Source organism: Mustelus asterias, chromosome 2, assembly GCF_964213995.1.
Source record: "Mustelus asterias chromosome 2, sMusAst1.hap1.1, whole genome shotgun sequence".
In the NCBI taxonomy this organism is placed as follows: Eukaryota; Metazoa; Chordata; class Chondrichthyes; order Carcharhiniformes; family Triakidae; genus Mustelus; species Mustelus asterias.
This window is the reverse complement of record NC_135802.1, coordinates 74,806,783-75,095,140: the sequence shown is the minus strand read 5'-3', so window position 1 is coordinate 75,095,140 and position 288,358 is coordinate 74,806,783. Positions and strand designations below refer to the sequence as shown.

General features: G+C 43.8%; 1 protein-coding gene and 2 non-coding genes across 4 annotated transcripts; 2 read left to right on the top strand and 1 right to left on the bottom strand.

Moving 5' to 3' along the window:
- Positions 1-66,285: 66,285 nt before the first annotated feature.
- On the bottom strand, positions 66,286-257,701 carry sema5a (sema domain, seven thrombospondin repeats (type 1 and type 1-like), transmembrane domain (TM) and short cytoplasmic domain, (semaphorin) 5A). 2 transcript variants are annotated; one of them, XM_078237393.1, is made up of 22 exons: positions 257,522-257,701; positions 190,667-190,882; positions 183,457-183,556; positions 180,055-180,100; positions 153,809-153,871; positions 152,597-152,695; positions 150,278-150,491; positions 141,227-141,512; positions 137,147-137,282; positions 136,755-136,959; positions 128,385-128,592; positions 123,110-123,227; positions 108,246-108,427; positions 107,894-108,037; positions 100,916-101,063; positions 83,101-83,326; positions 78,339-78,557; positions 75,401-75,571; positions 74,770-74,925; positions 69,197-69,241; positions 68,894-69,105; positions 66,286-67,136 (listed from the first exon to the last, which is right to left on the bottom strand). In XM_078237393.1, exons 2-22 carry the CDS (start codon positions 190,818-190,820, stop codon positions 67,017-67,019), a joined length of 3,252 nt encoding a protein of 1,083 aa, XP_078093519.1. In that variant the 5' UTR covers positions 190,821-190,882; positions 257,522-257,701; the 3' UTR covers positions 66,286-67,016. The 2 variants fall into 2 exon arrangements, with proteins under 2 accessions (XP_078093519.1, XP_078093530.1); XM_078237404.1 differs by having other exon boundaries at positions 66,287-67,136; positions 69,197-69,238; positions 257,522-257,680.
- Positions 257,702-268,086: 10,385 nt separating this feature from the next.
- On the top strand, positions 268,087-268,155 carry LOC144482013 (small nucleolar RNA SNORD123). The gene has a single exon (XR_013495839.1). It is a non-coding gene; the product is annotated as a small nucleolar RNA SNORD123 (small nucleolar RNA).
- Positions 268,156-268,782: 627 nt separating this feature from the next.
- Positions 268,783-268,848, top strand: LOC144482019 (small nucleolar RNA SNORD123). Its single transcript, XR_013495841.1, has one exon. It is a non-coding gene; the product is annotated as a small nucleolar RNA SNORD123 (small nucleolar RNA).
- The last annotated feature ends 19,510 nt before the right edge of the window (positions 268,849-288,358 follow it).

Here is a 288,358-nt window from a genome sequence, read left to right as displayed (position 1 = left end):
TGCCTGTTTTACGGCGGGAAAATTGGGCATGATGCAACTAGGAGAATGGCACCTGTTTTCACGCCTATTCCCGTTTTAACCAAGAAAAAGAAATCAGCGCGATCGGGACCCCGCCCAAAATGGGTGAAATGTCAATTTGCATTTTTTTGCATTCATCACAATGTAATTAGTGAACTACACTCCCAATCGTCCCAGCTCACCTGCCTTAACCACCTTGTTCAACGCAGCTGGATCGGTCAGGAAAACACCTCAAGTATAAAAGTTGGTTTCAGGCGCTTGATCAGTGAGGGTGAGCGAGGAGGCAGGTCTCCACATTCAAACTGCTCTGTGCTGCTCAGAGGGGGTTGTTTCTTGGTGGCCGTGTTGCATTTTGGGTCAGGTCAGGTCGGGGGGCGGGGTGGGGGGGGGGTAGCGGAGGTGCTGCTGTTGTTCATGGGGTCGAATCTCAGACTCTCAGCACGGACCCTGCTCAGAGCGCTGACCTCAGGTCTTAGCGCTGATCTAGGCAGCAGCAAGCACTGTTGCAAGTGACAGCATGGACACTGCTTCCCTGGACACAAGGTGGATGTGAGCTGCCTTCCTGAACCGCTGCAGCCCCTGGGGCGTAGGTACATCCACAGTGCTGGTAGGGAGGGAGATCCAGGATTTTGACCCAGCAGCAGTGAAGGAGTAGTGATATATTTCAAGTTTGCATGTTCTCCCCGTGTCTGCATGGGTTTCCACCGGGTGCTCCGGTTTCCTCCCACAGTCCAAAATGTGCAGGTTAGATGGATTGGCCATGATAAATTGCCCCTTAGTGTCTCAAGATGTGTACGTTAGGTGGATTAGCCGTGGTAAGTGTACGGGGTTGTGGGGTTAGGGCGGGGAGTGGGCCTAGGTAAAAATGCTCAATGCCTCCTTCTGCACTGTAGGGATTCAATGTTTCTATAATAATAATGAAACTTAGCTATGATTTGGAATTGTCAACTCTTTTCTCTTGACTCGTAGGTATGGACTGACAATTATCTTGCACTCGAGTGTTGTGTGTGTCATCTCCATTAATTCCACTCTCAAAAATTGAATGTGTATTTGTTCTTGAGGCTACGAGAGTGTTAGGTATGATGCTGTGGGGTTACTCTTTCAACTGATATCTAACCCTCCTGAACGTCACTCCATTCATGCTTTGACCATAGCTCCTTACAGAATTTTGACACTGCCGCATGTCCTCTCTTGTGAGTAAATCATTCTGACCTTCTGCCCAACATGAAGAGGAAGCAACTCCACACGTGCATGTTTGTCATGTGACCTGTGAAAAGGATAATGATAGACTTCAAGAGGACAGGATCAATCTGGTGAAATGGGCAGACACCTGGTGGATGCAATTTAGTGCAGAGAATTGTGAAGTGATGCATTTTGGTAAGAAGAATGAAGAGAAACAGTATATTATAAAATAAAGGATATAATTCTGAAGGGGGTGATAGAACAAGGAGACCTTAGGGGCTACATGCACAAATCAGCAACCCACCTATGGGAGCTAGTGGCCCAGAGGGCAATGTTTGCTGGCAGTGGCCAATTCTGAGGCTGCATGACAAGGGTGAGAGATCCTCCGTTCTGAGGAACCCTGGTAGGCGAGGAAAGGTTTGTTGAGTGAGCCGGGGTCAGGCAGGCAACCACCAATACAATTATCTTCTAGGTCAGAGTCTAGCCCCATTTCAACCAAACTCTCCCTTATAAACAAAGGAACCAGTATAAATTGGGGAGTGGGGGGCATATTTCAGCCACTGTGCTTTGGTCACAGGGGCAGCCATTGCCACTGAGGGACTGACTCCCTCTATGGGTAATTAAAGATGGCTCGCCCAGAAACCCACCGAGAGGCCGCCAGGCTTTACCTGGCTGTCTCTCCAAGCAATGGCAGCCCCTACCATGCCAGTAAAATACTGGCGGAAGGTGGCTGTTAATTGGACAATTAATTGCCTCACTTGGCCACCCATGGGCAGCTGTGCCACTGAGATTGCTGCCACTGGTAACATGCCACAGGCTCGCCTTTCTCTGCCATACCCGCAGCCCTTCTACCCACCAGCCTGTCTCTAAAAGGGGCTGGTAAAATCCAGCTCAATCTGTGGAAAATATTTCAATATTTACAGCAGAAATCACTCAAAAAGCTTTGCAAATTCTTCAAAAGTGACAATTTCCGCAGTTTGGTTTTTATCTGGTGACACAGACACTTAACTGCACCTCTTACATTTCAACCTAGCCTACTCAAAGGGGTAAACTCAGAAAATTCTTGTCCTCAGAATCCTACTGTGGGGACGGTGTGAAGGGTCACAAAGCAAAGAAACTTGGGAGAATCATTTCAAAGGTGCACAGTTGTTGCAAATCACTTCCATCCAATTTTCCATGCAAAATTCAAATCATCCAGCGTTCTAGCAGGTTAATGGATTTCTACATCAGGGTGGCACAGTGGTTAGCACTGATACCTCACAGTGCCAGGGACCTGGGTTTGATTCCCGGCTTGGGTCACCGTCTGTGCGGAGCCTGCATGTTCTCCCCATGTCTGCGTGGGTTTCCTCTGGGTGCTCCGGTTTCCTCCCACAGTCCAAAGATGTGCAGGTTAGGTGGATTGGCCATGCTAAATTGCCTCTTCATGCCAGAGGACTAGCTAGGTAAATGCATGGGGTTATGGGGATGGGGCCTGGGTGGGATTGTGGTTGGTGCAGATTCGATGGGCTGATTCACCTCCTTCTGCACTGTAGGGTTCTATGATTCTGGACTATCTGAGCTGATATATATGTGTGCTGTCCATGTACATGTAGGAGTTTTGGGATGAGTCCGAATTCTCATATTTTTAACCCATTATATAAAGGTAGTTTTTCTGATGCTGTCATAGCATAGTGGTATTGTTGATGGGCTAGTAATCCCAAGCAATAGGGTAATTCTCTAACCAAAAGAGAAAATGCTGGAAAATCTCAACAGGTCTGGCAGCATCTGTAAGGAGAGAAAAGAGCTGACGTTTCAAGTCCAGATGACCCTTGGTCAGTTTGACTTTTGGTTTCAGATTCCAGCATCTGCAGTAATTTGCTTTTATATAGGGTAATTCTCTAGGTTTAAATCCCACCAGGGCATTTGAATTCAATACAAATCTGCAATTTAAAGGGCCTAATGATGACCATGAAACAACTATCATAAAAACCCATCTGGTTCACTCATCATCTTCAGGGATGGAAATCTGCCAACTTTACCTGGTCTGGCTCTGGACCCACAGCAACGTGATTGATCCTTATCTTCCTTGAAAATAGCCTAGTAAGCCACTCTGTTTGAGTGAATGAATAAAATAAAGATTGATATTTTTCTATCTGTAACACAAAGTATATTGTTCTGAACTGGATTTCTATAATCTGTCAGTTGTTAAATGGAAGTATTATTGCAGTGATTTATTTTATGGCTGTTCTGCTGCTAAATCAAAATGAATGTCTAGCGATTACCTCTGCCTTTCATTTCAAATTGAATATTGTGCTGAAATTAATAAATAGATCATTGGACAAGGATTAATGCATGATCATCCCATGGTGAATTTGAACAATGGCATGCACTGGGGTTTAAGGAGACGGTAGACACAGTTCCAGCAGCACTCTCTCACCCGCCCCCAGTCTATAGTCAGGATCTCAAATATTATTAGATATGTCTTTCCGCCTGCTATTGACTTAGTTAAAATGAAACCCTTTCACTGCACAAACTGTACACAGACTTCAATGGACTTCATTAGCCCACAGATCTATTTGCATTGTTGTCTTGGCTTTTTCCATAAGTGATCATTGTTGAGATCTGTGTGGTATTTTGTGGGCAAATTGGATGAAATCCATTAAGAATTTCAGCAATATGAACATAGCAATTATTACATATGAAGAGACAGAAAAGTCATTTGCAGAGATTTTCTACATTGTAAATCCAAGCACTGGAGCAGAAACTAAGGTATTTTTAGTTACTACAGGAAAATTTGCCAAAGCGTTTTGTAATTTGTGCCCCTCACCGCTTGAGGAGGAGGAGAAAGTGGATTTAAAAGAAGGATACAGAAAGGATACCAGAGGCAGGCTGCTCACACGCTTCATTACCTCCTAGACATGCTTACCCAGGCACACGTACCTGGGAATGTCTGGAAAGAACTATCTTTGCAGGCTGAGATTTATCAGGGGGACAATGTCAGAGCCTTACCATCTCCTGCATCCGGCCTCTCAGACAGTTAGGGCCCAATTTTTATCATCAAGTTGCACCCGTTTTCAGGCGCGAGAACTTGATAAAGTCAGGTGTGGGGCAAGTAGCGAGATCCACGCCCGCCTCCACACCCGTTCCCCTTTTACCCAGGTCCAAAAATGGCTGCCGTCGGGACCACGCCCAAAATGGGCGCAATGGGCTGCATGCCCAAACTTACCGGCACGTCCCCCTTTACCACTGCATTCGCCTGTCCAGATTCGGCACAAAACAGACATGGTCTACAAAGGTCCGATTCGGACACTCCAGCTTCTGAGGAGGTAAGTTCCGAGCTTCTGGCGGTTCTCTGACTCAGATTGGTGGTGTGGGGGTGGGGGGAGGGGGGGAGGGTGGCGGGTCAGATGGTTCTCTGGTTGGGTGGGGAGGAGGTTGGTGTGTCAGATGCCTCTCTGGTGGAGGGTGGGAGGGAGGTGGGTCAGATGACTCTCCGGTGGGAGGGGAGGCAGTTCAGATGGCTCCCTGGTCGGGGGGAGGAAGGAGGTGGATCAGATGCCTCTCTGTTGCGGGTTGGGAGGGAGGCAGGTCAGATGACTCTCTGGTGGTGGGGGGAGAAGGGAGGTGGGTCAGAAGCCTCTCTGCCTCAGATTGAGGAGGCAGGGGTGTCTGCTGCCACTCTGCGTCTGATCGGTGGGAGGAAGGGAGAGGGGCATGATCAGTCTGGGTGGCAGGAGAGTGGGAGGATAAGGGGTCAGTTTTGTTGTGGGGGTGGGACAATGTCTGTGGGGACCAGGGGGGAGGCATTATCCGCTCTGGGAGCAATGTAGCAGGGGAGCATTTCTCCATCTGTTTTTTCTGCGCATGTGCAGTTGGAGGTGCCAATCGGAGCTGCAGTGTTTTGGGTGCGATAAGCCACAACCACAAGCTTCTGCAACACGATTCAGAATCACTGCTATCTTTTCAGGCAGAGTGCGTATTGGGGCGCCTGAGAACGGGTCTAAAAGTCGGATCTGAAACACTCCCAGTTTCAGGTCCGCCAGCACTTAGAATTAAAATGGTAAAATAGGGCCCCTTCTGTCAAAGGGGCAGCAACACCCACAGCAACAAGATCATCACTGCCTTAGATGTTCATGACTCTGGGTCCTTCCAATCTATAACAGGGGTATCTACAACATCTTACAGAGAGTGGTGGAAAGCTGGATTACAGCTGCCTTGTTCACCACAAAAAGCATTTTCACCACCTTCCTGAGGGGTAGAAAACAACAGAATTGGAGGAAATGACAGGATTCCTAACGGCACCTCCCTGTGCTTATGCTGAGATGCTCCATCTTTCCACATATCTTCTCAGCAACAGACAAGCCCCGCCTCAACCAGACTTTCATTTATAAAAAGGAATCAAGATAAATGAATGATTTTTGAGGTCAGATCATAATTATTGATACCTTAAGAACATGCCCAGCTGGTGTACAGGCCCTTAGAACCTAAGGTACCTTTCCAATAGCATCTAGCACTATGCAACAAAGGCACACAGCAAACCTCGGTGATAATAGGGTCTGCCTGCCTCTGATCCCATTACTGGTGATTATATGCGAAGAACTTTGAGAGGAATGATGAGATACTGCATAAACACACGTTTTCTTTCCTGGGAGACCAAGATTAGTGATCCCAGCTTCACATCAACCAGAAATTTGATCACAGGAACTCAAGATTGAGGTACCACAGCATTGAAAAAACTGAAGGGCACAAGGAATCAGAATCATTGTAGATTATCTTGACAAAAATAACTCAGTAACTCATTAAGGGCGGCACAGTGGCAAAGTGGTTATCACTGCTGCCTCATAGCACCAGGGGCCTGGGTTTGATTTCTGGCTTGGGTCACTGTCTGTATGAAGGTTGCACATTCTCCCCATGTCTGCGTGGTTTCCTCCAGGTGCTCCGGTTTCCTCCCACAGTCCAAGGATGTGTGGGGTTAGGTGGATTGGCCATGCTAAATTGCCCCTTAGTGTCAGGGAGACTTGCTAGGGTAAATGCATGGGGTTATGGGGATAGGGTCTGGTTGGGATTGTGGTTGGCGCAGACTTGATGGGCTGAATGACCTCCATCTGCACTGTAAGATTCTATGATTCTATGTATGGCACAAACTTCCATATAAACTGCATCAAGTGCTGCTTTATGTTTAAATACCTAGAGTACTGTGTCTCTATGCATTCAGAGGCACTGGAGAGGATGCAAAAAAATTCACAAGGATGATACCAGAACTGAGAGGTTATAACTACCAGGAAGTCTGACCAAACTGGGGCTCTTTTCTTGAGAAAAGTGAGGGCTGAAATGTGACCAAATGCAGGTCTTTAAAATTATAAAGGGGATCAATAGAGTAGGAGGGAGAGAAGATGCTTTCACTTAGGAGGGCATCCAAAACTAAGAATTACAAATATAAAATAGTCACCCATAAATCCAACAAAGGAATTAGGAGAAACTTCTTTACCAAGAGAGTGATTAGAATGTGGAACTCACTCCAACAAGTCACTACCTGCAGGGCTACACATCAGTGGAAGTGGGATTAAGTTACAAAGCTCTTTTGGAACAGCACAGGCATGATGGGCCGAATAGTCTCCTTCTGTGCTGTAGAATTTTCTATGTTTCATCGGGAGTCGTTAAAATGCAGTTGAGGAGAATCTAAATAAGCTCATGAAGGAGAAAGGAGTAGGGTATGTTGATAGAGTGAGAGAAAGCAAGATGGAAGGAAGCTTGTGTGGGGAGTGAACAATGGCTAGATCTGTTGGGCCAAATGGCCTGTTTCTGTGCCGCAAATGCTAAGCAATAGCAGGAGATGCAATACGAACAGCAGATAAAGCAGACAGTATCAGTCTCGCCTCATCACAGAAGAAACATATGTTGCTTTTCACGCTGCACTCCAGTGCATCAATAAAATTCAGCTTGCTGAGACAGGCAGATTCGAGATCCTGCCAGATCCTTTAAAATATAAATATACCAGGTGGCAGTGCACAATCAAGGTGACCCAAGAGAGGTTTCATTATCAATCACTTCTGACAATATTCTTGAAGTCCTATCCTATTTCTTTCTCTCACATATGTTTTTGGTAGCATTTAAAGTGCTCATAAAATTATTCCTATCAATTTTTCACATTTGGCATCTGTGACATTCTTGCAGCTCTGATACTAAAACTGCAACAGAACAAATCCTCTCTGCTAATCCATCATGGTTACTTATTCATCCAGTAAATGGGTTTGCTGTGACAAAATTGCATTAAAATGCATGATAAAGGCCTACAATTGCAAATTAATACAGAATTAATATCTGATTATTCTTCCACATCAAAAAATGGGATAGGAGAATGATCTGGAATATGAATGAAGGAGATGTACAATGCTAGCTGCTATTGAATAATGTGGTTCTCAAGTGGAAATCCTATTATTTATTCATCATTCTTTCGTGACTACAGAAACCTCTGTGTTGCTGCTTGACACCGACTAGAAGCTATGAGCTTCCAAGCACTATAGTTCAGTATAATAACGCAAATATTAATGCAATGGATTTCATCCGAGCAACGTCGAACCTGTTGGAAGTTTAAAAGCTTTCCTAGTATGTAACGCTAGGAAAGTGGATGATCCACATCAATGCCAACAGCAGAATCATTCATTTCTGAACTTTGAGATCACTACCTCATAAAGAGGTGTTGTAGTGGATGGATTGGGCTCCTCTTCAAACATTTTTAACTTTAAATCTGTGAGACCTAATTCGCCCACGATTCTTATATTGCCTGTATAGATCAACCGTACAAATGAAAGTAATGCTGTCTGAGTCCCATATCACTCTCATTTTATTCTTGATCTACCCAATCCAGAAAGTTTCATAAGATTAACAAAGTTATAGGGCAAACTTCAGATTAGGAGCTAAAATCTGGACATACTCTCTTTCACCACTTTCTTCCATTGGGGAAAAGATACAAAAGTCTGTGGTTGCAAACCAACTGACTCAAGAACAGATTCTTCCCTGCTGCCATCAGACTTTTCATAGAATCCTACAGTGCAGAAGGAGGCCTTTTGGCCCATCAAGTCTGCACCGACCACAATCCCACCCAGGCCCTATCCCCATAATCCCATGCATTTACCCTAGCTAGTCCCCCTGACGCTAAGGGGCAATTTAGCATGGCCAATCCACCTAACCTACACATCTTTGGACCTTTTGAATGGACCTACTTTATATTACGTTAATCTTCCTCTACCGCCTAGCTATGACTGTAACACTGCATTCTGCACCCTCTCCTTTCCTTCTCTATGAACGGTATGCTTTGTCTGTCTGGCATGCAAGAAATAATACTTTTTACTGCATACCAATACATGTGACAATAATAAATCAAATCAAATCAAAATTGTAAATCTGCTAAGACATTAGTGTTTTATGAGACTCAAAAGCTACAAAGAAATGTTGACTAACCCAAAGGGTAAACCTATGGATTTACTCCCAAATACTGTCCAAATCATAAGTATGAAAGTCTCTTCTTCTGATTCAAGTAACCTGACTTTCAGGTTCTGAATGAGCAAAGGTATGTTGAAAGTTGGAGTACTCACATGGGTGTGCAAATCATCAACATGAGGACTTGTGACTCAGTAGGTTAGTGCCCTGCCTCTGAGCCAGGAAGTCTGAGGTCAATTCCAAAGTAAGAAGTTTAACAACACCAGGTTAAAGTCCAACAGGTTTATTTGGTAGCAAAAGCCACACAAGCTTTCGGAGCTTTAAGCCCCTTCTTCAGGTGAGTGGGAATTCTGTTCACAAACAGAGCTTATAAAGACACAAACTCAATTTACATGATTTACAACACAGGTTGCATTATCACATGTGTGAACAAACAAATGGGAAACAAGTTCTCCCCTGTTGTGCCCTTTAAATGTCCTCTGCTGCAATGTTTGTCATTACTTTAGTAAGAAGTCTCACAACACCAGGTTAAAGTCCAACAGGTTTATTTGGTAACAAATACCATAAGCTTTCGGAGCACTGCTCCTTCGTCAGATGGAGTGGATATCTGTTCTCAAACAGTGCACAGACACAGAAATTTGATTTTCGGGGTCTGTGCCCTGTTTGAGAACAGATATCCACTCCATCTGACGAAGGAGCAGTGCTCCGAAAGCTTATGGTATTTGCTACCAAATAAACCTGTTGGACTTTAACCTGGTGTTGTGAGACTTCTTACTGTGCCTACCCCAGTCCAACGCCGGCATCTCCACATCATGTCATTACTTTAATCAGAGTACAAAGGCTGATTGCAGATTAAACAGATGAGCTGATTTTATGATCCCAACATTTGGGTCAGCATGGTGGCACTGCTGCTTCACAGCGCCAGGGATCCGGGTTCGATTCCCAGTTTGGGTCACTGTCTATGTGGAGTTTGCATGTTCTCCCCATGTCTGTGTGGGTTTCCTCCGGGTGCTCCAGTTTCCTCCCACAGCCCAAAGATGTGCGGGTTAGGTAGATTGGCCTTAGTGTCAGGGGGACAAGCTAGGGTAAGTGCATGGGGTTATGGGGATAGGGCCTGGGTGGGATTGTGGTCGGTGCGGACTCGATGGCACTACAGTGCCTCCTTCTGCACTGTAGTGATTCTATTCTATTCTAACATTTTGGTGGCAGGAATACTGCTTATTTGATGTATTGTGCTCACATGTTCAGGGCCCGACCTAGCTTAAGGTTTCTGCGCTCAAGATTGTTTACATAATTGGAATCGATTCCCTATACATATTGAGCCAGATTCACCGACGTGCACAGTGGAATTCACCACTTGGATGTAAAATTGGTATCGATGATTGAACACCCATTTTAGGAATCGCTCAATTTACCTTTCCATTGATTTCAAGTTGAAAATCACCCCTGCGATATCTATCTAATACTTAACGAGTTGCAAAGGAAATTTAACGCTATGCGGCTTCATAAATGTGACTGCACATGAGGCCAAAATATCCCAGCCTTTAAACTAACTGAGGACTGTATACCCTCAGTGGTATACTGCTGTGTTGATTTGCAAAGAAAGGGATGAGAAAAAATTATCTGCAGCAGTACAAGATTAATATTTGGCTTAATTCTTGCACGAGGGACTGCCAGAAGTGCTATTGTAGTTCCCGAGACAATGGTTGGATTGCTGAAGGGCTAATTTGGAGAAAGTGTGAAAACAGTGCTAAATGGGTGCTATGGTAATAGGCTACACCTATCTAAAAGTCTGGAGCTATTTACTGATAATCGTGATTTAAATGTGCCTAGAAATGCTAAACTAGATGCCTGCATATTTAGTACTCCATTCTGATTAAGAGCAATTGTTTGGGAACAGTGCATTTAGCATCCACACACACAATCAGACAATGGGGATGAGAAAGAGGACTCTGGTTCTCAGCATTAACGTTGGCGATCCTGACAGAGGGGGTTACAACAGAGAAAGCATGTCCCATATCCACAGTGGGTGTGGGAGGAGATCAGTGAGGAGTTCACAGCCAGGAGCCTTTCTCATAAAACATAGCTTCAGAACTGCCAATGATTCAATGGTATGACATGAATATGCAAGGTAAGATCCCACAAACACATTTCTCAGTAACTGCACCACCACAAGCATTACAACCTCAAGCTATTGCATCCGCCATCTAAACGCACACTGCCATTCAAACACCTCACACAATTGCATGCTTCACAGTCACTACTCATACTTCAGGTACAACTCGCAGCTCTTCAACCATGTGAGGAATCAGACATGCCTAAGCACACTTAGTAATTCACTCATTTACAATTACCATTCTTTCTCTGCCAGGACAAGGCAGCACATAATGGACACCAGCAGTACCTGACCAAGGGAGAGGAAACATGGTTTCATGCGGCACTGCTGCCCATAGCACCAGGGACCCGAGTTTGATTCCACCGTGTGGAGTTTTCACGTTCTCCCTGCATCTGCGTGGGTTTCCTCCCAGTGCTCTGGTTTCCTCCTACAGTAAGAAGTTTAACAACACCAGGTTAAAGTCCAACAGGTTTATTTGGTAGCAAAAGCCACACAAGCTTTCGAGGCTCTGAGCCCCTTCTTCAGGTGAGTGGGAATTCTGTTCACAAACAGAACTTATAAGACACAGACTCAATTTACATGAATAATGGTTGGAATGCGAATACTTACAACTAATCCAGTCTTTAAGAAACAAAACAATGGGAGTGGAGAGAGCATCAAGACAGGCTAAAAAGATGTGTATTGTCTCCAGACAAGACAGCCAGTGAAACTCTGCAGGTCCACGCAACTGTGGGAGTTACAAATAGTGTGACATAAATTCTGATTCTAGGATCGCATGATAAAGACTCAGGAGGAAAAAAGCAGAAATATTTATGTGAAATAGTGTGACATAAACCCAATATCCCGGTTGAGGCCGTCCTTGTGTGTGCGGAACCTGGCTATCAGTTTCTGCTCCGCGACTCTGCGCTGTCGTGTGTCGCGAAGGCCGCCTTGGAGAACGCTTACCCGAATATCAGAGGCCGAATGCCCGTGACCGCTGAAGTGCTCCCCAACAGGAAGAGAACAGTCTTGCCTGGTGATTGTCGAGCGGTGTTCATTCATCCGTTGTCGCAGCGTCTGCATAGTTTCCCCAATGTACCATGCCTCGGGACATCCTTTCTTGCCCAAAGATGTCCAGGTTAGATGGATTGGCCATGCCAAATTGTCCCTTAGTGTCTTTCTGTCGAAGAGTTAGTGCAGACTTGATGGGCCAAATGGCCTCCTTCTGCACTGTGGAGATTCTATGATCCTATATGATCTCACTATCCTGAGGAGGTAGAGCTGGTAGTAATCAGGAGGGGTGTAGGAGATGCCCTGAACATAGGCAAAACAGGAGGCATATCACCTGAAGGTATGTGGGTAATTCAGCTTCCTTACAAATTCACAAATATTCCTGATCTTAATTCTCAATCCTCACTCCCAAATTAAGCCCTTGCAATTTCCTCCCTCACCTCATCTCCCACAGCCTGGGATGCAATTCATGTGGACCTGGAGATTGGCCATTTTTAAGACCATCAAAGCCTCCAACACCTCTTCACTTCCTGTGTCAAATTGTTCAAGGTCTGCACTGCCCCTTTTTCCTGAATTCTGTACCTACGTTCTCCTTTTCCTGAGTGAAGACCGATAAGAGATTCATTTAACACCCTTCCAATGTCCTGTGTCTTCACTCAGGATTCTCCCCTTGGTCCTAATGGGCCCTACTCTTTCCCTGGTTAACCTCTTTCTCTTAATGTATTTATAGAATATATTAGGATTCTGCCTAATCTTGTTGGCAAGCCTTTTTTCACACCCCTTTTTGCTCTTCCAATTGCTTTCTTAAGTTCCCTCTTGCACTCCCTATATTCCTTTGGACTTGCTTAAAGCCTTTCTCTTCTTCCTTATCCAGTCCTGAATTATCCTAGACATCCAAGATTCCCTGAACTTATTGCTCCTACATTTACATGTTGGACCTGTGCTCTTCCTATTTCCTTTTTGAATGCTCCCCACTGCTCCACTGTAGATTTTCCCACAAGGAGCTGTTCCCAGTCAACTTTGACCAGATACTGCCTTATTTTATTACAATCTTTTTCCTTGTCCATAACAAACCTGGAATGTACCGGGTTGTGGTCGCTATCACTAAAATGCTTCCCCGCTGCCACATTGAATACTTGTCCGGCTTCGTTCCCCAGAACCAGCTCTGCTCCATCCCTTGTTGGACCTTTTACATATCGATACAAAAACTCCCCTGAATATATTTCAAGCAATCCACACACCCCTCCCCCCACCCAAGCCCTTTACTCTATGACTATCCCAATTTATGTTGGGAAAGTTGAAATCCCCTAATATAATTACCTGATTATTATTCTTACACACTTCATCTGCTCCTCTATTTCCCGTTGACTCTTTGCGTGCCTATAATACACTCCCAGTAATATGGCTGCCCCCTTTTATTCCTAAGTTCTACCCACAAAGTCTCGTTTGAAGACCTTCCCAAGATATCATCTCTCTTTATTGCAGTAATTGACTCCTTAATAAATAATGTTACACCACCTCCCTTTTCATACCCTCCTCTGACTCGCCTAAAGAGTCTATACCCTGAAATGGTGAGTTGCCAGTCCTGCCCTTCCCTCAAACATGTTTCTGTGATGGAAATGTCACTCTTCCATGTGTCAATCCATGCCCTTAACTCATCAGTCTTACCTATTATGCTCATAGCATTAAAAACCATCCTTACAACTCTTGACACTCAACATAGCTGAACTCACTCTGACTTGCTTCCTATACCACAGCATGATGTGTCTCTATTTTACTAATGTTCTGGGTCCCCTCCCCCGTCAAACAAGTTTAAACTCTTCCTAATAGCACTAGCAAGCCTACCCACAAGGGATGTTGGCCACAATATGGTTCAGGGGCAGTTTGTATATAGAGTCATAGAGGTTTACAACATGGAAACAGGCCCTTCGGCCCAACTTATCCATGCCGCCCTTTTTTTTAAAACCCCTAAGCTAGTCCCAATTGCCCGGATTTGGCCCATATCCCTCTGTACCCATCTTACCCATGTAACTGTCTAAATGCTTTTTAAAAGACAAAATTGTACCTGCCTCTACTACTATCTCTGGCAGCTTGTTCCAGACACTCAGCACCCTCTGTGTGAAAAAATTGCCCCTCTGGACACTTTTGTGTCTCTCCCCTCTCACCTTAAACCTATGCCCTCTAGTTTTAGACTCCCTCACTTTTGGGAAAAGATATTGACTATCTAGCTGATCTATGCCCCTCATTATTTTATAGACTTCTATAAGATCACCCCTCAGCCTTCTAAGCTCCAGAGAAAAAAGTCCCAGTCTATCCAGCTCTCCTTATAACTCAATCCATCAAGTCCCGGTAGCATCCTAGTAAATCTTTTCTGCACTCTTTCTAGTTTAATAATATCCTTTTTTATAATAGGCTGACCAGAACTGTACACAGTAATCCAAGTGTGGCCTTACCAATATCTTGTACAACTTCAACAAGACGTGCCAATTCCTGTATTCAGTGTTCCAACCAATGAAACCAAGCATGCTGAATGCCTTCTTCACCACTCTGTCCACTTGTGACTCCACTTTCAAGGAGCTATGAACTTGTACCCCTAGATCTCTTTGTTCTGTAACTCTCCCCAATGCCCTATCATTAACTGAGTAAGTCCTGCCCTGGTTCAATCTACCAAAATGCATCACCTTGCATTTATTTAAATTAAACTCCATCTGCCATTCGTCAGCCCACTGGCCAATTGATCAAGATCCCGTTGCAATCCGAGATAACTTTCTTCACTGTCTACTATGCCACCAATCTTGGTGTCATCTGCAAACATACTAACCATGCCTCCTATATTCTCATCCAAATTATTAATATAAATGACAAATAACAGTGAACCCAGCACTGATCCCTGAGGCATACCGCTGGTCACAGGTCTCCAGTTTGAAAAACAACCCTCTACAACCACCCTCTGGCTTCTATCATCAAGTCAATTTTGTATCCATTTAGCTACCTCACCCTGGATCCCGTGATATTTAACCTTATGCAACAACACTTTGGTACCTTGTCAAAGTCCTTGCTAAAGTCCATGTAGACAACATCAACTGCATTGCCCTCATCTACCTTCTTGGTTACCCCTTCAAAAAACTCAATCAAATTTGTGAGACATGATTTTCCACTCACAAAGCCATGCTGACTGTCGCTAATCAGTTTTTGCGTCTCTAAATGCCTGTAGATCCTGTCTCTCAAAATACCTTCCAACAACTTACCCACCACAGATGTGAGGCTCACTGGTCTGTAGTTCCCAGGCTTTTCCCTGCAGCCCTTTTTAAACAAAGGCACAACATTTACCACCCTCCAATCTTCAGGCACCTCACCTGTGGCTGTCCATGATTCAAATATCTTGGCAAGGGGACCCGCAATTTCCTCCCGAGCTCCCACAATGTCCTGGGATACACTTCATCAGGTCCCGGGGATTTTTCTATCTTGATGCGCTTTAAGACTTCCAGCACCTCCTTCTCTGTAATATGTACACTCCTCAAGACATACGTCCCAGGAGTCTCCCTCCTGCACCAACTCTTGGGCCACACATTCATCTGCCCTAATTTTCTGTTTCTGTACTCGCTAGCATTTGGCACCGGGAGTAATCCAGAGATTATAACCTTGGATGTCCTGCTTTTCAATCTGCTGCCTAGCTCCCTGAACTTTTGATGCAAGACCTCATTCTTCAGTTTACCTATATCAATAATACCAACATGTGCCACCACCTCTAACTCATCACCCTCCCCTTTCAAGATGCCCTGCAACCTTTCAGTGACATCCATGACCCTCACATCAGGGAGGCAATACACCATACTGGACTCACTTCTGCAGCCGCAGAAACATTGGTCTGCTCCCCTGACAAATGAATCCCCTATCACTATTTCTCTTCCTTTCTTCTTCCTCCCTTGTACAGTCAAGCCACTTGTGGTGCCAAAATCTTGGCTCTGACTGCACTCCTCTGAGGTATAAGCACCTTTATCAGCTTCCAAAATGGATTACTGATTTGTGAATGGGACCCCAGGGCACTACATGTCTGTTCTTCCTAGACTGCCTGGTAGTCATCCATGCCCTTCTTTCCTCTAGCCCCCTGAGTTGTGGTGTGACCACCTCTCTAAACATGCTATCCAGTTAACTCTTAGCCTCCCAGATACGCCTCAGTGTCTCCAGCACTGCTCAAGCTTCAAAACCCGGAGCTCCAGTTTCTGCAGTTGGGCGCACTTCCTGCATATGTGGTCACTTAAGTCAACGGGAGCGCCCACAACTCCCCAGATGTGACAAACCACATATTCCACTCAGCTATCCTCACCTGACATGTCTTAAATGTAAAATTTATTCCTTAGACTAGGACAAATCTGGATACAGATAATAAATGATAATTTTCCCAATAATACGTTTCTTTTAGCTTCAGCTATTTAAACACAGCGCCCAATGTGAGTTTCTCACCAAACAGTGGCATCACTGTTGGATTATTTTCAAACTCAGTGCATTGTCTGAAAGTGGTTGTCCCGGTAAAGTGTGTCCCTCACAGGCCCAGTGCTCTCCACTGCCTGAGGGCGAGTGAAGGCCTCGACCCCGCACTCTCTTATATTACTATCCCAGTAAAGTGTGTCCCTCACAGGCCCAGTGCTCTCCCCTGCCTGAGGGTGAGTGAAGGCCTCGACCCCACACTCTCTTATATTACTGTCCCAGTAAAGTGTGTCCCTCACAGTCCCAGTGCTCTCCACTGCCTGAGGGTGAATGAAGGCCTCAATCCCACATTCTCTTATATTACTGTCCCAGTATATTATGTCTCTCACAGGCCCAGTGCTCTCCCCTGCCTGAGGATGAATGAAGGCCTCAACCCCGCACTCCCTTATATTACTGTCCCAGTATATTGTGTCTCTCACAGGCCCAGTGCTCTCCCCTGCCTGAGGATGAATGAAGGCCTCGATCCCGCACTCTCTTAAATTACTGCCCCGGGAAAGTGTGTCCCTCACAGGCCCAGTGCTCTCCACTGCCTGAGGGTGAGTGAAGGCCTCGAACCTCATGCTCCCTTATAGCGTTGTCCTGGTGAAGTGTGTTCCTCACAGGTCTGGTGCTCACCGCTGCCCTGAGGTGCACTGAATCTTCAATGATGTTCCACCTAAACACGAACATTCCATATCATAGCGTGCAATATAAAATGAGCAGTTTTTTTCATTTTTTGAGATGTTGAAGTGGTTATTTTAAGAAGTGACAATGATGCTTGTGGTTTCCAGGATGTGTTTGGTGGATTTTAATTATTCAGAACCAAAGTGATGAATCAGCATCAGGATCACAAGGTCATGAAGGTGGGGAGGGCGATGATACGATTGCAGCAACAGGGCAGCCTCTATCCAGCGGAAAGCACCCATCCTGTCAGAAGAGTGCTCATTACGTGTGACTGAATCTCCTCTGCTCTGGAGTGGCAGGCTTGGAGTCTGGGAGCCAGGAAGATCACACAAATCTGCAGCGGGAACATTCCCGCCACCAGGGAAGTTTCCCAGTGGCGGGCTGGAATATGGATTGGCTGTTCTCTTAACAGAAACAGTAAGAAGTCTCACAACACCAGGTTAAGTTCAACAGGTTTATTTGGTAGCACGAGCTTTCGGAGCACCGCTCCTTCATCAGGTGAGTGATGTCTGTGTCGATGTGCGCGAACTTCTTGGAGATCCTCTCCACTTTGAGCCGGCAGTTTGCAGTGTTATTGGTAGCCATGATGTGGAGATACTGGTGTTGGACTGGGGTGGGCACAATAAGAAGTCTCACAACACCAGGTTAAAGTCCAACAGGTTTATTTGGTAGCATGAGCTTTCAGAGCGTTGCTCCTTCATCAGATGAGTTAACAAAAACAGGCCACCAATTGAAATAATGAAAGCCCCAATTAGGGGCAATTGTTTGGGCTCATTGGCATTTCGCCCACCACTGAGCATTCCTTCAAGATATGTAGAGGTCATTGACCTAATGTGTGCTCTCTAGCAGTCCAGAAAGTCATCAGGCATGGAGGCTCTGTCCCCAAAGGAGGAGTGGTCAGCATGAAAGGCAGCTTTGGCGGACCCGTCGATGTCTATGGAGAGATTTCCCCTCCTGTCCGAGTGGCCCGTCTGCTTGGTTCCTGAGATTTATTAACTTAATTTTACACCTACAAATACGCATCCATTTTGAGGAGCCCTCCCAATTGCTGACCTGCCTCAGCAACACCTACCTCTCCCGGTGGGGTGCCAAGGCCCAGAGCTGCCAGCCCTCTGATTAGACCAGCAGCATCAGCAGTCTGCCTGCCAACTTTATTCGGACAGTGAGAGGAGGCGGCCAATTTGGTCTGAGATTTGGGGTCCCAAAGCAACAGTAAAACTCTGTCCTATATGCCTGTTTTCCACATTGTCAGCATCAAACTCACAGCTTATCTCACTTCCCCACACCTCCACCCCTGCACTTCCTAAGAAGGGTAAATTAGGATAGGGGAAAATAATGGAGGTAAGATAATTAGCAGACCATCTGTTTATAAGACTGGTGTATGTACATTTGTGTATGTGTACATATACATCATCAATATGTACTATTGTTTATGTTTTAAGACATGTAGACTTCTATATGGCTGTTATATAAAAATGTCTTAACCCCTCTCATAACTGCATGTGATCAAAATGTTTAAAAATCATTCAAAGCCTCACGCATTCCAATACCATGGATAACACATAAGACTTTAAGGTTAAACATTTGTTTGAAGAGTGATATTATATGTAGTTATGAGTATGAATTCATTGGCTGCAATGACATTCAAGTACTCTGCAATCTCTCTACCCTACCAGAGAGTTTCACGAATGTGCAGCCTTGCGCTAGTTAATAGCCATTCACTACTAATGTCAGGATTAAATTTCCTCCAATTGCTTGTCTTTAATTTTCTTGATTTTGTTTCGGGTAATATGCACATTATAAGTGAATAAGTATTTGCAATGTTTGCAGTGAATGAATGCTCATCAGTCCGTGTGTTATGAAGTTAATAAATGAATCATTCTCTTATTCTGCAGACAGAGGTTGAGGCAGCATTATGTGAAGGACAGATCAGAGAACCTCAGCAACTGAGTGAAGGTTACAGAGAAACATCCCAAGGAGGCCTTTGTGAAAATTTCTAGGGAAAAGTGTGTTCTTTGTTTCTGAATTTTATGCAGACTTTATCTTTTCCCGTACCTTTGAAAAGTTAAGCTAACAATCTTGATAAGATTAATTAATGAATTTTTCATGGAAACTGTATTTAAAGGATTCATTCATCCAGAGAAAGTCTCAAGTGAAAAATACACGATTATAGGATTCACAGATTAAAGAAGCTAAAAGTGATATAAACTGATTCACATCCATAAAGTGACTTTTTTATGGGAATACCAATCTGTTAATGAATCATTTTCCACAGAATGCACAATGTCACAGTTAATTATATTTGCCAACATTCTCTGCAATGCTTCGCCTCGTTATTAATGTGTCTCCCAGTACCCTACTGATAGAGCAAATGTAGGGAATTTAGCTTTTATTGTTTCAACTGCAAAGCTTAATGAAGTCGACCAAGAGCACCTCAGGACAGAAATAAATTAAAATGCCTGATGTGTGTCCATTAATTCCAACTCGAAGATTTGATTTTCTTTGAGTCCAGGCCTGCAATTAAATATCAATAATCGAGCACAAGGTTTAGTGCAGTAACCTTTCATCTCTCAATTGAATGCAGCCCAGCCTCATCAAGAGGAGGTTTTCTCTTTCTGAGCTGTAAGGGTTGTAAATGAAATAAGTGTTGGCAATCTCAACTTCCCAGTGGGTGTGAGTCGACAGTTTAAAATGGCCCAGAATTCAAAATCAATTAGTAGTCCTCCTTCAAAGGCTATGAGGGTGGTTGGCAGTAACAATGATGTCGAGTGGGATTCTCCCAAATACAATTCTAAGTGCCAAATTCGTGTAAAAACTGGAATAAATCCTTCTGCTTTTTTCAGTGGGATTTTTAAAATGAATCTCCCACACTCTGTGCACCACAGAGAGCCCGAGCATGAATCACGCAGAAAACTGCACAGAGCCTATTCCCAATGGAGAGGCCAATAACATAGCACTGAGTGGGGCACTGCGCATGTGCCGATCTGTCAGCGCCGAGATTAGTGCATACACAGTAGCCCCGCACTGCCAGCATCCCGATCATCGGCCAGCCCTGCGATCCTGCAACGCTGGCTGTGTGACCCCCACATGCCCCAATCACTGGCCTCCAAGACGTGTCCAGGCCACCCCAACCACCCCACCACCCTGGCCTGCCTCAATTTCCTCCACCCACCCCGGCAGTCTCAATCTCCCGATTCCACTCCCCCACCCCCGCCACACCGGCAGCCCCAACCCCCTGCCCCCCTGCAGTCCTGAACCTACCCTCCAACCTGATGGCCAGGCCCAATTGCTGGCCTCCCTCCCTGTGTCTATGATCCCAAATGCAGAGTGGCAGCAGGGAACCATACCCCCACCAATCACCCCCCCCGAGGCCCTGCCCACTCTGGGCCCACCCCCTGGGCACTGCCCAGTGCCAGTAGACAGTGCCAAGGTGCCCCTGGGCCCTGCCACTTTGCCCCTTTGGCAGTGCCAGGGGGTCAGGCTGGCACTGCCAAGTTGGCAATGCCTGGACATGGAGGCCCTCCTTACCCCCGACCTTCTGGGGGGGCCTCCATGGTGGGGGGAGACGCCAGTAGGCCTGGAGACTTCAGTCCTGGGCCTGCTAACAATATTAAAATGCTCATTGTAATATTTAAATCAGCTCCGCGCCGATTTCTGGCACAGAGCTGATGACGCCAGAAATCCAACGTGCGATGTCCGTGGCGTCCAACAGGAAGCCCACTAAACAGCTCCGCTTTAGTCTCCATAGAGAAGCACCTCCGTATCGGAGGTTGATGCTAACGCACATCAGGATAAGAATTCCTTTGATTGGTAAGTGTTGGAACTTTGTAAATATGTATCTTTATTATTCTTTCACTAGGTGTCCCTGGCCAGGCCAGCATTTGTTGCCCATCTCTACTTGCCCCTGAACTGAATGGCTTGCTCGGCCATTTCAGAGAGCAATTAATTGTCAACCACATTGTTGTGGGTCTGGAGTCACATGTAGACCAGACTAGGTAAGGATGGTAGGTTTCCTTCCCTAAAGGACATTAGTGAACCCAGATGGGATTTTATGACAATCGATGATCGTTTCATGGTCACAATTACTGAGACTAGCTTTTAAAAAATTGAATTTAAACTCCACAGGCTGTCTTGTTGGGTTTTGAACCCATATCTTCAAAGCACGGGCCTGGGCTTTCTGGTGACATTACCATTGCACAACCATCTCTCCCTCTTTGAATACAGCATTCTAGCTTTGTTTTAAAAAAAATAAGACTACTATGCCCTATTCCTAATCCATCATATACATCCACCCATCCACCTTTGATTATACACTCTTGACGCCTGTTCTACTGGCACTGGGGTTGGGGGTGGGGGTGGGGAGGGGGGGGAGGGGGGGGGGGTAATGAGGGCAGAAGCCGGGGCTGGGGCGGGGGAGCGGGTGGATGTTGATAAGATATTGAGTAACCATGCCAGGCTAGCTCGCGGAGGAAGTTTCTCAGTGCCAAGTGTTTTGTGTTGTCATTGTGTTTTGGTGAGGTTTTACTATGTCCATGCTTCATTGCCATACTGTAACTTGATGAAAGTTTGCTTATACTACAGGAGACTTGAGATAGTCGGCAGATAGTTTTTCTTAAAACGATTTATTGAGAATTATTTACAATGATCTCAGGATAAGCAGGTGCTTTCCATGACTATTCTGCGCCCTGTTCTCTTGGTCAGCTGACTCCTGATGTCACACTTGTATCAATGACATCATCATGGTCTCATTAACATCACGATTAACCCATTACTCTACATTTCCCTCCAAATATCATCTCAAACTGTTACATTCTTTTGTTAACCTTACATTCCAATGGCTGCAAACCTCCTGTACTGTTTGCAGTCTCTATACAACTCTTACACTTCGCACCCCCACCCCCCTCACCCCACCCCCCTGCCCCCCCACCCCGTCACTCCCCCCAAGTCACTGTCACCCAAATCTTCAATACCTGGGCTGTGACCTTTACGACGACCTGACAGTAAAGGATGTGAAACCCATTCAATGAAAAGCTGATTCAAGATAGAAATCATCTGGACATGAAGAGAACAAATTGTTATTCTCTCTGTAATCTTCTGCTTCTGCTTTGCACACTGGGAAAGGACTGAGAAGATGAAGTATTTGCAACTTCAATGAAGAACTCCACATCTGTACCATTCGCTGCTGCAGTGACAATCAAAGAAGAGATTTGAATAAATTGTGCAATGAGAAACAGAATGAAGCACATCGTTGTGACATAAGGTCTTCATGGACAAAGTGGCAAATGTGAGATACCACACCCCTAGACAAGCCAAGACAACTGTGGCACTGTCTTTTGCTCATTTCCATGTGTGAGCTGCATCTTTCTTAAATCCTTGGTTGAGCCAGATGTCTTTGTGAACTTTCCCCCGCCTCAGGAACATCTCGGACTTCCCTGGGACCCCTGTACTTCTTGCTCTGGGCAATGTTCCTCCCGGTCCTGTGCCAATCGGTGACGGGACCCTCTCCTCCTCATTCAAATCACAACCACCAAGAAGGCAGCATTGTCTGCAGCCCACATTCTCCACTCCTTCCAGTATCTGTGAATATATAGAATTGAGATATCATTGCAAATTCCTCTTGAATGCTTTCCCTCCATCTTCAAGCAGGAATCCAATATCAAGACCTTGGCCTGCTTTCAGTCTAGTCATAGCATCCCCAGTCCAGCCCTTGCAGGTAAATAACATCCTGGAGGTCCACCGGTGGCTGGGTAGCCCCTCAGTCATGAGTGGCCATTCACAACAAGGGTCTGGATTAGGGTGATATAATCCTCAGTCACATTATTGTCAGTTCACCTCCTGTAGCCTAGACACTATTGATTACCATGTACTTATGTCATGCTTGTAAGCATGGTGCCTTGTTAGCCAAGGCCATTACAATGGGAATATTGCATTTTGTAATGTGTGTATAGCTTCTATGGCCCTTGATTATTTGATCTTCCTTCCCTTTTAGCATGCTTCTATCAGGAATAGAGTATATACAGACTAACTGTGTTGCGGTGCCTAAACATGATGGATTCTTGTCAGAATATGCACTATTAGTAAAGGAGCTAAGATTATTCATTGGCTATTGACCCTGGAAACCAGTACTCAGCTGAGCCTCATGCATTGAGCAGGCCCCATCAGGCAAGCCAAAATAGTAGCGCTGAATTCCTCCCTTGAGACCCCACCCATGTCATTTTCTTCAAACAACTTCTTCCAACTGTGTCATTGATCACTGAAGGTGAACATGGTGCTCCTTACCTACATGAGTGTGACCACTTTCCAATTTCCCCCATCACCCACCAGGTTCCTCCCATCCTCCTCCAAGTCGCCGCCTCCTAATTCTCATCCCCCCCTGTAAATATCCAGCCTGCCCCATTACCATTGACCCCATCATTGCCCATGTTGATATTCCTGTTCTCCCCCCACCACAATCCCTTCAATACTATTGTCCCCATCCCCTTTGGTGATTCTCACCCCTCTCCTTCTCGAGGCCACATGCACCATTACTTCCTGAGACCCCACCACGAGACCATCCAATGAGCCCCATGACTTTTCAATTGCCAACCTACAGAATCCAGATGCACCCCTGAATGTTACTGAGTAACTATGCCCTCTGCTTCCAATCCCCAGGACTAAATGCCTTAGTCCACAGTCTTTTAAACTTTAGCCCTGGATAGACTATCACTCTTCCCCTGTGACCCTTGCACCTTCTTCCCCCACCCCAACCCCAACCCCATGCTCCCCAACTGGTCCTGCCTCCTTCTCACCTTCACTCTCTCCCCCCCCCCCCCCCCCGGCAACCCTGGTCATGCCTCCCATGTCCAGCCTTGGCGTAGCTTGTGCTACAGACACCTGATCTATCTCAGTGACAGAGCGAAAGGAAAGCAGAGCAATGTCTACTGATCTCCAAGTCAAGGGGCAGCACGGTGACACAGTGGTTAGCACTGTTGCCTCACAGCGCCAAGGACCCGCTTTGATTCCCAGCTTGGGTCACTGTCTGTGCAGAGTCTGTACGTTCTCCCCGTGCCTGCATGGGTCTCCTCCGGGTGCTCCAGTTCCCTCCCACGGTCGGAAAGACGTGCTGATTGGGTGCATTGGCCATGCTAAATTTTCCCTCTGTGTACCCAAACAGGTGCCTGAGTGTAGAGACTAGGGGATTTTCACAGTAACTTCATTGCAGTGTTAATATTTAAAATTAATAAACTGAATAAAATGAAGCCCATTAGGTGCATACCACTTATATACACAGTCATAAAACAGATTGTTCTAATTATCCAGGCATTTAATTTGGAGGGGGAATGTGATTCTAATGAGTTGACCTTTTAATGAGAATTCATGAGATGCTAATGAATGCAAATGGGGTGCCTGCCATTGTTCAGCATAAATTTGACCCACCTTTAACCTGCCTTCAAAATCGGGAGAACAAAGTGCTATTTCTCTGCCAGCGGGAAACAGATTTTTTCATTCATGCCAAATCAAGCCCAGCATGACTCCCACCTGCTGGAGGGAGCGGAAGATTCTGCCCATCATATTTATACTTGGCAATCTGTGCCTATAACCCACCAATCTCATTTCGTACACTCTGTACATCCATATTCTTTTTTTTGTTGAAATGCAACGTTGCTGTGGCTGTTGCTGTGGTTCCAGGTCTGCTCCTGTCTCCACAGATGTCTAGGCAACTAAAGGCACAGCCACCAATGGTGGAGCAATTATAATTGGTAAACCACAAGTGGCAGAATTAGAGGACACAGCTATCTCAGAATGTTGTGGGGCTTGGAGAGATTACTGAGATAGGGAGGGGCAAGGCCATGGAGGGATTTTAAAACATAGATGGAGAATTTTAAAATTGAGGCACTGCTTGCCAGGGATCCAACGTAGGTCACTGAGCAAAAGGGCTGAAGGGAAAAAATTTAATGTTTATTACTGTCACAAGTAGGCTTACATTAATGCTGCAATGAAGTTACTGTGAGAATCCCCTAGTCGCCACACTCCAGCGCCTGTTCAGGTACACTGAGGGAGAATTTAGCATGACCAATGCACCTAATCAGCACATCTTTCGGACTGTATGAGGAAACCAGAAGACCTGGAGGAAACCCATGGGGAGAACATGCAGACTCCGCACAGACAGTAACCTAAGCCGGGAATCGAAACCGGGTCCCTGATGCTGTGAGGCAGCAGTGCTAACCACTGTGCCACCATGCTGTCCTTGGGAAGGCACCGAGGCACAAAAATGGGACTTGCTTTGAGTTAAGACAGAGAGTGAAGGAATTTGTGGTTTCAAAGCTTGTATTAGTTGTATCTGCCATTTAATGTGTAATTTATAATTTATAATCAGCTTCAATTTGCCTGTTAATTCATATTTAACTTTTGCTGATTCTAGGCGTTAGAGTTAAAATCTTGGTGGTTACTCAAGATAGTATTTAATGTCTGTTCTGTTTGACTCTTGTATAATAAAATTATTTTGTTTTAAACCATGGAATTTTTAGCTCCATTCTTTCAGTAAATAACTGGGATTAAATTTTAAAATGCTCCTGGACTCAATCAAGATCATTACTAGACAGTAGAGTTTTGGATGGCTTTAAGTTTACAGAAGTTACAATGGGCAGCATTGCAACAGTTAAGTCCAGATGTAACAAAAGCATGTATGATGACTTCGGCATCAGATGAGCTTAGGCAGGGATTAAGTCAGGCAACGTTACAGAGGTGCAAACAGTTAATCTTAACTATGGTACAGATATGAGATAGAATTGGTAGCTTGGGAATGAATACAACCAATATACCAAAATAATTTAGGAAAAGAACCAAGTCTTTTGTGTCTACTGATCCTTGGTATTCAACATTGCTACATGTTGCAGACAGGGTTATATAAATTACTACGGGGGATACTATGCATGAAGTCTATAACAGAAAAATCAGCTGCCATTTAAAAACACAATAACCCCTGATTTTGCAGCGGTAGCAATGGTAACACTGTTTGTGTTCACCATCATTACTCCACTAAAACTGATGACAAGTTCAGGGGTCTTCATATATAATAATAATCCAGAAATTGCGGCCAGAGATTCAACATTTCTTCAAAGGGTGCACTGTTCAGGTCTTCTCAGAGTGCAGTCCCTAAGCAACCAGCAAATGTCAAAAACTTCCCTACTTACACTATTAGATGCTCCGTAAAAGCTCTCAGATTATTAAGTCATGTTGAATGAGTGATTCATGCCATTTGAATGTATTCTGTCACACAACTGGACACCACATTATGCTCATCACAGTAACACATATAGCAACAATATCATCACATTATTCCTCACTGTAGTTTTTCTTTCCATCATAATTTCTAAGGCTAACAGAGTACCTGAAGAGGAAACTACAAACGCACAAGTCTTAATTACAATGGCCTCAACTCCAGTAGCAAAACCAAGCTGTGGTCCTTCTGGGATTAAGTTTCTCGTCTTTTTGAAACCAAAAATGTTTAAAAATATAGACAACAAACAAAGCAAAAGGCAGGATAAGAATTTGGTTGAATTAGACAAATAAGAACAATTAGATCAATTAATTAGATGTGTTTAGCACATTTTACTCAATTAAAATTCCATTATAATCTATTCTAAATAGGAGTAGCATTGAGCCATTTGTTGCTAATTCATTTCTCTAGTTCAACACCAGCTTCTTTATGAACAACCCTCCACTGTTTAAGAGCTAAATAATATTATCACGGCCTGAATCGTCCGTTCATGGTCAGAACATCTATTTCCAACTCTAATCAGATAATTAAATACACGTTTACCTTCCTTCTATTTTTCTGGCAATCTTCTGATGGAGGATCCTGCAGCTCTCACTCAGTATGGCAAACCTCAGAGGGTGCAGCAGATAGAATCCGCACATTCCTTTATTACAGTTCCATCTGCCATGTTCCGGGAAGTAAGGTTCAACCATCCCAAAGTTTATTTGAAAAGCTACAGAGAGAAGGTAAATGCATAAGTGCGTAAGGTAGATGAAGGGGTAGGATGGGTAAGGGGTTAGGGTGGGTAGGGCAAGTAGACAATGGGGTAGGGTGGCGAGTTGGGTAAGTTGGTGAGGTTGGGTCTGAAGGGAGTCGGGTGGTCAGGTCAGATGTGGGGGAAGAGTTGGGAGGGTGATGCGCGACAATCAAGCACGTGGAACAAGGCTTCAGTATCGAAGGCTTTTATTGTCTAACAATGAAACTACTAACACGAATACACCAGTTCAGACTGAAGGGGTCCTGCCGGAGCAGAGGGTCTTATACCTCTCCTCCGGAGGCGGGGCCCCACTGGGATGTGCCATAATAACATTAACAACAGGTAAACACCCTAACCCAACAACATTGTACAACCCCCACAGTGACAACGCCCTAACCCAACAGTAACCTAAGAACAACCCCCAGTGGTAACCAACGATGGTTCACCACAGAGGGTCAAAGGGAAGTCAGAAGGTGGAGGGGCCAAGGGCAGTAGTAGGAGGGTCAGGGGGACTTGAGGGGTCAGAGCGGTAGTTAGTGGGGTCAAGAGGGTAGTTGCGAGGCGGAAAGTGAGAGTGATTAGGGGTCAGTTGTATAGCTACCCAGGAATAATTTTGATGTTGCACACAGTGTAAAATGAGAAATAGTGAATGGAATCAATGGAAATAAAAATTGGGGGAAATGTAAATAGGCTACCAATTATCATTATCTCTCATTTCACTTCATCACACTGAGTCAAAATCACTGCCCAACAGTTTGACAGCACATTGCACTTTCTGTGGTATTTTCGTTAGCACCTGAGTTCCTTGGAGAACAGGCTGTGCATTATGTTGTGGCTAAGAAACCCACACAGCTGAGGCAAGTGCTTTGCTGAATTGTCAGCATTATGGACGTATAGCAGTTTCTCCACATCACAAGTCAAGTCTCCAATTCATGTTTCTGTCTTCTGCTGTCGCCTGTTCTCTAACAATCATTGTGTGGAATTTTCCGGTCAGGAATCTAAGTGCGGTGCTGGGTGAGGTAAGCGGTGCGTTGCCTGTAATGTGGCAGGGCGGTTTCTCGCGCCTGATTGTACATTTGGATTAATTTTGCATCAGCAAGCTCCTCACTGAATTCCATGGCAGGGTGGGCACTGATTCATCTGCCCTGCCATCACTTTATGGGGTCAAAGGTCCTGGTACCATATTTAAATGCCTGGGAGAGCAGCTTTGGCAGTGGTGATGAGTGGGAGCAGAGCTGTTTGCAGGTTGGCTTTCAGTGTTGCATGCATCTCAAAGTCGCAAGTGAAATGAAGGTGGGCAGCTGTTGTGAATCAGACTGGTCAGATTTCCTGCTGGTGTGGCATGTAAATAGGAGGGAAAGAGTGATTCTGGCAAGTCGAGCTTTAAGTGATCATTCAGACATGCTAATGTATGCAAATAGGGTTCCGGACATTGGTCAGTGGGACAGTCAACCCGTCATTAGGCTTCCATGAAAGATCTCAGGGGAGAATTTCTACTTGTATTCCTGTCGGCAAAAATCCAACTCAAATTATCCACCATTGCCTGCCCTGACTCCCACCAGGTAGCGGGAAAATTGCACACTCTGTTCCCACGAATTCCTGGTAAAATATTTCAGGTCCCAAAGGGTTAAAAATTAAAGTAAATAAAATTCACAGCTAAGGATTGGAAACAGCGTTTGTACTGAACCAGCGCTAACTCACTGCACACTGCAGAGATGCCTGACCTCCCACTACCACTTGACTAATCTTATCTGTACATTGCTGCAAAAATTATAATTTGAAATATACAATGCCTCTGCCCTCGAGCAATGCTGTCATGGCAAGGGCAACTTCAGATTTTTAAGTAGAATATATAATGTGAACTGCACAATTTTATTAATGGCACATGAATATGAAAAAAAATTTAGCCTTTGAAAAAATAATCATTTTCATTAAACATTTATTTTCTTCATAGTTAGTCACCTCTGAGTTCAATGGTCTGCAGATGGAACATCAGGACATAGTACATTTCTAAGCCCAGGAATGGGAGGAACCCTCTTTTCTCCTGTGCTGAGAGAGAACCGTTTGTGTGCAACATACATCTACTCTTGATGCCCTGGGCATGCATCACTGTCTTAACTGCACATGCAGCAAAGCATTCATTTGTGATATTCATCTGAATGTATGTGGAGGAAAGGTGTTATAAGACCAGATGGATTCAATGGTAGTGACTGCAGACAACACCTTTTCTACATCCCAAACATTTTCTCATTCATTGACCACTGTTTGAGCCTGCCTTGTTCCTTCTGTTTTAGTTTCTGTGGTTGTATACGATGGGATTTGGGATTTCCACCTTTGACACCCCCAACAGAATTCTTATGCTTGCAAATTGAATAAAAACACCAAAATGGCATCTGGAAAGAAGAGGTGAGTGTTCATTCACCACACAGCCATGTCGAAGACTTTTCACTTTGAAGTTTGCAGCTTTCCTTATGATGTGACTGGCAGGTAATCATTCCTCACATGCAAAGCACAGCACCAACTACCAGCGCAAGTTGGTATTAATGTGCCAACTTCATGAATGTGTACCACCAGAAATTGGAACAGATATTGGAAAATGGCAGGCATGCTTTCTGCAATATTCCATCCATTAAAATGAACATTAAAGTTAATGAGTGGAAAGTCATGGGAGCTGTTGCCACAATGTCTCGATATAAACTGGTGACTGCTGAAGCTCCCCACCAGGTATGTAATTCTATTAATTCAACTCTAAAACCTGCAATACAAACAGGTTTGCATATGCATACTGACAACAAATAGTATTTGCTGGAAACTAATTCTACTTTAAAATACTTTCAAGAAAATCCTTTTCCTCAGTATTTACTTTCGAATGTGTTAACAATTCTGTTAGAATTCTAGAACAGAGTCATATTTCATCAAGTTGGTCACAAAACTACTACACATAATGGATGGAGGAATGTCCCGTGGTGTAAAAGCATCCCACCACATCACCCACCTCTGCACTTAATTACTATTTGGCACAAAGTTCACAAGCACTTCAAGACCACAGCTTTCCATTATATTTACACTGTATATGCTTCAAATCAGGCACAGATTCATTTTATAGCTGTTGTTTATTGAAGGCAGATTCAATCTCTTGGACTGCGATTATTACATATATTTTATAACTGTGAATCTGTTATAAAATGCTGAAATATTTTTTTACACCAAATAAATGGAGGTGATGGTACAAGCCCAACCAGCTGAATGTTATAGGGTGCTAAGAAAATGTTTGAGTTCTCATCCATTCCCCAAAATCCTTTTCAATTCTTTCGAAAGTATAAGAATAATAATCCAAGAGACAATCTGATCTTAATTTTAAAAAATCTGTGTCTGATTTAAAATTGCATGAAATGGAAAGTCCTTTGATCAGCAGGCCATCTGTGTGGTCTTAACTCTTAATTTGGTCAGAATTCTGATCCTTCCATGAGGAAGATAGTTAAAGGATGAAGTGAACCATTCTGAATGAACATCACTGCAGATATTGAGCCAAGCAGTTCAGAAACAACAGTTGAACATTGACCTGGATTGATTCTTCAGATTACTCTTGTTACCTCATTTCTTTATAAATGATAATACATTAGAACCATTGAATCCCTACAGTGCAGAAAGAGGCCATTTGGTCCATCGAGTCTGCACTGGCCTTATGGAGGTCTATAAAATAATGAGGGGCATAGACAAGGTAGGTAGTCAATATCTTTTCCCAAAGGTAGGGGAGTCTAAAACTAGAGGGCATAGGTTTAAGGTGAGAGGAGAGAGATACAAAAGTGTCCAGAGGGGCAATTTTTTCACAGAGGGTGGTGAGTGTCTGGAACAAGCTGCCAGAGGTAGTAGTAGAGGCGGGTACAATTTTATCTTTTAAAAAGCATTTAAATAGTTACATGGGTACGATGGGTATAGAGGGATATGGGCCAAATGTGGGCAATTGGGATTAGCTTAGGGGTTTTAAAAAAAAATAAGGGCGGCATGGACAAGTTGGGCCAAAGGGCCTGTTTCCATGCTGTAAACCTCTATGACTCCATGGCTCTCTGAAAGAGCATCCCACCCAGGCCCTCCCTTCCGCCTTATCCCCGTAACAGCACACATTTCCCATGGTTAATCCACCTAACCTGCACATCTTTGGACTGTGGGAGAAAACATGAGCACCCGGAGGAAACCCACAGAGACACAGGGAGAACATGCAAACTCCACACAGACTGTGACCCGAAGATAGAATCGAATCCGGGTCCCTGGCCCTGTGCGGCAGCAGTGCTAATCGCTGTGCCACAGTGCTGCCCATAATACATTCCTAATACATTGTTCAAGAGGGTGGACAACCTCATCAAATTGATCCTCTTTTATGAACAGCCAAGTTGAGAGGGAAAAGGGCAATCGATTGCATGTATAAATCCACCAAGGCACCCAAGGGACAGCTAGGGGAGTTTGTCAAACTCAAGGAATTTGATCTCTGAATGTGCAGACTGTATACGACCACTGTGGATGGCTGCTGCAGCTGCGTGCATGGTGTCCCAGGAGTGGCCATTGTGTTTATACCTCACACACTCCCACAGGGCTTGTGCCACCTGTGCAACTGGATGGTTGCCTACTTGGAGATAAGGGCTATCCGTTAAAGGAGCATTTCATAAGGCTGGTCGGACATTTGTGCTCTGATGCAGAGGAACTGTACAACACAAGTCCCGCTTCCACCAGTGCAATGTCTGACAAGACCCTTGGTTTTCTAAAGAGGAGATTCCACTGCCTGAATGGATCTGCTGGCTCCCTACAGTTTGTCCTGACTCAGTCAGGTCTTTGGCATTTGCTGCACATTACACAATTTGACATTGCAGATGGAGGGGGTTGAACTGGCAAATGAGGATCTTTCATTGTCAGGCTTCCTCAGATGAGGAATCAAATGATGACTCAGATGAGGAAGATCAGGGTGCAGACCAGCATTCTCCACCGCATGGTCTTGCTGTCCTTATCACTATCAAATAAGTGTGAAACCCCCTGACAAAGATAACACAATCATAACAGCACACAACCATTCCATAAAGTGGATTAAAACAGGAGACCACCCAGTCTAACACATCAACCAAGCAGTTGTGATGATCCATGTGTGTTTGCCGTGATTTCTTCATTTGTTTCTGGGTGTTTCTCCATGGTGCTCCCCAATCGCTGGCTCCTGACCTGGAAGTTCCATTAGCCTGGATTACGTTGATGGTCATCCTCTGATCACCTGAGGGCATGAGGACTCCAGCATTGTGAGAGACTCCTTCCTACCTGACGGCAGATGCTTCCTCTGTTGAGGCAACACCTAGAGATACTGCTATCACTGACAGAGGGGCAGAGGAGACACGGCCACCAGCAGGAGCACCCTGAAAGGAACCCCCAAATGCAGACAACTTCCGCTTATCTACTATCGTGAGGTCCAACTGGCCCTCCCTGATTACCTGAGGGAAACAAGGACTTTGGCGGAGAGTCTAGGTACCTCATCCCTTTTTGCATTGGCACTTCCTGATTGAGCTCAGAGGCTTGTAGGTCTGTATCTAACCCCAATATCCCCTGCCTGGTCTCCATGGAAATCATTAACCCCAGCAGAGGAAGAGACATGTCCTGCAAGAGGCTAATTGCACCATTCATAGCCTGGATGGACTATTCTACTGTCCTTGCCAGGATGTGCATACCTTCTAAAAATGTTGCCAGATCTTTCTCCCATTGAACATCTAATATCTACCACTCATGGGCCATTCCAGAGGCTCGCTCTCTGCCTGCAGCTCAGCATAGTCCTGGTTTCCCACAGTCCTCTGAGTGTCAAAGGCCTGGACTGTCACAGCTTTCAACAGCTGGTCCGGCGCTTGTGTGATGTTCGAACCAGTTGGTACTACTGTACTCGCCATCGCATGCCTACCCACCAAGGTGCAAGTATGGAGCTGGGCTGGAACAGTACACCCTCTGAGATCCATTCTTCCTCAGAGCTCAATGCCACTCCCTTGAGGATAGCAGCTGTTGGGCCAATGATCAGTCTGTTGAAGAGAGAATAAGGATGAGTACCACTCACTGAATCTCAGACAGAGAAGTTCCACCATTGACGCTTGTAACAGAAGTGCTCATCTCCAGCCATTGCCATACACACATCCTTCCGTTTCCCCATCCCAAACACACTCCTTCACCTCAGATTTCCTTGTCTTCCCATCACCCCCGAACTCTATGCTCTTCTCGTCCAACTGATCTGCCACCCTGTTCACTGGTCTGATCCAGAATGTCCTCCTCCATCTTTGTCCGCATTGTGAGGTTTGGTCCTCATCTTCCCACACATATTCTTTTCTGCAAAAGCAATGGAGCAATCATTAGTTCCATTTCTTAAGCTCAGGTGTTTTCCCCTCCCATATGGGGTTGTTTTTCCCTTGCTCCATGTAAACTTTCCTAATCCCATGTTGCAGTCCCTGAACACCTGGCAGGGTGCCAATGCTCCTTTTTTAAAAAAAGTTTATTTATTAGTCACAAGTAAGGCTTACATTAACACCGCAATGAAGTTACTGTGAAATTCCCCTCGTCGCCACACTCCGGCGCCTGTTCGGGTCAATGCACCTAACCAGTACGTCTTTCAGACTGTGGGAGGAAACTGGAGCACCCGGAGGAAACCCATGCAGACACGGAGAGAATGTGCAAACTCCACACAGACAGTGACCCAAGCCGGGAATTGAACTCGGGTCCCTGGCGCTGTGAGGCAGCAGTGCTAACCACCGTGCCAGCATGCTGCCCTTGAGTAGTCATTGCAGATGCACAGTGATCGCTCATTCACTCTTTTGGCTAACAACTCCAAGCACTATGGATGTATGCCCTTCCATTGGTATGCACCCACTTCGAGTTTTGGATGCCCACTTATGCTCGAAGCATAGGGAAGGTCCTTCAACCTTTCATGACACTACAGCCAGGTCCTACTGACAATCCCACATCCATGGCTATGCTCGTTGGTTATTGGCCATTCCACTAAGGAGAAATGTTTCTGCCTAGCCACCCTATGTCCCTCATAATTTTCCTTTCAGCCTTCTTTGCTCTAAAGAAAACAACCCCAGCCTAACCAGCCTCACTTCATAGTTGAAATGCTCCAGCCCAGGCAACATCCTCTGTACCCTCTCTACTGCAATCATAACCCTCCCATAGTGTGGTGACCAAAACTGAATACAGTACTAGCTGTGGCCTAACAAGTATTTTATACTGCTGCAGCATGACATCCCTGCTCTTATATTCTAAGTAAGAAGTTTAACAACACCAGGTTAAAGTCCAACAGTTTATTTGGCAGCAAAAGCCACACAAGCTTTCGGACTTATATCCTAAGCCTTGGCTAATAAATGCCTTCTTAAATAGTTTATCTACCTGTCCTGCTGCCGTCAGGGATCTTTGGACATACATTCCAAGGTCCCTCTGGCCCTCTGTACTTCCTAGTGTCCTACCATTCATTGTGTATTCCTGATGCAGTCCCACCATTGGTCTGCTGCAGACTTCCCTGTAACCTGCAGGGCAGCAGCTGCACCCTGGTTACCCACCACCTGCACCTTCACCATCTGCACCCCATCTTGAGCCTCTAATTTGCCAGTGGTCCAAAGGTTCAGCTGTTAGTTGACTGCCCAGCGCACAATCACAGGGGGACCACAGATTGGGCAGGAGGGAGTGCACTGCCCCCTTCCATTTCCATTACTGTCAATGTCACCAATCCATCCAGCATAAAAATTCCTCCCTATATATTAACTTCAATTAATACCAAATTCTAGATTATTAATGGGGGAAAATTCAAATTGAACACATCTTACATTTCTAGCATTCAAATAATTGATGTGGAGGTGTTAGATAACAAAATATTAATAGAATTACAAAGATATAGGTTTAAGCTGCTAAAGGTCGAGATAATGTTTGTGGTGTAGAATTAATCAGCACACAAGATAAAGTATAAACCAATTCAGTATGAAATTGTAAAAAGTCACTCCTTGATGTCAATAAGGTTTACAGTAACAAACTACACAGACTCCAACCAGTGATGACCAGGAGGTAGATACTCAATAAGTGCAGCTTGCTCAAATGTTACAGACTGATCCTTTGCTTGAAATGGGTACCTCTAGGCCATATTAGGTAATCAAGTAGTTGAAAACTCTGTTTTAATTAAAGTGAAAGATTTATTTCCAGTGATAGATCAGCTGGCAGTCAGGGTTACGGGGGTGGTGGGGAATAGCTAACCTAATATTGGAAAATCATTTCCTTTTTGTCATTGGAGACATGATGAATCACCAAGCATTTTTCTGCTTGAATTGACAATAAAATCATGGATCATCCAACAACCGAAAGGGCAGGAAGATGTCGACTCGGGATGAAATAGTGGATGGTGTTTATATACCGATGGAAGCTAACAAATGGGCAAATTTATGAGACATTTAATACACGAAATTATTTGAAAACTTTGTGAAAAATTATGGCCCATTACATTATCCCTGCAGCTCAGTGCTTGAGATAGAGTCATAGAGGTTTACAGCATGGAAACAGGCCCTTCGGCCCAGCTTGTCCATGCTGCCCTTTTTTAAAAACCCCTAAACTAATCCCAATTGCCCGCATTTGGCCCATATCCCGCTATACCCATCGTACCCATGTAACTATCTAAATGCTTTTTAAAAGATAAAATTGTACCCACTTCTACTACTACCTCTGGCAGCTTGTTCCAGACACTCACCACCCTCTGTGTGAAAAAATTGCCCCTTTGGATACTTTTGTATCTCTCCCCTCTCACCTTAAACCTTAAAGATGAAAAGACAATGGGGTAAATGTTGATTTTGGGGGCTCACAGTGCTGGTTGGTTGTCCATTCCAGTGGCACATAAACTCCAAAGTGCCACTTGGGGGTGACTTTGAGCCCGTACTCTCCATCTGTGGGAATGGCGGTACCTTCTCAAAGTTCAGAGAACGCAATTTGAGCCGGCGAGTTTCCAAGTCCCGATCCTATCGGCTCCTTGCCAGTGGAGTGGTAAGAAACATGCCACAGAACGCTCATTTTAATACATTAGCAGGTGATTAGCTCTCATTGGGACTTCCCCCTTACCGGATATTCAGAGCACCGGCATGATTTACAACAGGTTCACCTAGACATGAACCAGTTGTGGACGTCTCCCGGGGTTGTAAAGGTAAGTATAGCCCCTGGGAGAGAGGGATATGGCCAGGCAGTGGCAATGGCCATTAGGGGAGTTGGGCAGAGGTGGGTGCCAGCTCAGACTGTTGGGAGAGGCAAGGAGGTTGAAGTGCTAATGATGGGAGGAGGGATTAGAGAAGTGCCAACTCTGATCGGGATGGGACGGGATCTCCTGAGACCTCCGTGGTGGGCTAGGGGGGAGGTTGACACAGTTCTGATCAAGGCGTCCTTTAAAGATGGCACCCCGGTCTCTAAGCAGCCGGGTTTTGCTGGCATATTGAGGCCCCGTCCCCTGTATGACAACATGAAACATGCCCCCTTGATTTTCATACGCAGAGTGCTGTAAGATCTGGAGAGAAAACCAACTAGTTTTTCTGGAGTGAAAAACACCGCTTTTCTCACTGGAAACAACACTCGGCCATTTTTTGGGAAGATTGGATCGGAACTTCAAGATGGAACAGTCACCACCAAAGTCCATTGCTGGGTTCAGAGGGGGTATTTAAAATCCCAGAGAATGTGGATGAGAGGGCAGCAGTGATCCAGATGTGGGCTGTGGAGATATGCCAGCAAAAATACCCCAACACCTACCTTGACAAGTCTCTTTGGTGTCATTTATCTGGGGAAGCTGTCAATGTATACACAGCCAAAGCTAACATACCAATCAATGGCCTATATCTGTCATAGAAGACTGTTTTAATGAGAAAGATTGACTGGATTTATATGGCATCTTTCATGATCTCAGAATGTCCAAAAGCAATTGACAGTTTAATGAAGTACTTTCAACGTGAAGCCACTCTTATAGTATAGGAATTGCAGCAACCAATTTGCGCACAGCAACTTGAGAGGAGGCGATGGCCTAGTAGTATTATCACTAGACTATTAATCCAGAAACTCAGCTAATGTTCTGGGGACCCAGTCACGGCAGATGGTGGAATTCGAATTCAATAAAAAATATCTGGAATTAAGAATCTAATGATGACCATGAAACCAATGTCAATTGTTGGAAAAACCCATCTGGTTCACTAATGTCCTTTAGGGAAGGAAATCTGCCGTCCTTTCCTGGTCTGGCCTACATGTGACTCCAGAGCCACAGCAATGTGGTTGACTCTCAACTGCCCTCCAAGGCCAACTAGGGATGGGCAATAAAAGCTGGCCAGCCAGCGATGCCCATATCCCACGAATGAATAAAAGAAAAATCCCACAAACAGTAATTTGACACTGAACAAATAATCTGTTGTTTTAGTGATGTTGGCTAAGGGATAAATATTGACCAGGACATTACAGAAAAATGCATGTTTTTCCCCAAGATAGCCATAGGATCCCCCACTTCCGCTTGAGAGGACAGATATTGAAAGCAGACGTGTGGCAAATTCTTTTCAAATTGAAGTCAGCGTTAGCAGGCAGTAAAGTTGCCAACCCCATTTTGAAACCATTACTGTCCTATTAACACCAGGCTGCAGCAGTGAATATTGATCCCTTTATTTCTCCAGTCTCTCAGGAATAGAGAGAAATGACTGCCAATGTTTTATCCATATAGGGCAATGCTTGCTGTAATCCCAGATCTAGCTGCACTGTTATTAAGGAGCAAATAATATATATAGGATTTGCTTGGTTGTTTAGATACTAATTTATCCTTCTAAATCACCCTGACATCAAATGTGAAATGTTATCTGTAGCAATAAAGTAAGACAATCAGGAGAGTAGGACTAGCTAAGATGCTTTTGCAGAAAGCCGGCACAAGCAAGGCTGGCCAAATGGTCTCCTCCTGTGCTGTAACCGTTCTATGATTCTATAATTCTGAGTCAGATACATTCACTCTGGAAAGGTAAACATTATTAAATGGAGCAAAAGTGTGACGTCACATAGATCGGTAAAATCAGACAGCACAGAAGGAGGCCATTTAGCCCATTGTACGTGTACTGGCTGCTTGATAGAGGTATCCAAGTTGGTCCCATTCCTTCATTCCCTTCGTCTATTTATCCAATTCCATTTGAAAGTTTTAATGATTCTGCTTTCACCGCTCTTTCAGGCATTCCTAATCATAACTATATGGATTGCAGGACATGTAATGCTTATGTTTTAATCCCTATTCACTCAATGGATGCAGCTGCTCGGAGTTACTTGTGACTAAAAGAAGAGTTTTCGGTGGCAATCACAGGGTGATTTGATCAAACAAGGAGAGTTCAGGATATGGTAAAGTTATGGGTATGGAGCCTCATCACCCAAGATAATCATGAACAATTCTTACCACCTTTGAAAATATGCATATTATTTTAGAGATTCATTGTAATTCATGTAACGTCAACATGCTATCATGTGGAATCCATGGATCTGTGTCTAGTATGAATGGCTTTGGGTTTCTTGGGGAGCAAGAACGTCTATCATTTCCATTCTCTTGGCAAGGCCTCACTCTTCGCTTTTGATAGACCTTAAATGTGGATTGCTGAACTGACTAGCTGGATTGGTATCCTGAAAGACAACTTTGGTTGACATGTTCAATACTTTGATATTTTGCAGACTGGAAGGAAACATTTGGGTTTTCGATCATCTTGTTGAAAACATTAATTTTCAGGTTCTCAATGAACTAACAGGCATGGGGACATTAAATGTACGTTACAATCAATAGACTTCACCAAATCCTGGAAGTTCATCCATGCTGATGACATGCTGCCCTCACCATTAGATAAGAAAGTAGGGCCCTCACAAGTGATTACTGGACTTACTTCTGGAGCCTCCATCCAAATCCAGAGAAGACAGCTGTTTCGATGTTCCATCTGAAACCATGTGGCCAGGAAAGAATCCAACCTTTCCTTCTGTGAAAGAGAGAGAGAGAATGAGACAGGGAGAGAGAGAGAGAATGAGACAGGGAGAGAGAAAGAGAGAATGAGACAGGGAGACATAGAGAGCGAATGAGACAGGGAGAGAAAGAGAGAATGAGACAGGGCGAGAGAGATAGAATGAGACAGGGAGAGAGAGAGAGCGAATGAGAGAGGGAGAGAGAGAGATTTATCCATGATCCCTCCAATACCCAACCTCCGGCATCGAAAATACCTGAGCATCACTGTGAACAGGGCTTTCACCTCTCAGCCTCACATCATCAACACTGGCCAAAAACGAAAAAGAAAACAGGGTGAATCTGGCCTGGAAACCAACTGGAACCTCATGCGAGAGTGTAGCTTGAACGCTTTGCATCACAACAGTGACCCTAGGCCACTCTGCCGCTGAACTCTGCCTCAACGTTCTACATCCCCCATGGACATACAGCTATACACCGCCATGAGGACAGTGTCAGTATGTTTAAGACCATTCCAGCTGAGTGGCTCCTGGTGCTGTCCCACAATTCCCTGCCTCCCATTCACCATGGTGCCAATGTGCTGCAGGAGATTGTAAAAACCATGAACAGTTAATCTCCTCAGTCACAGAACTTGAAAACCCCACCACAAAAGTGCTTAAAATCAGGCCTCTGCGAAACAGCAGGTAATATTCAGACAGCTGGAATCAACCCACTGTCCACATGGTCAAAGTCATGGAATTCTTGCAGCACAAAGAAGCAACACCACATCAGTGACCCAGCATGTTCCTGCTTTCAACCTGCCTCGATGACACTTGACAGCCTTTAACCCAATCCACACAGGACACAGACACCTGCTCCACAAGTAGAAGATGTGCAATTGTTGACCATGGAACGCATCATCATCATGCCACTAAGATCTATTGTGGAAGGCACTTCACTGCATCATTTGGCATCTCAGGAAGACATTGAAGGAATAACCAAAATAGACATCCCATTCTAACCTATCATAGAAAATGATAAGATTCTAACAGGACTAAACAGGGTAGATGCAGAAAGGATGTTCCCGGTGGCCATGGAGCCCAGAACCAGGGGTCATAGGCTAAGGATGCGGGGTAAACATTATAGGACTGAAATGAGGAGAAATGTCTTCACCCAGAGAGTGGTGAGCCTGTGGAATTCTCTACCAAGCACAGTCCTTCTTCCACATTCATCAGGCCAGATAAACGCCTTATAATTATTAATTTATGGGATCCGTATGTCGCTGGCTGGGCCAGTATTTATTGCCCATCTCTAGCTGGTCTCTATTTCAGAGCTCATGATGGTCTATGGGTGCAGCAGCACAGTGCTGTCTATGAAGGTTAGCTCAGCATGGAGATGGAGGCTGGGAGTGGTCTGCCCCAGCAGAGTGGTGAACAGAGTTTCAAGAACAGCGCAGCATCATGGCAGTGTACTAATTGGCCAGCACGATGGGTAATGAGGGAGGGTGGGGGAGGGACACTAGCAGGAGAGAATGCAGCTCACAATCCTGCCGGCAAGTCATTTTATTTAATCAGCCATGGCCTGGGCTTTGTGCGGAGCCCACTTGTTGACTGGAAAATTCCAGTTGCCGAGGGAGAGAATCGACCCTTTAATTCCCTTAGTTGTCTCCCTGTTTCCTGCAAGGGGGTAACTGTTCTACCACTGACATCTCAAAAATTGGGAGCAGGGTGGTGCTGGCAAAATGGCACGCCAGCAGGTGGTGCAAAATTACAAACCAATTAGTTTCCAAAATCCAAAAGCAAATTACAAGCAACTGTGCCATGTCTCAATACATTGGCTTGGACATAGTGTTGAATTTAAGAACCATTATTCAACATTCCACTTTGCAGTCAGGCATCTGAAGTTGACAGAGGCACAGGTAGGTACAGTGTTTTACCCTTGGTGTGGCAAACTTGCATCTATCAGTGGCTAAGCATAATAATGCAAAGCACAAGCAATCTTTAAATTGGTAGACTTGCAAACTTTAAGAGATTCTATTTTGGATCACTGCACTGCAATGTGCTTGCTATTATTAAGTGCGTCTGTATTAATCATTGCCGGGATAGCTTATACTGACAGCAAAGAAAAACTAAATGCTGTCTGATTGTTAGCAGCCACTGACCCATGTGGACCTTGTTATACAGCAGTACAGTGCGATTTCAACAGTTCATGGAATGAAAAGCTAGACATGCAAATGTAGCCCATTGTTGCTTGGAATTTGAATGTTCACCGAAGAAACAGCACATAACATGCAGATACATGCAGAAAGAAAACACTTCCCTCCCATCTACATTTCTTCACAAAATATGTGTCAACATGGCTGGGCTAAACCATCTCCAAAATACGGCCACTTCTGTGGTTTGACTGGTAAACGTTAGAAACAGAAAATAGGAGCAGTAGTAGATTCAAGGTTGTTATGGAAGAGAAAAAGGATGGGGCAGAAATCAAGGCCGCGATTCTCCCAAAAGTGCTGAATTGGCAGGAAAACTGTTCTAGATCCCAATTGTTAGTTCAGCTTCTCACCTGAATCTCCGCACTCTGTGCACTGCAGAGGTCCCATATTTAATGAATATCACTAAAAACCCAGGGGGGCGGGGCCTATTCACACCGGAGTCTGACAGTTCTGGAACTCTGCGCATGCGCAGTGATCCTGATCTGTCAGTCTCCCCGTTTGCTGGCCAGCTCGATCACTGGCCAGCCCAGGACCCCTGCAGTGCTGCCCCTCCAACCCCTCCTCCCCCCAACGTGGGGAGTTAGTCTAAACCCCGCCGGAATGAAGTACTCCTGGCGGGGTGGGAGATTCAATCGGGACCCAAAAGTTCCCGATAATCTCATTTAAAACATATTTAAAATACATTTCAAAAAGATTCAAATTACTTACCTGCCTTCTCGTCGGTTTCCAGTGCGGTCTGACCGGCGACTGCTCGCTGGCTCTGGGAGATGCGCATGTGTTCCCGGCGTATGCACAAATCCCGGGACAAGGCCGGCAACGTGCATCTCCCACCGCGACCCACCAGAAAGGTTGCGGGTCGCGATGGGAGAATCGCGGTCCAAAGTTCTAAACTGGCACAAGACAGATTTTAATAAGGTTAGATATGATTTGGCCAGAGTAGAAGGGAGCAGACACTTTTAGGTAAATCTGTGACAAAACAGTGAGATATATTCATGAAGGAAATAGGAAGAGGACAGGACCAGCATGTTCCAATAAAGAAAGAGGTGGCACCAACAAATCCGCTGAACTCTGAATATCAAGGAATACACAGCATCGGATAAAGATAAGAAGGGAGGCTTATGGCAGACATCGAAGGCTCAAAGCAGCAGAATCCCCAGAGGAGTATAGAATGTGCAAGAGGGAAACTTAGAAAGGAAATTAGGAAAGCAAAAAGGAGACATGAAAATTACTGACCGGTAGAGGAAAGTAAATACTAAGTTGCTTTATAAGTACATTAAGGGCAAAAGGCTAACCAAGAAAAGAGTAGGGCCCATTAAGGGCCACACTGTAATTTATGTGTGGAGCTGGAGGGCATAGGTAGGGCTCCAAATGAATACTTTGTGTCAGTGTTCACTAAGGACAATGTGGGTATAGAAATCAGGGAGAAGTATTGTGATACTATTAAAGAAATTAACATAGACAGAGGGGAAGTTCTGAGTGGTCTGACAGTCTTAAAAGTAGATAAACCTCCAGAGCCAGATGAAATGTATCCCAGGCTATTGAGTGAGGCAATGGAGGAAAAAGCAGGGTCACTGGCAATAATTTTCAGCTCCCCTCTGGCCAAAGGAGAGGTGCTGGAGGACTGCCAGTGAGGTACCATTATATTCAAGAAGATAGGAAGGGATAAACCAGAGATGTACAGGCCAATCAGTCTAACCTCAGTAGTGGGGAAACTATTGGAAGCAATTCTGAGAACAGAATGAATCTGCATTTGGAGAGGCAGACACTAATCAAGAACAGCATGATTTTGTTAAGGGAATGTCATGTCTGACCAATTTGATTAAAGTTTTCAAAAAGATGACCAGGTGTGTGGATGAGGGCATTGCATTTGACATTGTCTTCTTGGACTTCAGCAAGGCTTTTGACAAGGCCCCACATGGGAGACTGACAGCAAAGATAAGAGCCCACGGGATCCAAGGAAATTTGCCAAATTAGATCCAGAATTGGCTGAGTGGCAGGAAGCAGAGGGTAATGGTTGAAGGATGTTTTTCAGATTAGAAGACTGTATCCAGTGGGGTCCTGCAGGCATCAGTGCAAGGGTTGGATAGAGAGAAATTTGTTGAGTGTATTCAGGAGGAATTTCTCATTCAGTATGTGGATGGCCCGACTAGAGAGGGGGCAAAACTTGACCTCCTCTTGGGAAATAAGGGAGGGCAGGTGACAGAAGTGTTAGTGAGGGATCTCTTTGGGACCAGTGGCCATAATTCTATTAGTTTTAAGATAGCTATGGAGAATGATAGGTCTGTCCCAAAAGTTAATATTCTAAATTGGGGCAAGGCCAATTTTGATGGTATCAGGCAGGAACTTTCAAAAGTTAATTGGGGGAGTCTGTGGGAAGGCAAAGGGACATCTGGTAAGTGGCATGCTTTCAAAAGTGTGTTAACCAGGGTTCAGGGTAAGCACATTCCTCTTAGAGTGAAGGGCAAGGCTGGCAGAAGTAGGGAACCCTGGATGACTCAGGATATTGAGGCCCTGGTCAAGAAGAAGAAAGGGGCACATGACGTGCATAGGCAGCTGGGATCAAGTTAATCCCTTGAAGAGTATAGGGGGTGGAGGAGTAGAGTTAAGAGAGAAATCAGGAGGGCAAAAAGGGGACACGAAATTGTTTTGGCAGATAAGGCAAAGGAGAATCCAAAGAGCTTCTACAAATACATAAAGGGCAAAAGAATAACAAGGGAGAGAGTAGGGCCTCTTAAGGATCAACGAGGTAATCTATGTGCGGATCCACAAGAGATGGGTGAGATCCTAAATGAATATTTCTCATCAGTATTTACTGTTGAGAAAAGCATGGATGTTAGGGAACTTGGGGAAATAAATATTGATGTCTTGAGGAGTGTACATATTACAGAGAAAGAGGTGCTGGAAGTCTTAAAGCGCATCAAGGTAGATAAATCTGCAGGACCTGATGAGGTGTATCCGAGGAGGTTGTGGGAGGCTAGGGAGGAAATTGCGGGTTCCCTCGCCAAGATATTTGAATCAACGATAGTCACGGGTGAGATGCCTGAAGATTGGAGAGTGGCAAATGTTGTGCCTTTGCTTAAAACGGCTGCAGGGAAAAGCCTGGGAACTACAGGCCAGTGAGCCTCACATCTGTGGTGGGTAAATTGTTGGAAGGTATTTTGAGAGACAGGATCTACAGGCATTTAGAGATGCAAGGACTGATTAGGGACAGTCAGCATGGCTTTGTGAGTGGAAAATCATGTCTCACAAATTTAATTGAGTTTTTTGAAGGGGTAACCAAGAAGGTAGATGAGGACAGTGCAGTTGATGTTGTCTACATGGACTTTAGCAAGGCCTTTGACAAGGTACCGCATGGTAGGTTGTTGCATAAAGTTAAATCTCACGGGATCCAGGGTGAGGTATCTAAATGGAATCAAAATTGGCTTCTTAACAGAAGCCAGAGCGTGGTTGTAGAGGGTTGTTTTTCAAACTGGAGGCCTGTGACCAGCGGTGTGCCTCAGGGATCAGTGCTGGGCCCACTGTTATTTGACATTTATATTAATGATTTGGATGAGAATATAGGGGGCATGGTTAGTAAGTTTGCAGATGACACCAAGATTGGTGGCATGGTGGACAGTGAGGAAGGTTATCTCCAATTGCAATGGGATCTTGACCAATTGGGCCAGTGGGCTGACGAATGGCAGATGGAGTTTGATTTAGACAAATGCGAGGTGATGCATTTTGGTAGATTGAACCAGGGCAGGACTTACTCAGTTAATGCTAGGGCGTTAGGGAGAGTTACAGAACAAAGAGATCTCGGGGTACATGTTCATCGCTCCTTGAAAGTGGAGTCACAGGTGGACAGAGTGGTGAGGAAGGCATTTGGCATGCTTGGTTTCATCGGTCAGAACATTGAATACAGGAGTTGGGACGTCTTGTTAAAGTTGTACAAGACATTGGTAAGGCCACACTTGGAATACTGTGTGCAATTCTGGTCACCCTATTATAGAAAGGATATTATTAAACTATAAAGAGTGCAGAAAAGATTTACTAGGATGCTACCGGGACTTGATGGATTGAGTTATAAGGAGAGGCTGAATAGACTGGGACTTTTTTCTCTGGAGCGTAGGAGGCTGAGGGGTGACCTTATAGAGGTCTATAAAATAATGAGGGGCATAGACAAGGTAGATAGTCAATATATTTTCCCAAAGGTAGGGGAGTCTAAAACTAGAGGGCATAGGTTCAAGGTGAGAGGGGGGAGATACAAAAGTGTCCATAGGGGCAATTCTTTCACACAGAGGGTGGTGAGTGTCTGGAACAAGCTGCCAGAGGCAGTAGTAGAGGCGGGTACAATTTTATCTTTTAAAAAGCATTTAGATAGCTATATGGGTACGATGGGTATAAAGGGATATGGACCAAATGCGGGCAATTGGGATTAGCTTAGGGGTTTTTTAAAAAAAAGGGCGCATGGACAAGTTGGGCCGAAGGGCTTGTTTCCATGCTGTAAACCTCTATGACCCTATGACCCTTGCTGTTTGTGGTTTATATAAATGATTTACCTGAATGTACGACGGTTGATCAGTAAGTTTGCGGATGATACAAAAATTGATCGGGTGGTAAATAATGAGATGGATAGCTTTGGATTACAGGAGGATTACAGACAGGTAGGTCAGAGGGGCTGATCAGTGGCAAATGGAGTTCAGTCCGGATAAGTGTGAGTTCATGCACCTGGCCAGGACAAACAAGACAAGGGAATTCATGATGATCAGCAGGACTCTGGGAAGAAACAAGGATCAGGAGGACTTTGTAGTGCATGTACACCGGTCTCTTCAGATATCAGGACTGGTGGATAAATTGGTTATGAAGGCATATGAAATACTTGCCTTTATTAGCTGAGGCATAAAGTTTGAGAACAGGGAAGTCTTGCTGCAACTGTACAGAATGTTAGGCAACAGCTAGAGTATTGTGTGCAGTTCTAGAATCCACATTATGGGAGGGGTGTGATAGCACTGGAAAGGATGCAGAGGAGATTTACCAGGATGTTGCCTGGGCTGGAGAGTTTTAGTTATGGAAAGAGATTGGATAGACTGGGGTTGTTTTCCTTGGCGCAGAGGACTCTGAGTGGGACATGATTGAGATGCATAAAATTATGAGGGGCATAAATAAGAGTGAACAAAAAGAAACATTTCCCCCTGGTGGAGATATCAATGACCGGGGGCAGAAATTTAAGGTGAGGATCAGGAGATTTAGAAGAGATGTGAGGTAAATCTTTTTCACCCAAAGGGTGGTGGGAATCTGGAATTCACTGTCTGAAAGAGTGGTGGAGGCAGAGACCCTCATAGCATTTCAGAAGCATTTAGATATGCACTTGCGATGCCAAAACATGCAAAGTATACAAACACACACAGAGAGACACATAGACACAGACACCCACATAGACATACAACACACACTCGCATACACAAACGCACGCGCACACTGACAAACACATACACAGACACATGCATACACAGACACAAACACAGACATGCGCAGAGACACAACCACACAGATACACATGCAGATATGTTCTTCATGTCACAGATGCACCTTTGTCCTCAACCTTTACTTGTTTGGATGCCAGTTTCTTCTTTCTGAGTTTGGCTCATTCCACCAAACACAGAATGTTTGTTGATACACTGATTATTTTCATCAAACCAATCCTGATGTTTCCTGACGGAAAATCCAAGAGTCTCTCTGCTGCCATTGATGTTTTTGACTTAAGGACATCCTGAGCACTGTGGACATTTCTTCTGTTCTTAATTCAAGTTTGAAAGGTTTCCAAAGGCATTGTTGGAATCGGTCTTTTCTGATTGGATCCTTCAGTGTTTTGATGCTGACCTCTCTCCAGTTTGATGGACATAATTGGACAACATTGGGCCAGCAGTCATTTGCCCCTGTCATTAGTTAGTTAATTAAGAAAACTTCCTGTCGTGACTCTACTTTCAGGGAAATAAATGTAAGCCTCCGAGTGCGACTTTGAACAAGAGTGCCGGGGGTTAAACAAGTGAGGGAGTTGGAGTTGGGTGAGTGAGGGAGTTGGAGTTGGGCGAGTGAGGGAGTTGGGCGAGTGATGGAGTTGGAGTTGGGCGAGTGAGGGAGTTGGAGTTGGGCGAGTGAGGGAGTTGGAGTTGGGCGAGTGAGGGAGTTGGAGTTGGGCGAGTGAGGGAGTTGGAGTTGGGCGAGTGAGGGAGTTGGAGTTGGGCGAGTGAGGGAGTTGGAGTTGGGCGAGTGAGGGAGTTGGAGTTGGGCGAGTGAGGGAGTTCATAGAAATCATAGAAACCCTACAGTGCAGAAGGAGGCCATTCGGCCCATCGAGTCTACACCGACCACAATCCCACCCAGGCCCTACCCCCACATATTTTACCTGCTAATCCCGCTAACCTACGCATCTCAGGACTCTAAGGGGCAATTTTTAACCTGGCCAATCAACCTAACCCGCACATCTTTGGAGTTGGGCGAGTGAGGGCGTTGGAGTTGGCAAGTGAGGGAGTTGGAGTGGGTGATTGAGGGAGTTGGAGTTGGGCGAGTGAGGGAGTTGGAGTTGGGCGAGTGAGGGAGTTGGGCAAGTGAGGGAGTTAGGTGAGTGAGGGAGTTGGGTGAGTGAGGGAGTTGGGCGAGTGAGGGAGTTGGAGTTGGGCGAGTGAGGGAGTTGGAGTTGGGCGAGTGAGGGAGTTGGAGTTGGGCGAGTGAGGGAGTTGGAGTTGGGCGAGTAAGGGAGTTGGGCGAGTGAGGGAGTTGGGCGAGTGAGGGAGTTGGGCGCGTGAGGGAGTTGGGCGCGTGAGGGAGTTGAGCGAGTGAGGGAGTTGGGCGAGTGAGGGAGTTGGGCGAGTGAGGGAGTTGAGCGAGTGAGGGAGTGAGGGAGTTGAGCGAGGGAGTTGAGCGAGTGAGGGAGTTGGGCGAGTGAGGGAGTTGAGCGAGTGAGGGAGTTGGGCGAGTGAGGGAGTTGAGCGAGTGAGGGAGTTGGGCGAGTGACGGAGTTGGGCAAGTGAGGGAGTTGAGCGAGTGAGGGAGTTGGAGTTGGGCGAGTGAAGGAGTTGGAGTTGGAGTTGGGCGAGTGAGGGAGTTGGAGTTGGGCGAATGAGGGAGTTAGAGTTGGGCGAGTGAGGGCGTTGGGCGAGTGAGGGAGTTGAGCGAGTGAGGGAGTTGGAGTTGGGCAAGTGAGCGAGTTGGAGTTGGGCGAGGGAGTTGGAGTTGGGCGAGTGAGGGAGTTGGAGTTGGGCGAGTGAGGGAGTTGAGCGAGTGAGGGAGTTAGGAGAAGAGGGGAAGGAGGTGCTCCTTTGCTTTTTCTAATTTTTTCATCTTGTGGGATTTGATTCTTGCTCTATTACAGGGGAAGAAGTTGGAGTTGGGCGAGTGAGGGAGTTGGGCGAGTGAGGGAGTTGGAGTTGGGCGAGTGAGAGAGTTGGAGTTGGGCGAGTGAGGGAGTTGGGCGAGTGAGGGAGTTGGGCGAGTGAGAGAGTTGGAGTTGGGCGAGTGAGGGAGTTGGATTTGGGCGAGTGAGAGAGTTGGAGTTGGGCGAGTGAGGGAGTTGGCTGCTTCATGAGTTGCTGGTGGTAAGTGGTTAAGTTCTATTGTATTCCCTAGGTTTAAAATAGTATAAGATCTGGTAAATAATTTACATCAAAAAGAAAAATAATTAATTGAATAACATAATTAAAATGCACTAAGGGTGGCAGGACAGGTGATGTGTCAAGGCTGCAGCATATGGGAGCTCCTGGATAGCATTGTGATCCAGGGTAAACATGTGGTTTGAGGAGGTCGGACTCAAAGTTACTGTGCCGAAGGCTGATCTGCAGACACTGATACATCATCGAGGGGGGAAAGCTCCCTGGACGCTTTGTACCTGGAGGCAGTCACACCCCTTGGAATAGAGCTTTCTGATTTGGTCAGTGGTCAGGGACAGGAGAGTGTGACTACAAGTCAGGCAGGTAAGAGGATCCAGGGGGCGGGGGGGGGGGGGGGGGGGGGGGGCGCGGGGTGGGTGGGGGGGGGGTGGTGGACCTGGGTGTGATGCTCTTTCAGCAAGTAAATTGAATGAGCTCCTTCTGCACTGTAAAGATTCTATAGTTTTATGATTCTATGGTTGTTCAGTTACAGTTATAGCTTCTGAGACAACCATCTTGTAACTGCCAGGTCCATGCCAGATCATGACCAAAAGCTTCCAGAAGACAAAATCCTATTCCCGTCACCATTTTCTAATCGCTGAGGACTTGGCAGATGTGTTTGTAAAGAAAGATGCAGCCATTGCAGTATTCCAGAGGACTCTGAAGACATGTTTCCCAGAACCCCAGCTGCTGAGTATTTCTCAGGTTGCTAACAGATCTTCCCAACAACCAAAGCAGCTCAGGACAAAAGGAATTACATCAGAATTCACCCTGTTTTGATCAACCCTTTCTTACTCATTGCCCAGGTGCTGTGGCAAAGACAAGGGGGTGGACTTCAAAACACACACAGGTACATATATATGCATACACACATACATATACATACACACACACACACACACACACATGTATGCACACAGATAGACATAGACACATACACAAATATACACCCAGGCATAGAGACACACACACACACCCATGAATTGAATAGGCTGAACACTGAACGAGGAAAGGAATTGAAAGGGAAGCGGTGGGCTTGGGTATTTTGAAATGATGGGAAAGGGAGCAGTTAAGTGAAAAGGGCTGAATAAAAATCAAAACACAACTGGATTGTTAATTTTAAAATTTAAACTCTTCAAGGTTTTTAAAAAACGCTCAACCAAAAGGCATGCTGTGTCTGGAGCAAGAGGCTGCAACTTACCAGGTTAAATGCGGCTATAGCCAGGAGTGGGAGTGGGAATTTGGCAATTTTTAATGACCAGGGTGGCAGGCTCATCTGAAAACACCCTCACATTATCCACAGAGGTAGTATTTAGCGCTCTCAATCCTGTCATTATATCCTACAGACATTTCTGCTGCACTTGAAATGATTTTTTGTAGATTTATTCAATTAAAGTGGCACTTGCAATGAAAGGTTATTTCCTAATTCAGATCCTGCATCACCTGTGGTTCCTGTTAGCCAACATGAAGCAGTCCACACTCTTACATACAGGAACCAGCGGGGACTGTGCCAAAGCATTGGAGGCCACAAGGGGGCTGGAACAGCTGAAACCCAGGGGTGACTGGGTGGAAGAGGCTTATGGAGGCAAAATCTTAAAATAAGCGCATTTAAGTAGTGTTGGCACTTACCTAACAAACCATATACACGTGGAACTTTTAAGGTTGAACAGGTGAGAGATTCTGTGCAGCACCACAAGTGGTAGCAGGCCTAACAACGTCAGTTCAATACAATTTCAATGACTTTTTTTATCATTCTTTCATGGGATGTAAGCGTCGCTGGCTATAGGACAGCAATTGTTACTCATCTGTAATTGTTTTGAGAAGGTGTTGCAGTGAGCCACCTTCTTGAACCGCTGCAGTCCACCTGGTGTTGTCAGGAGTGTTACAGGTCAGTTCTGAGATTAACACCTCAAATCGGACTAGAATGCCACATACTGGCATCACAAAGAATTGTTAGATAAGTGTGGGCATTTTAACATTAAAATGTCCACAGGAATGCTCACATACAAGTTTTCTACAGAGCATGGAATACAAATGATTATGGTGCTGGTGGAAATTTACCAGCACTATGTACAGGAAATGTTGTGGTTTCAATGTGATAACCCAATCAAAGGAAATCTCCTGAAGTTTGGTTTGTCTTTAAATTTGGTTAGCTTTATTCTGACTTGTAACCTGTCAGCTGGCAGAGCGAAGGTTCAAAAGTATGTTTAAATCTTTCAATGCTTAAAAATGCAATGCTTTAAACAGAAGGGTTTTCCTTCTCTGATATCGCCAAACCCGTCATTTCAATTTATTTTGGCAACCCCGCCTTTTCACTTAAAGAAACAATGGTTAGAAGAATTGTTCTGGTTGCCATCGGGACTGTGTTCATGAGCAGTCCCTCTCTTCAGCAGTATTTTGGAATGTGTTTACAATTTATTAGTAATACCTGAGGGAATCTTAACGAACACACTTACAATCTCGCCACAACGCCAGTGACCAGAGGAATTCTTATCTCATGTTTTTAAAATTAAAAGAACAAACCATTTTCTTTCCCACTCCCAGTGAAAAGATTTGAAGGAAAGTTAATACAGATGAACTTGGAGCAGTGTCAATATGAGGCAGCAGCAGCTTGCGTGTCCCAAGGCTGAGCTATTTTGGAACTCTGTTGTTGAATAATGGCAATTAAAAGCCACTGAGAACGTCTTTGCACAAATGTAATAGGAGCTTTGATGAAAGAAATGTGTCAACATCGGCAGCTTTAAAAAATAAACAGAGTATCGAAACCCTTTCTTTTTCTCCAGTCTCTGTTTGATAATTGTTTAAAATATTTGTCTTTAAAACAGCAAGCCCATGCAGCGTATGTGTGGAAACGGACTGTGAAAGAGTGGTTGAGTGTTCAGGCGGCACCGACCCAGCAAGTGTCAGCTTCATTCATGTGCATCTATTTTTGCACAAGCCTGTGTAAAAATAACACATCTAGGAATGTGCTAGGACTATATTCAGCCAGCGTGCAACTCTCAAATCAGAACTTCTGGGATAAAGTTTGAAATCAGCCAGTAAGTGGGCACAGGAATTGTGATGAATGCTGCCTGCCCATCAATATGATTGTGATGTGCACCCCGGGGTCGAATGCCCTATTGACCAGCTGTGTGCCTGGCAAGGGACCTGGAACATGTATGACTAACACGCTGTGCAGCTGGCCTGCACTTCTTAAAGACAGCTATTTATGGAAGACTTCGTGGTAAGGAGATGACCACCAGTTGAACTAGAGGTCAGAGAGAGAGAGAGGGTTCCCAGGTTCTCTGATGTGCTGCCGGTGGCCTTGGTACAGGAGATCAAAGGAAGGGAGCCATCAAGTTTCCACGGGGTCCGGGAGGCCCTCAAGGCACAAGCTGGGAAGGGAATGGGAGGGAGGGGGAGGGGGCCGTGCAGAGAGCTGAATTCCAGGTATCTGGTGCAAGGATCTGGCCACAGTGCCGCAAAAGAGTTCAATGACCTCGCAGAAGTGAAGTCAGTGAACGTGTCTCCCAGTAACATCACCTAACCCACCAGCAACCTCTCATGCTGCTCAATGCACCACACCCATTGCACTCAGCAACCAGCATTTTCAGCACTATTCAGATGCTCACCTCACCTTCACACACATTTCTATCAGCCTTGCATCCACATTTCTCGGCTTCTACATACTTCTGGCTATTCAACTACGGCAGGCAAATCGCCCAACCACAATGCAACACAGTTAATGTCATTCTTCCCTCTGGCAGGACAAAGATGCCCAGAACCATAGAGAGCTGTAGAGAATTGGTCATGGACAGCACACCTGCACACCCTGAGCCTCTTGGAAGAGACAGTACCTTGAATGATCGGGCCAGCAGTGACTGGGGACATTGCATCTGTGTCACTGACAACATCCAGCATGACAGTGTGGTCCTGCCTGATGCCCCATCTGAAATCTCACTTCACATTCGCCCTGCTACCTGTTGTGGTATAATGTATGCATTTTGAGTGGGTATCTTAAACTGCGATTAATCATTACTCTCTCGACAGGATATGATGTATTAATCCTGTGATTTGTAGTCAGTCAGCAAGCAACAGGGATCTGCTAGTGAACCTTATCTGTCTGGTTTTATTCCCAAATGAAGAGCACATTATTATTTCACCAATCTTTGTGTTTGATTGGTATGTTTACTTTGAAGAAGAACACAATATTTGATTTTGATTTGATTTATTATTGTCACATGGATTAGCATACAGTGAAAAGTATTGTTTCTTGTGCACTATACAGACAAAGCATATCATTCATAGAGAAGGAAAGGAGAGAGTGCAGAATGTAGTGTTACAGTCATAGCTAGGGTGTAGAGAAAGATCAACTTAATGCGAGGTAGGTCCATTCAAAAGTCTGATGGCAGCAGGGAAGAAGCTGTTCTTGAGTCGGTTGGGACGTGACTATCTAGAATGATTGGTAAGCTGCAAATGGTGTAAACATGGGCCTCTAGCTTTTCACCTCACTCCCTTCTCACCTCAAACCTCCCATTCTGAATATCCACTGTCAGATGCTCAAGACCTGCCACCTGTGCAGCTAACGCAGTCTCACCATAAAAGATGCAAACAGGGACGTACGTCTGATGAAAAGCTCCATCACCTGAGGTGACTCTCAGTTACCGATTCAGATATTGATAGAAATGGTAGTATAGAGATGAGAATCTCTCATCCTGTCCTGATGATGCGATGAGTTACCAGGCACAAGTGGGCTGCAACCAGGCCAAAGAGAAAGGATGATGCATCAAAACATCGGGGACTAAGGACGTTGGTGGCTTATAGAAGATATAGTGATGGATATAGACAAACAAATGCTTGGTGCATTGGAAGGCTTGCCAGAGATTCTGCTCTCACTGTTTAGACCATAGAGGCGTCCAGTTCCAATTCAGTACAGGCCTTCACACAGAACCTGGAGTCCAACCTTTCCAGTGTTGAAGTGAAAGCCAACTCTACGACAGCACTTGTGGACCCAGCAATGCTGCAGCATCTGATGGCCAATGCCTCAGCTTCCTCTACAGCACAAGTTAAAATCTCAATGCTGTGGTCGAAACTCAGGCTGAAGTCATGAGATCAAAGCTAATTGGCATGAAGGCTCAGACTGCTGCCATTGGGGTTCCAGATTCCAGCACTTGGCAGGGCATGTGTGTTCTCATGTCAGTTAAGCAATCTGTGCTCTAGCAGATTACTGGGATCACTGAGGCACCTCCCCCTGTCTGTGTGACTCCTTTTGCATGAACCTGCTGTCCTCTCTCAGGATGACAAATTCATGCCCACACCACTGCCACTCCTTCGGTCCCATTGCTGTTGTCCACCAGCCAGCCAAACCAAATTGCTGCCGCCCATGCCAAGCTGGGGCAGCCTGAATGTGGCCCTCAAGGCCCAGAGCTGCTTGAGGGCAAGTAAGGCAATCTGTCATCTCCTCCACTGAGAGTCCATCGCTTTTCATTAACCATGCTGCAGCCACTTGGGTAGCACTGCATAAGGTCACTGGGACAAATAGACAAAGGCACCTATATGACAGGCAGTATGGGAATGCACACATTCATTTTGGACATAAAGCTCTTAAGGATATCTCAGTGGCCAGGAGGACTGTAGTAGAAGGATGGAAAGATGGGGATTTGTGGAGCAGTGGTGACATGTGGATAAGAATTCAAAGTCTAGTCAGCTGCTCACACATAGCCCATCCGAAGCAAAAGGGTTTCAGAGGCCTCCTCCTCATCATCATCATGCCAATGTCCTCACCAAAGACCAGGTGGCTATGACTGTGCCGTCATGCTTTTGGAGAAAACTGCAGAGCACCATGGATTTGCAGACACTCTGCTGTATCCGGAGGACTCCTCTCCGAGTCATCCATCAGTGAAACTCCGATGGTCAACTTCAGGATGTTCCTGGTTGCAGACCCATCATGGTGGCTCAAATATTGCAAGAATGGTTGACTGGGAAAGGACGAAAGCACTGTGGCTCTGCCAGGATAACAGACATTCACTGATGTGATGGCCATACACAAACTGCACGTTAAGTAAATGAGAGCTCTTGCAGTTGTAACATTGCTTCATTAAAGTGTTGATCCCGCAGCGATGTGTGTATGAAATTGATGGTTCCCTGCACCTTTGCAAATCCCAGTACCCTAGAAATAGATCCCCCTTCTCCTGCTTAGTCAGAAGATTATGAAATCCCCTTTGCTGGAATATAAAGCCCATTTCTTCCCTAATTCAGGAATGCCCAGCAAGCTATGACATGTCAGCAATGTTGCTGGTTCCCACTTAGAAGAAATTGAGAGCCATATTGATCTTCACGAAAACTGGCAGTTGTGTTCTTGCCTTGCTGTGTATGTGTGGTAGAATTCAATGACCACACATACTGTGGTGAACTGTAACCAACACAAACTCTGCTCCTAACTGAGGCAGAGTCAGGGGAAATGATTCCTGATCATTGTTATATTATTTTAATAAGATTTAGGAACTACATGTTCATTGTTTATATCTGTAAAGATCTAGAGTGCCACATGGCTCTCTACTCCACTACAGTCAGGGCACCAAGCAACAACATATCAGTCCACAGCACATGGTGTGGTCTAAGATTTAAGTGTGATCCAATGAAATACCAACATCGGAATCCAAAAGTCAGATTGTTTCAAACTGTTGGAAACACAAAACATACCATGGTGGCAGCAAATGTCCAAAGCCCAGAACTTCTTAAATGAATTTAATGCTGTATTAGATTGAGGAAAAAACAACCATAAGCACTGGTGGGAGAGGAAAAACAGAGTAAATTTCACAAAAATGAAATGGCTGCTGCTGCAATGTAGGCGCAGCCCCAGCACAAGATAAATTAGGAAGCCAATGGCATGATAGAGGAATATGAGAAGTTAAAACAAAAATACAAATCATCATTTAATAGCTTTCTAAAAGGGAAGATGAAAGAGTCAGCTACATCCTTTTGCAGGCAGGGGAGTAAGGTTTAAACGTTTTTAATAGCTGGGAAACGAACAGGATGATAATAAAAACAGACAAATATTTTGTGAAATTCAACATATATCTCCAGCCAAAATCAAGCCACTTGATCCACCGATATGAACTTCAAAGTCCAAGGCAGGAATTAGGTGAGCCTGGTGACAATTTCTTAATGAGGTTGAGAAATGAAGCCAAGGAGTGTAAATTCAAAGAAACAGATGGAAGGCTGGTAGATCAGCTCATTTGAGTCTGTGCACACTGTAAAGTATACACAGTATCGCAGGTTGGTGACACTGCCAGAGCACATGAAGCAACAAGTATTCTGCAGTGTTAATGTGAGCCTTACTTGTTACTAATAAATAAAGTAGACAGATGAAGATGCTCACTACCCAGATTATTGGTCTTCAGTTAAGTCAAGGGAAAGGCATCAGGTTGGTGCAATGAGACAGTAACAAAAGAATGTCCACCACACAGAGAAAGATGTGCAAGAACTGTGGACAACCACCTGAGTTCACAGACAGAAAGAAATGTCCCACAAATAGAGCAAACTGCAGAGATCGTGGGGAGCCAGTCACTGGGAAAGACGAGCAGAACAAAGAAAGAAAATGATGAAGGAATTATCAGAGACAGAGCAACAGGGTAAATGAGGAGAAAAAAGAAAGCTAAACATCCATAGCCTGGAAGATAAGAATGAGCTTGGCAATAGACAGAGGAACCATACAACTGCATGAAATGTTTGGATACGACAATTCCCAGAGAAAAAGAAATCCACACAGCCTCTCAGATCAGGAAGAAAGTGAGAAATTAGTTCACTCTGTAAATCTGAAGCTGAAGCTTGATACCGGAGCACAGAGTAACATCATCCCACTCAGACCATACTAGATCCTCCCTGAAAACCTGAAAGGAAATGGTTACCCAAGGAAAGATGCTCTGAAATCGAGCGAACTCAGGCTAATGGCACAGGGTTGAATTGAGATTCTACAGCCAGGAATAACCAAAATCAGAGGGACACACAAAGAAATAGACACTCACTGCATGTTCTATGACACGGAAACACTTGGTTCTGCTATCCTGGGGTTGAGCAGTTGCAAAGGGCTGCAGCTGATCTCAATAAACCATGAGAAGATGCCACTGAAGGTCAATGGTGGTGCATCCATTGAAAAGCACCCTCCAATCAGAAGCATGAAATGATTGCCCGAGTCACAGAGCCAACAAATTGAGCAAATTCCATCATTATATGAATAGATTGCAGTCAGTTATTGCAATTCTCAATGCTAATATCAAAAGACGGGCGGCACGGTAGCACAGTGGTTAGCACTGCTGCATCACAGCTCCAGGGACCTGGGTTTGATTCCCAGCTTGGGTCACTGTCTGTGTGGAGTTTGCACATTCTCCTCGTGTCTGCATGTGTTTCCTCCGGGTGCTCCGGTTTCCTCTCTCAGTCCAAAGATGTGTGGGTTAGGTCGATTGGCCATGCTAAAATTGCCACTTAGTGTCCTGAGATGCGTAACTTAGAGGGATTAGCGGGTAAATGTGTAGGGATATGGGGGTAGGGCCTGGGTGGGATTGTGGTCGGTGCAGACTCGATGGGCCAGATGGCCTCTTTCTGCACTGTAGGGTTTCTATGATTCTATGATATGAAACGCTCTTGACAGAAAAGGAAAGAGGGCTAATTTGGAATGTTCAGGCCGATTTCCTGAAGCTTACAGCACTCTGAGGTGAAAAGTTAAAACTAGAGAATAAAGTTGTTGACCTGGAAAGACTGAAGGCTGAGCAGAATATAATGTGGTATATTGGGAAAGAGGACATGGAAGACAAACTACCAGCTGTACAGTTAGCTGAGGAGACATCCACAAGGGAAATCCTGAAACTCGGGTCAAAACTTCAATAGCATGTGTGTTTTAAATCAAAGAAGTTGAAAAAGAAAAGAATGACAGTGCAGAGTTCAGACATTAGTGAACTGTAGATGCAGCTTAATGCAATATCGCACTCAGAGAGTGATTTACTGGAGACCAATAACAAACTGTTAGAAATGATGGAGTGTTTAAAAGAGGAAATCCAAAATGCAAGGAGCCAAGCTGAGCGGACACAGCAGGAAGCTGGAAATCTGGTGGAAGACAGGTGCATCAGTGGTTGGAAGAGAAACATAAGCTGCAGAATCAGAATGCGGAGCTTGAGGAGAAGTATTGCCAGGACAAAGACAAACAGCAACGTCTGCTGTAGCTCAAAAGCAGCCGGAATATTTTACCACCCACGGCGATACTATGAATAATGATGTTTTTGAGAAAACAAAGTTAAAGCATCAATTTCATTATAAAAATCGATTGTTAATTTTTAATTTGGGTATAATATATATAAAAAGTTAATAATTGGTACAGTTATGTTGATATATGGAGACATTTTTTCTTTGGCATTTTGTTATACGATTTGGAAACTATGGGCTGCATTTTTATCCTTGTGACGGGGAGCAGGAGTTGGAAAGCTTCCTGGCTTGGCACGCCCACCTAGAAAGACATTAGCGAACTAAGTGAGTTTTTGCAAAAACCTAGGGCAGAATTTCCCCCCAAAATTCTGGTGAAAACAGGTGCTTTCCACACTGGTCTTTTGGGCAAGTTTGGCACAGCAATCCTCCGGCACTCTGTCAGTTTTTCTGACAGCTGGGAGCTTTGCATTGGCAGGGTGGAGGGGAAGGGGGGCTGGGATGTAGCCCACATACACCCGGCTTCAGAGTGCTTGAGTGCCATTGCGCAGGGCATCCTGATTTCTAACTGAAATGAGAGATTTCCTCCCCTCCGCCCACATGGGCATTGGACACCAGTCATTGGCAGCGTTGTCACCCTCTCCCACACCAACATGGGTCACCAGCATTGGGGCGTCAGGACCCTCCTGTTGACTCCTTTGGCAGGCTCCTGACATCCTCCGTCACCACCCCTCCGTGGCCTACCCCTGCAGACCCTCCCTTCCCACACAACCATCCCTCTTGCCAAGCTCCCCCCACCAACCATTCCCCTTGCAGAGCTCCCCCTTGTAGCGCTACCCCTGCCGACCACCCCCCTTGTAGAGCTCCCCCTGCATTATCCCTCTGTCATTGTGCATGCCCCCATCATAGCCTCACCCCCACTCAGGGCCCACTCCTTTGGCACTGTTCCTGGCACATTATGGTGGCCAACTGGGCATTGCCAGGGTGCCAGGTGGGCAGTGTCAGGCTGGCACTGCCTGATGGATACTGCCCATCCATTCCTCCTTACCACCTGGATGTTTCAATGGTCTCCAATCCCCCCAACATGGCCATGGCATCTGGTCTCCGCTACTGCAGAGCAGTAGTGATTCTCGCTGGCTTGGCGTCTCACCAGCGAGGGGGGAAGCATCCAGGAGTGTGAAAGCAGCCGTGCCGAACCCGGTAAGTATTTTTAAAATTTTGTCATTTTTAAGTTAATTGCCAGTAAAAAGGGGCCAGGCACAAATTGGATTTCTGGCCTCTCATGCTATCTTCCCGGCTTGTCATGCTGTTCAACTGGTGAGTCGAGCTGATAAGATTACAACCCTAGTCGTTGTCCCAGATATTTGAGCATAGAAGAGTGAGGATTAAAGAAGTAAGGAAGGTTGAGAGACAGGGAGTTGGGAAAGTTATCTAGATATTGTTAAAACAAGATCAAGCGTTGCATAAAATTTATGTTGTGGGAATTATAAGGGTTATTTGAAGCCTTCTGCTGAAAGGAGAGAAGAGGCTCCGAGATGGTCAGAATATTTAACAATAATCACAGAGGACAATTAGAGAGGAGCTATTAAATTTATATTTAATTTTGCAGATTGGCAGCTTTCTGTGGTGAACAGGTTGCCAATCCTGCTGCATGGTCCTGGAATCTCCAAGAACTATAGATCAATCTCGAGGACAATTGCTGCAAGTAACCGAGGAGAAATAATATTGAGGAAGTAGTGGGTGTTTTTCATTTTCTTTGAATGTTTATTAGTTCTAAAATATTGGACATTGGGGATTAATTTGGTTTAACAGGATGAGGTGGTTAAAAGGTAGAAGATTGTGTATTGTGACCTCCAATGATACACCCAACTAGAATTAGCAATCTGGCACAAATGGTTGTTTTTGTCTTGTATCATTCCCTGTCTCTCAACCTATCCTGTAATGTTTTATGATTTTAGTGTCTGTAAAGCTCCAATTTTTAAATAGAAGCTTGGTTGTCCAGATCTGCAAAAACAGCAGTAAATGCCTGTCCTCTATTTTTCTGCTCTCCATTCTGAAGTTTGATGGATGCACAACAGAAAAATAGATCTGCAGCAACCCCTGTTCAGTCACAGCCCTTTGGAGCCTTGGAATGAATAAATTTAAAATCCCAATTAGAAATCCCATTTTTCAAATCTCTGGATTCAGGATTCCTTCACTTTCTTTTTGAAGTGTTGCAAAAATATCGGAGCTGTCTCAACTGACTGCAATCCTGACAGAACCCAAAAATTGAGGGGAAATGTCCATTCCAAAATTGATCCGACTCAAATTGATTCAAATCTGGAAAGCCCATTAGAACATCCTCTAGGAGCACAGGCATAGAAGTAGACATTTCACCCCTGTGCGCTTGCCATTCAGTCAAATAATGCTGATCTATACATTAAAACCATTGAGTTACCTTTGTTTCCTATCTGTTTCTACCCTGCGGAGGACAGAATTCCAGATTTTAACCATCCCTTGTAAGACAAAATGCTTCCTGGTTTCATCCCTTGAACAGACTAGATCAAAACTTAAGATTGATCTCCATTGTTCTGGTTTCCTGAACCAAAGAAATTGTTTCTCTGCACTGACCATACTGAATTTTCACAGTACCTTCATTGCAGTGTTAATGTAAGCCTACTTGAGACATGAATAAATAAACTTTAAACTTTCTTTATCTTTTAAACCCTACAATTTTGATCATCCCTCAACCTACTAAACTCAAGCCAAAGTCAATGTTTAAAACTGAATGCCAGGCTCCAAATGAGACCTGGGATTTACATAACTGAAACATAATTTTTGTATTCCAATTCCCTTGTGTTTTGGTTTACTTTTGTCCCTGTACACTGGCTTTTAGCAATTTATGGACATGGACATCTACATTGCTTTGCTCTTCCAAAGTGATTCTCTTCTCATGATTCAAAACAAAAGTCTGATTTTTCATTCTCAAATCCAAACTAGATAACTGCAAACCTCCCCATATTGATCTCCATCTGCCGATGTTCCTTGTACCATCAGCTGCTATTCACACAACTTTGCGTCATTTGAAAACTTTGCTATATAACAACGTATTCTTTCATCCAAGTCCTATATATATGATAAAAAGCTGAAGCCCAGAACGGGTCCTTGGAGAACATCACATGCAAATTTTTCATGAGCCTGTGGAAGTGGATTTGGAAGTGATGGAGCCAGGAAAGCATTGGAAAATTATTTTTCTTCCTTGATGTAACCAGACTGCTAGGCAAGTTTCCGAAGGGTGGGCTTCCACTGGAGTCAGCAACCTGGCTGACACAGAGACAAGCAGGCAAGGGCAATTTTCAGACATTTATTGAATATATCAGTCATTGCATTAAATTTCACCTCCCCTCGTCACCAGCGTCAAGAGCCTGGTCACACTTTGGAAGGAGCCTATTGGTGAGAGATCGGAAGGCCATCAAAGGCTTCCCTCCACTCCAAGGCCTCTCATTGTTCTTGGCCTTGATGAACAACTCCATTTTGAGGCACCTCCTAAGTCTTCCCATTTTTCAACAGAGCTCACCTCTCCCAGCGGAGAAACCAAATAGGCTCTGCCACATCCTGATTCTGCCCACCATCTTTAATTGGCTCAGAAGTTCTTCTGTGCTTGTGCACCACTGACCCAAGCAAGGTTGCGACCCAGAAATGAATCCAAACACTCAAAATATTTTATCAGTGCAGATGGTTCCGGCCCATGTGTCACATACCACCAACCAGAACAAACTCTTTAATTCCCCTTCTTCCCTCCTACATCCTAAAGAAATTACTGATTCATGTCACAAGGTTGCCCCAACCCCCTTGTGTTCCCATTTTTGCCCTCTGTCAGCATTTTGTTATTGCAAATACCTTAATTTGAATAAGTAGAGAACATTAATCAAAATGCAGAATATTCTTAGGCAGTGAAATGTAAAAAAACTGTGATGTTTTGCAGTGTTGCCCTTTGCTATTGACATAGTTCTCTCCCACATCAATCCCTCTGCTTCTTGTTCATGAGACACAGATATATATTTACAAACACTTTTATTTCTGATGATCACATATGGTTTTTGTTGAAGAAACAGATTATTTACACTAAGCTAAAATACAAAAATATAATACAATTATTTTACATTGAGGTTGTGCTGAAGTACACATACATATTACATCGTACACAACAATTCACACTTGATGGACAAAGCATTTTCCAGCAAACTGCCCCAAGTCAGCCAAAGGAGCACAGTTCTTCACATATTCCAGCGGGTGTTGTTTAGGAAAAATGGAAAGCAATTTCCTTATCCAATCTCTTTCCTGCCCCTTAGGTCCTCACTACTTTAGCCACCTAGAAGGTTCCCTCACTCAGCTGGGAGGATGGGGCTGTTTGTGCTACTTTATGTCGAACAACTGGAGGAGCACATCTGCATTGCAGGAGTGTGTTCAAAATCATCATCCAAGCCCTGGACCTGACCACTGCAAACTGCATAACCCAGCAGCGGCTCTCAGAATTAGTAAATGTCACTCGGACAGGAGGAATCAAGTTAAAAACACAGTGTATGTGATTCAAAGGTGACTCCCCCATGAATACTGTCACCTGATGCTCTACTGCCTCAATTGACAGGCTGCCTACAGAAAACAATCTACAGGACCTTTCCAAGGGAGCTTTTATATTGGAATATTACATCTGAAAAACAGCACAGTGCCCTTTTGTGTGAACTTTTCATTGTTTCTCCTCAAATCATTTTTCCTTGAAGGGCCATTCTAATTTCACTGCAGTGTCTGTTCACTGATGGCTCAGCCTCTGTACTGTCTGGGAAAATGACAGCTCATTCGGCATTTGAGAAACAGACCAACCTGAAATTGAAAAACCCAATATATGGAATAGGGAGATAACTGCTTTTGATTCTGGTAGTTTTTCTTTTGAAAATGTGGTTTCAACACAACATTAGCATTCTTATGATGGTTTAGAAACTATTTATAACTCTGTAGTGGGATTACTAGTGGTTGCTAGTGATTTCATGTAGGCCATTCTGAACAAAGCTATCACCAAAGTGTGATCTTTTGGTATGCCCTTCATGTCCATGTGCAAACTATACTCCAGTGAATGTTAAAATCAATTCTATTAAAATATGGAAATATTGAGATGTTAACTTTCACTGGCAATGAACTGGCACTGGCAGATTGGCTGCTCAATATGTAACCTCACCTGATTTCCCTTCCCACTGATGTCAATGTAGGATGTGTATGAGGTGGCAATCTGCTTCTGCCAATTAACTACCCAGTGCTGAGAACTAAATTTTATCTCGCTCAGTAATGTGCCGCTTTCCATTAAAATGTAACCCGAGCACAGAACTGCAGGATATTAGTAGATAACTAATTATCCATAGCAAAAAGTACTCCAACTATGAAAGAAATTCTACATTAGAAAACAATTGTACATCTGTTGTTCAGTGGGAACATGAAAAAAGTCAAAACTACTTCCCAACATATTTAAACAATGGAGTTATAAACTTTGATAGAATAGCGCCATTGTTTAATTTAATCCAAGTGTAACTTGATTAATGTAAAGCCAAACAGACTAAAGAATTGCTCGAAAATTAGTCAGTACATACAGCCACCTGTAATAACAGGCATTACCTTGTGATTTGATAGGACATCATTCAATATACAAAGGTTTAAATCACTGCAGACACACACGTATGCATGCTGCATACACAGGTGCATTCTTGCAAGTAGAAGTGGCCTCTGTCTGACCCCTGCCATTGGCTTCCAGAAGCTTCAGCTGTTTGGATGGCTGCTTGCATCTACTAGGTTTCTCCATAAACACCAACAAAAAACACAATTATCTGTAGGGTTTATCTCCATATGCATACAGAATATAAGCACATCTGGAACTCCAGCATTTACTTAATGAGAAATGTTATCAGTCTTTAAAGATGAAAAAAATCCAAATTGACTGAAGGGAGGAAACCACCCGATTTCAAACTATTAAATTGACATTTAAAATTACAATTAAAAATTGATTTAAAAATAACACTTGGTCAGTCAATTAATTGTGTTCTCCTGATTTCCATCCAAAATAATGTTACCTTTTTATTGCATTATTCTTTACAGACAAGTATCAGCCTTTTCTACAGCTCGTCAAGTGAAATCATCCTGAAGCAATTTGATACATGCAAAAATAGTGAAGAAATTAGCATCTAAAGTTCCTTAGTGAGATATGTTAATGGGGATGAAATTCCTGTTCATTTTAAGATACCCAAAAAAAGAAAGAATCTCCATTTTCACTCCTTAACTAACAACACTGATGAAGGAATACATGGCTCCGAAACATGTCATTTCTGGGAATGTGATACCATTATTTAAATAAGATTGAAGCAGACTTTGTTTCATCTTCCATTAAAAGAAGAATTTTACTCCCACTGTTACAAATATTCCCCAATAGTGTTCTGAAATTCTTGATATTTCACTAAACCATTAAAGGTAGGAAGTTTCCTTTTGCATCAAAACGTAGCACAGTGAAATAACTCTACTTTATCTTGTTCCATCTTTTTTACATTTATAAAGAGCTGAACTTCCTCTCTTCACTTATAAAAGGTACTTGCAAATGCTGATTTCTCTTTGCAATGAATGATATTCCAATGAAAGCAAGAATGTAGATCTTTGGAGCATGCAAATATCACAGATTGGTTCAGATGAGGAAGGCCTTTCAGCCTTTCACCTTACTGGCCTCAATCACCATTCCTAAAACCATATTCAACCAGGGATATTTTTTGGCATCTGTCCTGTCCTGTACAAAGCACTCCCCCCTCCCCAAATTTTGGCCAGCCCATGCCAAGCTGCCTTCTTATTTCTGAAAGTAATTGTGTTCCTCTGCACTGCCTGCAGAGGCTGAATGGCCCATTTATCTTCTTTCAGCTCATAGGGATAGCTTTTACTAATGGATGCTAATGACACAGTTTCATGAAAAAGGAGGTGTATACTGGGAAGTAAAGCATGGAGGTTATCACGCCCCTGCACAGTTTTGTGTCCTTGGATAGAAATTTGTGCAGGTCACACTAATCTCGATGTCCACTTCTAACATGCCTCCCATTGCACAACATCTGCTGGGAGTGCTACTTAGTAAAATTTACTCCAATGTTAAAAGTAATTTAAAGCTTTACACTACGCTGTTTAATGACACTGCAGGAACCACACCAACATAAGAGGTAAAAATAAATAATTGAAGCTGCATTCAATGCAGCATAAAGCTACTGCTGATACAGAACACTTTCTTTCAAATACACTTCTATCAGCTACACCTTCAAGTGCAGATAAAAAGAAAAACTATAAACGCTGGAAAGCACATGCTGCTCAATCAGCATATGGAAGAGAAAGATAGGTTAATATTCCATGATATGACTTTTTAAAATCTTAGAATGGGATTATATTTGTGGAGGAGGGGAAAAGGCATGGTTTGGACTTAAATTAAAATAATTAATTTTATCCCCTTTTCCATTTGTATTTTCCTTCCTGCAAATGTTATATTTCTTTATGTTACAGTGAGAAAATTAAATACCATACTGTTCCAATGCTGATCTGATCTGTATAATACTAAGCTGACATTTGCCCGTTCAAATTTGTACAAATATCTTGCAGTTTGATATCTGGTAGCATGCTGCCTAATGCTTTCATATAAAATTCCAGTATGAAATATTTAAAAACACTTATTAGCCCAGTTAAAACAAACAGATTACATACTGCACTAAAATAGTGCACAGAGGATCTGATGTGAATGCTTTAAGCAGTGTGTTAATAGAAGAAATTAAACTTCCTGTTTTGCTGTGATGACATTCACAAATGGTCAAGTATCTGATGTAATGAGCACTGATATTTTGATATCTTACTAGGTTTTCAAAAACAAACATTTCATTTGTTAAGTGAACTGAATCAAATGTTTGCTGATGTTAGTAATTTGGCATAATACTGAATATGATCGAACAGCATAAAACCCACAACGCTGACAGAAACCTTATAAAACTCAACAATCAAGCAGAAAATGACGTTGCAGCTTCAGTGTTGTAATATATCACATGCTGAAGACACTGGCTTTGAGAAACCATTTGAAATTACAATTAATAAAAGGAACTCTGCATACAAAGCAAGAATAGGATAAATTATTATAGCCTAAATAGAGCAGAAGCTGCAAGTATTCACAGCAAAAGCTGCAAGTATTCACAGCAGATGGGCTCTGTACAAAATGCTGTTGTTGACAGGGGTGGGATAGATGTGTGTGTATATGTGTGTGTGTGTGTGTGTGGGGGGGGGGGGGGGGGGGGGGGGGGCAGAGAGTGGGTGGGTGGGGGGGGAGGGGGCATGACTTCCCGACTGAGCTAAATATACCTAGTTAACCATCTGCATTGTACATATGTTCAGTCAGTTATTTACAGTCTTGTAAGTTCCGACCGAAAATATTTAATGATTGTCTGTGTTCTCAAACACGGAACTTGAACTGGCCAATAATAACACAAACAGACAACAGAGATTATGTAAAATTAAACAGCATCACAGGTCCACTTTATAACTAGCTTGAAAAAATGTAAAACAGATACGCTGATCTACAAGTTACAGCTGGCAGTGTCTTTGGAATGAAATGAAGTGGGCAACAGTCAATACAGCTGAACATTCCTGACTTCACACAAACAGAAGGTGCAACAATCTTGTGGGGGCACCACAGAAACACGCTCAGCTACTTGTTCCATTCATTACGGCTTGCTTCCCAATCCTGCACCAATTACTTCTGAGCTTGGAGTTTCACTTTGCAGATGTTCAATCACATCACTGAATAGGACTGGCGAAAACACAAACACACAACATTCATTAAATGACGATCTCCTGTCCACAGGCACTGTTTCGTGTTTCTTTACTCGCTGTGAAATACACTTCTTTAATAGAAGGTAAATAGTCCTCAGTTCTACCACAGCAGAACAGAACAACTGAATTCCAACTTTGCTGGAATTCCATTTCTGTGTTTAATCGTTTCATGTGTAGTCGTCAATGTTTACATTTCAGATGGGTAAAAGACAGAAACGGAAGTTGGTAGAAATTAGTGCAGGCCTCATTTCCAATCCAGACTCAAGAGGGACGCTTAGCCAGTAGACCAGCCTGTGTTTAGCAATTGGCCACTCTAATAGTCATCATACATATTTAGGTCTGTGAAATAGGTGTTGGAAAACGACTTTGCTTGAAGATGCGGATTGAAGTATTTATTTCGTTCCTCAAGGATCAAATTGTTTTTGTTGAAGGCCTGGAAAATAAAGACATTATTTATTAATACTCCTAGAAATATTATCATTTTTAGTCTATTAGCCCTGCAACGTTTGGTGGGTTCAGCTTTAACTCATGAATTATTGCAGTGTTTACGACCAGAAATTCATTTTCAGTCTTGGTGTTGAAGTAGATCTGGAAGGCAGCACCTTCTGCTCTCACTGTAAACACATGAGATATTCTGTGGCCAACCCTGTGCAGAAAAAATTCAGTAAGAAGTCTCACAACACCAGGTTAAAGTCCAACACGTTTATTTGGTAGCAAAAGCCACTAGCTTTCGGGGTGCTCGCTGCTCCTTCGTCAGGTAAGTGGGATTTCAGTTCACAAACAGGGCATATAAAGACACAAACTCAATTTACAAAATAATGGTTGGAATGCGAGTCTTATCAAGTCTTAAAGGTACAGACAATGTGAGTGGAGAGAGGGTTAAGCATAGGTTAAAGAGATGTGTATTGTCTCCAGCCGGGACAGTTAGTGAGGTTTTGCAAGGCCAGGCAAGTCGTGGGGGTTACAGATAGTGTGACATGAACCCAAGATCCCGGTTGAGGCTGTCCTCATGTGTGGGGAACTTGGCTATCAGTCTCTGCTCAGCGACTGCGCTGTCGTGACACGAACCCGTGACACGCCTCACGCCTCACAGTGCCAGGGACCCGAATGCAGACACAACAGGCTGAATGGTCTTTTTCTGTGTGCTTTAACAACTCTGCGATTCTATGACCCCCTAATTATCTGTTCATGGCTACGGTGATGTGGCAAAATATTTGCTAAAAGCAGAGCTGATCCAACATATATCAGGCTGTAGTGTCCTTCAAAATTCCAGCATTTATGATCAACCTTGACTTCCGCACAACGCCTGCCCCACATCATCACCACCAACTGATTTTATACACGCCCCTAATCAAAATCTTGAACAGTTATCTAGTAAGAAAGATCAAGATCTCTTTCAGGGCTTGCATAAATAATTCTGCAAATACCTCGAAAGGTACCTGTACAAGCTTAGCTACTCACTTCATTTTTCCTCATATTCACAGGAGGGAGGATTTATATTTCACCATTTGAGAGATAATATGGGGGAGTATGTGGATCGCCTGCCAATATAGAACTCATCTGGTTTTCATCAAATTCATTTCAACGGGATGTAAACTGGATGAGTTCTATAACACGTAGGCAATTGGTTCCACTACATTACCATTCAGGCGGTGAAGTTAAAAGTTACCAGCATGGGATTATAAAGAACCAATTTAGACATAAGCTGAAACAAGCTTCTTGAAGGGAAAATTATGTAAGCTTTTGGTGCAGACGTCAGGTTTTGTAAAATGGTTAGGCCAATTCCCAATCAAACAATTTTCATAATCAGGATGAAATTCATATTTTATGGACAATTTCCTCTTCTGCTTCATAATGACTTATCCACTAACAAAGTTAAAAGAACATAGCTCCATTCAGGCAATTTCTCAGGTTACAATTAGTTTGTACCTTAATTATTATGGAGAAAAACAAGGATTTTCCCATTTTTGTTCACAATGGTTTTCATTCAGAATTTTCTGACAAATTTATGTATTCCAGCTGTTCTATTATCTTTAATTATTATTCCCAGGTCTTAACAGAAAAATATTGGTGAGTTGGTAACTTGTGAATTGTACCATTCGTTGCTTGGCTGTGTGTCTGGTGACTGAATGTTAAACATTAGAGGACAGTAATAAATGAAAGTTATGATTTCAAGTTGGAACATCTCACCTTAATGGCTTCCACCGAATCATATTTATCGAGTTTATTGACATGGTTTGTGATGCTAGTATTGAGGGGAACTGCAGAAATTGGATGGATGACAGTGGCATCATGGGACTGCCGTTGGTATCGCTGGCAGTAGGTATACACAAGCAATGTTAAAAGACAGCCCAAGATGGAGCAGCTCAATCCCACTGCAATCATGTGGAACATGTTGAATTCTGCAAAACATTTTGGAAACAGTGAGATAAACACTCATTAATTAAGTTTGAACTTGTTTAAGTTTCTTGAAATGCATAAATCAGCACCTACCACCACATCTTCTCTCTCCTGAGCTGGACTTGGCAATCTGCACTTCTAAGGGAAGAAATTAAAATTCAATTGCTTAGATTATCTAAAATGCTCATTTGAAAATTCAAATAAAGAGAATACTTCAAAGCTTTGTCAAGAAGCTCCCTTGATATGTTTATCAATTTGAGCCACTGTTACCAAGATTCGATCCCCAACCTGTGTTCAGCCTTCTGATTCCAATTGGGCAGTTGTGGGGTGGAAAACTAACCTCAATATGTTCAATTATGGAGTGGATTATTTCATAGAATTCTTACAGTGCAGAAGGAGTCCATTTGGCCCATTGAGCCTGCACCGACAACAATTCCACCTAGGCCCCAACCCCGTAACCCCAAGTATTTACCTTGCCAATTCCCCTGACACGAAGGGGCAATTTAGCATGGCCAATCAACCTAACCTGCACATCTTTGGACTGAGAGAGGAAACGGGAGCACCCATAGGAAACCCACGCAGATATAAGGAAAATGTGCAAACTCCACCCAAGTCACCCAAGGCCGGAATCAAATCCGGGTCTCTAGCGCTGAGGTAGCAGGGCGAACCACTGTGCCCCCCATTTGTCAGGATCCCCACTCATACTTGCTATCCAATAACATCTCTTAGAAATAAAGAACTTGATTTATATAGCATCTTTCACAACTTGACGATGTAACAAAATACTTTACAGCCTGTGAGGTACTTTTGAAGTATAGTCATGTTGCAAAATAGGGAACCATGACAGCCAATTTGCACACAGCAAAATATCTCAACCATTATTCTTTCTGGTTGTATCACAGCTTGGTATGGCTCCTGCTCAGCCCAAGACCGCAAGGAACTACAAAAGGTCGTGAATGTAGCCCAATCCATCATGCAAACAAGCCTCCCATCCATTGACTCTGTCTACACTTCCCGCTGCCTCGGCAAAGCAGCTAGCATAATTAAGGACCCCATGCACCCCAGACATTCTCTCTTCCACCTTCTTCCTTCAGGAAAGACATACAAAAGTCTGAGGTCACGTACCAATCGACTCAAGAACAGCTTCTTCCCTGCTACTGTCAGACTTTTGAATGGACTTACCTTGCATTAAGTTGGTCTTTCTCTACACCCTAGCTATGACTGTAACACTACATTCTGCACTCTCTCGTTTCCTTCTCTATGAATGGTATGTTTGGTCGGTATAGCACGCAAGAAACAATACTTTTCATTGTATGTTAATACATGTGACAAAATAATAAATCAAATCAAAATCAACAGGATTATAACAACATTAATTATTTTTTAGTGATGTTGGTTAAGGGATAATTATTGGCCAACTAGAAAAGCTCCCCTGCTCATCTTCGAATAATATACTGGGACCTATTACATCAAGAAATGTGTACATGTAGAGATTGGGAGATGACAAGTTTGAGCTTGGTCATGGTAGGCTGCTCAACTGTACAGTTTGTCAGCACTAGCCAAGAAGATGTGCACACATTGAAAGTAGCCATTTGGACTAGGTTTGTGGGTGCAACATCATATCCAAATAAAAAATGAACATACATGAGTGTTAACTAGATGAATACCCATTTACTGAATTAGGCAGTAGAAGACATCCTGATGATTCACATTATTGTGATGCTATGGTTCAGTACAAACACTAGTTACCACTCTACCTTTCTGGACCCTCTCCCTGTCCAGAAGCAACTCCTCACTGGGGTAAAACCCAGTTCTTAAATACAGGTTTCAGTGAGCATCACCTGCTCTCAACACATGCTGAAGCTAGTCCTGGGCGGCATGGTGGCACAGTGGTTAGCACTGCTGCCTCACAGTGCCAAGGACTTGGGTTTGATTCTGACCCTGGGTGACTGAGTGGAGTTTGCACGTTCTCCCCGTATCTGCATGGGTTTCCTCCGAGTGCTCCAGTTTCCTCGCACAATCCAAAGATTTATTTGATTTATTTATTAGTGTCACAAGTAGTTTTACATTAGCACTGCAATGAAGGTACTGTGAAAATCCCCTAGGATGTGCAGATTAGGCCGTGCCAAATTTCCCCTTAGCGTCCCAAGTTGTGTAGGTTAAGGGGATTGGCCATGGTAGATGTGCAGAGTTGCAGGGGGTGGGCCTGGATGAGATGCTCTTTCGGAGAGTCGGTGAAGACTAAATGGGCCGAATGGCCTTCTTCTGCATTGTTGGGATTCTATGGTTTACTCTAGAAGGAACCTGCATTTTTAACATTGACAATGGGAGAAGGGAGAAAATCAATGGGTAATGCTGCTAGGAAAACAAAACTTGCCAAGGAAACCAAAATTAAGTTAACTTTAAATTTAATCTCCTTTGGTTTTCATTTTTTTAATGCTCATTTACTGATAATTTGTCATCTTGGATCAAAAAGACTAGCATAACTAATAACATATATGAGTTTTATGTGATTACATGAGATGGGATTTATTTTGTCATTGCCCATTGATTTGTTGATGTGGTTAAATTACTTTTAATATTACATAAAGATAGTCACCTACAGTGGAAATATAAATTGATATACAACAAATGAAGTAGAAAATTATTGCTCATAAACAGGCTGGTTGAATTGGCATTTGTCAAACTACGTTCAATCCGAGCCAAGAAAAGGCATGCTTCCACAAGGAATGTGCTTGTATTAGCTTTGAACAGATGTGAGTTTCACTGCAGTCACGTGAGAGTTTTGATTTTCATGATCAGCAGCACTTCATGCAGTTAATTCCAGCGATTACAGAGATATCCCTGCTCTGTTAGTGGTCTTGTTTGAAACAAAGGATAGCTTGCCAGATTTAACTGGCGATGATGTTATCATACGTAGGCAATGGAGAATAACCGATTTACTGCTAGCTTCTACTTTCTAACAATCTTTGTGCGTAATTGCTTTTGTTTATTGTTTTTCCTCCCTCATTCTTCCGGCATTTTTCTCCTCGGAATTTCAAACTAAATGTCATCCACTAGCTTTCATGAAAAACAAACAGATTATCTATTCCCAGGTTTCTGCCTCTGCTTTTTCTGAGAGTATAAAACCCTAATGTTTCCCCTTTTCAATCACTGTCAGTCATACATTTGTTGTGAGCATGAATGTTGGTGGGCTACTTTGTATTTGTGGAATATTTCAGCCGAGGATATTGCATGCGTATTGCTTACAAAATGGTCAGTGAAGCACGACGCTCTTCTTCATATCTGCACAAACTGATATTTATACACAGAGGTTTCGCATGTCTGCAGTAAAATTATCCACACAACACAATGTGTATTCATGTATACTGCATAATAGTTCTGCTTGTAGTACACAACACAGGCAAGCCTTTCCTAATTCTGCTCTTAAATCAACTTCAATCGCCTCAGAATGGCTCCAAATTTCTTCTCCATTCCCATGTGGCCATTTTCCAATTTCTCTCCATAGTAGCCTGGCTATAATTGGGAACTCAGCAGCATGGTGGGAGTCATTCTTTACCCAGATTTAGTTAAATGCCAAATTTAAAGAAAAAACTTCAATTTTTAAAAAAAAACATGTTTTCAGTTTGTAGAAAATGCTGTCAAGTGTGCATTAATTGTCAAACCTAGTTGATTGAATTTAGAAAGAAAATAACTCTCAGGACATGAGTGCCACTGGCAAGGCTGGCATTTAAGGCACATCCTTTGTTACCTTAAGATGATGATAGTGGAGTCTTTCGTTGAACACCTTATCGTGCCTCTATGAAATATTCAGGCATGGACCGACAAGAAATTTAAAAATAAATGTTGGATCTACTCAACAGGTCAGGCAGTGTCAGTGGAGAGAAATAGAGTTTAAGTTTTAGGTCGATGATGACCTGAGCAGATTACTTCTTGATCTTTTGCATACCTAACCTAAACTTCATGAAACTATAATCACTGTTCCCTGAATGTTCCTGACAGAAGATTGATCGACTTGACCCACCTTAGGGAGACAAAAAAAGGTAACTATAGACCAATTAGCTTAACTTCTGTCATTGGAAAAATGTTAGAGTCCATTATAGAGGATGTAATAACAGAGCATTTAGAAATACATAATATAATCAAGAAGAGTCTGCATGGCTTCATAAAGGGAAAATCATGCCTGACAAATTTCTTAAAATTGTTTGAGGTGGTAACCAGCAGGATAGTTAAAGGGGAACCAGTAGACCTATTATACTTGGATTTCCAAAAAGCATTCAATAAGGTACCGCACAAAAAGCTACTTAATATGTAAGAGCCCATGGTGCTAGGGGTAGTATATTAGCATGTATAGAGGATTACAGATAGAAGACAGAAATTTGGGATAAGAGGGGCATTTTCAGGATGGCAACCTGTAACTAGTGGAGTGCCACAGGGATCAGTGATGGGGTCACACTTACTTACAATATAAATTAATGACTTGGATAAGGCAAGTGAATGTACTATTGCCAAGTTTTCAGTTGACATAAAATTAGGCGGGAAGGCAAGTGGTGAAGATGACACAAAGGGCGGAATTTTACCGACACGTCCACCCGAGGTTCATACGATCCCGCCCAAGGCCAACGGAGAATGCCATTCTCCAAGCCTCGTCTGCTCCCAGAATCGGGATGGGTGTGCCGGTAAAATTCCGGCCAAAGTCTACAGAGGAATGTAGACAGGTTAGGTGAGTGGACAAAAGCTTGGCAGATAGAATATAATGCAAGAAAATGTGAAGTTATGCACTTTGATAGGAAGAATATAGGAACTGAATATTATTTAAATAAAGAAAAAGTGCAGAAATCTGCAGCACAGAGGGACTTCGGGGTTCTCATGCATAAATCACAACAAGCTAATATGCAAGTTCAGCAGGTCATCGGGAAGGCAAGTTGAATGTTGGCCTTTATTTCAAAGGGAATGTAGTATAAAAATAGTCTTGCTCAAACTATACAAGGCACCAGTTTGACCACACCCAGAATACTGTGAACAGTTTTGTATCCTTATCTAAGGAAAGATATACTGGCATTGGAGACAGTCCGGAGAAGGATCACTAGGTTGATCCCGAATATAAAGGGATTTTCTTATGAAGAAATGTTAAATAGGTTGGGCCTGTACTTGTTGGAGTTTAGAAGAATGAGAGGTGACCTTAAAATTACATCTGTGTTTCCAGAGTATTACTCGTCACTTTCATTTTGTTGCTTCTTTCAATATTTAGGTAATGCTACAGATTATTAATGTAACCTGGGCTGGAATTCCCAAAGTTCTCACTGTATCCCCTTTCAAATAAATATAATATGTTGATTTTCCAGTTCTTTATTGTAGATGATTTGTCTGGTCAGTATTGAAGATTCTAAATGTTGCCATTTGTGTCAATGTAATTACATTGTGAAAATTAAACAGTCTTTATTTGTTAGTTGTACATCCTGAAGTTGTACATTGAAAATTGGAGGTATAATGAGGGGAGGAGTTTAGTGTACATTCTTGCGGAAGTTGAATTTCACCCTTCAAGTTTTAAGCAGTTCAGATAGATACCATTATTCAACGTTCACAGTGAAGGCACGCCCATAATTATTTATAAGCTGCCTTTGCAGCAATACTTTCATCAATCCCATTGATGCCAGAACACTTACCAGGAATGAAATTGGAGTCATAGATACAAGCTCGGCTCTCACTACTGTTCTCAGAGCACTGATAACCAACAGGGAATAAGATTTTACAGTGACGAATACGATGCTGTAAACCTGAGACTTCACATTCTGACCACCCAGACCATTCGGACCAACTATCTGTAGCAGAGGAAGAAAGTGGTAAGCATTCTGTCAGGACAACCATAATGTCTTCAAATATTCAATAGTTAATCATCATTTAATCATTGGAATTGTGAAAAATATGCCTTCAAGCATTTGCTGGCTTCTCACCTTTTTAATACTGAAAAAAATCATTAGGTTTTCAAAAATATCAGAAAATTACTTAACAGCAGATTGAAACTAAACAAGTATATAATTTAGCATTCTCCCATGCAGGAAAGACATACAAATATGCAAGCCGTGTGCAAAACACAAACTGAAATTTTGCACATTTTTCTAAATCTGTCTTATGACAGCCATCGTCATAACTTTGCAAGAAACTATTTTTTTTGCAAATGAGTTATGACCAAATGAATAATGTTTATACCATTACAAAGGACTTTCAGTGCCAAATTGAGCAGTTAAATGTTTGGCATTTATTTCTACTGAAGTCTACATTCTGTCTCCTCCATACCTGGACAAGGTTGTGTGTTGCACAATGCTTCTTCAGTGTGGAGACCCAGACAGATATCGCCACCATATGCAGGTGAAGGATTATTGCAGGAACGTGTCCTCATGTAATGTCCACCTCCACAGGTGACGGAGCACTTTGACCAGGATGCCCAACAAGACCAACCACCATCGACTGAAGAGGAAAGCAGGTAACAAATTACTAGACACTTTAAGATGGTTCTCGCGCACTTATTTTACATCTCTAACTGTGCTAGCGCTTTTTCTTATCTTTAATTCTCAAACAAAATATACAAAAGTTAAAAATAAGGCTATCTAGATAGTGCAATTAATATTTTTAAATGAGCTCAACAGCACTTGTTATTCAATTCTTATTGCCCTTGAGAAGATGATAGTGAGTCACCTTCTTGAATACAGCTGCATAGCTTGCTAGGTTGTATCAGAGGGCAGTTAAAAGCCAACTATTGTGCTGTGGATCTGGAGTCACAAAGAAAGAACAGATAAAAATGACAGATTTAATTCCCTCTTGGACATTAGTGAACCAAATTGGTTTTGACAGACTTTATTTAATTAATTGAATTTAAATGCTCAGCTGCACTATCTATCTAGGGGATTTGAACTTTGTCTCTACATTTCCCCTGCACCCTATCTTACTAATTCAGTGACATTACGACCATATTGCCGTGCCCACACTTACATATTTGAACTAACTTAAATTACTTTTCCATTTAAAGAAGTGTAACCATTAGCCAGAGATGCGCCCCCAAAATGACAATTGTTATGTTATACAATATTCCTGCTCCCAGCAACAAGCTGACTCTGGTTGTAATATAAATGTGGTAGCACTAGTACCTTCCACGCATGGTAACTCAGGTAAGGGGTGTGGTGTAACCACATGCAACAGAGGTAGAAAAAATGATGGCAGCAAACCACCACAGATGATATCAATGGAAATGGATTGGGTAGCCTACATTGTGCAGTGCCACCTTTACATGCAAGCACTGCAATTCTGCTTTGCAGGCTTGGAAGATCTTTCTCCAACACCAAGGAAATTTAGTTCCCAAAAAACTAAAATCACACCTGCACATGCACTAGTCTAAGTTACTTCAAATTCGCAATCACAACATCCAAAATACCGCAAGTCAGTGTTCTGAAATCCATTCCATAATGTAAATAGTGCAAAGCACAAAATGCCAGCAGCCTTAACACAGTGCAGAAACAACCCCTTAATCTAAACAAAGCATAATGTGTTCCTTTAATACAAGGAGACATTCAGTGGGATGGACAAAGATTGCAATAGAGCAACAAAAATTTCCAAGCAGCAAAAATGCTCCAGAAAGAAGCAACAAAGGAATCTTTTCGAGAATAGGGGGAAGATGTCTTGTTTTTATCTTAGCAAATTTGGAAAAATGACTAATTCTTGTTAGCTGGCCGATAGAACTTTTCCAGATATAAATTATAATTGTTCCATTCAGAACACTAAATTTGGCATTAAACACAGTAGTGTAAATTAGATTAACTACATAAAGTCCTTTCTCTACCAGTGCTTTGCTGCAAGTTAGGCTACAGACTAAAGAAACTCATTCTGAAAAGTTTGCATTTATTCAAACACAAACCAATTTTGCCAACATCGAAGCTTCAGTGCAGCACAATTTGGGGGCTGCAAAATTAATTATCTTGTTTTTTTCCCTCTTAAGTTACTGATAAATTTTCAAATATTCCTGTGGAGCTGATTTCTAAGTGTACTTTCGTCACAGATTGCCGAGCAGATGCAGAATACAGTCTGAATCAACAGAATAAATAGAGCAGTAATGTAAACAAAAACTGAGGATTAAGTGACATCTGGGATGCAGTTTACTCAAATCTTAATATAGCTTGTGCTGATGAAATAGATCATGCTAACTATGTACAATTCCCAAGTTCTCTGACTGCCTTAGATAAAATTCAGCAATACAGATCCTGGATTCAAGTTTGACCCCCAGATTAAAATAAATTGTATATTCCATTCTAATACAGTGTTTTACAAAAAAATGCTTGGAGATTGCTTTTATCTTTCAACAGAGCACAAAGCACCCTTTAAGTTTCACCCTGTTACCCTTTGTTTTTGATGCCAATTCAACAAGTCTTTGAAAACTGTGAGAAAGTACTGTAATGATAAGTTACACTTACAAAATGGCTTTATTGGTTCGGAACACATTTCTTGGATTATAGACAAGACTTATGGTAGTTAAGATAAGAGAAAAGTAACATGTATCTCAATCGTCAATCCACTATTAATCAATAAATTATTTTCCTTCTCACACAATGCATCTTTGCTTAATAAAATGTAGATATGGAGGGGGTTTTTTTTAAAACGTGTTTTTATAAGGAGAGTGGGCCACCAAAGTACAGCCTTTGCAACATATAGAATTTAAATAATGGCATAATTTAAATAATGGCATCCAGTATATTTTATTCACTCAAGCATTAAGACAAGCTTTAAAAACTTCTCCATCTTCCATAAAGGGAACCTCAACGGCCCCACAACCATATGCCATTTTGATTTATTAATCATTTGAATAATCTGCAATATAGTGTTCCATGTGATAATAAATCTATTCTGTGTAACATGAACATGAGTTTTCCAGTTGACTGTGTGTTGGATTTGGGCCAAAGAACTAATCTAGCCCCTCATCCTTCTAAGGTGGATAGAGGAGGCTATATAGGAGACATGCACTGTGCTTGTCACACTGTCTCAAGTACTGCCTTAGGGTGGAAATAGAATGAAAGATCAACAATAATTCATATTAACATCTGGTGGTGCTAAGATAAGAATGCTCCTTTCCTCACCCTCCATTTATAATGGACAAGTAAGAAGGGTGTTGAAATGTTCAGTTTATTTATAAACAGCAATTTTACTTTGTCTGTTTGCTATGCAGTTCAAAAAATCCTGTTTTCTATACCTGGACAGGGCATGATATTGCACTCCTGATATTCCAGCGAGTGCCCTAGACAGGGCAAGCCTCCATTCCTTGGCTCAGGATTATTGCACATCCGTCTACGACTTCGGATTCCCCGACTGCAGTCTCGGCTACACTGTGTCCATGGTAGCCAGGCAGACCATGCACCGTTGACTGTGTAGGCAGAAAATCGCCCATAACGCAAGATACTTCCAGAAAACCCTGTGGGGAAACAAAACGGTAATGTTAAGGAACTGAAGCCCTAAATCCAGAAAAAAAAAAGGAAAAACCGCTTACCAACGTGGGAAAGAAATATGATGGTGGAACTAATATTTTGTTAAGCCAGTGGTACAAAAACCTTTTTCTATTCATCAGGTATAATGTCCCAAAATAATAAGTTTCCAATTACAGGCTGGTATATATTTCCCAATATGTGGAATGTTTTGACCACAGGTCAAATTGGACTGCATACTGTTTAAGGAAAATCATTTCTCATTTAAGATGGATTGGTAACTAAAATGGGTTCAAGGAAATCAACGTTTTTCTGGATACCTTCCTTCAGCCAAAATAAAGTATCAAACATTGGTACCAGGTTAATATTATTACAAGTGTTCAGTGGGGCTGCAGTTTGCAGTTTAAAAGAGTCACTATGCATCGTTGCTTTAAAGAAGCTTCGAATTTCCACCCTTAAAGATACAAATGGTTTCTTAACACTTTATCACTAGTACAGGCTAGATTCTGCTATTAACAAAGAAGAAAGTATCTTTTTACTACATGTATATTCAATAATTTCTTCTAAACTTTAACCAATTTTAACATGAGTGAATCAACAATGGAAGTTAAGCCAAAGGAAGACATCACCAGTTGAGTTTTATATAAGTTTTATATAACATCACCGCCTGGGATTTACATGCAGTGTTTGGGTAGGAATCTCTTAAAGGAAATTCTATTTTAATTGGAACTTTCAGACAACTTTTAAAATGAAGGGAATAGGTGCAATCTTTAGTACAAGCGTAACCCATTTCTAAATGTTTGAGTGCTGGTACAAACTTCACTGAGAATCAGTAGTATATAACTCTGCGAAGATAGACCATCATGTAATTGCTCACATTGCCAGGTACACAATTTGACCGCTGCACATAGCATGTTAGGAGTGAAGGAGCGAGCAAAATTTTGATTCATAAGGACTGTGAAATATATCACAATAAAGATGACAAAAGTTTTCTGAAATCATTAATAAATCTCCAAAAGGGATCTATACTGATTGTCAGTCTATGTATAGACGGATGTTAGTGAAGGTTAATAAGTGGCAGGCAAAAATTCAGCAATATCTCATATTATTGTCTAGGGTGGTAGGGATGCGATGCCTGTTGCAATGCTGCCACCACTAATAAAACACCAGCAGCAGGTAATTTGCCACATGGGATGACCACCACCCACTTTTTGAAGAGGTGAGGGGGTGGGGGGGAGAGGGGGCTCTTGATCAGGCATCCTGTGGCCCATGGAGGATGTCCCAGGTGGCAAAGGCATTCCCTCAAAAAGAACTCTCCCAACCCTCCACGACCAACCCTTTGCCGCCTTGCCAGGGTCGGCTCATCTAAACTCTAAGGCCTCCTCCATTGATGCTGTGACTATACGGTTGCAGTCCCAGCTGTTGGCACTGTTGGGATTGAAGAGCCACTGGTTATTGGATTGACAAGCAGCTCATAGAGGTGGGACCCTGTCCCTTAAAGGGAAGGGAGCCCCAACTATAGGCTGGTAACACCGAATGCACATAGAAAATGCAGTTGATGCGTCTACCCCTTTTGCGGAACAACATGCTACCCCAAGAATTGCAGGGCAATCAGCAACACTTCAGTTCCAATAGCACCACCAGAACCTGTGCAATTGTTTCTAGAACCTATTCTAGTTTTTTATTCTACCATCCATGCTGATAATCATTTCCATATAGCTACCATCCTCTAAATAAAATAGTTCCTCCTGGCAGCAGTCATATTTAGCATTTATTTTGGTAGAACAATGATTTTTGTTAACTCACACATACAATGTCAATCAGTGAGATACAGGTTTGTGTAACTCATGTTGTGGAGATGCCGACGTTGGACTGGGGTAAGCACAGTAAGAAGTCTCACAACGCCAGGTTAAAGTCCAACAGGTTTATTTGGTAGCAAATACCATAAGCTTTCGGAGCAATGCTCCTTCGTCAGATGGAGTGGTCTCTGTTCTCAAACAGGGCACAGACACAGAAATCAAATTACAGAATACTGATTAGAATGCAAATCTCTACAGCCAGCCAGGTCTTAAATGTACAGACAATGTGGGTGGAGGGAGCATTCAACACAGGTTAAAGAGATGTGTATTGTCTCCAGACAGTACAGCTTGTGAAATTGTGCAAGTCCAGGAGGCAAGCTGTGGGGGTTACTGATAATGTGACATAAATCCAACATCCCGGTTTAGGCCGTCCTCATGTTTGCGGAACTTGGCTATCAGTTTCTGCTCAGCGACTCTGCGCTGTCGTGTGTCGTGAAGGCCGCCTTGGAGAACGCTTACCTGAAGATCCAAGGCTGAATGCCCGTGACTGCTGAAGTGCTCCCCCACAGGAAGAGAACAGTCTTGCCTGGTGATTGTCGAGCGGTGTTCATTCATCCGTTGTCGTAGCGTCTGCATGGTTTCCCCAATGTACCATGCCTCGGGACATCCTTTCTTGCAGCGTATCAGGTAGACAACGTTGGCCGAGTTGCAAGAGTAGGTACCGTGTACCTGGTAGATGGTGTTCTCACGTGAGATGATGGCATCCGTGTTGATGATCCGGCACGTCTTGCAGAGGTTGCTGTGGCAGGGTTGTGTGGTGTCGTGGTCACTGTTCTCCTGAAGGGTGGGTAGTTTGCTGCGGACAATGGTCTGTTTGAGGTTGCGTGGTTGTTTGAAGGCAAGAAGTGGGGGTGTGGGGATGGCCTTGGCGAGATGTCGCCAAGGCCATCCCCACACCCCCACTTCTTGCCTTCAAACAACCACGCAACCTCGAACAGACCATTGTCCGCAGCAAACTACCCACCCTTCAGGAGAACAGTGACCACGACACCACACAACCCTGCCACAGCAACCTCTGCAAGACGTGCCGGATCATCAACACGGATGCCATCATCTCACGTGAGAACACCATCTACCAGGTACACGGTACCTACTCTTGCAACTCGGCCAACGTTGTCTACCTGATATGCTGCAAGAAAGGATGTCCCGAGGCATGGTACATTGGGGAAACCATGCAGACGCTACGACAACGGATGAATGAACACCGCTCGACAATCACCAGGCAAGACTGTTCTCTTCCTGTGGGGGAGCACTTCAGCAGTCACGGGCATTCAGCCTTGGATCTTCAGGTAAGCGTTCTCCAAGGCGGCCTTCACGACACACGACAGCGCAGAGTCGCTGAGCAGAAACTGATAGCCAAGTTCCGCAAACATGAGGACGGCCTAAACCGGGATGTTGGATTTATGTCACATTATCAGTAACCCCCACAGCTTGCCTCCTGGACTTGCACAATTTCACAAGCTGTACTGTCTGGAGACAATACACATCTCTTTAACCTGTGTTGAATGCTCCCTCCACCCACATTGTCTGTACATTTAAGACCTGGCTGGCTGTAGAGATTTGCATTCTAATCAGTATTCTGTAATTTGATTTCTGTGTCTGTGCCCTGTTTGAGAACAGAGACCACTCCATCTGACGAAGGAGCATTGCTCCGAAAGCTTATGGTATTTGCTACCAAATAAACCTGTTGGACTTTAACCTGGTGTTGTGAGACTTCTTACTGTGCTAACTCATGTTGCACAGAGCCTACTTACTTTCCTGCATCATGAGAGATATCTAACACATTGCAGATGCCACTAGTCTACCTGCTTCCAGGTTCAGACACTAGTCTGTGCCAAGATGATGGTGGGACCTTATATTTGTTGTCAGTGCCTCTGTATAGTCTGGCTTACAGAGACAAAAAAGCAGAAAGGGCTTTTGCTTTTATTTGTTATCATAGAATAGAATCCCTACAGAGCAGAAGGAGGCCATTTGGCCCATCAAGTCTGCAATAATCCCACACAGGCCCTATCCCCATAACCATACTTATTTATCCTGCCAACCCCCCTGACACTAAGGGGCAATTTACTATGGCCTAACCAGCACATCTTTGGTGTGTGGGAGGATGCCGGAGCATTCGGTGGAAACCCATGCAGACATGCGGAGAACATGCAAACTCCAAACAGACAGTGAGCCAAGGCTGGAATTGAACCCGGGTCCCTGGCACCGTGAGGCTGCAGTGCTAACCACTCTGTCACCCTGTGCCCTATCCAGTTGTTCCAGCTGGAAAGCATATATATTGGCATTAGTCAAATGAAAGCAAGATTGAGGATAACTAAGATGCTCCCTGTGCTAGAGCAGTTTGATGTCTGCATTGAGATATAAAGAACAGCCAATTAGGTGAAGCATAAAGAAATGATAAATTCCAAAATCATTCATTTACAATTTCTCGATACATCAAATGAGCTGCATCGGTTCTCGTGTCTCTCGTGCATGGGAAACCCAATGTCTGCCTGCTCCAAGCATTTACTTCGGTTAGTTAGAGTCATGGGGAAAAGAGCACAAATATTTAGGAGATAATTTTGAATGATAGCAGATATGCTTGCCTGTGTAATGTTCCTAGTAGTTCCAGTTATTTTATCATTTGGAGAAATGAAATAATTCCAAAGTCCAGGATTTTTATGTGTCCACTCACCACCTGCAGAACAGCCAGTTGATCCATCACTAGAACAGTAACGCATCTCTATCCTTTGGCGACCGACATCCAGGAAGTTTGGGTCAGGCAGGCGTGCCTTACATGTGTACCTAAATCTCTGCTCATAGTGACCTCCATTATCTGAGATATTAACAGGCGTCCAAGGTGTCCAAGGAGTGGTCTTCTTTAGTTCAGGGCACAGGTTAGTATTACAAGTTTGGTATTCCTGTAAGTTCATTAAAAAAAAACTAAATGAGAAAAATTAGAACATTATCACAATAAAAACAATAAGTCTTGTTTCTACCACCAACAGTGGTTAAGCCATCAACATTCCTTTTACTTTGGTTTTGTGTTTGTATGTGCTGCCAATCATGCTTTGAAAGTTTTTTAGGTTTTCAGATATGCTACAAGTATATATTCATCTTAGAAAGGGAGAAGAAAACATGAACACTGCAAAAGTTCCCTAATTTTAGTAATTAAAAAATGACAGGCAAATCATTGGCTACCTTTGGTTGAGTCTCCAAGGAGCAATACAAGAAGGTGGACTTTGTTGCAATTGTAACAAGGAAAGCATGCATGTTATGCTGGCTACTCCTACAACAGCAACTTAAAGCAAATGAGATATGCTAGAAAAAAACAGAGCATCCTAATCATATTACACAGTAGTACAGCTCCTGTATGCATCCCTGTCAGCATGCCCCAACAACTGTTCCCGAGGCTGATTTTACCCATCTCAAAACAATTACAAATTAGAATCTAAAATCAACAATTATTGAAGAACAAGTCATAATTGTTAGCCTCGAGAAAATTACAATTATTATATATGACACAGTACATTCCTGTCTTCCTACATATCTGAAAATTTAACACACGACAATGAACACTCTCCTATGTGTCTAAGTGATGCGAGTAAATCAGAAATTCTAACTGCAAAGACTTGGAAGATAAATTTTCATTCAATTAAATATTGTTCAAATATAAAGAAAAAGCATTAAAAGTGTAGAGATTGTTAATCTTTCCAGAACATAACTAACAATCCAAAGCTCTCTGCTTGAAACATTTTGAGCATTCCTATCCTGGGATTCTCCCAAAACAATTCTAAGTGTCGAATTCGCGTAAAAACTGGAGGATATTCCGTTGGTTTTTCAGCAGGATTTTCAAAATGAATTTCCCACACTCTGAACACGAGCGTGAATCCCGTGAAAAATCTGTGGGTGGGGCCTATTCCCGCTGGAGAGGCCGGCAGCATAGAGATCGGCGCATGCACAGTAGCCTCGCACTGCCGGCCTCCCAATCGCTGGCCAGCACAGCAAACCCCCATCGCTGACCTTGCCAACCCCCCACCTCCCGATCGCTGGCCTTCCAGACGCATACGGGCCAGCCTCGACCCCCTGCGCCCCCACCCTCAGCCCACCTCGATCCTCCCCCGGCAGTCCCCCGATCCCCCACCCCCCCAACTCCTCCAGCAGCCCGGAACCCCCGCACCATCCTGATGGCCAGCCATGACTGCTGCCCTCCTTCCCTCCGTCACCGCCAAATGCAGAGTGGCAGCAGGACCTCTCACCCCCATTGATCTTCCCCCCTGAGGCCCCGCCCCATTAGGCCTTGATCCCCTCTGGGATGTTGGGGGTCGGCAATGCCAGCGATGGGGGGTTTGCTGTACTGCGGTGCTGACAGTGCCGGATTTAGACTCGCAGACGCTGTGGCACCCAATGGGGAGCCCACTAAATGGCCTCAGCTCGAGTCTCCCAGCCCACTGTGCTGCCGTCACCCCATCATGTGGCCCTCCCTGTTCTCTGCCCAATATTATATCCCTGTGCTTCAAAATTAACTCAAGATCCTGTTAAATGAGATTTCACTTTGGCAACAGAGGGTTCTTTTACCCCGTAAAAAGATTTGTTTCACTAAGTTTTGTAACTCTTTGTATTGATACAGTTTTTGTTCTTATAGGCCACGAGTAGTGATTATATTTCCTAAATATCTTAGTTCGGCAGGAAAGAGACTCTGAACATCCACACAATGGGATCTCTGTTCCAATGAAGAAATGACATTCCCTTGAGCAAAAATAAACCAAGAGACAGATAGGAATTCAATAATAGAGTTCTTGACATCATGGGGAATATTTTCTGATGCACTGTAAATAACATTGGCTCTAAACTGGGAACCTGACCATCGCCTTCCAATATCCAACACACTCCCCTCACGTGATGTTCTGCCTCAGGAGTATTAAATTGGAATATCTACTCCAGTAAATGTAAGGCTTGGTGAGCAAATAATGTCACTCACTGGGCTCTGCCATTGAAAGCAGCCCACCAATCATTTCCTTTCAGCAGAAGAACCTAATGGGACAAAATTCCATACCTCGCATGAATTTGCCCAGGAATAAGCTTAACTCTGAGGCAGAATGTCCCGTTTCCTTCTGAGTGGAAGCTAACCCGAACCTAAGTCACACCATACAAGTAAAAAGAAAACAAAGCAAATGTTGAGAAGTGTTCTTCGTGTTCACGAGCTCACGGCTCGGGATGTGCGAACTTCATTCCAGAAGCACAAAATGGAAAATTTCCCCTAAAATGTATTTACTGACAGTAGATTATTCACTATTCACAAAGAGAATGTGGATTAATGTTTTGAGTAAAGAATTACAGGGTAACAGTGACCTTTTTTTCTACTTTTACAGATCCTGACTAATCAGTCGTCTATTTCCAGCACCAGCTGTTGTTTGAAGCATCCCTGGGTCTGGAGTTACATGGACTAGTCAGTTCACAGAGTCGCCAGAACCCGGCGCTTCCCGAGCTTAACCTTTAAAAATGGCTGCCCACACTTCTGATTTTTGGTTTTGGGCAGGGGGTTGGGCTAGATTAGAAGTCAGGGTAGATCACTCCACAAGTATGCGGGGGATACGGAGGTGGGCTGGACAGAAGGCCAGCTTTGCAGCTCTGGCACTGCATCCCCCCCAAAAACATTTTAAAAACAAAACATAAAACATCCCTCCAGCCCTCACACTGCCCATGCACAATTCATGTCAACCTCTCCCACTTGATGCTGTGTCAACCCCCATAACTCCTCAAATCCACCATGCCGATCTATGCCCCTGTATCCACACCCCATGGTCCTTTAACTTCATGCCAACTCATACCAATGCATGCCCCTCCACATACCCTTTGCCCTTTCATCTACTATGCCAACTCGTCTGGGATCCACGATGAGTAGACCTCAGGGCCCTTGCAGATATTAGATAAAATAAAGTTCCATACAATAAAGTTTTAAGCGTCTATTGCAAAAAAAATCATTCATATAAATCCATTTAATACATTTCCATTCCTTCAACTGCATAAAGTCTTATAACAACAAACATTTCATTCAAGTGCACAATCCCTTATTAACAATAAGCACTGGAATTCAGAGTCCAGTCTTGAAGAGTCTAAATACACTTGCAACCGTCAATCAAACTGTGAAATGGCAGGCACCCTACTGTGATAATGACTGGTTATGAAATCAGCGATGAAACACTAATTCAGTAATAGAAGCCCTCAGGTATTTGCCAACAGAGTGAAATAGAAGACAATCCTTTATCTTAACAATCTGGTCATTTCTTTTCAAAGATTCAAGGGCAAGAACTTTTAAATGCCTCAACTTTGATAGGTATTTTGACAGTTCCTCTTGACACTTTAAACAGGTCCTCCTGAAACTTTTGACAAATCTGTTGACAGCTCCAATGAGCTTGATAGAAAATGAGTTAATGCAGTTTGTATGCAAATTTATTCCCACCTATAACACTTGCAAAGGGCACCTGACCCTCCCCCAAGGGGCACTTGACCTCACCTAAAGATGTCCCGGGAGCAGATTCAAAAGGCTACCTTCCCTCTCCAAAGGGGTATCCTGGCTATCCAAATTAATCCACAAAGTTCAGATCCATCCTGCAAACTCTCAGCTTCACAGTCCTGAATGACCAAAATCTGATGCCAGTGGAGCCATCTGATGATTTAAATGGCCAGCTACCTCCGTGAAACATGTCTATGTGAAATGCAAACTGCCCCCATAAAAATGGGACGTGCTTTGGGGCTCTCCATCATGGGTGAAAATCTGGGCCCTGTAGATCCACATTTTCTCTTCCTAATGATGCTTGCCTTGGTTGCAGAGAACAAACCTCTTGTATTTGTTTATAGGTATAATGAAGCTTGCATGTTCCCTAGATGTTGTGATATTCAGTATCTATCTTGCTGTACGCCTGCAGCCGCTCTTGCTCAACAAGAAAGCTGTCAGTTGTAAGCTGATAACGGTTAGGGTTCCAGGTTCAGTTCACAGGGATACTACAGCTTTACTACATCAACCTCCAATAGCAAGTGCAATGGTGGACAGGGAAGAAAAATCTATACCCTCCCTTCAACCTAGTTCTTCCTTGTCAATCTGCGGGGTATAGCAGCAGTAACTGATGGCAAATAGAGTGACAAGGTGTCCCATTGAGAGGCTGCTATAAAAATAGTTCATCAAAATTGTCCTTCGATGTATCTGACAGTAAAATGACTTTGTGATGATCTGGTTAAAGTTTTTAGGACAGTGAAGGGATTGGAATTCATCCAAGGCTTTTGAGTTGCATGGATTGGAAAACATAGAACTAGGTTAGATGTTAAAAAAATTCTGACATTATGTTGAAGACTGATCCAATGCATCACTAACTCTTTTACATAGGAGTCTTCATTGCCTACATGTGACATTAATGTTCCCTCTCAATTATCTGATGAAAACCAGGCCCATGAGATGTTTGTCTTTGGGTACCTCAACTGAGAGCAATAGTTTCTTACAAGAGAGACAGATTTGGGTCATACACATACCCTCACCCATCCCACCACCTGCTCACTAGTGCCTGATATATCAACCTGTGATACACCCTGTCTCTCACACTGTTTGCATTCTCCTTCTTAAGTTCAGCTGACGCTTGAATTAGCAAAACACTTTTCCTTTTTAATCCGATATCTGGAGCCATTTCAGGGTGAGAATGGTTTTTGGGTGCAGGCTATGCAGCAATTTCATTTATTTTCAGACTGACACTAACACCATTGGTTTCAGCTACCTGGATAAGGTGCAGCAGAACTGTGGGAGAGGAGCATTGTTGTGGTGAGTGCGAGATGCCTTGACAATAATCATCCGTTTATTGATTAACACTGTAAGGGCAAATATGTATGGAGGTAAATAATGGTTCCAGAATTTTTTTTAGGATGATCATTGACACATGGGACTTCATTAATCACGATAAACTCACAAGATTACCAAAATAGTTCTGGAGCTTTGTTGCCATAGGTTGGATCACCGACAACCATTGTTGCCACTATTTATGCCAGCCTTTTCTGAGGCCCCCTATGTAGGATGGCCTCATCTCTCCCAGAAGTATATCTACCAAAGTGTCCAAACGTATGGGAACTCTTGTCACAGCAGAAACCCTTATTGTTATTCCTCTCTCTGCCATTTACATGCTCTCTCCATCTCTCTTCCTCCGAGTGAGGAGATAATTGAAGCAGAATTGGCCTTTTAAACACTGCAACTAAATGTTATTTTTTTCCCTCAGCCTGCACATGAAATATGGCTTGCCACAGACAAATACTGAGGTTGCCAATGGTAATGGCATGGTAGCACAGTGGTTAGCACTGCTGCTTCACAGCTCCAGGGACCTGGGTTCGATTCCCAGCTTGGGTCACTGTCTGTGTGGAGTTTGCACATTCTCCTCGTGTCTGCGAGGGTTTCCTCCGGGTGCTCCGGTTTCCTCCCACAGTCCAAAGATGTGCGGGTTAGGTTGATTGACCATGCTAAAAAAAAATTGCCCTTAGTGTCCTGAGATGTGTAGGTTAGAGGGATTAGTGGGTAAATATGTAGGGATATGGGGGTAGGGCCTGGGTGGGTTTGTGGTCGGTGCAGACTCGATGGGCCGAATGGCCTCTTTCTGTACTGTAGGGATTCTATTCTATGAACCTGCCCTGTCCCACCCAGTTTCTGGCGAATGGGAGAAAATCCAGCTCCATCAGTCTTGGAAGTGAATGATGATAAATTAACTGTTTTGTCAACGTCCTAGGCAGTCCCAATTGTGGGGGGAGGGGTAGTCGAATGTGTGTCCAGGAGTGGAGGAGTTATTGGTCAGAGTCTTGAGAGTGTTCGGGGGAGCAACTGGTGTTCTGGGGCAGGTGGTCCAATGATGAGTGGGGTGAGGAGCAGCCAGATTGCCGGGTGGGAAGAAGGATGCTGGATAGCTTGTAGGGCTGAAGGAAACATCCCTGCTCCTCCTGGCCCACAAGCAGTTCTGTAAAGGCACTTCGCTCATGGATTCAGCCTCTCTCGCCTCCTTGAAGCTGCTGAATTTCACGAGAAACCTGGCTGCTTGGTGCTAAAAATAGAATGACTGTTAAAATGAAGGCTGAGTTTGGTAATGCTGTAACTATAGAGGGCGAACTTCCTACACATCTTTTGCAATGCCTGTGCCATCTGATTATTAAGATACAACAAATCTGTGGACAAGCTGAAGAAGATTAACAGCATTCTCTCTGGTTAGTTAGAGTGTTATGTTAGTCCCAGTAGGGACAACTCAAATGGCAGTCAGCAAATTCTGTTTACCAGCTTGCACTTTACTCTAAAATTATTTCCCAGACTGTAAATGTGTTCACATTTGCTTCCACTATATAATTTCCTGCATTAGAATTTTGCAAGAGCTGATTTTGATGTGAAAAATAGCAGGTTACCAGGTATGTAATGAGATTGCTATGAATGTTGAACCTTGCAGGACAATTATGTACCTTTAACTCAAAATAAAATAGAATCCCAGAAAGTAGTGTGAAATTATCATTCCTGATAACTGCCTCAGTTCAGAGAAATGCCTATGTGATCATGTTGATATGAGGAGAGAAACTCAAATAGAAACCCACTGAGGTGGAGTGGCCGTTTTAACACCTTTCACATTATCTGACAAAGGAGGACGGCTGAGGCTGAGACACGGGACCAAATAAGCTACTATCGTGGTAACATGTTTTGTGTCACGATCAAGCAGGATGCTTTTCAGAATTTGATTTCTGTTCAAGGGAAAAGAATGGAATAGATAGGGCTCTGAATATTTAATGGACAGGGTGGTGCCAAGGTGGGCTTGCTGGTGATAATAATACCCGGTGAAACTCAGGAGGATGGAACAATTGTCGAAGGATACTGAAAGTTTTGACCTGGCACGGTGTGACTTTTGGACTGTTCTTTTAATACCACAAATCTGCCAAAATTGTGGCACACAATAAGGGGTTTTATAAGACATATTTTGGTTGTTTTAGATAGTGAATTCAAAAGTACTTTTTCTTTGGTTTGATTTATTAGTTGACTGTTAATTAATATTTAATCTTGATTGATGTTGCTTTTTTTCTACAGTAAAAGTCTGAAAAAGTGAAATTTTGTCTTTTGGTTCTTTTCATCAATCATTTTTGAATTCATTTTTTAAAAACAATTATGGTCTCTATGGGGATCATAGCAAGCTACAGTGTTATTTGTGCACCTTGAAATAACTGATTATCACCACTGCTAGACAGACTGTGCCTTGTAATGGCTAGGGACAGGAGGACTGTGTGACGAGGACTCAGCAGGAAACAAATGAAGGCTTGGCAGAGTACGTAGGACAGGGCAGACAAGAGCACGGGGCAAAACTGGCAGGGATCGAGGGCAGGGCTGGTGAGGGCTTAGGACAAAGCCAGCGAGGGCACGACCTGGCAGAAAAGACATGCCATACAGAGAAGCTGAGTGATTACAAACAAGTACTGTCACCGACTGATGGACACACGCCAATGAATCAGTTGTGCAAATAGCTCTGTATATGCCAGAGAATGCACTGTGAGCCAAGTGCACATGCACGACTGCCCCTAGCTGATTGGTGTCTGGAGTTACGGTGTGAAATGAAGACATGAAGCCTCATTTTAATATTGAAATATCCAACTCACTTCCTGTAACTGGTCACTCCTCTCTCACTCAGCCTCCATGAGTGAGTGGATTTAAGGAGCATTGGGTTCGTGCTTCAGATTGAACCTGACATGACCCCCAAACCACTGGTTTTGTGGAGTTAAAATTCAGCCCCTAACCTCACCCATAAGTAACACAATTTAGCTGCTGCCTATGAAGCCCTCGCATAAGTCAATTCCCTTGAAAAGGGGGAAAACGCAACTGCAGGGGAGAAAAATAAAACTGTAAAATTTGTTTGGATTGAAGTGTGAATGGAGAACATTTATAAAGTACAGTATATCTCAAAAAAAATTGATAACAGAAAATATTTGAATAGCTTTGTTCAAACTGATGATAGAGGTACACTTTGACTATCAGGAATGTAACAATTAATATATATCTTCCTGTACATTAAATCTCATCCCACATCCTGCAAACACTTCACTTATCAATCATTCTCCATACATTCCGCATGACTCTAGTGCAATTACCATGAATAGGTGATTGTTTAAAGCAGAGCTGATTGGTACATCAATCATAGACATTGCTACAAGCGCAAAAATCTCCACCTGCAACACTTTGACAGATTTATCAAATCAAGATTTTAACAGTACTATTTGGAATTGTATTGAAAATTGAAAAATGGATAGTGTGCATTCAGCTTGAAAAAGGAGTTTTTTTTCCCTCCCCTTGCAGCTAGTTGTATTTGACAAGCTTACCCTTTAAAACATATGAATTGACTGATTGATAAGAATTTCATGGGCAGAATTTTACATTCACATGCTGGTGGGTTTGTAGGTGGGGAGATGTGTGTAAAATTCCACTGATGGGCTCCTCACTGGATTCCCACCTACCCTGACCTCTCCCCAATTTTACAGGTGGCCGGCCACCCAGCCCGTGCCCCAACTGTGGCCCTTAAGTGGCCATTTATCCCACCCAGACTCAGTTTTCATGGCAGAGTTTCGGGGTCTGGGGGGAGCCCGAATATTAATCGGGTTCAGGCTTCAGATGGGAAGTTGGTGGGTGGATGGGGGTACCTCCATTAGCAGCCCCCAATTAACAACACCCCCAACCCCCCACCAAGACCAGTGAGCTTTGCACATGAACTGTGGGAGAGAATACTCCTTCAGAGTGAAACACAGCCAGAGTGAGTATGGGTATCAGGAATTTGGAGCTGAGTGGGAAATGAATTAAATTGGTAGTCTTTCTCTTTCTTTTTTTGCAAGATCTGGTAACCACAAGATCTCCCTCCTTTCCAGTGACCCCTCTATCCTCTCCAGTGAGCCCCGAGGCCTCCTCTAACCTCCCTGCCCCAAGATTGCCAAAGCTTATCTGTTCCTAGAATCCTGGGACGTAGGCTCTGGGGACTGTTTGCAGTCCCATACTTCTGGCCCTGCATGGATTAGAGAGCTGCCAGCCATTCAGATTGACTGGCAGCTCTTTAAGGTGGAATCTCCCCTCGAATGAGGGGCAGAAGTCAGGTTGGTGTTATATAGAACTGCGGTGAGACCACAGCTAAGAGTAGTGTGTGCAGTTCTGGTCGCCACATTATAGGAAGGATGTGATTGCATTGGAGGGGGTGCAGAGGAGATTAACCAGAATGCTGCCTGGGATAGAACATTTAAGTTATGAAGAGAGGTTGGATAGGTTTGGGTTATTTTCATTGGAGCAGAAAAGACTGAGCAGCAACCTGATCGAGGTGAACAGGATTATGAGAGACATGGACAGAGTGGCTAAGGAGCAGCTGTTCCCCTCAGTTGAAGGATTAGTCCTGAGGGAACAAAATTTCAAGGTGAGGGGCGGAGGTTTGGGGGGGATGGGAGGAAAAACCCTTTTTACCCAGAGGGTGGTGACAGTCTGGAACACGCTGCCTGGGAGGGTGGTAGAGGCGAGTTGCCTCATGTCCTTTAAAAAGTACCTGGATGAGTACTTGACACATCATAACATTCAAGGCTATGGGCCAAGTGCTGGTAAATGGGATTAGATGGGAGGTCAGGTACGAGGAAGGCAATGTCAGCGGAGATCTCATTAACACAAGGGGGTGATACTTCCACTGTCCCTGTTATAACTGTATTCCAAATCACAGAGTGGGAGTCATTGCCATATTAGGGGGAGGTATCCATGTTGGAAATGACCATAATTTCTGAGCAACATATTTCAATTCCATCAAAGAGGCCAAAGGCAAAAGACTGAGATGATTCTAGCATTCTTCTTTACCTCCTCATTGGCATGTCCAGAATCAAATTGGAGATCGACTGCCATTTGATTTCGACTGGACAATGCTCACTCATGGCTCAGAACAGCATCTGATTCCTACAGGTGTGGCTATCACTGAACCATATGGCAGCATATCTGGTTAGGTGTCTGGGGGCAGCCTGACAATGCTTCTAGACAAGCTGCCAAGTCAGGATGGGATTGGGGGCAGCGGTTGGAGAAAATAGCAGATGGAAAGGGTGCCCATTCTATCTGGAATTGGTGTTACTGCATCCATCCAGAGCATTAACCTGACAGCTTCCACACCAGCTTGGAGTCCATCTGCTGTCATCACACTTGGGTTCTGTTCTATTGTTGGCTACAGGGTCTGCCAAAGAATCCCGAGGCCCTGATTCATGCTACAAATTTCAAAAAGTGGTTCTCAATGTGTGTTAGACCCCATTGGCATATTCAAAGCGTCTAACACCTGTTATTGGCATCCAGTTGGGACACCTAAAAAGATGTACCTTGTGAATTTAGCAATCGGACCAATGTCTGTGCAAACTTAAAGTTTTTTTGAAGTTTAAAGTTTTAAAGTTTGTTTATTTATTAGTGTCACAAGTAGGCTTACATTAACACTACAATTAAGTTACTGTGAAAATCCCCTAGTCGCCACACTCTGGCGCCTGTTCGGGTACACTGAGCGAGAATTTAGCACAGCCAAAGCACCTAACCAGCATGTCTTTTGAACTGTGGGACAAAACCCACGCAGACACGGAGAGAACGTGCAGATTTCGCAGAGACAATGACCCAAGCCGGGAATCTAAACCTGGGTCCCTGACGCTGTGAGGCAGCAGTGAGAACCACTGTACCACCATGCCGCCCACTTGGCACAGCCTGTCCCCGCTGCTAAATTAGGATTCACTGTACCCATGCAATGCCTGAAAAAGGGAATCAGCACAAATCAAATTCTATCCCAATGCCAGACCAGTCATTAGTTTCTGCGTCACTGAATCATCAAAAAGCCAGGTTCAGACATGTGTTCCCCAGCTGCCTTTCCAAAAAGAATTGAATATAGAATTTTTATGGCACATGGGTGACACCACTTAAGTCAATGTTTTCAGATTATAGAACAAGACTAGAAGCTTTCATTTTGCTTATTATTGTAGGAGTTTATGAAGGAATTTTCAGAAGATGAAAGAGGCTTGTAAAAACTTTTTCATTTAGGTTACTACAGGAGCCAATTGTTCTGCTCCAAATTTGTCTTGAATGATTGCCAGTTGATGAAGAGTGCGCATTTTAATGTTCCAGCACTGTGGCTAGTTAGTATCTAACATGTAGAAAGATGACTTTACAGTGAAACAACAGTCCTTCAAGCTTGCCTTTCACCTTCACTGATGCCATAGCTATTAGCAAGGTTCACACATGTGGCAGCTAATTGATACAATGCAGGAATGGAATGCTCACCTTGCCATTTTTTGCAAGTCCATTCTTTTTCAGTCAATTTAGTGATAATGGTGTAAAAGTTGCCGGTAGCAATGCTATTGTATGAATTGTTATTTAAAATAAATAGGCTTGGGGAAAGAGAATTTCCTTCAAGTACATTTAACACATTTGAATGTATCATAATATTTCATAATTATATTATAATAATATAACATTTAAGCTCTGCCACAGTGAGTATAAATATAGGGCTTACTTTGCTGCAACTGGCTCTGAGAAATACCACAAGAAATAGGGATGGAGACTGGTAATGTTGGGTGCCCTCCTCCTTCATATCAGTGTATGTTTTCTGGTGGTTATCCTAAAGGGCAGGTGGACAGCATTTGTTTACGTTGAGTGCAATTAAAACAATAAGTGCAAGTCGCTTCCTGGCTCTTCATCTTCCTGCTTCTTCACCAATGAGACAGCCATTTTGATGATGTACAGAAGAACTGTGCCTCAGACCCTATACCTGACCCCTCTCCAATCAGAATGTCCAAGAGGAAGCGGCAACAGAGCTAAAGTTATTTTTTTCCTGACAGGAATCTTTAGCTTGGGATCATTCAGATTGCTTCTGGCTGCTGTTTATAACGACATGCATTTGTTTATCACCTCTATCATCGATCCCTACAGTGCAGAAGAGGCCATTCAGTCGATCGAGTCTCCACCGACTCTCTTACAGAATATCTTCCAGGTCCTCTCCCCCGCCCTAGTCCCGTAACCCCACACATTTACCATGGCCAATCCATTTAATCTACACAACTTGGGACACTAAGGGGCAATTTAGCGTGGTTAATCCACCTAGCCTGCACATCTTTGAACTGTGGGAGGAAACCGGAGCACACGGAGGAAACCCATGTAGACATGGGGAAAATATACAAACTCCACACAGTCACCCAGTTGAACCCGAGTTCTTAGAGCTGTGAGGCAGCAGTGCTAACCACTGTGCCACCATGCTGCTTTGACATAGGACAGTATTGCATAGACTTCAGAGGTGTAATTAAAATTATAGAATCATAAAATGTTTACAGTTTAGCGAGAAGCCATTTGGCTTGTCAAGGCTCTGCCATCCCTCTGCAGGAGCAAATCAGGTAGTCCCACTCTTTTGTGCACATTTCCTTCGTAGTCCAGCATTTCATTTCCCTTCAGCTGCTTATTCAATAACCTTCTGAAAGCCATAATTCAACCAGCCTCTACTGTGCTTTCAGACATTGCATTCTGAATTGTAAACACCTGCTACCTAAATACTTTTCCTTCATGTCACCTCTGGTTCTTTTGCCAATTGCCTTATATCAGGTTTTGTCTGCTTTTTCAACCTTCTGCCAATGGAAACAGTTTCTATCTACTCTGTCTAGACCAGCCCACCCCGCCACTCCCTACCCCATAATTTTGAACACACCTATCAAATCTCCTCTCAACCTTCTCTTTTCTAAGGGGAACATCCCAAGCTTCTCCAATCCATCTACGTAACTGAAGTCGCTCATCCATAGAACCATTCTTGTAAATCTTTTCTGCGCTCTCTCTAAAGCCTTTATACTCTTCCTAATGTATGCTGTCCCAAATTGGACAATACTACAGTGATTCTAGCCAGTGTTTTATGAAGATTCATCATAACATCCTGAATTTTGTACTCTATGCCTTTATTTATAAAGCCTAAGGCCCTTTTTAATCACTTTCTCAACCTCACACCCTCAAAGCTTTCTTGAGAAAGTGCCTCACCAATACTTGGGAATCCCTAGCCCAAGATTGCATGAAGTGGAGGAAAAGCATTTGTGAAGAGCTGAACACCTCGAGTTTCATTGAGGAGAGTAAGTTGAAGCCAAGCATCAACACGGAAAGGAGCGCATGGCAACTCCAGTACTCCACCACCCGCTTCTCCAACCACCATCTGCCCCACCTGTGACAGAGCCTGTAGGTCACACAATGGACTCCTCAGTCACCCAAGAACTCATTTTTAGTGGAGGAGCAAATCATCCTTGACTCTGAAGGACTGCCTAAGAAGAAGAGAACTTCTCGGTATTAAATTTCTTCCATCACGTGTCCAACCATACCATCAGCCTGTTTATGTTCTCTTGAAGTCTATCACTATCCTCTTCAAAAGTGATAGTACATCCAAGGTTTTGCCATCTGCAAGTTTGGAAATTATGCCTTTACATCCAACTGTAAGTCATTATTACATATCAGCAAAAAGAGTGGTCCAACAACCAGTTCCTGGGAACCCCACTGTATACCATCTTTCAGTCCAAAAAACAAAGGTTCACCACTACTCTCTGCTTCCAGTCAGTCAGCCAACTTTGTATCTATGCTGCGACTGTTCCTGTTGTTCATGGGCTTCAGCTTTGCTGGCAAGCCTATTGTGTGGCACTTTATCAAAAGCCCTTTGGAAATCCTACACACCTTGTCAACCCTCGCATCACAAGACTTAATAAAGTTGGTTAAACACAAGTTATCTTTAACAAATCCTTGTTCATTTTCATTAGTTAATCCACACTTGCCCAACTATTTATTAGTTTTGCCCAGATTATCGTTTCTAAAAAATTCACACCACCAAGGTTAAACTAACTGGTCTATAGTTACTGGGTTTATCTTTATACCTTTTTGTGAACAAGGGTGTAACATTAGTAATTGACCAGCCCTCTGGAACCACCCCCTGCTCCATTTTAAAAAGCATTGGAAGATTGTAGCCAGTACCTCCTGCAAATTTCACTCTTACTTTACTCGACATCATCGGATGCAACCTTATAGTCTAATCAACTTGAAGCACAGCAAACCTTTCTGGTCTCTCCTTTTTATTAATTTTAGCCCATCAGTAATCTTAGCTGCTTCTTCTTTCACTAAGACTTAGCCATGTCCTCTGTATCCTTTGATCCCTAATCAGCTCTACCCCTCCTTCTTGTACCTTTTTGCTATTTATATATCTGTAGAAGGCTTCTGGATTCTGTTTCATGCTAACTGCCATTCTCTTCTCATACTCCCTCATTTCCTTTTCACTTCTCTTAAAATTCGAAATATAGCCCAGTTTGCAAATGTAGTATCAACCTGACACCTGTCATATGCACCCCTTTTCTGCTTCATCTCTTCATCAACAAGGGAGCTCTGGCTTTGGTTGCCCTAACCTTTCCCCTTGTGGGAATGTACCTTGACTACACCTGAACCCTCTCCACTTTAAATGTAGCCCATTCCTCTGCTACAGTTTAGCCTGTTAGGCTTTGATTCCAATTTCCCCGGATAAGATCTCTGCTACCTCAAAGAAATTGGTCCTTCTCCGGTGAAGTATTTTCAGTCTAGATTGCACCTGATCTGACTGTAGCACAAGACAGTGGGTGGGATTTTCGGCATGCACCATGCAATTGGCATGCACCATGGGAACAGTTGAGGTATTTAAATAACCTGAACCTAAGGTCAATGTTATGCACTTCAGGTGTGTTTAACATGCCTGGAAGATAGGCTCAGGGCCCAAAGGCAAAAGTGGTCCTCGTCTGTTTATAATAATAACAACATGAAGAAGGTAGTTTGTTAGTCATTTTGACAAAACTCTCCTGTTTCTGTATTTTCTTGATTTGCCACTCATCTTCGTACTAAAATGAAGGAATAGCAGATGAGTATGTTCATGTTATAGTTAAAGTTAATTTATTAGTCACAAGTAGGCTTAAATTAACACGGCAATGAAGTTACTGTGAAATTCCCCTAGTTGCCACACTACAGCGCCTGTTCGGGTCAATACACCTAACTAGCATGTCTTTCAGACTGTGAGAGGAAACCGGAGCACCCGGAGGAAACCCACGCAGACATGGGGAGAACGTGCAAATTCCACACAGACAGTGACTCAAGCCGGGAATCGAAGCCGGGTCCCTGGTGCTGTGAGGCAGCAGTGCTAACCACTGTGCCACCCCAATTTTAGAATTGGTACAGGGGGAAAGTTCTGTAACACCTGAGGCTCCTACATCTGAAAAATTCTTCCTTGTTTTATTGTGGCGTGAATTTCATAGCCCGTAAAAACAATTGACAATTGCTGTACATATATAAGTTTGTACATCTATAGTTGCTTAAAGATTTAGGGATCTGGACCTCTTCTGATGGTTCAATATCTTGTGCAGGCCAGAAATGGAAAATCATCTTTATGCAGATCGGCAGAGGCAGCAACACAGGTCCCTTCACCTTAAGACACTGCTATAAAGCCAGGACTCCCACCCTGCTTTTAAACATATGCCCACAGATTTTATCACAACATTCATAAGTTTAAATACACTCAAACGGTTTTTACTTTTACACTGGGTGTGCCCGGTGTTCTCAGTAACAATTTATCTGCTAACACAAGACCCATAATTAAATAAGTATGATTGCACACACCAACACCCAACCCAACTGCTGACATAACCACTGTCACCACCACCAATGGCATTTAGGCTTTGTTATGAAACCCAAACTTACCTTAACAGTGAGAGCAGAGGTCGAAAACCTCAACTCCCGACAGATTTCATAATGTTTGAGCATGTGCAGACAGAAGATGGGCTGCACGTGGACAGATCGGCATTTTTACATTTTTTGGATCCAGTGCACCTATGCAAGAAGAAGGATCAGGTGCCGGAGAGCTGAGCACTATTTAAGGAAGAGGTGGACAGATTTTTAATTAGTAAGGCATTGAAAGCTATAGTGAACAGGGGCTATGGTGAACAGGGCGGAAAGTGGAGATGAGGCTGTGATGAGAGCAGCCATGATCATATTAAATGGCGGAGCAGACACGAGGGGCAAAATTGTCTATTCCTGTTCCCAGTTCTTATGGAAAGACTAGTGTCCCAGGAAGGAGACAGGGAGTGGTTCCAACAGGGGAGATGGGTTAGGGAGAGGTTCCAAATGAAAGTCTCAGGTGGGGTACAGAGGCAGGGGACAGAAATAGATTAGGGAAAGGGTTGCTGGGAGCAGACTTTAAGTGAAGATCCATTGGAAAGTTTGTGACTCTGTGCTTTAGGACGTTGGAGCGAAGGTAGCCCTTTGGAGCAATAAAGATTTGCTCAGCGCGGCTAAAAATCTGAAATTGTATTGGCAATTTGGTGCTTGGGTGCATACTCAGAAATCCAGGGGAACGGAATCTCAGGAGATGAGACTGAGACCGTCAGCGTGGGTGATCATCAAAGCCGACCGTGTTGGAGCAACATTTGGAGAGAATTCCAAGGTGAGATCTTCTAAGGTGAAGATACTAAGGTCCCTCATGAGAGAGACAGAATTTCAGTGAGATTTGTGGACTCAGTGTTACTGACATCTGGATGGGTTGCTGAGAGATCCAGGGAACCTGTTTTGGTTGCTTCTGACATTTATTGCAGCGTGGTGTGTTTGACCACAGTTTTGCTGTTAATTCACATGTAACTCATCTTAATTCTGAACGTTAGAGCACAAGATAGGCATCGTAAACTGTTTTACCTTTTTGATCTTGGATATTAAAGCTTGTTTTTGTTTGTTCCAAACCCATGGAACCTTGTGACTTTCTTCATTTACCTTAAATCTCAGATTTTGTTTACTTTAAAGAAAATGTTATTGGTCTCTAACCGGACCTTAGCATCAATTTGGGGATTTGGCCAAGGATCATAACTTAATGACATGCCTGACCAGGAGTCAGCAGAGAATCAATAGAACTCATATGATGAGTCACCAGCTCTGAAGAAGGCTGAAGTTTCCAAATGGCAATTTCTGAATCAAATATTCAACCACTGTGCTTCTGGGCTTTGAGATGAGGAAAGAAAATGAATGAAACCAGGTTTATGAGTTTCCATACATGCACTATGCTGCTGCTGTTGCAGCAAAAATAAAGGCTTCAAAAGGTCATTAGCTGTATCTGTTGAATCAAAATGTAAATCTTTCTAATTGTCATGCAATTTTTGTGTGTGGTGGGAATTAATTCAGCTGACAGTTCAATTTTTCACACTCTGGTAGCTTCCGTATATTGTGTGATATCAGAAAGGTTTCACATTATTGGAGACTTGCCTGAGGGTGAAATTAATGTTGCAGCCAATACACTCTATAATATTTGCTTAAATTATTAAAAGTGAAATCATATTTTCATGTCATAAACAATTCAAGGCCTGTCAAAGCACTTTAGGCATTTGGAAAAACCTTTGTGAACCAACCATATCAAATTATGCTCGTAAAAAGCACACGTAGATCCTTTGGTGACCCTTGGTGTCATGCTTACCATCCTGCAACCTGGACAGTCATTGCCATTCTGACATGTTCGCCTCCGGGCCTGCACCCCTCCCCCACACTGTGCAGTGCAGCGTTCCCATGGGCCCCAAGGAGTCCAGAATGTGTGTGGAGGGCACTGAAGATGCTCATTGCAATACCTAGAAAAGAAGCAGAATAATTAGTACACACCCTTCTATAGTAACCATCACAGAGTACTGTGTGTGCATTAGCAACGTTTTCATCTTAATTTCTTTCTTTTATTGTATCTAATGAGACTAAAACATTTTTTAAAATTCAAGATAACATACGGAGCTCACAGGAATACTGCCAGATGTGCACATGCTTGGCAAAAATGAAAATTGCACATTGCAGGTCTAAATGCAACCTCATAATGAAAGTAAGGCAACATTACATCAAAGAAATTGCACTACCGAGGAATTAACCACAACAGTAAAAGTGCCTAACTACTGATGATTAACCTTTTCTAATGATTGAACCATATCCATACGTTATTATTGGGAATAGAGCCCCTTTCATGCTACATTTCAGCACCTGGAACACTGGAATAACAAATTGGCTTCACTTTGGCTTTTCCCGGCTGCTGTGCGTGACACAGCTTTAGTACATGATATCTGATTGAATACAATGGTGGCATGATAATCAAACAAATCTTTGAAGGGAAATCTTGCCGGACCTGGCAGCATCATTAGAAACATTTTCTCACACACAATTATAGTGCTCAACTGTGAATGCTTCTGAGTGATGAGATGCTAGATTAGCAAATCATTGTACAAACACAAAATAACCACGTGACCACGCTTCCATCAGAAATGTACTGTCAGTACAGATTAAGCATTCCAAATTGTTAATCATTTTCAAAGGCATTTTTTTTCCCTTTTGCTTTTCTCCTCTTTCTGGGCTTTCCAACGGCACTGAATCATACAGTTGAACAAGGGCAGCTGAAAGAAGATTTAGCAAAGGTGTTCAAAATTATGAAGGGTTTAGATTTTTAAAAAGTTCATTCATAAGATGTGGACACGGCCAGCATTTGTTACCCATCCATAACTCTGCTTGACTGGTGGTGGGCTGCCTTCCAGGTACACCAGCAGTGTTGTTAAGCCATTCTAGGTTTTTGACTCAGTGACAGTGAAGGACTGGCATTAGAGCAGAATTGCATATATCTTGGAGGGGAATTTGCAGGTGGTGGTGTTCCTATGTGTCAGCTGCCCTTGTCCTTTCAGGTGAGGAAGTTGCAGGTTTGGGAGGTTCTGTCGAAGGAGGTTTGGCAAGCTTCTGCAGTGCATCCTGTCGCAACTGTGCATTAGCAATGGAAGGAGTGAATGTTTAAGATGGCGGATGGGATGAGGATCATGCTGGCTGCTTTGTCCGTGATTGTGTCAAGTGTGTTGTGTATTGTTAGGGCTGCACTCATCTAGGCAAGTGGATGCAGATCTTGCATCCTGCAGATGGTGGACAGATTTTGGGGAATCATGAAGCTAGTTATACACTGCAAAATTCCCAATATTTACATGGTTAGTCCAGTTCAGCTTCTGGTCAATGGTAACTCCAACGATGTTGATAGTGGGGCATTTGGCGATGGTAATGCCATGATAAATGCGATGAGAGAAAAAATTTTTCACATAGCATGGTTGGGATCTGTAATGCACTGCCTGGAAATGTGGTGGATGCAGGTTCCATTGAGATATTCAAGAGGGCATTAATGATTATTTGAATAGAAACAATGTGCAGGATAATCATGAAAAGGGAGGAGAACGGCATTAAGTCATAATGTTCATTCAGCGAGGTGACATGATGGGCCAAATGGCCTCCTTCTGCACTGTAACAATTCTGTGATTCTGGAACATCAATTGGAGATGGTTATATTCTCTCTTGCTGGTCACTGCCTGGCAATTGTGTGACAAAAATATTACATGCCACTTTGCATTCCAAGCCTGAATGTTGTCCAACTCTTATTACATGTGGACATGGACTGCATTAATGTTTAAAGAGCTGCAAATTGTTCTGGACATCAATAAACTTCCCCACCTCTGACCTTATGAAGGATGGAAGGTTATTGATGAAGCTGCTGAAGATGGTTGGGTTGAGGACACTACGCTGAAGAACTCCTGGCCTGAGATAACCATAAACATCTTCTTTTGTGCCAAGTATGACTCCAACCAGTGTAGAGTTACCCCCTCCCCCATAAATTCCCATTACTTTCAGCTCTTTTGTCCATGTTTAGACCAAGGCTATAATGAAATCTGACACCAAATGGCCCGTGTGGAACCCAAACTGAGTATTGGTGAGTAGGTTATTGCTGTGCAAGTGCCACTGGATAGCACTGATGACAATATCTTCTGTCAATTTGTTGATGATGAAAAGTAGACTAATGGGGCAGTAATTGGCCAATTTAGATTTGTCCTGCTTTTTCTGGACAGGATGTACCTGGGCAGTTCTCCGCATTTTCGGGTAGATGCCAGTAAAAGGACTGTATAGGAACATTATAGCTAGGGGCACCATTAGTTCTCGAACACAGGTCTTCAGTACCATCACCAGAACATTATCAGGGCCTATAGCCTTTGCAGTCTCCAGAACCTTCAACTGTTTCTTGATATCAAGGGGAATGAATCAAATTGGCTGAAGTCTGGCAATTGTGATGCTGGGGACCTCAGGAGAAGACCAAGAGGGATCATTCATTTGGCACTTCTAGATGAAGATGGTTGCAGATGCTTCAGTATTATCTTTTGCACTGATGGGTTGTGCTCCTCCATCATTGAGGATGGATGCCTCCTCATTGCCCAGCAATTTTCCACCACCTTTCACTACTTGATGTGGCAGAACCGGAGAGTTTTGATCCGATCAGTTGATTTTGGGATCGCATGCTGCTTAGTATGTAAAAATAATGCAAGTACTCGCTATACATAATAATGTTTCAATGTGACAACCAATGTAATAATTAAGGAACACATTTGTAAAACTCTATCCACCTGCTTCAAACATGTTAGAAATATTGGACAAAAGTCAGTCAGATATGTTCAGCAGCCTGACAGATGTCAGTCCACCCATTCCCTGATCAGTCGTTGGTTGTTTGTAAGCATCTGACCACAGTGTAAATTCTACATAATCTCAACTGGCTGCGCACTGCTAGCTTTAATAATGTCCATGTATGGAGAATAGATTAGTAAGGATAACTAGCGACAAGGATAAAAACTTAGAGCTGACTTCTACCATCTGTACAGCATAAATAGCGTAGAACAAGAACTAATAGTCCCGGAACCCTGGCAAACCTCACTATTTGAATTGGCCCATGGGGCCACAGTGCTGTATAAACTCTGCCGTCTGCTCTAGCTTAATTTTTGATAACTTGCCAAGCAGCTGCACGCAAAGGCTGCTAATCATGTTCATCGGACATGTGGAAACGTGGTGCAGCAGAAGACTTTTAATGCAGAATCAGAATCTTTTAAAGAACCTTTTCTGAGAAAATCAGGAATTCTCTTTGCAAACAATGTCAAAACTGAAATCTAGTCAGGGATGACTGTTATAAAAAAACACATTCACATGAAAATAAAAATCAGGTTTCCTTGTGTCTTACAAATGTTGCTTCTTCCCAAGCTGCTGAGCTAGCCTTTTAAACAAGTTTAGCCTTATTTCCAAAATATCTATGAAAGCTCCAATAAACATCAGGTATGTTTATTCAGCTAGGATCTATTGCTGAATAAATTGGAGAATTGTGTTCTGTGCTAATGAATTAGGGCCAAGTTTTTTTGGTTCTACTGGCAGCACTTCAAGTCAGAGTTCAGTGTGCTGCTCTTTTCTCAGGCCTGAGCCTCAATGTCTTCTGCCACACTGAAATAAACCTGTTTTATTACAGTCTGTTAAATTAATGGAAGTCAAACATGGGAATTGAGTAATTGATTCTGGGTATATAAGGTGACTGCTTCCTTTCACTTCACCAGGAACACTCTCATGCAAATCATGCTCATACACAATACAAGCTTTACTGGGGAATTCTCCCCGTGTCAGCGTATTTTTTATCAAAAGGAATTCAACCTCTGAAAAACAAAAAACAATCAGTCGCAAGTCTCAAAAATCAATTATCAAGCAATGTGTCTATGCCCAGTGCTCTGCTGGCTCACAGCTGTGTTCTGAAGCAAAGCACCTGCAGTACTGTTTTTCACCATCTATTTTGTGTTTTTTTTCCCCCCTTGCTTGCTGCTATCATTATTGACAATTTTCCCAGTTCAGAAAAATGTCAGATTGGGAATATCCAAGGTGCTGGAGTCAAATAGTTTGAGTAAGGTCTCCCAACTGGGACTATTTTTAATTATCAATCTGTCTTCAATTAAGCATTTACAGAATTGAGTACACCCTAATCAGCAAATACTTAACCCTGGCATTTAAAAAGAATTACTGATTGGGTGGTCATACTTACTACAGTTCCAAACATATCATATACCATTGCATCATTTGAACAAAACTCCCTCAGTATGTTTTTCATTCTCATCATTTTTATCTTTCCAATTGTCTTGTCTTTCCCTCTTAAAGTCAATGAATCCTGCTGAAATATTACTGCATAGATTCTGGCAAGCCCCTGATGCTTCATCCAGCCATTATTCTTCAAATGTGAGTCTAGGCTGTGAGATTCAACAAACTATTTGACAGCAGAAGTTTCAGTTACGAGGGACAAGGAATCCAATCTCATTCGCTTAACCTATGATCTACAGAACACACTACTGGGCAAGTTGTTCACACACCATTACTTTTTCGGCAAATCCTGGGTGATTAACTCAAATGGCAGAGGAAAAATCAGGGCCAAGTATTTTGAAAGCAAGAACTTTCTAGATTTTTCTTGCATGACTTTTCAAGAACTTGTTATCTTAAAAGAAACAATTTTGTGGGTAAATGCAGCTTGAAATAGCGGCGTTGATACAAAGAGATGAAGAGGACCAAACTCGAATGCCACTGTGATGAAGAAGTTAAATTGCTAAATGAGTTCAATGCTTCCCTTTGTTGTTGCTTGCTTTGAGTTCAGGAGTTCCCCTAAGATATAAAAGGGAGCTTTATCAGAGCACTGCCATTTAGCTCTAACAGCCACTGGTGAATTGGTCACATGATCTTTACATTATATAAACACAAGCAAAGGGCAAATTATTTTGGAATTCCAATTTTATAGCTTCTAAGTAGCACAGATTGCGCTCGCTGTGAAAGTGGGCAATGCCGGAGGAAATCAATGCTGTGATCTAAAGCCAGATGCTATTCATTTCTATGGTGTAACATGAAATTGAAATATAAAATTGCATGATTTGGATTATAGATTAAATGTACTACTCTCAAAAAAACTGAAACAGTTTTATTATGTATTAGATTTGATAAGGATTTGTAACTTATTACAGTTCTAACATTTTTCGATTTGTTAATTTAAAAGATTTTTGCATCCTTCAGGAATGCAATTAAAAGAATTGTCCAAAAATGATGAAGCGAATGTGTTAAATTGACAAACACTCGTTCCATTTAAAACGGTGAGCAAGGTGTGTTGTGCTTGAAAAATATTTTCGTGATTGTTGTGCCAGTGAATATTATATTTTATTCAGAATTATTAAATACAATTGGAGAACAGTTTTGCAATGCACGAGCAAACATTCACCTGGTGAGGAATTTTAATACTCCCAGCTCATTTACATGGATGGGAACTCATGGGCAATACATGCTGATTTTTTGATGTATATTCCTGGTTTAAAAAGCTCCACGCTGGGAAGGCAGAAAAGGAAAACTTACTCTACCCCCTGCCTTCACCATTCCTGCTGGGTGAAAATTAAATCTTAATGTTCTGTAGCAATAATGGCACTTTAAGAAAACGTACCTCAAAAACCCTTCAGGTTCAGAGTACTTCCACAGCTAGTTCACAATGTGTTACAATTAAGAGGTTTAAAAGATTATGGCCAGGATCTTCCACAAAATCGGCAAAGGCTGGTATCGGGAGGGAAAAGTGGCGATCAAGGCACCAAAAGCAATGGCAGCTTTCTCCACCATATAGTACCATTTTTAAAGGTCACCTCAGCACAGAGTGAGCAGACCAGTTCACCCTGGAACCCCACCCCAAACACTACCTGGGCACATCTCTTGGTACTGTCAGGGAACAGTGGCTGGTCTATGATTCTGATGCTGAGGCCTGATAATGATATGTTAATTTACTTATAATGCCATTCCTGCTATTGAACATTGGGAAACACAATCACTGACGGGGGGATGGAACAATTGTATCACACATTTGTATCTGATGCCTGATAGAGTGTCATACTGGATCAGATACCCCGTAGAGTGAGTGTCATACTGGATCAGATACCCCATAGAGTGAGTGTCATACTGGATCAGATACCCCATAGAGTGAGTGTCATACTGGATCAGATACCCCATAGAGTGTCATACTGGATCAGATACCCCGTAGAGTGTCATACTGGATCAGATACCCCATAGAGTGAGTGTCATACTGGATCAGATACCCCATACAGGGTGAGTCACACTGGATCAGGTACCCCATAGAGTGTCATACTGGATCAGATACACCGTAGAGAGACTGTCATACTGGATCAGATACACCGTAGAGGGCGAGTCACACTGGATCAGATACCCCATAGAGAGACTGTCATACTGGATCAGATACCCCATAGAGAGTGAGTCACACTGGATCAGATACTCCATAGATGGTGCCATACTGGATCAGAAACTTGATGATAGCAAGTCACCACTTAAAAACCCATGAAAAGTCTGTGGGCACCTGTCAGCGTCCAACCATTAAATCAAACTCTAAACAAAATCCTTCAGATCCAGTCTGTGAACATTCTTTTGTGACAGAGCTCTAACCAAAACAGATGGTGTTTGAAATGCTGTGAAACTCAACCCACAAAACAAATATGGTAACTACAAATGAACTTTTTCTCTAAAACAAATGATATATTGAATTCTTTGCTCAAGGAATAATTGTACATACCGCTCTTCGCGATTCTGTCCTACACAGACACGACCACCATGCCGAGGAGTTGGGTTGCTACAAGACCGCTGTCGGACCTGAAATCCTATTCCACAACTTGTACTGCAGGGAGACCACAGTGTCCAAGGAGTCCAACCACCATTCCTGTTAAACAATGTGATAAGATGTCAACTTCCTGGTTTGAACAATTACAATCAGAAGATAGAAGATCGCTTGTGTCCCCATAATGGTTTAGATTTTTCAGATAGCCAACTTTACCTGGACATGATCATTACAAAATTAGGTGGTGTGAAAGGGGTAAAACTGGACTGGTAACTGATACCTGGTTCATGATTCCAATCTTTTTGTTTACCTGGAACAGTTTGCAACCTCCATGCTGGAACCCTCACACTGTCGACCTCCACATCGTGGAGCTGGACTATCACACAGGCGGGTCCTACAGGTGCATGCACCAACAGTGTTACCATCAGTATGGCTGCACGGTTTCCATGATGACCAGGATCCAAAATTACCATCCGTAGTCATGTTTCTCATCTAAAAGATAAACATCCAGTAAAGCATCAGGGCATCACAAAGTCAAGCAGGAGTTCCAATTCCCATTTATACTGGCAAAAGTTATTTCATATTTTGAAATCAATAAGCTCTGTTTTACACATCAACTACATTCAGATCAGTGATGATCATTATCATTGTGAAACATTCCATATCATCACTGGAATGTATAATTCCAAAGCAGCACAATCTGCAGAACATCTGGGCTCAAACTGTACACATATAAAATACAATCTATGTTACAGTAAGAAAAGCAGTCCACTCAAATCATAGTTTGCTGGTTAAACAAAGTTTATTTTAAAAATTACTTTAGGATTAAGACTTTTTTGATGTCGTAATTCCTTATTTTCAATTTCTCTAGAAATGCAGGTAACACCATGCAAGGCATGTTATTTAACCCTTACAAGCTTTCGAAGCTCTAAGCTCTAAGAAGGGGCTTAGAGCTTCGAAAGCTTGTGTGGCTTTTGCTACCAAATAAACCTGTTGGACTTTAACCTGGTGTTGTTAAACTTCTTACTGTGTTTACCCCAGTCCAACGCCGGCATCTCCACATCATTTAACCCTTCACCAGTGATGCAGTTTGGTTTCAGTACACTTTTAAAGGAGCAAGCACTTTCCTCCAAATTAAATACCTCAAAATGAGGTATATTAAGAGGAATCAAGGGGAAAAATGTGGACTGCAGCAGGTCGGGTTAAAGTGAGCTGTATGGAGAATATGACAAAACATCCATTGGTGAGGCTATGGATTAAAAGTCTTCATGGTAAAATTGTAGACCCGGACTTTGCAGTCAGCAGTGAAGTAAAGATCCAGCAATCCTGGTGGTACAGATTTCCCAGATCCTGATGGTAATTTGAATCCAGTGCCAAGTCAAAGGGATCGCCTGCCAACCAGCAACACCAATCTCATCAAACATGCTGTTTAAAAACCCAGTTACAGCTTATTCAACTCTATTTTTCATAGGCATTTTCAGCAAGGCTAATGGCATAAAAGTGGACTTTCTTGCCAGTTATAGAGTCATAGAGGTTTATAGCATGGAAACACGCCCTTTGGCCCAACTTGTCCATGTCACCCAGTTTTTACTTGCAGGTTGAGTCCGTAATTAAGAAAGCAAATGTAATGTTGTCATTTATCTCAAGAGGCTTGGAATACAAAAGCAGGGATGTACTTCTGAGGCTTTATAAAGCACTGGTTAGGCCCCATTTGGAGTACTGTGAGCAATTTTGGGCCCCACACCTCAGGAAGGACATACTGGCACTGGAGCGGGTCCAGCGGAGATTCACACGGATGATCCCAGGAATGGTAGGCCTGACATACGATGAACGTCTGAGGATCGTGGGATTATATTCATTGGAGTTTAGGAGGTTGAGGGGAGATCTGATAGAAACTTACAAGATAATGAACGGCTTAGATAGGATGGACGTAGGGAAGTTGTTTCCATTAACAGGGGAGACTAGGACGCGGGGGCACAGCCTTAGAATAAAAGGGAGTCACTTTAGAACAGAGATGAGGAGAAATTTCTTCAGCCAGAGAGTGGTGGGTCTGTGGAATTCATTGCCACAGAGGGCTGTGGAGGCCGAGACGTTGAGCGTCTTCAAGACAGAAATTGATAAATTCTTGATTTCTCGAGGAATTAAGGGCTATGGGGAGAGAGCGGGTAAATGGAGTTGAAATCAACCATGATTGAATGGTGGAGTGGACTCGATGGGCCGAATGGCCTTACTTCCGCTCCTATGTCTTATGGTCTTATGGTCTTACCATTAAGCAAGTCCCAATTGTCCGCGTTTGGCCCATACCCCTCTACACCAATCTTATCCATGTAACTGTCTAAAGAGCTTCTTTTTAAACTGCTTTTTAAAAGACAAAATTGTACCTGCCTCTACTACTACCTCTGGCAGCTTGTTCCAGACACTCGCCACCCTCTGTGTGAAAACATTGCCCCTCTGGACCCTTCTGTATCCCTCCCCTCTCATCTTAAATCTATGCCCTCTAATTTTAGACTCCCCTACCTTTGGGGAAAGATGTTGACTATCCACCTTATCAAGTCCCTCATTATTTTGTTTGTTTATCAGTGTCACAAGTAGGCTTACATTAACATTGCAATATAGTAACTGTGAAAATCCCCTAGTCACCATACTCTGGTGCTTGTTCGGGTACACAGGCAGAATTTAGCATGGCTAATGCACCTAACCAGCACATCTTTCGGACTGTGGGAGGAAACCAGAGCACCTGGAGGAAACCCACGCAAACACAGGGAGAACATGCACACTTCACACAGACAGTCACTCAAGCCGGGAATCGAACCTGGGTCGCTGGCACTGTGAGGCAGCAGTGCTAACCACTACCACCATGCCGCCCTATTTTATAGACCTCTATAAGATCACCCCTAAGCCTCCTACACTTCAAGGCAAAAAAGTCTATCCAACCTCACCTTATAACTCAAACCATCAAGTCCCGGAAGCATCCTAGTAAATCTTTTCATAGAATCCCTATAGTGCAGAAGGAAGCCATTTGGCCCATTGAGTCTGCACCGACCACAATCCCACCCAGGCCCTATCCCGATAACCCCATGCATTTACCCTAGCTAGTCCCCCTGACACTAAGGGACAATTCAGCATGGCCAATCCACCTAACCCACACATCTTTGGACTGTGGGAGGAAACCGGAGCACCCGGAGGAAACCCACGCAAACACGGGAAGAACGTGCAAACGCCACACAGATAGTGACCCAAGCCAGGAATTGAACCCAGGTCCCTGGAGCTGTGAGGCAGCAGTACTAACCACTGTGCATTTTCTGCACTCTTTTTAGTTTAATAATATCCTTTCTATCATAGGGTGACCAGAACTGTACAAAGTTCTATACATCTTTGATCCAAGCTTCCGTCAAAGTCAGGATGTTGATGTAACCACCCACAATAAGGTCACCGATTGAAAGTTCAATGGTTTCTCATTAATTGCAGTCTGAGGATGTTTCAACACCACACTCGATGGAGAAGACAGATCATAAGACCATAAGAAATAGGAACAGGAATAGACCATTTGGTGTTACATTGTAACCAATGATAATATTGGATCTGTTTATAATGTAACCAATGGTAACATGCTGTGAGGGTCAGCTGACCAGTTGACCCAGTAGACAATGTAACCAATGGCAAAATGATGTGTTGGTCAGCTGATCAATTGACCCAGTATAAATAAAAAGCAGATGGGAATTGTAACAGGCTTGTATGGCTCAGGGTGTGGTCCCAAGTGATGAAGTTTCTTTATTAAATCTTTTTCTTTAATTTACTTTCTGAAGTTAGTTCCATTATTGCTTGCAACTGAAGTATCCCTACTGCTGAATAATTATTTGGCTCCTCGAGCCTGCTCCACCATTCAATAGGATCATGGCTGATCTAATGACATTCCTCACGTCCACTTTCCTGCCCTTTCCCTGTAATGCTTGATTTCCTTACTGATCAAAAATCTATCTACCTCAGCCTGAAATATACAAATGGACTCTGCCCCATGGCTCTCTGTGGAAAGGAATTCCAAAGACTCCCAACCCTCAGAAGAAATTCCTCCTTATCTCAGTCTTAATGTGGCATCACTTTATTCTGAAACTATGCCCTCTGGTCCTAGATGCTCCCACGAAGGGAAGCATCCTCTCATCATTTACCCTGTCAAGCCCCTTAAGAATCCTATACGCTTCAGTGAGATCACCTCTTATTCTTCTGAATTCCAATAAATGGAGTCCCAACCTGTTTAACCTTTCCTCATAAACAAACCCTCCATACTGGGGATCACCCTAGTAAACCTTCTCTGGACTAATGAAATAATATCTTTCCCATTAAGGTGACAAGCTGCTCACAGTACTCCAGATGTTGTCTCAAAAGTACTTTGTACATTTCCCCCTTGAAATAAGGGCCAACATTCCATTCAACTTCCTAATTACCTGGTTGCGCCTGTGTGTTTGCTTTCTGTGTTTCGTGCACAAGTATCCCCAAGTCCCTTTGTGTTGCAGCTTTCTGCATTTTTTCCATTTAAATAATACTTTTTTTTTGTTCTCCCTTCCAAAATGAGCAACTTCACATTTTCCCACATTATTCTCCACTTGCCAATTTTCTGCCCACTAAATCGATCAAAATCTCTTTGTATCCCATTCACAACTTTCCTTTCCATCTATTTTTGTTCATCTGCAAATTTGGCTATAGTACATTCGCTTTCTTCCTCCAAGTCGTTAATATACATCATAAACTGTTGTGGTCCCAGCACTCATCTCTATTGAACCCCACTGGTTAAACTCCACTGGTTACAGGTCACCAATCTAAAAAATAACCACTTTTATCCCCACTCACTGTTTCCTGCCCATTAGCCTATTCTTTATCCATGACAATATACTAACTCTAACACCACGACTGACTTAGCTTATGACTTTGAGAGGTATCTTGTCGAACGCCTTCTGGAAGTCCAAATACAACATATCTACTGGTACCCCTCAAATCACTCTGGTTGAGACTTTCTTGAAAAACTCAAATAAATTAGTCAGAAATGATTTCCCTTTCATGAAACCATTCTGTCTCCGCTTGATTTAGATTATGATTGTCCAAATGTGCTGCCATTACTTCCTAAAGGTGAGGAATCACTAATAGCAACTTCCAGATTTCCATATTTAACTGCACAGATGCACCTTCCAAAAGGTTGCTGTCAGTTTCAGAGGAGCAATGACAGTGAACAACTTAGCATTGATTTTAAGCACAACTCATTGAAACTACTGAGAGGACCACTGGAGAGCAGCACAGTGTCTGTAGCAATCATTTTAGAGGTTGGGGATCCATGGTGAGTACATATGTCTTTCTGGGTTTGTAGCAGGGCAAGCTGCTGGAGTTGTAAGCAAAAGTCATGAGATAGCTAGTTTCCTATTATCTGTGAATATTTTTATGGATATTTTGGAAATTAGATCAGGAGAGCATTCATATTTGAGATTCTACTGCAGCGCAGCCTGCATGCTATTGCAGACTCAAACCAAACAGAAGAGCATGTATAAGGAATCTTACCAAGAACCCTGCTTGCTAATTTCAATCAAACTCTCCTATGCACTTTAGTCCTTGTAAGAAGTCTCTCAACACCAGGTTAAAGTCCAACAGGTATATTTGGTAGCATGAACTTTCAGAGCGCTGCTTCCATCAAGTGAGTGCAGGATTTGGTTCACAAACCGGGTGTATATAGACACAGCCTCAATTTACAAGATAATGGTTGGAATGCGAGTCTTAACAGGAAATCAAGTCTTTACAGGTGCAGACAATGCGATTGGAGAGAGGGTTAAGTACAGGTTAAAGAGGTGTGAATTATCTTAAGCCAGGACAGTTAGTGAGATTTTGCAAGCCCAGGCAAGTCGTGGGGGTTACAGATAGTGTGACATGAACCCAAGATCCTGGTTAAGGCCGTCCTCATGTGTGCGGAGCTGGCTATCAGTTTCTGCTCGGCGAATCTGCATTGTCGTGCATCTTGAAGGCCGCCTTGGAGGACGCTTACCTGAAGTTCAGAGGCTGAATGCCCTTGACTGTTGAAATGTTCCCCGACAAGAAGGGAACATTCTTGCTTGGTGATTGTCGAGCGGTGTCCATTCATTCATTGTCGTTGCGTGTGCATGGTCTCACCAATGTACCATGGCTTGGGACATCCTTTCCTGCAGCATTTCAGGTAGACAACATTGGCCGAGTCACAAGAGTATGTACTGTGTACCCTGGTGGATGGTGTTCTCACGTGAGATGATGGCATCTGTTTCGGTGATCCGGTACATCTTGCAGAGGTTGCTGGGGCAGGGTTGTGTGGTGTCGTGGTCACTGTTCTCCTGAAGGCTGGGTAGTTTGCTGCAGACAATTGTCTGTTTGAGGTTGCGCGGTTGTTTGAAGGCAAGTAGTGGGAGTGTGGGGATGGCCTTGGCAAAATGTTTGTCTTCATTGATGACATGTTGAAGGCTCCAGAGAAGATGTTGTAGCTTCTCCGCTCCGGGGAAGTACTGGACGACGAAGGGTAGTCTGTCCGCCGTGTCCCATGTTTGTCTTCCGAGGAGGTCGATACGGTTTTTTGCTGTGGCATGTCAGAACTATCAATCGATGAGTCAAGTGCCATATCCTGTTCTTACAAGGGCGTCTTTCAGTGTCTGTTGCGATCTTCCTCAACTGAGCAGATCCTGTGTATACGGAGGGCTTGTCCGTAGGGGATGGCTTCTTTAACGTGTTTAGGATGGAAGCTGGAGAAGTGGAGCATCGTGAGGTTATCCGTGGGCTTGCGGTATAGTGAAGTGCTGAGGTGACGGTCCTTGATGGAGATGCATGTGTCCAAGAATGCAACCAATTCCGGTGAGTAGTCCATGGTGAGTCTGATGGTGGGATGAAACTTGTTGATGTCATCATATAGTTGTTTCAGTGATAGTTCACCATGAGTCCAAAGGAAGAAAATGTCATCGATGTATCTAGTGTATAGCGTTGGTTGAAGGTCCTGTATGATGAAGAGGTCTTGTTCAAACCTGTGCATGAAGATGTTGGCATATTGAGGTGCAAATTTGGTCCCCATGGTTGTTCCATGTGTCTGGATGAAGAACTGGTTGTTGAAGGTGAAGACGCTGTGGTCCAGGATGAAGTGGATGAGTTATAGAATTGCGTCTGGAAATTGGCAGTTGTCGGCATTGAGTACTGAGGCAGTTGCAGAAATGCCGTCATCATGGGGGATGCTGGTGTAGAGCCGAGACATCCATTGTGACGAGGAGTGCTCCTGGTTCAACTGCTCCATGGGTGCTGAGTTTCTGCAAGAAGTCCGTAGTGTCACGAAAGAAGCTGGCGGTTCTTTGTATGCCCTTTCAGGATGCCCTCGACGTAGCTGGAGAGGCTCTCACACAGGGTCCCACTGCCTGATACGATGGGATGGTCGGGTGTGTTGGCCTTGTGCATCTTCAGGAGGCAGTAGAGATCTCCAACATGGGGAGTACGTGGGATGAGAGCACGGAGGGTGCTCTGAAGGTCCGGATCAAAGGTCTTGATCAGTCTGTTGAGTTGACGGGTGTGTTCTTTGGTCGGATCTGCGGGTAACTGTCTGTAGTGTTTCTCATTGTTCAGTTGTCGGTACACTTCTTTGCAGTAATCCGTTCTGTTCATTATGACAATGGTCCCTTCTTTGTCTGCTGGTTTGATGATAATGTTGCGGTTGGTCTTGAGTGTGTGGATGGCATTGCGTTGTGCTTGGGTGATGTTCAGGGTTGTCTTGTGAGTGCGGCTGATGAATCTAGCATTGACGCATCTCCTGACAGCTTGGGCATACATGTCGAGTCGAGAGCAGTGGCCTTCCGGAGGAGTCCAATTCGACTCTTTCCTCTTCGGTTGCTGCACCACAGATCTCTCTGTCGGCTGTTCCGGTTCATTGTCTGTCTCACTGGGTTCACTGTTGGCCTCTTAGGGTTTGTGGAAGAACTCCCAGAGCCTCATTCGCCTGATGAATTCCTCTGTGTCCGCTGCGAGACTGATGGGGTCCATTTTGGTGGTGGGGCAAAAATTGAGACCTCGGCTGAGAATTTCAATTTCGTCTTTAACATGTTTAGGGCAGAAGCTGGAGAAGTGGAGCATCGTGAAGTTATCCGTGGGTTTGCGGTACAGTGAAGTGCTAAGGTGACCGTCCTTGATGGAGATGTGTGTGTCCAAGAATGCAATCGATTCTGGAGAGTAGTCCATGGTGAGTCTGATGGTGGGATGGAACTTGCTGATGTACATATAATTTAAAAGTCATTAACGGGCCAGGGACTGAAGTCTCTGGGCCTGCTAGTGTCCCCGCTGCCCCCCCTGCCCCCGCCCCCACCCCACCCGCCCCTGTTCACTCCAGCAAGGTTTACTATAGCTGGCAGCCGGTCCCGGCTGGAGTGAAGGGGAGGCCATCAAGGCCACCCAAGAAGTTGGGGGTGAGGGGGTGCCCCGGGCATTGCCACCTTGGCAGTGCCAGCCTGTGCCCCCTGGCACTGCCGAAGGGGCAAAGTGACAATACCCAGAGGGCATCTTGGCACTGCTTACCAGGCATCGAGCAATGCCAAGGAAGAGGGGCCTCTGGAGGGAGATCAGTGGGGGTGGGGTGTCCTGCTGTCACTCTGCACTTTTAGATCGTAGGCAAAGGGAGAGACGCCAGTGATCGGGGCTGGACATCGGGGTGGTGGGGGGCAGGGGGAGAGGAATCGGGAGATAGGGGCTCCGGGCGGTAATGAAACTGGCCCAGATATGTTTGCAGAGCCAGCGATCACACACTGTGGCAGGGGGGGGGGGGTGGGTTCGTATGGTCAGCAATGCGGGGGTCACGGGGCTGGCCAGCAATCAGGAGGCCGGCAGTGCAAGGCTACTGTGCATGCGTCGATCTCAGCGCTGACAGATCAGCGCACGGGCAGTGGCCACCTAGGACCAGGCTGACGGCCTCTCCAGCAGGAATAGGCCATGCCCCCAGCTTTTTGGAGTGATTTACGCTGAGGCACCCTGTGCTACACAGAGTGTGGGAGACTCATTTTGAAAATCCCGCTGAAAAAGACCAGCGGGATTTACTCCAGGTTTTACGCAAATTCGACACTTGTAATTTTTGGGGGGAGAATCGCCCCCAATATATAATAAAAGGTATAATTCTGAAGCTTGTATAAAAAACTGAATCAGCTCCAACTGGAGTGCTGCATCCAATTCTACTTTAGGAAACATGTGAAGGCTTTGGAGAGAGTTATTCCAGGGTGAGGAACTTCAGTTCAGAAGATAGATTGGAGAAGTTGGGACTGTTTTCCTTGGAGGAGGCGGCTCAGAGGAGATTTGATAGAGATATTCAAAATCACGAGTGATCTGGACAGAGAAAAACTGTTCCCATTTATGGAAGGATCAAGAACCAGAGGGCGGCCCAGTGGCACAGTAGTTAGCACCGCTGCTTCACAGCTCCAGGGACCTGGGTTCGATTCCTGGCTCGGGTCACTGTCTGTGCGGAGTTTGCACATTCTCCCCGTGTCTGCGTGGGTTTCCTCCGGGTGCTCCGGTTTCCTCCCACAGTCCAAAGATGTGCGGGTTAGGTTGATTGGCCAAGCTAAATTGCCCCTTAGTGTCCCGAGATGCGTAGATTGGACGGATTAGCAGGTAAATATGTAGGGATACGGGGCTAGGGCCTGGGTGGGATTGTTGTTGGTACAGACCCGATGGGCCAAATGGCCTCTTTCTGCACTGTAGGGGTTCTATGGCATAGATTTAAGATAATTGGCAAAAAGAAGCAATGGCGGAATGAGGAAAAACTTTTTCTCACAGCGAGTGGTTAAGATCTGGACTGCGCTGCCAGAGAATGTGCTGGAGGTGGGATCAACCGAGGCATTCAAAAGGGAATTAGACCTTTATCTGAGAAGGAAGATTGTGCAGGGTAGAAGGCGGGAAATGGCTCTAGGTGAATTTCTCAATCAGAGAGCCAGTGTAGACACAATGGGCCAAATGGCCTCCATCTGCACTGTAACAATTAGGTGATTCTGTGATACAATAATTAACATCTAGATCGGAATTTTACCAGCCCGCCCGCCACGGGAATTGAAGCAGGTGAGGGGCGGAGCATGGGAAGGTCCATCAACCTCGGGTGGGATTTTAAGGTTTCGGGACGAGCGAGGCCCTAGTCTTAAATATGTTTTACTCATGGTTAACAGAATCATTTCCTTTAACAACATGCTTCAAAAACAGACTCTTGTCCAACTGGGTAGGTTCATGGTGCAATGACACAATCATGCTGCCCAGTGTTTTTAAAAATACAATGAATTAGGAAGGCTAAATCCAGTTCCTCATGGGTGTAACCCCAAAACAAAAATCTGCTCCTAATTTGCCACTAATTGCCAATCTCCTTCAGAGAGGCAGCAAGCCACTGATGTGGGGAATGGAAAAAGTTGCACGAGTGAAGTATTTTTCTGAGGTTGGAGCTGAAACATATTGTTGGCGCTATGTTAAGAGAGCTGTGCCCTATGATCTAAATGACCTGAGAAATTTTCATGTTGACAGTTAGGGTTGATATTCCTGATGATTGCCCGGCAATCTACTGAATGTGATATGACTCTCTGGTCAGGGGCACAGAGGGAGACTATGGAATGAACTAAGGCAGGTGAAAGGGAGAGACATTGTAAAAATGGTGGACATGGCGCTCTGTATCTCCTGCATAAATGGGTGCAGCAACAACATGGTAAGTGGGAGTGATACCAAGGGAGGAACAATCAGTACGAGGATGAAGGATAACTTGATATTTCTCCGTGAGTAAACAGTGAAAGATCATTTCCACTGGCGATTGAATGTGGAACAAGAGGTTTCTCAATGGAAATGCCAAAAGGGAAGGGAGAAGGAAGGACTTCGAACAGAGGCCTCTTCAGCTATGGGATGCTTCGCTCAAAGTGCCTATCAAACCAATCTAGAACATTATTTAGCTATCAATACAATTTCAGTGAGTTACTATTATCAATGGAACCAGAGTTCCTCTTGGGAGGAAGTTTTTCTGAGCCCACAAGAACAAAGAACAAAGAACAGTACAGCACAGGAAACAGGCCCTTCGGCCCTCCAAGCCTGTGCCGCTCATTGGTCCAACTAGACCATTCGTTTGAATCCCTCCATTCCCAGACTGCTCATGTGACTATCCAGGTAAGTCTTAAACGATGCCAGCGTGCCTGCCTCCACCACCCTACTTGGCAGCGCATTCCAGGCCCCCACCACTCTCTGTGTAAAAAACGTCCCTCTGATATCTAAGTTATACCTCGCCCCTCTCACCTTGAGCCTGTGACCCCTTGTGATCGTCACCTCCGACCTGGGAAAAAGCTTCCCACTGTTCACCCTATCTATACCCTTCATAATTTTGTACACCTCTATTAGGTCTCCTCTCATTCTCTGTCTTTCCAGGGAGAACAAGCCAGTTTACCCAATCTCTCCTCATAGCTAAGACCCTCCATACCAGGCAACATCCTGGTAAACCTTCTCTGCACTCTCTCTAAAGCCTCCATGTCCTTCTGGTAGTGCGGTGACCAGAACTGGACGCAGTACTCCAAATGTGGCCTAACCAGCGTTCTATACAGCTGCAACATCAGACTCCAGCTTTTATACTCTATACCCTGTCCTATAAAGGCAAGCATACCATATGCCTTCTTCACCACCTTCTCCACCTGTGCTGCCACCTTCAAGGATTTGTGGACTTGCACACCTAGGTCCCTCTGTGTTTCTATACTCTTGATGGCTCTGCCATTTATTGTACAACTCCCCCCTACATTAGTTCTTCCAAAATGCATCACTTCGCATTTATCTGGATTAAATTCCATCTGCCACCTCTCTGCCCAATTTTCCAGCCTATCTATATCCTGCTGTATTGTCCGACAACGTTCATCGCTATCTGCAAGCCCAGCCATCTTCGTGTCATCCGCAAACTTGCTGATAACACCAGTTACACCTTCTTCCAAATCATTTATATATATCACAAATAGTGGCAAACGTGGTGTATGGAGTGACTTAATTAAGCGGGATGCAAAATGTTGATTTCCTGACAGTTATTGAGATGCAGAGATAAAACCAGTGGTGCATCGGGCCTCGCAGTACGGCGGGCCTCGCGGTATGGCAGGCGCCGTGGTGCATCGGGCCTCGCGGTACGGCGGGCATCGCGGTACGGCGGGCGTCGCGGTGCATCGGGCCTCGCGGTACGGCGGGCATCGCGGTGTGGCAGGCCTCGCTGTACGGCAGGCGCCGCGGTGCATCGGGCCTCGCGGTACAGCAGGCGCCGCGGTGCATCGGGCCTCGTGGTACGGCGGGCATCGCGGTGCGGCAGGCCTCGCTGTACGGCAGGCGCCGCGGTGCATCGGGCCTCGCGGTACGGCGGGCCTCACGGTACGGCAGGCGCCGCGGTGCATCGGGCATCGCGGTACGGCGGGCATCGCGGTGCGGCAGGCCTCACTGTACGGCAGGCCTCGCGGTACGTTACAGGTCGCAATGCGGCAGGCCTCGCGGTACGGCGGGCCTCGCGGTACGGCGGGCCTCGCGGTACGGCAGGCCCCACGGTGCATCGGGCCTCGCGGGAACAATTAAGGTAAGAAAATGAAAGCCTAATGGGCAGTGTCTGCACTGTTTAAACGTGGGTCGTTCTCAGAATGTTGGCTGGCACAGTCCTTACAGTGCTTTGAGTTCACCTACAACATTTCAATTATCCCCACTGAGAGTGATCTTGGACAATATCTCCACAATAAAGAATAGGTCCCTAATTCCCATGTAACTATGTGTGCCAACCATGAGGTGGCCAATATATTTAAATCTCTAAGTTAGTCTCAGCAATTAGCCACAATGCAAACATGACTAAAGTAAAACCAATGTAATGTGAAATATTTACAAGTGAAATCTAAATATGAAAAATACTCCTGTGCCTCCTTTGTGCTCTCAAGTCTTACACTGATAGCAATGGATTTGGATAGAAAAGTTGTGACCGTGATGCAGAGCCTCCTTCCAGGAGACATTATTCTAGCTGGCCTGCAGCTGCAGCATTGTCAGCTGACAGTGGGTTTCACCACTGAAAATCTTCCCCCACCATGGAATCACAGCGCTGACACTTTAAATATCAACTGTAATCGCACGGTGAAGAGGAGAAAGCAAGAGAACAGTTCTACCATCGGGAACGCCACTTCCCTGCAGAATTCCACTACAAATCTCTTCCCCAGCTTCAGTTTCTCTCTCAGTTCATAATCATGCTGACACCAGGTGACAATCTTGGGAACTTGCACTCCATCACCCCACCCCCACCCCACCCAGCACAGACATTTGGTCAGTGCAAAACTTACTCAATTCCTTATTTTAAAAATGTGCATCACCAGATGCAATCAGGATAGCATCACTCTGTTGCTTCTTTATTCATTCTATTTGCACATGCTGAACAAGACAGACCAACGGAACATCTTTCAAAAGGAGTAAACACAAAATCGCACAGTAATTATGTTTGGAAACTTAGCTCATCTGCTTTTTATCTTTAATGTACTCATTTCCTTTCTAGTCCTATTGCATCCATTCGCATTTTGCTCAATTTAGAAGGGATGGTAAGAGGACATAGGCAGTGTTGTGAACATCTCTATAATTTTAGACTTCCAGAATGCCACTTATTGGGTGGTTGAGTAAAACAGAGGTATTACATTTTTCATACAGTATTAGAGGACAGCGAACTCAAGAGGGAGTAATTTTTGTTCAATATTTTCTAATAGAGACAACGTTGGTAATTTTATGAAACATCATTTTCCTGCCTGTGTGACGGCCCAAATCAGGATCTCCTTTCCTAAGCACCACAATTCCTTCCCAGGCAAGGATGCGGACATGGAGTACATGATGGAAGGTGGAGGTATACAGACAACCCGTGTGCTATTCCAGAACTCCAGGGCTCCAAGAAACCACACTACCGTTTGGGAAATCATTTCCAGAAACAAAGTAATTGCAATCCCAAAGTGCCCAATCCTCATGCTCAGGATATCTCCTGAGCAATCTTATCAGTTAAACAATTTTTTTTTGTCACACTTTGAAAGAATGGAAGCCTACCACTGGCTGGAAATAATCAGTATCACAGAATGATCAAAAGAAACCCGATTCCAGTGTACTGGTCTTCAAACATCACCCTGTGCCTTCCTCTTCTTCAAATGTCTGCCAGTCAAACATGATGGCATCGTGGTAATGTCATGGGACTAGTAATCCAATGACCCAGGTTAATACTTTGGAGACATGGTTTCAAGCCCCACCATGGCAGCTGCAGGAGTTTAAATTCAATTAATAAAACCTGAAATTGAAAGCTAGTTGCAGTAATGGCGACCATGAAACTATCACAGATTTTTGTCAGAACCCATCCGGGTCAGTTAATGTCCTTTAGGGAAGGAAATCTGCTGTCCTTACTGATCTGGCCTACATGTGACACCAGATCCAGAGCAATGTGGTGGACTTGTAACTTCCCTGTCAAATGGTCCAGCAAGCCACCTAGTTCAAGGAGAGTTAGGGATGGCAACAAATGCCCCTTTTGTTTTCCCAGGTGGGATAAATCAGGATCATGGTTGGTTCACCACGATGCACAAATGTCACACTCTATCCCTCCACCAAGGAGAACCCAACCATGAAGGGAAAAAAATAATCAGCTGGAAAATGTGCACCGTGGTGAACCCACCATGATCCTGATTTATCCCACCTGGGAAAACAAAAGGAGCATTTGTTGCCATCCCTAACTGCCCTTGAACTAGGTGGCTTGCTGGACCATTTGACAGGGAAGTTACAAGTCCACCACATTGCTCTGGATTTGGTGTCACATGTAGGGGATCTCGGCTGAGGATATGTTTGGCTGTGAAGTTCTCTGTAGTTAAATAGTTACAGTTACATTCTGTCTTAGCTCACAAATACAGGACGGACACTTTGGTAAAGTTACATGATGAACTCTGCTTCCTCTTAAATCATTACAGTCAGGAAAGATGGAGCAAGAGGAAAAAAAATTCAGGTGAGCAGTTCCAGCACATTATATTTATGCACATTAGCCATTGGTATAAATCCTTAATGAAGAACTAAAGAACAATTGAGAATATGCAACATAAGTAATTTTTTGTAACAACTAATTCAACTACTCATTTTACAGGTTTGAAAGGATAAGGGAATTTTGTGAATGAATATACTTACTGGGCACAGACTGATCTCTTGCTCCCATTGGGTCATACTCATGCTCTCTTCTAATGTTGTACATTTCTTTAAAACCAAGTCCCAACCACAGTAAGGGTCTCGAGCTCCCACGCATGAACTATGGACACAGGATAAAAAGGTTGACCTTTAACTCTCAGCTTTAACTTGCTCATATATCTGCAAAGTACACCACAGTACAGGATATATGTGCTACTTTAATTATCCATGTGTGCAGTTGGATCAACTAGAAATGAATTGTGTCTTCTGTTTTTTTAGAAGTCATGAGGTCAGCAATTAGAGACAAAAGCAGCCCATGAGAATCTATCTCTGAGCTAAATTGATTTTCAGAGACCAGGATTTTCTGGTCTCTTGCGGGCATCATCACGGGCAGGATGGGAAAATATGGAGAGAAAAGTGGGCGAGCGGCATGCCAGTTTTCTCGCTTAGTCCAACACTCACAAAATAAAATGGAAAATTTTACCCAATATATTTGATCAATGCCATTTCTTCATTCCCCATGATAATTTCACCTGTCTCTGCTTTTAATGGACCAATATAAACTTTAGCCACTCTCTTCCTATTTATATATGTATAAACACTCTTACAATCTGATTTTTTATTACCTGCTAGATTACTCGCAAATTCTGTTTACCTTTTCCTTGTTATCAACTTTTTTGCAGATACTCCATACATTCAGATGAAGAAATTTATTTATATCTTTACTTCTACTCCCTGCAATGACCTTATTCACTGGTGTGGGATGGGAAGGGAGAGAGAGTTTTTGTTAAACTCTCTCCCTTCCCATCCCACTCATCTTTGTCTTTATCCTCATGCTATACTCCTCCTTTCTCTCTGGACTTCCAAATCTTCCTTCACCCAAACTTACCCCCCAACCTAAAGAAAGCCCTGTTCACACCCTATTTGTACAATTGACCAGGACAGTGGTCCCAGCCTGGTTCAAGTGGAGCCCATCTCAATGGAACAGCTCACTCTTGCCTGAGTACAGATGCCACATGAATCAGAAACCCTTCTTCCCACACCATTCTTAAAGCAAGTGTTTATTTCTCGAATCTGCTTCACCCTATGCTAATTAGTGCGTTGCTCAAGTAACAGTCCAGAGATTATTACCTTTGATGTTCTGCATTTTAATTTGGACCCTAACTCTTCAAATTCTCAATGCAGATCATTAATCATTCTACCCCATGTTGTCAGTTCCCATGTGGACCAAAATAACTGGATCCTTCTCCTCCTGCTCCAAGTTCCTTTCCAGCCGCAAGGAGATGTCCTTAAAGATTGCACCAGGCGGACAACATAACCTTTGGCTGCAGAGAACAGTATCTATCCCCTGACTTTATTGTCTCCTATCACTACCACATTCCTCTTCACTGCCCCCATCTGAATGGCATCCTTCAGCATGGTGCAATGGCCAGTCTGCTCATCCATCTTGCACTCCTCCTTCATGTCCACACAGGTAGCACACACCTGATACCTGTTGGACAATGTAAGGCGCTGAGGCTCTTCCCTCACTGTCTGCTAGATCCCTTTCCCTGCCTGACTTGCCAACATACCCTCCTGTCCCAGACTAGTGATCAACATCTGCCTAGCATAAGTGGTGTGACCATCTTCTGGTACAAAGTGTCCAGGTAACTTTGCCCATGCTTGATGCAACACACTGTTTGCAGCTCAGCCTCCATCACAATGACTCTGAACCAAAGCCATTGACGCTTACTCCAGATGCGTTTGCCCTCGATCAGGCTCCATCAGTTTGACCTAACCATGACCCTTTTCTAAAGCTCTGAGTCCACATCCTTTAAATAAGAGTGGACACCAAACCTGCCAGGGCACATGAGGAAAACTCACCAATCACTTCAGCAGCCAGAGTACAGGAGCAGCACCCTGCCATGCGGGTGAACATGAGCCTGTCAAACCAAATATCCTGAAGTGGTAACATTGCTTATTCTGGCTCCCTGAATGCGGATTAACAGATCTGATCCAACCATGCCAGACATTTAACTTCCATCTCATCTGAGCAGAGAAAAGTCCTGGCCTGTATTATGAGACCCATTTTACAGAATTCCCAACCCAGTATGAGAATACTGCCCCCCCCCCGCCCCCCGGCAACTTCTCAGGGGCAATTAGGAATGGACAATAAATACTGGCTGAGCCAGCAACATCCATGCCCATGAAAGAATGAAAAACTAATGTTGAAATGTAAGACAATAACTGCAAACATGTCCCTCCTGTATTCCCCTTCCCCAGATTGGGGTTTGCAGTTGTGTGTGAAAATAGGACAGAAACCTAACAAATCTGGATCCCCCTACTGCCAGAGTTAGACCAGAATTGGGCTAAGCATCAATTGTGCAATTACTGGCCTTTTGATACTGTGGACATTAATATTAATATTAACATGACAGAATGAATTAATGATCACCAGAGCATAATCACAGCAACATCCACTTGGCACACAAAACCAGCTAGCAATCATTGTCAGCTCAGCAACCACTGTAGGTTCAACTCTCACTGCTAAAAAACAGCTTGTTTTCTTATTGATTTAATAAAAGCCTGCACCAGTACAAAGCCAGAATGTGCACTATAATAAAAGAGATAAAGGCACAATGCAATAATACCTAGGAAACTCTAAGGCTCATCTATCAAAAATTATACACCCAGATGCAATAATACACAATTATCCCTGTTTCACTAAAACCTTTTTTTCAAAATTCACCAAATAATTCAGAGGTCAGATAATTCTATGGAGTAGTGTGGTTGCTTACGTCAACCTGTGAAACACTGCCATTCGAATCTTAACCTCTGTAAAGTTTATTTTTCATAATTCTTTCCGTTAATCTACAGCCTAGCATTTCTGCTGATAAACTGTGTCAGAGCAGCCCAGACGTAGCCTTTGTGATCTCTGCTTTGAAAACTCTAATCCAAATGAGGTTTAACTGCCACAGACTGTCTGAGATAGAAAAGACAAAATGTGAACTGCAATAAAAGCCTGCAAAGCTGATTTGATGAGAAGCTAGCCTGATGGATGATATGAGATGATAAGCCTATGACTTGTCAATAGATCATTAAGCACTTCTGTGTGCTGGCTCAGCTAGAATGTGCTGTTGAGTGGTTCCTGCCTTCGGCTTCCAAACAGCTGAGAAAATTGAAAAGAGAGAAATTGGAATCATCAACCCATGATTTTAGTGCTCACCACTCAATACCCACAATCCCCTGAGCAAACTAAAGTGAACAGTGGCAGTCAGCATTGATCCATTCCAGACAACAAAAATAAGATAAACTCACCTATTACTCGAACTCTAGTTCCTTCAATATACCACTGTGTAACAACTGCAACTGCACTACTTAACACTACACAAATTGCAAACTGCCAGCACCTCTGACCATGATTAATGGAACGCATACAAAGACCTTCCTTTCCCCTGATGTTGTTGCAATAGAGTGGTATAGGTTTTCTGCGAGTGATTTATTTTTCCATCACTGGAATACACAATTTGCTGCACTTTCTTTTTTTGAGCGATCAAGATAAACATCAGCAACTGAGGAGAACTTTAACATTGTAAACCCAGGGCTGCAAATCATATGGCCCAAGGTCAGATTAATCCCGCCTTTACCTAGGGCTACACCTTGGGCACTATCTTACTGATGCACCGCGTCCGTCGATCGGCGTGGTGAGCTGGGGAGATAGCATGAAGGGCTAAAAATCCAATTTGTGCCATTTTCCTGGCCTTTTTTTACTGGCAAGAATGGCCTCGCACCCAGAAAGGAGACACAGTCTATGAGCAGAGAATTGGCTACATTAACATGTACATACCGAGTTCGGCACTGCTGATTCTGCCTTCCAGGATACTTCCCTCCTCGCTGAAAAGACTTCAAACCGGTGAGAATCATTACTGCTCTACAGTAGCAGGGACCAGGTGCAATGACCATGCTATGGGGATCGGAGAATATTGAAGCTCCCTGGTGGTCGGGGGCATGGCCGGGCAGTGCCCATTGGGCAGTAGCACCCTAGCATTGCCCACCTGGCATCCTGGCAGTGCCTGATTTAGCACTTTAAATGTGCCAGAGGCAGTTCCAAGGCAGATGGGGCCTGAGTGGGGGTGGGGCCTACAACGGGGCGGCTATGCACAATGACGGGGGGGGGGGGGGGCCTCCCAGTTCATTAGGAGATTGGTGCACCCTGCGTAATGGTGCCCATGCGCTCTGTAGCCAGCTTCACCGGCGTACTTAGGCTCCCCCCCCCATGCCCCTTGCTGGCACTGAACTCCCAGCTGTCAAAGAAATTGACAGAGTGCCAGAAGATTGCAGTGCCGAGCTCGCCCAAAAGACCAGAGCAAAGGACTCCTGTTTTCACGCTGTTATGACACTTAGAAATGTTTTGGGGAAAAGTCCTTTAGGCGTCTTGCCACCTGGGAGACTTGCACTGTTAAATCTTTGCAGTGGCATTCTTCCCCCACTCCATGATATCAGCACCTCTCCCACTGGTACACGAGTCCAACTTTTCCACTCAGGAGTGGCCAGTAATGGCAGTGCATTTGTGGAGAGATACAGAGCGGGACTATATGAACAGGGACTAAGGGGCAGGAGACTTAGGGCCGAATGTTCCCGTCCCACCCGCCACAGGAATCATAGTGGGCAGGACTCAGACCATGCAAAGGTCCGTTGATCTCAGGTGAGATTTTCCGACCTTGGGGTGGGCGTGGCCAGAATATCCCACCCTTAGAGTCTGAAGATTGTGCAGAGTGGATGTGGTTGGTGAGATTGCAAGTTGATGTTGAAATCAAAGCTTTAATGGCCAATTTCCTTCTCCAACTCAGTCTTTTCCGTATCTTTCAGAAGACCTTACCTCCCTCTTTCTGTTCTCCCATAATCTTTGGACTTTTAAATCCCAAAATCAGCATCTCTTTCTGACTGATTACGTCTTTTAAAATTTTTCAACCCTCTTGGTTTTTCACACAATAGATGTTGGCTCTTTAACCTGACATCTCAATTTAAAAACACAGAATGTAACTGGAAATTTCTCCCCATTCAAAGCCCACTGGGAAAATGTCAATTTGGTACTGTTCATTCAAAAACACAGTTAGACCCTTTGTATCTGAGCTGTTGCTGTTTCAGTGATAGAGAATACCTTGAAAGAATTAACCAAACATGGTTCTTCCATTCTCCCATGTGTAACTTGAGGCTGTTCAGATAAGAAAATAGAACACAATCTTCTGACAATGCAGCTTAAAAACTTCTTCATACATTCCAACCTTCAAAAACTTACCCCCGACTTCTGTAAAAGGTGCAACGTTTCAGGGGGAGTCTTATCACGTGTTCCCTGAGGCCAACAAACAGAACACTGCGACTGTGTAGGATCTGAAGGTTCCTTATAGGCTCTCGCTGATCAAATGGAAAAAGTTCTATTTCCTCCAACAAACAGCCACTCCCACTTTGATTCACAGGGGCAAGAACTTTCTTAATAGTCCCATAGTCTGGAAGGGAGAAATAAAATAGAAGAAGCTGAGTGGTAGGTACAGTGGAAATAATAGCTGGTCAGAACAAATTAATTTTTTATTGCGTAAACCCAATGGCCTCAGAAGTATTGCAGTATTTCTACAAGCCAAATTCAACATTCCGCCATCAACAAACAGGGACTGGCACACTCATCAGACAAAGCTTTTAAAATGTGACTGAATAAACCCAACATAAACATAAACAGATGAGGTGGTGCATTAAAGCTCTATCGTTGCTATTCCTCAGACAAAGTGAATTATTAAAGTGGAAGGTCAAGATAAAAAAAACAACTGTCCTTTCGTCGCACAGCTCAACAAATTGCACACTGTGCCCCTGAACATCACACGAGTCAGGAACATAAGTATTGAACATTTCAAGTTGCAGCTTGTATTGGATGGAAAAATCTTGTAAAGATTAGTATGTTCATATTGTGTGGTGTGTACTGTCAATACTGAACTCTCCGACTCTTTTATGTTCTTGAAGTTGCATTGCTCCATAATGATATTCATTAAAATCAATACAGCTCAGAAGAGTAAGCTCCAGCAAAAAGTAAATCCATTTACCTTCCAAGATATTAAAATAAAAAAGTTTACGAGACTGAATTTAAATCAATTTTGCTACTTTGAAGGCTGTAATTACACTGTGGTCTGGCTTTGATTTGGTACTATGGGAAAGGCATTAATGTGGTTACAGTTGAAATTCAATCAGATACTCTCTGGTATGAGGAAATACAAATGCGAGGAATGACCTGAAAAAATGAGGCTTTGTTCAGTAGAACAATTCAGATTAGAGGGCAATATAATGGAGTGTTTAAAATTATTAAAGGGTGTGACAAGGCAGATAAAAGCAGATTGTTTCCAGTCGCTGAGAGATCGCTGAGGGGGGCAATAAATATCAGATCAACCTTAACAGATTTAGAACAGGAGAGAAGGAATTTCTTAACAGAGGGTTTTGAGGTTACAGCGGTTGCTGATTGAAACAGAAAGATGTCAATGTTCAAAATTAGATTAAATAACAGGATAAGGGAAAGGCAGATAATGGGATATAAAATTGGTGAAGGTTATTGGAACCATTTGCTCATGTGGAGGATAAGCACCAACATGGACTGGCTGATTCGAATGGGTTGTTTTCTCATAGTATTTTCTATTATTTTCCCCTGGCTGGCAGAATAGCAGGGAGGCAAGATTTCTGCCCATTTCTTTGACCCTGCCATGATTGTGATCCATTTTGTTGGGTCAGGGCTGACCGGCCATGCAGCGTAAGCTCCCAGGAGGACAGCCATCAACAAGAGGGAGCTCCCTGCAGAAGTCCTAGGAATTCTAGTGACAGCATCTGAACTTATTGTGGGTGGAAGGACCCTGAGGATGAAGACTAAAAATCTGTTAGACTACAGGAGAGTGAAAGGCTACAGGAGAGTTAAGGGACATGGAAGGGGATGGAAAGGGTATGTAAGAGCACTGAATGTTGGAGGGAAAGAGCATTATTCCAGAGGCTGTTCCCTCATTTTCCTGGCTGTTCCTGGGAGGGTGGGGGGATGGATGGACGGAATGAGGAGGGAGAGAGAGAGAGAGAGTGAGAAAAAAGAGAGAGTAGGCAGGGTTGGGGGAGAGGTTACGGAGCGAGGAGGGGGAGAGAGAGAGAGAGAGAGAGAAGTTAGCAATAACCATGAAAATCCAGAGGCCTGCCCTGTTCTTGCAGCCCCTTACCAGCAAGTCTTTAAAGTTCATTTATTAGTCACAAGTAGGCTTACATTAACACTGCAATGAAGTTACTGTGAAAATCCCCGAGTCACCACATCCCGGCACCTGTTCGGATACACTGAGGGAGAATTTAGCATGGCCAATGCACCTAACCAGCACGTCGTTTGGACTGTGGGAGGAAACTGGAGCACCTGAAGGAAACCCACGCAGACACGGGGAGAATGTGCAGACTCCGCACAGACAGTGACCCAAGCTGGGATTCCTGGTGAGTTCAGGAAGTGGGAAACAGAGGTCAGACCAGCAGCCTGCATTACCTATCTCCTCGAATGTTCCATTGCTTTTGGACAGGATTGTGGAGAAAAATCTATCGTCAGAGCTCAGCGGTACAAGAATTAGCATTTTCACCACTTCAATTACTATATTAATGCAGAATATCTATTTCTCCAATATGACTTGATGCTGCTATCTTGGAATTGATTTTCATGTCTCTGAAAAAGGTATTTAACATTTTATAACTTGATTAATGTGGTGTGATTAGATCAATGGCAGAGAGAAGCTGAAAATATTTCACACATGATTTTGTTAGATTTGGCATCAACCTCACTTTCGAAGACAACGTACAGACGGGACAGTATAAGTGAGCTGTCATATCATTACTTGTTGGCCGTAAACACCCACATGTCCGATTTACCTGTCAGAGCAGAGATGAATAAAGTTGCCCCACAATCCACATTCAGAACACGGCAAGAGAAGCCAAGAGATTTGCAACACTCAGGTTATTTTAAGTTTAAATGGCTGGAAGTAAGGATTTGACCTCTGTCCCTATAGGTTTAAGTCCTGTGTTTAGTGAAACTCCTAAAAGTGGTTCTCCTAATATTATGAAGCCGGCAGCACAGAAATGTGTTGGGTGACATCCTGACAATGAAGATAGATTGAGTTTTCCCAAAACATTGCATCTGATGGCTGATTTGTTTAATCTGACGCAGCCTTACATGAACTGTAATTTTCTTTTGCACATGCATATAAACCCATGGGATGTTACAATCTTCAAATTAATTCACTGGAGTGAAGCAGCTGTTCCACTGCATCCAGTGCCATGCTTTACCTGATGAGTACAGGCAGAGAAGGAATAAATGGATAATATATAGGTCATGGATTGCAAAATGACATGATAAAATATTTATGGCGACAACTCAAACTGATCAGATAATTCACAGGTGACATAATCCATAAGTAGATTATGGCCAGTGTCACGAATAGAAATATCAGTCACATTGTGTTGCTGGTTGTGACATTTTATTTATTATTGATCTCCCATACCATTGCACAGAGACAGTTAAGATTAAGTGAATTCTGCTGGTCAAGCAGGGTTAGAAGACAAGGGAAGAGGGAAGATAGAGCACAGTAAAAGGATACAGAAGAGTTAGAGACCAAGAAAAAGGAATGTGGAAAGAGAATGTATGAGTGCTGGATGGTGTTGGAGAGGAGCTGGGGCCAAACCGACATGGTTACAGCCAGTGAGATTAGTAAAGTGCAGGCAGAGAGAAGGTCAAGGGTTGGCAGAGGAGGAGGAGATGGAAGGGTTAGGGAGGTGTGTAAGATAGGAAAGGTTAGTGAGGTGGAAAGAAGGTGGCTGAGGGAGGGAGACCCAAGAAAGGAACCAGAGGGGGTGAGGATGATAAAGGGAAAGCAGAGGAAGGCACAGAGGTCTAGGAGGAAAAATGATGAGAGAGGGTTCAGAGACCATCATGAAAGCTCAGGAAACAGAGGGAGGCACCCAGATTCTCCTATTATGGCATTGGCAGTCATAGAATCCCTACAGTGCAGAAGGAGGCCATTCGGTTCATCAAGCATGCACAAACAACAATCCCATCCAGGCCCTATCCCCATAACCCCACATATCCACCCTGCTAATCTCCCTGACACTGAGGGGCAATTTTGCCATGACCAATCAACCTAACTCACACATCTTTGGAATGTGGGAGGAAACCGGGGCACCCGGAGAAAACCCACGTAAACACGGGGAGAATGTGCAGACTCTGCACAGACAGTGACCCGAGGCTGGAATCGAACCGGGGTCTCTGTGCTGTGAGGCAGCAGTGCTAACCACTGTGCCACCGTGTCACCCATGTCATGGTGCAGCAACTAATGTGGAGCATGTAGGAGGAGATTGACCTAGAATGGCCCCAGCACCACAAGGAATTTAATGACTTGACACAAGTAGCTAAGGTGAGGTCCCATCTAACATACACCACCACCACAACCTTTTCATGCTTCACCCATCACCTAACAATGAAATGGCATTCTCACAGCCCAACCTCTTCCTTCACAAGCATCAATCATTTCTCAGACATCTTACAGCTCTTGTGAAAGATCACATAAACAGAAATATACCTGTCGATACGCTCATTCATTTTCTCTTCCAGAAACAAATAACAGATAACAGCTAGCAACAAGATCCGACCTTCAAAACACCATTCCCCTTGCGCAAACAGTGCTGACTGTCAACGGAATGAGTGTGACAGTGACCAGAGGTACAAGGGACATATCAACTAGAGGCATGTGAGTATTCCAGCTTCCTTATAAATCCACAACGCATCCTCACTCCCTAACTCCATATGGTCACATTCACCATTCTCCGTAGTGGCTCCACACAAAATGCACACCAACCCTTCCAGCATTATCACTGCAGGCTCCCAGGAGCAAGATCCACTTCAACCCCTGGTACAAGTTCATGTAAAAAACAGCCAGCTCATTCCCCAGAGGTTAAGCACGCAGAGGAGAATACAGAAGACTGCACTACATCCATGACTGTCACTGTTGTAAACAACAGCTCAGAATCTGGAACTGGCATAACTTTAAAGCTAGGGTCGAAGAAGGTTTTGCATTGGGCATCAGTGAGTAGCAAGCAGACTGGGTGAGGGGGTCACCAGAGATGCCATCTTGTTGGGAGCAAGGTCCGACACTACTGCTGCTGTGGAGCAGTCAGATCAAAGGTTTTGTGTAACAGACAGAGCCTGGAACCACCTCCTCTTCAACATGAAGTGATTGGCCAATTCCATCCAGTGGCCTGTGGAGCCCAGCATCAAATGACGGAGGTCACAAATCCCACTACAGTCATTGCAGCTTCCATAGAAAGTGCTGCAACGGAAGCTCAGGTAGCTGTCATAGTGGCTCTGAGCTCCGCAGTTGAAAGTGACTTGCCCATTGTCATCAATGGTCAAAGCTTTGTCCCAACAGATCACTGGGTAGGCTTCACAGATGCACTGAGGCAGTGGCACAGAAATCATGGATTAAGACGCTACTCGCCTCTCTCCACATGGCAGCATTCCTGCTCCCTTCAACATCGCTCAACCATTGTTATTGCAGTTGTCTGGCAGTCAAGTGGTCCAAAATATTTAAGCCTATGCTTCAAGATGCCAATGGTCCACTCAACAATATTCCTGGTTGTTGGTGGATTTCAAAGTATGAGTGTGAGGTTGCAGTCTGGGGGATTCTCAGGAGACTATAAAAATAGCATCAGTGGGCATTCCAGGTCACCAAGAACCTGCCATGCACATTGTGCTGGAGTTCAAAGATCTGTCAGATAGATAATTGCATTATTTTAAATTAATTATGGCAGCTCCCTGGATAACAGGCATTTGACTGAATGATGCATTGTCAGTGGTCACAGGCATACTGCATATTAAACAAACAGAACAATTCCCATTCCTGAGCACCACCAAATTTAAATGAAGGGTTCACTTGCCCACAGGTATGCACTCAGTGGCTCCCTGGACCATGATGAAACTTGAAATCCTGTCAAATCCTAAAGCATCCTGCTCATGGTCTCCCTGGAAATAGGGAATGATGTATAGTCGAGCTGCAGGGCACTCCCTAATGCAGATATTCACTGGACATTGTGATAATTTTTTTATTAATTCATGAAATGTATTGTCGCAGGCCAGCATTTATTACCCATTCCTAAAATCCCTAGAGAGGAGATGATAAGCTGCCTCTTTGAACTGCTACAGTCCACCTGGTGAATAAAGGTACTCACACATTGCTCTTACTTAGGGAGTTCCATATTTTTGACCCAGTGATGATGAAGAATATATTTCCAAGTCGGGATGATATATGACTAGGAGGTTTTCCCAGGTGTCCTGCTCCTCTTGCTCTTCTAAGCAGAAGCTTCAGGTTTGGGAAGAGTGCCAGGGAGCAGTGCCAGGGGGCATTGCCAGGGCACTGCCTGGCCATGTCCCTCTCCCCCAGGGGCTAAAATTACCTTTGAGCTCCAGAGGGAGCCCCTGGACGTTTTAAAAATCTGCTGCGAACCTCGCCGACGTGACTGAATATCCAGCGTTGGGGGATACTTTGGAAAGGGGTTGAGTTAATTACATTCAGATATATTAAAATGAATTAAAATCAGGTTCGTGGTTATGGGCATGAACCTGATTACATCATTGGTGATGCTCAATGAAACTCGGAAAGTGTGGTCATGTCGGAGTGAACTGCGCTTTTCGAATCTCATAGAATTTTGACCCCACTCCACCGATCCCATGTGCAGAGAGTCCAGGGTCAAAATCCCCCGTTAGCTCCGGTTTTACACTATTGGCTAAAGTCAAAATTACTTCACTCTGTGTGAGCTTAAGTTCTCCCCAGCTCCCAACATCTTTTTTCAAATTTGCCAATTCCTCCATTCCAGATGGTCTGTACAACAGAACTTATCAATCAACAATTAGTTAATGGAAGTTTTAAATGCAGCACGGCTAGTTATAAATTCACATCAGTAAACAGCTGGGCAAGAGGCATATACTGCCTCTCTTTCTGTAGTGTCCAACTTAGAGGAAACAGCAAGGCCTGGACTCAGTGACTACCTGTATTGAAGGGTCACCTGCCCAACTGGACAGGAAACAATTAAAACACCAACATCCTCGGACAACAGTGATGGTTAGCTTTGAGTGACAGATTAGAAGTGTTTGTAATTCGGTAACTTAGCAAACTGCAATTACAATTACAAATGGTAGTGATTTTTAGTAAAGGATATCTAAATGAAACAGAGCATACTTATTTGTCAATCAGAACCATTACATACAATCTCACAATTGTTGTGATGTAAGCAAATGGATTATTGTTAAAGTGACATGTGATTTCATAAATTACCAATCACACATACAGCAACTTGTATTTATTAAAATCATAAGATATCCCAAGATGCTGCAAAGAAGGGTTATAAAACAAACTTCAATAGTGAGATAGATGAGCTATTAGGACAGATAGTAAAAGCTTACTTCTTTTAAGAAGTATTTAAGAAAGGAAAGAGAACATGAGAGGGGGGAGAGATTTAGGGTGGATGTTCTAGAGCTTAGGGCCCATTTGGTTAAGGTATGGCTGCCATTGGTGGAGTGATTCCAATCAGGAATATTGAGCAGGTCAAAATCCAAAGAGTCTCTCGGATTGTGGGCTGGAAGGGATTACAGAGAAAGGAGGGGCAAGACCATGGAGTGACTTGAAAATGAGAATGGTAATTTTAAAATCGAGTTTTTCTTCACCAGGAGTCAATGTAGATGAGCAAGCACAGGGATAACGGGACTTGGTGCAAGTTAGGACATGAGGAGCAGAGTTTTAGATGACGTCAGCCTTGCAGAGGGTAGAATGAGGGAGACTGGCCAGGAGTGTGGTGCAATAGTCAAGTCTAGAAGTAAAAGCAAAATATTGCGGATGCTGGAATCTGAAACAAAAACAGAAAATGTTGGAAAATCTCAGCAGGTCTGACAGCATCCGTGTAGAGAGAATAGAGCCAATGTTTCGAGTCTGGATGACCCTTTGTCACAGCTAAGGACAAAGAAAATTAGAAGAGTATAAATCTCTGACGAAGGGTCATCCTGACTCAAAATGTTGGCTCTATTCTCTCTCCACAGATGCTGTCAGACCAAGTCTAGATGTAATATTGACATGGATGAGGGTTTCAGCAGCAGATGAGCTGAGACAGGGGCCGGGTTGGGCAAGGTTACGGAGGCAGTCTTCGTGATGTCATTGTAATGTGGTTGGAAACATATCTTGGGGTCAAATATGACGAGGTTGCAAACAGTCTTGTTTAGCCTCTGACAACTTAGAGAGAGGGATGGAATCAGTAACCACAGTGTGGAGTTTATAGTAGGGATTGAAGACAGTGGCTCCAGTCTTCCCAATGTTTAATAGGAAGAAGTTTCTGCTCATTCAGTACTGAACATTCGACAATTTAGTTAATTTAGTTTGATAATTTAGCAACAGTGAAGGAGTTAAGAGTGGTGATGGTGAAGTAGGGCTGGGTGTCAACAGCAGATATGTGAAATCTATTGTTGGGATGAGCTAAGTGTTTTATAAATGTTTATTGAATAATATTAATGCTGACCATTGACATAGTAATGTGCATGCAGGTCATGCATTTCATTCTTGGACTATGAATTAGTTTAAGGTACCTGTAGCCAAATACATAACATGGAAGAGCATGTCCTTTCCCTGCACAACATCCACCACAATATGAGAAAACCGGCTGTTGTCTTCCATGAAGAAAGGGACTGGAAAGATGGGCTGCACCACTTCATGCATGAGAATAAACTTCTGAGCATCCTGGAGATTCCTCTCTGTGAGATTCATGTAAGGACCATAATCGATAGTACCACACTAATGAAGTATAAATTCAAAAAGTAAGTTTCTGATGGAAATGACAAAGAAACACAAATAAAAGAATATTGAACAATCATTGAAATACATTAAAATCAAAAGCAATTATCACTGAAACTTGCAACAAAATCCTACAATTAAGAACTACTTCAATAAAATCACAAACAGTTTGCTGAATCATAAATACCTGAAAATTAGGACTAGGATTGGAAAAAGGCAGCCATGCTGACCGGGAATTCTCCTGGAATTTGAATGGTCCAGCAAAAACTTGTGTAATGGCGCTCAGATTAAACATGCAGACAGCCGAAGCTGCGATACTATTCCTGTAGGAAACACACCCATGTATAATAAAATAATCTTGACAATTATGGTTTCATTTCAATCTGCACTAACAAATAAAGGTATAACATCTGAAATCATAGAATCATAGAATCCTAAAGTGCAGAAGGAGGCTATTTGGTCCAAAAGGCATCGTGAAGGAACACAACAATGCAGTTGTCACAAGAATGTAAATAGAAACAGCAGTCTACCATTCGGCCCCTCAAGCCTGTCACCATTCAATAAGATCCTGACTGATCCGATTGTGGCCTTATTTCCACTTTCCTGCCTGTCCCCAATAAACCCCGACTTCTATTTCAACCAAAATTCTGCCCAACAATTCTGAATATATTGACGCAGCCTCCACTGCTCACTGGGGAAGAGAGTTCCAAAGACAAACAACCCTCTAAGAGAAGAAATTTGTCATCATCGCCATCTTAAATGGGAGACCCTTTTAAACTATGCCCCCTAGTTTTAAGATTTCCTGACAAGAGGAAGCATCCTCTCAGCATCTACCCAGTCAAGCCTCTTCAGAATTTTGTATGTTTCAATAAGATCATCTCTCATTCTTCTAATCACCAATGAATATAGGCCCAAGTGCATTCCTTGGATGACAAATCCCTCATCCCAGGAATCAGCATGAGAACCTTCTATGAACTGCTTCCAATGTAAATATGTCCCTCCTTTAGCAAGGTGACCAAAATCGTACACAATACTCTGGCTGTAATCTCACCAGTGCCCTATACAGTTTAGCGAGACTTCATTACTTTTATACCCAATTCCACTTGAAATAAAGGGCAACATTCTGTTTGCCTTCTTGTCCTGAATGCTGACATTTTAGGATTCGTGTACGAGGACACCCTGATTCCTCTGCACTGCACCATCCTGTAGTCTCTTGTCATTTAAATAATTTTCTGATTTTCAATTCTTCCTGCCAAAGTGGACAACCTCACATTTTCCCACATTATATGCCATTGGCCAACTTTTTGCCCATTCATTTAGCCTATCTATATCCCCCTGCAGATTCATTGGGGGCAATCATATGAAAAAAATCTAAGTCCAGAAATGGGAAAGTTTCTGATCCGTTTTTTGGGCAAGTCCAAATCAGCGATCTTATGCACTTAGAGCAGAAAAACCTCAAAAAAACTGTTTCTCGCTTTGGGGAAAGGATGGGGTTTATATTGCCAGAAAACTGGCTGAGAACAGCAGAGGGTGCCATTGCGCATGTGCAGATCTCTCTGCTCTAAGACCTGATGCACAGCTTCTGCTGCTCTCACCAGGCATCCATTGCCTAAACATGGCCCCCCCGCCCCAGCTACCATGGGGCCCGTGGCCTGTCAAAAGCCTCCCATCCAGTTCGACCACCATGACCACTTCCCCGGACAGATCGGCCCCACGACCCCTACCCCCCTCAGATACGTCAACCCCCACGACCGCCTCCTACCCGGATCAATCTCCCCTCCCTTTCCCCACCTATTGCAATGCAGAGTGGCAACAGGCCCCCCCTCCATCCCTCCTTTGATTGCAATGCACAGTGGCAGCAGGCCCTCCTCCCTCCCCCCACTGATCGCAATGCAGAGTGCCCAGCAGGGTTTCTCCCCCCCCCCCACCACCAATCGTCCCACCCCAGTCTGATCCTGCCCCCCTAGTAGACTCTGCCCCTTCAGGCCCTGCCCTCTTGGCACTGCCCAGTGTCCAGTGAGCGCTGTCAGGGTGCCAGGCTGGTACTGCCCAAGGGGTACCGTCCCTTGCCCCCAACTTCCCGCGGGGGGGGGGGGGGGGGGGGGGGTGGGGGGGGGGGGGGGGGGGGTGGGGGGGCTTCAATGGCCTCCGGTTCTACCAGCGAGGCTATAACATCTGTTCCCAGTTGCTGGGGACTTGCTGTGATTCTTGCTGGAGAGCACCTCTCCTGGCGAGGCCACAGAGGCAAGTGGGCACAGACGATTGAGTCCTGGATGTGCTAATGGCATTAAAATTCGGTTTTAAATATATTTAAATCATTTATGCAGCCTTACAAATTTGGTGGAGTTTTTTGAGGAAGTGACAAAAACGGTTGATGAAGGAAGGGCCGTGGATGTCGTCTATATGGATTTCAGTAAGGCATTTGACAAAGTCCCACATGGCAGGTTGCTTAAGAAGGTTAAGGCTCATGGGATACAAGGAGAAGTGGCTAGATGGGTGGAGAACTGGCTTTGCCATAGGAGACAGAGGGTAGTGGTCGAAGGGTCTTTTTCCGGCTGGAGGTCTGTGACCAGTGGTGTTCCGCAGGGCTCTGTACTGGGACCTCTGCTATTTGTGATATATATAAATGATTTGGAAGAAGGTGTAACTGGTGTAATCAGCAAGTTTGCGGATGACACGAAGATGGCTGGAATTGCGGATAGCGAAGAGCATTGTCGGGCAATACAGCAAGATATAGATAGGCTAGAAAATTGGGCGGAGAGGTGGCAGATGGAGTTTAATCCGGATAAATGCGAAGTGATGCATTTTGGAAGAAATAATGTAGGGAGGAGTTATACAATAAATGGCAGAGTCATCAGGAGTATAGAAACACAGAGGGACCTAGTCCACAAATCCTTGAAGGTGGCAACACAGGTGGAGAAGGTGGTGAAGAAGGCATATGGTATGCTTGCCTTTATAGGACGGGGTATAGAGTATAAAAGCTGGAGTCTGATGATGCAGCTGTATAGAACGCTGGTTAGGCCACATTTGGAGTACTGCGTCCAGTTCTGGTCGCCGCACTACCAGAAGGACGTGGAGGCATTGGAGAGAGTGCAGAGAAGGTTTACCAGGATGTTGCCTGGTATGGAGGGTCTTAGCTATGAGGAGAGATTGGGTAGACTGGGGTTGTTCTCCTTGGAAAGACGGAGAATGAGGGGAGATCTAATAGAGGTATACAAGATTATGAAGGGTATAGATAGGGTGAACAGTGGAAAGCTTTTTCCCAAGTCGGAGGTGACGATCACGAGGAGTCACGGGCTCAAGCTGAGAGGGGCGAAGTATAACTCAGACATCAGAGGGACGTTTTTTAGACAGAGGGTGGTGGGGGTCTGGAATGCGCTGCCAAGTAGGGTGGTGGAGGCAGGCACGCTGACATCGTTTAAGACTTACCTGGATAGTCACATGAGCAGCCTGGGAATGGAGGGATACAAACGATTGGTCTAGTTGGACCAAGGAGCGGCACAGGCTTGGAGGGCCAAAGGGCCTGTTTCCTGTGCTGCACTGTTCTTTGTTCTTTGTTTGTTCTCACGGCGGAAATGGGGACAAGGCTGATTGTGCCGGATATCCGGTGCCGGTAAGATCGTGAGAGGCAAGAAATCAGGCGCAAACCTGAATTCTCAGCTCTCTCATGATCTTACCAGCTCGCCTCGCCCATTGGCCGGGGGGTAGAGCGCGATGGTAAGATTGCCCCCTTTATATCCTCCTCACAATTTGCTTTCCTACCTAACTTTGTATCATCAGCAAATTTGGCTGCAATACAGTCACCAAAGTCATCAATATAGATGGAAAATATTTGAGACCCCAGCACTGATCCCTAACTGACTCCATCAGTTACAGTTTGCCAATTTGAAAATAACCGTTTATCCAAACTCTCTCTTTCTGTTAGACAGTTCTACATTCATGCTAAAATATCACCTCCAACACCATAAGCTTTTATCTTGTGCAATAATCTTTTATGGGGCACCTTATCTAATACCTTTTGGAAATACAAATGCACAACATCTACTGGTTCCCCTTTATCCACCCTGCTTGCTACATCCTTAAAGATCACTAATGAATTTGTCAAACATGATTTTCGTTCCACAAAACCATGTTGATTCTGCCTGATAGTATTATGATTTTCTAAATGCCTCTTTAATAATTGATCCTAGCATTTTCCTGGTGACAGATGTTAGGCTAAGTATTCTCTTTCTCACACAAAAATCGGCAAGATTCAGTAGGTACGTACACGTTTGTGGTGAAGATTCCATACAGCATGTCTTGTTCAGGTAAGAAGAATGTGCTTAGCAGCTCATTGTAATAAAAAGGAATTTCACCAGGGCGAGAACAGTTTAATCGGGCTTTCATAAAGGTTGTCCATGTATCTTCCAGGAGAAATCTCCCTCCAATGTCATTTTTGCACACTCTGGCCACTCTGGAGAAAATAGTTTTTCCACAGTCATGTTCCACTGCATTCTCCCGAAAGAAGAAATAGGTGAAGTTTCCAATGTCATAGGATGACACAAAATTTGGCTCTAAAAACAAAATTGTAAAAAGGTAACCAAAATCACAGTTTTGATGCTTTTTGGATATTGTACTTTTACTGTGGCTCTTGCAACAGAATTGGTTTCTCTCCCAAGTAACAATTCCAGTGCCTACATTTGACAGAATAGTAACCACAAAATTCACTTATGAAATTCCCGAAATTAAAGTCGTTATGCCACTCGTGTCCTCCAGTGTTGGCCCATTTAAGTTTTGCAGTGTTGGTAAGAAGACACCTAACTAGTACGGGACAGGAGGAGTCCAATTATTGCTGTGGGTACACCTTCAGTTCCTGCCTGTGCCATCCAAAGGCTGGGGGTTGTCAAGGCCACATTACCCCTGAGCAAGAGGGGCCAATAGGAAAAACGTCAATTAAAAGAAATGCTCCTCTTTTCACAGATTCAGGCCACATGATTGGCCCCTGCATGTAATCTAAGATTCTGCCCCTTTATGAGAGAGCTACGAAACTCACAGAAATGATAGAGACCGGCACAATGTGTTGTGAAATTTATGATTTATAATAATGTTTCCAGGGTTTCAGTGGCTATTATGCTGAAATTATGGTGAACATGTGGGAGAACCCCCATAGAGACATTAACCCCAATATTTATTTTAAATATTAAATTTGGTGTGGCACTGCACTTCTGTTAATCTGCCATGGCACCATGTTAAAACTGGGAAAGGTGAGCGGACTGTGATTGGCCATTGTTACTCACATGCCATCTGATCCTGACAACATGTGGTGCAATGGGTCCAGAACAACAGTGCCAGGTGCTTCAGAAACCTGCTACAATAACTGGGGGATAAAAAAACACATGAAATAATTAACAAATGACTGAAACAAATAGGCTTCAAAAGCTCAACAAACAGAAGTGGAACAAGACTTCCTCTGTGCCCTAAACCCATATAAACCATTGAGGGCTGCCTAAATAGCAAGAGGAGAAGTCGAAATCTGGTACAGGATATAAAACTTGGGGACTATTGTAAGAATCTTTTGGATAAAAACTGAATGAACCTGCATATCTTCTTTAAATTGGGAAATGCATACAATCAAGGTAAAAGAATAGTTCGCTGTCAGCAATAATGCACTGGGCATAAGGTTACTAGCAAAACTGGAGTCAATGGGAATCAGGGAAAACCTCTCCGCTGGTCGGACTCATATCTAACACAGAGAAAAATGGTTATGGGTTGTTCGAGGTCAATCATCTCAGTCCTAAGACATCAAAGCAGGGTTTCCTCAGGCTGGTGTCCTAGGTCCAACCATCTTCAGCTGCTTCATCAACAACTTTCCTTCCATCGTAAGTTCAGAAGCGAGGATGTTTGCTGATGATTGCACAATGTTCAGCACTATTCATTACTCCTTGGATACAGTCTAGATCCAAATGCAGCAAGACCTGGGCAATGTCCAGACTTAGGCTGACAAATGGCAAGTAACATTCACGCCACACAAGTGCCAGGCAATAACCATCTCGAAAAAGAGAGAATCTAACCATCACCCCTTGATTCTTGTGCACAGTTTTGGTCCCTATATTTGAGGAAAGATGTAGTGGCATTGGAGGCAGTTCAGAGGAGGTTCACCAGATTGAATCCAGAGATGAGGGGTTTGTCATATGAAGAGAGATTGAACAGTTTAGGCCTACACTCTCTGGAATTTAGAAGAATGAGGGGAGATCAGATTGAGATATTCAAGGTGATAAAAGGTATGGATAAAGTAGACGTGGAGCGGATGCTTCCGCTGGTGGGGCATTCTATGACAAGAGGTCATAGTCTTAGGATAAGGGGAAGCAAATTTAAAACAGAGTTGAGGAGAAACTACTTCTCCCAAAGGGTTGTGAATCTGTGGAATTCGCTACCCCAAAGTGCGGTGGATGCTGGGACAGTGAGTAAATTTAAGGAAGAGTTAGATTGATTTTTAATTGGTAATGGGTTGAAAGGTCATGGGGAGAAGGCAAGAAAATGGGGATGAGGAGCATATCAGCCATGATCGAATGGCGGAGTGGACTCGATGGACCAAATGGTCTAATTCTGCTCCTATAGTTTATGAACTTATGAACTTGAGATTCAATGACATTAACCATTGCTGAATCCCCCAATATCAATATCCTGGGGTTACCATTGACAGAGACTACACTGAACCAGTCCAAAGATGTGTGGATTAGGTGGACTGGCAATTCTAAATTGCCTCTTAGTGTTCAAAGATGTGTAGGGGAGGCGATGGCTAGTGGTATTATCGCTAGATTATTAATCGAAAAACTCAGCTAATGGTCTGGGGACCCGAGTTCGAATTTTGCTATGGCAGATGGTGGAATTTGAATTCAATAAAACAATTCTGGAATTAAATATCTACTGATGATCATTGTTGATTGTTGGAAAAACCCATCTGGTTCACTAATGTCCTTTAGGGAAAGAAATCTGCCGTCCTTGCCTGATCTGTCCTATATGTGACCCCAGAGCCATAGCGATGTGGTTGACTCTCAGCTGCCCTCGGGCACCTAGAGGTGGGCAATAAATGCTCGCCAGCCAGTGACGCCTATGCCCCACAAATGCTTAAAAATAAAGGTTACATGGGTTAGCCATGGCAAATGCACAGGGTTATGGGGATAGGGCAGGGGGGTGGGGTTGGGCCTGGGTAAGATGCTCTTTCGGAGAATCAGTGCAGACTCGATGGACCAAATGGCCTCCTCTGCACTGTAGGAATTCTATGGATATAAATAATGTGGCCACAACAGCAGGGCAAAGAACAAAGAACAGAAAATTACAGCACAAGAACAGGCCCTTCGGCCCTCCAAGCCTGCACCAACCATGCTGTCTGACTGAACTAAAGCCCCCTACCCTTCCCTCTATTCCCATCCTATTCATGTATTTGTCAAGACTCCCCTTAAAAGATACCATCGTATCTGCTTCCACTACCTCCCCTGGCAGTGAGTTCCAGGCACCCACCTCTATGTAAAACACTTGCCTCGTACATCTCCTTTCAACCTTGCCCCTCGCACATAAACCTATGCCCCCTAGTAATTGACTCTTCCACCCTGGGAAAAAGCTTCTGACTATCCACTCTGTCCAAGCCCCTCATAATCTTGTAGATTTCTATCAGGTCGCCCCTCAACCTCCATCGTTCCAATGAGAACAAACCAAGTTTCTCCAACCTCTCCTCATAGCTAATGCTCTCCATGCCAGGCAACATCTTGGTAAATCTTTTCTGTACCCTCTCCAATGCCTCCACATCCTTCTGGTAGTGTGGCGACCAGAATTGAACACTATATGCCAAGTGCAGCCCAACTAAGGTTCTATAAAGCTGCACCATGACTTGCCAATTTTTAAACTCAATGCCACAGCGATGAAGCCAAGCATGCCGTATGCCTTCTTGACTACCTTCTCCACCTGTGTTGCCACTTTCAGTGACCTCTGTACCTGTACACCCAGATCCCTCTGCCAATCAATACTCTTAAGGGTTCTGCCATTTACTGTATATTTCCTATCTGTATTAGATGTTTCAAAATGCATTACCTCACATTTGTCCGGATTAAACTCCACCTGCCATCTCTCCACCCAAGTCTCCAACTGATCTATTTCCTGCTGTATCCTCTGATGGTTCTCATCGCTATCCGCAAATCCACCAATCTTTGTGTCGTCCACAAGCTTACTAATCAAACCAGATACATTTTCCTCCAAGTCATTTATATATATTACAAACAGCAAAGGTCCCAGCACTGATCCCTGAGGAGCGTCACTTGTCACAGCCCTCCATTCAGAAATGCACCCTTCCACTGCTACCTCTGTCTTCTATGACCGAGCCAGTTCTGTATCCACCTTGCCAGCTCACCTCTGATCCCAGCAACTTCACCTTCTGCACCAGTCTGCCATGAGGGACCTTGTCAAAGGCCTTACGGAAGTCCACGTAGACAACATCTACTGCCCTACCCTCATCAATCACCTTCGTCACTTTCTTGAAAAACTCAATCAATTTAGTGAGCTACGACCTCTCCTTCACAAAACCATGTTGCCTCTCGCTAATACGTCCATTTATTTCCAAGTGGGAGTAAATCATGTCTCAAAGAATCCTCTCCAATAATTTCCCTATCACTGACGTAAGGCTCACCTGGATTATTCTTGCTACCCTTCTTAAACAAAGGAACAACATTGGCTATTCTCCAATCCTCTGGGACCTCCCCTATATGTGGAGATGTTCCTTTGGACTCATGGTGAACAATCACTGAAACAACTCTATGATGACATCAACAAGTTCCATCCCACCATCAGGCTCACCATAGACTACTCTCCGGAATCGGTTGCATTCTTGGACACGCGCATCTCCATTAAGGACGGTCACCTCAGCACCTCACTGTACCGCAAGCCCACGGATAACCTCACGATGCTCCACTACTCCAGCTTCCACCCTAAACACGTTAAAGAAGCCATTCCCTACGGACAAGCCCTCCGTATACACAGGATCTGCTCGGATGAGGAGGATCGCAACAGACACCTCCAGACGCTGAAAGATGCCCTCATAAGAACAGGATATGGCGCTAGACTCATTGATCAACAGTTCCAACGCGCCACAGCGAAAAACCGCACCGACCTCCTCAGAAGACAAACACGGGACACAGTGGACAGAGTACCCTTCGTCGTCCAGTACTTCCCCGGAGCGGAGAAGCTACGGCATCTCCTCCGGAGCCTTCAACATGTCATTGATGAAGACGAACATCTCGCCAAGGCCATCCCCACACCCCCACTTCTTGCCTTCAAACAACCGCACAACCTCAAACAGACGATTGTCCACAGCAAACTACCCAGCCTTCAGGAGAACAGTGACCAAGACACCACACAACCCTGCCACAGCAACCTCTGCAAGACGTGCCGGATCATCGACACAGATGCCATCATCTCACGTGAGAACACCATCCACCAGGTACACGGTACATACTCTTGCAACTCGGCCAACGTTGTCTACCTGATACGCTGCAAGAAAGGATGTCCCGAGGCATGGTACATTGGGGAAACTATGCAGACGCTGTGACAACGGATGAATGAACACCGCTCGACAATCACCAGGCAAGACTGTTCTCTTCCTGTTGGGGAGCACTTCAGCGGTCACGGGCATTCGGCCTCTGATATTCGGGTAAGCGTTCTCCAAGGCGGCCTTCGCGACACACGACAGCGCAGAGTCGCTGAGCAGAAACTGATAGCCAAGTTCCGCACACACAAGGACGGCCTCAACCGGGATATTGGGTTCATGTCACAATATTTGTAACTCCCACAGTTGCGTGGACCTGCAGAGTTTCACTGGCTGTCTTGTCTGGAGACAATACACATCTTTTTAGCCTGTCTTGATGCTCTCTCCACTCCCATTGTTTTGTTTCTTAAAGACTGGATTAGTTGTAAGTATTCGCATTCCAACCATTATTCATGTAAATTGAGTCTGTGTCTTTATAAATTCTGTTTGTGAACAGAATTCCCACTCACCTGAAGAAGGGGCTTAGAGCCTCGAAAGCTTGTGTGGCTTTTGCTACCAAATAAACCTGTTGGACTTTAACCTGGTGTTGTTAAACTTCTTACTGTATCTCCCCTATAGCCAGTGAGGATACAAAGATTTCCCTCAAGGCCCCAGCAATTTCCTCCCTTGCCTCTCTCAGTATTCTGGAGTATATCCCATCAGGCCCTGGGGATTTGTCTACCTTAATGTTTCTCAAGAACCCCAATACCTCTTCCTTTTTGATCTCAACATGACTCAAACTATCTACACATCCTTTCCCAGACTCAGCATCCACCAAGTCCTTCTCTTTGGTGAATATTGACGCAAAGTACCCATTTAATACCTCACCCATTTCCTCTGGCTCCACACATAGATTCCCTCCCCTGTCCTTGAGTGGGCCAACCCTCTCCCTGGCTACCCTCTTGCTCTGTATATATGTATAAAAGGATTTTCCTTAATCCTGCTGGCCAATGCTTTTTCATGACAACTTTTATAACTCCTTACTCCTTGCTAAAGTTTATTTCTACTTTCCTTGTATTCCACACTGGCTTTGTGTGTTCCCAGCCTCCTAGCCTTGACAAATGCTTCCTTTTTCCTCTTTGACTAGGCTCACAATATCTCTTGTAATCCAAGGTTCCCAAAACTTGCCATACTTATCCTTCATCCTTTCAGGAATGTGTCAGTCCTGAATCCCTATCAACTTACACTTGAAAGCCTCCCACATGCCAGATGTTGGTTTGCTCTCAAACACCTGCCGCAATCTACATTCTTCAGTTCCTGCCTAATATTGTAGTAATTAGCCTTCCCCCAATTTAGTACCTTAACTTGAGGACTACACTTATCTTTATCCATCAGTACCTTAAAGCTTACTAAATTGTGCTCACTTTTCCCAAACTGCTCCCCTACTGAAAAATCGACCATCTGGCTGGGCTCATTCCCCAATACCAGGTCCAGAATGGCCCCTTCCCTAGTTGGACTATCTATATACTGTTTCAAGAAGCCCTCCTGGATGCTCCTTACAAACTCTGCCCCATCCACACCCCTAGCACTAAGTGAGTCCCAGTCAATATACGGGAAGTTAAAATCTCCCACCACAACTACCCTGTTACTTTTGTACCTTCCCAAAATCTGTTCCTCTATCTTCCGCTGGCAGTTGGGCGGCCTATAGTAAATCCCCAACATTGTGACCATGCCCTTCCTATTCTTGAACTCTACCCATATTGCCTCGCTGTATGAGCCCTCCGAAGTGTCCTCCTGTAGTACAGCTGTGATATTCTCCTTAACCAGTAGTGCAACTGCCCTACCCCTTTTACATCCCCCTCTATCCTGCCTGAAACATCTGTATCCTGGGACGTTAAGCTGCCAATCCTGTCCTTCCTTTAACCATGTCTGTAATAGCAACAACATCACAGTTCCAAGGCAGAAGCTAGGAATCCTGCAGTGAATGACTCACCACCTGACTCTCTCCAAACCCTCTGTTCACAATTTGCAGAGCACAAATCAGGAATGTAATGATTTGCTTAAACGAGTGCAATACAACAACACTCAAGAAGGTCAACACCATCCAAGACAAAGCAGCTCATTTGACTGGCACTCAATTCACAAACATCCACTTCCTCCATGACTACGACCAGTGGCAGCAGTTTGTACAATGTTTGCACTGCAGGAACTCACCAAGCTCCATAGACAGCAACTTCCAAACCCATGACCACTACCATGTAGAAGGACAAGGGCACCAGATGCATGGCATCTGGAGGTTCCCCTTCAAGTGACAAACCATCCTGACTTGGAAATATATTATTGTTCCTTCACTTCACTAGGTCAAAATCTTGGAACTCCCTCACGAGTTGGTATGCACTGTGGGCATACCAACACAACATGGACTGCAGCTGTTCAAGAAGGCAGCTCACTGCCACCTTCTTGAGGGCAACTAGGGATGGGCGATAAATGCTACTTGCATAGATCCTTCTACCACTTGGGAATACTGATGATGAATCATGTTTGCCAACCATGATGAATATTTCAAATACCAATGTTAAAATTCAAAGCTCAAGAACTAGGGATAAACCTCACCAATCAATCGTTTCTGAGAATTAAACTACTTGTAATGCACATTTACAATTTTGGATAGCAACAGGAAAGAACCATTTAATTATTCTCCATCAAGGCATATTCTTTAGCTTTCATTTTTCATTTCTGAAAACGATTTGTTTGAGCTGGCCCATTCATACTGGCACCTTGGGGTGGAGGGGAGGGGTGGGGGTGAATAGCTTGAATTTTATACGATGGATATTTATCTCTATACTACTTATACACAAAAGATTTATATAGATGATTTGACCTGTAGTGCTTTTGGCTGGGGAACAGACAGTGTCAGATGGCAGCAATTCTTAAAGGAAGACAAGTGCAAATTAGTGCAGTAGCTGGAAATCTGAAATAAAAACACAAATTGCTGGAAGTACTCAGCAGGTCAAGCAGCATCTCTGGAGGAGGAAACAAAGTTAACATTTTAGGTCAGTGGCCATTTGTCAGAACTTCTGTGAAGCTCTTTGAACCATTCAGTGGTTGTGGATGTAAATGTAAGCTTTATGTTTTTTTTCCTCCAGATGCTCATACAGGCTGTGGAGTAAATGTAAAGAATTCCAGTGTCCACATTGGTCAAATTTACTTCAGTCTACACCGGCCATTCAAGCCGATGAGATCTCCTGATGGCGGGGGGGTACATTCAAAGGGAAATTCCATTGACATTTAAATAATCAGTAACCAAGATTGCTGGATGAAAACATTGACAAGGAAAAATGACAAAAAGGTAAAATCAACCATTGAGTTGATCAAAATGGAACCAAAATTGCAAAGAAATTGAAACATTTTACTCTTAAAAGGGGTGAACCTGATCCACTTGGAGCAAGGAGGAACAAAATTGTTGGAACCCATTTCTCCGAAGGCAATGATCCCAGTTTATATGGACAAGCTGCTCCACCCAAAGTTGCATTATCCAGTGTGAAAAGTTTTCAAGTTTTTCATTTGAAGTGAAGTTCATGCATGCTAGTATGGCCACATATTTAGCTCTCAAATCATTCCTTGGGAAATTGGGCACCCCGCTACTCAACTGCACTAATTCACCAGTGAGAGGGCCTCAGAAAAGTCATCTTCATATAATCTTCTTATAATTTCTCATCCAGCCTTGCTACAGTATGATTCACAAGCTTTTAAGGATCTCTAGGTACATGATCTCTTTGTTATACACTAATGTCTATAAGAGTGTCTATCCCTTTTGGTCCTCACCATTTAGCCATTTTGAGTTGTACTGAGCAGTGCGTAGAGGAGGAAGCCCTCCCAGGCTGCGGTAGATGGCAGGGTCTCTTCCTGGGAAATCCATGGCTGTGGCAGCATAGAGCTCTCCGGTAGATGTAATTAGAGCAGTGGAATTGTGTTGTGGATTGTATGGACAGCGAGCCATGCCACTGATGCGATCATGGATTTCTGCCAAGTTGGTTAGCTGCAAAAAGTAAACAATCCAATAACGGTTTAAGAATTACCACATCCAATACAATCAAAATAAACAATTTAATATTCTTAATCACAGCAAAACCATCCTGCGATGGATGTGTTCCAGAATGTCTATGGGCAGATAATTTTAGCACTTCAGGCAGTAGCTTTGCATGTACTATACAGGAAAGGATTTTCCAGTCCTACCTTGGTGGGATTCAGCGCAGCCAAATGTCCATTGACTTGGAGTGGCTCCCGTCAGTAGACTTCTAGCCTTCAAGGACAGATGGTGTTGTTTATGTACAACCAGGTGTACATTACAGCAAACCTGAGACATGTTGAAGCCCCACATACAACAATGCCCACCTTTTTTACAGGTTTAATTGCATTTCTCTTGTCATAATGTCCAGGTGTGTCAGCAATACAAAGGTATGATACGTGGCTCAAACAACCATGTAAGTAGTAAAATCTTCTGAGGAACAATGCTTCGGAATACCATGGCTGCAATTCTGCTCCTCTGGACAAAGTTTCAGTGGGACAAGAGTTTCACTTAGCCCCTTCCCTCTGGCCTAACTCAAACTGTTATCCTAGATCATCCCATGTGCATGACAAACTACCAGCAGGATTTCTGATGCCAAGAGGGAGCTTGCCTGCATGAGAGCAGATAGTTCTGGTGTTGTTGCAGTAGGGATTCCACTGAAGCAGCAGAAAACTAGACCCTAAAGGGACAGAAGCTCGCCAAAAGTCTTTGCCCAATGGTAGCATCCCCAGGAAGCAGCGGCATGGGGTCAGAAAGAAGGTGGGTCCTTTAAGGGTCTGTGACTTGTCTCCCCCCACACAGGGAAGAAGTGACCAGCAACAACTGTGGAATGAATAATCTGATGATGAACTGGTAGTAAACCCCATCACTCAAATTTCCCTCATTCTCTGTCACAATTGTGCCTGCTTTTGGAAAGAATTACAAACTTGCATCCATAGACAGCACTGGAGAAGTCCACCCTCTGCTTTGTTAGGGTGCCTTGAGGTCATACTCAGGCAAATGCTGCCTTGATGTCAAGGGCAGTCACTCACACCTCACCGCGAGTGCAGTTCTTTTGACCATGCATCGACAGAGACTGTAATGAAGTCAGGAGCTGAGTAACCCAGAATGTGCATCAGTGAACAGATTATTGCTCAGTAAACGCCACTTGGTAGCACGACAACTTCCATCATGTTACTGATGATCGAGAGTAGACTAATGGGGTGGTAATTGGTTGGGTTGGATTTGTCTGCTTTTTGTGGACAAGACATAACTGGGCAATCCTCCACATTGCCGGATAGCTGCCTGTGTTGTTACTGTACTGGAACTCTTTGGCTAGGGGCGAGGTCAGCTCTGCAGCACAAGCTTTCAGTACTATCGCCAGAATGTTGTCAGGGCCCATAATAGCCTTTGCAGTATCCAGTGCTTTCAGCTGTTTCTTGATATCACATGGTGTGAATCGAATTGGCTGAAGACTGACATCAGTGGCGTGGAGGACCTCAAGAGGAGGCCGAGATGGATTGTCCAACTGGCACTTCTGACTGAAGATGGTTGCAAATGCTTCAGTCTTGTACAGGCTCGAACATATCTAGCAAGAGAAGCTGGAAATTTCTCAGACACACCCTCTCGATGTGAAAGCAGTGGAAGAAGAAGCAAACTTGGACCCCACAAATGGAAATCAAAGGGCAGTATGAAAGGGGTACATTCCCAGCGTAACTGGCTTCTACCTCAAATTCCTAGTCTCATCCAATGGACACCTTGCAATCTATCCTTTTCAACCCTAAGAGTTTTGGGGTAATTCTGTTTTCATTTTTCTACTTTGTATTTTGTGTATTTTATAAATATATATATAAAACAGAATCACTGGAGCAATATGCCTCTGCATCAAATGCTTCAGCCACTTGCTCTTGAATTACCACATTATCAGGTACCGTTGATTGAATTACTGTCACCTATTTTTGTAAATGTATCTTTTCAGCCTGTTAAAAATGGATAAACAATTAAAACTAAGTCAAAGTCTTTTAACATTAGCTACATTTTAAGGAAATCACATGGAGATTGCAAAGGAAGTTACATGGTGTAATGATTGTAATTACCGTCCGATTAGTGCATATGGGGGTAAATGCATTTGTTCCACAGGTGAAGATCCTGTTGTTGTTGATAAGGAGGACCCGAATATAATTCTGACATTCTTCCTGCAATGGCACATGGAAGTTTTAATACAAAATAAATCACCAGATCATGAGGCTTAGCTTACATTGCATTCTTTCAATTGTTGTATAATAACAGGCCCCAATTGTCATTACTGTACCATTTAATCAACTGTAAGAATTGCATCTCAGTTATTGGCACTGACTGAATCGTTAAGAATCTTAGTGTAGGTGGCACATTCACTGTAATTTTGATGTCATTCAACGAACACATCAGGTCCTATTGAATGTTCTGTGGGTGTTTTATGTAACTGAGGTGGATCGACAGTAATCTGCATGCACTCCTAATCCCCAAAAGGTAATTTGGTGCCATAATAAGGCTGACTCAATGTTGATCAAGGATACAACCGATCAGGTTTTCACTCACATCCTTTTCCTGGATTAAGAGCAGCCCGTGAGGCCCGGTCAGATGGTGGTGGTGCCCATGCCTTCCAGTTAAAAAAAAAATAGAATCTGGGCAATACTAAATTTAAATAAATGACTTATAAATATGCAGCTCAATATATGCAGGATCATAAACCTAGGTTCCCTGTGATAGTCCCAGCCTTTCAGTTATTAAATCTGAAATAGTTCCTCCCACCATTCTCTCGCAACAGATCTTTTTTCTAAATGAGTGACATATTTATATTCACAATTATTTAAAAATTAATAGTCGGGATTAGGGGGAAGGCAGTAACAACAGCAAGTACCTTACTTTCTATGTGTATCCAACTAAATAGGCTGAGATATTTGGCCAACAAGTGTTGAATACTCCAGTGATACTTACTTCAACTGATATCTGAAACCACTTGGCCAGATTTTAACCCAGCTCTCAATTCAACAAATTGAAAAACAATGCAGCATGCGTACATAGTAATGGGTACTGACTATTTTTTAAATTCTGAAATTCTAAACGTGTTATAAATGGTTGGTATTCATGGTAATTAAATATGGTGTGGGGTCTTTCTAAATGTGCCTTTGGTTTGGATTAAAAATTGTGTTGCTGGAAACATTTCACTGCTGGCAAGATACCAACATGTGTGAGGGAGCAGCCAGAGCTCCCACTCACCTCACAGCACAGTATCTTGCATTATTCCCTGGAGAACAATCACCACCTACCTCAGTTTTGCCTTTACTGAAACAGCTTTTTTTTGCCATTTCATCTGAGCGCCATTCCACTCCCTGAAGAGAGGAGGAAAATATCACAAGGTTAGAGTGAAGGCTACATCCAACGCCATAACACGTTCCTCAGAGCCTGCGCTGAATGCATCCAGACCCATGATGAGCAGTTCTAATTATGAAATACCACATTGTCTTTGTGAAAATAATTCCACAGATTGAAAGTTCAGGTTTCCACACATTTACAGAGAAAAATACTTCAAGTTAATTGTTTCAATGGTATGGTGGGGCAGGCTTCATTTATTATCAATAAACATGTATTTCCAACAGATGTTCTTTAATTCCTACACAGATGGTGTAGCTAAGTATTGCACAGGATGTCAAACACGAAGAGTTGAAACATATTCACTGCCAATACACGTAAACAAGTTTCTGTCCGCACATATAACTCCATAGCTTTTATATTATGAAACACTATCTATTAACATGTGCTAAAAGATGGCAAAAATGTTATTTTTATAAAAGTTCTCTTACTCTTTCTTTTAGGCCTTTGGGACTGTTCAGTATTCTCACAAAAAGTTGATAGTGAAAGTCTGATAGGCTGAAGAGTTCATCTATTGATGAATAAACTCCAATTTTCCTTAAGATGGTAACAATCAAATACAAGTAACATTACAATCCTTCAATTGTTGAGGAGTTTCCACTGGAGTAGCTCTGGGAAGAGGATAGACAAACCCCACGGAGAGTAGCCCAGGGTCAGTTGCGTCAGGCCTCTGCCACTTCCAGGAGTTTCCTATACGTTTCTGTAAGGCATGAAACCTCCGTCCACCTCTTACAAGGCAAATGTTAGCAAGGAGCCTGGGACAGGGAACCCCCCACATACATCAAAGATGCAGTTCCTTTGAGTCAGTCAGTACCGTACTGTATCAGCAGAACCAGGTGCACCAAGTGAGGTGAGGTGGGAACAGCGGTTCTCAAACTTTTTCGTTTGAAGAATTTATTTTCAAATAGGTTAGTAATCATGGACCACCTATCTAAATTATAGACCATAAGACATACAAGCGGAAGTCGGCTATTTGGCCCATCAAGTCTGCTCCACCATTCAATTAAATAATGACTATTACTATATAATATCCATAATGCAAGAGTGTTAGACTTGTAGAGTACATTTTAATGTTTATAAGAAAGCCGGCATTCACTTCAAGCAATTTGAGGACTAATTCATTGATGTAGACAGAGATAAAACAGCCCAGACAAACCAGAGATAAAGGATAAGTGTAACTCCACTAACATTCTAGTGCACGTCAACAGAACTGTTTTTCATGTGGTTATAGATTGCCTACTAATGGCAGATAAACCCAATCATAATCAATACAAACAGCCATTAGCTACATCACTAGCAACAGCAGTCTCACCCCATTTAGTTGTTTCACAGGCTCAAAACAGATTATGGTTTTAATTTTTAAAAGAACTTCCCATAAGCATATAAATTTCCTTCCCTCAATGAATGCAACACTCTTGGGAATATTTTACTGACCAGTGCAAACCCAATCCAGACTCTCACTGTTATTTAATCATCTAACGGATTTGCATTATTGCAACATGGTGGAAAATTTAAGTAACTCAACCTGACAGCTTTTCCACACGATTACAATAATCAAACCAACAACAGGTTAATATAGACAGAAAATGCTAGAAACACTCGCAGGACGGGCAGCATTATAATGACACTCCAAACTGAATGTACTTGAATACCACAGAAGCAACTGGCCTCCCACCTCCCCTCCCACCAAAGGTAGAAGCAAGACACATCGTGGAAAGCCATTCAGGAGCTTCAGAATGGACAGCTTGTCACTATTTGTGTGGGTCCATTAACCACCACTCATTTATACAAATTTATTTTCCCCTTGTCTGTTCTTCCTTCTCTTCCGCACAAGGGAGATTGTTTCATGGACCCCAGAAGATCTGTATGGACCTCAGTTTGCAAACTACTGCTCTAAAAGGACAACGTTGAGGGAACCTGGTCAAGAAAACAGTCTAAATCCCAAAAGATAAGCATTTAAAATATTTGAAAGATTGGCCCCCGTAAGGGACCACAGAGTGTATGGACAGAGTTGGGCTAACATGCTTTCCAGAGACGTGCCAACCTTGTGCCCATCTTTCCTATGGTAACAAGATATCCTCCTGCTGACCCCACACAATCTGATAGGATCAGCTCTGGAAGGCAACTGGAAAGATCCTAATATCACCATTTTTCTGTGTTTTGAGTCATTTAATAACTTAATTCAAGAATAATAACTACAATATTAAAAACCTTAGCTTTTTACTGAGATGACCCAGAATTACACCAAAAAGATGTCAATACAAGTGACCTTGGCCTTAAATTTCTGTGGCTATTTCCCAGTTTCCCACTATAACTTCAGCAGGAGATCAGTGAAATGGGATAGAGTCAAACACGGGTATTTATATCTTCTTCAGAGGTTATAGCAGAAGATTGGAACAATTGCTGCAGAAATTAAATTTAAACATTTAAGTGGCTTAAATACCTTCAAATTCAGGCATGGGGATAGTGATGTGTGGTTACGCCGCACTTAATTAAACTGAAGCAGGAAGTGTACAACATTGCACTACCTAATCATTTTAATTAGACCTAAAAGAAGGAACAATAATGGTCCAACAGGTCAGAGAGTGTGCCCCCAGATTTTCAGACGCTGGCACTTGGGTCGCTGGTGCAGTAGACAGTGGAAGAGAGGTTCTCTTCCATCAGGAAACTAGTAAACCCTCTAGATGCATGTGTGAATGCATTCTCACATGCCATTGCCTACCAACTCACACCCTCTTTACCAACTGACGTTAACTACAACTCAAACCTCCCATTCATGTTTCACCCCATTTTCACACACTTAGCACTGCTACAATCCACACACTCACGTCCCATAGCTAACTATTCAACAATAGAAGGCACATACATGGCTTCACACTCATTGACATACTTTCCTCTCTTTGAAGGACAAGGTGGCCCAATATAGACAGCAGCAGCAAACCAGTTTGAAGGGGGAGGGGGGCAGATACAGCCGTCTACACAAACCCCCAAAAAGGAGACGGTGCTTAGAATAATTGCAACAGCCGTCACTGAGGTCAACGGTGCTGCTGAAACCATCGAGCATGATGGAATTTCCTATCTAAATCACCTTTTCAAATCTTACATTGCCCTCATCCCACAATCCGTACAAGCTGCTGACGGTGTAACGATTCACCTTTTATTATCTCCCCTCCTTCCCCCTCCCCAATCCTACTATTTCCAGATCCCCAAGCACTGCCACCTGGCCAGCCAGTGGTGTCCAAGGATGTTAGGCCTAGAGAGGGAAGATCAGGTATTCATTATAAAGCTTGAGCTACCACCTCAGACAGTGGCAATGCATGTGCTTTAGAGGGTAGCTTCGAGGTGAGATTTACACGTGGTGAGTTAACGGGCACAATTGGGCTGCAACCAGGTCAGCAAGGAAAGGACAGCTCCTGTGTCAGCTGCCCGGAGGGCAAGGCCACAAAGAAGGTACATTACAGAGGATTCAGACAAAGGCCTCGAAGGGGAGACAAATAGAAAAGAAGTTGGTGCTGATGTACACAGGAGTGTTGGTGCATTGGCAGAACAGCTACAGAGCCTGTTGTCAAGGAACATGGAATAGTCCAACAGCAACTTGGCACAGAGTTTGGAGTCCATCCTTTCCACTACAGAGGTGATGAGCAACATCATAAGGCCATTCACAGACCTAACCATGATGCAATGTGGCTGATGTCTCAGCTTCCATTGCAACACAAGCAGAAGTCACACAACATCTGAATGCTGCAGTGGAAACTCAGACTAAAGTTCTGAAATTTCTGCTGACTGCCATGCAAGCTCAGACTGCTGCCACCATGGCTGTAGATACCAATGCACAAAAGGGCTTCAGAATTTCACAGCAGGGCAGCAATATGTCCTCCAACAGATTACTAGGATAGGATGATGGAGGTGCCATCCCAGAAGGCTGGCAATGCCTCTGCGAAGCACCAACCTGCTTTCCTGTCCTTGGAGGACAGGATTTGCATTCCCACCACTGCCACTCTGAAATTCTGAAATTTCAGAACTTTAGTCTGAGTTTCCACTGCAGCATTCAGATGTTGTGTGACTTCTGCTTGTGTTGCAATGGAAGCTGAGACATCAGCCATGTTGCATCATGTTTAGGTTTGTGAATGGCCTTATGATGTTGCTCATCACCTCTGCATGTCCTTGCTGTTGCCTCTCACCCAGCCAGCCATGCCGAGGTGATGCAATCTGAAGTCAAGCATTCAAGGCCCAGAGTTTTTTGGAAAGTGCAGTTATAGGAACTTTTAAGGTCACCTCCTCTGATATGAGACAGCAAGCTATTCATTCTCTAGGTCTACACATGAATGGCCATCTTTTTTAAATTTCATCTATGGGATGTGAGTTTCACTAGCTAGGTCAGCATTTATTGCCCATCCCTTGTTGCCCTTCAGGAGGTGGTGATGAGCTGCCTTCTTGTACTGCTGAGGTGTAGGTACACCCACAATGCTGTTAGGGAGGGATTTTGACCCAGCAAGAGTGAAGGAATGACGATTTAGTACCAAGTCAGGATAGTGTGGTTTGGAGGGGAACTTCAAGATGGTGGTGCTCCCAGGTATCTGCTACTCTTGTCCTTCTAGATGGTTGTGGATTTGGAAGGTGCTGTCTAAGGACCCTTGGTGAGTTCCTGCAGTGCATCTTGTAGATGGTACACATGGCTGCCACTGTTTGTCAGTAGCGGAAAGATTAAATATTTGTGGAAGGCTTAGCAATCAAGCAGGCTGCTTTGGCCTCGTGCTGAGCTTCTGGAGTGTTTTTGGAGCTGCACCCATCCAGACAAGTGAAGAGTATTTCATTACCCTCCTGACTTGTGCCAGATGGTGGACAGCCAATCTTTCCGAAGTGGTGGAGGTGGCCTGTTGCCCCAGTGAACTGAATCCCAGCAAGTCAGTACTCTTCAGGAGAGGAGGAGAAAACTCAACTTGGAGAAGTTCAAAGATGGATAATTGTATTTTTTACATATTTCTTTCAAGATTATGGCTTTGAGTAGGAATAAGGAAGATATCAGTGCAAGGCAGTTCACCACTCACTTGCTGGTTATCATTAAAACAGTCACAGTACAGTAAAGCCAGAAAGGCATTACATTTTTCATACTACGCATAAGTATCAAAATACTTGTTTGAAATGGTACAGGGAGCTTTACAAAAAAATCCCAACCACAAACCTATTTTTATGAATATATTTACTGAGGTAATTATACATATGTTAACTTTAAAGCTTTTGTTTAACAGAAACATCGTGAATCATGTCTCTCTGGACTGGCTTTTGGTCCCAATCTTGACAAGACAGATTTACTGCAGCTACTGTACACAGGGTCTTAAAAACTGGCAACTGGGCTCTACTGAATGAGGAGTGCATGCTGTACAAATGGAAATGGCAGCACTCCAGTGACTGCTGGGAGTGGCTACCCTGTGGACTCAGCAGCTGTTTGAATTACTGAATACATAAAAAGTAATTGGCATCAAGAATTGGCTTTCAATAACATGCTGACAATTCACTTCCAAATATGCAACACCACAAAAATACAGCAGTATTCCAGACATTGAAAATGATCATATAACTTCAAAGTCCTTACACCTTTCTGAGTCATGTTGCTCTTTTGGACAAGATGCTATAAACTGTTATAATATGCCTTTAAGGGATAGCAGCAATGCCATCACAAGAGGGGAAGTGTATATCATGTGATCCAATCTCAGTTTCACTTTACCTTAGAGCAGAACACAATATATACAGCTCTGCTGCTGATGTCTTTACACTTTCTATCCATGTATAGACGTTCTTAAGTGCCTCCTTTAGATAAGTCAACCAACATGTTTATACAATCCCTTATGTGTGATTGGTGCCTTTGTATCATCATAATGGTGTTCAGGTCAAGCAGCAAGGCAGCGAGTTTAAGTACAGATACAACATGGTGAACAGCTTTAGACCATGCTATATGGCATAGACGACCATCGATGTTTTGATCAGGCCACGACGAGTTTGCAGCATCAGAGAAGGTTGCAATTGCAGTGTGGTAGCTGCACAGAAAACTTTGAAGAAATCATAATACAAACAGTGCTTAAGTGAAGAGCTGGTGAGCAGCCAAATCCCTCGTGATGAATGGGACAGCACCTCGAGAGGACCAGCACCATGTTAGATCAATTCAGAAAGCCGAGTGACTGGGATGTGAGCCAAATCGATGATGGGCAAGTGAGAGCCAAACAAAAAGAAACAAAGTAAGTCTTCATAAATTCAGGTCAGAGAAGATTACAATTATAACAACTTCAGGAATTGTTAAACAATAAACTAAATAAAACAAGAGGAAAGATCAAAGGGAAATTGTCAAAAGGTCCACAAAATTTCTCAATTTGAATTGGGGTGCAGCTGACCTACTGACCGAATTCAAAATGTTTAAACAGCATACAAAGCGATGGTTTCTTGACTCAGGTGTGTCCCAACCAAGCAAGCAAGCCATAAAAATTCACCTAACAATTGGGAAGGAGGCTCTATAAAGGTTGAGCACGGCAGGATCAACAGCAGAAGAGCTAAAGGAATGATTTGGACTATACTGAAAGACTAGTTCAGACTCAGGCTAAACTTCCGTATTCATTGACTTGCGTGCATATCATTACAACAACAGAAATCCAGAAGCTAAAGACCACTTTGTCAGCAGTTGCAGATAAAGTGTATGTACTGTGATTTTTTGATTCGATTTATTATTGTCACATGTGTTAGCATACAGTGAAAAGTATTGTTTCTTGCGCGACAGAGACCAGACAGAGCTTACCATTCATAGAGAAGGAAACAAGAGAATGCAGAATGCAGTGTTACATCATTGTTAGGGCGTAAAGAAAGATCAACTTATTTTTCAAGCACAGAGCTAGCAGATATAATTGTTGTGTAATAATTGGATCCACCCTTATGGAGGTATTCCAGAAAGATCTGCTAGGCAAGTCCAAAGCATTGAAGAGCTAATCAAGGATGACACAAAGTGATTCTCGCAGGTCAATAAAGCTAAGAGATCCTAAATACCACTCCATTTTTTAAAAAAATCATTTTACAGGATGTGGGCATTGCTGGCTAGGCCAGCATTTATTGCCCATCCCTAATTGCCATTGAGAAGGTAGTGGTGAGCTGCCTTCTTGAACTGCTGCAACCCCTGAGGTGTAGATACACATATAGTGCTGTTGACTCACTTACTAGAACACTTAAAACTAGCAAAGCACGTGAAAGGCATAGTCTTTTATGTGCACCAAGGGAATGCCAAGCTCTCCATCAATTCTGCGAAGAATCTGGCACGGTGGCACAGTGGTTGCCTCACAGCGCCAGGGACCCAAGATCACCTTGGGTGACTGTGGAGTTAGAACATTCTCCCCCTGCCTGTGTGGATTTCTTCCGGGTGCTCTGGTTTCCTCCCACAGTCCAATGATATGCAAATTAGGTGGATTGGCCATACTAAATTATCCCTTAGTGTCCCAAGATATATAGATTAGAGGGATTAGTGGGATAAATGCATGAGATTATGGATATCGGGCAGGTGGTGAGACTGGGTAAGATGCTCTGTCGGAGAGTTGGTGCAGACCCAATGGGCTGAATGGCCTCCTCCTACACTGTAGGGATTCTATGATTCTAAAGGGCCGTTTGCAGCGGCAGTGCATCAGAGCATAGGCAGACGCAGCTACAAAGAACTTTACACTGATCCAAACAGACTGCACACAATAGGTACCTTCAAGCAGTAAGAATAACCATCCAATATCGCATCAGGAACATATACATGAGGTGATTGACAAACCAAAACATAACAATGATGTGCACGACAAGATCGAGGACAGTGAACACAGCTTTCACAGCATCAATCTTGCGGAAAACATAAATGCCATCACACCATCCGAGGTGTTTGCCAAGATTCAAATTATCTATCCTAAGAAAGTTGGCAATTATTTGTTATTGGCCAAGATTGACACGGGGAAAGTGCCAACAAAGTACCCCTGCAAATTCTAAAAGACACATATCCACAGACATGGAATTCCATGGCAAAACCTACCAGTATGAAACATGCGGTGTACAACAGTTCACTTATTCACTTATTTCATGTGCAGGGTCTGGATTCCTGGAGTGCCAGTACAATCAATCCTCCTGAGTGTCACACGTGCTTGACATTGTGGAGACTAAGGGGTCCAACGATTGTAAGTCTACTTGCATGCCGTGTCTTCATACTAGTGGCAATCCATGGAATCAGTCAGACCTCATATGGAACAGCAGCCACAAAAGCTACCCTAATTACCTCATTTCATGACCTAACATCAAAGTATCCAGAAAGTTTCAACATAATTGGCAGTTCCGAGGGAGCTTCAGCATTAGAGTTGCAGGAAAATGCAAGTCTGTTAATTGATCTAGTTTATTTTGTGCAACTCAAAAGCCAGCAGCCAAAAGAAGAAATGGCAAAAGATTCCGCACTATAGAAACTGTGGAAAACCATCATAGAAGGATGGCCTGATTCAATTCAGCATGTCCAGGAACACAAGACATTTCGGCATTATCGAGATGAACTAGGCATCTCCTGGGGAGTTATTCTTATGATGTGGAGATGCCAGCGTTGGACTAGGGTAAACACAGTAAGAAGTCTCACAACACCAGGTTAAAGTCCAACAGGTTTATTTGGTAGCAAAAGCCACTAGCTTTCGGAGCGCTTGCTGCCCCTTTGTCAGGTGAGTGAGTTCTAGAACTCCCACGCATCCTTGGTCCAAAATCTCTTTCATGTCATGCTACTGACTTCATTGTCATCGTCCACTCCTCCATTATTCAACCAGTACCCCATTATTCAACTATTACACAATACATCAAGCACAACGGGTGCGCACACTCTATGCGCTATTTTCAGTTTATTTGGTGTGCCTAAGAGAGATCATTTTTTTAATTCTTCTTTTTCATTTGTGGGACATGGGCATCGCTGGCTGGCCAGCATTTATTGTCCATCCCTAGTTGCCCTTGATCACCACAGATAATGATCCACAATTTATTGGTATGCCATTTTAGGATATGTGTGAGAAGTGGAATATCAATCACACTATTTCATCTCCTCACTACCCTTGATCTAATAGCCTAGCTAAATGAATTATTTCCACATTGAAATCTCCAATTCTCAAATAAAGAGAGTCCAAGCAGTGTGCCCTCGGATAGATACACCAGGGAGGCATCTGAGAGTGACACCTTTAAGTGCAACTATGCCATCACTGGCAGAGCTCATATTTGGCAGACCAACCTACCTACTCTTATCCATTCTACTCTCCCAGAAACTAAAGAACCATTTTTAAAACTGCAAGAGAAGATGACAAGTGTGCATGATAAAAACGCAGATACAGAATTGTCACATTCAAAATTCCAAAGAAGGTACATGGCAACCAGCCAAAGTGACAAGGATTTCTTCAGAACCAAGTTCCGCAAAGGTACAATGACTTTTTAAAAATCATTCATGGGATGTGGGTGTCACTGCTGGTCCAGCATTTATTGCCCATCCTTAATTGCCTTTGAACTGAGTGGTAATTTCAGAGAGTCTTTAAGAGTCAACCACATTGCTATTGATTTCCCTCAGATCACTGTGAGCAATTAAAGAAACTTCCAAACAAGGTTACCATTACAAGATCTGGGTGCACCAGCAGATTACCTCTATATACTTTTGAGACCTGTAGATTCATTCGTTTTATACATTTATGTAATGGTAATTAAACATGGACATGAATTGTAACTAGTTAACACTTCTTTGAAAGGGGGGTGATCTATATAAAGAAAGGGAGATATTGTAAGCCTTTTAGAACTGAGGTGAGGAGAAATTTCTTCACCCAGAAGGTGGTGAATGTATGGAACTCACTACCACAGAATGTAATTGAGGCCAAAACGTCGTCTGATTTCAAGAAGAAATCAGATATAACTCTTGGGGCTAAAGGGATCAAGGGATATGGGAGGAAGGGGAGATCAGGATATTGAATTCGATGATCAGTCATGATCAAAATGAATGGCAGAGAAGGCTCGAAGGGCCAAACGGCCTACTCCTATGCCTTTAAGGGGTAGGAGCATGACATCACTTGGGGGTGTAATGTGATCCAGCCACAGTTTCACTTTTGCCTGTGAACAGAACACAGCACACACAGCATTGCTGCTGATATTGTCAAGCTTTCCATTCATGCATGCATGTTCATGCGTACCTAGTTTAAATAAGTGAACCATTGTGTTTACACAATTCTTTGAGTGATTGGTATCTTTATATCATTATAAAAAAGCAACAGTAACTATGTGTTATTTTCATGTCTTGTCAATGTTAAAAGTTACTGGTAATAAATAAATGGAAGCTAATTAATGCACCATCTGTTGTGATACTTAGATGGTTTGGATTTTATTGTTCATCTCTCCAAACCAACTGCCCTCACTGAACTGCACGTAGTTTGGATTTCAGCTCAGCCCTACACAAGGCTTGCAATAAGGACAAAGAACAAACTAATTGCGAACAGGAGTACAATTAAATACTTCATAGACTGCAGTATTTAATCATGCAGTATTTAATTATAACCACATAATAATTATTATAAATAAGATACAATTATTTGCAAGTATTAGAAATTGCCCCATAAATCACTCCCATGTTTGCATTTACTGCACCTGAAATGTTGTTTTGTGAAAGTGAAATTTGACTATGGAGATACTCAGTTCTATCAACCTCCTTTCCTCCTTCCCACCCCCACCCCCCACCCAGTCAACTCGATCCAAATGAAGTGGGGAAAATTATAAAAATGGTTACCTGACACACAAAATGGTTGCCTGGGAAAGAGACATTAAACAGGCACTGGCTTTTAGCACAGACAGTTATTTAAAGTTAAAACATGCAGTAACCGAAATGCTGCAGGAAGCTAGTCAGAGCTTGAGGCACTTTAAAGATAAGGGCAGACCCAGGACAATAAGGTCTGATAACAAGATCAGCCCTAGATGGGAACATAAATACATAAATGCAACAAAAACCAATCACTGTATGTAAAGATCGAAACCAGTCATTGATAGAGGAAATGTATCCATTCTATGAACAATGAGATGTTAATGCCCATGTCTGTACCTGTCTGATTGTAACGATGTGCTAACTATCGATCACCATGATCTGTCTACTCAACAATAACGATGTGTTAAACGGCTAATGTCCGGACTACCTATTGTCTGAAAGGTATAAAAATGATCACCTGCTATTGTATGATTGAGAAGATAGCTGCCAAGTACTGCGGAGTACCAGTGCTTTCTCCCCAAAGCTTCGTGTCCGAAATAAAACTGTTATTGAACCTCCAGTCTGACTCCGGTGGTAAATTTCCCACAACACAAAGCATCATACCTGAATTAATTTTCAGAAGAGTGCAAACTATTTTTTAAACTCCTGTCTCTATCTCTTGCCTGATGTAAGTTACTTTCTTGGTCATTAGTACTGTAGTGGGCAACAACACCGCACGCATCCCCAAACTGTAGATTGCCTATGTGATGGTCAGTTTAGTTTTGTCACTGGAATATGTTGAGCACATCCCATACTTTGGCTGGTCACCTCTCTCAAAAGGCCACCATTGATCAAGAGATCCAACATCGGATCAGCTCCGCCAGCTTAGCTTTCTACAAACTATGACAGTGAGTGATTGACAACAAAGACCCCGGGAAGTCAACAAAAGTTGTAGATTGAGTACAGTGGGCATCATCACATTGGACCTGGACTGTGTATCAGTATGAAACACAAGAGTGTTAGAGAAATTCCACCATTAATGCATCCATTGCATCCTCTGAATTCAATGGGGTGACCATCGATTTAACACTAGTATCCTTCTTGAATCCGGCACCACAAGCATTCAGGCAAAACACTGTCCAGATGTCTAAAAAGCATCCCCCCTGCCAGGCCCTGTTTCTTAACTCTCAAATGGCCTGCATTCCAGAGGAAAACTAAGAAAAACTTACAAAGAGACACTGAAGCTCTCTTTCAAGTGCAGCAGCATTGAGATTAATGTCTGGGAGGAGCTTGCTAACAATCATTCAAAATAGTGACAACTTGTCCATCAAGTTGCAAGTCCAAAAGCCTTTGTGGCGAGGCAGAGTAGCAATAGAAAAAGAAGCAAATTCTGACTCCAGATCTTACTACCTTGTGGGACATCCTGTCCCATATGTCCAAAGGTCTGAGAGTTGAGAATCATCCTGTTCAGTCACATGAAGACTCATGACAGAAACCTACGACCCTGAGTTGACCCCATCCTTGAATTGAGGAATAGCTGATGGGTACTGCAATGGTTTTCATCAGCCAGTCTGCACTCAATGCAAGTATTTTTGTAACAAACTGTACCTACGGATGCATAGAAAACATAGCACATATATTTATAAAATTATTTGTCATCCGTTACGTTGGAGAAGGGTCAAATATAGTCTCTTAAATGCAGCGTAAGCAACGGCAATACATAGGTGATAATTAGTTTCAATTTCCACCTTTCTAGCAGTATCTTATAGGCTCACCCCATTATAAATATTTGTATTCACCAACAGTATTTTATGCAGCACAGGCCTCACACCTATCAGAATGCAAAATCCTCATCAAGGATTGAATTAAATTTCACATAAAGCTCTCCAACACTAACTGAATTGAATAAGCATGTCCCTAAAAACCATGCCACCAACTGAGTGTGAGTAGTACTTTGCTTGTGGTGTACTTTCCCTGGATGAGACAGTGAGGATTGACTCCCAGGCTGGTCTCAAATTGGAGCATTTAAAATGAAGAGGAGCACTTCGGGGGCAGATGGCTCCTCCATGCCAGACTCTTACTCTTGAGATTCTGCCCTCAGGTCCGAGACTCTTCCACAATGGAAAAAACCTCTCAGCATCTACCCTGTCAACACCATTCCCTCCCCACTTCTCCCCCCCCGCCCCACCGCCCCCCCCGCCCCACCGCCCCCCCCCCCCCGCCCCTCACTCCCTCCTCTCCGAGAATCCTATTTGTCTCCATAATTTCGCCCTTCATGCTTCTAAACTCCAATGAGTACAGACCCAACCTACTCAACCTCTCCTCATCAGAAAATCCCTCCATACCCGGGATCAATCTAGTGAACCTTCTCTGGACTTCCTCCAATATATCTTACCTTGGATAAGGGGACCAAAACTGTTCACAGTATTCCAGGTACGGTCTAACTAGTGTCCCTTTGAAATCATTCCACTTACCTCCCCAATTATTTGCTGAACTTGCATGTTAGCTTGATGTGATTTATGTATGAGAATCCTCAAATCCCCCTATGCTGCAGCTTTTTGCAGTCTTTCTCCATTTAAATAATATGCAACTCCCTTACTCTTCCTACCAAATTGCATAACTTCACATTTTCCTGCCAAGTTTTTGCGCACTCTCTTAACCTGTCTACATCCCCCTGTCGACTCTATGGGCCCGATTTTACCATTTTGATTCTAAATAATGGGCAAACTTGAACCTGGGAGTGTTTCAGATCCAACTTTTAGACCCGTTCTCAGGTGCCCCCATATGCACTCTGCCTGAAAAAAAATCAGTGATTCCGAATCGCATTGCAGAAGCCTGTGGGTGGGGTTTGTCACGCCGAAACACTGCAGTTCTGATCAGAGCCTTCAACTGCAGGCGCGCAAAAAAAACCACTCCTCTGCCACATCGCTGCCGCGCCAGATAATGCCTCCCCTGGTCCCCACAGACATTGCCCCACCCCTACAACATTACTGTCCCCCTTATTCCCCCCACCCCCCGCTACCCAGACCGATCATGGCCCTTTGCCCCCCCTTCCCCCCACCGATCGCATGCAGAGTGGCAGCGAATCCTCCCTTCCCCCACCAATCGCATGCAGACTGGCAGCAGACCCTCCCTTCCCTCCCACCAATTGCACGCAGAGTGGCAGCAGACCTCTCCTTCCCCCATCCCCCTCCACTCCCACCAGAGAGCCATCTGACCCGCCTCCCTCCCTCCTATCAAAGAGCCATCTGACCCACCTCCTTCCCCCCCCCCCCCGCCCCCACCAGAGAGCCATCTGACCTGCTTCCCTCTACAACTCCCCCCCCCCGCCACCCATCTGAGTCAGGGAGCCACCAGAAGCTTTGAACTTACCTCCTCAGAAGCTGGAGCGCCCGAATCGGACCTTTGCAGACTACGGGGCCGATTATACCAAATCGGCTCTCAGTGCCGGGTGCGGTCGTAAATCAGACCTGCGCCCGGCAGCTGCGCTCCAGCGCCCCCATACGCCTTTTTTCGGCACAGGTCCAGTGGGCGGGGCCTAGCGCATTTGCATCTGTCGGAGCACCGAACTGCGCATGCACAGTTCGTGGCCGACAGCACTCAGCGCGCCCGAGTGCGAAAGTCAAAAGCAGCGCTGACAGCACTGCTGTCTGCGCTGCCTTTGACTTTCCCTGGGAGGGGGGGGGGATGTGACGTCTCTTCCCTGGGGGGGAGGGGAAGGGGGATGGAGATCTGACATCTCTTCCCTGAGTGGGGGGGGGGGGGTGGGGGGGGATGTGACATCTCTTCCCTGAGGGGGGGAGTGGGGGGGGTAGCAGGGGCAGAGACGTCACATCCCCCCCCACCGCCCCCCCCTCAGGGAAGAGACGTCACATCCCTCCCCCTCACCCCCCCCCGGCCTCAGGGAAGAGACGTCACATCCCCCCTCCCCACCCCCCCCCCCCCTCAGGGAACAGACGTCACATTCCCCCCTACCCCCCCCCCCCCGGGAAGAGATGTCACATCCCCCCCCTCAGGGAAGAGACGTCACATCCCCCCCCTCTTCCTCACTGGAATATATTTCTGTTGTGAGTCATGAACTATTTTCATATATGTCTGCCATTGCTGGTCAACCATCTTTTCTCCTAAACATCTTTCTAAGTCCACTGCAGTCAATTCTGCCATTATTCCTTTGTAATTACCCTGATTTAAGTTTAGCACAGTTGCTTCTGACCCAAGTTTCTCACTCTCAAACTGAATGCTAAATTCTACCATGTTATGGTCACTGTTTCCTAGAGGATCTTTTACTTAGATTGTTTATTAAACCTCTCTCATTACACATTATTAGATCCAAAATAGCCTGATCCCTGGTTGGATCCACAACATATTGTTGTGAGAAACTTTCCCAAATACACTCTCAAGAATTCTTCCTCATGTCAACCTCTGCCAATTTGATTTTCTAAATCCACAAGAAGATTAAAGTACTGCCTTTTTACATGCCCTCAGCATCCCCTGATATATCCTCCATCCTACAGTATCGCTGCTGTTAGGGGCCCTATAGACTACTTCCACCAATGTCTTCCTTCCCTTGTTATTTCTGACCTCCATCCACATAGCAAAAATAGGAAGCCAGATTATTATTAGAATGGGTGTAACTGAGAGAGGTGAATACTCAGTGAGACCTTGGTACCCTCATGCATCAGTGGTTGAAAGTAAGCACGCAAGTACAACAGGCAGTAAAGAAGGCAAATAGTTTTTTGGCCTTCATAGTAAGAGGATTTGAGTACAGGAACAGGGATGTTTTACTGCAACTGCAGGGTGTTGGTGAGGCCATACTTGGTGTGCAGTTTTGGTGTTCTTATCTGAGGAAGGATGTTCTTGCTATAGAGGGAGTGCAGCAAAGGTTTACCAGGCTGATTCCTGGAATGGCAGGATAGTCATGAGGAGAGACTAAGTCGGTTATGATTAAATTCATTGGAGTCCAGAAAAGTAAGAGGGAATCTCAGAAACTTATCAAATTCTAACATGGTTATATAGAGTAGATTCAGAAAGAATGTTCCTGATAGTGGGAGAGTCCAAAACTAGGGGTCATAGTTTGAGGATGAGAGTTAAACCCTTTAGGACTGAGGTGAGGAGAAATTTCTTCATCCAAAGGGTGGTGAATCTGTGGAATTCACTACCACAGAAAGTAGTTGAGGCCAAAACATTGTGTGATTTCAAGAAGGAATTAGATACAGTTCTTGAGGCTAAAGAGATCAAGGGATATAAAGGGAAAGGCGTGGTCAGGATATTGAATTTGATGATCAGCCGTGATGATAATGAATGACAGAGCAGGCTCGAAGGGCTGAATGGTCCACTGCTGCTTCGGTTTTCTATGTATATTTCTATGTGCATGAATTCTACATCTTCAATTCCAAGATCATTACTTGCTATCATACTTATTCCATCTCATACTAACATAGCTATAACAGCACCTTTTCCTTCCTGCCTGTCCTTGTGAAAAATCACGTACCCCAGAGTATTTAGCTCCCAGCTTTGATCTCCTTGTAACCGCGTCTCTGTAATGGCTATTATATTATACCCATTAACATCAATTTGTGCCATTAATTCATTTATTTTGTGCCAAATACTACATATGCATTTAAGTAATGAGCCATTAATTTTGCTATTCACCATTTTCTCCCTTTGATCCTCTTTGCTGCTTTTTTATGTTTGCACACACTGTCCCTTCCTGTCACACCCTGGGTATCATTACCCATGATGTGGAGATGCCGGCGTTGGACTGGGGTAAACACAGTAAGAAGTCTCACAACACCAGGTTAAAGTCCAACAGGTTTATTTGGTAGCAAAAGCCACTTTTGCTACCAAATAAACCTGTTGGACTTTAACTTGGTGTTGTGAGACTTCTTGCTATCATTACCCAAACTGCTGCTTTGCAATGCTGCCACATTCTTTTGCTTCGTAAGCCTATGTATTCCCTCTCCAGAACCAAACCTCCCCCCCCCACCCCCCGCCGCCCCCATTTAGTTTAAATGGAGCCAAAGGTGTTGACAAGTTGCAAATCCTTCCAACATATGCCAATAGCAGGCTGTAAAAACTGGAGGAACTCCTGATCAGCATGCGACGGAAAGAAAGTTGGAGCCTCTACCATCACTATTCATAGCTACAACTAGTGCATAGTGCCACAGTAACTCAGACTATGAGTGAACTGGAACACAACATCATATTCCCTGGAGTTCCATCCCCCACAACACACTTTAAATTAGGTAACACAGGAAATTATATGATCCAACAGTTTGGCAGACTTCTTTTTAAGAAACTAAGGAAGTTGGACAAACATAAAACAGCAATACTGATTTATCCCATTTTTAATAGATTCCTTCTGGTCAAAATCTAAATCCCCATTGATATTTCCATTACTTTGAGTTTCGGAGAATCTGTGATGGAGCAGCATGAGGTACTGCTTGACAGAAAAGTTCTGGTCCTATTTTCTTTCCTGTCCTTTGAGATGGAAAGCTTCACTCCCACTAATTGTTGCAGCCAGCAGCTAGGCTGACAGCTACCAAAATACATTTATCGATAAAGGAGCCTCATCAAAGCTGTTCTTCTGTAATCCCCTGCTTAAAATGGTTCAAACTGAATGAATTGACTCAGAGTACCTTATTTTTCTGTGCACCAACAATGGCACTGACTTCAGGAATGATGATTTGGATCAAATTACACTACAAAAATCAATAAATTTGCTTACATACCCGATATTGGCTGTGGGCATGCTTGGCACTGTACAGCTCACTTGAGACCAAACGCACCAATATCTTTAATGGTTCTAATGGTTGCCATACCCCTTAGTCTCAGAACTTCTTTGAGCCATAAGATTTGTACCGACCTAGGACTTCTACAGGAGCATCAACCACTGAAAACTATACTGATTGCATGAGCCTGCTGAGAAACTGGAGAAAATATATATTACATTTGTTTCTGATATATACTTGTACCACACAGCCACTCCAACTGCTTTGATTCCCATCTAACAAATATTCTTGAAAATTGTTGCAATCAAACCACGTTCGACCATTTAGTATTGGGCAGGTTTAAAATTGTGAAAGATACAAACATTGGGATTTATATGTTTCAAAAACCCAAGTATCATTCCTAACGTATAAAATGCTAATACAGGTTTTCTTTCAACTCAAATTTTATCAACTGATTTTGTCCCCTTTCCCTTTAGCCATCCGTTCATTACTGTCTTAAGTTAGCCATAATAAGATGTATGTTTCTTATAATTACCTTCATATTAAGAAACCCAGGTGAAGAGCTAGGTCACACTGCAGAGCACCATAAAGATAGTAGATAGATACAAGCCAAGAGCAATCAGAAAATAGTGATTAAATGACAAGAGCTGGAGAAGTTAAGTTTAAGTTTATTTATTAGTGTCACAAGTAGGCTTACATTAAATGCCTGTATGAAATGAAAATACTGTGAAAATCCCCTAGTTGCCACACTCCAGTGCCTGTTCGGGTACACTGAGGGAGAATTTAGCAAGGCCAATGCATCCAACCAGCATGTCTTTCAGACTGTGGGAGGAAACTAGAACACCTGGAGGAAATCCACACAGACATGGGGAGAACGTGTAGACTCCGCACAGACAGTGACCTCCTGTGTAGGACTTTATTGAAAGTCATGTAAAAATCCAAATACTGGTTTCCCTAACCTTTGCTGCCAGTAACTTCGTCAAAAACTTCAACAGTTTTGTCAAACATGATTTCCCTTTCATAAATCCACGTTGACTCTGCCCAAGCTGATCATTGTTTTTTTTTAAGTGTCCAGTTATCACATCCTTTATAACAGATTCTAGCATGTTCCTACTACTGGCGTCGGGTTAACAGGTAGCTCTTAGTTTCTTTCAGTTCCCCATTCCTGCTGGTCACTTGGTGGTCCATTATTTCTGAGAGATTTAGCATATCTTCCTTCATGAAGACAGACACAAAGTAATTATTTAGCTTCTCTGCCATTTCCCTATTCTCCATCATAAATTCTCCTGTCTCTGTCTGTTATGGACCAACATTTGTCTTTGCTAATCTTTGCCTTTTTACAAACCACTTTTTATGTTTCTCGCTAGTTTACATTCATGTTCTATTTTCTCATCAGTTTCTTGGTCCTCCTTTGCCAAATTCTAAAATGCTCCCAATCCATTTTTTGCACTTCTTCCTTTGATTAATACAACCTTTAATTTTTATTATTAACCATGGTTGACTCACTTTTCCTGTTGGGTTCTTGTGCCTTAAAAGAATGCATATTTGTTGTAAGCTACATATTAACTCTTTAATTACTATTCATTGCCTATCTACTGTTATACCTTTTAATATATTTTCCCAATCCGTAACAGCCAACTTGCCCTTCATACTTTCTTTAGTTTCGATTCAAGACTCTAGGGTGAAACTACATTGTTTTCATATATGTTGAAAAATTCCATGATATTATGGTCACTCTTTCCCAAAAGCGTTTTTTAACAACAAGATTATTAATTAGCTCTCATAAAATAGCCTGTTTCCTAGTTGGTTCCTCAACGTATGCTGTAGAAAACAACCTCGGGCATATTCCAGGAATTTGTCCTCTAAAGCATTAGTACTCATTAGATTTACCCAGTCTATATCCCCAGAATGAAGTCACCCATGATTATTGCATTACCCATGATACATGCATCTGTAACTTCCTGATTTACACAATGCACAACATTGCCACTGCTGTTTGGTGGCCTATAAATGACTCCTACCAATGTTGTCTAGCCCTTCCTGTTTCTCAGCTCCACCCAAACATATTCCACATCTTGCTCTATTGATTTAATATCCTCCCTCACTCAGGTACAGATCTCATCCTTAATTAACACAGCTACTCCATCTACTTTTTCTTTTTGGCTGTCCTTCCTAAATGCTGAATATCCTACAATATTCAGTTCCCAGCTTTGGTCATCCTGCAGCTACATCTCCATAATGGTAATTAGGTCATAGCCATTTACTCCTATTTTTCCTGACAATTCACTTACCTTGTTGCAAATACTGCATGCTTCAGATGAAGTGTCTTTAACTCTGCCTTTTTAACATTATTCCATATTTGATGCTGGCATCTGTTTCTGCCGTTTCCCACTTTCGAGAAAAAGTAGTTTTTCTCCTACTTTAAACACCCCACAACAGCTATCTCCCCATGAGGATATTAGTTCTGGTCCTGCTAAGATGTAATCCATCCTCCTTGTACAGATCACACCTGCCCCACTACTGGTCCCAATGCCCCAGAAATCTAAAGCCTTTCCTCCCACACCATTTTTCCAGCCACATGTTAATTTATTCAATTCTCTTATTTCTATATTCACTAGCATGTGCTACTGGGAGTAATCAATGATTATCACCTTAGAGGTCCTACTTTTCAATCTCTGGGCTAGCTTCCTAACATATGCTTTCAAGACCTCATCCTGCTTTCTAACCTATTTGTTGGTATCAATGTGGACCACAATCTCTGGCTGTTTACCATCCCCGAAAAGAAGTTTACAGCTACTCACTAACATCCTTGACCTCGCACCATGACCTGCTCCCCTAACTATCAAATCTCCTACCACTATTACTCTTCTAATCTTCTTCCTCCCCACCTGTGCAGCTGAGCCATCTGTGGTGCCATGATCTTGGTTCTTGCTACAACTCCTCCGGAACCATTGCCCTCATTGGCATCCAAAATGGACAACTGGTTAGTGAGTGGGATAAACTCAGGCGCGCCTCCTACACTACCTGTGTGGTGGCCACTCGTGCTTTCTCTACCTGCATACTCCAAACCTGCAGTGTGACCACCTCGCCAAAAGTGCTATCTACATCGTTCTCAACTTCACAAGACAGTGACTCAAGGCACTGAGTTCTGAAATGTGGAGTTCAGACTTCTGTAGCTTGTGAGGCGTGTTCGTCCAGGCCATGTGAAGCGTTCATGACGCCCCACATGCCACATGATGTACATTCCACACAGCTGAGCTGCCCTGCCATGCTTTAAGCTTACTATCTACTATAAGCTGGAGACTCTCCTGGTAGGTACCTAATGATAGGTACATAAGCGTTATGTAAAATCTCTAAGTTTACAACTCTCTTCTTAAAGTAGTGAATTATTCCAGCTTGTTGCACACAGACCTTTACAGTAGATACTCACCAACCAATCAACATAAACAAAATGTCACTGTTCGTTTCTTTTTCATTCTTCCTTCAAACCCAGCACACACTGAAACAAGCAGCTGACTGCTGTGCTTTTCTGACTCCCAGGTAAGTCTGTGTCTCCAGCTCCAGCCCAGATTTATATCCTCCTGTTTCACTCTGGTTCCACACAGATCTGTCACCTCTCCCACTCCCAAGCTAGTCCCCACTTCGGTTTGTACAAGCTGCAAAAACCTGGAACTAATCAACTACCTGTTTTCCTATGACGTCACACTAGCGTTTCCTCAGAACGCGGTTGGTCCATTGAACTGGCTGCTTATATCAGGGTCAACTTCTCATCCCTCCTTTAGGCAGAGCACTGCCTGTCTCAGGAGCCTCCTCTTGCCCACTCCTCTAAGTGCTGTTGACTGCCTGTTTTGGGATTCTCCTCTTAGTAAGCTCCTTAAGTAAGTTAATTAAAGATGCTGTGCCTTTAACAAATTCATGCTGTCGTTCCTTAAATAACCAACATTTTTTCAAGTGATTAATAATCTTCTCCTGAATTGTCATTTCTAAAAGCTTCCCCACTGTGGTGGACTTCAGTTATGCCTGGACACATCCCCTGCCGGCTCGGCTCCTCCCCTTGTCACCTAGTATAAAGGTGGCTGTCTCCTCCCCCTTGTCCAGTTCGGGTCGGTTACCTGTTGGGATGTGCTCCTGGTTCTGTAATGAATAAAAGCCGACAGTTGTATTGGCACACAAGTAGTCTTTTGCCTAATTGATAGCGCATCACCCACCACGAAGGTTAAACTGTCTGGCCTGTAGTTCTTGGGCTTATCTTTACAGCCTTTTTTTGAACAAAAGGTGCAACAGTTGCAATTCTCCATTTCTCTGGCACCACTCCTGGGTCTAAGGAAGACTAGAAAATTAAGGCCAGTGTCTCTGCAATTTCTATTGTCACTTCCTTCACTATCCTTGGATGCATCTCATCCATTCCTTGTACCTCACTAACACTCTGTGCTTCTGGAGTTTTTCTCTTAATTGAGTTTTGTGATCTTTAGCAATCTACTATTTTTGCAAATAAACCCAAGAATCACTTTCAAAGTTCCCACACGATTACCTCTGATGTCTCCCAGGGATCTATGGTCACATCCTATTTCTCATTCACACACACTACACTCAGCAGCATCATCTGCAAGCACAGCATTAGTTTTCACATGTTCACTGCTGACACCCAGTTTTACATCACCATCACCTCTTACAACTCCTCCACTTTGTTACATTACCAGATTGCTTGTCTGACTTCCAGTGCTGGATCAGCAGAAATTCTTTCCAATTAAGCCTGAAGCCATTGTTTTCAGTTCCTGCTCCAAACTCTGTTCCCTAGCTGCCAACTCCACTCCTGGCAACAGTGAGTCCATACCAGTCTGTTTGTAACTTTGGTGTCATACTTGACACTGAGATGAGCTTCCGACCACATATTTGCACTGTCACTAAGACCAGCTATTTCCACCTCCATCACACTGCTTGACCACCCTCATCTCAGCTCATCTGCTGCCAAAACCCTTATTCATGTTTTTGTTAACTTTTGCCTTACTCCTTATTACAAGATACTCCTAACTGATCTCCACATTTTGTATGCTGGAAACTTGAGGTCATCCAAAACTCTGCTATCTGCGTCTTAGATCGCACCTAGTCCCATTCTCCTCCTATCACCTCTGGATATGCTGACGTATTCCAGTAATGTCTTGCAATTCTCAAATCATTCCATTGCCGTGACCTTCCCCATTTCTGTAATCTCCTCCAGCCATACAATTCTCCCGAGTATCTGTGCTCATTCAACTCTGGCCATCGGCAGTGCCAAGGGGGCAGGGCCAGGGTCTGTTGGGGAAAGGGCTTATGGGGGGCTGGGGGGACCCGCTGCCATTCTGCATTGGGATCGGTGAATCATGGGCAGTGGGAGGGAAGTGGGTGATTGGGTCTGGCGGGGGGGGGACATTGGGGCTTGCCCAGAGAGATCCAGGAGGGCAGCGATGTGGGGTCACGGGGCTATACAGCAATCGAGCTGGCCAGCGATTGGGAGGCCGGCAGTGCAGGGCTACTGCACATGTGCTGATCTCCGCTATGACAGATCAGCGCATGTGCAGTGTCCCACTCAGAGCTATGCTGCCGGCCTCTCCAGCAGGAATAGGCACTGCCCCAGGACTTTCAATTTGAATCTCGCTCGGGCCCTCTTCAATGCTCAGAGTGAGGAAGATTGATTTTGAAAATCTCCCTAAAAAAAAAGTGGGAATTACTCCAAATGTTTACCCCAATTTGGCACTTAGAAATTTTGGGAGAATCGCCCCTCCATCTCTAACTTTTCCCAGTTCTCATGCAAGATCATTGACCTGAAAAGTTAATTCTGTTTCTCTCTCACAGATGCTGCCTGGCCTGCTGAGTATCTGCAGTATTTTCTGTTTTTATTTCAGATTTCCAGTGTCTGCAGTATTTTTTTTTATATACAAGAGAATAGCACGGTTTCACTTAACAATTGACACAGGCCAAAAGGCCACAAGGCTTTTTCTGTTCCTATATTAATATGATCCCCAAACCATTGGAACCTTTCATTGTGTCAAGAAATTATTTATCTGCAAGTACGATTCGAAAGAACGAAGAACAAAGAAAATTACAGCACAGGAACAGACCTTTCGGCCCTCCAAGCCTGCACCGACCATGCTGTCCGACTGAACTAAAAGCCCCTACCCTTCCAGGGACCACTAACTGTCTGAGTATTTAAAGCTATAATTACAAACCTGAACAACAAAAGTGGATGTAAAACACACCTTCCGTCTACCCTCAGGGAATGTACGGAGCAGCAAATTCAAATTCCAGATTCATTCATAGATCTGATACAAAGCAATATCGGGACTGAGATACAGAGGTGGACAGAAAACCTCCTCAGTAACAGAGCAACTGAATTTCTCGGAATTACCAATTTTAATTTTCCTGCTCCAAACTCAATTCAGGATCGGCTTTGAAGATTTCCACAGCTGAAAGTAAATGAGTTTGCATGCAAAATACAACGCTTTACCTGTGAATAAGCTGCTGCAAAGTGTCAAATACTGATTTATGTGAACAGTAAAAAACAAATATCGGGCTAATAAACACAAACTCTTAGCAAACAAACTCTATGTGATAACCTGAATCGCTTACTTCCCTTGATCATTAGGAAACAGCAGTCTGGCTTTTCTGCTGCTTCAGTGAATATGCATATCGTGCTTTTCAGTCAAAGAGACCAGGAAGGTCCCAGGTTTAATCCTTGGTCTGTGATCACTAATCCTAAAAGGTATTTTCCATTTTGGGTGTCATTCTGGTTCAGTGGTCAGATAGGGGATTGAAATTTATATATTTTTCTTCATTTTTTTCAAATCTAACAACTGATATTATTAGAAAACTGTAGTAACGTATTCATTGATGCGTTGTAGATTTTGTTGGATTTTAATTTAGCTTGTACTGATCTACATATAAGGAATTAATGTGGAAAAATCACTGCCATCTAATGGACAACTGCATTCATAGCATTGCCATTAATGGCAATAAACCTTTTTAGCTTCAGCACTCGTGGTTTAAGTCAAAATGCAGGTGTAATGAAATATCGATGGAAAGCTTTGGGAACAATGCCAGTTCATTTAAAGATTTTAAATGCGACTTCGTCCTGGAGCCACACATGTAGATTTTTCACAAAACTAAATGCAATTGCGATCACTCAGGAAACTATCAAAAAAAAATAGACATCTGTGATTGGATTTTCATTCCGCGAAGACAGTAGTTTCAGGGACGGACATGCCATTAATTTCCTGCTACCAGATTGTGCGTCAGTCTGTTGACATGTTTTTGTCTCCGGCCGATTTTCACTGAGATCATTCCCAGGAGGTAAGTGGTATCTGCCTCCCAGTGATATGTAAGTATTAAGGCTAATTAAAGGGCTTATTAAGGATACTCATCACACAACGTCATTGGTCCCCCACTGGATCGCAGACTGCAGAAGCCTTCCAGTGGCATGGTGAAGGGCCAGAGAAGCCTCCTTTAATACCCCCCTTCCCCATGATTGCCTGGCAGTTGTGGCCACATTTTATTTTTAAGTCTTTAAACGGTACCTCCTACCTATTTTACCAGCAACCCACAGCCTTGGGCACTCACATTGGCCCTCCTACCTGCAGAGCCCAACCAGAATTACACAGGGTCACCAGAGAGTTCACTTCGTTGATAATCCAGGGACCGACCTTGGCCACTTCCACGCTCCCGACCTATATTTAAGTCCAGCATCAGGATCAAGACCGTGAGATTGAAGTCCAGCTGTTGATCTCCTCAGCGTGACCAAGATGAAACATTCTCACTGGCACCCTAACATCATTAAAAGTCTTTCACCCTGCTGTGGGAAATTATTAGATATGTTTTTGGAATGAAAACCTACTTGCAGATCAGAAACAGGAGATTCGACACTTGTTTTTCTTTGAAACACTCTCAAGCTGACCAGATCATTTGTCAAAAATGTTAGCTCTGCATCAAACATTACGGAAGTGGTGTTGAGTCTCTTGAAGAGCATTAAGGTGGATAAGTCCCCAGGGGCTGATGGGATCTACCCCAGGTTATTAAGAAAGGCAAGAGAGGAGATTGGTGGGGCCCTGACAAAGATCTTTGTATCCTCGCTAGCACTGGAGAGGTCCTGGAGGACTGGCAAGTAGCTAATGTTGTTCTTCTGTTCAAGGAAGGAAAAAGGGATAATCCAGGAAATTATAGACCGGTGAGTCTCACGTTGGTAGTTGGGAAGCTATTGGAGAGGATTCTTAGGGACAGGATTTAGGTGCATTTGGAAAAGCATAGCCTAAATAGGGAAAGTCAACATGGCTTTTTGTGAGGCAGGTCATGTCTTACTAACTTGATTTGATTTTTTCGAGGAGGTGGTGAAGGTGATCGATGAGGATAGAACAGTGAATGTTGTCTACATGAATTTTACATTTGTACTTTTACATACAGTAGTGGATGCCTGGAATGTGCTGCGAGGGGTGGCAGGCAGATATGCTGGGACGTTTAAGGGGCTTTCAGATAAGCACATGAATGTGCAAGGAATAGAGGGATATGGACCAAGGACAGGCAGAAGGGATTCATTTCATTTGGTGTCCTGTTTGGCACAACATCGTGGGCTAAAAGGTCTATTCCTGTGCTGTTCTATGTTCTATGTTATTCTGCTAAAGCAAAACAAACAGGTTTCACGCACCTGGATTAACGTCAGATCCTCTAGTTTTAGCCTGAAGAGGTAGTTCCTGGAAAAAATAGAAATTACATGTTCATTGATCTATCTCAAGGGCAACTAGGCTTGGGCAATAAATGCTGTGCTCGCCAGCGACACCCACATCCTATAAATTATTTTTGTTACATTTAAGGACAAGGGACCCGCCATGTAACTGGAACAGTTTTGCAACACAAACACTGATTCAAAGTCGTTCCACTCACTAATCACCTCAATTGCAATTAACTGAACTTCTAAACAGAGAAGAGTCAAAGAGAAGTCCCCATGAGTTGAACGTCAATATCCCACAGGACAATGTTCATTTTAAAATGACTATTGAAAAGCCAGATTGTTGTTGTGACTTCTACAAGACAGTGGTTGGGCCACGGTACTTTATCACGTGCACTTAAGTTCATTATTAAAAAGATGGTGGCACACTAGAAAATTTCCAATGAAGATTAGCTAGAGAAATAGTTCTGGTGAAAGGCTCAAAATTGGGGCTTCTTCACCAGAACAGAGAAGATTAAAGAGTATTTATAGAGCTTTCAAAATGATGGGAAAGTTTTGAGAAGGTAAATAATGTAAGATTGTTTCCACTGGTTGATAAACAAGGAAGTATGCACTCAGGATTATTACCAGAAGAACAAGGTACAAATTAGAAGAATTTTTGCACATAACAGCTTATTAAACCATGCAGTTCTATACTGCAAATGATCTTTGATGCAGAGTCTAGAACATCATTTAAAAGGGATTTGGGAAGTATTTGAGGGAGAGGAATTCAAAAGGATATAGGAAATAGGCAGAGGTTAGAGCAGATGGTTCAATTTGAAGAGCTAATAATGGCAGATATGAATGTTGTGTTGTAAATTCTATAACCTCAATATTAACTGCCCCATGTCAGGTGGGGAAGGTTGTGGACAGAAGGGTTATAAGAGTGACCCCAACCTGCTGGTTTAAGAAGTGGCAGATTTCAGTTAGTCCAAGGTTCCCCTGGAAAGAAGCAGGACACTTCATTACAGGATTTAATTCAGGATCCCTCTATTGACCACCCCCAACCTTCCCAATTTCCAACTTCCTCCTTACCATCCTTCCTTTGATTGTCATCTGGAGCTTTCTCTCTTCCTCTCAATTGCCCAAGATTGTACCCAAGGGCCCCTGGCTGCAGCGCCCTGTTACTATAGTTCCATCCCTGCCGCTGGTCAAGCTGTTCCTTTGGACTTCCAGGTGGAGATAGACGCAAAAATCATAGAATCCCTACAGTGCAGAAGGAGGCCATTTGGCCCATCGAGTCTGCACCGACAACAATCCCACCCAGGCCCTTTCCCTGTAACTCCACATATTTACCCTGCTAATCCCTCTAACCTTCGCATCCCAGGACAGGTGAGGAAATTTTGCATGGCCAATGCACCTAACTCCAACATCTTTGGACTGAGAGGGGAAATCGGAGGACCCAGAGGAAAACAATGCAGACATAGGGAGAACATGCAAATTCCAAACACACTGTGACCCAAGCCAGGAATCGAACCCAGGTCCCTGAAGCTATGAGGCATCAGTGCTAACCACTGTGCCACCGTGCCGCCCTTATATCATGTTAGAGGTTATGCTAGTAAGAACAGCAGAACCTCTGCTTATCCAGCTCTTTGGCTATTTTTAGCATCATTCGTACCCTCTTCACAGATATGTTCAATTAAATAGTGTACCTGAAACGGGACTATAAGAATAAGTCATGGCCACTCCACCTTGATGTTATCTTAATAAACATATTCTTGGTGTTGTCCTCTCATATGTAATTTGTTCATTAATCCTAAATTATATATGATGCAGACAAGCTTTGGTTAGATCCAGATTTGGGCTTATCTATCTGTTTAACATTTACATATATCAATCTGAATATATTGCTATTTTAAAATAATTTAAACAACACAATACACTTGAGCATGTGAAGACAGCATGGTTTCTTGTCTGTTTAAATTAAATGGAAGCCGCCCACGTTCCTTGGTTTTATGGTTTTTGATTATATGTAGACGTCTGCCACTCCCACTTTTTGATTAGAAATTCAACATTTTGAGCAGGTTTGGGCAACTCTGCTGATTAACAGCCACACTGACTTCATCAGCAAAACATATTTTGTGAAGTTACTTGCTCCTCAATTACTTGGAACAGAAGCTGGCAACATGAAATGTCAGCAACAGCCTTGTGTGGATTGGAATCTTTCCTTGGGCTCCTCCACCCAATGTATAAATCCTCCAGGTTAGATACAAGATAACCTTTGGATGGAATTTTATTTATCCCACCCCAGAGGTGTGGTAGAGGACTGGGAGGGAGGGGAGGCCTGTTTAATCAGGCAACAGAAAGGTACGGGGTGAAGACCCAGTCACATTTCCAACACACCCTCCACCCACCACCACCACCATACCCTCCCCACATACCCTCAGTTAGGTGTGAGGCAGGAAGGTTCGAAGATGACCTTCACAGCTGGAAGCCAACTGGCAACCATTAATGGCCACTTGGGGCCTCATCCTACTGCTGCTGGAATTCAACCAGTTGGGAGCCAGAACATGTGGGCTACACACCTGGTGAATGCTGGCCGGTATGCCTGTGGCCTGGTTGGGGGTGGGACATTCTCTTTGGGCATTGCATACTTATTGGAGATACCTGCCGGAGGCAAGGGCTGCCCACAAGTGATGATTCCTGCTTCCCTAAATACTAAGCACACTCCTCCCCTCACCCCCACCCACCCATTTCGTTGCTGAGGCCTTTCCAACTGGACCAGGGTATCCAGCCTCACTTACTTTCACACCGGGGACTCCAGCAACAACTCTGCAGCTAAGGCCTACTGCAATACTGGCAGCATTCACCACTTTCAGTGGCACGGCTGATACTGGTGAACTGCCAGCCGAGGGATATCAGACCTGAACACGACGAAGACCCCAACTCCAATGAGGTAAGGGGCACTAAATTGGGTCTGGGGGTGCACAGTTGCCAGCTGCTCTTCAGCCCACCACTGTGAGCATTAAATTTCACCCTTATCCCTAGACTATAAGCTCTACTTCCAAACAAATGAGGGGACAGCAAAAGGCCTTGTCTAGTCTGTTATATTAATCATTTTCATTTAGCATCTAAGGTAGATGTCATTAATGGAAAATTACTACTAAGTACCAATAAATTATCAAAAAAATCAATAGCAAAACTCTGACAACACAGTTCTTTTTTAACAGCATCTGATAGGTAATTAAGACTGAACAAGGTTGACAAGAGCAGTCAAGTGAAGCTGATTGTTCTAGGAATTGAAAGAAATGGCATTCAATATGGAATTTCACAAACCTCAGTAAATTTGTCTTTCCAAAATTGTCAAGGGCAGTTTTGCACACATAAAGAAAAAAGTCTTACTTTGCTCCAATGATGAGCTCGTTATGGCTGGGGTCAAAGGTCAGTTGTGAATAGTCCGTTACATCTGTAGCCTTAAATGTGTGCAGCCATGGTGCAATATCTGAGAAGAAAGCAAAAATATCCGTAACCTAGCTGGCAACAGATTACATAGGAGGCGATCAATAGGCTCATGTCAATACTTGTAATTGAAATGCAGTGAACGAGATTAATTAAAGCTGACAAGAAGGCCTTTGGAATCAAGACTTGTCATTAAATGTGCAAGAACTGGGCCCCGGGTTTGTATCAATCTGTTACTGAAGTGTCAGTCCTGACAGAATTACATCAACATTATCACCCAGGCGCCAGCTCCATGGAACCCCTAGGGACTAAATTCAAGCTTAGTGGGACAGATAAAAGAAACCTTCCAGATACACTACAGTTTCTCCAAAATTCAACTGACAAGATTAAATGTGTAGTTTTTTTAATCTTACCAATATCAGAATCAATCTCAAAATCTCTCTGCTCCTGCAAAATACTCCTGCGATTCCTGTCAGAAAGTCACGAGTTGATTGATCCTTAAGTCTTCTCCAATCACCAGCCAAACCCATTTGAGAAAATAACAGTATGGCTTTGAATGACAAATTGCTTTTGTTTTGTCAACCCACCATGAATCCGATTTCTAGCATTTCTGTTTGCCTAACCTGGTGATAAACATGCAATTTAACAGTAAATATGTTGGCAGTAAGACTACCTGTAAACGGTAGAGTTCTGTCGGTTACTTTCTAAATGCTTTCTGCAGAGAGTAACTTTGAACACAGGACTCCTTACAACCGATTTGCTGCGGTCAAAGTTGTTGTTTATTGCAAGACGTATTTTGCAATTAATCTGAGGTTCCAAGTGAATCTGTCAGCTTTCAAGTTTCCCTGCTGATTCTGTTTCATCAGGGTTCATCATTATTCCTGCTTGAAAAGAAGCACCTCACTCTCATCTCAAGGGGCCCAACACTTTTTTTTAGTAGCTGACGCTGGTTATTCAGTGCTCAGTTTATATTTAACTTTCTGAGCAATGCCTACATCTTGCCTTTGATTTCCTTCATTAACCCAGAACAAACTTTCACACTTGCAGTTTGTTAAAAAATCAGCAAAAACAATGCTACTGAAATTTGCGAAAGCATAGAATACCTACAGTGCCCATCGAGTCTGCACTGACTCTTCGAAAGAGCATCTTACCCAGGTCCATCCCCCTGGTCCTATCCCCGTAACCCCGTACATTTTTACCATGGCCACCCCACCTAACCTACACACCTTTGGAGTGTGGGAGGAAACCCGAGTACCCGGAGAAAACCCACACAGGCACGGAGAGAACATGCAAACTCCACACAATCATCAAAGGCCAGAATTGAACCCGAGTCCCTGGTGTTGTGAGGCAGGGGTGCTAACCACTGCGTTACCGTGCAATTGTTGACAGAACAGAAGATCAGATTATAGTTTTCTTTTGCAATATTTCACCACTCTGAAGTGAAAGTTCGCAGTTCAAATAAGAAGTGATCCAGGAAAAAGAAAACTTCTAACTCTGCTTACTCCAGGGATCTCAGCGGCAGAACTGAGGACAGCAAGTGAAGAAACAGATGCCAACCCCAACTCTAATTCAGTGCATTCTCTCCATAGAGATAAACAGCCAGTCAGCCAGCTCATTCTACACAGCATGAAAATGACATCAAGAGAAAGACAACGCAATGGCCCAAATCCTCTGGTCTTCGATCACCAAAGATCAGACATATGACAGAAGATGCACTTCAGGACTCTGTCGAAGTCATGATGCACAGACGTATGTGGGAATTGCCTGGGAAGTTTAAACTTCCTTGGGCAAATCCCCTGCTATCAGGGAGGCTGTGTGAAAATTTTCGATTCCGTGTGCGACTTACCTTTATAACTACTCAGAAAATGTTAGACAGGTTATAACCATTCCAACAGCTGGGTAACTCCACAAACAGCCCCTCAAGCATATTTCCTGACCATCCAACTACCCAAGCCCTATCCCCGACTATCCTTCACCCTCTTGAAACCAACTAGCCCCCCACAACCACCAACCACCCTCCAACCACCCAATCACCTCCTGAGCCAGCCCAAATACCCCTCTGACGTGATCACCCAGAGCCTACCCCACTACCCTGACCCAACAATCCACCCCCCTCAACCCAACTACCCCATTCGGCTCAAGCCAACCACCTCCTGACTATCCCTTGACTATCCAACTAACCCATCTTGACCCAACTACCCACCGACCCACTCACTCACTTAGATGGCACCTTTAAACCTGAATGCAGTAGTTAGTGCCATAAAAAGGGGCTGCAGCCTCTCTTCCCTTTACTCTACTTTGCTCCAATGGAGTTTGGCAGGAGATGCTGTGCTGCACATTTCTCTGACAGCCAGGATTGGAATAAAGGTGCTCCAGCATCAGGCTGGGGAAACCTTCACAGGCAGCACAAATGTGTGCAGCATTGCTACTGATCGGAAGATTCACGCCAATGTTCTGGCAGGGTTTAAAAATATCAAGATTCAATTGATCCTAATGTTAGAATTGAGAATAAAGTTTTGGGTTAGTGCTTGGATTTTCAATCTGCTTTCCTACCTCAAATAATAACAGGATATCAATGAAACAAGAAGATTGGGGAATGGTCACTTCCAACCCAACCTTTATATTTCTCCTGTACCCCCTCAGGATTGGCTGGCAGACACCCATTCCCTTCACTGCCCACCATGGGCTAATTATGGTAAGGAGGCATAGCTGGAAGCCCCATTTTCCAGCTTTGTGCCCATGCCAAGCCGCCCCCTCATCATTGTGGTGGTTGCAGTCCCGGTTGGAATGATCAATGGTTCCCCAGTGTTGCTTTGTCGGAGAGAGAGCCTCAAGGTGGTCACTTCATCCGTTCATTAAGCCAATTACCTGTACCTATATTAGGCCTCAGGCTAAGCCAGTCTTACAGTAAAATATTGTTCAGATCTTCATGGTTCTGTGTCCCCTTTAAACTGGCTGCCAGTTCTTAGGTACAACATCAGAACTTGCTTCATTGGCAGGAGCAAGTGGTGACCACACTAGGAGCTTGCTGTGTTTACATAAATAGCCCCAACTCAGGCCAATGGCACTGGTTTAAGGACTGCAGGTCAGTGAGACAAAGTTACTTATATTTGCTAATAGATGAGCTGTGAATTTTATTAACAGAACTGGAATTTATAATGTTCTCAGCTAGACATGAAGATTAATCTTTAACTTTTCATAACAGATTACAAATTAAATACAATTTTCATAAATTCACTTTATAATTGTCCCTTTCGCTGATACCATAAGTAATTCTCAACTTGCCAAAACAGTGTTAAATATTTGTCCATGAACTAACTGATTTGCAGACCTGGATTTGGCTTGAAATTAACAATATGTCAAATGAGCAGCTGGAGAGAGTTTTCTTTTTAAAGAAAAATAATACAAAATGTGTGAATACTGAGTTTTGAGTACAGAACTTGAATATTGCTAAAAAGGAGGCAAACTACTGAAGCTTTTCATCTTGCACTCATCAGAGCAGACACGAGAATACCAAATTTCAAAGGAAACAACAATTTATACTGCATGACAAAAGGGTGCAAGTTGGTTGGCAAGTTGACTCTGATTGGTCAAGGCAAGGCAATCCGTGGAATTCTCTTCCCCACAGAGCAGTAGAGGTAGGGTCATTGAATATTTAAGGCTGAGTTGGATAGATTCTTGACTGACAAAAAGGGTATAAAGGGATAGACAGAAACCTAGAGGCCATAATCAGATCAGCCATGATCTCACCAAATGGTGGAGCAAGCTCGAGGGCTGAGTAGCCTACTTCTGCTCCTGGTTCATATGTTCCATGGGTGGCATTTAATGGTGTGAATGGGGTCATGTGGCACAAGTTCCACACCATCTCTTTTGGAGAAAGTTCACTGAATTAAGTGTCCCTTTGGCACAACAGGGTAGTGGCGGCCCTTCTCCAGGATCAGGGACCCTAGGGGCAGAAGTCACCTAATGCCGTTGCAGAAGCAAAATTAGCAGAAGCAATGCAGCTGTTAAAGGAGGAGGCCTACCAGCACCTTCTCGAACAACTGGAGGAGTGCAATAAATGCAGCCTTCCCAGCGTCAACCGTATTTTTCAAATTCTCTGTTCAGTTGCTTTTGCTGTTCCGGTCTTTCAGGTTCCATCTGCTTCCCTTCTCCATATGAACTTTCAGAGATCATTACTCTCCAAGTCTTGGGGTGGCGGGAGAAGTGGGTGGGGGGGTTAACGGGGGGTGAATACATTCAACCATTGACACCAAACTAGCTTCCAACTCAGCTACTGAAATCTTGACATTTGAGAGATAATGGAGTGGTCCCAACGTGCCATGGATTTAAAATCAATAACATGCCATATGATATAATCCATCATAAAGGCAGGGAAAGGGAAAAATCAATCTAAACAGGTTTTTGTGCCTAAATAAACAGAACAGAAACTCACACAATACAGTTTCCAGACTGCAAACTGAACCTAAACTAAGCAGTTTTGCTTCTCTCTCAAAACTGTCCCCGTCACTTATTTGGATGATAGAAACATAGAAACCCTACAGTGCAGAAGGAGGCCATTCGGCCCATCGAGTCTGCACAGACCACAATCCCACCCAGGCCCTACCCCCACATATTTTACCCGCTAATCCCTCTAACCTACACATCCCAGGGCTCTAAGGGGCAATTTTTAACCTGGCCAATCAACCTATCCCGCACATCTTTGGACTGTGGGAGGAAACCGGAGCACCCGGAGGAAACCCACGCAGACACGAGGAGAATGTGCAAACTCCACACAGACAGTGACCCGAGCCGGGAATCGAACTCAGGACCCTGGAGCTGTGAAGCAGCAGTGCTAACCACTGTGCTACCGTGCCGCCCTAGATGCATCTCTTTTGGAAGGAAGTTACATTTCAGCAAAGTACATTATCTCTGTACCAAGCTGAAGCAATGCCAATTGATGCAAGACTGCATGGTTCTTCTCATTAATAAATTATCATTCATTTATTTGTATTTTTCCTTCCCTTATCTCTTCCTGGTTACATTCCTGGAGGAATGGAAGCTAATTTGTCTCCTAACATCTGCCACTGCCACTCTGTAAGCAATCATTTCAACTTCCCTTCTCTGAGCGGGTTCAGCTTTGTCCTGCTTAAAATTTAACACATTCCAATCAATCACAGGCCCATCACTTTCACTCTTGTAGCCACATTAAGGAGCTAAATATCAGCTTGGTTCAGTTGATTGTACCCTCAGCACTGAATCAGAAAACAATGGCACTGCTGCGGCTGAAGAGCTGCAAGCCCCTGTTTGGCCGGCAGTTCTAAGAGGCAGAACCTCCATCCCCCAATGGAAGGGTGGTTAACTGCCTGTTTGCCTTTGAATCCAGTCAGATCTTCCAAAAATGCCTTCAGCGGACTTGCCCAGGCTTTCTGACACGTGGACAGGGACATTAAATTCAACCTAACATCTCAGGCCAATGATCAATGAAGGGTGAAAAACAGGCGTTGTAGGAAAAGATACAGAATCAGAAGGGAAATAATGAGATAGGATAATAGAAGGAAATAACAACTGGCTTTCAAACAGCACCTCTAACATGGAAAATTGTCATACACAACTTCACAGAGGCATAAGGGAATACATAAATTCCATGCCAAAAGAGATATTAGGAAGGGTAACTAAAGGTTAGGTCTAAGTGATGGACTTTAAGTAGTGTTTTAAGGTGAAAAGGGAGATAGGGAGCTGGTGGGGTTTAGGCAGGCAATTGTAGAGATTTGGAGCTAAGTGGCTGAAGGCATGGCCACTAATAGTAAAACAAATGAGGAAGGGATGCAGAAGAAGCCAGAAATAGTGGAACGGAATATTTGGTGGTGTGGTGGGTATAGTGCTAGAGGAAGTTGCACAGGCAACTGAGGATCACCACACCTCAGGCAAGGGGCAAGGTTGGGAAGGCATGGACTTCATGAATAACGTCAGCCAATACGGAAATTGAACTTGTGCCATTGGCATCGCTCTGCATCACGAACCAACTGTTCAACCAACTCCCCCCAAACCCTTGTCTAACAAAAATCTACAAAGTTCAGCTATTACATTTTCCCTATATTTACTAATTGGCCTGAGTTTTACACTTCCCCACCAGAGCAGGCTTTTAGGTTTGGGGGGAGACATGAAATTGAAGGAATGGGATTCCCTTTGGATTCCCACCTAACCTCAGAGTGATTTCGGACTGGTACAGGCAAGGCCTGGGACAGAACACAAACCTTTCCCCAACTGAGGCCCTTATGTGGCTAATTATTGGCTACTTAAGGGCCACTTCTTACCCAGCCTCAATTTTTAGGCTGGTGGAGTATTTACCTGGCATGGGGGAAGCCCAAAAATCAAAAGACTTAGATCTCAGGCAGGTGGCTTCTTCAGATCACCCACTTTGTGTGTCCCACCAAGCCTTCCCTACTTTCCCCACCCTGGCACTCCTTAAGCTCACTTACCCCCTGATCTCAGGACTGAGTTTCAGGCATCTTCCTGAAGCTCTTGATGCTGCAGAGACTGGAAGGCTGCTAGCCAATCAGATTGCCAGCAGCCCTCCAAGGTGGGACTTCCTCCGAAGTGAGGGATGGAAGTCCTGTCTGCAGTCATCTGATGCTCACTTACGCATGAAGTGGCTGCAGGGCACTCGGAGTCAACAGGGGTGTGTTCCCCACTGACTTCTTCAGATGGTCTGAAGGGAGACCCCGCCATACAAGAAATTCTCATCATAGAATGGTTACGACAAAGAAGTAAGCTATCCAGCCCATCATGTCTGGTTTCCTTAAGTGCAGCTTAACCCAATCCCCTGCCTTTTCTCCATAACCCATAGAGTGCCAGTCAACAGTTCCCAACGGGGATATACATTAAAAATTGACACTTAGGTGCCTAAAAAGAGGAAGAATTTTGCTTCTAACAATGCTCTGACAGGCAAAATAAAATAAATCACCAACACTTTTTATTTGAGGTGTCAGCAGAAACCGGGTTCTCCTCTGTATAAATTCAGCTGTATATTACATTTTACTTTACTAGCTCTGCTCAGTAGAAACCCTATTTGGCAGGTTTTCAAAAAGGTGATTTTTCATACAAAAACAGCAATTCTGTAAACTTGCACCATTCAGCTTCCCATTCACTATACAGGGCACAGTGTACTCACCTCGATGAGTTACAATAGGATGCTCTGCTCGCTGACACTGCAGGTGCTCCAGTGAAACAGATGACCCACTGCTTCCATCTCCTCCGACCACCACAAAAAATCCCTGAACACCAACTAAAAATGTCCAAAACCGATTGGCCTTCCTTGGAGCCATGGGATGCTTGGCGATTACTTCCCTACTGGCTTTACGCTTTTACTGAGAGCATCTGAAAAGACCTGCAGTGAAAAATAAGCAAAAGTGAAGCTCAAGTCTTTTCACACACAAAATGCTTTGTTGCATAAATTCTAGTTTCAAATACTGAAGAATATAACTCTATTCATGTATTAATAGTGTGATGTGACTTCAGAGGTACTATTTTGAAACAATGTTGACACTTGATATAAGAACTAATGATGCATTGTTAATTGACGGATTAAGATGGCAGTTTTACTGTTCCAAACCTCTCTAGCACGTGGAAATCAACATATCCTTCACCTGTATTTTTAAAATTTATTCTTGGGATGTGTGCATCATGGACAAGGCCAGCATTTATAGCCCATCCTTAGTTATCATTCAGTAGGTACCTCTAAAGTTTTTGTACAAGACTAACTTGCCCTGATGTGTTTGCTAATTTGCCTTTTTTTACTACAGTTTGAAAGCCTTACAAATAAAAAAAAAGTTTTTTTTAAAAAACAGGTTAACACTCCTACTGATTCACTCGAGCTGGCCTTTTCAATTTGGCAGCTGCATGTTCCCACCTACCTGTAGTCAGATTTGGTTTCAACATAAGTTGTTTTATTTGACATGGCATATACTTGCTCTCGACTTTCCCAGTGTGATATATTTATCAGCTTCTGTCACTGGCATAAACAAGGTCTTGGGAATATACCACTATGTTGAATTTATTGACTACTCACTACTGACAAGTTCCTGAATAACTAACCCACCATTTCATGAGTTCGAGACATTTCCCCTGGCTCAATGTTAATGTTGCACCTTCATAATTTGTCATGAAAAATGACTGAATCTCAACAGGTGTGTTTAAGTTCAGCCTCTTCCTGGTGAACACAATTTTGGAAACCCACAAATCAAAATCTTGGAACAAATGATCAATGTCAGTATTGTGCAGCAATCACAAGAGTACTGCCAAATTCAAGACTGTTGTACTGCTGTGTTCACAGGCTACCAGAGAAATCAACTGCATTTACTTTCAGCTACCATGGATCCACTGTGCAAGGAGAACCTTGTGTAAATTTTACATGCTCTTAAAATTAACTAGCATCATTTATTAGGGATTCTTTTCACTCTGAAATGATAATTGTGAAATGTAAGATTGTTTTGTTCATGCTTGAACACTACAGTTCAAATGTATGCATTGCATTGTACATTAAGCTGTTTCTTTTGCCTACTCATTACTAAAAACACATCCAACAACCAACGCACTACTCCATCAGCTCCAGGCCTTACCCAAGGTTAGGCTACATTGTGATCAAGAGAGGAAAGTGGATTATTAGTCCAGTAACTTTACCATTATGGTACTATCAAAGTCAAGATCCATCCCAATATCACTTCAGCCATTTAATTATCTCCTACTTTCCACCTAAGAATTTTATTATGTTTCTTATGTATGTGCATGCATTGTCCCTCCCCATTTCCTTTATTCTGTTTCTTCTTAAATACTGTTAGTCTGTGATATCTTCCAGTTCTGATGAAGGATATAAATTTGAAACATTAATTTCTCTTCTTTCTCTGCAGATGCTGACTGACATGGAGTGTTTCCAACATTTTGTTTAGTATTCACCTTCCAAGCACCTGAATATTCTGCTTTCTGTTTACATTCAAACTGTCACCCACGTTTCTCTGTGTTGCTGGATGCAAATACGATACACGTCAGTTCCAATGTGGAGTTAGTCTGTGCTTACTGCTGCATCTTATCCCTCTATATCTCATCATTTTGTGTAGTTGTTGATCAAGTATGAGGAAGATTACTTCTTGCGCCACCTGGCAATCTATTTTCCACCCTACGTTTTTTTAATTGACGCCCAACTATAATGCAAAAAATGTTAGCTGGTACACTGCCATCATTTCCTGTGCACACTGACCCTTTTACAAAATTAAACAAATCTTTGAGAAAGAAATGAGAGAGCATTTCGACAAGGAAAATGTTACTTCTATACCAGAGACATCTAATCCACATACTGCATTATAACTGTCATATTGTTCCTATGTTCATTTGTGTCATTCTGTGTGCTTCAGAATGATTATAAAGTATCAATGCTGATAAAACATATTCATTATATTCCCCCTCTCAGATTTCAGAAACGAGTGACAAGATAACAGGAAATTAAAATTGTATTGATATATATCCTTCCCGGCAGGCAATAACTTTGCACTTTTGTGAGATGAAAATGAGTTCAAATGATTTCCTTTCAGTATTTCTGCCGGATTTGAACTTTTATTTTTTGTCTCCAATTGTCAGTTCAGAATATTGCACTCAAATATAAACTGCAAACTACTTGAATTCCACTTTACATCCATATTTAGGAATGTGTCTTGCAGGGAAGGGAAGTGCAGAAAGAAAATAGACCCCAAATATTTTAGCCATGCTGCACGCTATTTATGTTAGATCACTGTTTACCGTTGGCAATCTTAACTTTAAACACAATCCTGTAATATATATGCAAGAGCTCTAGAACCTCCGACAGCACGGAGACTTGATTAAGAGGAGGCAATGACTGCCACTGGTGACACTAGTCACAAACAGCTTGCTATTTTTTTAATTCTGTTATCACCTTCTCACAATACTGGGAAAGATCCTCAGTCAGGAAATTAGATGCAATGATTATTTTGAAAAAAAATGTTGGCTAGCATTACTTGCTCTGAAACCCATCCTGAATATAAATGAGACACGTTTCAGACCAGAACAGTGCTGACCTACTCTGCGCAGGTCCAAGATCTGTCCTGATTCACTCAAGCTTCCCCAAGTCACTCTGGCGGTAACCGTCTATAAGTATATGGTTGATAGAACTACATCAAAAATATAGCACAGAAACCGAGCATTCTGCACAACTAGCTCATGCCAACATTTATGCTCCATTTGATCCTTCTCCTATCCTTCTTCACTAAACTCCATCAGCATAAGACTCGATCTTCTCCCTCATGTGCTTCTGGAGCAATCCCTTAAATGCATCCAAACTATTCAGCTCAACCACTTCATGTGGTAGTAAGTTTCACAATCTCACCGTTTCAGGTGAAGAAGTTTCTTATGAATTCCAAATTTGATTCCGTAGTGACAATACATCAATGGGGAGGTCACGATGCAGTGGGTAATGTCCCTACTTATTATCAGTGGAGTGCAGCAGGGATCAGTGCTGGGAGCCTCAATTATTTACCATCTACATTAATAATTTGGATGAAGGGACCAAGTCGCCAAATTTGCTGATGGTGCAAAGATAGGTTGGAAAGCAAGTTGTGAGAAGGATACAAATGGGAAGATTTTCCCTTCCCGCCTGCCATGGGAATCATAGCGGGTGGGACATGGACCATGCAACGGTCTGTTGACCTCGGGGAGCATTTTCTGGTCTTGGGGCGAGTTACAGCTGGAAAATCCCACCCAAAGAGTCTGCAATGGGATGTAGATAAGGTGAGTGGGCAAAAATTTGGCATGTGGGAAAATGTGAGATTTTCCACTTTGGCAGGAAAAATAGAAATGCAGATTATTTAAATGGAGAGGGGCCACAAAATGCTTCAATACAGAGGAATCTGTGTTTCCTCATACATGAATCACAAAATGTAAACATATAGAGTAGAGCAAGTAACTAACAAGGAAAGTGGAACATTAGTCTTTATTGCAAGGAGGTTGGAGTATAAAAGTAGGGAAATCTTGCAACAACTGTGCAGGGCAGTGGTGAGACTGTACATACAATACTGTGTCTAGTTTTGGTCTCCTTACTTAAGGAGGATGTACTTGCATTGGAATCAGTTCAGTTCAGAGAAGGTTCACTAGGCCAATTCCTAGTGGTTTTGAAGGGATTGTCCTATGAGGAGCTTCAGCCTATACTCATTGGGATTTAGAAGCATGAAAGGCAATCTTATTGAGACATATCAGATTCTGAGTGGCTTGACATGGTAGATGCTAAAGGAATGGGCTGCATGTTTATGAAGGACATGATGTGGAGATGCCGTTCTCACAACACCAGGTTAAAGTCCAACAGGTTTATTTGGTAGCAAATAATTTGCTACCAAATAAACCTGTTGGACTTTAACCTGGTGTTGTGAGACTTCTTACTGTTTTTATGAATTTCTGAAGGAGACAGGAAGCGAAAGTCAGAAAAGTTTAAGCATTCACAATGAGGTCATTTGGCAACATTATAAAAACAAACAGTTATATCAGAACATTTTTCCTAGTTGGCCTCATTATGAATGCTTGTCTGAGCTCCAAGAATGGCTAATGGGCTTAGCTCTCATTAGGTGCCTGTTTGCAATGTTATAGAGGGAAATGATAGCTTTGGTTTAATGATATATGCATTACCTTGTAATAACTAGATCTTCCTCTGTAGTGTATTTTTCAATGCCCGTGTGTTTATTTACACAAGATTAAGAGGGGTTAAGTGGAAAATAGCTTTTTTGTCATTGATCATATGAATGTCTGCTGTTGATTGACAACTTTTTTGACAGAGAAGATAAGTTGGCCAATGTAAATCAAAGAGAATGTTGAATGGCTGTTTTCTCTTGTTCCTGACTCAGGACTTGCTGTGCCCCCACGGTTCATAACTTCTGAGGTGCCACGAACCAAGTCTGCTAACAGAATGGGCATGACTCCATGCAAACGGTGGGGTGTCTGAGATACTCACTCCTGCAAATGGAGCCGGTAAGGACAGGAGTGCTGCATGCAAGCTTGCTACTCACACTCTTACCCTATGCAGTGGAAATTATCAGTAACAGGAACAGAGGCAAGAAACCAGCAACCAGTTAAAATGGCCTCCCTACTCAGCCTAACTTCACAAAAACCCCAGCCAATGTTTCACTTTTGTGAAGGAATTTTGGACTAGGAGGAACAGTTTCAAAATTAGGGATCTCCCATTTATGACGGAGATGAGGAAAAATGTCTTCTCTCAGAAGGTCATTGTTCTTTGGAACTCCCTATCCCAGAGAGCAGTGGAGGTTGGGTCATTGAATATATGCAAGGCAGAGTTAGACAGATTTTTGACTGACAATGGACTCAAGAGAGGCAGGCAGGAAATTGGAGTTAACCTGACAATCAGATCAGCCAATATCTTATTGAATGACAAGGAAATTCAAAAAGGCCAAATGGCCTACTCCTGCTCCTATTACATATGTTCGTTTAGTGGGAAGAAGATCAGGTAGAGCATAATAGACCAGTTGGACTGAATGGTCTGTTTCTGTACTTTATAAAGAGCTATGTAAACAGATGCAGAATCAAATGTTTTACTCTGCTTTCCCTGATACACAGATAGTTGCTGCAGAATCATGTGTATCATGTCCAGCTGCACATTGATTCACCACACAGGAAATAGGAATTATTTTTTCTAGCTCACGCTTCCTGCAGAATGTGCAGGATGTTTCAGCGAATCAATTAGATATCTGACCTGCAAGAATGACTTTTTTTTTGTTAATAACAATATACAGGTCAGTCAGTGGAAAGCACTGGAGTATGAAAAGGATTAAAATGTCTGAATTGATAGCTTATAAGCATTTCCTACTTCCAGTTAATCACATCAGAAAGTTGTCTGACATTTATGCCAAATAGCATTTAAAGTGTACTCGTTTACAAATACTTACAATAAGCTCAAAAAGCATGTTTCCCGCACATTGAAAATTTCTGGTGGACATCACCAGTAGCTGTCGATTATTCATTCCATAACCTGGTATTTGACAACTATATTAATGCAGCTGTGTAGGGAATGATTTCTCACCAAATGTGAGCAGAATATTTAATCTAGGGAGCCCATTCCAAACTTTCCAATTTGAAAACAAAGGAAACTAATTTGTCTCATAGCACCGTGATCCAGTTATTTCACTTGTGAATAATCACGCCCGGATTAAAAATGTTCTCAGCTACACTTCTCCACATCTGTTACTTTTTATTCTCAAAGTCTATTTTTCATTTTCCCTGTCATCTTCTCCAGTTATATTCTTGTAACATATTGTTGCAACCTTTAATTTTTAGTCATCTTCTGTTCCTTTATCACTTCCATCTGCCTACCATTCTCTGTCGTCACCTGCAAACAATTGATGGAAGGTACGAAGGATCAAACGGAAAGGGGGAGGGGTGAACTGGAAAAGCGTGGGCAAAAATATTAATCAACTTGCATCAAAACACGAGTGAGAGCACAACAAATAATGAGAAAGCAAAACTACAATTAAATTAGTACATTGGGAACTATGCTGAAGGAGTCCTAGGCTGCACCTCGGATTGTCATTGGGTCAGATTCTTGGAATTCCCTCCTTAACAGCTCTGTAGGTATACCTACCCCACAGGGACTGCAGCGATTCAAGGCGGCGGCTCATCACCACCTTCTCGAGGGCAATAAATGCTGGCCTAACCACCATCGCCCACGTCCCATGAACAAATTTTTTTTTTAAACTATGGTTGATCCTAACTATAAAAGGATAAGAGTAGGCCAGGAAAAAACAACGAAACTGCAGACCAGGAGAAAAAGTGAGTCTCAAGTCCCTGAGACAGGCTTCGAGAACAGCAGTTCAGGAATGTGGACTACCATGCAGCAACTGCAAGGATAAAGTTTATGGCGGAATTATTTATATTCTATACTAATTATATTATTAAAGATATATATATATATATATATATGATGTGGAGATGCCGATGTCAGACTGGGTGGGCACAGTAAGAAGTTTCACAACACCAGGTTAAAGTCCAACAGGTTTATTTGGTAGCACGAGCTTTCGGAGTGCTGCTCCTTTCACGACACATGATTCCCGGCTTGGGTCACTGTCTCTGTGGAATTTGCACGTTCTCTGCATGGGTTTCCTCCGACCGCTCTGGTTTTCTCCCACACTCCAAAGATGTTCGGGTTAGGTGGTTTGGTCATGCTAAATTGCCAATTAGTGTCAGGGGGACTAGTTAGGGTAAATGCATGGGGTTATGGGGATAGGGAATGGGTGGGATTGTGGTCAGTGCAGACTCAAATGACCTCCTTCTGCACTGTAGGGATTCTATGATTCTATGATATATATATGGCAATTATAACCAACTGGATCAGAAATAACAAGTGACAGAAAAAAGTAAGGTCAATATGTATGATTAAAGCTTTTCATGTGGTTACATCGTTTGTGGATTTCTGAGATCTTTGTTCATGTCCATTGTTATTTGATCTGAAGTGAAAACATAAGATTTTCTTTCTCTCTGCTACAGACAAGTTTAACTCACCACTATAGAGGTGTAATACAATGGATGTACAATTTAATTACATTTTAAATTCAACTGCTTGCTAGTTGGTGCTTTCTCAAGTACCTGCTGACAATATTAGTGAGGAGCCCAGAAGCAACTTTAAGTATCTTAAAATGTAACAGCTACATTCATTACTGCCAGGCCCAGAAAACAGCTGCAGTGAATTCTCTAAGTACGGCTCATTGGTGCTAAGCCCTATGGTTGACCCACTGGAAAAGTACCAAGATTAATCACGAATTAGAGTGACCCTTAGAGCATCTACGTTCTGTTACAAAAATAAATTGCGAAGATCATCGTACTCGAAGAGACCATTGCAGACGAGGAAAACCTATTTATTGTCTTACTAAATGTATCAAACATGTGATCAGATGTGAATTATTACATAAGAATCTGCAGTCTCGAATAGTCAATACATATTATGAATACCTTTGAGTTATGAATATATTGAGTTGTGAATGTCTTATGTTCTTTTATTCACTTTAACACCCTAATGTTATGGATTTCCCACATTTGCCATGATTCCAGCCAGAGATTAGTCTGGGACAGTTTTCAGGTGCTTACCTGAACCAAGAGGCCCACAGGTTGATGGAAATAGGTCCTTGGGCCTCACAGAATCATAGAGTCATAGAGGTTTACAGCATGGAAACAGGCCCTTCAGCCCAACTTGTCCATGCTGCCCTTTTTTTCAAACCCCTAAGCTAATCCCAATTGCCCTCATTTGGCCCATATCCCTCTATACCCATCTTATCCATGTATCTATCGAAATACTTTTCAAAAGACAAAATTGTACCTGCCTCTACTACTACCTCTACCAGCTTGTTCCAGACACTGAAAAAATTGCCCCTCTGGACACTTTTGTATCTCTCCCCTCTCACCTTATTCTATTCTTCTTGCAATAAACAGCAACATTCTATTAATGTCCACTCATGTTCTTCAGTGAAGGAAATCTGTCGTCCTTACCTGGTCTGGCCTACTTGCGACTCCAGAGCCACAGCAAAGTAGTTGACTCTCAACCCTCTGAAATGCAGGGTAGTTAGGGATGGGCTATAAATGCTGGCCCAGCCAACAACACCCATATCCTGCAAAATTAATTAAACATTTGCCTTCCTAATCACTTGCTGCTCCTGCAGGAGAGGGGGCATGGGGGGTTGTGTCTAGCCAGAGTGCTGGCAAAACTAGGCTTCAGTTGCCTTTCAATCATTCCATTTCACCGAATCCAGTGTTAATCACTAATGGCTCAATGTGGGAGGGAAATTCCTTCCCATTCACTGAAAGGAATGGGGGTAACGGTGAGGGAATGGGAATCCCGCGAGTCCAATCGAATGCCAGGAACTCATGGATACCCAACATTGTAATCACAAGGGCTTCCAAAGCCTATTTGTTTTGCTGCTCTTGCAGGAGTTAGAAAGAGGTGGTGGGCACTGACGCCTTTCATAATAAATGGGCAGCTAACTGGCTATGTACTCACTAGATGTGACAATGAAGTGCCCCCATTGTTAGGTGCAGTCTGCTGTGCCCCTTGCCCCCTCTACCTCCTGTTGTGCCCCTTGCCCCCACTACCTCCTACCTCTTGCCCTGCAGCAGGCTGTGATCAACTGCCCCCTCTACCCCCCAGCCAGGTGTGATGCAATGCCCCCTCTAGCCCCCGCCCCACAGCCTGCTGTGCACCTTGCCCCCTCTACCCCCCCAACCTGTGCCCCCTGCCCCCTCTACCTACAATCTGCTGTATCTCCTGCCCCCTCTATCCCCTACCCCACAACTGCTGTGCTTCTTTCCCCCTCCACTCCCTGCCCCACAACCTGCAGTATCTCCTGCCCCCTCTACCCCCTGCCCCACAAACTCAATAATGTTCTCCTCTTGAACTGACAATGGCTCCACCAGCAACTCCCAGAAGGAGGAATTGCAGTGGGATATAGAGAGAGTTAAGCACGACCCCTATAGAGATAGAGCAGCGTGCCTGGATCTCCTGGCATCATGCTGCTGCTGGCAGTTCTGGGAAGGTGCTGAAGAACACTGAGTGGGACATTTTGAATAAAGGATATGGAAGTAACAAATTAGGCCATTTAAGGATGATGATTTGGAAAATTGCTCATATCCATCAATTGATCCAATGTGGACCATTTATGGCTCTGCCTGGATGTCCCTTTAACAAAAATAGCAGTTTTGAGAGTCAAAATATGCACTTGGATTCATTTGTCCCACAGCCATTGATGCAAGGGAACTTTTTCAAACTTTCACCCAAGTGTAATTTGGCCAGGCTACAAAATTTGCGCAAATTTTGATCCTTTGAATTAAATAATCTGAAGATATAGTTTGAATAGTGTTTTTATGTACTTCACACCAGCAACTCAATGGAATGTAAGCACAGAATCTTGCCTTTACTTGCATGAAAAAAAACAGTCCAGTGGCAAGTTAGTACTTAACACCAACAAATATAGGTATGTGGAACATAAATATGCAAAGTTATCAGTCACAGTCTATATTATAAATTATAGAAATGTACGTCTCAAAACCAACTAGTGTGCAAACGATTTCACAAATTAGAAATCTGACTTAGATTTTATTTACAATTAAATATTTAACATTAAATGTCGAGTCTCTTATTGCAGCACCATTTTAAGAACAGATTACAAAGATTATTTTAAATTATTGCTTTTCTTTATCTGCATTATCAGATTTCATCTCTTTCACCTGACAAGGTGGTTAGGTTTGTGAATGGGTGGCAGGTTGAAAGGGGCTGAAATTGCTGGTCCATCAGAGAGCCAACAGTAGCCCACTGACATCTGTCTTTGACCTCAGCAAACACAAAACTCCATGGAATAGGCTAGTTGGCAATTTAAATTTGTAAAATGTTCCTTATCAGCTTCTTTAACTCTGTTAACAGTGTGTACACTTATTCCCCATGATTTGTGGAACTCTTCCACCACAGTGAAATTTGAGGGGGCTGAACATGTGACAGACAAGAAATGCTTTCAATATTGAGACTTCACACCTGCTCAGCAGTCGGAATGAAAGACTTTTGCTCACAGGACCTCTTCCGGGACAGCGTACTTTCATTGCTCTGGTGGTGATTTTCACTATTTTGGAAGTCATTTCTATTACTTTGAAGTTGTCATTTAATCTACACTTCCAGCTGTCAAATGCCAATTCCACATGAGAACTAAAGATGAGAAACAGCGGGAGCAACACCAGCAGGAGCATCAACACCAACAGCAGCAGGAGCAACACCAGCAGCAGCAACACCAGCAGGAGCAGCAACACCAGCAGGAGCAGGAGCAACACCAGCAGGAGCAACACCAGCAGGAGCAGCAACACCAGCAGGAGCAGCAGCAGGAGCAAAACAAGCAGAAGTAACCTTCTTCTCAACCATCTGACTTTGTAATTCATTTGTGGGTTGTGGCAATCAGGCCAGGCCAGCATTCATTGCCCATTCCTAACTGTCCTTGAAAAGGGCCAAAAGAGAGATGGGATGAGCACAGAACCCCAACTTGAAGGACACGATACCCCAAAGGTAGGGGCTACAGACAGCTTCCTGGTCGCAGCCATTTGTAACCTCTTGGAAGAAGACCACGGGTGGGTATAAATTGTCAATGGCTATCAAAGTCACTACAGTCCTAAATTTCTTTGCCTCTGGCTCATTCCAGGGATCTGCTGGTAATATTTGTAGAAACTCACCAGCAAGGGTGTGACGCCAACATGAAACCAATTTTTCCACCTCCTGCCAAATTTCCCCCCCCTCCCCATTGAACTTATTGGCGGGGGCATGGGAGAATTCCAAGATACAAGATGGTCTTTGTTTGATCGGCTTCATCCTGGTTGCTTGCAATTATTCCCATTTCGGTATGTTATCTTGCATTCTTCCAATAATGTGGTGCCAAAAATCGCAACACGAGCTGTGGCCCATTGGTATTCTGTACAATTAAATATCACTTGATTGCTTTAATATTAAATAACCCCTTCCAAAAAAAAAGGATTACACCTCTTGTTCAAGTAAACGGATAAGCATAACCAAGAAATTATAGACCAACGGCTGTGGATATATTTCTGGGGGTGGTTTTCCACTTATGTGCTGGTGTTGCAGAATTTTCTATGCTGCCAGAAGGAACAAACAACAGCTCAGTTGCTTGCAAGACAGAACTGAACAGATTTTTAAAAGGCTATTGGCAAAGTCAATATCCAGGTGCTTGTGGAATTCTGTTTACAATGCAATACATCACACAGCAAGTAGATGCACTAAATAATCCCTCAACACTGGATATTACAGTAGTGAAAAACACAAGGCAGAATTTTTCCTTTTTTTGTTTTGCAGAGTGTCACAGTGGGTGGTAAAAGCAGCGTTAAAGCTGTCGGCCCCAACCGCGTCTTTCTCCAATGTATTGTGAGGAACTTTGGAAAAGTGTGTGTTCAGAAAATGCCAGCATCTGAAAACCCTTGTCCATAAAATACAAAATAAATAGGCCCTGGTGAAGCCCATTTCAATACAGGGCCGCTGACTGATCTTCCACCTCAACTCCACTTTCCTGCATTGCCTTCATGTCCCTTCATGAAGACAGAACCTTTAAAAATGGTGGGCTGGATCTGACTGAAGAAATCGCACCTGCATCTCCAAAAGATTCAGGGTGGGATTCTCCAGCCATGTGCACCCAAGATGTGAAATTCCCACCCGAGCTCAACCTTTGAATGGTCCGCCAAATATTCTGTCTCACCTGCTATGGTTCCTGCGGTGGGCAAGACAGGAGAATTTCAACCTCAATCTTTACTGACAGGGGAAGGGGGTAGGGCATCATTCACATAGGTGGGAAACCCAAACCCCACTTAGCACTGTGTTCAAACAGACCTCATTTTGACTGATCTAGCCAGGGCTTTCATCCGATGTGTGGGAGTCATAAATTGATGGAGTAGATGTAAACATTCTCGAAGGGTGGATAAAGTCTGTTCATGTGTCATAGTCTGAAGTTTTTTTAATCCCCTGGGGGCTATTCTTGTGTCAGCATTCATAATGAATGTTTGGCTGAGTTTCAAAAACCAAAATTATCTCAGCAGAGGGTTCTGAGTTCAAAGTTTGATTGACAGCTTAAAAAGCCTATTAAAGGATCAGCTGTCTTTGATATGAGGTCTGAATAGAAGTTGGTTTGTTTTCATAACAGATCAGCCACTTGAGATTTAAAAGCTTTGAATGAGTTTTTGAATGAGAACGTTTATCACCTTTTAAGCATTTCCGTGTGCGAGTTGTATTCAGTTGTGAGAAGTTATTTTTGTTTCCACATGGTTCCACTCCAAATCCCACAAGTCCTATTTTTGCGAAATGACCAGTGTTATTTTATGGGGGTGACAAGATCCTGTGGACAATCTGTAAACGCCAACAAGAGCCCGATGTTGTGTCTTTTAGGGAAGGCCCACCAAATTAAATGCCACTCAGGTACTTAACTGGACAGCAGTGGGCCTTTCCTGGGATTAAGGACCCCAGGGGTGGAACTCACTCCCGTTGAGAGCTGCCAGCCAAACAGAGGGCAGCAGCTCTATTGAATTGCAGCATCAATGGGGAGGTGGCAGCCAAGGCCTAGTACCGCCACTGGATCTCAGGTCACATGAATGATGGGCAGGGGTTGGGGGTGGGGTCTGAAGCGAGGACGGGGGTTGTTTCTCAACCAGTCACCCCTTTCCTAATGCTGGATCACTCGATCGGCTTATTAAAATTTTAATCAAGGGAAGTGGGCTTCGCTGGCTAGGCCAGTATTCATTGTCCATCCCTAATGGCCCTCGAGAAGGTGATGGTGAGCTGCTTTCTTCAGCTGCTGCAGTCCATGTTGTGTAGGTACACCCATAGTGCTGTTAGGGAAGGAATTCCAGGATTTTGACCTAGTGACAGTGAAGGAGCAGTGTTATATTTCCAAGGAATGAGATAGAGAATCTGGTGAACTGGTGCGGCAACAATAATCTCTCCCTCAATGTCAACAAAATGAAGGAGATTGTCATCAACTTCAGGAGGCGTAGTGGAGAACATGCCCCTGTCTACATCAATGGGGACGAAGTAGAAATGGTCGAGAGCTTCAAGTTCCCCCTCCCCCCCCCCAATGCCAACACTATAGTTAAGAAAACCTAATTACGTCTCTGCTTTCTCAGAAGACTAAGGAAATTTGACATGTCATCTCCGACTCTCACCAACTTCTACAGATGCACCACAGAAAGCATTCTTTCTGGTTGTGTCACAGCTTGATATGGCTCCTGCTCGGCCCAAGACCGCAAGAAACTACAAAAGGTCGTGAATGTAGTCCAATCCATCACGCAAACCAGCCTCCCATCCATTGACTCAGTCTACACTTCCCACTGCCTAATTAAGGACCCCACGCACCCCGGACATTCTCTCTTCCATCTTCTTCTGTCGGGAAAAAAATATAAAAGTCTGAGGACACGTACCAACCGACTGAGCTTCTTCTCTGCTGCCATCAGACTTTTGAATGGACCTACCTTGCATTAAGTTGATCTTTCTCTACACCCTAGCTATGATTGTAACACTACATTCCGCACTCTCTCGTTTCCTTCTCTATGAACAGTATGCTTTGTCTGTATAGTGCGCAAGAAACAATGGGCCCTATTTAAACATCGGGCGCGAAAACGTGATAAAGTCGGGTGTGAGGCCATTATTGCGATCCGCACTCGCATCCGCGCAGATGTTCACTTTACCAAAACTCAGGAATGGCGGCGAACGGCTTCGCCGCCCAAAACGGGCCCAATGGTGATTTAAATGCATTTGCATGCATTTAAATTGAATTAATGAACTGCCCGCCCAACTTTATCAGCATTTCCCCCTTTACCACCGCGTTTGCCAATCCGGAACTGCGCCGTAATGGACCTGCTAAATAAAAGTCTGAGTCGGGTGCTCCAGCTGCTGAAGAGCGCGTTCAGAGCTTCCAACGGCTCACTGACTCAGATCAGTGGTTGGGGGGGGGGCCAGATGTATCTCGGGGGGGGGGGGGGGGGGGGGGGGGGGGGGGCCTGATCGTTGTCTGGTGGGGAAGGAGGAAGAGGTGGGTCAGATGTTCCTCGGGGGGGGGGGGGGGGGGGTGAGTGAGGCCAGATCATTGTCGGGGGGGGGGGGAGACGGGTAAGATGTATCTCAGGCGCGGGGTGCAGATGTATCTCTGGTGGGGGTGCAGGGGGGGTGCAGGGGTTCCGCTGCCACTCTGCAGGCGATCGGTGGGGGGGAGGGGTGGATAAGGTGGACAGCAATGTCTGTGGGTAGTGGATAAGGGGGACAGTGATGTGTGTGGGTAGTGGGGGGATGGATATGGGGGACAGTGATGTGCGTGGGTAGTGGGGGGGGTGGATTAAGGGGACAGTGATGTGTGTGGGCAGTGGGGAGCTGTATAAGGCGGACAGTGATGTGTGTGGGTAGTGGGGGGGTGGGTGGATAAGGGGGACAGTGATGTGTTTGTGCACCCTCGCTCCCGCTTTTCGCTCCCGAGCCGCTTTCTCCGCTTTCTGCGGCCTGGGAACGATCTGACACGGGCGCGCTTTTTCAAATTATTTTCTAACTGCGCATGTGCAGTTCAGAGCTCCGATCGTTTCAACCGTGCTAAGCCCCGCCCACAGCGCGAATGGGACTGGAGATGGCTGAGTGCGTATGGGGGCGCCTGAAAGCAGATTTCTAAGTCGGATCTGCATTACGCCCAGATTCAGCACTTAGAATGAAAATGGTAAAATCAGGCCCAATACTTTTCACTGTATACTAATATATGTGACAATAATAAATCAAATCAAAGTCAGGATGGTGAGTGACTTGGACTGGTTTCCAGGTGGTGGTGTTCCCATGTATCTGTTCCCTTATCCTTTGTGACGGTAGTTGGAAGGAGTTACTACATACCTGATCATACTTGCCTGACTTTCAATCACACCCTCCTGTCCCCTGAGCATCGGCAATCAATACAATTTTAACTAACCTTTAACTAGAAAGTGCAGAAACGATTTCCGAGGATGCTACCGGAACTTGATGATTTAAGTTATAAAGAGAAGCTGGATAGATGAAGACTTTTTGCCCTGGAGCTTGGAGTCTTAGGGGTGATCTTATAGAGGTCTATAAAATATGTCTGTGTGGAGTTTGCACATTCTCCTCGTGTCTGCGTGGGTTTCCTCCGGGTGCTCCCGTTTCCTCCCACAGTCCAAAGATGAGCGGGTTAGGTTGATTGGCCATGCTAAAATTGCCCCTTAGTGTCCTGGGATGTGGGGATTAGTGGGTAAAATATGTAGGGATATGAGGGTAGGGCCTGGGTGGGATTGTGGTCGGTGCAGACTCGATGGGCTGAATGGCCTCTTTCTGTAGTGTAGGGTTTCTATGATGATTTCTAATGATGGGCAATAAGGTAGATAGTCAACATCTTTTCCCAAAGGTAGAGGAGTCTAACACTAGGGTTTAAGGTGAGAGGGGAGAGATACAAAAGGGTCCAGAGGGGCAATTTTTTCACACAGAGGATGGTGAGTGTCTGGAACGGGCTGCCAGAGGTAGTAATAGAGGCAGGTACAAATTTGTCTTTTAAAAAGCATTTAAACAGTTACATGGGTAAGATGGGTATAGAGGGATATGGGCCAAATGCGGGCAATTAGGACTAGCTTAATGGTAAAAATTGAGCAGCATGGGAAAATTGGGCCGAAGGGCCTGTTTCCATGTAAACCACTATGACTCTATAACCCAATGAGTATGTCTATCTCCTGCAACAATGGGCTGGATTTCATGTTGCCTGGAGTGATGGGGAATGTGACAGCCAGGCCCACTTCTTATTGGGACAGACTCCGTGTCAGTGTTTCAGCGGCAGCAATACTGCCGGGCTGACAGAGAATTCCCAGCTTCCCCCAGCAGCTTGTCTATTTGGCCGAATGAGCAAATTGACACCCATTATCCCTGAACCCATTGCAATTTACTGGTGGCTCAGGGTTTAATGGAAGTTATGCATCTTTCCTGCACTGTTGGAAAGCCGCTCAGCAAACCATGTTGGACTTTCCAGCATCTCCATTGATGGGTAGGTGGTGGTGGTAGGGGGGGGTGGGAGGTCCTTCATTTGAGGGCAGTGGGGAGGTCCCTGCCTTTCAGACATTCTGTGCACAATTGAGGAACCCAGCATCAGGCAGAGGAATGTCCACTGAACTTCACCTCCTGTCTTTGCCTCCAAGCCCCCTGCCCCCTTCCCTCCCATGATCCCACACCATGATCCCTATCTTGCCTTCACTCACTTTTAGAACAACAAAGAACAAAGAACAATACAGCACAGGAACAGGCCCTGCGGCCCTCCAAGCCCGCGCCGCTCCCCGGTCCAGGATTGAATCCTGAATCCAGGATCCCCGCCCAATTTTCCAGCCTATCTACATACTAATATCCTTTTTGTCTGAGATTCCCCAATGATTATGGATCCCTGGTGGGTGTATTCCTGCCCAGCTGCCGCCTCTGCTGCTGGTGCTAGTAGCATGAGGAGTTGTCAATCTATGAGCAGCTAGCAACTCAGTGAGTGGCACTTCCACCACCCGGGACCTTAATCATGGAAAAGGCCCAAGGATGGTCACTTAAGTGCCCAACGGGCTCTTGATACCATCGGTCCGACCCAGAGAATGGGGGTTCTCTGCCGGTTCTGTGACTGCTGGCGAAGACCCTGTCAGCTCAACCCCTGCCAATGTGTCCAGGTAATCTTCCCGATGCTCCAATGTCTGCGGCTCGGACACCAGCTGAACACCTCTGAATTGAGGTTGCTCAAGCTACATTTATCACAGAGAAAGTTGCTCATGATTGAAATGCTCCCCAAAAACTCCCACCCAGACATATAATCTTACCATATTCTAATCAAATAAATTAATTAATATTGGTTAATTTGTTTGAAGTGATTATATTAGTTCTGCTGAATTGGTTTATATAGCTTAAATTACTAATGTTGCAAAGTAATTGCAAATTATAGTTTCTTAGTTTAGAGGCAAAGAAAACTATTGTCAAATCTCTGCTCTGGTTCTCAGTTCCTGCACTTTTCCATTAAAAAAGTCTCACCAGCTACTCACCAATCTCCTCAGTTCCCTTATGCACAGGCTCTCTGTTAAAAAAATAAATTACTTGTTGCTAACTCACCCTCCGAACTCCTCTAAGAATCCTGAGAATCTTCTGACATTTGCTCCTCCCTTGGTGTCCTGTTGCCTGGGGATTCTCCCTCACTGCTACTTCTTTTAAAATTCACTGAGATTCTCTGTTGGGGCTCTACATGGGCTGAGCTTGTCCATGTTTGATTCCCACATGAATGCAAGAAATGAGTGCCACAAGAGAGGGGAGTATAGCTGCCCCCAACATCAAGGCAATGTGTGACCAAGTATGGCAAAAGCAGTAGTAACAAACCAGATGTCAATAGGGATCAAACATCATGCCCTCCAGTCGCGAGAGCCATATCTGTCACTCAGGAAAATGACTGTGGCCATTCAAGGTCAATCACTGCCACCCTGAGATCATGTAGCTAAAGTGCCTTTGGGAGGCACCCTCAGCTCAACTCATCAATGACCACCCTTCCATCATAAAGTCATATGAAGGGAGTCGCAATGAATGGACAAACTCCTGATCCCTCAAGGCCTCTCTCCCATCTACAAAACTCAAATCAGGATTGTGATGGCACACACAACACTTGGCTGAACAGCTACAGCCACACCATGTTCAAGAAGCTCACCCTGCTGGGACAAAGCAGTCTGCTTAATTTGAGCCCTTGGCACTTAACTCATTATCCATCCTCTGCACCACAAGTACACTGGGGCTGCAGTGTACACAATCTGAAATTAATCTTTAGCCTCCTCTTGCTTAAATTCTGGCTCAACTCCCAAGCATTTCTTTTTTCCCTGTGTGCTTTAAAGGAAGGAGGTAAGAGTAGAATCATAGAGTCATAGAGGTTTACAGCATGGAAACAGGCCCTTCGGCCCAACTTGTCCATGCCGCCCTTTTTTTTTAAAACCCCTAAGCTAATCCCAATTGCCCGCATTTGGCCCATATCCCTCTGTACCCATCATACCCATGTAACTATCTAAACGCTTTTTAAAAGATAAAATTGTACCCGCCTCTACTACTACCTCTGGCAGTTTGTTCCAGACACTCGCCACCCTCGGTGTGAAAAAATTGCCCCTCTGGACACTTTTGTATCTCTCCCCTCTCACCTTAAACCTATGCCCTCTAGTTTTAGACTCCCCTACCTTTAGGAAAATATATTGACTACCTACCTTGTCTATGCCCCTCATTATTTTATAAACCTCTGTAAGGTCACCCCTCAGCCTCCTACAATCCAGAGAAAAAAGTCCCAGTCTATTCAGCCTCTCCTTATAACTCAACCCATCAAGTCCTGGTAGCATCCTAGTAAATCTTTTCTGCACTCTTTCTAGTTTAAGAATATCCTTTCTATTGGGCGGCACGGTAGCACAGTGGTTAGCACTGCTGCTTCACAGCTCCAGGGTCCCGGGTTCGATTCCCGGCTCGGGTCACTGTCTGTGTGGAGTTTGCACATTCTCCTCGTGTCTGCGTGGGTTTCCTCCGGGTGCTCCGGTTTCCTCCCACAGTCCAAAGATGTGCGGGTTAGGTTGATTGGCCAGGTTTAAAAAATTGCCCCTTAGAGTCCTGGGATGCGTAGGTTAGAGGGTAAATATGTGGGGTGGGATTGTGGTCGGTGCAGACTCGATGGGCCGAATGGCCTCCTTCTGCACTGTAGGGTTTCTATGATTTCTATGATAATAGGATGACCAGAATTCATGTAGCTAAAGTGTGGCCTTACCAATGTCTTGTACAACTTCAACAAGTCGTCCCAACTCCTGTATTCAATGTTCTGACCGATGGAACCAAGCATGCCGAATGCCTTCTTCACCACTCTGCCCACCTGTGACTCCACTTTCAAGGAGCTATGAACATGTACCCCTAGATCTCTTTGTTCTGTAACTCTCCCCAACGCCCTATCATTAACTGAGTAAGTCCTGTCCTGGTTCAATCTACCAAAATGCATCACCTCGCATTTGTCTAAATTAAACTCCATCTGCCATTCGTCAGCCCACTGGCCCAATTGATCAAGATCCCGTTGCAATTAGAGATAACTTTCTTCACTGTCCACTATGCCACCAATCTTGGTGTCATCTGCAAACTTACTAACCATGCCTCCTATATTCTCATCCAAATCACTTTAGAAAAGTACTTTAGAAAATGACACCTGTGGTATGCAGGGATAACAAAATGCACATGTCAAAGCACAGTCAGCATTCTTCTCCCTGGTGAGCAGACTGCAATATCTCCCAGGGACAGTTGTTCCAGCTGAGATAACAAACGTGACAGTCTTCTTTACCAACTACACCTCACAGCAGTGTGCTCTAACTATAGATTGTGAGTATCAGCCCAGTTATAGATTTATTATATTTCAGGAGGGTTGTCCAGTAAGCATCAGGAACTAAATACAAGCAGTTCTTTAGTTAAAAAGATAATTTTTCAATAGAATTTACAACACATCTGTTTTGGGGGGGGGGGGGGGGGGGGGGGGAGATTACTTTAAAAAGGCATGCATACTTGCAAAATATTACTATTTTCTGATATCAGGAGGAGTGAGAGCATTCCTTCTGAATCTACAATACATTGCAAATTGCTATTGCCCTTTCTTCATTCTCCCTTCCCAATCAACACCACCGCTCCCTCACTATCAACTTGTGTCTAAGCCTCACTGCAGGCCAAAATTCACAATGACCCAGCAAGAAAGCTGTGTCAGGGCATCTCATTAACATCCTCAGCTCACTGATCTATTTCTGAAGAAGATCAAGGATGCATTTACTTTGTTCCTTTGATGTAGGCCCCAATGCACTTTCATCATGTACTCATCTGTCTTTTGTTGCTGTAACACAAGGAAATTAAATATTTGAAAGAGAGAGATCATGAGGCTTCATTTAAAGAAGAATTCAGTGTGTGCTTTTACTAGACATTACTGCAGTTTCTTATGGAAATTGATTTAAGAAAATAAATGGATGAAGAACCTCATGATTTGGGGCATGGAGCCCAAGTATGCTGGGGAAGCTGACTGCAGAGCGCCCAATCTCCCAGTGAACTGGGAGACCTCCTCCCACCCACCCCAGACATCAGAACTCCCCCCACCTCTCCATCATCGATGGCTACCCCCCACAGCAACACAGGTCACCGGCATCGGGGCATAAGGAACCTACTGATGAGATCCCTGGCGGACCTCTGACATGCCCCCCCACCCTGTCACGCCACCTCCCTTGCTCAACCGCCCTTTGCAGATCTCCCCCTGTCATAGCCCCACCCCCACTCAGGCCCCACCCCCTTCGCACTGCCCCAGCATGTTATGGTGCTCAACTGGGCACTGCCAGGATGCCAGGTGGGGCACTGCCAGGCTGGCGCTGCCCAGGACACTGCCTGGCTATGCCCCCGACCACCTGGGGACTTCAATGACCTCTGATTTCCCCCAGCATGGCCATGCTGCCTGGTCTCCACCGGTGGAGACCGATATTGATTCTCACTGGCGTGAGGAGGATTCCATGAGGCCGGAAGATACTGTGAATCATAGAATCCCTACAGTGCAGAAGGAGGCCATTCGGCCCATTGAGTCTGCACCGACCACAATCCCACCCAGGCCCTACCCCCACATATTTACCCGCTAATCCCTCTAACCTACGCATCTCAGGACTCTAAGGGGCAATTTTTAACCTGGCCAATCAACCTAACCCGCACATCTTTGGACTGTGGGAGGAAACCGGAGCACCCGGAGGAAACCCACGCAGACACGAGGAGAATGTGCAAACTCCACACAGACAGTGACCCGAGCCGGGAATCGAACCCGGGACCCTGGAGCTGTGAAGCAGCAGTGCTAACCACTGTGCTACCGTGCCGCCCCTGTGCAGGAACAAGGTAAGCCCTTTTAACTCTCACTAATTGTTTTTCGATCTTGGCAGCAAAACAAGTCTGGGAGAATAGCAAACAGGCGCAAATTGGTTTTTTATCCTCCTTCGTGATCTTCCTGGCTCGCCACGCTGATTGACTGGTGCGGCAAGTGGGTAAGATCTCACCATATATGCTTACTGTATAATAAGCACAGTAGAGAGATTTTCTCCCAGTCTTTCATTCCAGTCTTAGCAGCAAAACATTACGGTGCCATTACAATATGCTTCTACCTTTGGAGTTCGTCCCTCCCCACTCTTTTCCACTAACACTACTGGATATGAAGTGTTATTGAAAATCAATTCTACAATGTTTTCCCTCACTCAAGAGCTCAAGAGAACTGAGTGACAGTAATCATAGTAAGCTGGTGAAAAAAAGCTATGAATTATTGGCTTAGGAGAATAATACAGCTCCCAACACAATCTCATCCCTCACAAACCAAAGCCAGTGTCATTAACTTTTAGAATTGTTGCTGGCACATCAGCTGCAACATTTCACAACTTGTCAAAGAAGACAGATCACAGCTCCACCACAAATGACAGCTGAATAGTTAAGATGAGATGATGGATCAATATCCTGGGGTTTTGCTTTATTACTTTTGGGAAATTGCAAGATTGATGCAGATGAAGAAGGCCATTCAGTCCAACTCATCTTATTCCCCAATAAAAAGATCTATAGCAGCCACCCCATCCTCCCTCCGCACCCCTTCCCCCTCTCCCCCCATCCCCGCACCTGTTTCTTAATCCCAGAGTTATTGCCTGCACAACTGAAATGACTCAGAATGTCCGACTGGAAAGGAACATAAATTTATTACAGATGCAAAGTAAAACCATTACCGTGCCATGCATACATTAGTTCCTGTCTGGGACTACTGTTCAGCAGACCCAGTCCTGGGCCTGCCTTATATAAAGGGCTCAGGTAACAAGTTCCAGCTGGGGAAGCCACTGCCTGTTACCAGGGGAACTTGTACTTAACAAGCCTCACAGGGAGATCAATCAGTGATTCCTCATGGACCTCGTGGGGGTTATCACAAAATCCTTACCCAAAACTGCATCCCCAAGAATTGATCACTCTTTGCATGATTAATGAATTCCTGATTATCCTAAATTTCTCCCTCATATAGTCTTTTCTTAACATCATATTTTGCCTGAAGTAGTTTATTGGTATAGTACTTTACCCAAAATATAATTTACTACCAAAAATAACTCTACAAAAAGTGTAGTTATACTGCTGAAAACAATCATGTTTTCTAGCCATACCATCACTCAGTCCTCTGATTCTAAAAACTAGCTTTCTGCTTCTCACTGTTCCAGTAAATCAAATGGGAAGACAATCCACAATCTGTTATTGATATGAGCCTGTACAGGTTTAACACGTCAACCTCCAACTCATTCTCTATGGTTTGGACTACATCAGCTGGCATTGAAGCATCACTTTTGATTCAGTGGTAGCATCATAATTACCCTGAGTTAAACTCGACTCCAAGATTTGGGTATGTAATCTCGACTACTGAAATTAGGTGGTGTGAAAGGGATAATATTTTTCTTCCAAGTACAGTTATAACCAACTGGGGACAAAACTGAACCCCATCATGCCCATTTTATTTAGGTGCAGATGCCAGAAATCCCAATGTCGAGGGAGAGCTGCATTCCTCACTCAAATGGCACCACACTATTTCAAAGCTGCAAATGGATCAGGTGATATTTGTCATCTGAAGCTAGTGTTTTTGCTCTTGGCATGCCCTTATGATGGGCCTAATGCCTTTTTAACGACCCTGCTCCAAACTTCAGCAGGAATAACTAAGCAGAGCGTACAGTAGGCATGCTCTGCTCAACTTGTTCTTTGTGGCCTCAGTAATAGTCCTTAAAGGGGCTGCTGGAACTAAACAGTGAGCTTGACAGTATTCCACAGCACTACCAGATGCTGATATCTTCCTGCACTCAAATCCACCCTGTCCACTTTACCAGCATCCCAGAACGTACCAGAGAACTGCTACATTACAAATTCGTATCCAGCAAACAGGATGAGCTGTCTCTGGATACCATCCATTCAAATGAGGCCTGAAGCCCAATTTGGGACATTACCATTCTCAGGCCCAAAATGGGCCTAAACCAAATTATCCTCACTGAGCCTGGTGTGAATCTTTGAAAGATTCAGCAAGTTAAAAAGGGGTCACTAGAATTCACTTGGTGGTATTTTTCAGTGCCTAGAGTAACAGTGCCTAAGTATTAGAGTAACGCTTCTTGCAATGTGGCTGTAAAATCTGTACCCCATGTCATGGCAGTAACTCATTATCCAGGTGCTTCCAAAACTTTTTCTTGGTGTGACCCCCATTTTAATGGATCAAGAATTTATGTTACTCCAGAGAAAAAATTTAGCCTGCGGGGGGGGGGGGGGGGGGGGGGGGGGGGGCAGGGTTGGCAGCAGTGGCAATGACAGTGTTGGCCTTCACCTAATACCAGTCTATCATTTTTATTCCTGCAATGCAACAATATGCTTTATTTTTATTTCAAAAATATACTTTATTCATTAAAAAAACTCTCAAATAAGACATTGCAAACGTCAGATCGAAAAGTTACAAACAGTGCAAAAAATGAATCATTTTACCCTACAATACAGTGCTTATTTACAAGACATTACATTCATTACATTTCATTACTTAAAACTATGTACATCATCAAAGTTTACTGTGTGCCGTTATTTTTCAGATTGGCACACAGTTACGCAGGCCGAGGGTGTTCTGCAGTTACCGGGCCCTCGGTCTGCTTCGGTTGAGATGCTTTACACGGGGGCCTTTCCCCATTGTGCCTTTGCGACGGCTGCCCCAAGCTTGAGCGCGTCCCTGAGCACGTAGTCCTGGACCTTGGAATGTGCCAGTCTGCAACACTTGGTCGAGGACAATTCTTTCAGCTGGAAGATCAGCAAGTTTCGGGAGAACCAAAGCACGTCCTTCACCGAGTTGATGACCCTCCAGCAGCAGTTGATATTTGTCTCGGTGTGCATCCCCAGAAACAGCCCGTAGAGCACAGAGTCCTGCGTCACCGAGCTGCTCGGGACAAACCGCGACAAATACCACTGCATCTCACTCCAGACCTTCTTTGCAAAGGCACATTCCACAAGGAGGTGTGCGACCATCTCATCAGCCCCGCAGCCGCTTCGAGGGCAGCGTGCGGTGAGGTTGAGACCTTGGGTGTGCATAAAGGATCTGACGGGGAGTGCCCTTCTCACCACCAGCCAAGCCAGGTCTTGGTACTTGTTTGTGAGTTCTGGTGATGAGGCATTCTGCCAAATGACATTGACAGTCCGCTCAGGGAGCCATCCGACAGGATCCGCCGTCTCCTTTTCTCTCAAGGCCTCAAGGACAGTGTTGACCACTGCTTGATAGCCATGTGGTCAAAGGTGTGTTTCCGGAAGAATTTCTCCACAAAGGACAGGTGCTGCGGTACAGTCCAACTACTTGGAGCGTTCCACGGCAATGTGGCCAGACCCATCCTCCGCAACACTTGGGACAGGTAGAACCTCAGAAAATAGTGGCACTTGTTACTGTACCGAGGATCTACACACAGCTTGATGCAGCTGCACACAAAGGTGGCCATCAGGGTGAGGGCGGCGTTGGGAACGTTTTTCCCTCCGTTCTCTGGAGATTTGTGCATCGCCTCCCTCCGGACACGATCCATCTTTGATCTCCAGATAAATTTGAAGATGGCCCGGGTCACTGCTGCTGCGCAGGATTTGGGAAGAGGCCACACCTGCGCCACGTACAACAACACGGACAGTACCTCGCATCGGATCACAAGGTTTTTCCCCGTGATAGAGAGGGAGCGTTGTTCCCACAATCCCAATTTTTGTCTGGCTTTGGCGATGCACTCCTCCCAGTTTTTGGCGCATGCCCCTGCCGCTCCAAACCATATCCCCAGCACCTTGAGGTAGTCTACCCTAACGGTGAAGGGGAAAAAGGATGTGTCAGGCCAGTTCCCAAAGAACATGGCCTCATTCTTACCCTGGTTGACTTTGGCCCCTGAGGCCAGCTCGAACTGCTCACAGACTTGAAGGAGCCTGCGAACAGACGAGGGGTCCGAGCAGAAGACAGCCACGTCATCCATGTAGAGGGAGGCTTTGACTTGCGTCCCTCCGCTGCCTGGGATTGTAACCCCTTTGATGCCTGGGTCGCTTCTGAGGGCCTCAGCAAAGGGTTCAATGCAACACACAAAAAGGACGGAGGAGAGAGGGCAGCCCTGCCTGACTCCAGACCTGATCTGAAACATATCTGATTCCCACCCATTGATTGAAACTGCGCTACTGATGTCTGTGTAGAGCAGTTGGATCCACAATATGCTTTATATACACAAGACAATCAAAAACGGTTACTTTTGGAATCGAAGGTAAAGTTCAATTATATACCTTTCTTGCAACTTACAGTACACTTTTTTGTCATGCTTGCCTATAATTAAGATCCAGTCTGCTTGAAAGTGCTTATTTGGAATCTATCCTACCCACACACTGCAGCTCTGAGTAAGTCTCATTAACTGTACTTCTGTACCTAGTTTGACTAAAACGGCCTCTTTCTACAACAGAGATCAGACCTCAAAGATCTGTGAATTGGGCTACAAGAGAAAAGGCGAGGGTTTAAAGGGACCGCAGTTTTCAATTCTCAGCCTGAGCTCTAGGGCAGCCATTACTACCGCAAGAGCCCACAACCCCAAGATATCCATTTTGGGGGTTGCAACTCACAGTTTGGGAAGCTGTGAATTATATCAAAAGAAATTATTATAGCTGCCTATCGAATAGCTTTTTTTCCCCCTCGGTACAATAAAAAACAGTTATACATGAAAAGTTTTGGCTTTTACAAGGGAAACCTCATACTTAGAATTGATCATTAGGATCCTACATGCATTAGTAGAAAAGAATCCATGAGCTGTGGACAGATTTCTTACCACCTGTTCAATACAGCAGCTTAGAGTACTATTTCCTGGCAGCTTTCAGCACTTAAGTAACCAGGATGACTTTAATTGACTACCCATTTGGTTTGTTACAGGCATGTAACTGATGAACTGTCAGTGCCTGGACATGGGATACTAAAGGCTTCAAAACAGGTGGAATCCTTCTTTACATCTATATGCGAGATCCCAATTATTTAATTAGAACTCAACTGCAATTTTAGCTGGTGATCTGAGCCGGGAGGCCAACTTGCTGGAAATATATTTAGGAGGGTTGTTTTAATGGGCTTTGCTTAACTGTACCATTTATTGACCTGAACAAAATAGAACATACCAATGCGATAACTAGATCAAGGCAAAATTACCCACAAACTAGTTTAGCATCTGGAACAACATATCAAACCTCGCAAAGCAGCCAGTTATCTGAAATAAGGTAGTAACCTCGTTAACCTAATCCAGTATCTAGAAGGCGGTAAAAAAAATCCTTACTAACCAATTTAGTATTTCGGACAAGGCAATAAAGCTCTCAAATCAAACTAAACCATTCTGCTCAGTGTACTTATTACACCATCTAATGACCCTTCCTCTATCAGGATTGTTCTCATTTTTCACTAGTTCAGTTTATGATACTCATCCTCCACTTGGATTATTCAAGCACACAAATAAATTTGGAAATTTTCCACTTGATGTGTAATTTTAAATTATGACATTAGGGCAGCAATATGGAGCCATTTGAAGGTTCACTTCTGCAGAACCCATTTTCAGCCATCTATTAAACATGGATCCATGTAAAGGCAAAGCATTTTGAAAGGAAGGAAAACTCAGAGCACAAGTCGAGAAACCTCATGCACACTCAAGCCAACTCCAGAAGGAAAATAACCAACGGACAGAAACAAAAGAGAAAATAACTTACACAATTAAAAAGGGTTAAAACCGTGTAAGCATAAAATAAATCAGAGAAATAGAACATTTTAAACTGGAATTTAGCATTCCATAAAATAAGATTTGAAATTGAATTAACTGCACTGCCAAGTTGTTGTACAGAGCACAAGAACAATAAATTAAACCCCTGACTCAGCCAAAGACGGTAGGGAATAAACAAACTGGCATCACTATGTCTGAGCCAGAGTTGCATTTATATAGTGCCTTTGCCAACCAGCGGATGTCGCAATGAGCTTTCCAGCCAATAAAGGGTTATTGTTTCAAAGTAGGAAGCAGCAGCCAATCGGATTTGAACCACAGACCTATAGATCTGCAGTCAAATGTTCCACCACTGAGTATACCCCCTCACTTTTATTTATTGAATTTAAATTCCACCAGCTGCCATGGTGAGATTTGAACTCCTGTTCCCTGGGCCTTTGGATTGCTTGTCCAGCAACATTACTATGCCATCTTCCAGAATGGAGAAAAGAAATTGGCCCAATTGTGGCCCAACCAACTCGAATCACAAAGTGCTGCCAGTCATCTGATTGAGAGAGAGAGAGAGAGGGAAGGGGGCGGCTTTCCAAATGGGGGCAGAAACCATGGCCCAAGGCGATTAACCAGTTGTGGCTTCCCACCCCAGATCACTCCTGACTTTTCAGCCATGAGCCTGGGCCACTGCCTCCATGAAATCCCCAGCTCATGTTTTCATTTATTTGAATCCAAAACATGGGAGTTTTATTTCACAAAATTGAAAAATAGCTTAAAGTCCAAGGCCTTGAAATTATGCCATGAGATAACACATTTAACTGAAATCCCTCTCGGTGCTAAGTTAGCAAAGATATTATCCAGTTTAAAACAAACACCTCCACTAAAATAGCACAGAAAGGAATATTCGATGAATGTGTTAAACAATTCAACGCCTAGTTATTATTCGAATAGAAAATGTGTGCCTGAAAATATTGAAGACTGCTTCTACTGAGTTAAACTAATTTCTGTGATCATGCATAATTCTGCACTTGAAACTGATAATAAGAAAGTTCAACACATTAAGACTATAATGTGCAGCATTAACAATTCACAGACTCATTTCTAGAAGCATTTGACAGAAAACAAGGGCCCATTATAAAAGCTATAATAGGAATTTAACACAGGATGAATCAGTGATTAAGTGATCATTAGGTGATTTGACTCACTCCCCAGTGTTAAGTAGAACTGATTTAGATTATGTCTCACAACTACCACTCATTTAACCAACACTGCCATGGGTAAGGGTAGTTTCTCAGAACACTGCACTGTCATACTCTGCTCCAAAAATACTGCTGTATTTCATTTGAATCTAGTCTTGATTTTTCTAATTGTTATCTCTCCTTCTCTACAGGTAACAGGCTTCATCCTGGACCACAATGTCTTCACCTTCAACAACCAGTTCTTCATCCAGACACATGGAACAGCCATGGGCACCAAAGTTGCATCTCAATATGCCAACATCTTCAGGCACAAGTTCGAACAGGACTTCTTCACCGCACAATCGATGCTATACACTAAATACATTGATGACATTTTCATACTTTGGACTCATGGCGAATAACCACTGGAACAACTACATGATGACATCAACAAGTTCCATCAGACTCACCAAGGACTACTCTCCAGAATCGGTTGCATTCTCGGACACACATCTCCATCAAGGACAGTCACTCAGCACTTCACTGTACCGCAAGCCCACGGATAACCTCATGATGCTCCAGTTCTCCAGCTTCCACCCTAAATATGTTAAAGGAGCCATCCCCTACGGACAAGCCCTCTGTATACACAGGATCTGCTCACTTGAGGAGGATTGCAACTGACACCTACCGACGCTGAAAGACTCCCACGTAAGAACAGGATATGGCGCTCGACTCATCGATCGACAGTTCCGACGCGCCACAGTGAAAAACCGCACTGACCTCCTCAGAAGACAAACATGGGACATGGCAGACAGAGTACCCTTCGTCGTCCTGTACTTCCCCAGAGCGGAGAAGCTACTACATCTTCTCCGGAGCCTTCAACATGTCATCGATGAAGACGAACCTCTCGCCAAGGCCATCGCCACACCTCCGCTTCTTGCCTTCAAACAACCACGCAACCTCAAACAGACCATTGTACGCAGCAAAATACCCAGCTTTCAGGAGAACAGCAACCACGACACCACACAACCCTGCCACAGCAACCTCTGCAAAAGGTGCCGGATCATCAACACGAATGCCATCATCTCACATGAGAACACCATCTACCAGGTACACGGTACATAGCCTTGTGACTCGGCCAACATTGTCTACCTGATATGCTGCAGGGAAGGATGTCCAGAGGCATGGTACATTGGCAAGGCCATGCAGACGCTACGACAACGGCCACCACTCAACAATCACCAGGCAGGAGTGTTCCCTTCCTGTCGGGTATAACTTCAGCAGTCAAGGGCATTCGGCCTCTGATCTTTGGGTAAGCATTCTCCAAGGCAGCCTTCATGACACACAACGCAGCATCGCTGAGCAGAACCCGATAGCAAAGTTCTACACACATGAGGACGGCCTCAACCGGGATCTTGGGTTCATGTCACACTATCTGTAACCCCCACGACTTGCCTGGGTTTGCAAAATCTCACTAACTGTCCTGTCGGGAGAAATTCACACCTCTTTAACCTGTGTTTAACCCTCTCTCCGCTCACATTGTCTGCATCTGTAAAGACTTGATTACCTGTTAAGACTCGCATTCCAACCATTATCTTGTAATTGAGTTTGTGTCTATATATGCTATGTTTGTGAACTGAACTCTTCACTCACTTGAAGGGGCAACGCTCCGAAAGCTCGGGCTACCAAATAAACCTGTTGGACTTTAACTTGGTGTTGTGAGACTACTTACTGTGCCTACCCCAGTCCAACGCCGGCAACTCCACATCATCTCTACAGGTAACAAATTGAGGACTACCTGGAAAAGGACTCAAGCACATGAGAACTGGGTAATTCCAAAAATACAATGTTGCAACCAGGACAATCAATCAATAAAAAGTCATCTGGATTGAAATGAAGCGAACCACAAGAACCTTCTAAATAACGACAAGAACAAAACTGACATCGCTTACTGCCAGAATAATATCTGCCCAGTAACTTATCTGGACGATCAATAACTGCCTCACACGGTGGTTTCTCTTCCCTTTTAGAATTAATTTTGGCTTCTATCCATGATCAAACTGGCCTAGATAGTTTTGCTATTATTACCAAACTTGCTTATGTGTTGATCAGGGAGGTCTGTACATTTACAACTGTTCAGCAATCTATGCTGAAAATGCATAACGGCCTGAATGTTCAGGACGGTGAGCACTTAACTGGCCAACTGCAATAAGCCCACTGCTGTTACACGCTCTAATGATTAATGATTGGCAGCAGGCAGGAATTCTGTCTGCACTTGGAAGGAAGTCCCATCTTGGAGAGCTGTCAGCCAATCAGATCAGGTGTGAACTTTTTCTGTTTCCCACCATCATCACCGTGCACCCACCAGCCTCAAAATGGAGCCAGGGTGGGAAAATATCTTAATTTAACCAGGGGTGGGCTTCAGGTCCAAGGCCCTGTCCGTTCCACTGTAAAGTCATGTCCGGATCAGCATGGGCGGGATCCCAGAAGGAATTCTGTCCATGCTATCTTACACTCTCCTCCCACCTCAAAACTCACAGGGGGGGACAGGGACTGTTTACAGATCAACCCATTTTACAAAGTAGCAGTGACGAGCAAAGCGTTTGCAGTGAAATTAGTATCTTTATTGCAACAGTACTTCCTTCCTATGCCATCCCTCTATGATATACCTATCCTATTCCTTTCCTCCATCTTAAATCATCCTTATCCCATCCCCCATTCCACCCCTTCTTCATTTGCCTTCCCATCATCCATTCCATTACATTCCCATCACCTATTCCACACCTCGCAGGCTATCAGACATCCTCAATGTTGTCATTCCTTCCTCTCTCACGTCATCCTCATCCGTCTTTTCCATGCTGTCTCCCCTTCCATCCTATGCAGTGACCAGCCCTTCCATGCCACTTCACCATCCTCCAACAAGGGCTGGGGACTGCACATCGTAAGTGAGGCCAAACAGCAGCAAGGACTGGGCAAGTATCCAAGACTGGTGAGCTGCGAGAGCCACAGCCCAGTTATTGAAGCCAGGGAGTTACATGAAAGTGGCAGCTCGAAACAGAGTGTAGTGAGACAAAGGGCTGAGATCTAGGAACTAGGTAAAAGAGGGAATTTGGCACGGTGAGGGAGAAGACACTGTTGTTACCTTTTACAAAAATGGACCGATCCAAGAGAGAGAGTTGGAGACAGCAAGACCAGACAGCTGAAGCCATGAGGCTTTAGGCAGATGTGCTGGTAGGTTATTGGTAAACTTTAAGTTTCTTTCTCTTCTAAACTGGGGCAATTGTTTAGTAAGAGTTTTAACAACACCAGGTTAAAACTCTTACTGTGTTTACCCCAGTCCAACGCCGGCATCTCCACATCATGACTGCAATTGTTTAGCCCAATATTGGTAGATTTGAGTATATTAAATTTAACTGATTATCATTAACTGATTATCTAAACTTGAAAGCTAATTAGTTAAATTGAAATAAAATAAAGATAGCAGGGCAGGTGATGACCATGAAACCATTGCCGATTGTTGGAAAAACCCATCTGGTTCACTAATGTCCTTTAGGGAGGGCAATCTGCCATTCTTATCTGGTCTGGCCAGACCCACAGCAATGTAGTTGACTCTCAACTGCTCTCAGGCAAGCAGGAATGGGCAATAAATGCTGGCCAGCCAGTGACGCCCATGTCCCATGAATGAATTAAAAATTGGAGGGAGGGTGAGCAAACTGACCATGGCACTGGTTGGATTTGATTTATTATTGTCACATATATTAGTATACAGTTAAAAGTATTTTTCTTGCACGCTATGCACACAAAGCATACCATACACAGAGTACATAGGGGAGAAGGAAAGGAGAGGGTGCAGAATGTAGTGGTACAGTCATAGCAAGAATGTCGAGAAAGATCAATTTAATATAAGGTAAGTCCATTCAAAAGTCTGGTAGCAGCAAGGAAGAAGTTGTTCTTGAGTCGGTTGGTACATGACCTCAGACTTTTGTATCTTTTTGCTGACGGAAGAAGGTGGAAGAGAATATGTTCGGAGTGCGTAGGGTCCATGATTATGCTGGCTGTTTTTCCGAGGCAGCGGGAAGTGTAGACAGAGTCAATGGATGGGAGGCTGGTTTGCGTGATGGACTGGGCTTTGTTCACGACTCTTTATGGTTTATTGTGTCCTTGGACAGAGCAGGAGCCACATCAAGCTGTGATACAACTAGAAAGGATGCTTTCTATGGTGCATCCGTAGCCCTTTAAGAAGATCATAACTCTCAACAAAATATATAAAGTTAAGTTTATTTATTAGTCACAAGTAGGTTTACATTAACACTGCAATGAAGTTACTGTGAAAATTCTCTAGTCGCCACACTTCGGCGCTTGTTCGGGAACACTGAGGGAGAATTTAGCATGGCCAATGCATCTAACCAGCACGTCTTTCAGACTGTGGGAGGAAACCAGAACACCCGGAGGAAACCCACGCAGATACGGGGAAAAATTGCAGACTCCACACAGAGACCCAAACCAGGAATCGAACCCAGATCCCTGGTGCTGTGAGGCAGCAGTGCTAACCGCTGTGCCGCCAAATATACTGAGGAAAAAAGACTCTTTGGGAAGGATGCACCATCAGTCATTAACTAAGGAAATCAAGGATGGTACCAAACTGAAAGGTGTACAATGCTGCAAAGATTACTGGTGGGCCAGATGATTGGTGATACTTTCAAACCCAACAAAAGATGGCAGTGAGAGTGAGCATTGGTCCCTTAGAGGTGAGCCTGGGGAATTAATAATGGGACACTCACCTGACGAAGGAGCAGCGCTCCGAAAGCTAGTGGTGTTTGCTACCAAATAAACCTGTTGGGACTTTAACCTGGTGTTGTTAGACTCCTTACTGTGTTTACCCCAGTCCAATGCCGGCATCTCCACATCAAAACAAGGAAGTGACAGAGACTTGAACAAGTATTTTTGTAGCAGAAAAAGCATCTCAAGAATAATAGAAAAGCAGGGGAAAAAGTGAGAAAGGAACTTAAAACAATTATAATCACTAGAATGACTGTAATAGGAAAACCAGTGGGACTAAAGGGTGACAAATCCCCTAGATCTGGCAACATGCATCCTAGCTCTTAAAGGAAGTGTCTGCAGAGATTGTGCATGCATTGGTCATTATCTTCCAAAATTATCTGGATTCTGGGAAGGTCACAGCAGGCTGGAAAGCCACAAACATCAACCTCACTTCAAGAAAGATGCGAGACAGAAAGTAGGGAATGATAAGATAGCTAGTCTAACATCTGTCATTGGGAAAATTCTAGAATTCATTATTAAAGAAGCAGTAACAGGACATTTAGAAAATCATAATACAAACAGACAGTCAACATGGTTTTGTGAAATGGAAATGGTGTTTGACAAATTTATTAGAGTTCCTTGGCAGCAAAGTCTGCGTGCAGCTGATCCACTTCACATCAACCCACCCTGCAGCCAACAAGCCATGCGGGCAAGCTAGATAGAGCAAGTGGCTAGTGTGGGGTTTCCCTCACAGTAACTGCCAGCCAAACCAACTGGCCAGCAGTTCAAATAGCGCATTAGTGGGCACTGCCGGGGCTGCAATGAGAAAGCAGAAGGTGGTCCGTAGATCCCTAGAAACAAGTAAATCTGGGGTGTTTGGGTAGGATGGAGGTTGGGTGGTGGGGTGGTGTTGATGGTGGGGTAGGAGGAAGGGAGTTACTATATTAGAGGAGACACACCCCTCCTGATCCACAAAGAGAAGCCCCAAGATAGAAACCCCCCTTTCCTTCCCATTATTTGAAAAATATTTTATTATGCAGTTAGCATGCAGGTATAGCAAGTAATTAGGAAGGCAAATGAAATTTTGGCCTTTATTGCAAGGTGGATTGAGTATGAAAGTAGGAAATTCTTGGTACACATGTACAAGGCATTGGTCAGACCACATCTGGAATACTGTATATAGTTTTGGCCTCCTTACTTATAGGGTACATTTAAATTGGTAGCAGTTCAGGGCAGGTTCACTCGATTGATTTCTTGGAAAAATGTTTGTCTTATGAAAAACGATTTGAGGAAGTTGTGCCTATATTCATTAGAGTTTAGAAGAATGTAGGAGGTGGCCTTATTGAAACATATAACATTCTGAGGGGACTTGACCAGATAGATGGTGAGAGGATGTTTCCTCTCAAGGGGAAATTCAGAGCTGTGGGGGACACAGTTTAAAGATAAGATGGAGATAAGGAGGAATTTCTTCTCTCAGAGTGTCAGCCACTTCTCCAGCAATACAGGCTGGATCATTGATTACATTCAAAGGTGAGTTGGACAGATTTTTGATTAACAAGGAATTCAAGGCTAATGGGGGATAGGCAAGAAGTGGAGTTCAGGCCACAGTCAGATCAGCCATGATCATATTGAATGGCAGAGCAGGCTCAATGGGCACAATGCCTACTCCTGCTCCTGTTTCTTACGGTTTTATAATCTGATGAGTGAGAGAGCTTTGGGCTAGTAACCAAGGCCAGGGAGCGACAAAGGCCAGGGGCCAGCAGACTGGAGATCAGTGAGAACTGGAGCCCAGTAACCGAAGCCAGGGAGCAGCAGTGCCCAGGCTCCAGTAACCAAGACATGTGCAGCAGGCTCAATCCCCCCCCCTTATAAAACCATCGACTAATCAGAAAATCCATACAAACAAAAACTGAATTATTATTGTGGATTCTAAAATCCCTTCCCCCTGGATTTTATTCTTACCAATAGATTTCCACTGATGAAGTAATTATCAGCAGGCACACCTGTACTTCCCAGTGACTCATGGTTTTTGAAGATTTTATTACCATTTCCATAAAAACTAGTTAAACAGATAATAAATAATGACAGCACATAAACTGATATTAAATTGTACAATGGACTTCCTCAAATATTTCGATAACAACGAGGGCAGCAAAAGGAGATTAGAAGAATAAATGAGCAAAAGAAGAAAGACAGGCAGGGAACAGAAAGAAAATTAACAAAGCATTGAATGAAAAGATAATGGCCTGGATTTTGTAGTCAGCAGCAAAGCAGTGAGAGGTACATTAAATTATGTTGTTAACTTTCCAGTGTTTTGCAACAGGAACTTGCTCTCCCAGTTACAGCATGGATCCACTGACAAGCTGAGTATGGAATCCAAATAATGAGGCATGATTCTGGCAAAGTCATGCCCTTTGATGGCAAGAGCTGAAGACATGCTCCCTGAGGTGTGCCCTCAGCTCAACGAAGGACAAGTATTTTTAATGTGTTCTTAATCATTTAAAATGTTTTCTTCATTCAACTTTTAATTCTAGCTCCCCCACAGTACCGCTGGTTTCCCCCACTCCTCTCCTGGCTCAGCTCACCACCTCCTCCCCTCCCACATGCCCCAAAATCCACCCTCCCCCTCCAATCATCCCTGCCTCCACGCCCCATCCCCAGCTCTTCTCTGGCATCAGCAGAACTATAGAGCCAGGGATACAGAGGGGGCTTCTGTGAGCAGCCCTGGTAGTGTTGGATGGGGTGGAGTTCTGATCAGAGGCAAGAATGCCTTGTGATGGATGGGTGGGGTAGAGAGACTTGTTAACAGGGGTGTGAGTGAAAGGGTTGTGAGAAGTCAGCACAAGTTTACGTGCTGACAGGTCCCAGTGGGACCATCAGAGGGAGTTCCCTCAAAACCCTTTCTGACGAACTGCAACTTCAGGGTTTCCACATAAGTCAACTCACTGAAAGTTGCAGTTCTCTTGCAGCCCTCAAAATAGTGACAAACATCTCAGCTTTGGCCACTGTTAGAACTTTAACATCTGGGCCAGTAAGTAAAAGAATAATTAAAGAATCATCCTACAATGCTGAAGGAAATTAGCAAAGAAACAGCAGAGGCTCTGACCACAGACCTTTCAAATATAACAACTGTGTTTTCAAAAGGGAGAAAGGTATAGGTCAGGTAGACCATCATAAATAGTAGGTCTGCTTCTAGAAACCATAACATGAATTAGCATCAATGCACAGTTAGATGTCGGTTAATTAAACACAGCCAACGAGAATTTACAAATTGCAAGTCGTGTCTGACAAATAAGTCATATATTGATACAAGCAATGCATATTAGTTTTTTGGATTTTCAAAAGGTATTTGAAAAGGGATTGAAAGGAATGCTTGATAATAGTAAGTAATGCAGTGTTAAAGGAGATGGGACAGCATGGATATACATTGTAACCAAAGACAGAAAACTGACAGCTGTGGTTAATGGATATTGTACTTTGTGGAATAATGTAGAGTGATATCCTTCGGGTCAGTGATGGCATTATTATTCCCTCTGTACCTATGTAAATCTGCACTTGAATCTATATCCAAGGGACACAAAATTAAAATTTGCAGACAGTAGTGTGATAAACAATGAAGAGGAGTATAAGAAACTTCAAATATATGGACTTACAGATGCGAGCAGATTTATGTAAATAGATGGATAGGTTATCTCTTCCTGTCCATCATTTTCATACATTCATATTTCAGATAAAATTTGATGTGGAGAAATGTAAGGTGATGTCTTTATGAAAAAGGATATACATAAAAAATTTTAAAAGTAGAAAAGCAGAAAGAATGGTTGGTATGATTTGCAAAAATAAAAGATGTTAACTTGTAAAAGAGGGATCCAAGGTTTCATAAATAGGAAAATTAAGTACAGTACCAGAGATAATGCTAAAACCTATACAAATCATTCGGAAGGTTGCAGTTCAAATGTGGCATATATGGACTTCCAAAAGACGTTTAATAAAGTGCCATTCAAGAGGGTTATCGGGTTAAGCCCCATGAAATAAAAGGGACAGTGCAGCATGGATTTGAAGGTGGCTGAATAATAGGAAACAGGGAGTAGTGATGAATGGCTCTTTTTCAAACTGGGAAGATATAAAGTGGGATTCCATAGTAATCAGTAAGAGGACCACTGCCTTTCCTGATCTATATTAGTGACTTCGACTTGTGCAGGGCACAATTTCAAAATATGCAGATAACACAAGACGAAGAAGTATTGTGAACTATAAGGAGGATAGTGATAGACATCAGGAGGACACAGAGGTTGGTGGAATTGGTTTCGTGGCAGATGAAATTCAATGCAGAGAAGCGTGATGTGATAATTTTTGTACGTGATACTTTTCCTCACCGACACTTGGGAATCCCTGGCCCAATACCATCCAAAGTGGAGGAAAAGCATCTGGGAAGGAGCTGAACCATCTCAAATTTCATCACCGAGAGCAAACTGAAGCCAAGTGTCGACAGTGGAAGGGGCATGTGGCAACTTGGGTACCCCACCCTCCCACCCACCTCCTCCTCCAACAACCATTTGCCCACCTGTGTCAGAGACTGTAGGTCCGACAATGGAATCCTCAGTCATATGAGAACAAACTTTTACTGTGGAAACAAGTCATCCTTGACTCTGAGGGACTGCCTACGATGAAGATACTTTCTCATAGGAAGAACGAGGAGGGGCAATTTCAAATAAAGGATAAAATTCTAAAGGGGCTCCAGGAGTGAGGGACGTGCACAAATCATTGAAAATGGCAGGGCAGTTTGAGAAAGCAGATAAGGCAAATGGGATCCTGGGCTGTGCAAATAAAGTACAAAAGTAAGGAAGTTAAAGCAAACATTTGTAAAGCACTGTTTCGGCCTCAGCTGGAATATTGTGTCCAATTCTGGGGCACCACACTATAGTAAGGATGTGAAAGCATTTGAGAGAGTGCAGAAAAAGGGATGACGGACATCAGTTACAGAGAAAGGCTGGAGAAGCTGCAGCTGTTCTCCTTAAAAATAAAGTCTGAAAGATTTGATGGAGGTGTTCAGAATCATGATGGGTCCGGACAGGGTGGAAAGGAACAATTGTCTCCACTGGAACAAAGGTTGAGAACAAGAGGACACTGAGTTAGAGTGATTGGCTAAAGAACTCAGACATGGATAAAAGCCTTTTAACACGATGAGTGGTTATGATGTGGAATGCACTACCTGAGAATGTGATGAAGACAGATTCAATCATGGTCTTTCAAAGGGACTTGGATAATTGATTGGAAAAACATTGCAAGACTACGGGGAGAAGGTGGGTGAGTGGGACTGCCTGAGTTGCTCTTGCAAAGTTGACACAGGCATGATGGACTATATGGCCTCCTTCTATATTGCAAATGTAGTATCAGAGTCTGGTACATATAGGATTAACATGAGACTATAAGGTACTGCCCGCACGTGATGTAAGAAAACACATGGCCTGCACCTAGGGGTCAGTCTAGTGTTGGACAGAGCCATGTGCACAAGCATGGAGATAGCTCCTAGCTTGAATCATATAACCTTGAACCCTACTGTATATATGTACGCAGTTCTTGTAGTTAATACATATAATGAAGTACTTAAGACTACAAAGATTTTATTAAAACCTGTCAAACAGTTTTCAACAGCCTATGACAATAACCGTTCTATGAATTTTCATTCAGTGGCTTTACTTTGAATTGGCTAACTTCCTTGAATCTTTCATGGAACACTTTCTCCAGGATCCACTGGGATAACGTGACACCCTTTCAGATATTGCCCCATAGGTCAGTGAACTTCATCACTTTCCCAACGACCACATGCATAGCTTGGGAAAATTGCAAAGAACCTCCATGTGCCACAACTATTCGCAATCCTCATTTCATGGTAGAACCCAGAGATCATCATTCACAAGCTTTGCAGCCAAAAAGCTAACACTTGTTATGCCCCTGTTCAGTTTCAATCTACACATACATCCTCTCTAAATTCCTTGTTCTCTGACCCACAATAATGCTTTATTCACAGTATATATCCCCCCACTTAAGTGTTTGTCTCTAGGCTGCTGAATTAAAGAGAAAGAATTAATGATTGGATGGGTAAGGAGATAAGAGTACTGCCATTGACAGAAGGATCTGCAATTTCTTGCCCATCATTGTTTGCTTCTTCTGGAAAAACACTGTTAACTTGGAAGTACATGACCAGCATGCGAACTGAAACAACTACTTAGTGGACCTAAGGAAAAGATGTGCATGATTACAAACCCACTGAAGGCCTATTGCCTCCAATTCCTCCATTCCCAACTGCCAAGCTGTGGTGAACCATCGTTGGTTGCCACTGTGGGGTTGTTCTAATGTTGTTGTTGGGCTAGGGTGTTCACACTGTGGGATTGTTCTAATGTTGTTGTTGGGCTAGGATGTTTACACTGTGGGATTAATACACCTGTGGTTGTTGCTGTTGTGGCACATCCCAGTCGGGCCCCGCCTCCTGGGAGAGGTATAAGACCCCCTGCTCGGGCGGGACCCCTTCAGTCTGAAGTGGTGTACTTGTGTTCTAATAGTTCCATTGTTAGACAATAAAAGCCTTCAGTTACCGAAGCCTTGTGTCTTGTGCTCGATTGACGTGCATCAATTTTATTGTCTAACACTAAGCTCTCGACGGAAAGGAGAGTATGGAACAAATGCTAAAGCCAGAGCGTCTGACGCTGGATCCACGTGCGGTCGGCGCCTCTAACACCTTCGACCACTGGCTGAAGTGTTTCGAGGACTACCTGGCAGCCTCTGCAGCGGTCATCACAGATGACGACAGACTCCAGGTCCTCCATGCGAGGGTAAGCGACACTGTCTACCTCGCGATCCGTGCGGCCACCACTTACCCGAGGGCCCTCGAGCTTTTAAAAAAGCGCTACACGAGACCTCCCAACGAGATCCACGCTCGTTACCTCCTCGCTACACGACGTCGGCAGTCGGGCGAAACCATGGAGGATTACGCCAATGAGCTCTTGCAGCTTGCCAGGGGCTGCGACTGCAAAGCTGTGTCGGCTGAGCAGTACATGTACGACCTCGCCCGAGATGCGTTTGTGGCGGGGGTAGGGTCTTCGTACATCCGTCTCAAGCTGTTGGAGAAGGGGAATCTCAACCTGACCCAAGCTATGGAGAGGGCTGAAATGCTTGAGGCGGCTTCGAAGAGCTTGGTCCTGTATCCGGAGGACCACGTGGAGACAACGTGGCAGGAGCAGTCACAAATCCCTCCTCGCCCCACGGGCTTGAAGTGCAGTATTATGGCGTGCTCCCATATAGACCCGACGACGGCGGCAGCCCCAGGCGGCCCGCGGTGCTACTTCTGCGGAGGAGCCAAGCATCCATGGCAAAAGTGTCCTGCTAAAGCGGTGGTCTGTAATCAATGCGGTAAAAAGGGGCACTACGCGAAAGTCTGCAGATCGAAGCCCAAGAACGGCAGTGCAGCCTGTGACCCTCCAAAACGGGGATCATCACCATCGACGTCGAAGTACCCACGAGGTCCGTCCACGTGCGAGTCCAGGACGACGCCATTGTGGTCGGCGGAGTCGGAGGGAGATGACCACCAGGAGTCGCTACACTTGGCGCCCTCAACCATGTGCGATTCATGGGGGCGGCCATCTTGGTCGACGACGACCTGGAGCGACCAGCAGGGGTCCTCAGCATCGACCTCAGCTGCCTGCAGTGACGTCCAAGGGCCAACGGTGGCGTCGATCACCCTGAACCAGGCTAAGCATCACAGGCTTGACTGTTCAATGATGAACATTAAGGTAAATGGTCGTACAGTTTATTGTCTGTTTGACAGCGGGAGCACTGAGAGCTTTATTCACCCTGACACTGTAAAGAGGTGTGGACTCCAGGTTCTACCTGCCAAACAGACAATTTCTATGGCATCACGGTCCCGATCTGTACCGATCCAAGGACGTTGTGTGGTAACTCTGAAAGTGCAGCGCACAATTTACGAGCGATACAGGCTCCTTGTGTTGCCGCATCTTTGCGCACCAATTCTCCTCGGACTAAACTTTATGGCCCACATGAAGAGTGTGATCCTACAGTACGGTGGGCCACTCCCTTCGCTGACAGTAGGGGACCAGCTGCAGCCTCCAAATTGTCCAAAGCGCCCCGCATGCAATCTTTCCACATTAAAGATCACCACACCCTCTTTATTTAAGAATCTGGTACCAGGCTGCAAGCCCATCGCTACTAAAAGTAGGCGTTACAGCGCTGAAGATCGGATCTTCATCAGATCTGAGGTTCAGCGGCTCCTCAAAGAAGGGATCATACAGCCCAGCGTTAGTCCGTGGAGAGCACAGGTCGTGGTGGTTAAGAGCGGGAACAAACCCCGGATGGTCATTGATTACAGTCAGACCATTAATCGATATACGCAGCTGGATGCGTATCCTCTCCCGCGCATATCTGAGATGGTCAATCAGATTGCGCAGTACCGGGTGTTCTCCACCATAGACCTTAAGTCCGCCGACCACCAACTCCCCATCAGCCCAGAGGACCGACATTACACGGCTTTTGAGGCGGATGGTCGTCTGTATCAGTTTCTTAGGGTTCCATTTGGTGTCACCAATGGGGTCTCGGTCTTCCAGCGTGCTATGGACCGAATGGTGGACCAGAACGGGCTGCGGGCTACCTTCCCGTACCTGGATAATGTCACCATCTGCGGCCGTGATCAGCAGGACCATGACACAAATCTCCAGAATTTTTTGCGCACTGCATCTCGCCTGAATCTGACCTACAACAGGGAGAAGTGTGTATTCCGTACGCGCTGGTTAGCCATCCTGGGATACGTAGTGGAAAACGGGGTCATTGGCCCTGATCCCGACCGTATGTGCCCCCTTGCTGAACTTCCCTTGCCCGCTAGCGCAAAAGCACTGAGGAGATGCCTCGGCTTCTTCTCCTATTATGCGCAGTGGGTCCCCAACTACGCGGACAAAGCCTGTCCGCTTATTAAGTCCACGACCTTTCCACTCACACCAGAGGCCCAATTGGCCTTCAAGGCTTTGAAACGCGACATTGCGAAAGCCACGATGCACGCGGTGGATGAATCCATCCCTTTTCAGGTGGAAAGTGATGCATCTGATTTCGCCCTGGCCGCCACACTAAACCAGGCAGGCAGGCCCGTCGCGTTTTTTTCCCGCACCCTTCAAGGTCCCAAAATTCGGCATTCAGCGGTGGAAAAGGAGGCCCAGGCCATTGTGGAGGCCGTCAGACACTGGCGCCATTATCTGGCGGGGAAGCGGTTCACCCTGATCACGGACCAGCGGTCCGTGGCGTTTATGTTCAATAACACGCAGAGGGGCAAGATCAAGAATGACAAGATCTTGTGGTGGAGAATTGAGCTCTCCACCTATAATTACGATATTATGTATCGTCCAGGGAAACTCAATGAGCCCTCGGATGCCCTCTCGCGCGGAACATGCGCTACTATGCAGGAGGACCGCTTGAACGCCCTCCATAATGACCTGTGCCATCCTGGGGTCACTAGGCTCTACCACTTCATCAAAGCCCGCAACCTGCCCTACTCGGTGGAGGACATCAGGTCAGTGACAAGGAGCTGTCGGATTTGCGCGGAATGCAAACCGCACTTTTACCGACCTGACCGGGCACATTTGGTCAAGGCCACTCGCCCCTTCCCTCAACAGACCGGAACGTGTACTTTCTTAACATCATAGACGAGTACTCCCGGTTCCCGTTTGTTGTCCCCTGTGCGGACACGTCGACTGCCACGGTGATCAAGGCATTCCGTGACCTTTTTACCCTGTTCGGGTACCCCAGCTATATACATAGCGACAGGGGCTCGTCGTTCATGAGTAATGACTTGAGGCAATTCCTGCTCTCATACGGGATTGCCTCTAGTAGGACCACGAGTTATAACCCTAGGGGCAATGGACAGGTGGAAAGAGAGAATGCTACAGTCTGGAAGGCTGTCCTATTGGCTCTGAAGTCCAAAGGCCTTCCAGTCTCCCATTGGCAGGAGGTCCTCCCAAATGCGCTTCACTCCATTCGCTCCCTCCTGTGTACGGCAACCAATGCTACTCCCCACGAGAGGATGTTCTCATTCCCTCGGAAGTCGTCCTCGGGGATATCTTTACCAGCCTGGTTGACGTACCCAGGACCCGTCCTTCTGCGGCGACATGTAAGGGCCCGCAAGTCCGACCCCTTGGTCGAACCGGTCCACCTCCTCCACGCCAACCCTCAGTATGCCTATGTGGCATATCCTGACGGGCGAGAGGACACAGTCTCGATCCGAGACCTGGCGCCCGCAGGGGTCGTAGCAACTCCTGTCGCTCCCATACCCCCAGTCACGAATCCCCTATCTCTTATTTCTCCCCCGGACGTGGCGCGGTCAGCACCGGGACCAGTGCATAACAGTTATACTCCACTGTACAGCTTGCCTGAGACTCGGAGATCGGCGCCATCGCAGAATGTACCGGGATCCCCTGCACTACCGCTTCATCAGGGTCAACCGGCCTGTGAGTCCGCGAGAGGACAGCCGGACGCTGTTTTGGAGAGAACGCCACCGCAAGCACCTACTCCGGTGTCACCGCCGGTATTGAGGAGGTCACAACGACGGTGCGGTCCTCCAGACCGTCTGGACTTGTAGATTGTTGACTTTTTTTTTATATAGTCTGTTTTCGCACCCCGCCGGCCTTTGTTCTCAAAGGAGGGGTGAATGTGGTGAACCATCGTTGGTTACCACTGTGGGGTTGTTCTAATGTTGTTGTTGGGCTAGGGTGTTCACACTGTGGGATTGTTCTAATGTTGTTGTTGGGCTAGGGTGTTCACACTGTGGGATTGTTCTAATGTTGTTGTTGGGCTAGGGTGTTTACACTGTGGGATTAATACACCTGTGGTTGTTGCTGTTGTGGCACATCCCAGTCGGGCCCCGCCTCCTGGGAGAGGTATAAGACCCCCTGCTCGGGCAGGACCCCTTCAGTCTGGAGTGGTGTACTTGTGTTCTAATAGTTCCATTGTTAGACAATAAAAGCCTTCAGTTACCGAAGCCTTGTGTCTTGTGCTCGATTGACGTTCATCACAAGCCACAATTGATTCGTATGATTAGCCATAATTCCTTTTCATGATAGGTTAATGTGCAGATATCTGCACTTCCTCCCCCAGCGTCCTGCTATTGCCATCTATTCTGTGTTGTCTTCCTTTGCAGGAACGATGGACCGTGTTAACTGACTGTAGCTGACTCCCGATCCTACAGTCAGAATCTGTCAGAATCCATGATAGCTGCAGTCAGAGCTCCAGAATAAATGGTACGTTTAAGTGATCCAATGTCATTTCCACACTATTACCAATCTATTTATATTGGGCAAGTTAGCTTAAAATTGAGCTTATAGTTAGGCAAGTGCTTTGGTGACTGATAAATTTCATATCTACTGAAACTCAATTTGAGTCAATCAGCTTGCTTTGTTTACTTCAGACACTTTGGTGATGATATGGCTTGTTTCTGTGCAACATACTGTGATTCTTTAAGCTTCTCCTCATCCCAACTACGCCCACCCTAAAGAACACTGCAGGTGGCACTTCAAAATTTCTGCCTTCCTTCTTGCCAAGTGAGACTTTTTGACTAAGTGACTAAAAGGGTGAAGGAGGTGGGGTGGCATAAACTGTAAAATAATACATAAGATTGACCCCAGTTGTCACTCGAGGGCTTTGTTTGCACTGCATCTATATTAGTGTCACTAATATGAAATTAATGGAACATGGTTTATGCTCCAAAGCCTATACTCCAGGGTTCCATCATTCTCATTTAACTCTGATGTACAATATTAAATAAACTGTAAATAATCACAGCTGATAAAAATAGGGATCACAAACATTGTGTGGAAATAACTTTTCCTATCCGCTCCAAATTGGCTCACAATGTTTATATCCAAACATTAATGAAATCTTCCAATATTTACTGCATAAAATTAGACATTTCATTCCAAAAGGAATCTTGTAAAATGTTTTAGATCACATGAGACATTCATTTGCATCAAGGATGCTTACGACGTGCATTTTTGGCATCACTCAAAAAAATGACTAAGTGATCTATCTCCTTCACTCAATAGGAGTCAGTAAGAGTATAAAGGAGGAAAACCGAAATACATTCAAATATTTTGTCAACATTAGCAAACTGAGAAATATTCTAAATGACACGAACTTAAACAGGAAATAGTAATCTATTAACATTTTTCTATACGTAACAACAAGCACCAGATAGAACAATATTGCTGATATCTAATGCCCACTGTCAGTCAGAGTTCTTCATCTCTGTAATAACACGTATAACCAAAGCTGGAAGTATATTCCTTTTCTCACAGCATGCACAAATATTAAATCCAGCAATCACTTGCAACTCGCACACTTTCTGAAGTTTCTATACTTACGGCCTCTGGATGCACACAACCTTACCATTTGTTCACTTCTTTTCTCCTACCTTGGTTTCCTTTGAAGCAAAATTAAAAGGTGCAGCTGTGCAATTGAAGTTTTAGTAAGGAAACTGCTACAGGCTTTTTACTACGACAATTGTAATTTAATACACCTGCTTTCTAAAGTCCTCTTTGCACATTTTTTGGGAACATGGGGCGGAATCTTGTGCTGGAGGAAGCAAGGCAGGCAGGGGAACTTAATTGAGCAGGAGGCCAAAAATCAGCTTCCCGACAGCAAGAAGAGAGTAAGCTATTAAGTTAAGAGAAGTTTGAAGGCGGGTTGAGCAAGACAGCAAGTATTGGAAAGCCTTTCTGCATGCATTTGCATGTTATGCATGCTCATTAAAAGGAAATCTTACCTGAATTAAGTTATCCACAAGCAATCAATGTGTACATTTCTGATTTATGACTGCATGCAGCAGGCAAGGTAGTCAACATGTTGGAGAAGGTGGAGAGGCAGGGCACCCAAGAAGTGTGCTGGGACGAAGCCCCCCAAGGTGTCTTCCTGGCACCCCTCCTCCTTATAGGTACACACTGGCACCTTCCTAACCCCTTGAGAAGGGGCACCTGGAGAGAGGCTGAGGTGCCTCAACACCCACCTGTTCTTGCCATTGATACACTGCACCCATGCCCAGTGCAATGGAGTGCAGGTCCATTTGGATATCCAGGAGCCACGAAGTACCCTCCTGGATCAGGCTGTGGTGGTCACCACCCTCGCCATGCACGAAGCCAGTAGCCCGCATGCCAGACCCACAACAGCAGACAAAATGTGCACACACTCCTCCAGCCTTCGCACCAGACCTCTGGCATTTCTGTCTGAAGTTCCCTTGCCTGTATCTACATCTCTAACAGGTCTCTTCCAGCTGAATCCAGAGGCTCATCATCTCCATGGAGATCTCAGCTGTCACATCCTCAGTCAGCTGTGGACATATATCTGTGATGTGCTCATCAGATTGTGACCCTGAGCCTAATCTAGAATCAGTACCCACTGAGATGAATGTCTCTGCACTGCTGGAGGGTGCGGGGGAATGCTGTGATGGTGCATCCTGACGGTTCTAGGGCAACCTCAGAGGTGGTGCTCAAGATGGAGCTGGGGAAACACTGTCTCCTCTTTTAGTTCTTTGACTTGCTGCAAATACCTGCAGTGGAGAACCAAAAGAATTAGCTGATGGTTACGTACAATTCCTTTTCTGAATAATGTTTCGGGTGTTACTCTTATATTTGTGAACACTGGACTTATGAAGGGCAGCAGACTGTTCACCTGCATTCCTCAGTGAACCCCACCCACACTAACCTGTGCTATGTGCTCCATCCAGGCCCATCTTGGTCAGATGGGCGGGGAGGAGAGGTGGGTGCCCTCCTGCTGCCACCTCTGGAAAACAGGACTTCCCACTTTCCCTGGACCACCTGGAGGAGAATCTGTAATGAGGCATCCATGAACCATGGAGCCACTTTTTCCTTTCTCTGAGACATATCCTGAGGGGCAATATCCAAAGGTTTAACTGCAGTCTTGGCATGCACTCTGTCAGACAGACTGATGCTGCTGGCTTTTTAATTTTTTTTTTATTCGTTCACAGCTGTTGCTGGCTGGACTAGCATTTATTGCCTATCCCTAATTGCTCTTGAACTGAGTGGCTTGCTAGACCATTTCAGAGGGCATTTAAGAGTCAACCACATGCTTCCGGAAGATTCTGCCCATGATCTGAAGTCCAAGATTATTACAACATCTCCTGCAATTTTCTTTCAGGAAAATCTATCGTAAACTGCAAACTGAACATGAATGGGCACCTAATCAAACTAGGAATTCTGCATGAGCCAAGTGCTCTTAAACGTGATCAGTTAAGACTTCTTTCAGTTCAGAGAGAGAGCTACCTCTCTTCAAAAAAAACATAAACATGTTACAATAAAATAACTGAATGTCTCTTTGAACATTTCTGATTGACATTTGTTTCTTCACATTATATCTGGGTGCTTAATTTCCTCTGTAAACCAAAATAAACAGGCTAGCAACACAGAAATTTACACAAATATATTAACTGGTGGGAAGCACGTGGAGGAAACTAAACCCACAATTGTCTTTAGCTGGACTGTAGCAAAACCGTTACAACATTGCAGTCCCTTACTATTTTTCTAAAATAAAATGCCAACAGTTCTCCTTCAAACACCACTTCCAAAAATGGAATAATCACCACCATTTGTGCGGTCCTGCTCTGCATGATTTCGCTGCCAGACTTGCCTACATAGTAATGGTGACAACATTTTAAGCTATTAATTTTACATTAAGCTCTTTGGGTTCCTACTGAAAGATGTGATGAGGAACCGCATGAATTCGCCTGTGCTATTTTTCCAGAGTTTCTGAGTTTCTTCTAGCAAAGCCGAACGGGTGAACCTCTGTGCAAATTTCTCTCCCATGACATCTATTTTGTAGGTCATTCTTCTGATGTAACAATTTCCAACACATTGGACAGAGGATCAAAACAAGTAAAATGAATCGCCTTTGCAAAAATGTGTCCTGAGCATTTACAAAAAGACAGCATGTATAAATCATGTGTTTGTTGCCTGTACAGTATCTAGGTAAATCAATCGGGACAAAGCAGGCAGACAAAAGAATGGACTTGCCTTTGTGGTGTCTTATCCTGTCTCCTAGAAAATACTAAAGTGCTTCACAAGGAATGAATTATTTTGAAATGCAGTGACTGCTGTTATACATCAAAACACAGCAGCCAGTCTGCTCATGACAATAACCCTATGGAACAATTAGATGACTACCTGTAATCCGGTATTTTCTAGTGGTATTTGTTGAAGTAACAATGCTGACCAGAGCACCAAATGATCTCCCTCAACTTCTTTGAAGAATATCATGGGACATCTAACAGCCACCTGAACCACCAGGTAAAATGATGAAGGCTTGACTTTAAAGTCCCATATGAAGATTAGCACCACAACACTATGGGCATGATCTTCGCACCAGCAGGATCTTCTGGTCCTACCGATAGCACGCCCCCACTGCAGGTTTCCCGGTGGCGTGGGATGGAATCAATGGGAAATCCCATTGACAGCAGTGGGACCAGGCGATCCTGTCACCAGCCAACAGTATGCCACTCCCACTACCGGGAAAACGCTGCGGAGAGACCAGAGAATTGCATTGCTTATGTACTCCACTGAAACAAAGTCCTGGAATGGGGCATCAATATCCCCTTTGTACTCAAAGGGGAGAATCTAGCTACCAAATGAGACAAAAGGATAGTACACAATGGTGAGGGTAGGCTTCACGTACTAAATACAACAAGCCAGAATACGTTACAGATGTCATACATGAATACATTGCAGTAAATGAACATGCTGGAGGGTCAGGACTATTCTGGGATCTCTACTCAAGTACTTTAAAATCTATCCTTATTACAAAACTTTAAGATTCAAAGCAATTTTTTAATCTGTGTTTTCCCAACTATTGTCTGTAAGATTATACACTAATAAATGTTACTGAAATATCTTTAAAAACTGAGTTTCTAATAGAAAAGGTTTTCAAGAAAGGATACATAGATATAAGATTTTAAATATTTTATTAATATACAAATGTTCAAATTCAGTCCTGGGGGTCATGTCCCCTAATCCTTTTCTTCTTCTTTTCATATACTTTTACATTTTTCTTTAATTCCACAGTTCCGCTCTATGATTCAGATAGTGCTTTGAAATGAAATTAGATTTTCAGTTCTAGATCATTGCTCAGATATATATACTATATATATATATCTGTTCTTTGAATCTTTAGACAGAGCAGCTACTGAAAATGAATTTCCCCAGAGGCCCCTCAATACAATTTCCATTGGAATCCACTGCCTCAGCCAGATTCATCACCTGAAGGCTTATTAGCACTGATAGAGTGAAGGAGTTCATAACATATGACCTATGACCTAAAAGGTTTGTGAGCTGAATGGTCCGGGGCTGACCTTTGCCTCAAGTGCTAAATAGTCCCAGTCCATGCACACTCCTTTATTTAAACAGTAATGAATACAAAATAAGGTCCATCCTTAATCAAAATAGTGATCTTTACTGAAAGACATATTGTACATGTCCCTCTTTCACTTCAACCATAAATTGTAAACAGCAATCACTGATGAAAGTTAGAGGATAGTTCCTGTAACGTTAAACTCAGTCGTCAATGTTTGTACAACTCAACAACCATGTTGTTCAGATTGGGCAACAGCATAAATGAGATTAGCTGTTGTCACTTTTCCAAACTGGTGTCGACAAGTGAATAAATGATTAATGGCTCACTGTAGTAAATTTCACTGTGCTCCAATTTGTTCAAGCTTTTTTTCTTTTTCTTCATCCCCCCCCCATGGAAAGCTTTTTTTTAAAAAAACTATCTTCAACTGAAACAGCCTACTTGAATCAAATGCAAACTTCCACTGAGTCTGAAGTTGGCTGCCTTTGTGATTATTTATGAAACAATGGACTCAGCCACACAAAACCAGCATTTTACACACCGCTTGCGTTACCATGGCAGCTTCTAAGCCTGCATAATTTATGCCAATGAAAGGCAGGAGAAAACAGTCGAACTTCTATGTTGTAGATTTTTTTTTCTCATGTCCCACTGCTCTGACATACTCCAACCCTCCAGTGATTTCTAATTTTGCAGGTTGACATTACAGGGAGAGGAGAGAAACCTCAGGGCATGTTGATAGGACACAGACAACCAATAAAGAGGCAATGCCAGAAGGAAAAGTTCCATCTAAATACACGCTACTTTTATAAACAAGCAGTACTGCACACTCATGTGCACTGGGCAAAGAAACCATCAACACATTTAATAAAGTGGTAAACACAGTTTCTCTTCACAGTAATGTGCCATTATCAACTCAGCCTAATCGCAGGATTAAAACCAAGAGACAGATGCTCACCACCACAATCAATTAATTACATTGTAGAGTGTGAATCCCTCCTGTGGTCAACATTTTAGCATGGAAGGAATGAAAACTAGAAAATAATATACTCTGTAATGTACCTCCCATTTAAGATGTAGTTAATCAGATTTACCAAATAAACCAGCATTAGGTCATTATCATCAAAACAGTAATTATCTAGATAATTTGATCTAGAAACTATAGCTGCCACACTTTTTCTACACCTTTTTACATTATTGCATGCACTAGTCAGTATTACAGAGTTTTTTTTTACCAGATCAAGATAGTAACATTTAAATGATGTGGAGATCCCGGTGTTGAATTGGGGTGGGCACAGTAAGAAGTCTCACAACACCAGGTTAAAGTCCAACAGTTTTGTTTGGTAGCACGAGCTTTCGGAGCGCTGCTCCTTCCTCAGCTGAGTGAAGAGTTGTGTTCACGACAGGGCATATATAGATACAGACTCAACAGGTAATCAAGTCTTTACAGGTGTAGACAATGCACCCGTCCCATCGTATCAGGCAATGGGACCCTGTATGAGAACCTCTCTGGCTACATCAAGGGCATCCTGAAACCCATCATACAAGGAACCCCCAGCTTCTGTCACGACACTACAGACTTCTTACAGAAACTCAGCACCCATGGAGTAGTTGAACCAGGAACACTCCTCGTCATAATGGACGTCTCGGCACTCTTCACCAGCATCCTACATGATGACGGCATTGCTGCAACTGCCTCAGTACTCCATGCCGACAACTGCCACTCTCCAGAAGCAATTCTACAACTCATCCGTTTCATCCTGGACCACAACGTCTTCACCTTCAACAACTAGTTCTCCATCCATTCACACAGAACAGCCATGGGGACCAAATTCGCACCTCAATATGCCAACATCTTTATGCACAGGTTCGAACAAGACCTCTTCACCGCACAGGACCTACAACAGATGCTATACACTGAATACATCAATGACATTTTCTTCCTTTGGACTCATGGCCAAGAATCACTGAAACAACTACATGATGGCATCAACAAGTTCCATCCCACCATCAGACTCACCTTGGACTGACTACTCTCCAGAATCGGTTGCATTCATGGACACACGCATCTCCATCAAGGACGATCACCACAGCACTTCACTGTACAGCAAGCCCACGGATAACCTCTCGATGCTCCACTTTTCAAGCTTCCTACCCTAAACACGTTAAAGAAGCCATCCCTTGTGGACAAGCCCTCCGTAAGCACAGGATCTGCTCAGATGAAGAGGAATGCAACAGACACCTACAGACGCTGAAAGCCGCCCTCATAAGAACAGGATATGGCGCTCGACTCATCAATCGACAGTTCCGACGCACCACAGCGAAAAACCGCAGCGACCTCCTAAGAAGACATGGCCAGAGTACCCTTCGTCGTCCAGTACTTCCCCGGAGCAGAGAAGCTTCTCCGGAGCCTTCAACATGTCATCGATGAAGATAAACATCTCGCCAAGGCCATCCCCACACCCCCATTACTTGCCTTCAAACAACCACGCAACCTCAAGCAGACCACTGTTCGCAGAAAACTTGTGTGGCTTTTGCTACCAAATAAACCTGTTGGACTTTAACCTGGTGTTGTTAAACTTCTTACCGCAGAAAACTACTCAGCTTTCAGGAGAACAGCAACCACGACACCACACAACCCTGCCACAGCAACCTCTGCAAGACATGCCGGATCACCGACATGGATGCCATCATCTCACGTGAGAACACCATCCACCAGGTACACAGTATATACTCATGCGACTCGGCCAACGCTGTCTACCTGAAACGCTGCAGGAAAGGATGTCCCGAGGCATGGTACATCAGCGAGACCATGCAGACGCTACAACAATAGATGAATGGACACCACTCGACAATCACCTGTCAGGGAAAACTTCAGCAGTCAAGGGCATTCAGCCTCCGATCTTCGGGTAAATGTTCTCCAAGGCGGCCTTCAAGACACACGACAATGCAGAATCTGATAGCCAAGTTCCGTACACATGAGGACGGCCTCAACTGGGATCTTGGGTTCATGTCATACTACCTGTAACCCCCACAACTTGCCTGGGCTTGCAAAATCTTACTAACTGTCCTGGCTGGAGACAATTCACACCTCTTTAACCTGTGATTATCCCTCTCTCCACTCACGTTGTCTGTACCTGTAAAGACTTGATTACCTGTTCAGACTCGCATTCCAACCATTATCTTGCAATTGAGTCTGTGTCTATATATGCCCTGTTTGTGAACCCAACTCTCCACTCACCTGATGAAGGAGCAGCGCTCCGAAAGCTCGTGCTACCAAATAAACCTGTTGGACTTTAACCTTGTGTTGAGACTTCTTACTGTAACATTTAAATGGGTATTCTAATATATTCCATACTACAGTCACAGACTCACATTCAGGTCTGGCCTGTCATAGGGCATATATAGACAGATTCAATTGCAGATAATGGTTGGAATGCGAGTCTTAATGGGTAATCAATTCTTAACAGGTACAGACAATACGAGTGGAGATAGGGATAATCACAGGTTAAAGAGATGTGAATTGTCTCAAGCCAGGACAGTCAGTAAGATTTTGCAAGCCCAGGCAAGTTGTCGGGGTTACAGGTAGTGTGACATAAACATGTGATCAGTGGTGTTGTTCGCAGCCTTAAAAGTTCATTCCCACTATCTTTGCTATGTAAAATTAAACGCTTATTGGGATCTGGACTGATCTCTGTGTCTTAAGCACTTGTAATCCTTCAATCTCTCCAAAGATAGATCGAGTTAATAGCAGATAAGATGTCATCTGGTGTATTTTGTAGGCTGCATTTATTTCGTGGTAGACTAAACATACAGAAAACTGATTATGATGTGATGCAATCACTAAAACATTCATATCTTGGAAATCAAGACAAGGTGGCACGATCTTAAAATCAGAGGCTGACTCTTTAGCCCCACAATGTCTGCTGCTCAGACTCCAGCTCAACAACTCTGAGCCAACGTTCCTCAAATTGCAGACCTTAACTACAGATATGTTTGTTCAGGATCACACTGGCCACACCAACTTGCATTAGTTGCAGTTCCAACACGCCACCTGCACTGCCAACATTCTGTAATTAGTTTATCCAGCATAAGTTAGTATTTTAATAAAGTAATAGTTATATTTCCAGGCTCTTAGTTTAAACCAATGTCCTAGCTTAAAGTCTGAAAAACAATAATACTGACAATAATAATAACCAACCACCTACCTATCCCTCTGATTTGATTTATTATTGTCATATGTATTAGTATACAGTGAAAAATATTGTTTCTTGCGTGCTAAACATCAAAACATACTATACATGGGGAAGGGAAGGAGAGAGTGCAGCATGTAGTGTCACAGTCATAGCTAGGATGTAGAGAAAGATCAACTTAATGCGAGATAGGTCCATTCAAAAGACTGATGAGAACAGGAAAGGAGCTGTTTTTGAGTCGGTTGGTACATGTCCTCAGACTTTTGTATCTTTTTCCCAATGGAAGAAGGTGGAAGAGAGTTTGTCCGGAGCGCATGGGGTCCTTGATTGCGCTGGCTGCTTTTCCAAGGCAGCAGAAATTGTAGACAGTGTCAATGGATGGGATGCTGGTTTGAGTGATGGACTGGGCTTCGATCACGACCCTTTGTAGTTTACTGTGGTCTTGGGCAGAGCAGGAGCCATACCAAGCTGTGATACAATCGGAAAGAATACTTTCAATGGTGCATTTGTAGAAGTTGGAGAGAGTTGTAGTGGACATACCAAATTTCCTTAGTCTCCTGAGAAAATAGAGGCGTTGATGGGTTTTCTTAACTCAAGTGTCCGCATGGAGGGACAAGACGGGATGTTGATGATCTGGACAAAAGACAAAACTGGTTTCTGCATTAATTGTTAAGTTACTCTTCAAAGACCAGCAAAGATTAAAGAAATCCATCAACACTAGAGGGCTGGATGTCTCTTTAATGACCATGATGTTGCTATTGAATAGTTCATGATGCACTGCAAGGAAACTCTTTTAAAAAAAAGCTAATCACACATTTAATATACCACTTAACTGCCAATGACTTGGCAACTTAGCATGAGGCAAAGAGTCACTTCAGGTAAACTTCTGTTCAAACCACATTTTAAAACAGCTCATTTCAGAGTTCATTTTGGGAAAATAATGACAACAGAATCCCAAATGTTGCGTAGGACTTGCATTTCCTGATCACAAACCTTATTTGACATTTGTCATGATGCTTGATCAATATTTTACATTTCCCATTTAGATCTTCCACACCAACATTAACACTGGAAATGCATGCACTGGCCACTTGATAGTTCTGTGTCACAAGTTTCTGAGTGCTCTCTCCCAGCCCCGCCATCCATCTTGCATATGAAAAATGTTATTCATCAACTGACCTTGGGAAAGCCACTATCAATTTAGAAGTATAAAATAAAAATAAAATTCTACTTTTGGAATGTCTTTCTGGCCCCCTGATCTACATGCATTGGCCTCAGTACAGACTGATGCTCCCTAGCCCCATTTCTGAACAGTACAACTTGTATTCTCTATAGTATGAGCGCAACTAGTCACTGTGCATCGAGCTGCACATTGTCAATGTTATATTCTGTAATCCAGGGAACTGAGGGAATTCTTTTCAGTTCAATGGATAAAGCATTCTATTTGGGCAGAATTTAAAAAACTCAACTCTCCATTTGGTCAGTTTCATACCTATCCTGAGAATATTTGATGCTAACACTAGGTGCAAAAGATAAAATAATGCTCCAGCCCTCATCACATAACTGATTACCAAAGATGTATACAAATGTTCATCCTTTCCTCCTCACCACCTACCCCCAAAAAGTGGCAATGTTCGATTTAGAAGTATACAGCATAATGAACTTTTGTTTTACAACAACATGTATATATATCACTCATTAAGTAATAATTGTATCACAATTGCATTCGGGAGGTCAGTAATAAACTGTGATTTATTTAAGGACATAACCCACAGCAGCAAAGCCTGTGTGGTTTATAGAGGTCAACTAAATCCTGAGACGAAGCTATATCCTTTCACTTAGACGTCCACAGCCATTATTTTTATAATGTTGTCTCAGTTAATCAAGAACATACTATAGATGGTTAAAAGAGTTAAAAATGTCCTGATTATAAACTGTGAAAGGTATAATGGAACTCGAGTCAGATACTAGAATGTAAATTATAATGATTAATTTCAAAATTTGTGTGGATGAGGAAAGAATTGAAGAACTGCCTGTCAACCAAACCAAAATCTGCCCATATCCCTTGAATCCTGTAATGCTCTAGTAACTTTTCCTTTATTTCCTGGTGCCACTTTTACGTACCTTAAGGAAAAAAAGTCCGCATATTTATCAGTATACCAAACGTCTACCTAACACTCAGTATTCTGAATAACCAAAGGAATTGGAGACTTCTATCTTGGTACATTATTTACAGATAAAAAGATGAAGTGGAAATGCTGAAAATCTGAAACAACAAAATCTGAAATCTGTGCAAGATACAAAGCAGATCGGCCAGTACATGTAAAAAGACAGGTTATCACCTCAGACATAGAAACCATGCTCATAATGAAAATGGAAAGATAATCAAGTCCCTTTGCTGAAAAGGAATAAAACAGAAAAATCAGGGAAGGAAATGTAACAGGTATACCAATCACAGGGGGAGCTTAATGGGTGAGGATCTATAGCAGCTTAATAGAAGATCAAGGAACTGTTGGATTGTGTAAAAATCACCTTAGTGAGGTCATTAAAGAGATAGGATGAAAAGAATGTGCAACTAAGATTGTAACAAACATAGAAAACAGGGGAAATCACCATGTAAGAAAAAAGGCAAGAGGGGGCAGAAAAGGAGCTTTACAAATATGCAAGAAGCCTAAAATAAAAACAAGCAAGTTTGAAAATGTACAGTGGGGCATGTAAAGAGTAAAAGACCAACTTCCCCAAGTACAGAACGCATTGTCAGAGGTGTATTCTGATGATGGTCTACACACGTCAAATGTCTCTGGGTGGTGACAAATCCATCCCATATCTCCTGAGCTCCCTGCTGAGAAGAAAATATTATAAAGTTATCCAAGTCAACATTCAGACCACAAGGTTGCAAAGTGCCTAAGCAAAAGAAGGAGGTAATATTCCTGAAGTTTGCATTGAAGCTGGATTGAATACCAAGGTCAAAGATGGAGAAATTATCAAATCAATTAATGGAAAGTAAAAGTAAGACAGAAGACAGTAAATTAGGTACCATCCAGTTTGTGGCATTGCCAAAGTTGAACCTCACTAAACCCTTCTTAAACATAATTATTACTATGTCTTATTCCTGAAGTCAGCAGGCAGAGGAGGGAGTTCTTTATCCTACAAATTTAGGAGGAAAAGTGCATGGAGTCTTTATATGAGCAAGGACCCACCAGCTTGGAGGACATCAGCTGGAATATCATCAGAGCCGCAAGCTTCGTTGTTTTCCATCCACTTAATTGCTTGTTGCAACTCTCCTGTGTTGGTTCAGCCATGGATTCTACAACAGGGTATAGAGAGTATCAGCAGCCATTGTGGCTTCACAGTTAAGACTGTTCAAAATGTATTTTTCATCATTGACGGATGGCATCATCATCCTGATGAAGAGAAACATCACGCTGTGTCCAGTTGACCTTGGTCTGAAGATGGCCTGGTGGTTCAGGAAAACTTCATATATTATGATGATCAGCTTATTGTTGGATCTCTAAGGTATTTCTCTTCCCACCACATGTCCTTTATCTTCCAGATTTGTCTTTGGGTGTCAGCCCTGAGCTATTGGAATGCTGCTTTCTTGACTTGGACCCTGGGTTCTTCTGTCAGAGAATGAAACTGCTTGTTTTTGTTCTAGGAGGTCACATATTTCAACATTGTTTTTGTCGAACCCAGTCCTGGAGAAGATGATGCACAAACTCAATGGTCTGAACACAAGAGTGTTGTATAGCTGACTTTATTCAATCCCATTGTTTCAAAATTGAGCTCAATGTATTAAGATTTTTGAGATTGGACATGAGCTGCACTTGGAACTCCTCTCTTCAATGGGGCTGCCAAAGGAATTTTTGGTCTTGCAATGTCCTGGTGCTAGGTGGATATTCGCCACCAATTGAATAAGTAGATGATTTGTCAGGAGGCATCAGTCCCTGGCCTGGATCAAGCAATACAAACATCACTTAGATATTTGACTCGCAGAATGACAGGATGCAGGAGATGCCAATCATCTGCTCCAGGATGTGTCTCCAGCTTTCTGAAATTGTCCTTCGACAGATAAGGATGTTTATTATAGTGAGGCCAGGCCGAAGATGCTTCATCAACAGGGGGACACCATTTGCATTCGCTTTTCCCACCCATTTTTCCTAGTGGTTCCTCTCCAGACATCAGAGTCACAGTCAATCCTGGTTGTGGTTCAGTGAAAGAATGGCAATACATTTCCAAGTCACAATGGTGAGTGGCTTGGAGGGGAACTTCCAGGTGGTGGTGCTTCTGTATGTCTGCTGCTCTTGTCCTTCTAGATTGGAGTGGTTATGGGTTTGGAAGGTGCTGCCTAAGGAACCTTAGTGAGTTCCTGTAGTGCATCTTGTAGATGGTATACACTGTTACTACTGTGTGTCAGTGGTAGATGGATTGAATGTTTGTGGATGGGGTGCCAATCAACTGGGCTGCTTTGTGCTGGATGGTGTCAAGCTTCTTGAGTGTTTTGGAGCTACACTTATTCAGGCAAGTGGACATTATTCCATGACAGTCTTGACTTGTGCCTTGTAAATGTGGACACATTTTGGAAGTTAGGAAGCGAGCTATTCACCGCAGGATTCCTAGCTCTGGACTGTTCTTGTAGCCACGGTATTTATCTGGCTAGTCCAGTTAAATGTCTGGCCATTGGTAACCCCCAGGATGTTGATAGTGCAGGATTCAGCTTTGGTAATGCCATTGAATGTCAAGGAGCTATGGTTACATTCTCTCTTGCCTGTCACTTGTGTACTTACGTGGTGTGGATGTTTGTTGTCAGTTGTAGAGATGTATACTTTGGACTGAACTTTTAGTTTGGTGTGCGGGCGTGACCGGCGGTCCTGGAAGTGGATGTGAATTCCACTCCTGCCCAAGACTGACAGCTGAGGGCACTGGTCTCTGGCCAATTAACAACCAGCTAGCATGAAACCCACTCTCTCGAGAGCCAGCCCTGATGATGGGGTGCCTGGAACACCTCATGAGCTCCAAGCAATCTAAGTGACTGCTTCTTTCCAATCATCTGGAGTGCTGACTGTCAATTACAATAATTGTATGTTGAGGAAGAATGAGTCTGACGCTAGCCCGTATCTTTGCTTTGATGTCTTGGAACTATAGCTAAGTCACAGACTCTCCCAGTTCATCCCAGACACTCAGAATTTATAAACTCTTACAATGGTGCCCCAAACCTTCCTTCGGAATAGCTGTGCTTAATTATCACTTTAAAGCATACACTTCACTACATCACAAATTCGACATTGAAATAGACTTTGAAAGCCTACTGGAAGCTCCTTTGATTCAAGGTGTCCTTGGTCTCCCTGGCTCCCAAAAGCTGCCTCATTGCTGTGTTATCATCATGACCCTGTGGCTGTGCAGATTCTTCCTCGAAGTCTGTGCTGGAATCTTCCTCATCATCCTAGTCTTCACCCTCCATATGATCTCCCTGAGAGAAAGCCAGATGGTGCAGGGCACAGCACACAACCACTGAGTAACATGCATTCTGGAGGATACTGAAAGATTTGCCAGACTGGTCCAGACAACAGAATCTAATTTTCAGGAGGCCTATTGTCCTCTCAATTATAGCTCTCGTGGAGGCATGACTTCTGTTGTACCTCTCCTACATGGTTGTTCTTGTATATCTGATCGGTGTCAGTAATCACCTATTCACAGAGGGCTATGAACAATTCTGGAAATTGGAAGAGATGGAAAATATAAGACTCATAGAATCCTACAGTGCAGAAGAAGGCCATTCGGCCCATTGAGTCTGCACCGACCACAATCCCACCCAGGCCCTATCCCCATAACCCCATGCATTTACCCTAGTTAGTCCCCCTGATACTAAGGGGCAATTTAGCATGGCCAATTCACCTAACCCGCTCATCTTTGGACTGTGGGAGGAAACCAGAGCACCCGGAGGAAACCCACGCAGACACGGGGAGAACGTGCAAACTCCACACAGACAGTGACCCAAGCCAGGAATCGAACCCAGGTCCCTGGTGCTGTGAGGCATCAGTGCTAACCACTGTGCCACCGTGCCGCCCTCATGGCAACTCCCAGATATCACACACAAACCTGGAGGATTTGCTTCTGGTGATCATACATTAGCTGGACGTTCCGAGAATGGAAACCCTTAGAATTCACAAAGGCCCCCAGGCTCTCCTGCAGTTGGCTTGATGGGCCCATGGGTGCAATCAATAGCTCCCTGAATTCTTGGGAAAACTGCAATAGCTGCACATCCTCTGGAACACTCTGCCAGGCTATCCTCATCTGTCTTGAAATGTATAATAGTGATGACCCTTCTGAACAGTGTTTTCATCACAAGCTGTGTGCTATAGATTGTGATGCTCAGCAGGATCCTGAGGCAGAAACATTGAGGGCATCAGTTACTTTTAACGCCACTGACATTGGGTGTCCACCTACATGGTTGGAAGCTATCTCAGGGCCTATCATCTCATATATTGAAGTTACTGTCTTAATTGAGGGGTTCATCCTCCTTCAGCACTGCACCTCGACAATCTCAAGATAACCGAAGCTAACCCTGTAGCTTTTCCCAGCAGGGAACTGGTGCTTTCTCATGTCCCTTCTCACTTGCAAGGCTTACTGGCCTTCATTTCTTTAAGTTTGAGTTGCTTGGTCTTGTGGGCAGATTCTACAACAACGTCTATGGTCAGGTGGCCTCCTCCCCTAAGTGCCCCCAGCTGAATAAACAATTCCCATTTTTCACTTCTGCTTTACAGAGGTTCAACCTTTGTTATGATGAGGGCTGTATAAGGATAAAAGCCTCCTGACCTACAAAGAAAATTAGAAGGATCCTACACTAATGATTCACTACTGCCCAGACTTTCAGCTCACATTTGAACTCCTACCTCCTCACTTCTCAATTCCTCCTGAGCCGTATATCCTCCTTGGATGTAGAAAGTGGAAAATGTGCAATCCCTGACTGCCCATTTTTCCCATGCGTTGACCGTAAAAATGAATGGCCATCTCAAATTGCAGTCAATTGGCCCTTTAATTGGCATTGGACAGGCTTCTGACATTCAAGCACATTCACCAAGCGTAATATCACAATGTGGGATAATGACAGGAAACCCTTCTAACATCATCATACACTATTTCATGTGATGGATACCCACACAGGCTATGTAAAAGTCTGGCCGTTGTTACATTGGACATATATTTAAATGGTCAGATAATTGAGGAAAGCTATCAGGTTTTAATCAACAATGAATTGTAATGGTACAAAACAAACTGGCCCTATCCAATTTCACCTGCAACGACATGTTCGAGTGAGTAATTCTTTGAGACATAAGTTTACTTGAAGAAGAATCAGGCTTTCAAAATTGCAGAAATTATCCTGCTTCATACCATACCTACATTTTAAATATATACTGAATCTCTTGTGATTGCCCTTGATGACAACTGATTGTAAAGTAATCTATCGTAACATATATACTGATCTATGAGGTGCTAAGGAAGGGGAACTTGACACCTCAATCCAACATCAACCTAAGATCATAAGATACAGAGCAGGAGTAACCATTCGACCCAATTAGCCTGCTCTGCCATTCAATAAGATCATGGCTGATCTGATTGTGGCCTTAACTCCACTTCCTTGCCTGTCCCCTATAACCCTTGTCGATCAACAACTTGTCTAACTCAGTCTTAAGTGTATTCAATGACTCGGCCTTCGTCTCTGTATGTAAAAGAGAATGTATGTCTCTGTATGTACTAGAGACCCTTTGAGAGAAGAAATCACTCATCATCTCTGCCTTAAATGGGAGAGCATTTATCTTTAAGCTGTGCCCCCTATTTCTAGATTCTCCTACAAAGGAAACATCCTCTCAGCATCTACCCTATCAGGCCCCTTCAAAATCGTGCATGTTCCAATAAAATCACCTCTCATTCTTCTAAACTCCAATGAGGACAGGCACAATCTCTCAGCCTTTCCTTATAAGACAACCCATTCACCCCAGAAATCAGCCAAGTGAACCTTATTTGAACAGCTTCCAATTCAAATATATCCTTCCATAAGTAAGGAGACCAAAATTATACACAATACTCCAGATCCATTCTCACTAATGTTCTGTACAGCTTGACCAAGACTTCTCTGCTGTCATACTACAACTCCCTTGCCATAAAGACCAGCATCCCATTTGTCTGTCTAGTTATTTGCTGTATCTGCTTACTAACATTTCGTGATTCATGTACAAGGTCACCCAGATGCCTCTGTAATGCAGCATTCTGCAGTCTCAGTTTTAATATTATTCTACTTTTCTATTTTTTCTGCCAAAATGGACAAACTCACATTTGCTCACACTAGACTGCATCTGCTGATGTTTTGCCCACTCACTTAACCTATCTGTATCCTTTTGCACAACTTTTGTATCCTCTTCACAACTTGCATTCCTCCCTATCATTGTAACACCTACAAATCTGGCTACAATACAGTCAGTCACTTCATCCAAGTCATTAAGATAGATTGTAAATACTAATCAAACACTCTAGGCCTGATATGAGTAATAGGGTTGGACAGGTTCTGCCAGACCTGCTGAGATTTTCCAGCAGTTTCTCTTTTGGTTTCAGATTCCATCATCTGCAGTAATTTGCTTTTATTTAGATAGGTTCTTTGTAAAGGATGGACAAGCACTAAATCCGTAATATTGTTTCTCCTGTAGATAGTGTATAGGCTAAAGCAATTCAGTTCAGTTGGCTTGAGTGTGGTGCAGAATCACACCAACAGCAATGGTTCAATTCCTACACCGGGCATGGTAGTTCATGGAGACCTACCTACATGCCTTGCCCAATGCTTGATGTGGAATGGCATCCCTCAAGCTATCTATTGGAGAGGAATGCCTATGGTCCTTTGTGCATTATGGCAAATTACCATTATTGTTTCAAGCAATACATGACAAGAGAGTAAAGCAGAGCGGGTTTGAAATTTGATGAGAAACATGGAAGGCACAAGTTTCTCTCACCAATAAAGAGCTTTCTTTCAATAATAACATAACACTTCCAGTTTTTTTCCCTCTCCAACGATTACAGAGTTGAAAACTCTCAGCAATTTTATACATTGCTTGCTTCTTCTAAAGAGCAGGAGTACCAAAATGTAATACTTTGCAATGATGGCTATGTTAATAAACTTTGTTTCAAATTTTCTTAGAAACTATTTTGAAATACAGATGTTGAAAAGCAGCAGTTTTGTTACATCACAAAATAACTTTACGCAAACATCTGAAGAAACTCTGAAGGATATTATTTTTAAATCGTGCCTTTGTGCGTGTATTTGCTTCTTGATCTGTGAAAATATCAATTGACTCATGCTATGAATCACAAAGGAGAAAGATAGTGATGAATGAGCTGACTGGAATGACTCATGTCTTTAGAGAATTAGTTTACCTTTTCCATCTTCCCTCATTGAAAATCCACTGAAATCGTGGGGCATATTTCAAAAGGTAACAGGGCTATCAGTCATCCACAACAACCTTTAAACTAACTGAATCTATATGTCCTGCATAATTTGACATTTAAGCCAAAGCAAAATACTGGAAAGCAGAGAGCAACTTGCTGATAAGAGAATTCAATGATTCCAGGTAATTAACTTAAATGACAAACCAAAATTCAATATTTTCCATTATTTTATGAAATAGCAGATTACTGAAAATGTAACAAACGGTGGGGGGGGGGGGGGGGGGAGGAATTCATTGAAGAGGGTTATTCCCCAGTTTCAAGTGGATGCAGCTGATTATAAAGGGCCAATACCAACTCAGATACAACTGCTGCATAGCAATGTTGCTCATTTATGCAGCAATTTGCTAGGCAATGTCAACTGTATTTAGCTCTGCTTTAGGAGTTAACTCTGTTATTTGTTAAAACACATAAGTAACTTACAATTATATATTTGAGATTCAATAATAACTAATATGAAAAAGTAGATGAGGAAAGATATTTTCTAACCAATTGCATTTGTTTTAATTTAATTTCACAAAATAATGCAATTGCAAACATTCTTAGAAAGATTCATTGAAGAGAATAATAGTACTATATTGTAAAATGCAAGGAATTCTCAACAGATTTGTACATAAATCTCAAAGTCTACCTGATAGATACATAATAAACATTAATTTCTAAAGGAAAATGCTCAACTGTTTGGGCAGCAGCTGTAGGGAGAGAAGTCGAAATTATGGGCAAGATACTATTTGTCATGTATTTGGCAGTGGCAGTGGCCCCCCGCCATTGGCCGGGCGGGATCTTCTAGTCCCGTAGTTGGCAATGGGGTTTCCTGTCGAAGGCACCCCTTGCCGCTGGGAAACCCATGGCATTGATACGCCATCGGCAGGAAGAGCCTGTCTGTGTGAATGGCCACAAAATTCCAGTCTGCTCGATAACCTTTCAAAAGATAACTGAAATATTAATTCTACTTCTCTCCTCACAGATGCTGCCTAACCTGCTGAGTATTTCCAGCATTTTCTGTTTTTATTTCAGATTTTCAGCATCTGCATATGTTGCTTTTATCTTAATTTCTAATATTCCTATTTCATGTGTAAAACACACACTATAAATTAAATAAACAAATGTTTAAAGAAAATTGAATTGTGAATACTGCAAAAATGAAATATCTGTACATGGACATGATATTTCTTGTCTTAGTCATTTGACAATGATGGATAACAATGCAAATAAAATTAATGCACATTTAAACAATTCACCTAATCAAATCTTAAACCATTATGAGTCAATGCACTGCTATTATTCACTAAACTGACAATCAAAAAACACTAATCAAGAAAACAAAATCATTTAAACTTGTTTTGATCACCAATTGTTTATAAGTATCAAGAATTAAGAAACCAATTTAAAAATAATGCCTTTATGGCTGATCTTATCAGCAAAATAAAGTAGCCCTTTGTGATAGAAAGTCAAAGATCTCTTGGAAGGTGTTTGGTTATTTTCATACTTATTGAGATGTTTCATTCAAATTTGATCATACTGCTTATTAATGAAGTTGTTATGCACCAATCTTCAAACATCTGAAAGTAAATATTTCAAAAGGTACAGTTGTGAGACAGATATAAGAAATGATCAGGACCTCAGAGTGTACTGGCTGATCCAAATTGTAACTAGCTTCAGCACAAAATTGATTCTTAATGCTACAGAGCATTCAGCCATACAGCGTTGCTGCCAGAACATTTTGAACAATTGGCTTCTTCCAATACTGTATTGCTAAGCTGATTGCTTCCAGAAAATAAATTTTGTTGGGGTAATCATATAGAAAACCTCAGCAAACTGGAATGTTCCAAAGCAAAGAATTATTGAAAGCTATAATAAATAGTCTTACATTATTTGAGTTAAGATCCAATCTATTATTCATGTCAAACTACATATACTATTGTGCCTAACAAAAACATCTTGAGAATTCTACATACTTTCTATCAAACATTAACTGTCACACCCTCTTCTGCTCATACTCTGAAATGCAATTTCAGACAATATTGATATTACATAAACAAGTACTGGACGCTGCAACTCTAATACTTTGAATGAATCTCGGTGCAGTTTGATGTAGATAATTAATACATTTTCAATAATAACAGAATAAGATATATAATTCTGCAAAATGGAGTTACAGGATGCAACAGGAAATGCACGACTAAAGACTAATAGTCAACTGTCATTCCTCGGTTTAAACGACAGAATACTAGATTCTAACGGTATTCGTATATTCTCTTAGTCTTTAGTTTGATGGGGAAAAACTCTATTTCAATTCTTTGAAATAAAGTTGAAATTCCGCAACAAAATAGCAAAAGTACAAATCAAAGTATTACTACCAACCAACAGTAATAATTAATCACACATCCGCCACTGATTCTACAGTGTCCCTTTAAGCAATTAAACAGAACACTTGCACATCTTTAAACAAACAAAACCCGTACAAAACGAACCCGACACACACTTTAGGCAAAGCAGTTCAAATCGCTGATCAGCAAATGTTAACTATATTGTAGGGATAGATTTGATGTTAGCCCGTCAATGCCTTCGATAGTTTTTGCCTTTTGTCAGAGCGAGCCCGACAAGTGATCTGGTCCTTCCTCATCATGTTCAACAGCGCCGCCAAGCTGTCAATATCTCAGACTGCAATCATCTCTTCTCAACTGATGAGAATTACTGAACAATCCAATAAAACGATCCGAGCAGAACATTATCTGTATATATGTAGTTAACAAACTAATGCACAGCAGTCTAAAAGTATATCCACTCTGCATCAGAGCATTTCAGAAAAATGAACATTAACTATCAAACTGGAAAAATAATCCCAGTGAAGTTGCATTTAACATTATTATTAATGACAGTAATAGTTGTGTCAACAATCACTCAGAATTCGAACATTAGACTGAACGCACTAATGCGATGGCAGTAAACTGATATGATCAAACAGTAGCACCGGGGGAATCTCACTTCGCGCAAGTTCGCATCCAGATTTAAACATTCGACTCAGAAAAGTTAAAGGGGGTTAATCTTCTATTCCCTTAGGTATGTAGGGATCTAACTGTTTGAAAACAAAAAGGATGCGTCTTCTTTAGAGGTGGAAATTTGTGTAAAATATTTATTTCAAATCACCTTTAATCTACTCCATAAATATAACAGTGCTGGCACAGTTCATACTCAAATTCTGCATTGGAGTAATCTAGTTAATAAATCCGCATCTTGAAGTATACAGTGTCTTCCCTTTGTATTCTCAAGCAACTCGTTTCAATTTCCACTTTAAAATTAAAAGCGCAATTCTAGTAGGAACCAAAATAGTTCACAACAATAGTAGTATGATGTTTCTTATCTGAGAACAGTGTTGCTTAAATTAACCCAGTTCATAATACAATTACAATGTCCAGGACGACATCGGAAATATTTTGGTTTGCTTTTGTCTATAAATAACAAATCTATCAGCCGCCGAGTGTAGTTTACTCGGGACAGTGATCAGATTGCACACGCTTACGCGGAGACTTTACGCTGTGTTATTGTTGCAGAACTTCCCCGCATAATACAAGCAACTCAAAGTACCCTCTGCAAAATAATGCATCTGGTTATTGAAACATAATAAACACACTCTCGACTCACTGAGTAAATGCTCCAACTTTCCAAACGCATCTAGTTAGTAGTCTACAAGGCAAACAAAATCCGCCGGGAGGTAAAACTTGCTGAGGAGTTCCGGAGTACTTGCAATCACTGCACGCAGTGTCTCTGCTTCTCTCCTCACTGTACCTCAGTGCTTCACTCCCCTTCTCTCACCCCAGCCCTGCCTCTGGTCTCGCTGCCTCTCGTAAAGAGGACGACCCACGCTATTAAATGGTGCCGTCCCAAAAAGGGGGTGTCTCAGTCACATAAATCAAATCACAAAATACTTACAACACCAGCATCGCTTATACCTGGGAGGTGATGTGTGACTTTCACCTCGCCAAATATCATAATCTATCAAAGTTTCACTACTGCTTCCTTTTGCTAACAAGTAGCCCGATACTCGTCTCTCGTTTCTGTGAGATTCGGATCTCTCCCCTGCAGCTTCGGTTAGCACATTCCAGCAGTTTGCTGCTCCTGAGACGTGGCATTGCTCAGTCCCAGACTAACTCAGCAATTTCCACAGGTACAGTTACTCAAACTACACTTGAAAGTATGTATACAAAAGTTCAGGTAACTTTTAAGGATTTTAAAATAATGTAGCTGTTACATTTGCATGACGATGCTGTAATTCAGATGTAAGTTTAGCAACAGTCAAACCATGGCAATTAAACATCTGGATGCTAACTTCTGATTTTGAGGGGATGCTAACTTCTGATTTCTTTCCATTTTATTTTTGGACGTTTTATTATTGTGAATTATTATACTATATTCTATTATTGCATTGCAATACTGGATATTTTAAATGGTTATAATTTTGTTTGTATTAAATATTCCTGAAGCAATAATTAAAACCAGATGTTGTTTTTCAACGATTTGTAAAAACTTAACAAATAAAATTAGAGCACGCTTCGTAAGTAAGTGTGGCTATATTTTCCTCCATTGATAAACGCTGCCTGCATTTGCATTTGTTAATGTCATGAAATATAAGTATATGTAAAAATGCATTAATGTAACAACTAGCTTTAAAGAAGTAAAACCCATTTACTAAAATAAGACTTTAATCTCTCGGAGTCACACGATCTTCTATGGTGGTTGCGCCTTTCGTTGACATTTTACGTTCGACGTTTTTATTTTTTGTCACCTTAAAATTGCCCCGGTGATTCAGAATGGTAAACTAACAGTTTGTTGAACAACTTGAAACCTAATGATTTGGTATAATACAGTATGGTGGCTATCAGGGATCTGTTGGAGTTAGTGAGGGCTAATTCTACAGTAATGAACAAAGAACAGTACAGCACAGGAACAGGCCCTTCGGTCCACCAAGTCTGTGCCAACACAGATGTCTCTCTTTACTGATACAGAGGGAGGACACCTTGGTGGGATCATGCTGTGAGGCCATATGGGTAGAACTCAGGAACAGGAGCGGTGCAATCACACTGTTGGGGTTGTACTACAGACCTCCCAACAGCCAGCATGAAGTGGAGGAACTGATATGTCAGCAGATTATGGGAAGATGTAAAAACAACAGGGTTGTTGTGATGGGCGATTTTAACTTTCCCAACATAGACTGGGATTCCTTTAGTGCCAGGGGCTTGGACGGGTCAGAGTTTGTTCAATGTGTCCAAGAGTGCTTCTTGAAGCAATATGTGGATTGTCCAACTCAGGAAGGAGCTATCTTAGACCTGGTTCTGGGATATAAGCCTGGACAGGTGATTGATGTCTCAGTGGGGGACCACTTTGGGAACAGTGATCACAATTCTATAAGTTTCAAGATACTTGTAGAAAAGGATAGAAGTAATCCCAGAGTGAATGTACTAAACTGGGGGAGGGCTAACTAATAATATTTGGCAGGAGTTAGGGAATGTAGACTGGGGCGGCTGTTTGAGGGTAAACCCACATCTGATATGTGGGAGTCTTTTAAAAGTCAGTTGTTAACAATTCAGGACAAGTATCTATGTCCTTGTAAAAATGAAGGATGAAGAAGGTAAGATTCGGGAACTCTGGATGACAAGAGAGATTATGAACTTAGTGAAAAAGAAGAAGAAGGCATATGTAAATTTCAGGAAATTGAAAAGGGATAAGGCTCCTGACGAATACAAAGAGAGCAAGAAAGAGCTTAAACAGAGCCTTAGGAGGGCAAAAAGGAACCATGAAATGTCCTTGGCAGGCAGGATTAAGGAGAATCCCAAGGCTTTTTATGCATATATATGGAGGAAGAGGGTAGCTAAGGAAAGGGTAGGTCTACTCAAAGACAGTGAAGGGAATTTGTGTGTGGAGCCAGACGAGGTGGGTGAGGTTCTTAACGAGTACTTTGCATCAGTATCCACAAAGGAGAAGGATGTAATGAATGGTGAGTGTAGAAAGGAGGATGTTGACATTCTCAGACATGTTGAGATAAATCCTGGATTGTGTCTTCTGCCCTTCTTAAAGAGAGGAACAATGTTAGCTACTCTCCAATCCTCTGGTGCCTCACCTGTGGCTAAAGAGGATACAAAGATTTTGGCCAAGGCCTCAGCAATTTCTGCCCTCGCCTCTCTCAGTATTCTGGGATAGACCCTATTTGGCCCTGGGGACTTGTCCACCTTAATGTTTTTCAAGGCCTTCAATATCTCCTCTCTTTTTATCTCAACATGTCCGAGAATGTCAACATCCTCCTTTCTACACTCACCATTCATTACATCCTTCTCCTTTGTGAATACTGATGCAAAGTACTCGTTAAGAACCTCACCCACCTCGTCTGGCTCCACACACAAATTCCCTTCACTGTCTTTGAGTAGACCTACCCTTTCCTTAGCTACCCTCTTCCTCCATATATATGCATAAAAAGCCTTGGGATTCTCCTTAATCCTGCCTGCCAAGGACATTTCATGGTTCCTTTTTGCCCTCCTAAGGCTCTGTTTAAGCTCTTTCCTGCTCTCTTTGTATTCTTCAGGAGCCTTATCCCTTTTCAATTTCCTGAAATTTACATATGCCTTCTTCTTCTTTTTCACTAAGTTCATAATCTCTCTTGTCATCCAGAGTTCCCGAATCTTACCTTCTTCATCCTTCATTTTTACAAGGACATAGATACTTGTCCTGAATTGTTAACAACTGACTTTTAAAAGACTCCCACATATCAGATGTGGGTTTACCCTCAAACAGCCGCCCCAGTCTACATTCCCTAACTCCTGCCAAATATTATTAGTTAGCCCTCCCCCAGTTTAGTACATTCACTCTGGGATTACTTCTATCCTTTTCTACAAGTATCTTGAAACTTATAGAATTGTGATCACTGTTCCCAAAGTGGTCCCCCACTGAGACATCAATCACCTGTCCAGGCTTATATCCCAGAACCAGGTCTAAGATAGCTCCTTCCTGAGTTGGACAATCCACATATTGCTTCAAGAAGCACTCTTGGACACATTGAACAAACTCTGACCCGTCCAAGCCCCTGGCACTAAAGGAATCCCAGTCTATGTTGGGAAAGTTAAAATCGCCCATCACAACAACCCTGTTGTTTTTACATCTTCCCATAATCTGCTGACATATCAGTTCCTCCACTTCATGCTGGCTGTTGGGAGGTCTGTAGTACAACCCCAACAGTGTGATTGCACCACTCCTGTTCCTGAATTCTACCAATATGGCCTCACTGCATGATCCCACCAAGGTGTCCTCCCTCTATATCAGTAAAGCAACACCCCACCTCTTTTGTCATCCTCTCTATCTTACCTGAAACATCTAAATCCTGAAATGCTAAGCTGCCAATCCTGCCTTTCTTTCATCTAGGTCTCCATAATTGCCACAACATCATAGTTCCATGTAGTAATCCAAGTTTTAAGTTTATCCACCTTACCCGTCATACTCCTTGTGTTAAAGCAAACACACCTCAGACCATCTGTCCTGTCATGTTTTGTACACTCTCCCTGTGTTTTATTTCTCCTAGCCTTCTTGGACTCATTCACTGAGTTCTCCACAGTCTCTGTACCCAGTACTGTGCCCTTTTTTGATTCTTGTCTTTGGTTTCTCTGCCTTCCACTTTTCCCCTTACTGCTTTTTGTTTCTGGCCCCACTTTACTTCCCTCTGACTTCCTGATCAGTTCCCAGCCCCCTGCCACATTAGTTTAAACCCTCCCCAACAGCACTAGCAAACATTCCCACAGGACACTGGTTCCAGTCCTGCCCAGGTGCAGACCATTCGATTTGTACTGGTCCCATATCTCCCAGTACTAGTTCCGATGTCCCAGGAATTTGAATCCTTCCTTCTTGCACCATCCCTCAAGCCACATATTCATCTTAGCTATCCTGACATTCCAACTCTGACGAGCATATGGCACTGGTAGCAATCTTGAGAGTACTACCTTTGAGGTCCTACTTTTTAGTTTAACTCCTAACTCCCTAAATTCAGCTTGTAGGACCTCATTCCATTTTTTACCCATGTTGTTGGTGCCTATATGCACCATGACAACTGGCTGCTCACCCACCCCCTCCAGAATGCCTGGCAGCCGCTCAGAGATATCCTTGACCCTTGAACCAGGGAGGCAACATACCATCCTGGAGTCTCATTTGCATCCGCAGAAACGCCTGTCTATTCCCCTTACAATTGAATCCCCTATTATTATAGCTCTGCCACTCTTTTTCCTGATGTGGAGATGCCGGCGTTGGACTGGGGTAAACACAGTAAGAGTTGTAACAACACCAGGTTAAAGTCCAACAGGTTTATTTGGTAGCAAATGCCATTAGCTTTCGGAGCCCCGCTCCTTCGTCAGATGGAGTGGATATCTGCTCCATCTGACGAAGGAGCAGGGCTCCGAAAGCTAATAGCATCTGCTACCAAATAAACCTGTTGGACTTTAACCTGGTGTTGTTAAAACTCTTATTCTTTTTCCTGCCCTCCTGTGCAGCAGAGCCAGACAGAATGCCATGAACCTGGTGGCTGCCACCTTCCCCTGGTGAACCACCTCCCCCAACAGTATCCAAAACGGTATTTCTATTTTGGAGGGAGATGACCGCAGGGGCCCCCTGCACTGGATGCTCTGAAGTGAATCTAGCTGCAGCTCCAGAGCCATCAAACAGTCTAACAGGAGCTTCAGTTGAACACATTTCTTGCAAGTGAAGGAGGCAGGGACACTGGAAGGGTCCCTGAATTCCCACATCTCACAAGAGAAGCATTACATGGGTCTGAGATCTCCTGCCATGACTTAACCCTTAAGTTAACTTACTACAATGCCAAAAGAAAAACAAGAGAAGAAAAGAAAAATTACTTACCCATCCCCTGCCAATCACTTACCTGCTGACTGTGACATCATGGTTCGATTTTTTGCCCTTGAGTCTTCCTCACAGGTCCGCCTCGCCACTCCTCCCAAAGATGAGCACCTCTTTCTCCTCAACACTGAATTCCCACTCAGCTCCAAACTTCCGATACCCTCACTCTGGCTGAATCTCACTCAGGCTGCAGTCTCTCTCCCACTGGCATGCGCTAGCTCACTGGTTGTACGCTTGCTAAAACAGCTGAGGTGAGCTGAGATGACTTACACACACCACTTTAAAATTCCTAAATATACACACCTATTGAGGTCCTAATCAGGCGTCAGTTGATTGACAGATAACTGCCACTTAGCTAATTGGGTCAGTTGTTTATTGCCCTTTACCACTAGATCACTGAATTTAAAGAGAAAAAAGTGAAACACTTATCAACAGTTACCCACTAGGCTGCAAATTTCTGATATCCTCAATCTGGCTGCAGTCTCTCTCCCACTGGGGTGCGCAAGTTCACTGGTAATTGTAAGAGCCCAATTGGAGTTAAAGTGAGGGTTAATTCTACAGTACTGGTGATTATTAAGGACCAGTTGGAGTTAGTGAGGGTTAATTCCACAGTGCTGGTGATTGTCAGGGACCAGTTGGAGTTAGTGAGGGTTAATTCACATTGCTGATGATATTAAGGACCAGTTGGAGATAGTGAGGGTTAATTCACATTGCTGATGATATTAAGGACCAGTTGGAGTTGGTGAGGGTTAATACACATTGCTGGTGATTGTCAGGGACCAGTTGGAGTTAGTGAGAGTTAATTCACATTGCTGATGATATTAAGGACCAGTTGGAGTTAGTGGGAATGAAGGGTGATACAGTGGAGTTCTCTCCCTGGGCCCAGGGCGGCGCCGCTGGGGCATTGTGGCGGCACGCTCTGGTGAGCCATGTGCTTTCCGCGGGAAAGGCGGCAGGCAGCCTGCGGCAGAGCCTCCTGGGAAATAGAGTTCTCGCTGTGGTCACGTGGCGCCAGCGACAAGGGGCAGCGTGGCACTCCAGACTACAAATCCCAGAGTGCAGCGCGCCCCGGGTGCCCAGAACCCTGCGCTCCCGATGAGTGCCGGGATCGCTGAAAGTCCAAGATAAATAAAATGATCAAATGAAAACATAACCATCTAAAATTACACGGACAAGAAAAAGACCATTTGAAACAGATTCCAACATATCGCATCCTAATGATGACCCTATAGCATGGACGAGAAGAGTTAGATTGTTTGTGATGTTCACCACTGAGTGGTTTTAGAAGCTAGACTCTGTTTAATGTGCATAGCCTGCGGCACAGCATTATCTCTTCTTCATTACTATGACACAAAGCAAATTGATAAAATACTGCATTTTTTGTTCCATGTCTTCACACATGTTTTTCCCTTTGGGGAATAGTTGGAAGTCCATAATCACCATGTTGAACTGCATCAATGACTGGTACTGTCTGTTAAGTACTGACTAACTTTGTAGATTCTTTTTTACAATTTTTAAAGTTCTAAGTTAAATTGCAAAAAGTTAAACCACATTTCAATTGGCGATTGCTCACTCACTATTTAACAACGAATTCCCAGTCTCAGCAAATTCTCAACTTTCACACTGTTTTGGATGCACTCTGTTTTACACTCTGTAACCACTCTGCCACCAATGATACAAGTGATGCTAATTAAAATATTCATTAGACCCATTCACTCAATGATTTAAAATTCTTATTTACATATATAACATAATTTTACAATATTTTAACACTATTTATTACTTTTAAAACTTTTGCTTTTTTTGTTCTTTTGCTTGTGATGTTCCTGCATTGCTTTTCTATCAAAAGGGAAGTTTAAATTCAAATAATTGTGCACCACAATTGAACTCACGTTTTGTTACTATGCCAAGAATTGTGAAAACATTATTTATTAAATAAATTTTTACTCTTTAAAATAGCAACAGCAATTTATATTTATATCACCTCTCTAACATAATAAAATGACCCCAGTTCCTTTACTAGTATATTTTCAGACAAAATTTGACACCAAGCCATGTAAGATGATATTTGGACAGGTTACCAAAAAGCTTGGTCAAACAGATAACTTTTAAGGAGCATCATAGAGAAGACATAAGAAGGCTTAGGATGGGAATTCCAGAGCTTAGGGCTTAGAAAGGCAAGAACTAAACCATGGAATTCCTACAGTGCAGAAAGAGGCCCATTGAGTCTGCATGAACTCTTTGAAAGAGCATCCCACCCAGGCCTTCCCCTCTGCCCTATCCCCATAACCCCATGCATTTGCCATGGCTAATCCACCTAACCTACACATGTTTGGACACTAAAAGGCAATTTAGCATGGCCAATCCACCTAACCTTCACATCTTTGGACAGTCAATAATGGTAGAACAACAGAAATAGGGGATACAAAAGAGGACAGAGTTGAAGAGGCAGAGTTCTTGGAGGGATGTAGGACTGGCAGAAGTTACAGCAATATGGAAGGTGAGGCTCTAGAGGAATTTGAATGTGAGGATGACTATTTTAAATTGAAGGTATCACTGAATCAAACTTGGTCAGTGAGTACAAGCGCATGTCTTACTATTTATATAGCAATTTTATGTAATGAAACATCTCAAGGTGCTTCACAGGAGCATTATAAAATAAGTATGCCACCCATTTCCTGATTCAAAACTGCTTCTCCTAAACTTCCATTGGAATGGTTATCAATCTGGCAATTGGTTAGTATCAATCATTTTAATCCGTTGTGTATATATCCTGATTTTACAACATTCTGGGAGAGTTGTGTACCGCATTGGACATCATCCTATAAGCTAAGAGTGAGATTGAGTTATGATTCCCAACACTCTGTGGTTTAAGAAGGTATATTTTCATGTAATGCAGACAGCCTGAGAAAGAGTATTTCTTTATTTTGTTCATCCAGATGATACAAAGTTTTAAATGAAGTATTGCATTAGATACATCCACTCATTTGTAATTTTTCAGATTTAAGAATAATTAATATTTTTGCAATCTTTGAACGTTAAGATGTTCTGTAGTCTATGTGGTCTCCATTGAATTCTCACAGGTAGAGGGCATTGAATTCAAGTGTCATCCAATTGAATTTTGTTAATATGTCTGGAATAGAGAAACCACATTAAAAAAAATTGTAGTTGTCTTACTGAATTTTAAAATCTAATAAAATTGATGTTTAGCTTGTTAATTTTTGTGAACTTGAATTGAAATATTCAGTAACAATTATATTTAAGAGGACTGTGTTAATTATATTGGAGAACATTTTATTTCTTTGTGAAGATGCTGATCCAAATTAAATCATCTGAGATTTGGGTACCATCGATTTCCGGATTCAAATTCTGCCTCTCTCTAAACATTCATTATTTATCAGTTTGGAAATGAGTTAATATCATTCTTATTTCTATTTGTTTTATATCTGGATTTTACAACAGCACTGAAAACCTAAAGCACAGTGGACATCATCTTAAAGACAAAGAGTGATTCCTAACACTGTGGTTTTAGAAGGTATGTTTTAATTTAATATTCAAATAAGTACAGTTGAACACAGTTTATTGTTATGTGTTTAAAGTTCATGTGGGGAAGCTATTGGCATGTGTCACTAAGGTTAGGGTAACCAAGCACTGAAATGAATATAACTAACTAGAGGGAGCCAGAACGGCTTTGTCAAGGGTAAGACATGTTTGACCATTCGTGTTTAATTCTTTGAGGAAGTCATTAATAAGATAAACAAAGGAATATCTCAAGAAATTATCTATATGTACTTCTAGAAAGCATTCTGTTATAATGGCCATGAGGGATCAGTGATAGACCCCCCCCCATGGGCTTTGTGGAGTACGAGCTCACTTATTAAGCAGGCAAAGGCCTATCCAATAGGAAGCATTCAGCGGGGGCTTTTAAACATGTTACTTCACCTGGACCATTGTTGTAAGTCCCGAGGTGTTGGACTACCTTGCTGTGAGCAGCGGAAGCAGCCTCTTCCTTGGTACACAATAAAGGGTGTTTGATGACGGGAAACTGGCATTTGGTTGAATTACTACACATTCAACATAGTTTCACACAAAAATGAAAGTGTACAGAACTAGAGGTAGTATTTTGTCTTTGTTTATAAATTGGTTGCAAAGCAGGAGACAAGGAGTGAGGATAGAGGTCGGTATCCTGAATGACAATGTCTCCAGAGATTTGTTCTGGATCCTTAACATTCCGCTATATTTAGTAATGATTTGGATGAAGGAATACAGGATTGTATATCCAAGTTTACAGATAATATTAAATTAGATGGGTTAGTAAGTAGAGCAGATGGGAGCAGGCATTACAAAGGGACATTGGCAGATTAAGCGAATGGGCAAAATTGTACAGAAGTTGCATGTGGAAATATATGAGATTGCCCACACCAGGCCCAATAAAGATAAATCAAAGTATTTTCTAAACTAGTAACTGCAGAGGAGCACAAAGTGCACCAGTCACTAAAAGTTAGTAGACAGATATAAAAAGAAATGAAAAAAAGGGTAATGGAATGTTGGCCTTAATTCAAAGGGGATTGGTTACAAAAAAAAAGAGGGAGTTATGCTTTAGTTGCATAGAAATGTGGTCAGACCCCATCCAGAGAACTACGTTCCATTTTCAGTTTAATCCAAAAGGACATATTGACCTTTGAGAATGTACAGTGCAGATTAATCAGAATGATATGAGGACTTAAAAGGTGAAATTATGAGAACAGATTGCAAGAACCTAGCTTGTACGTCTTTGAGTGTAGAGGACTGAGATATGATCTGATCAAAGTATTTAACATGTTAAAAGGATTCAAATGATATCGAGAAACAATTTCCTCCAAAAGGGAAAATCAAGAATAGACAGGCTTAATCTTAAATTCAGAATCATAAGATTTAGGAGGAAAAGTAAAAAGCACTATTTCACACAATGGGTAGGAGAAATCTAAATTTCTCTTCCTTAAAAGGCTGTGGATGTGAACACAATTAGAGCTTTAAAAACTGTGGTTGATAGACTTTTTTATTACGTAATTATATTGAGGGTTATGATGCTATGGTTGAAAAATGGAATTGAGGTACCAATCAGCCATGACCAAACTGAATGGTGGAGCAGACTCAAAGGGCTGAAATGGATACTCATCTTCCTATGTCTTGAATAGAAAAATCGATTTTAACAAAATTGCAGTAATGATTATTTGTATTGACTCAATTCAAAATGGTGTTCTCCTTGTTAGTGTAACCTTTAGTTGAAACATTTCAGTAACAACCACATTAGAGAGGACAATGGTAAAGTTGATGTATTTTTCTGTGAAAATGATGATCTAGGGGATCTGAAATCATCTGAAGTAAATACGCCATCCATTTCCTGATTCACATTCTGCTTATCTCTAAACTTTCATGTGTCAGTTTAGAAATTAGTTAGCATTATTCATTCCTGTTCCATTTGCTTTTGTATCTGGATTTTGCAACGTCCCTGAAAATCTCTAACACAATGGACATCATCTTCTATGGGCAAAGAGTGAGGGTGATTTCCCAGCAGTGTGGTTTTAAAAGGTATGTTTTCAATTAAAACAAACAGCATGAGAAACGGCATTTATTTATTTTCTTTAGTCAGAAGGTACAAAGTAGCATTAATAAAATATTGCCTTGGATACTTCCAATCATTTACAACTCTTTAGATTTGTAAATAATAGATAATTTTACAAACTTTGAAGGAGTATATAAAACACCAGTTTATCAAACCATAATTATTCTGTTGTCCCCCTTGTCTCCTCATTGGTTTCACACAGGAAGAGTGCATTGAATTCAAATCATTGAAGTCACAGTTAGTTCATATGTCTAGAATAGAGAAACCACCTTTCTAAACATTGTGGTCATTCTTACCGTATATCAGAATCTATTTAAATTGGTATTTTGTTCTTAGTGTGAGCTTAAGTTGAAACATTTCAGTAACACTGACATTAAAGATTTTAATTATGTTGCAGTATATTGTATATTGTATTTGTGAAAATGATGATCTAGGGGATCTGAAATCATCTGAAGATATGCCATCCATTTCCTGATTCACATTCTGTTTTTCTCTAAACATTCATTAGTATATTGTTTAATTTGTCAATTTGTTACTACAATCATTTTTATTTTCATTTGTTTTTATATCTGGATTTTGCAACATCCTTGGGAACCTACAAGATGATGACATCTTGCAAGACAAAAGAGAATTGGACTTGCAATTCCAACAATATCAGCCGCATGTGGCTGTAGAAGATATTTTACACATTAAATAAACATGCCCTGGAAACAATCAACGTTCTATTCCTTGTTTGCTTTTTCATCAAAAGTTGAATGTCTTTTGGGAAAAGAGCTATGTTTAGTTTAATTTCAAACTATGTCTTTGCAGTATATTCCAGTTAATATTTCAAATACATTAGTGATGACAAAGCAGAATACATTACAAAACAGTTATATCACTGAATTAATGGAAAAGTTTTATTATTTGTCCACAACTACTTACAGTGGACTCATTGGTTCCAATATTAACTTGGAAGTGCATTGGAAATGGAAGCACATCCAAGAAGTTTTAGTCTGAGGCATTTTAATGTAGCCACTTCATTGTCATCTTAATTCTGGGTTTGATATTGGTGATGTGGAGATGCCGGCGTTGGACTGGGGTAAACACAGTAAGAAGTTTAACAACACCAGGTTAAAGTCCAACAGGTTTATTCGGTAGCAAAAGCCACACAAGCTTTCGGAGCTCTAAGCCCCTTCTTCAGGTGAGTAGGAATTCTGTTCACAAACAGAGCTTATAAAGACACAGACTCAATTTACATGAATAATGGTTGGAATGCGAATACTTACAACTAATCAAGTCTTTAAGAAACAAAACAATGTGAATGGAGAGAGCATCAAGACAGGCTAAAAAGATGTGTATTGTCTCCAGACAAGACAGCCAGTGAAACTCTGCAGGTCCACGCAACTGTGGGAGTTACAAATAGTGTGACATGAACCCAATATCCCGGTTGAGGCCGTCCTCGTGTGTGCGGAACTTGGCTATCAGTTTCTGCTCAGCGACTCTGCGCTGTCGTGTGTCGCGAAGGCCGCCTTGGAGAACGCTTACCCGAATATCAGAGGCCGAATGCCCGTGACCGCTGAAGTGCTCCCCAACAGGAAGAGAACAGTCTTGCCTGGTGATTGTCGAGCGGTGTTCATTCATCCGTTGTCGCAGCGTCTGCATAGTTTCCCCAATGTACCATGCCTCGGGACATCCTTTCTTGCAGCGTATCAGGTAGACAACGTTGGCCGAATTGCAAGAGTATGTACCGTGTACCTGGTGGATGGTGTTCTCACGTGAGATGATGGCATCTGTGTCGATGATCAGCGCACACGACAGCGCAGAGTCGCTGAGCAGAAACTGATAGCCAAGTTCCGCACACACGAGGACGGCCTCAACCGGGATATTGGGTTCATGTCACACTATTTGTAACTCCCACAGTTGTGTGGACCTGCAGAGTTTCACTGGCTGTCTTGTCTGGAGACAATACACATCTTTTTAGCCTGTCTTGATGCTCTCTCCATTCACATTGTTTTGTTTCTTAAAGACTTGATTAGTTGTAAGTATTCGCATTCCAACCATTATTCATGTAAATTGAGTCTGTGTCTTTATAAGCTCTGTTTGTGAACAGAATTCCCACTCACCTGAAGAAGGGGCTTAGAGCTCCGAAAGCTTGTGTGGCTTTTGCTACCAAATAAACCTGTTGGACTTTAACCTGGTGTTGTTAAACTTCTTACTTTGATATTGGTTGCATGATAGCGGGTGTGAAGAGGACTTACATGGCGCAATCTCAGTTGCAGTATTCAAAGAGTCAGTCCAATGATAAAATTTAGATGAATTAAGAGTTGGATGCAAGAGTGGAAGGAGTTTGGATTCAGGAAAATGCTTCAATTTAACACCAACAACTTATATTTATATAGCACCTTTAATGTAATAAAACATCTCAAGACACGTCACAGGCGCATTATTTGGGGCTAAAGGGATCAAGGCATATGGGGGGAATAGGGGATCAGGATATTGAATTCGATGATCATAATGAATGACGGAGCGGGCTCGAAGGGACGCATGGCCTACTCCTGCTTCTAGTTCCTATGTTTCTATTATAAAACAAACAATGACACCAAGTCACATCAGGATGTATAAGATCTCAAGCTTGATCATTTTAAGGAGTGTCTTAAAGGAGAAAAGTGAGTTAGAGAGGTGGAGAGGTATAGGAAGAGAATTCCAGAGCTTTGAATCTAGGCAACTGGAGGCATGGTCACCAGTAGTGGGGCAATTATAATTGGGAATGCACAAGCAGCTAGAATTAGAGGAGCGCAGATATTTCAGAGGATAGCGGAGCTAGAGAAGATGACAGTGATATGGGCAAAGCCATGGAAGAATTTGAAACTGACTGTGAGAATTAAGAAGTCAATACTGGGGCAGCCATTGTAGATCAGTCAGCACAAGTAAGCACAAGAACTATAGTTCTCCATATTGGGCAGGATCTTGAGCCCGCATTCGCCATCTGTGCAAATTCCAGCGGGGGCTCAAGATCCTTGAAGTCACAGATCGTGATCTCAGATTTTCTCTGCCCCTTGCTGGTGACATCACCAGGTTCATGCCCATAACGGGTATGCACCTGCTTTAAATGAACTTAAATAGTTTTCAATATCATTAACCTACTCCCCTCACATGTATATTAACCCCCCCCACCTCCGCCATATATCAACACCATGCCAACATGATAAAATGTCAGTGCAGTTTACAACAGGTTCACTCAGATGTGAACCTGTCATGGGGGTCTCCTAGCGGCATTAACATCAGTATAGCCCCTGGGAAGAGGGAAATGGCCTGGTACTATACCCATGCCATCCTGGCAGTGCCAACCTGTGCCAAACAGTGGACCCCAGTGAGAGCCTCATGGGGGATGTGGGGGGGGGGGGGCGGTGGTTTCATATTGGTGGTTGGCTGGAAGCGGACAGAGGAGCAGGGGATGGTGGTGATGTCCTTGGGGGGTAGGTGGGGGAGGTGAGTGGCCAGCTCTGGCTGTGGCAGTTGGGGAAGTGGGGAAAGTGCCAATCATCAGGTTGGGGGGGGGGGGGGCGGTTGAGAAATGCCAACTCTGATTGGGGGTGGGGAGGGGATCCCCTGAGACCTCAGTGATGGACTGGGTGGCAGGACTATCCAGGTTATGATTGGGGCGCCTTTTAAAGATGGCACCCCGATCTTCGTACAGCCAGGCTTTGCCAGTGTGTTGAGGCCCCCCAAATTACAGCGTGAAACTCATCCCCTTGATTTTTTTAGGCAAAGCATCATAAGATCTGGAGAGAAACCATCCAGTTTCTCTGAAGAGAAACACACCAGTTTTCTCACTGGAAACAACACTCTGCCAGTTTTTGTAAGATTCCCCCCTTTCTCTCTCCCTCCCTTCTTAAATTGTTTGGTTACTTTTGCTACTTTCCAATCTGCAGGAACCTTTCCAGAATATATAGAATTTTGCAAAATACCCACAAATGCATCCGTTATCTCCATATTCACCTCCTTCAACTCTCTGATCCAGAGGATTCATCATCCTTCACTCATTAATTTTTCAAAAAACATCTTTTTATTAGTACTAGTTTCTTTCAGTTCCTCATTTTTGCAAGTCCTTTGGTTCCCTAAAATTTCTGATAGATTTTTGTATCGACTATCCTGAAGACAGACACAAATTAATTGTTTAGTTTCGCTGCCATTACCCTATTCACCATTGTACATTCTCCTGTCTTTGCCTGTATGGGACCCACATTTGTCTTTGCTGATCTTTTCCTTTTCACATCCGAAAGAAGCTGTTCCAGAGCATTTTTATGTTTCTTGCTCGCTTGCATTCATATTCGATTTTCCCTTTTCTTCATCCTCCTTTGCTGCATTCTGAATTGCTCCCCACTTACCACTTTTTCAGGCAACTTTATAAGCCTCTCCTTTCGATCTAATACAATCTTTAATAACTTTTGTTAGCCATGGTTGATTCATCTTTCCTGCTTGATTTTTGTGCCTTAGATTAATGTATATTTGTTGTAGACCAGGTAATTTTTCTTTAAATATTGGCCATTGTCTGTCAAATCTTTCAATGTATTCTCGCAATCCACCATTGCCAATTTGCTCCTTATACCATTTTAGTTTCCTTTGTTCAAATTTAAAACCCTAATTTGGGAATGAACTATATCACTATCAAACTATTATGTTCACTATTTCCAAAGCCTTCTTTATAGCAAGGATAATGGGGAGGCAATGGCCTAGTGGTATCATCATGAGACTATTAATCCAGAAACTCAACTAATGTTCTGGGAACCTGGTTCAAATCCCACCATGGCAGATGGTGAATTTGAATTTTTTTTAAAATCTGGAATTAAGAATCTCCTGATGACTATGAAACCATTGTCGATTGTTGGAAAAGCCCATCTGGTTCACTAATGTCCTTTAGGGAAGGAAATTTGCTGTTTTACCTGCTCTGGCCTACATGTGACTCCAGGGCCACAGTAATGTGATTGACTCTCAACTGCCCTCAGGCAACTAGGGATGGGCAATAAATGCTGGCCAGCCAGTGACGCCCATGTCCCACAAACAAAAATAATTTTTCTTTCTCATTATGCAATACTAAATCTAAAAAAACCTGATCTTTATTTGGTTCTTCTCCTTCTCATACACACTTCAGGAATGCATCCTTCAAAGTTGATTAGGTTTACCCAGTCTATATGTAGATTGAAGTAACCTATGATTACTGTAATACCCATGTTATCTACACCTCTCATTTCCTGATTTATATTCTGTCCAACATTATCATGACTGTTTGGTGACCTATAAACAACACCCACAAATGTTTGCTGTCTTTTAATCTTAGCTCCACACAAACTGTTTATACATCTTGATCTTTTGATTTAAGATCTCTCTCACTAATATAATAGCCTTGTCCCTTACTAACAGCGCTACCCCACTTTTCCTTTTCACCTATCCTCCTTATATGTCAAATCTCCTTGAACATTCAGTTCCTAGCCTTGGTCACCCTGAAGCCACATCGCTGTAATGGTAATTAAGTCATACGCGTTTACTTTTGTCTTCAAATCATCTACCTTGTTTCAAATGCTGCATGCATTCAAATAAAATGCCCGTAACATTATCTTTTTAACACTATTTCATATTTGATCCTCAGTTAATAAATGAATTTTTAAAAATTTCTGAACTATGTACTATCTACATAAAGTGAATTTGTTGTTAAAATGCAGATTCATAATTTGTTGCACCGTTCAGTAGCGTGGTAGTTATGGGAATTAGTTGTGTCAGGTCTTCTTGTTCCTATGATTTCTTATACTTCTAGTATCAGAAAGCATTAACAATCCCCTGGGCTACAAGTAAAATAGAGACTGTAGTGTTTATGAGAGTCTCTGAAATCAAATAAGAAAGTTATGTTTTGTTATTATTTGGTCTTGGGACTAAGTCCAAGAGACAGGCTTTTTGTTGGCCTACTTTGCTGTAATCCAAAACTGACATAAATCAATACTTCATTATACCTGGGAACAATGTAATTCATCACACGAAAAATCAGGTTTCTATTTTTAAGAAAACAGTTTAAGTGGGACGAAGCAATTTCACAGGCTCATCAATAAAATTGTTCCTGATTTCTGTAGTAGCATTTGGCAATGTATTTAAAATACCGTAAATACAATGTTATGAGAAGACTGATATGATGATGGAAAATGTGTATGTTTCATATCTTCTAGATGATTAATAGAGGTATAGAATATTTGATAATAGGGGAAAGTTTGTAATGTAGTGCCAGATGTAGGAAACTACACTTAAGCCTTGATAGCCTCAGGTACTTAAAAAGATCTGACAAAAGCAATCAGTTCTCAGCTCGGACCAAATCTTTTAGTCTTCTCTTAACACTCTTTCCCTTCACAGTGTAATTGCTTTCTGCACAGATAGCAAGTACCAGTCACTTAACCTACCTCAATCAAACAGTTTTTAATGAAAAGTTTGAACGTGACGTTCTCCATAAGAATTTGAACAGCCCAACCTTTCAGTTGTGTGGCAACCTCCTTCTTTACCTGTTGTGATGCCAGAGTACCCGAAGAAAGAGAAGGGTCTTCTCCATATAATAATATCCCTACACAATCCTTCACAGGGATGGGTAATGAATGCTGACCTTGCCAGCGAACCCCAAATCCCTTGAATGAATAAAAACAAAACTCATGCTCTTGTATTTCAATCTGAGTAGAGTAAAATGCAAAAAGATGCGGAGCTAAAAATCGAAAAGAAAATCACTGAAAATGCACTGAATGTTACCAGCCCACAGTAAGTTTCAGGAATGATTTTATAACATTGTTAATTGCATTCCTTTACAGAGATAGCCTTCCACATTTGGTCATAGGTGGATGAACCTTCTAAATTGAAACCTATGAAACTGTAGAATTTAAAGGTCTAATGAAAGATTTACTTCATATTTATCTTACAAATTCTAATTGGATCAAACTTTGTTATATAGAACAAACTATGAAAAAAACTATTATCACTGCACCAGGTGGGTACTTGAAATATCAACAGATTTATTTACAGTTCTCCATACAGTTCACATGGAGTTAATACAGTTTAAAAATGGAATAATATCAATAATATGCTCTTGTTAATAATGTTATTGTAGCTTACATTGGCTGGGATTTTACATATTGGCACTCACTGCCCAGAAAGTTGAGTGGGGAAACCCCACCTCCGCTGATCATGGAAACCCCAACTGAATTTTACATTGATCAGGCAGTTAATTTCCAACAGTTGTGACTTCCACCCCTCTGAGGTAGAATGTTCTGTCCCCAAGAGCCAATTGGAAGGCTAGCAGCTCCTCAGTACCAACAGTACCACTGGAAACTGTGACCAATTCTTGAACTGCAGCCAGTACTGGATTAGGCACCATGGATGAAGCCAAAGAGTGCAGCTAAATCAGATCAGGCTGACCGGAGCCAATCAGGTAAATGCGGAAATGTGAAGGTGAGGGTCAGTCATGAATAACAAGGGGAGATGGTTATCTTTTCTCTTGTTGGAGATGATTATTACCTGATATTTGTGTGGCGTGATGTTACTTGCCACTTTAATAGTCCAAGCCTGAATGTTGTCCAGGTCTTCCTGCATACAGACATGTACTGCTTCAGTATGTGAGGAGTTGTAAATTATACTGGACACTGCAATCATCAACAAAGGCCCACACTTTTCATTTGATTATGGAGGAAGACAACTAAAGATGTTTGGGCCTAGTACACTACCCTGAGGAACCATTGCAGCAGTGTGCTGACGCTATTCTGCTGCATCCCACCAGGTTTCTCTTGTGGTTTTGACCAGGATTTTTTGGTCTTGGAGCAAGCACGGCCGGAAAATCCCACCGTTGAATTTAAAGAGTGCTAATTTGGGTATCTCGGGGAAAGATACGAGTTGGGTAAGAAGCATCAATTGAATACTCAGGAATTCACCAAAAGAAAACCATATGCAACTGTGCCGAACCCAAGCAAGAAGCCTTTGTGTCAAGCTAATGGTAACTCTTCACTGGATTATGTGTCTGTAAAGATATTGCTGGGGTAAAGGAGTAGTATAGATGTGAATCATCTTCTGGTGTTTGTACCAAGATTTTTCCCAACATTTATCTGGTGTATTATAGTTCACTTTTCTTGTTTTAATAAATATTTTATTCTTAGTATTAAAATTAAAAAGTCATCAGTGTGCTCCAGTGAATTTCTTCAGTAACTTTCCGTCATGGTTTCTAAAAAAAGTTAGGATCTATCAAGCCAGGTTTCACTCTCGGGGGATCTGACTTGTCCAATATTAACAGCAACTGGGATCGTAACACCTATTACATGAAAGATTCCATGGGACTATTTTGAAGAAGAGCAGAAAGATCAGGTCAATATTCATCCATCACCCAACATCACTAAAATAGGTGTTATGGCCTTTATCATATTGCTGTTTGTGGCACTTTACTGTGTTCAAATTCGCTATTGTGCTTCACAATATTACAGTAATGACTACACCTGAAGACACTCTATTTGCACAAGTTGACTTGTCAGAAATATCTCCATTAGCTGTAAATGAAGTTCAACAACATTCTCATTTAATTAGCTGTAGCTGCTGGTAATTCTGATGTTGTGAAAGGCTCTAAATAAATGCAATTTTAAAAACTGTTAGAGTAATTTATGACAATAATAAAACTGGTAACATTGCCACAACAATGTTACCAATGCTCAACTTAAGTAGAAAATTAATCATTACTCTTAACAATGCTAAGGATTTGAAATGAGTTATTTTCAAAGCAGGAAAGGTTGTTTCTGAAGTGCATTAAGGTGACTTACCCAAGGTATAAGATTTATTGATTATGCACTATAACAGTAACACCACAAATCTGGCTCAGTTAAAAAAAAGCTACATCCTTCAATTCTCCCACTTAAGTTTACTGTAATAAAATGAGGCTGTTCTGTGCTGATATTTTATTTGCACTAATCACTTGCCAAACTGGCAATGGCCACAGTGGAGGTAGAATTTCAAATAAACAGAAATGTGATTAATAGAAACTCAAGGAAAATATTTGCCTTTATACTATAGTTTTCATATCTTCAGGATGTCCCAAAACATGTTACAGCTAATAAATTATTCACCAACTTATTTTAACACAGCAAGATCCCACAAAGAGCAGCAAATGGTCATTTAACCTGTTTTGGTGCTGTTGGTTAAGAGAAGAATGGTGGTCAGTAGAATTCCTTATTCTGTTTTATGGAAGTGTGGTAAGGAGTCTATCAACACCAGGTTAAAGTCCAGCGGGTTTATTTGGTAGCAAATGTTTGCTACCAAATAAACCTGTTGGACTTTACCCTGGTGTTGTTAGACTCCTCACTGTGTTTACCCCAGTTCAACGCCGGCATCTCCACATTATGGAAGTGTAACAGGACCTTTTACATCCACCCATAAAGTTTCATCATCTCAATGTTAGGGAAAGACCACTCCTCATCTACCACTCATAAGTCTCCCTAGATCGCGCACTCAAATTATGAAATGGAGATAAGAACCCACAACTTTCTAACTCAAAGGTTACACTGTTGAGTAACTCTGTAAGGGTACAGGAAAATGGTAAGTAGAACGGCCAAGATTTGAAGGGAGCTTATTGCTTGTTTGAATGAAGAGTTAAGAATTTGTGAATTGTTTGCGGTTTTTGAAGGCTATTTTTTGGTAGGTGTAAATATGTAATTTCATTTGCTTTGGGAATATAATTCAGTTAATGGAAATTGAATTTTTAAATGTAAGATAAGTGACGAAAAAAAACAGAGTTTGAGAAACAGATAAGATCCCTGACACCCCATTCAAAGGATTATCCATGTTTACTTAAAGAAGTGGAAGTGTGAAAACACTAAACAATGGGTAACCCTTTCCTGAGTTTCTTGGTAGAGCAGAGATATCTACAGTCATCTTCATAACGAGTTTAAATTATTCACGTCGGTCCAAAATCAAAGATTTTTTTGAAAGCAATGGGTAAACAATGGAAAATCTTACAGCATCCATATATTTTTCAGATCAAAGAACCAGTTTTTTGAGATAATTAGCTGAGCTCTTAACATTGCTCATTTATGCTTGCTAGAAACAACATATGTTCATATGCAGAGGTGATGTGGAGATGCCGGCGTTGGACTGGGGTAAACACAGTAAGAAGTCTCACAACACCAGGTTAAAGTCCCAACAGGTTTATTTGGTAGCAAAAGCCACTAGCTTTCGGAGCGCTGCTCCTTCATCAGGGAAGTGGGAGTTCTGTTCACAAACAGAGCATTTTGATTTTTTGATTACCTGTAAAGACTGGCATTCCAACCAGTATTTTGTAAATTGAGTTTGTGTCTTTATATTTTGTGTTGGAGGTTGGGGTGGGGGGGTGGGGGGCGGAGGTGAGGGAGAGGAAAGGGGAGGAAGGAAGGGGAGGGGGAGAGGGGAGGGGTGGAGGGGGAGGGGGAAGGGGAGGGGGAGGAGGGGGAGGAGGGGGAAGGGGAAGGGGAAGGGGAGGGGGGAAGGGGAGGAGGGGGGAGTGGGAGGGAGGGGTGGGGGTGGGGGGAGGGTAGGGGAGGGGGAGGGGTGGAGGGGGGAAGGGGAGGAGAGGAGGGGTGGGGGGAGGGGGAAGGGGAGGGGAGGAGGGGGTAGGGGAGGGGGGAAGGGAAGGGGTGGAGGGGAGTGGGAAGGGGAGGGGGAGGGGGAAGGGGAGGGGAGGAGGGGTGGAGGGGAGGGGGAAGGGGAGGGGGAGGGGGGAAGGGGAGGGGGAGGGGGGAAGGGGAGGGGTGGAGGGGAGGGGGAAAGGGAGGGGGAGGAGGAGGAGGGGAAAGGGAGGGGGAGGGGGAGGAGGAGGAGGGGAAAGGGGAGGGGTAGGAGGGATGGGGGGTGGAGTGGGGGTGCGGGGAGGTGGAGGGGTGGGGGTGCGGGGAGGTGGAGGGGTGGGGGAGAGGGGGTTGGAGGGGGAGGGAGGGGGTTGGAGGGGGAGGGAGGGGGTGGAGGGGGAGGGAGGGGGTGGAGGGGGAGGGCGTGGGGAGCGGGTGGGAAGAGCGGGGGGAGGTGGGGAGGGGAGGTCGGGGGGAGGTGGGGAGGGAGGGGTGGAGGGGGGAGGGCGTGGGGAGCGGGTGGGAAGAGCAGGGGGAGGTGGGGAGGGGAGGTCAGGGGGAGGGGCGGAGGTGGGGAGGCGAGGGAAGAGGGGGAGGGGAAGGAAGAGGGAGGGGGAGGGGGGAGGGGAGGGGGAAGGGGGAGGGGGAGGGGGAAGGGGGAGTGGGAGGTGGAGGGGAGGGGGGAGGGGGGAGAGGAGGTGAGAGAGGGGAAGGGAGGAGGGGAGGGATGGAGGGAGGGGGGGACAGAGGGGGAGGGGAGAGGGGGGATGGAGGGCGAGGGAAGGGGGATGGAGGGTAGGGGAGGGAGGGGGAGGGGACAGGGAGGGGGAGGAGACAGGGAGGGGTGAGGGGTGGAGGGGGAAGGGGGCAGGGGGAGAGGAGACGGGTGGAAGGGAGGGGTGAGGGGGATGGGGAGAGGGGGGAGGGTGAGGGGGAGGGAGAGGGGGGCGGAGGGGGAGGGGACGGAGAGGGGGGAGGGAGGGGGGAGGGAGGGAGGGGGTAGGGGGGGAGGGGGGAGGGGGAGGGGGCGAGGGTGGGAGGGGGAGGGGGAGGGGGAGAGGGGAGAGGGAGGGGGGATGGGAGGTAGGGGGGATGGGGGAGAGGGGGAGCGGGGAGGGGGAGAGAGGGAAGGGGGAGGGGAGGGGAGGGGGAGAGGAGGCGGGAGGGGGAGAGGGGGGATGTGGGGGGGGGGTGATGCGGGGGGGGAGGCGCGAGGGGGGGGGGGAGGGCCCTCTGTATGTGACCATGCACACAGCTTCAAGGAGGGATGGGGTGAGGTCCACATGGGGCATGAGAACATCAGCAGTTAAGGGTTCAGGAAGGAGGGCAGAGATTTCCATGACAATGACAATGGGATCCAGGATTACTGGGGGAGGCTGGAGAATCACTAGGGGGCGTTCCAGCTGCACATCAATTGGAGAGACCCGAACTCTGACAGGGGTAAGGTTGAAGCTGGTCTCAAAGTAAAAATGCAGCACCACCATCTTGAGAACCCAAAGCTATGATGCAGTTTAAAATCGAAACTGGAAAAGAATTTTCAAGGGAGGAGCTGACAGCTAGACTCAGAGGCCTTAACATGATCAACTTCACCCTGCTTAGAGTAACAACATGAAAATGGATTCCTGGGACTCAGGAAGAGTTTATTGAGAAGGTGCAACTGGAGCTGCTGATGTTTGGAGCGCTTTATCTTGAGACTGCAGGAGTCATTGAGTTCACAATCACCAGAGAGGAATATGGGAGTGGAAGATGCAGCCAACCACAGAAGGAGCACAGCTGCTGGATATCTGCAAGATGATCAATGAAAGCCTCTAAGGTGCTTTCTCCAGTTGTCATGGCTAATGGGGCAAAGGGCATCCAGTCATTCCTAAACTGCAGGTTAGTCACAATCAATATACCAGATCATAGTAGAAGTGCTTTAAATCAGGTTGAACATATTCTGGATGTGCTCAAGTCACTTCCAACCTCTCTGGGATTAAGATGTCAGGTAGCTGGGATGGCATCTTGGTTACCTAGATCTGAGAAATTGTACCTCAGCTGGAAAGCTGGATCAGGGACAGGCAAGTAGCACAGACGCAACTCTAGGGCATGACAGTAGCTTTCTAATAGCGATTGGGAGACGTACTATAGAGGCCCATTACCCTTTTATCTGTGGGATCTATTTCCCTACGGGGTGGAGGATTCAATAATGGAGTCTGGGCTCAATGCCATATTCTCGATGGCAGTGATCTGATTGAGAAGAAGGGCCTTGTGCTGCCAAACACAGCTTTAAGAGGAAACTTGGCTTGAGGACCATGTTCCAGGAGAGCTCCAGCAAGGCTCAGAGAATGAGGACCATGGTCCACGAGAATCCTAGCAAGGTTAAGGGGATGAGGACTATGGTCCAGAAGAGTACCAGCAAGGTGTGGTAAACCACTGTTAGCATATCGCCTGTGTGTATGACATGCCTGGACACGTCCCTGCCGGCCCTGCCCGGGACTCCTCCCCCCCCGATCCAGGTATAAAGGCGACTGCTCCCCACCCCCTGCCTCAGTCTCTGGACCAGTTCATCGACATGGGTGTGCTCCAAGTCTTTTGCTAATAAAAGCCTATTTGTTCTTGCATACAAACTAGTCTTTGCTTGATTGATGGTGCATCAATTTTATGAGCAAAAGTTTTGGGATGGAGCAGATACTGAAACCCGACAAACTAAAATTGGACCCTCAAGCTGTAGGAGCCTCTAACAGCTTTGATCACTGGCTGCACTGTTTCGAAACTTTCCTCACCTCCTCCTCCGTCGTCCAGACCGAAACCGACAAACTACACGTGCTCCACGCCCGGGTAAGCGATCAAGTATTCTCGATGATTAGAGATGCTGAAACTTACAAGGATGCGATCAAACTTTTAAAAGGCCAGTACAACAAACAGTCTAATGAAATTTACGCCAGACATCTTCTGGCTACTCGCAGACAACAGCCAGGAGTATCGGGTGATGAATTCCTGCGTGCGTTGCGAGCACTTGGCAGGGCCTGCAACTGCAAGACCATAACAGCCGCCCAAAACACTGAGGACTTAATCAGAGGTGCCTATGTCACGAGTATCAGGTCAAACTATATCTGACAACGACAGCTGGAACAGAGTGGGCTGGACCTACAAAAGACTGTGGCGCTTGCCGACTCGTTAGAGGTGGCCTTCCGTAATCTCGAAGCCTACACCCCCGACCACGGGGACGCATCGTGGACACCGCGGCTGCCGCCACCTCTGTACTCGGGAGGGCCGCAGGCCTACGCCACGCCACGTCCCACCAATGACCCGACCGCTGCGGCAGTCTCCGGAGGCCCGAAGTGCTACTTCTGCGGCCTGGGGAAGCACCCCCGACAACACTGCCCGGCGAAGGATGCGATCTGCTCCGGGTGTGGAAAGAAGGGCTATTACGTGAAGGTATGCAGAGCAAAATTGACCTCCAAGCCCAGTAGCGTGCGTGCGACCCACGGGGGCCGCCATCTTGGGCGCCGGTAGCCGCGTGTGAGCCGTGTGGGCCGCCATCTTGGACGCCATCAGCCTCGTGTGGGCCGTGTGGGCCGCCATCTTGGATGCCATCAGCCGCGTGTGAGCCGTGCGGGCCGCCATCTTGGACGCCATCAGCCGCGTGCGACCTGCGGGGGCCGCCATCTTGGACGCCATCAGCCGCGTGCGACTACTCGCAAAATCCAACGGTGGCTTCGGTTACGCTGGACCAATCCAGGCCTCACCAACTCGCCAGGTCCATGATGGACATTGAGGTAAACGGTCGCATTATAAACTGTTTATTTGACTGTGGGAGTACGGAGAGCTTTATTCACCCTAACACAGTGAGTCGCTACGCCCTTTCAGTACTGCCAGTGAAGCAAACGATCTCCATGGCTTCAAAGTCCCACTCGGTGGATGTCCTCGGGTACTGCGTGGCAACCCTGACTGTACGGGGCACAGTGTACAAAAATCTCAGGCTCCTCATGCTGCCACAACTCTGCGCTGCCGTACTCCTGGGGCTAGATTTCCTGAGTCACCTTAAGAGCGTCACCATGGAGTATAATGGGCCTTTTCCCCCGCTCTCCGTTTGCAATCAGCAGTTCTTAGATCGGCCACCACGCATCACCGGCTGCCTCTCGGCCCTTAAAGTCGCCCCCCCTCACTGTTTGAAAATCTCACCCCCGATTGCAAGCCCATCGCCACCAAGAGCAGACGGTACAGCGCTGGAGACAGAGCTATTATCAGTTCCGAAGTGCAACAGCTCCTAGGGGAGGGGATCATCGAGGCCAGTACCAGCCCCTGGAGAGCCCAAGTGGTAGTTGTTAAAACTGGGGAGAAACATCGCATGGTCATTGACTACAGTCAGACCATTAACCGCTACACTCAGCTGGACGCGTACCGTCTTCCCCGCATATCTGACATGGTTAATCAGATTGCGCAATATCGGGTGTTCTCCACCACCGACTTAAAATCTGCATACCACCAGCTCCCTATCCGCCCGGAGGACCGCCAATATACTGCCTTCGAGGCGGATGGCCGCCTCTATCACTTCCTTAGGGTCCCCTTCGGCGTCACCAAAGGGGTCTCAGTTTTCCAGCGTGAGATGGACCGAATGGTAGACCAGAACAGGCTGCGGGCCACCTTCCCGTACCTGGATAACATCACCATCTGCGGCCATGATCAGCAGGACCACGACGTCAATCTCCACAAATTCCTCCACACCGCCACACTCCTAAATCTGACCTATAATAAGGAGAAGTGCGCATTCCGCACACACCGCCTCGCCATCCTTGGTTGTGTTGTGGAAAACGGGGTCATCGGTCCCAATCCCGACCGCATGCATCCCTCCTGGAACTCCCCGTCCTGGAACTCCCCCTCCCCACCAGCCTCAAAGCACTGAGGAGATGCCTGGGTCCCCAATTATGTGGATCAAGCCCGTCCGCTCATCAAATCCACCTCTTTTCCCCTGATGGCAGAGGCCCGCCTGGCCTTCGACCGCATCAAAGCAGACATCGCGAAGGCCACGATGCATGCTGTAGATTAATCCATCCCGTTCCAGGTGGAGAGCGATGCATCTGACTTCGCCCTAGCCGCCACCCTTAACCAGGCGGGCAAACCCGTGGCCTTCTTCTCACGAACCCTCCAAGGCCCTGAAATTCGACACTCCTCTGTCGAAAAGGAGACCCAAGTCATAGTGGAAGCTATACGGCACTGGCGCCACTACTTAGCTGGTAAACGATTCACCCTACTCACGGACCAATGGTCAGTTGCATTCATGGAGAATCGAGCTCTCCACCTACAATTACGACATCTTATACTGGCCCGGGAAGCTCAATGAGCCCCCAGGCGCCCTGTCCTGGGGAATGTGTGCCAGCGCACAAATAGACCAATTGCAGACTCTACACAACGACCTCTGCCACCCGGGGGTCACCAGGTTTTTTCACTTCATTAAAGCCCGTAACCTGCCCTACTCCATTGAGGAAGTCAGGTCTATAACCAGACACTGCCAGGTCTGCGCAGAGTGCAAGCCGCACTTCTATCAGCCAGACAGAGCACACCTCATAAAAGCCACCCACCCTTTCGAACGCCTAAGCGCGACTTCAAAGGCCCCCTCCCCTCTTCTGACCGCAACATATACTTCCTCAACGTCATTGATGAATATTCACGTTTCCCCTTCGCTATTCCCTGCCCGGATATGACCTCGGCCACGGTCGTCAGGGCCCTGCACAGTCTCTTCATCCTGTTCGGTTTCCCTAGCTATATCTATAGCGACCGGGATCCTCCTTTATGAGTGATGAGCTGCGACAGTACCTGCTCTCCAAAGGCATAGCCTCGAGTAGGACCACCAGCTACAACCCCAGGGGGAATGGACAGGTAGAGAGGGAGAACGCGACAGTCTGGAAGGCCGTTTTACTAGCTCTGAGATCTAAAGGTTTTCCAGTCACCCGCTGGCAAGAGGTCCTCCCTGATGCACTGCACTCGATTAGATCACTCCTTTGCACAGCTACCAATGCTCCCCCTCATGAAAGAATGTTTGTTTTCCCCAGGAAGTCCTCCTCGGGGACCTCACTACCTTCGTGGCTGACGTCCCCAGGCCCTGTCCTGCTCCGGAAGCACGTGAGGACCCATAAGTCGGACCCCCTGGTCGAAAGGGTCCAACTCCTCCACGCCAACCCCCAATACGCCTATGTGGCGTACCCCGACGGGCGGGAGGACACGGTCTCTATTCGAGACCTGGCACCCGCAGGTGCCCCAGGGACCACTACGACCCACAACCCCACACCCCCAACCCCCAACGCTGTCCATACAGCACCAGGGCTACAGCACGCTCCCCTACCCCCGTATACAGCACGCCTGAGCCCCAGGAGCCGCCACCACGCACCCGACAATCTGAACGGACTACAGACGACTCGAGCGACTACGACCTGGCGCCTAATCCAACACCACGGCCACCTGAACCGACACCACAACCGGCACTACGGCGGTCGCAGCGGCAGATCAAGCCCCCAGAGAGACTAAATTTGTAATTCTGCAAATATCGTTCTACCAACCTCACCCCCGCTGGACTCTTTTTTAAAAACAGGGGGTGAATGTGGTAAACCACTGTTAGCTTATTGCCTGTGTGTGTGACATGCCTGGACACGTCCCTGCCAGCCCTGCCCGGGACTCCTCCCGCCCCCCCCGGTCCAGGTATAAAGGCGACTGCTCCCCACCCCCCTGCCTCAGTCTGGACCAGTTCATCGACATGGGTGTGCTCCAAGTCTTTTGCTAATAAAAGCCTATTTGTTCTTGCATACAAACTAGTCTTTGCTCGATTGATGGTGCATCACAAAGCCTGAAGGATGAGGAAGTCAGACTCATCACACAAAAGCAACTCACTTAACTAAGGGTCTACCTGGGATGCCGTTCCTATTTGGAGATGAGTGAGGGACAATGCTGCTCACATCTTGTTTGTCAAGAGATGCAATGGCCCATATCTCCTGTGGGAGGAGCAAGCATCTCATGGACTAGGAGAAGGTCACTGCCCCACTCAATCTTTTTGCCTGTGGGCTATTCCAGGGGTACACAAGGGACTTGTGTGGCATTTCTCAATCCTTGACACACTTGCCTGAGGAGTTTTCAGGCTTCTCCATGTCTCCTTCTGACAAGTGATCTCCCCTTTGAGACCTCAGGTTGTGAAGGGCACAGCAGATCATGTTGATGCAGGACACCCTCTCTGCAGTGTGCTGCAGAGCTCCACCTGAGCGCTCCAAGCATCGGAAGCACATCGGAAGCACATTAAGGGAGGTGATGCATGCCCATTACAGTAAGGCTCATCGTTATGTAAAGTCCACACTGGATGAAGCTAGCCAGGCTGCTAGAACCTTGGGTTTCATAGCAATCTCCGTCTTCTCTAGAGTACAAGGTGTGATCAATTGCGCATATATGGCTTTGAGTGCTCCATGGTAGAAGCCCTGATGTTCAGTAACAGAAAAGAGTTCCACTCACTAAACATTCAGTGGATGTGCAACCATCAGAAGAACATCATGCACGTTTGTACCATACATCCTGAGACACTCCCAGATGCCTCAGATATTCAAAGGGCCTCAGTGATACAGGGACAGCTGCTTGGTGATAAGGGGTACCTGCCCAAACAGTGGCTCATGATACCTGAGTTCAGCAGACCCATCATTAGCACCCTAAAGATGTGCTTCCGATGCTTGGAGCGCTCAGGTGGAGCTCTGCAGCACACTGCAGAGAGGGTGTCCTGCATCAACATGATCTGTTGTGCCCTTCACAACCTGAGGTCTCAAAGGGGAGATCACTTGTCAGAAGGAGACATGGAGAAGCCTGAAAACTCCTCAGGCAATGAAGAACTGGGAGGACAGGAACCTGAAGAGGGAGATGACAGGGAGCTTCCATGTGAAGTTGCCATTGAGGTGTGGAAGACAAGCCTTTGACACACTGATGGCCACAAGGTTCCAGTAGGAGTAGGGTGCAAGCATGGTATCCAAGTACATTTCTCCTGTCCCTTAGTGGCATGTCAGTGATCTGAAATCTCCTTACAACCACTAACATCGAGAGCAATGTCGGCACTGGGCCTTGGACCTCAAACCCTCATATTTCACCAGGCCCTCATCTTTGGAATATCAGCAGTCAAAGCTGTATGCAGCCACGATGGGAAGTGAATTGCAGAATGCTAGGGCAAAGCCTGCATCAAGTGGAATTGATGTAATCGTGGTCTCTGAAACATGACACATTTTGCTGCTACAGAGATTGCACATAGCTGGAAAGATTTTTATGGTTGCAGGTCTTGTGCTTTGGCACTGACAATGAAGACAGTTATTTGATGATGAGACAGCATGGACAGTAACCCTCCAATGCAATTAAGCACACAGAACTCCATGGTGTCTTTTCATGAATATCAATGACTGATGCAATTTGCAGTTATTTTTATTAAAGAGGTTGACACATCTCCCTGACATTGGACATGGGGTGAGTAACTAACATGAGTCAGCGAGATATCACATGAATGTGACGCTCATAAAGGTTCATGGAGTGGGAGTTTGGGTCACCCTCACAATAGAAGGCCACACAGGTGCATATGCACGACACATTCAAATGAGGAGGCCGTTGGCATGAGCAGCAAATGTATTTACGAAGTTGCCTGAAATATACAGCAAACAAAAATCCTTGACCCAAAAGTGATTTCAAGGTTCTTAATATTTTTAACCCTACCACAATGTCCTGGTGGGTCCCCAAAATAGGCAGCTCTCTGCTACATTCTGTTGTCTTTGATGACTTTGGCGGGCATCCTCAGGAAGGCTGAGGGCCCTGGCTTGCTGGGGATAACCTGCTGTGAGGCAGTGCACCTTCCTCGTCTCACCTGTGCAGCTGGAGGTGATGGAGTTCACAGGCAGAGGGTATTGGGATTGGCTGAACCCTCAGAGTCACCTGAGTAGATGGCCCTCCTCCCTGTGGGTGCCCAAGGACCCCTGCTTGACTCCTTGGGGAGAAGACTTGGGGGAAGGTCGGTGTGCCCAGTCCCCTCTTGCCTAGCCATTGATGAATGCCACCAATGCCTTTAGCTTGGAATGAAGGTGTGAGTTCAAATACAGCAATACTGATATCTCTCCACTAATATTGTGTGAGACCCCTGAGCTGTGTGATGCTCTGGATGTATAAAGCCATTGTGCGCGAGAGTAAGGAGTGAGCTGAAGGGTGACTTACTCTGGCAATGCAGATGAGATCATTCATCTTCTTCCTGCACTGGATGACATTTCTCTGGTAGTTGCCCACAGAACTGACCTCTTTCATAACCGCCTGCTAGGCCTCCTGGATCAGTTCCTAGAAAAAGAGCCTCCCGGTGCTGATGTTCATCTCTAATTAAAGCCTCTAGGGAGTCATGACTAAACATTGGTGCACTTTCCTTGTTCCTTGGGG

What these genes read in the sequence shown, in the direction of transcription:
- sema5a (XM_078237393.1), bottom strand. Translation starts at nt 190,820, where the DNA reads ATGGCTCCAAGGAAGGCCAATCGGTTTTGGACATTTTTAGTTGGTGTT. An exon ending in CAACTCAAAATGGCTAAATG is followed by an intron (nt 141,513 to 150,277) that starts GTGAGGACCAAA and finishes TTTTGTTTTTAG; the next exon opens with AGCCAAATTTTGTGTCATCC. An exon ending in ACTGTCCAGGTTGCAGGATG is followed by an intron (nt 83,327 to 100,915) that starts GTAAGCATGACA and finishes ATGAACTTACAG; the next exon opens with GAATACCAAACTTGTAATAC.